Here is a 284,477-nt window from a genome sequence, read left to right on the forward strand (position 1 = left end):
GCCCTCGATGCCGGGTGAGAACCCACCCCCCGGGGGCCAGCGTTTCTGCCCCAGCCCTGGTCCAGCCCAGCCTCCCCCCGCCAGCCCACTCACCGCTAGCCCAGGCCGTACTGGGGCAGCGCTGCTGCTGGCGCCTTTTATAGCTGCCCCCCATTGTGACGCGTCCCCTGCGGTGTCCCAGGAGACAGAGCTGCTGCGGGAGTCAGCAGCTCCCTGTGCTCTCCTGGCCTTTCCCCAGCTCTTGAAAGATCGTGAAAAAACGTTTTTCTTTTTTGCCACGAACCCCGGCTCCCTTGCGGACTTACCTGCACCACAGCTCTCCCTGAGCGAGTGACCGTTGGTGGCTGTTACACCCCCTTTAAAGCGGGCGCCATTACTGCTGGCCCTGATGCCAACTTGTCACCAACCCTCGTGCGAGCTGCCGGCTCTCTCGGGATGCCTGCGCTCTCCTGTCCTTTCCCCGGCTCTTGAAAGATCAGGAAAAAACACTGTTTTTTTTGCCATGAACCCCCACTCCCTTGTGGACGTACCTGCACCACAGCTCTCCCTCAGCGAGTGACCCTTGGTGGCTGTTACACCCCCTTTAAAGCGGGCGCCATTACTGTAGGCCCCAACCTCGACTTCTCACCAACCCTCGTGCGAGCTGCTGGCTCTCACAGGCTGCCTGAACTCTCCTGGCCTTTGCCTGGCTCTGGAAAGATCAGGAAAAGACCCTGTTTTTTTGCCATGAACCCCCGCTCCCTCGCGGACGTACCTGCACCACAGCTCTCCCTGAGCGAGTGACCGTTGGTGGCTGTTAAACCCCGTTCAATCAAGCGCCATTACTGCTGGCCCTGATGCCATCTTGTCACCAACCCTTGTGGGAGCTGCCGGCTCTCTCGGGATGCCTGCGCTCTCCTGTCCTTTCCCCAGCTCTTGAAAGATCGGGAAAAAACCTCTTTTTGCGCTATGAACCTCCGCTCCCTTGTGGACCTACTTGCACCACAGCTCTCCCTCAGCGAGTGATCGCTGGTGGCTGTTAGAGCCCCTTTAAATCGGGCGCCATTACTGTAGGCCCCAACTCCCTCTTGTCACCAACCCTCGTGCGAGCTGCTGGCTCTCGTGGGCTGCCTACGCTCTCCCGCCATTACTACTGGCCTGCAGTGCGGGGCCTGCCTGGCCATATGCCTGAGGACTTCAGCTCTGCCACAGCGAAGCTCTCTGCCCACATGGTGCTTTAGGAGAAGATGGCCTCTGTAGTCTGGCTGCTCAGGAAGATGTCCTTGCTGCACCCCAAACATCACCTGAACGAAGAGGGATCTCCTGCAGGCATTTGTGAGCTGCAGCTTGCAGGAGCGGCTGGAAGGCAGCACCTTCACACCGTAGCAATGCGACTGAGGCATCTCCCCCAGACTGAGCTCACCAAGTTCTGGAACCAGTGGGCAATTTTCTCCGCATCGAGGTAGAAGCCGGTGCAGAAGGTGTGTAGGAGGCTGGGCCCCTGTTTTTCTCCTCCACCATTGTGAAGGACTCTGACAGGTCCAGAAGGCGTGTGGCCGAAATCCAGCGCAGATCCAGGGCAACACTGGGTATTTCTTCTGGCTCCTCCTTATCAGCCTCGTCTCTCAAAGTGTCCTTCTTGCTCCTGCTGGGTGGCTGTCGGCTCCTTTTCCTGAGCCAGCAGCAGAGCCCGAAGAGCAGCAGTAGCACTCCAGCGGCCGTGCTTTTGTTTCAGCTTGTACGCAGCAATTGAAAATTGCTTCCAGAGAGCGAACATGTCACACCAAAAGGCTGGCCACAGCGAACTACGCCACTCACTAAAAACCTGTGATCCAGAGAGAAATTGAACCTCCCACCCCCTCACCTTGAAAGCTTTGGTTCTGGTTCTCAGCATTACTCACCGTTGTGCCCTGGGTGCCTGCCACGGGTTGTGCAGATGCTGCGGCCGTGGGTCATACTGGGCGGGCGACGGCTCGCTCGACCCTGGGGCACCTGAAATTGTGCTGGGCAAAGGCAAGCTGCTGTGGGCCAGGGGTGCCTCAGCTTAAACCGAGGGGAGGAGAGGGAGTTCACCAGTCGCTGGTGTGCTTCATACACGGGAACCAGCTTTTCTGCAAAATGCTCCCTGGCTCTGTGGCAGCTGAGCCGTCAGCACCCTGTGCCTGCGTTCCCCAACAAAGTGATGCCCAGACACTCACGGAGGCAGCGTCTGTGTGTTAAACAAGTGATTTATTGACATAAATAAGCACAGGGTGAAGCTCCCCGGGGGAACGGATTTGGGAAGAGGGGGGGCGGTCGCTGTGCAGGGGGTAACGGGAGAGAGTCTCTGTTGGAAGGCTCCTGGCAATGGCCGCGTCCTGCTGCTGGTAACAGTGGCCTCTGCCTACTCACAGCTGAGGAAGGCGTACGAGTCGCCCTGCTTCACTCCAAACATGAGCTCAATCAGGATGGTTCTGTTGGAAGTGTGCGTCATCTGGAGCTTGCAGGAGTGCTTGGAGGGCAGCACCGTTAGACAGCAGTGTCTCGACTGGGGCATAACCGCCCAGGCGTCTTTTAGCAGCATCTGGAGCCAGCGTGCGGTTGTGTCTATGTCCAGGTAGGGGCCAGTGCAGAAGGTGTGTAGGAGGCTGGGCCCCTGTTTTTCCCTCAGCTCCTCCTCAGGGTGGTGGAGGAAGCACAGCATGTCCTCCGCCAGCGGCTCCTTCATGCAGGTACACCGCAGGTCTACGCGGAGGCTGGCCTTCCTCGCCAGCGTGTCCTCGGTGGCGCTGCCCATCTCCAGGTGGAAGGCATGGCCCCGGGGGGACTTCAGGGGCACGAGCAGGCGGTAGACGGCCTCCTCCTCACAGGGAATCCAACCTTGTAAGGTGCTGCTCACCCCGATGACTGGCCCCAGTCGTGGCACGAAACTGTCCCAAGAGAGTTTTTGGCAGATACGGAGAAGTTCGTCCACCAGCTCCTCCACCATTGTGAAGGACTCTGACAGGTCCAGAAGGCGTGTGGCCAAAATCCAGCGCAGATCGAGGGCAACACTGGGTATTTCTTCTGGCTCCTCCTTATCAGCCTCATCTCTCAAAGTGTCCTTCTTTGGTTGTTGGCTCCTTTTCCTGAGCCAGCAGCAGAGCCTGAAGAGCAGGACCATCACTCCTGCAATGGCCCAGAACTGCCATTGCCGTAAGGCAGCGAAGAGCAGGGCTCCCCAGGCAAAGGCGCCCCGCTCCAGCTCCTGCAGCAGCCGAGTCGTCTCCAGGCTCAGCTGCTCCATAAGCTGCTGCACGTGCTCGTGCTTGCTGTCGTCCAGCTCACTGCCAACCCTCTGCGGGAGCTGGATGATGCTTTGCGCAAGCAAGGCGAGGACTCTTGTTGCAGCCATAGCCTGTAGGAACAGGGAGAGAAGGGGTTCAGTGGGGCTGGGAGGGAGAGAGCTGGCGGCGGGGGAAATGGGGACGGGAGCCGCAGGGAGCTGGGGGCAGGCAGGGGAGGGGACGAGGCAGCGGGGAGGCAGCAAGGCCTGTGCCCAGCCCAGGGGCCAGCAGTTGGGCCCTCGATGCCGGGTGAGAACCCACCCCCCGGGGGCCAGCGTTTCTGCCCCAGCCCTGGTCCAGCCCAGCCTCCCCCCGCCAGCCCACTCACCGCTAGCCCAGGCCGTACTGGGGCAGCGCTGCTGCTGGCGCCTTTTATAGCTGCCCCCCATTGTGACGCGTCCCCTGCGGTGTCCCAGGAGACAGAGCTGCTGCGGGAGCCAGCAGCTCCCTGTGCTCTCCTGGCCTTTCCCCAGCTCTTGAAAGATCGTGAAAAAACGTTTTTCTTTTTTGCCACGAACCCCGGCTCCCTTGCGGACTTACCTGCACCACAGCTCTCCCTGAGCGAGTGACCGTTGGTGGCTGTTACACCCCCTTTAAAGCGGGCGCCATTACTGTAGGCCCCAACCTTGACTTCTCACCAACCCTCGTGCGAGCTGCTGGCTCTCACAGGCTGCCTGAACTCTCCTGGCCTTTGCCTGGCTCTGGAAAGATCAGGAAAAGACCCTGTTTTTTTGCCATGAACCCCCGCTCCCTCGCGGACGTACCTGCACCACAGCTCTCCCTGAGCGAGTGACCGTTGGTGGCTGTTAAACCCCGTTCAATCAAGCGCCATTACTGCTGGCCCTGATGCCATCTTGTCACCAACCCTTGTGGGAGCTGCCGGCTCTCTCGGGATGCCTGCGCTCTCCTGTCCTTTCCCCAGCTCTTGAAAGATCGGGAAAAAACCTCTTTTTGCGCTATGAACCTCCGCTCCCTTGTGGACCTACTTGCACCACAGCTCTCCCTCAGCGAGTGATCGCTGGTGGCTGTTAGAGCCCCTTTAAATCGGGCGCCATTACTGTAGGCCCCAACTCCCTCTTGTCACCAACCCTCGTGCGAGCTGCTGGCTCTCGTGGGCTGCCTACGCTCTCCCGCCATTACTACTGGCCTGCAGTGCGGGGCCTGCCTGGCCATATGCCTGAGGACTTCAGCTCTGCCACAGCGAAGCTCTCTGCCCACATGGTGCTTTAGGAGAAGATGGCCTCTGTAGTCTGGCTGCTCAGGAAGATGTCCTTGCTGCACCCCAAACATCACCTGAACGAAGAGGGATCTCCTGCAGGCATTTGTGAGCTGCAGCTTGCAGGAGCGGCTGGAAGGCAGCACCTTCACACCGTAGCAATGCGACTGAGGCATCTCCCCCAGACTGAGCTCACCAAGTTCTGGAACCAGTGGGCAATTTTCTCCGCATCGAGGTAGAAGCCGGTGCAGAAGGTGTGTAGGAGGCTGGGCCCCTGTTTTTCTCCTCCACCATTGTGAAGGACTCTGACAGGTCCAGAAGGCGTGTGGCCGAAATCCAGCGCAGATCCAGGGCAACACTGGGTATTTCTTCTGGCTCCTCCTTATCAGCCTCGTCTCTCAAAGTGTCCTCCTTGCTCCTGCTGGGTGGCTGTCGGCTCCTTTTCCTGAGCCAGCAGCAGAGCCCGAAGAGCAGCAGTAGCACTCCAGCGGCCGTGCTTTTGTTTCAGCTTGTACGCAGCAATTGAAAATTGCTTCCAGAGAGCGAACATGTCACACCAAAAGGCTGGCCACAGCGAACTACCCCAGCTGGCACTCACTAAAAACCTGTGATCCAGAGAGAAATTGAACCTCCCACCCCCTCACCTTGAAAGCTTTGGTTCTGGTTCTCAGCATTACTCACCGTTGTGCCCTGGGTGCCTGCCACGGGTTGTGCAGATGCTGCGGCTGTGGGTCATACTGGGCGGGCGACGGCTCGCTCGACCCTGGGGCACCTGAAATTGTGCTGGGCAAAGGCAAGCTGCTGTGGGCCAGGGGTGCCTCAGCTTAAACCGAGGGGAGGAGAGGGAGTTCACCAGTCGCTGGTGTGCTTCATACACGGGAACCAGCTTTTCTGCAAAATGCTCCCTGGCTCTGTGGCAGCTGAGCCGTCAGCACCCTGTGCCTGTGTTCCCCAACAAAGTGATGCCCAGACACTCACGGAGGCAGCGTCTGTGTGTTAAACAAGTGATTTATTGACATAAATAAGCACAGGGTGAAGCTCCCCGGGGGAACGGATTTGGGAAGAGGGGGGGCGGTCGCTGTGCAGGGGGTAACGGGAGAGAGTCTCTGTTGGAAGGCTCCTGGCAATGGCCGCGTCCTGCTGCTGGTAACAGTGGCCTCTGCCTACTCACAGCTGAGGAAGGCGTACGAGTCGCCCTGCTTCACTCCAAACATGAGCTCAATCAGGATGGTTCTGTTGGAAGTGTGCGTCATCTGGAGCTTGCAGGAGTGCTTGGAGGGCAGCACCGTTAGACAGCAGTGTCTCGACTGGGGCATAACCGCCCAGGCGTCTTTTAGCAGCATCTGGAGCCAGCGTGCGGTTGTGTCTATGTCCAGGTAGGGGCCAGTGCAGAAGGTGTGTAGGAGGCTGGGCCCCTGTTTTTCCCTCAGCTCCTCCTCAGGGTGGTGGAGGAAGCACAGCATGTCCTCCGCCAGCGGCTCCTTCATGCAGGTACACCGCAGGTCTACGCGGAGGCTGGCCTTCCTCGCCAGCGTGTCCTCGGTGGCGCTGCCCATCTCCAGGTGGAAGGCATGGCCCCGGGGGGACTTCAGGGGCACGAGCAGGCGGTAGACGGCCTCCTCCTCACAGGGAATCCAACCTTGTAAGGTGCTGCTCACCCCGATGACTGGCCCCAGTCGTGGCACGAAACTGTCCCAAGAGAGTTTTTGGCAGATACGGAGAAGTTCGTCCACCAACTCCTCCACCATTGTGAAGGACTCTGACAGGTCCAGAAGGCGTGTGGCCGAAATCCAGCGCAGATCGAGGGCAACACTGGGTATTTCTTCTGGCTCCTCCTTATCAGCCTCATCTCTCAAAGTGTCCTTCTTTGGTTGTTGGCTCCTTTTCCTGAGCCAGCAGCAGAGCCTGAAGAGCAGGACCATCACTCCTGCAATGGCCCAGAACTGCCATTGCCGTAAGGCAGCGAAGAGCAGGGCTCCCCAGGCAAAGGCGCCCCGCTCCAGCTCCTGCAGCAGCCGAGTCGTCTCCAGGCTCAGCTGCTCCATAAGCTGCTGCACGTGCTCGTGCTTGCTGTCGTCCAGCTCACTGCCAACCCTCTGCGGGAGCTGGATGATGCTTTGCGCAAGCAAGGCGAGGACTCTTGTTGCAGCCATAGCCTGTAGGAACAGGGAGAGAAGGGGTTCAGTGGGGCTGGGAGGGAGAGAGCTGGCGGCGGGGGAAATGGGGACGGGAGCCGCAGGGAGCTGGGGGCAGGCAGGGGAGGGGACGAGGCAGTGGGGAGGCAGCAAGGCCTGTGCCCAGCCCAGGGGCCAGCAGTTGGGCCCTCGATGCCGGGTGAGAACCCACCCCCCGGGGGCCAGCGTTTCTGCCCCAGCCCTGGTCCAGCCCAGCCTCCCCCCGCCAGCCCACTCACCGCTAGCCCAGGCCGTACTGGGGCAGCGCTGCTGCTGGCGCCTTTTATAGCTGCCCCCCATTGTGACGCGTCCCCTGCGGTGTCCCAGGAGACAGAGCTGCTGCGGGAGCCAGCAGCTCCCTGTGCTCTCCTGGCCTTTCCCCAGCTCTTGAAAGATCGTGAAAAAACGTTTTTCTTTTTTGCCACGAACCCCGGCTCCCTTGCGGACTTACCTGCACCACAGCTCTCCCTGAGCGAGTGACCGTTGGTGGCTGTTACACCCCCTTTAAAGCGGGCGCCATTACTGCTGGCCCTGATGCCAACTTGTCACCAACCCTCGTGCGAGCTGCCGGCTCTCTCGGGATGCCTGCGCTCTCCTGTCCTTTCCCCGGCTCTTGAAAGATCAGGAAAAAACATTGGGTTTTTTGCCATGAACCCCCACTCCCTTGTGGACGTACCTGCACCACAGCTCTCCCTCAGCGAGTGACCCTTGGTGGCTGTTGCACCCCCTTTAAAGCGGGCGCCATTACTGTAGGCCCCAACCTTGACTTCTCACCAACCCTCGTGCGAGCTGCTGGCTCTCACAGGCTGCCTGAACTCTCCTGGCCTTTGCCTGGCTCTGGAAAGATCAGGAAAAGACCCTGTTTTTTTGCCATGAACCCCCGCTCCCTCGCGGACGTACCTGCACCACAGCTCTCCCTGAGCGAGTGACCGTTGGTGGCTGTTAAACCCCGTTCAATCAAGCGCCATTACTGCTGGCCCTGATGCCATCTTGTCACCAACCCTTGTGGGAGCTGCCGGCTCTCTCGGGATGCCTGCGCTCTCCTGTCCTTTCCCCAGCTCTTGAAAGATCGGGAAAAAACCTCTTTTTGCGCTATGAACCTCCGCTCCCTTGTGGACCTACTTGCACCACAGCTCTCCCTCAGCGAGTGATCGCTGGTGGCTGTTAGAGCCCCTTTAAATCGGGCGCCATTACTGTAGGCCCCAACTCCCTCTTGTCACCAACCCTCGTGCGAGCTGCTGGCTCTCGTGGGCTGCCTACGCTCTCCCGCCATTACTACTGGCCTGCAGTGCGGGGCCTGCCTGGCCATATGCCTGAGGACTTCAGCTCTGCCACAGCGAAGCTCTCTGCCCACATGGTGCTTTAGGAGAAGATGGCCTCTGTAGTCTGGCTGCTCAGGAAGATGTCCTTGCTGCACCCCAAACATCACCTGAACGAAGAGGGATCTCCTGCAGGCATTTGTGAGCTGCAGCTTGCAGGAGCGGCTGGAAGGCAGCACCTTCACACCGTAGCAATGCGACTGAGGCATCTCCCCCAGACTGAGCTCACCAAGTTCTGGAACCAGTGGGCAATTTTCTCCGCATCGAGGTAGAAGCCGGTGCAGAAGGTGTGTAGGAGGCTGGGCCCCTGTTTTTCTCCTCCACCATTGTGAAGGACTCTGACAGGTCCAGAAGGCGTGTGGCCGAAATCCAGCGCAGATCCAGGGCAACACTGGGTATTTCTTCTGGCTCCTCCTTATCAGCCTCGTCTCTCAAAGTGTCCTTCTTGCTCCTGCTGGGTGGCTGTCGGCTCCTTTTCCTGAGCCAGCAGCAGAGCCCGAAGAGCAGCAGTAGCACTCCAGCGGCCGTGCTTTTGTTTCAGCTTGTACGCAGCAATTGAAAATTGCTTCCAGAGAGCGAACATGTCACACCAAAAGGCTGGCCACAGCGAACTACCCCAGCTGGCACTCACTAAAAACCTGTGATCCAGAGAGAAATTGAACCTCCCACCCCCTCACCTTGAAAGCTTTGGTTCTGGTTCTCAGCATTACTCACCGTTGTGCCCTGGGTGCCTGCCACGGGTTGTGCAGATGCTGCGGCCGTGGGTCATACTGGGCGGGCGACGGCTCGCTCGACCCTGGGGCACCTGAAATTGTGCTGGGCAAAGGCAAGCTGCTGTGGGCCAGGGGTGCCTCAGCTTAAACCGAGGGGAGGAGAGGGAGTTCACCAGTCGCTGGTGTGCTTCATACACGGGAACCAGCTTTTCTGCAAAATGCTCCCTGGCTCTGTGGCAGCTGAGCCGTCAGCACCCTGTGCCTGTGTTCCCCAACAAAGTGATGCCCAGACACTCACGGAGGCAGCGTCTGTGTGTTAAACAAGTGATTTATTGACATAAATAAGCACAGGGTGAAGCTCCCCGGGGGAACGGATTTGGGAAGAGGGGGGGCAGTCGCTGTGCAGGGGGTAACGGGAGAGAGTCTCTGTTGGAAGGCTCCTGGCAATGGCCGCGTCCTGCTGCTGGTAACAGTGGCCTCTGCCTACTCACAGCTGAGGAAGGCGTACGAGTCGCCCTGCTTCACTCCAAACATGAGCTCAATCAGGATGGTACTGTTGGAAGCGTGCGTCATCTGGAGCTTGCAGGAGTGCTTGGAGGGCAGCACCGTTAGACAGCAGTGTCTCGACTGGGGCATAACCGCCCAGGCGTCTTTTAGCAGCATCTGGAGCCAGCGTGCGGTTGTGTCTATGTCCAGGTAGGGGCCAGTGCAGAAGGTGTGTAGGAGGCTGGGCCCCTGTTTTTCCCTCAGCTCCTCCTCAGGGTGGTGGAGGAAGCACAGCATGTCCTCCGCCAGCGGCTCCTTCATGCAGGTACACCGCAGGTCTACGCGGAGGCTGGCCTTCCTCGCCAGCGTGTCCTCAGTGGCGCTGCCCATCTCCAGGTGGAAGGCATGGCCCCGGGGGGACTTCAGGGGCACGAGTAGGCAGTAGACGGCCTCCTCCTCACAGGGAATCCAACCTTGTAAGGTGCTGCTCACCCCGATGACTGGCCCCAGTCGTGGCACGAAACTGTCCCAAGAGAGTTTTTGGCAGATACGGAGAAGTTCGTCCACCAGCTCCTCCACCATTGTGAAGGACTCTGACAGGTCCAGAAGGCGTGTGGCCGAAATCCAGCGCAGATCGAGGGCAACACTGGGTATTTCTTCTGGCTCCTCCTTATCAGCCTCATCTCTCAAAGTGTCCTTCTTTGGTTGTTGGCTCCTTTTCCTGAGCCAGCAGCAGAGCCTGAAGAGCAGGACCATCACTCCTGCAATGGCCCAGAACTGCCATTGCCGTAAGGCAGCGAAGAGTAGGGCTCCCCAGGCAAAGGCACCCCGCTCCAGCTCCTGCAGCAGCCGAGTCGTCTCCAGGCTCAGCTGCTCCATAAGCTGCTGCACGTGCTCGTGCTTGCTGTCGTCCAGCTCACTGCCAACCCTCTGCGGGAGCTGGATGATGCTTTGCGCAAGCAAGGCGAGGACTCTTGTTGCAGCCATAGCCTGTAGGAATAGGGAGAGAAGGGGTTCAGTGGGGCTGGGAGGGAGAGAGCTGGCGGCGGGGGAAATGGGGACGGGAGCCGCAGGGAGCTGGGGGCAGGCAGGGGAGGGGACGAGGCAGCGGGGAGGCAGCAAGGCCTGTGCCCAGCCCAGGGGCCAGCAGTTGGGCCCTCGATGCCGGGTGAGAACCCACCCCCCGGGGGCCAGCGTTTCTGCCCCAGCCCTGGTCCAGCCCAGCCTCCCCCCGCCAGCCCACTCACCGCTAGCCCAGGCCGTACTGGGGCAGCGCTGCTGCTGGCGCCTTTTATAGCTGCCCCCCATTGTGACGCGTCCCCTGCGGTGTCCCAGGAGACAGAGCTGCTGCGGGAGCCAGCAGCTCCCTGTGCTCTCCTGGCCTTTCCCCAGCTCTTGAAAGATCGTGAAAAAACGTTTTTCTTTTTTGCCACGAACCCCGGCTCCCTTGCGGACTTACCTGCACCACAGCTCTCCCTGAGCGAGTGACCGTTGGTGGCTGTTACACCCCCTTTAAAGCGGGCGCCATTACTGCTGGCCCTGATGCCAAATTGTCACCAACCCTCGTGCGAGCTGCTGGCTCTCTCGGGATGCCTGCGCTCTCCTGTCCTTTCCCCGGCTCTTGAAAGATCAGGAAAAAACATTGGGTTTTTTGCCATGAACCCCCACTCCCTTGTGGACGTACCTGCACCACAGCTCTCCCTCAGCGAGTGACCCTTGGTGGCTGTTACACCCCCTTTAAAGCGGGCGCCATTACTGTAGGCCCCAACCTTGACTTCTCACCAACCCTCGTGCGAGCTGCTGGCTCTCACAGGCTGCCTGAACTCTCCTGGCCTTTGCCTGGCTCTGGAAAGATCAGGAAAAGACCCTGTTTTTTTGCCATGAACCCCCGCTCCCTCGCGGACGTACCTGCACCACAGCTCTCCCTGAGCGAGTGACCGTTGGTGGCTGTTAAACCCCGTTCAATCAAGCGCCATTACTGCTGGCCCTGATGCCATCTTGTCACCAACCCTTGTGGGAGCTGCCGGCTCTCTCGGGATGCCTGCGCTCTCCTGTCCTTTCCCCAGCTCTTGAAAGATCGGGAAAAAACCTCTTTTTGCGCTATGAACCTCCGCTCCCTTGTGGACCTACTTGCACCACAGCTCTCCCTCAGCGAGTGATCGCTGGTGGCTGTTAGAGCCCCTTTAAATCGGGCGCCATTACTGTAGGCCCCAACTCCCTCTTGTCACCAACCCTCGTGCGAGCTGCTGGCTCTCGTGGGCTGCCTACGCTCTCCCGCCATTACTACTGGCCTGCAGTGCGGGGCCTGCCTGGCCATATGCCTGAGGACTTCAGCTCTGCCACAGCGAAGCTCTCTGCCCACATGGTGCTTTAGGAGAAGATGGCCTCTGTAGTCTGGCTGCTCAGGAAGATGTCCTTGCTGCACCCCAAACATCACCTGAACGAAGAGGGATCTCCTGCAGGCATTTGTGAGCTGCAGCTTGCAGGAGCGGCTGGAAGGCAGCACCTTCACACCGTAGCAATGCGACTGAGGCATCTCCCCCAGACTGAGCTCACCAAGTTCTGGAACCAGTGGGCAATTTTCTCCGCATCGAGGTAGAAGCCGGTGCAGAAGGTGTGTAGGAGGCTGGGCCCCTGTTTTTCTCCTCCACCATTGTGAAGGACTCTGACAGGTCCAGAAGGCGTGTGGCCGAAATCCAGCGCAGATCCAGGGCAACACTGGGTATTTCTTCTGGCTCCTCCTTATCAGCCTCGTCTCTCAAAGTGTCCTTCTTGCTCCTGCTGGGTGGCTGTCGGCTCCTTTTCCTGAGCCAGCAGCAGAGCCCGAAGAGCAGCAGTAGCACTCCAGCGGCCGTGCTTTTGTTTCAGCTTGTACGCAGCAATTGAAAATTGCTTCCAGAGAGCGAACATGTCACACCAAAAGCCTGGCCACAGCGAACTACCCCAGCTGGCACTCACTAAAAACCTGTGATCCAGAGAGAAATTGAACCTCCCACCCCCTCACCTTGAAAGCTTTGGTTCTGGTTCTCAGCATTACTCACCGTTGTGCCCTGGGTGCCTGCCACGGGTTGTGCAGATGCTGCGGCTGTGGGTCATACTGGGCGGGCGACGGCTCGCTCGACCCTGGGGCACCTGAAATTGTGCTGGGCAAAGGCAAGCTGCTGTGGGCCAGGGGTGCCTCAGCTTAAACCGAGGGGAGGAGAGGGAGTTCACCAGTCGCTGGTGTGCTTCATACACGGGAACCAGCTTTTCTGCAAAATGCTCCCTGGCTCTGTGGCAGCTGAGCCGTCAGCACCCTGTGCCTGTGTTCCCCAACAAAGTGATGCCCAGACACTCACGGAGGCAGCGTCTGTGTGTTAAACAAGTGATTTATTGACATAAATAAGCACAGGGTGAAGCTCCCCGGGGGAACGGATTTGGGAAGAGGGGGGGCGGTCGCTGTGCAGGGGGTAACGGGAGAGAGTCTCTGTTGGAAGGCTCCTGGCAATGGCCGCGTCCTGCTGCTGGTAACAGTGGCCTCTGCCTACTCACAGCTGAGGAAGGCGTACGAGTCGCCCTGCTTCACTCCAAACATGAGCTCAATCAGGATGGTTCTGTTGGAAGTGTGCGTCATCTGGAGCTTGCAGGAGTGCTTGGAGGGCAGCACCGTTAGACAGCAGTGTCTCGACTGGGGCATAACCGCCCAGGCGTCTTTTAGCAGCATCTGGAGCCAGCGTGCGGTTGTGTCTATGTCCAGGTAGGGGCCAGTGCAGAAGGTGTGTAGGAGGCTGGGCCCCTGTTTTTCCCTCAGCTCCTCCTCAGGGTGGTGGAGGAAGCACAGCATGTCCTCCGCCAGCGGCTCCTTCATGCAGGTACACCGCAGGTCTACGCGGAGGCTGGCCTTCCTCGCCAGCGTGTCCTCGGTGGCGCTGCCCATCTCCAGGTGGAAGGCATGGCCCCGGGGGGACTTCAGGGGCACGAGCAGGCGGTAGACGGCCTCCTCCTCACAGGGAATCCAACCTTGTAAGGTGCTGCTCACCCCGATGACTGGCCCCAGTCGTGGCACGAAACTGTCCCAAGAGAGTTTTTGGCAGATACGGAGAAGTTCGTCCACCAACTCCTCCACCATTGTGAAGGACTCTGACAGGTCCAGAAGGCGTGTGGCCGAAATCCAGCGCAGATCGAGGGCAACACTGGGTATTTCTTCTGGCTCCTCCTTATCAGCCTCATCTCTCAAAGTGTCCTTCTTTGGTTGTTGGCTCCTTTTCCTGAGCCAGCAGCAGAGCCTGAAGAGCAGGACCATCACTCCTGCAATGGCCCAGAACTGCCATTGCCGTAAGGCAGCGAAGAGCAGGGCTCCCCAGGCAAAGGCGCCCCGCTCCAGCTCCTGCAGCAGCCGAGTCGTCTCCAGGCTCAGCTGCTCCATAAGCTGCTGCACGTGCTCGTGCTTGCTGTTGTCCAGCTCACTGCCAACCCTCTGCGGGAGCTGGATGATGCTTTGCGCAAGCAAGGCGAGGACTCTTGTTGCAGCCATAGCCTGTAGGAACAGGGAGAGAAGGGGTTCAGTGGGGCTGGGAGGGAGAGAGCTGGCGGCGGGGGAAATGGGGACGGGAGCCGCAGGGAGCTGGGGGCAGGCAGGGGAGGGGACGAGGCAGTGGGGAGGCAGCAAGGCCTGTGCCCAGCCCAGGGGCCAGCAGTTGGGCCCTCGATGCCGGGTGAGAACCCACCCCCCGGGGGCCAGCGTTTCTGCCCCAGCCCTGGTCCAGCCCAGCCTCCCCCCGCCAGCCCACTCACCGCTAGCCCAGGCCGTACTGGGGCAGCGCTGCTGCTGGCGCCTTTTATAGCTGCCCCCCATTGTGACGCGTCCCCTGCGGTGTCCCAGGAGACAGAGCTGCTGCGGGAGCCAGCAGCTCCCTGTGCTCTCCTGGCCTTTCCCCAGCTCTTGAAAGATCGTGAAAAAACGTTTTTCTTTTTTGCCACGAACCCCGGCTCCCTTGCGGACTTACCTGCACCACAGCTCTCCCTGAGCGAGTGACCGTTGGTGGCTGTTACACCCCCTTTAAAGCGGGCGCCATTACTGCTGGCCCTGATGCCAACTTGTCACCAACCCTCGTGCGAGCTGCCGGCTCTCTCGGGATGCCTGCGCTCTCCTGTCCTTTCCCCGGCTCTTGAAAGATCAGGAAAAAACATTGGGTTTTTTGCCATGAACCCCCACTCCCTTGTGGACGTACCTGCACCACAGCTCTCCCTCAGCGAGTGACCCTTGGTGGCTGTTGCACCCCCTTTAAAGCGGGCGCCATTACTGTAGGCCCCAACCTTGACTTCTCACCAACCCTCGTGCGAGCTGCTGGCTCTCACAGGCTGCCTGAACTCTCCTGGCCTTTGCCTGGCTCTGGAAAGATCAGGAAAAGACCCTGTTTTTTTGCCATGAACCCCCGCTCCCTCGCGGACGTACCTGCACCACAGCTCTCCCTGAGCGAGTGACCGTTGGTGGCTGTTAAACCCCGTTCAATCAAGCGCCATTACTGCTGGCCCTGATGCCATCTTGTCACCAACCCTTGTGGGAGCTGCCGGCTCTCTCGGGATGCCTGCGCTCTCCTGTCCTTTCCCCAGCTCTTGAAAGATCGGGAAAAAACCTCTTTTTGCGCTATGAACCTCCGCTCCCTTGTGGACCTACTTGCACCACAGCTCTCCCTCAGCGAGTGATCGCTGGTGGCTGTTAGAGCCCCTTTAAATCGGGCGCCATTACTGTAGGCCCCAACTCCCTCTTGTCACCAACCCTCGTGCGAGCTGCTGGCTCTCGTGGGCTGCCTACGCTCTCCCGCCATTACTACTGGCCTGCAGTGCGGGGCCTGCCTGGCCATATGCCTGAGGACTTCAGCTCTGCCACAGCGAAGCTCTCTGCCCACATGGTGCTTTAGGAGAAGATGGCCTCTGTAGTCTGGCTGCTCAGGAAGATGTCCTTGCTGCACCCCAAACATCACCTGAACGAAGAGGGATCTCCTGCAGGCATTTGTGAGCTGCAGCTTGCAGGAGCGGCTGGAAGGCAGCACCTTCACACCGTAGCAATGCGACTGAGGCATCTCCCCCAGACTGAGCTCACCAAGTTCTGGAACCAGTGGGCAATTTTCTCCGCATCGAGGTAGAAGCCGGTGCAGAAGGTGTGTAGGAGGCTGGGCCCCTGTTTTTCTCCTCCACCATTGTGAAGGACTCTGACAGGTCCAGAAGGCGTGTGGCCGAAATCCAGCGCAGATCCAGGGCAACACTGGGTATTTCTTCTGGCTCCTCCTTATCAGCCTCGTCTCTCAAAGTGTCCTTCTTGCTCCTGCTGGGTGGCTGTCAGCTCCTTTTCCTGAGCCAGCAGCAGAGCCCGAAGAGCAGCAGTAGCACTCCAGCGGCCGTGCTTTTGTTTCAGCTTGTACGCAGCAATTGAAAATTGCTTCCAGAGAGCGAACATGTCACACCAAAAGCCTGGCCACAGCGAACTACCCCAGCTGGCACTCACTAAAAACCTGTGATCCAGAGAGAAATTGAACCTCCCACCCCCTCACCTTGAAAGCTTTGGTTCTGGTTCTCAGCATTACTCACCGTTGTGCCCTGGGTGCCTGCCACGGGTTGTGCAGATGCTGCGGCCGTGGGTCATACTGGGCGGGCGACGGCTCGCTCGACCCTGGGGCACCTGAAATTGTGCTGGGCAAAGGCAAGCTGCTGTGGGCCAGGGGTGCCTCAGCTTAAACCGAGGGGAGGAGAGGGAGTTCACCAGTCGCTGGTGTGCTTCATACACGGGAACCAGCTTTTCTGCAAAATGCTCCCTGGCTCTGTGGCAGCTGAGCCGTCAGCACCCTGTGCCTGTGTTCCCCAACAAAGTGATGCCCAGACACTCACGGAGGCAGCGTCTGTGTGTTAAACAAGTGATTTATTGACATAAATAAGCACAGGGTGAAGCTCCCCGGGGGAACGGATTTGGGAAGAGGGGGGGCAGTCGCTGTGCAGGGGGTAACGGGAGAGAGTCTCTGTTGGAAGGCTCCTGGCAATGGCCGCGTCCTGCTGCTGGTAACAGTGGCCTCTGCCTACTCACAGCTGAGGAAGGCGTACGAGTCGCCCTGCTTCACTCCAAACATGAGCTCAATCAGGATGGTACTGTTGGAAGCGTGCGTCATCTGGAGCTTGCAGGAGTGCTTGGAGGGCAGCACCGTTAGACAGCAGTGTCTCGACTGGGGCATAACCGCCCAGGCGTCTTTTAGCAGCATCTGGAGCCAGCGTGCGGTTGTGTCTATGTCCAGGTAGGGGCCAGTGCAGAAGGTGTGTAGGAGGCTGGGCCCCTGTTTTTCCCTCAGCTCCTCCTCAGGGTGGTGGAGGAAGCACAGCATGTCCTCCGCCAGCGGCTCCTTCATGCAGGTACACCGCAGGTCTACGCGGAGGCTGGCCTTCCTCGCCAGCGTGTCCTCAGTGGCGCTGCCCATCTCCAGGTGGAAGGCATGGCCCCGGGGGGACTTCAGGGGCACGAGCAGGTGGTAGACGGCCTCCTCCTCACAGGGAATCCAACCTTGTAAGGTGCTGCTCACCCCGATGACTGGCCCCAGTCGTGGCACGAAACTGTCCCAAGAGAGTTTTTGGCAGATACGGAGAAGTTCGTCCACCAGCTCCTCCACCATTGTGAAGGACTCTGACAGGTCCAGAAGGCGTGTGGCCGAAATCCAGCGCAGATCGAGGGCAACACTGGGTATTTCTTCTGGCTCCTCCTTATCAGCCTCATCTCTCAAAGTGTCCTTCTTTGGTTGTTGGCTCCTTTTCCTGAGCCAGCAGCAGAGCCTGAAGAGCAGGACCATCACTCCTGCAATGGCCCAGAACTGCCATTGCCGTAAGGCAGCGAAGAGCAGGGCTCCCCAGGCAAAGGCGCCCCGCTCCAGCTCCTGCAGCAGCCGAGTCGTCTCCAGGCTCAGCTGCTCCATAAGCTGCTGCACGTGCTCGTGCTTGCTGTCGTCCAGCTCACTGCCAACCCTCTGCGGGAGCTGGATGATGCTTTGCGCAAGCAAGGCGAGGACTCTTGTTGCAGCCATAGCCTGTAGGAATAGGGAGAGAAGGGGTTCAGTGGGGCTGGGAGGGAGAGAGCTGGCGGCGGGGGAAATGGGGACGGGAGCCGCAGGGAGCTGGGGGCAGGCAGGGGAGGGGACGAGGCAGCGGGGAGGCAGCAAGGCCTGTGCCCAGCCCAGGGGCCAGCAGTTGGGCCCTCGATGCCGGGTGAGAACCCACCCCCCGGGGGCCAGCGTTTCTGCCCCAGCCCTGGTCCAGCCCAGCCTCCCCCCGCCAGCCCACTCACCGCTAGCCCAGGCCGTACTGGGGCAGCGCTGCTGCTGGCGCCTTTTATAGCTGCCCCCCATTGTGACGCGTCCCCTGCGGTGTCCCAGGAGACAGAGCTGCTGCGGGAGCCAGCAGCTCCCTGTGCTCTCCTGGCCTTTCCCCAGCTCTTGAAAGATCGTGAAAAAACGTTTTTCTTTTTTGCCACGAACCCCGGCTCCCTTGCGGACTTACCTGCACCACAGCTCTCCCTGAGCGAGTGACCGTTGGTGGCTGTTACACCCCCTTTAAAGCGGGCGCCATTACTGCTGGCCCTGATGCCAAATTGTCACCAACCCTCGTGCGAGCTGCTGGCTCTCTCGGGATGCCTGCGCTCTCCTGTCCTTTCCCCGGCTCTTGAAAGATCAGGAAAAAACATTGGGTTTTTTGCCATGAACCCCCACTCCCTTGTGGACGTACCTGCACCACAGCTCTCCCTCAGCGAGTGACCCTTGGTGGCTGTTACACCCCCTTTAAAGCGGGCGCCATTACTGTAGGCCCCAACCTCGACTTCTCACCAACCCTCGTGCGAGCTGCTGGCTCTCACAGGCTGCCTGAACTCTCCTGGCCTTTGCCTGGCTCTGGAAAGATCAGGAAAAGACCCTGTTTTTTTGCCATGAACCCCCGCTCCCTCGCGGACGTACCTGCACCACAGCTCTCCCTGAGCGAGTGACCGTTGGTGGCTGTTAAACCCCGTTCAATCAAGCGCCATTACTGCTGGCCCTGATGCCATCTTGTCACCAACCCTTGTGGGAGCTGCCGGCTCTCTCGGGATGCCTGCGCTCTCCTGTCCTTTCCCCAGCTCTTGAAAGATCGGGAAAAAACCTCTTTTTGCGCTATGAACCTCCGCTCCCTTGTGGACCTACTTGCACCACAGCTCTCCCTCAGCGAGTGATCGCTGGTGGCTGTTAGAGCCCCTTTAAATCGGGCGCCATTACTGTAGGCCCCAACTCCCTCTTGTCACCAACCCTCGTGCGAGCTGCTGGCTCTCGTGGGCTGCCTACGCTCTCCCGCCATTACTACTGGCCTGCAGTGCGGGGCCTGCCTGGCCATATGCCTGAGGACTTCAGCTCTGCCACAGCGAAGCTCTCTGCCCACATGGTGCTTTAGGAGAAGATGGCCTCTGTAGTCTGGCTGCTCAGGAAGATGTCCTTGCTGCACCCCAAACATCACCTGAACGAAGAGGGATCTCCTGCAGGCATTTGTGAGCTGCAGCTTGCAGGAGCGGCTGGAAGGCAGCACCTTCACACCGTAGCAATGCGACTGAGGCATCTCCCCCAGACTGAGCTCACCAAGTTCTGGAACCAGTGGGCAATTTTCTCCGCATCGAGGTAGAAGCCGGTGCAGAAGGTGTGTAGGAGGCTGGGCCCCTGTTTTTCTCCTCCACCATTGTGAAGGACTCTGACAGGTCCAGAAGGCGTGTGGCCGAAATCCAGCGCAGATCCAGGGCAACACTGGGTATTTCTTCTGGCTCCTCCTTATCAGCCTCGTCTCTCAAAGTGTCCTTCTTGCTCCTGCTGGGTGGCTGTCGGCTCCTTTTCCTGAGCCAGCAGCAGAGCCCGAAGAGCAGCAGTAGCACTCCAGCGGCCGTGCTTTTGTTTCAGCTTGTACGCAGCAATTGAAAATTGCTTCCAGAGAGCGAACATGTCACACCAAAAGGCTGGCCACAGCGAACTACGCCACTCACTAAAAACCTGTGATCCAGAGAGAAATTGAACCTCCCACCCCCTCACCTTGAAAGCTTTGGTTCTGGTTCTCAGCATTACTCACCGTTGTGCCCTGGGTGCCTGCCACGGGTTGTGCAGATGCTGCGGCCGTGGGTCATACTGGGCGGGCGACGGCTCGCTCGACCCTGGGGCACCTGAAATTGTGCTGGGCAAAGGCAAGCTGCTGTGGGCCAGGGGTGCCTCAGCTTAAACCGAGGGGAGGAGAGGGAGTTCACCAGTCGCTGGTGTGCTTCATACACGGGAACCAGCTTTTCTGCAAAATGCTCCCTGGCTCTGTGGCAGCTGAGCCGTCAGCACCCTGTGCCTGTGTTCCCCAACAAAGTGATGCCCAGACACTCACGGAGGCAGCGTCTGTGTGTTAAACAAGTGATTTATTGACATAAATAAGCACAGGGTGAAGCTCCCCGGGGGAACGGATTTGGGAAGAGGGGGGCGGTCGCTGTGCAGGGGGTAACGGGAGAGAGTCTCTGTTGGAAGGCTCCTGGCAATGGCCGCGTCCTGCTGCTGGTAACAGTGGCCTCTGCCTACTCACAGCTGAGGAAGGCGTACGAGTCGCCCTGCTTCACTCCAAACATGAGCTCAATCAGGATGGTTCTGTTGGAAGTGTGCGTCATCTGGAGCTTGCAGGAGTGCTTGGAGGGCAGCACCGTTAGACAGCAGTGTCTCGACTGGGGCATAACCGCCCAGGCGTCTTTTAGCAGCATCTGGAGCCAGCGTGCGGTTGTGTCTATGTCCAGGTAGGGGCCAGTGCAGAAGGTGTGTAGGAGGCTGGGCCCCTGTTTTTCCCTCAGCTCCTCCTCAGGGTGGTGGAGGAAGCACAGCATGTCCTCCGCCAGCGGCTCCTTCATGCAGGTACACCGCAGGTCTACGCGGAGGCTGGCCTTCCTCGCCAGCGTGTCCTCAGTGGCGCTGCCCATCTCCAGGTGGAAGGCATGGCCCCGGGGGGACTTCAGGGGCACGAGCAGGTGGTAGACGGCCTCCTCCTCACAGGGAATCCAACCTTGTAAGGTGCTGCTCACCCCGATGACTGGCCCCAGTCGTGGCACGAAACTGTCCCAAGAGAGTTTTTGGCAGATACGGAGAAGTTCGTCCACCAGCTCCTCCACCATTGTGAAGGACTCTGACAGGTCCAGAAGGCGTGTGGCCGAAATCCAGCGCAGATCGAGGGCAACACTGGGTATTTCTTCTGGCTCCTCCTTATCAGCCTCATCTCTCAAAGTGTCCTTCTTTGGTTGTTGGCTCCTTTTCCTGAGCCAGCAGCAGAGCCTGAAGAGCAGGACCATCACTCCTGCAATGGCCCAGAACTGCCATTGCCGTAAGGCAGCGAAGAGCAGGGCTCCCCAGGCAAAGGCGCCCCGCTCCAGCTCCTGCAGCAGCCGAGTCGTCTCCAGGCTCAGCTGCTCCATAAACTGCTGCACGTGCTCGTGCTTGCTGTCGTCCAGCTCACTGCTAACCCTCTGCAGGAGCTGGATGATGCTTTGCGCAAGCAAGGCGAGGACTCTTGTTGCAGCCATAGCCTGTAGGAATAGGGAGAGAAGGGGTTCAGTGGGGCTGGGCGGGAGGGAGCTGGCGGCGGGGGAAATGGGGACGGGAGCCGCAGGGAGCTGGGGGCAGGCAGGGGAGGGGACGAGGCAGCGGGGAGGCAGCAAGGCCTGTGCCCAGCAGAGGGGCCAGCAGTTGGGCCCTCGATGCTGGGTGAGAACCCACCCCCCGGGGGCCAGCGTTTCTGCCCCAGCCCTGGTCCAGCCCAGCCTCCCCCCGCCAGCCCACTCACCGCTAGCCCAGGCCGTACTGGGGCAGCGCTGCTGCTGGCGCCTTTTATAGCTGCCCCCCATTGTGACGCGTCCCCTGCGGTGTCCCAGGAGACAGAGCTGCTGCGGGAGCCAGCAGCTCCCTGTGCTCTCCTGGCCTTTCCCCAGCTCTTGAAAGATCGTGAAAAAACGTTTTTCTTTTTTGCCACGAACCCCGGCTCCCTTGCGGACTTACCTGCACCACAGCTCTCCCTGAGCGAGTGACCGTTGGTGGCTGTTACACCCCCTTTAAAGCGGGCGCCATTACTGCTGGCCCTGATGCCAACTTGTCACCAACCCTCGTGCGAGCTGCCGGCTCTCTCGGGATGCCTGCGCTCTCCTGTCCTTTCCCCGGCTCTTGAAAGATCAGGAAAAAACATTGTTTTTTTTGCCATGAACCCCCACTCCCTTGTGGACGTACCTGCACCACAGCTCTCCCTCAGCGAGTGACCCTTGGTGGCTGTTACACCCCCTTTAAAGCGGGCGCCATTACTGTAGGCCCCAACCTCGACTTCTCACCAACCCTCGTGCGAGCTGCTGGCTCTCACAGGCTGCCTGAACTCTCCTGGCCTTACCCTGGCTCTGGAAAGATCAGGAAAAGACCCTGTTTTTTTGCCATGAACCCCCGCTCCCTCGCGGACGTACCTGCACCACAGCTCTCCCTGAGCGAGTGACCGTTGGTGGCTGTTAAACCCCGTTCAATCAAGCGCCATTACTGAGTTTTTGGCAGATACGGAGAAGTTCGTCCACCAGCTCCTCCACCATTGTGAAGGACTCTGACAGGTCCAGAAGGCGTGTGGCCGAAATCCAGCGCAGATCCAGGGCAACACTGGGTATTTCTTCTGGCTCCTCCTTATCAGCCTCGTCTCTCAAAGTGTCCTTCTTGCTCCTGCTGGGTGGCTGTCGGCTCCTTTTCCTGAGCCAGCAGCAGAGCCCGAAGAGCAGCAGTAGCACTCCAGCGGCCGTGCTTTTGTTTCAGCTTGTACGCAGCAATTGAAAATTGCTTCCAGAGAGCGAACATGTCACACCAAAAGGCTGGCCACAGCGAACTACGCCACTCACTAAAAACCTGTGATCCAGAGAGAAATTGAACCTCCCACCCCCTCACCTTGAAAGCTTTGGTTCTGGTTCTCAGCATTACTCACCGTTGTGCCCTCGGTGCCTGCCACGGGTTGTGCAGATGCTGCGGCCGTGGGTCATACTGGGCGGGCGACGGCTCGCTCGACCCTGGGGCACCTGAAATTGTGCTGGGCAAAGGCAAGCTGCTGTGGGCCAGGGGTGCCTCAGCTTAAACCGAGGGGAGGAGAGGGAGTTCACCAGTCGCTGGTGTGCTTCATACACGGGAACCAGCTTTTCTGCAAAATGCTCCCTGGCTCTGTGGCAGCTGAGCCGTCAGCACCCTGTGCCTGTGTTCCCCAACAAAGTGATGCCCAGACACTCACGGAGGCAGCGTCTGTGTGTTAAACAAGTGATTTATTGACATAAATAAGCACAGGGTGAAGCTCCCCGGGGGAACGGATTTGGGAAGAGGGGGGGCGGTCGCTGTGCAGGGGGTAACGGGAGAGAGTCTCTGTTGGAAGGCTCCTGGCAATGGCCGCGTCCTGCTGCTGGTAACAGTGGCCTCTGCCTACTCACAGCTGAGGAAGGCGTACGAGTCGCCCTGCTTCACTCCAAACATGAGCTCAATCAGGATGGTTCTGTTGGAAGTGTGCGTCATCTGGAGCTTGCAGGAGTGCTTGGAGGGCAGCACCGTTAGACAGCAGTGTCTCGACTGGGGCATAACCGCCCAGGCGTCTTTTAGCAGCATCTGGAGCCAGCGTGCGGTTGTGTCTATGTCCAGGTAGGGGCCAGTGCAGAAGGTGTGTAGGAGGCTGGGCCCCTGTTTTTCCCTCAGCTCCTCCTCAGGGTGGTGGAGGAAGCACAGCATGTCCTCCGCCAGCGGCTCCTTCATGCAGGTACACCGCAGGTCTACGCGGAGGCTGGCCTTCCTCGCCAGCGTGTCCTCAGTGGCGCTGCCCATCTCCAGGTGGAAGGCATGGCCCCGGGGGGACTTCAGGGGCACGAGTAGGCAGTAGACGGCCTCCTCCTCACAGGGAATCCAACCTTGTAAGGTGCTGCTCACCCCGATGACTGGCCCCAGTCGTGGCACGAAACTGTCCCAAGAGAGTTTTTGGCAGATACGGAGAAGTTCGTCCACCAGCTCCTCCACCATTGTGAAGGACTCTGACAGGTCCAGAAGGCGTGTGGCCGAAATCCAGCGCAGATCGAGGGCAACACTGGGTATTTCTTCTGGCTCCTCCTTATCAGCCTCATCTCTCAAAGTGTCCTTCTTTGGTTGTTGGCTCCTTTTCCTGAGCCAGCAGCAGAGCCTGAAGAGCAGGACCATCACTCCTGCAATGGCCCAGAACTGCCATTGCCGTAAGGCAGCGAAGAGCAGGGCTCCCCAGGCAAAGGCGCCCCGCTCCAGCTCCTGCAGCAGCCGAGTCGTCTCCAGGCTCAGCTGCTCCATAAGCTGCTGCACGTGCTCGTGCTTGCTGTCGTCCAGCTCACTGCCAACCCTCTGCGGGAGCTGGATGATGCTTTGCGCAAGCAAGGCGAGGACTCTTGTTGCAGCCATAGCCTGTAGGAACAGGGAGAGAAGGGGTTCAGTGGGGCTGGGAGGGAGAGAGCTGGCGGCGGGGGAAATGGGGACGGGAGCCGCAGGGAGCTGGGGGCAGGCAGGGGAGGGGACGAGGCAGCGGGGAGGCAGCAAGGCCTGTGCCCAGCCCAGGGGCCAGCAGTTGGGCCCTCGATGCCGGGTGAGAACCCACCCCCCGGGGGCCAGCGTTTCTGCCCCAGCCCTGGTCCAGCCCAGCCTCCCCCCGCCAGCCCACTCACCGCTAGCCCAGGCCGTACTGGGGCAGCGCTGCTGCTGGCGCCTTTTATAGCTGCCCCCCATTGTGACGCGTCCCCTGCGGTGTCCCAGGAGACAGAGCTGCTGCGGGAGCCAGCAGCTCCCTGTGCTCTCCTGGCCTTTCCCCAGCTCTTGAAAGATCGTGAAAAAACGTTTTTCTTTTTTGCCACGAACCCCGGCTCCCTTGCGGACTTACCTGCACCACAGCTCTCCCTGAGCGAGTGACCGTTGGTGGCTGTTACACCCCCTTTAAAGCGGGCGCCATTACTGCTGGCCCTGATGCCAACTTGTCACCAACCCTCGTGCGAGCTGCCGGCTCTCTCGGGATGCCTGCGCTCTCCTGTCCTTTCCCCGGCTCTTGAAAGATCAGGAAAAAACATTGGGTTTTTTGCCATGAACCCCCACTCCCTTGTGGACGTACCTGCACCACAGCTCTCCCTCAGCGAGTGACCCTTGGTGGCTGTTGCACCCCCTTTAAAGCGGGCGCCATTACTGTAGGCCCCAACCTTGACTTCTCACCAACCCTCGTGCGAGCTGCTGGCTCTCACAGGCTGCCTGAACTCTCCTGGCCTTTGCCTGGCTCTGGAAAGATCAGGAAAAGACCCTGTTTTTTTGCCATGAACCCCCGCTCCCTCGCGGACGTACCTGCACCACAGCTCTCCCTGAGCGAGTGACCGTTGGTGGCTGTTAAACCCCGTTCAATCAAGCGCCATTACTGCTGGCCCTGATGCCATCTTGTCACCAACCCTTGTGGGAGCTGCCGGCTCTCTCGGGATGCCTGCGCTCTCCTGTCCTTTCCCCAGCTCTTGAAAGATCGGGAAAAAACCTCTTTTTGCGCTATGAACCTCCGCTCCCTTGTGGACCTACTTGCACCACAGCTCTCCCTCAGCGAGTGATCGCTGGTGGCTGTTAGAGCCCCTTTAAATCGGGCGCCATTACTGTAGGCCCCAACTCCCTCTTGTCACCAACCCTCGTGCGAGCTGCTGGCTCTCGTGGGCTGCCTACGCTCTCCCGCCATTACTACTGGCCTGCAGTGCGGGGCCTGCCTGGCCATATGCCTGAGGACTTCAGCTCTGCCACAGCGAAGCTCTCTGCCCACATGGTGCTTTAGGAGAAGATGGCCTCTGTAGTCTGGCTGCTCAGGAAGATGTCCTTGCTGCACCCCAAACATCACCTGAACGAAGAGGGATCTCCTGCAGGCATTTGTGAGCTGCAGCTTGCAGGAGCGGCTGGAAGGCAGCACCTTCACACCGTAGCAATGCGACTGAGGCATCTCCCCCAGACTGAGCTCACCAAGTTCTGGAACCAGTGGGCAATTTTCTCCGCATCGAGGTAGAAGCCGGTGCAGAAGGTGTGTAGGAGGCTGGGCCCCTGTTTTTCTCCTCCACCATTGTGAAGGACTCTGACAGGTCCAGAAGGCGTGTGGCCGAAATCCAGCGCAGATCCAGGGCAACACTGGGTATTTCTTCTGGCTCCTCCTTATCAGCCTCGTCTCTCAAAGTGTCCTCCTTGCTCCTGCTGGGTGGCTGTCGGCTCCTTTTCCTGAGCCAGCAGCAGAGCCCGAAGAGCAGCAGTAGCACTCCAGCGGCCGTGCTTTTGTTTCAGCTTGTACGCAGCAATTGAAAATTGCTTCCAGAGAGCGAACATGTCACACCAAAAGGCTGGCCACAGCGAACTACGCCACTCACTAAAAACCTGTGATCCAGAGAGAAATTGAACCTCCCACCCCCTCACCTTGAAAGCTTTGGTTCTGGTTCTCAGCATTACTCACCGTTGTGCCCTGGGTGCCTGCCACGGGTTGTGCAGATGCTGCGGCTGTGGGTCATACTGGGCGGGCGACGGCTCGCTCGACCCTGGGGCACCTGAAATTGTGCTGGGCAAAGGCAAGCTGCTGTGGGCCAGGGGTGCCTCAGCTTAAACCGAGGGGAGGAGAGGGAGTTCACCAGTCGCTGGTGTGCTTCATACACGGGAACCAGCTTTTCTGCAAAATGCTCCCTGGCTCTGTGGCAGCTGAGCCGTCAGCACCCTGTGCCTGTGTTCCCCAACAAAGTGATGCCCAGACACTCACGGAGGCAGCGTCTGTGTGTTAAACAAGTGATTTATTGACATAAATAAGCACAGGGTGAAGCTCCCCGGGGGAACGGATTTGGGAAGAGGGGGGGCGGTCGCTGTGCAGGGGGTAACGGGAGAGAGTCTCTGTTGGAAGGCTCCTGGCAATGGCCGCGTCCTGCTGCTGGTAACAGTGGCCTCTGCCTACTCACAGCTGAGGAAGGCGTACGAGTCGCCCTGCTTCACTCCAAACATGAGCTCAATCAGGATGGTTCTGTTGGAAGTGTGCGTCATCTGGAGCTTGCAGGAGTGCTTGGAGGGCAGCACCGTTAGACAGCAGTGTCTCGACTGGGGCATAACCGCCCAGGCGTCTTTTAGCAGCATCTGGAGCCAGCGTGCGGTTGTGTCTATGTCCAGGTAGGGGCCAGTGCAGAAGGTGTGTAGGAGGCTGGGCCCCTGTTTTTCCCTCAGCTCCTCCTCAGGGTGGTGGAGGAAGCACAGCATGTCCTCCGCCAGCGGCTCCTTCATGCAGGTACACCGCAGGTCTACGCGGAGGCTGGCCTTCCTCGCCAGCGTGTCCTCGGTGGCGCTGCCCATCTCCAGGTGGAAGGCATGGCCCCGGGGGGACTTCAGGGGCACGAGCAGGCGGTAGACGGCCTCCTCCTCACAGGGAATCCAACCTTGTAAGGTGCTGCTCACCCCGATGACTGGCCCCAGTCGTGGCACGAAACTGTCCCAAGAGAGTTTTTGGCAGATACGGAGAAGTTCGTCCACCAACTCCTCCACCATTGTGAAGGACTCTGACAGGTCCAGAAGGCGTGTGGCCGAAATCCAGCGCAGATCGAGGGCAACACTGGGTATTTCTTCTGGCTCCTCCTTATCAGCCTCATCTCTCAAAGTGTCCTTCTTTGGTTGTTGGCTCCTTTTCCTGAGCCAGCAGCAGAGCCTGAAGAGCAGGACCATCACTCCTGCAATGGCCCAGAACTGCCATTGCCGTAAGGCAGCGAAGAGTAGGGCTCCCCAGGCAAAGGCGCCCCGCTCCAGCTCCTGCAGCAGCCGAGTCGTCTCCAGGCTCAGCTGCTCCATAAGCTGCTGCACGTGCTCGTGCTTGCTGTCGTCCAGCTCACTGCCAACCCTCTGCGGGAGCTGGATGATGCTTTGCGCAAGCAAGGCGAGGACTCTTCTTGCAGCCATAGCCTGTAGGAATAGGGAGAGAAGGGGTTCAGTGGGGCTGGGAGGGAGAGAGCTGGCGGCGGGGGAAATGGGGACGGGAGCCGCAGGGAGCTGGGGGCAGGCAGGGGAGGGGACGAGGCAGCGGGGAGGCAGCAAGGCCTGTGCCCAGCCCAGGGGCCAGCAGTTGGGCCCTCGATGCCGGGTGAGAACCCACCCCCCGGGGGCCAGCGTTTCTGCCCCAGCCCTGGTCCAGCCCAGCCTCCCCCCGCCAGCCCACTCACCGCTAGCCCAGGCCGTACTGGGGCAGCGCTGCTGCTGGCGCCTTTTATAGCTGCCCCCCATTGTGACGCGTCCCCTGCGGTGTCCCAGGAGACAGAGCTGCTGCGGGAGCCAGCAGCTCCCTGTGCTCTCCTGGCCTTTCCCCAGCTCTTGAAAGATCGTGAAAAAACGTTTTTCTTTTTTGCCACGAACCCCGGCTCCCTTGCGGACTTACCTGCACCACAGCTCTCCCTGAGCGAGTGACCGTTGGTGGCTGTTACACCCCCTTTAAAGCGGGCGCCATTACTGCTGGCCCTGATGCCAAATTGTCACCAACCCTCGTGCGAGCTGCTGGCTCTCTCGGGATGCCTGCGCTCTCCTGTCCTTTCCCCGGCTCTTGAAAGATCAGGAAAAAACATTGGGTTTTTTGCCATGAACCCCCACTCCCTTGTGGACGTACCTGCACCACAGCTCTCCCTCAGCGAGTGACCCTTGGTGGCTGTTACACCCCCTTTAAAGCGGGCGCCATTACTGTAGGCCCCAACCTCGACTTCTCACCAACCCTCGTGCGAGCTGCTGGCTCTCACAGGCTGCCTGAACTCTCCTGGCCTTTGCCTGGCTCTGGAAAGATCAGGAAAAGACCCTGTTTTTTTGCCATGAACCCCCGCTCCCTCGCGGACGTACCTGCACCACAGCTCTCCCTGAGCGAGTGACCGTTGGTGGCTGTTAAACCCCGTTCAATCAAGCGCCATTACTGCTGGCCCTGATGCCATCTTGTCACCAACCCTTGTGGGAGCTGCCGGCTCTCTCGGGATGCCTGCGCTCTCCTGTCCTTTCCCCAGCTCTTGAAAGATCGGGAAAAAACCTCTTTTTGCGCTATGAACCTCCGCTCCCTTGTGGACCTACTTGCACCACAGCTCTCCCTCAGCGAGTGATCGCTGGTGGCTGTTAGAGCCCCTTTAAATCGGGCGCCATTACTGTAGGCCCCAACTCCCTCTTGTCACCAACCCTCGTGCGAGCTGCTGGCTCTCGTGGGCTGCCTACGCTCTCCCGCCATTACTACTGGCCTGCAGTGCGGGGCCTGCCTGGCCATATGCCTGAGGACTTCAGCTCTGCCACAGCGAAGCTCTCTGCCCACATGGTGCTTTAGGAGAAGATGGCCTCTGTAGTCTGGCTGCTCAGGAAGATGTCCTTGCTGCACCCCAAACATCACCTGAACGAAGAGGGATCTCCTGCAGGCATTTGTGAGCTGCAGCTTGCAGGAGCGGCTGGAAGGCAGCACCTTCACACCGTAGCAATGCGACTGAGGCATCTCCCCCAGACTGAGCTCACCAAGTTCTGGAACCAGTGGGCAATTTTCTCCGCATCGAGGTAGAAGCCGGTGCAGAAGGTGTGTAGGAGGCTGGGCCCCTGTTTTTCTCCTCCACCATTGTGAAGGACTCTGACAGGTCCAGAAGGCGTGTGGCCGAAATCCAGCGCAGATCCAGGGCAACACTGGGTATTTCTTCTGGCTCCTCCTTATCAGCCTCGTCTCTCAAAGTGTCCTTCTTGCTCCTGCTGGGTGGCTGTCGGCTCCTTTTCCTGAGCCAGCAGCAGAGCCCGAAGAGCAGCAGTAGCACTCCAGCGGCCGTGCTTTTGTTTCAGCTTGTACGCAGCAATTGAAAATTGCTTCCAGAGAGCGAACATGTCACACCAAAAGGCTGGCCACAGCGAACTACGCCACTCACTAAAAACCTGTGATCCAGAGAGAAATTGAACCTCCCACCCCCTCACCTTGAAAGCTTTGGTTCTGGTTCTCAGCATTACTCACCGTTGTGCCCTGGGTGCCTGCCACGGGTTGTGCAGATGCTGCGGCTGTGGGTCATACTGGGCGGGCGACGGCTCGCTCGACCCTGGGGCACCTGAAATTGTGCTGGGCAAAGGCAAGCTGCTGTGGGCCAGGGGTGCCTCAGCTTAAACCGAGGGGAGGAGAGGGAGTTCACCAGTCGCTGGTGTGCTTCATACACGGGAACCAGCTTTTCTGCAAAATGCTCCCTGGCTCTGTGGCAGCTGAGCCGTCAGCACCCTGTGCCTGTGTTCCCCAACAAAGTGATGCCCAGACACTCACGGAGGCAGCGTCTGTGTGTTAAACAAGTGATTTATTGACATAAATAAGCACAGGGTGAAGCTCCCCGGGGGAACGGATTTGGGAAGAGGGGGGGCGGTCGCTGTGCAGGGGGTAACGGGAGAGAGTCTCTGTTGGAAGGCTCCTGGCAATGGCCGCGTCCTGCTGCTGGTAACAGTGGCCTCTGCCTACTCACAGCTGAGGAAGGCGTACGAGTCGCCCTGCTTCACTCCAAACATGAGCTCAATCAGGATGGTTCTGTTGGAAGTGTGCGTCATCTGGAGCTTGCAGGAGTGCTTGGAGGGCAGCACCGTTAGACAGCAGTGTCTCGACTGGGGCATAACCGCCCAGGCGTCTTTTAGCAGCATCTGGAGCCAGCGTGCGGTTGTGTCTATGTCCAGGTAGGGGCCAGTGCAGAAGGTGTGTAGGAGGCTGGGCCCCTGTTTTTCCCTCAGCTCCTCCTCAGGGTGGTGGAGGAAGCACAGCATGTCCTCCGCCAGCGGCTCCTTCATGCAGGTACACCGCAGGTCTACGCGGAGGCTGGCCTTCCTCGCCAGCGTGTCCTCGGTGGCGCTGCCCATCTCCAGGTGGAAGGCATGGCCCCGGGGGGACTTCAGGGGCACGAGCAGGTGGTAGACGGCCTCCTCCTCACAGGGAATCCAACCTTGTAAGGTGCTGCTCACCCCGATGACTGGCCCCAGTCGTGGCATGAAACTGTCCCAAGAGAGTTTTTGGCAGATACGGAGAAGTTCGTCCACCAGCTCCTCCACCATTGTGAAGGACTCTGACAGGTCCAGAAGGCGTGTGGCCGAAATCCAGCGCAGATCGAGGGCAACACTGGGTATTTCTTCTGGCTCCTCCTTATCAGCCTCATCTCTCAAAGTGTCCTTCTTTGGTTGTTGGCTCCTTTTCCTGAGCCAGCAGCAGAGCCTGAAGAGCAGGACCATCACTCCTGCAATGGCCCAGAACTGCCATTGCCGTAAGGCAGCGAAGAGCAGGGCTCCCCAGACAAAGGCGCCCCGCTCCAGCTCCTGCAGCAGCCGAGTCGTCTCCAGGCTCAGCTGCTCCATAAGCTGCTGCACGTGCTCGTGCTTGCTGTCGTCCAGCTCACTGCCAACCCTCTGCGGGAGCTGGATGGTGCTTTGCGCAAGCAAGGCGAGGACTCTTGTTGCAGCCATAGCCTGTAGGAATAGGGAGAGAAGGGGTTCAGTGGGGCTGGGAGGGAGAGAGCTGGCGGCGGGGGAAATGGGGACGGGAGCCGCAGGGAGCTGGGGGCAGGCAGGGGAGGGGACGAGGCAGCGGGGAGGCAGCAAGGCCTGTGCCCAGCCCAGGGGCCAGCAGTTGGGCCCTCGATGCTGGGTGAGAACCCACCCCCCGGGGGCCAGCGTTTCTGCCCCAGCCCTGGTCCAGCCCAGCCTCCCCCCGCCAGCCCACTCACCGCTAGCCCAGGCCGTACTGGGGCAGCGCTGCTGCTGGCGCCTTTTATAGCTGCCCCCCATTGTGACGCGTCCCCTGCGGTGTCCCAGGAGACAGAGCTGCTGCGGGAGCCAGCAGCTCCCTGTGCTCTCCTGGCCTTTCCCCAGCTCTTGAAAGATCGTGAAAAAACGTTTTTCTTTTTTGCCACGAACCCCGGCTCCCTTGCGGACTTACCTGCACCACAGCTCTCCCTGAGCGAGTGACCGTTGGTGGCTGTTACACCCCCTTTAAAGCGGGCGCCATTACTGCTGGCCCTGATGCCAAATTGTCACCAACCCTCGTGCGAGCTGCTGGCTCTCTCGGGATGCCTGCGCTCTCCTGTCCTTTCCCCGGCTCTTGAAAGATCAGGAAAAAACATTGTTTTTTTTGCCATGAACCCCCACTCCCTTGTGGACGTACCTGCACCACAGCTCTCCCTCAGCGAGTGACCCTTGGTGGCTGTTACACCCCCTTTAAAGCGGGCGCCATTACTGTAGGCCCCAACCTCGACTTCTCACCAACCCTCGTGCGAGCTGCTGGCTCTCACAGGCTGCCTGAACTCTCCTGGCCTTTGCCTGGCTCTGGAAAGATCAGGAAAAGACCCTGTTTTTTTGCCATGAACCCCCGCTCCCTCGCGGACGTACCTGCACCACAGCTCTCCCTGAGCGAGTGACCGTTGGTGACTGTTAAACCCCGTTCAATCAAGCGCCATTACTGCTGGCCCTGATGCCATCTTGTCACCAACCCTTGTGGGAGCTGCCGGCTCTCTCGGGATGCCTGCGCTCTCCTGTCCTTTCCCCAGCTCTTGAAAGATCGGGAAAAAACCTCTTTTTGCGCTATGAACCTCCGCTCCCTTGTGGACCTACTTGCACCACAGCTCTCCCTCAGCGAGTGATCGCTGGTGGCTGTTAGAGCCCCTTTAAATCGGGCGCCATTACTGTAGGCCCCAACTCCCTCTTGTCACCAACCCTCGTGCGAGCTGCTGGCTCTCGTGGGCTGCCTACGCTCTCCCGCCATTACTACTGGCCTGCAGTGCGGGGCCTGCCTGGCCATATGCCTGAGGACTTCAGCTCTGCCACAGCGAAGCTCTCTGCCCACATGGTGCTTTAGGAGAAGATGGCCTCTGTAGTCTGGCTGCTCAGGAAGATGTCCTTGCTGCACCCCAAACATCACCTGAACGAAGAGGGATCTCCTGCAGGCATTTGTGAGCTGCAGCTTGCAGGAGCGGCTGGAAGGCAGCACCTTCACACCGTAGCAATGCGACTGAGGCATCTCCCCCAGACTGAGCTCACCAAGTTCTGGAACCAGTGGGCAATTTTCTCCGCATCGAGGTAGAAGCCGGTGCAGAAGGTGTGTAGGAGGCTGGGCCCCTGTTTTTCTCCTCCACCATTGTGAAGGACTCTGACAGGTCCAGAAGGCGTGTGGCCGAAATCCAGCGCAGATCCAGGGCAACACTGGGTATTTCTTCTGGCTCCTCCTTATCAGCCTCGTCTCTCAAAGTGTCCTTCTTGCTCCTGCTGGGTGGCTGTCGGCTCCTTTTCCTGAGCCAGCAGCAGAGCCCGAAGAGCAGCAGTAGCACTCCAGCGGCCGTGCTTTTGTTTCAGCTTGTACGCAGCAATTGAAAATTGCTTCCAGAGAGCGAACATGTCACACCAAAAGGCTGGCCACAGCGAACTACGCCACTCACTAAAAACCTGTGATCCAGAGAGAAATTGAACCTCCCACCCCCTCACCTTGAAAGCTTTGGTTCTGGTTCTCAGCATTACTCACCGTTGTGCCCTGGGTGCCTGCCACGGGTTGTGCAGATGCTGCGGCCGTGGGTCATACTGGGCGGGCGACGGCTCGCTCGACCCTGGGGCACCTGAAATTGTGCTGGGCAAAGGCAAGCTGCTGTGGGCCAGGGGTGCCTCAGCTTAAACCGAGGGGAGGAGAGGGAGTTCACCAGTCGCTGGTGTGCTTCATACACGGGAACCAGCTTTTCTGCAAAATGCTCCCTGGCTCTGTGGCAGCTGAGCCGTCAGCACCCTGTGCCTGTGTTCCCCAACAAAGTGATGCCCAGACACTCACGGAGGCAGCGTCTGTGTGTTAAACAAGTGATTTATTGACATAAATAAGCACAGGGTGAAGCTCCCCGGGGGAACGGATTTGGGAAGAGGGGGGCGGTCGCTGTGCAGGGGGTAACGGGAGAGAGTCTCTGTTGGAAGGCTCCTGGCAATGGCCGCGTCCTGCTGCTGGTAACAGTGGCCTCTGCCTACTCACAGCTGAGGAAGGCGTACGAGTCGCCCTGCTTCACTCCAAACATGAGCTCAATCAGGATGGTTCTGTTGGAAGTGTGCGTCATCTGGAGCTTGCAGGAGTGCTTGGAGGGCAGCACCGTTAGACAGCAGTGTCTCGACTGGGGCATAACCGCCCAGGCGTCTTTTAGCAGCATCTGGAGCCAGCGTGCGGTTGTGTCTATGTCCAGGTAGGGGCCAGTGCAGAAGGTGTGTAGGAGGCTGGGCCCCTGTTTTTCCCTCAGCTCCTCCTCAGGGTGGTGGAGGAAGCACAGCATGTCCTCCGCCAGCGGCTCCTTCATGCAGGTACACCGCAGGTCTACGCGGAGGCTGGCCTTCCTCGCCAGCGTGTCCTCAGTGGCGCTGCCCATCTCCAGGTGGAAGGCATGGCCCCGGGGGGACTTCAGGGGCACGAGCAGGTGGTAGACGGCCTCCTCCTCACAGGGAATCCAACCTTGTAAGGTGCTGCTCACCCCGATGACTGGCCCCAGTCGTGGCATGAAACTGTCCCAAGAGAGTTTTTGGCAGATACGGAGAAGTTCGTCCACCAGCTCCTCCACCATTGTGAAGGACTCTGACAGGTCCAGAAGGCGTGTGGCCGAAATCCAGCGCAGATCGAGGGCAACACTGGGTATTTCTTCTGGCTCCTCCTTATCAGCCTCATCTCTCAAAGTGTCCTTCTTTGGTTGTTGGCTCCTTTTCCTGAGCCAGCAGCAGAGCCTGAAGAGCAGGACCATCACTCCTGCAATGGCCCAGAACTGCCATTGCCGTAAGGCAGCGAAGAGCAGGGCTCCCCAGACAAAGGCGCCCCGCTCCAGCTCCTGCAGCAGCCGAGTCGTCTCCAGGCTCAGCTGCTCCATAAGCTGCTGCACGTGCTCGTGCTTGCTGTCGTCCAGCTCACTGCCAACCCTCTGCGGGAGCTGGATGGTGCTTTGCGCAAGCAAGGCGAGGACTCTTGTTGCAGCCATAGCCTGTAGGAATAGGGAGAGAAGGGGTTCAGTGGGGCTGGGAGGGAGAGAGCTGGCGGCGGGGGAAATGGGGACGGGAGCCGCAGGGAGCTGGGGGCAGGCAGGGGAGGGGACGAGGCAGCGGGGAGGCAGCAAGGCCTGTGCCCAGCCCAGGGGCCAGCAGTTGGGCCCTCGATGCTGGGTGAGAACCCACCCCCCGGGGGCCAGCGTTTCTGCCCCAGCCCTGGTCCAGCCCAGCCTCCCCCCGCCAGCCCACTCACCGCTAGCCCAGGCCGTACTGGGGCAGCGCTGCTGCTGGCGCCTTTTATAGCTGCCCCCCATTGTGACGCGTCCCCTGCGGTGTCCCAGGAGACAGAGCTGCTGCGGGAGCCAGCAGCTCCCTGTGCTCTCCTGGCCTTTCCCCAGCTCTTGAAAGATCGTGAAAAAACGTTTTTCTTTTTTGCCACGAACCCCGGCTCCCTTGCGGACTTACCTGCACCACAGCTCTCCCTGAGCGAGTGACCGTTGGTGGCTGTTACACCCCCTTTAAAGCGGGCGCCATTACTGCTGGCCCTGATGCCAAATTGTCACCAACCCTCGTGCGAGCTGCTGGCTCTCTCGGGATGCCTGCGCTCTCCTGTCCTTTCCCCGGCTCTTGAAAGATCAGGAAAAAACATTGTTTTTTTTGCCATGAACCCCCACTCCCTTGTGGACGTACCTGCACCACAGCTCTCCCTCAGCGAGTGACCCTTGGTGGCTGTTACACCCCCTTTAAAGCGGGCGCCATTACTGTAGGCCCCAACCTCGACTTCTCACCAACCCTCGTGCGAGCTGCTGGCTCTCACAGGCTGCCTGAACTCTCCTGGCCTTTGCCTGGCTCTGGAAAGATCAGGAAAAGACCCTGTTTTTTTGCCATGAACCCCCGCTCCCTCGCGGACGTACCTGCACCACAGCTCTCCCTGAGCGAGTGACCGTTGGTGACTGTTAAACCCCGTTCAATCAAGCGCCATTACTGCTGGCCCTGATGCCATCTTGTCACCAACCCTTGTGGGAGCTGCCGGCTCTCTCGGGATGCCTGCGCTCTCCTGTCCTTTCCCCAGCTCTTGAAAGATCGGGAAAAAACCTCTTTTTGCGCTATGAACCTCCGCTCCCTTGTGGACCTACTTGCACCACAGCTCTCCCTCAGCGAGTGGTCGCTGGTGGCTGTTAGAGCCCCTTTAAATCGGGCGCCATTACTGTAGGCCCCAACTCCCTCTTGTCACCAACCCTCGTGCGAGCTGCTGGCTCTCGTGGGCTGCCTACGCTCTCCCGCCATTACTACTGGCCTGCAGTGCGGGGCCTGCCTGGCCATATGCCTGAGGACTTCAGCTCTGCCACAGCGAAGCTCTCTGCCCACATGGTGCTTTAGGAGAAGATGGCCTCTGTAGTCTGGCTGCTCAGGAAGATGTCCTTGCTGCACCCCAAACATCACCTGAACGAAGAGGGATCTCCTGCAGGCATTTGTGAGCTGCAGCTTGCAGGAGCGGCTGGAAGGCAGCACCTTCACACCGTAGCAATGCGACTGAGGCATCTCCCCCAGACTGAGCTCACCAAGTTCTGGAACCAGTGGGCAATTTTCTCCGCATCGAGGTAGAAGCCGGTGCAGAAGGTGTGTAGAAGGCTGGGCCCCTGTTTTTCTCCTCCACCATTGTGAAGGACTCTGACAGGTCCAGAAGGCGTGTGGCCGAAATCCAGCGCAGATCCAGGGCAACACTGGGTATTTCTTCTGGCTCCTCCTTATCAGCCTCGTCTCTCAAAGTGTCCTTCTTGCTCCTGCTGGGTGGCTGTCGGCTCCTTTTCCTGAGCCAGCAGCAGAGCCCGAAGAGCAGCAGTAGCACTCCAGCGGCCGTGCTTTTGTTTCAGCTTGTACGCAGCAATTGAAAATTGCTTCCAGAGAGCGAACATGTCACACCAAAAGGCTGGCCACAGCGAACTACGCCACTCACTAAAAACCTGTGATCCAGAGAGAAATTGAACCTCCCACCCCCTCACCTTGAAAGCTTTGGTTCTGGTTCTCAGCATTACTCACCGTTGTGCCCTGGGTGCCTGCCACGGGTTGTGCAGATGCTGCGGCCGTGGGTCATACTGGGCGGGCGACGGCTCGCTCGACCCTGGGGCACCTGAAATTGTGCTGGGCAAAGGCAAGCTGCTGTGGGCCAGGGCTTGCCTCAGCTTAAACCGAGGGGAGGAGAGGGAGTTCACCAGTCGCTGGTGTGCTTCATACACGGGAACCAGCTTTTCTGCAAAATGCTCCCTGGCTCTGTGGCAGCTGAGCCGTCAGCACCCTGTGCCTGTGTTCCCCAACAAAGTGATGCCCAGACACTCACGGAGGCAGCGTCTGTGTGTTAAACAAGTGATTTATTGACATAAATAAGCACAGGGTGAAGCTCCCCGGGGGAACGGATTTGGGAAGAGGGGGGGCGGTCGCTGTGCAGGGGGTAACGGGAGAGAGTCTCTGTTGGAAGGCTCCTGGCAATGGCCGCGTCCTGCTGCTGGTAACAGTGGCCTCTGCCTACTCACAGCTGAGGAAGGCGTACGCGTCGCCCTGCTTCACTCCAAACATGAGCTCAATCAGGATGGTACTGTTGGAAGCGTGCGTCATCTGGAGCTTGCAGGAGTGCTTGGAGGGCAGCACCGTTAGACAGCAGTGTCTCGACTGGGGCATAACCGCCCAGGCATCTTTTAGCAGCATCTGGAGCCAGCGTGCGGTTGTGTCTATGTCCAGGTAGGGGCCAGTGCAGAAGGTGTGTAGGAGGCTGGGCCCCTGTTTTTCCCTCAGCTCCTCCTCAGGGTGGTGGAGGAAGCACAGCATGTCCTCCGCCAGCGGCTCCTTCATGCAGGTACACCGCAGGTCTACGCGGAGGCTGGCCTTCCTCGCCAGCGTGTCCTCGGTGGCGCTGCCCATCTCCAGGTGGAAGGCATGGCCCCGGGGGGGCTTCAGGGGCACGAGCAGGTGGTAGACGGCCTCCTCCTCACAGGGAATCCAACCTTGTAAGGTGCTGCTCACCCCGATGACTGGCCCCAGTCGTGGCACGAAACTGTCCCAAGAGAGTTTTTGGCAGATACGGAGAAGTTCGTCCACCAGCTCCTCCACCATTGTGAAGGACTCTGACAGGTCCAGAAGGCGTGTGGCCGAAATCCAGCGCAGATCGAGGGCAACACTGGGTATTTCTTCTGGCTCCTCCTTATCAGCCTCGTCTCTCAAAGTGTCCTTCTTTGGTTGTTGGCTCCTTTTCCTGAGCCAGCAGCAGAGCCTGAAGAGCAGGACCATCACTCCTGCAATGGCCCAGAACTGCCATTGCTGTAAGGCAGCGAAGAGCAGGGCTCCCCAGGCAAAGGCGCCCCGCTCCAGCTCCTGCAGCAGCCAAGTCGTCTCCAGGCTCAGCTGCTCCATAAGCTGCTGCACGTGCTCGTGCTTGCTGTCATCCAGCTCACTGCCAACCCTCTGCGGGAGCTGGATGATGCTTTGCGCAAGCAAGGCGAGGACTCTTGTTGCAGCCATAGCCTGTAGGAATAGAGAGAGAAGGGGTTCAGTGGGGCTGGGAGGGAGAGAGCTGGCGGCGGGGGAAATGGGGACGGGAGCCGCAGGGAGCTGGGGGCAGGCAGGGGAGGGGACGAGGCAGCGGGGAGGCAGCAAGGCCTGTGCCCAGCCCAGGGGCCAGTGGCTGGGCCCTCGATGCTGGGTGAGAACCCACCCCCTGGGGGCCAGCGTTTCTGCCCCAGCCCTGGTCCAGCCCAGCCTCCCCCCGCCAGCCCACTCACCGCTAGCCCAGGCCGTACTGGGGCAGCGCTGCTGCTGGCGCCTTTTATAGCTGCCCCCCATTGTGACGCATCCCCTGTGGTGTCCCAGGAGACAGAGCTGCCGCGGGAGCCAGCAGCTCCCTGTGCTCTCCTGGCCTTTCCCCAGCTCTTGAAAGATCGTGAAAAAATGTTTTTCTTTTTTGCCACGAACCCCGGCTCCCTTGCGGACTTACCTGCACCACAGCTCTCCCTGAGCGAGTGACCGTTGGTGGCTGTTACACCCCCTTTAAAGCGGGCGCCATTACTGCTGGCCCTGATGCCAACTTGTCACCAACCCTCGTGCGAGCTGCCGGCTCTCTCGGGATGCCTGCGCTCTCCTGTCCTTTCCCCGGCTCTTGAAAGATCAGGAAAAAACATTGGTTTTTTTGCCATGAACCCCCACTCCCTTGTGGACGTACCTGCACCACAGCTCTCCCTCAGCGAGTGACCCTTGGTGGCTGTTACACCCCCTTTAAAGCGGGCGCCATTACTGTAGGCCCCAACCTTGACTTCTCACCAACCCTCGTGCGAGCTGCTGGCTCTCACAGGCTGCCTGAACTCTCCTGGCCTTTGCCTGGCTCTGGAAAGATCAGGAAAAGACCCTGTTTTTTTGCCATGAACCCCCGCTCCCTCGCGGACGTACCTGCACCACAGCTCTCCCTGAGCGAGTGACCGTTGGTGGCTGTTAAACCCCGTTCAATCAAGCGCCATTACTGAGTTTTTGGCAGATACGGAGAAGTTCGTCCACCAGCTCCTCCACCATTGTGAAGGACTCTGACAGGTCCAGAAGGCGTGTGGCCGAAATCCAGCGCAGATCCAGGGCAACACTGGGTATTTCTTCTGGCTCCTCCTTATCAGCCTCGTCTCTCAAAGTGTCCTTCTTGCTCCTGCTGGGTGGCTGTCGGCTCCTTTTCCTGAGCCAGCAGCAGAGCCCGAAGAGCAGCAGTAGCACTCCAGCGGCCGTGCTTTTGTTTCAGCTTGTACGCAGCAATTGAAAATTGCTTCCAGAGAGCGAACATGTCACACCAAAAGGCTGGCCACAGCGAACTACCCCAGCTGGCACTCACTAAAAACCTGTGATCCAGAGAGAAATTGAACCTCCCACCCCCTCACCTTGAAAGCTTTGGTTCTTGTCGGCGCGGAAGGCTCGGACAATAACACAACGACCAATGTGATCAGGTTAATGCCAGTTTATTGCACAGATAGCTCAGTTATTATAGACGTTCTGATTCCGCATCACGCGCCGACAATTTGCTGATTGGTTGCACGAGCTGTGCACGCGGCCAGCAACATATTATAATTGGCTTAGAGCATCTGTCCACGCGGACAATCACCCCTCCTATATCCCGGGTGAAGTTCTACATTTCGCACGCTGAATTCAGCACACTTTCTCATATCTTGTTGGTCACAGCATTTCTAACATCGCTACAATGTTTTCACATAGCCTTCAAACTAACAAAGCCTACATAGTTGTTAGCAGTTCTTCGGTGCTTGGCCTACATAGTTGTTAGCAGCTCTTCGGTGCTTGGAGTGTTCACAGGATGACCCCTTTGTATTAAAAATCGTCCAACAAATCCCCCTTTTTGTTTTTGAACAATCCAAGCACCTGAAAACATTTTTTCCACGGACGCTTCTAAAGATCTTCGTAGACAAGAAAACAAACAAGGTAAAATGATCAGCAATATCATTACAACAATCAAAATTACAAGGCCCTGTTTCAACAAATCTTGTACCCAGCCTGCCAGTCCCCAAGAATTAAACAATTGCTCCAACCACGAATGACCCTGAGTGAGCTTATGCATATTGTGCTGTAACTGGGCTAAGTGGTCATGAATGGAGCGTGAGTGATCAGACAAATTCATACAACACATGCCTTCAAAATCCTCACAACCATGGCCTTGTGCTAACAACAAAAAATCAATAGCAGCACGATTCTGCAGCACAGCATGTCGTATACTATCAACACCTGTTAATAAAGCAGAAATCATCTCAGAAGTCAGGTTAAACTGTTTTATACTCCAACAGGCTAGCTTTTCTAGATCTGTTAAAGCCTTGGCTGCAGCCACACCTGGAGCTAAAAAGCCTGCAAAAATTTTTGACAGGCGATCCCAAAACTCGATGCGATCACTGCACTCAGGAGTAAAATCGGTAATCGTTCGTCGTGATCGCCGTGACTAGTTCCTAAGACTAATAAGACTAATCCTGTCAGGAGCAAACAAGGTAAGTCTGCCTAAATAACACGGTCCTCCTACTGTGCGACTAGGAATGCCTCCCCAAGCTCGATCACCACATATCAAGAAATATCCAGGTGGAAGTAGCTTTGGAAAAGATGCATTATTCCAAATCCCTCCATATGATAGTCCTAGGTCAGCACCTTCATTTTGACAATAATTACTCTTAATAAATGATACAGTAGGAGTAACATTTTGCATACCAGTGAAAGCGCCTGTCATCTTAAACCCATAATCTCTTTGTAATACTGAATTTTGTCCTCCCAATTCAATAGCAGAAATAGCCGCATGCAATCTATCAACAAACTCAGAATAAGGCTCCATAGATTTTTGGTGAACATTTGTAAAAGCAGGAGGAGTTTTTTCCCCTCTAATCCCCAACAAAGCCCTGTGAGCTAGCTGTTGACTGAGTTGCAAAACCTCCACAGCAAAATTAGCTTGCCAATCAGTCCGAACGTAAGGTCCCGTCCCCATTAACATCTGTGTTTGTACCCCATACAAAGGATCACCTTGAGGACGCGGGGTGGCAGCAGCCTGATCGCATAGGTTCTGCCACACACTGAAAAACTGCAACTGCTGAGAAGGGGTGAGCAACATTTGAGAAATCTGCTTTGAATCATGTGGTGTGAGTAAATTCGCAGTAAATAAATGCTCTACCATAGCCCTAGTATAGGGAGAGCTTAGTCCATATTGACTAACAGCTTGTTTTGCCTCCTTTAACAATTTCCAATCAAACGGTTCCCAATCCTTTCCACCCCCCGCATTAGCAAACACCGGAAACGCCATAGGATCAAGAAACATGCCCTCAATTGCCACATCTCTAATTACTCCCCTCCATCGGTTTGTTAATTCTTTCTCCCCTCCTACCGCTCCCCCACCCCCTGCATTTTCCGACGATGGTGGCCACGACAAGGCATGATGAGGCAGTGGCAAAGGAGCAGGGTAAACTGGAGAAGCTCGTGAACTGGATTGATCGTCTAGACGAGCTTCCATCGCTTCCAACTTTTTTAACAACTCCCGGAATTGATGGTCTGTCAGTACACCAGGTGGTACTCTAGTGCTGCTGCCGGGTGATGGTGGAGTAGAGGGTGGCAGAGGAGGGTACGGTATTGACTGATCCCTGGAATCCTCAGGGGAGTCTCCTTCGGTATTTTCAACAACAGTGTCTTTGGGAGGGGGAGGAGGAAACATAGTTTCTTCCTCTTTTCCACTTTCATAAACAGGTGTCTCAAGAGAGTCTGTAGTGGGAGTAGGTTGGCTCGGGCAGTAACGGCGCGACACGCTACATTCCCCTGCGTTATTCTGCAGCCCCGGGGTTGAGGGACAACAGCTTCTGGCGATCCCCCGAAAGAAAGACTCGTGGGAGAAACATCCTTAACTCCAGGTGTTAATGCTGCAAAGGCAGAGGCAGCCGCAGCACGTTCTGCCTGCATCGTTTTCAAAGTCTCTGATACTAACCTCCACACGGCGGAGAGTTTCTGCGCCTCCTTGGATCCTTTACTTACGTCATCCCACAACACTGCTCCTATTTTAGCCCACGTATCTTGAGCAAAAGCGGTAGCAACTGTGGGGATAAGTCCTTTATCCCGCGCCCATACTAAGAGCGCCTTCAAGGTAGGCGTATCATACTTTAATCCTCTCGTAGAGAGTATATGTTGGAGGAGCTTAACTACTGCCTCTTCTTCTTTGGAGAGCGTAGACCCCATCTCCTCCCCGGCTGCTCGCTTGGCCAATGCAAGATTCCCTACCTTGATGTGCTAGCGTCTTCCCAAGTGCCGGGGCAGCACTCACCTATAGACTGGCTTCTTCCACCCCCTCCGTCCGTCGGTTGCTCATCGGGTATTCGCTGATCCCAACACCGATCTGAGGGTCCCTGTTCGGGCACCACTTGTCAGCGCGGAAGGCTCGGACAATAACACAACGACCAATGTGATCAGGTTAATGCCAGTTTATTGCACAGATAGCTCAGTTATTATAGACGTTCTGATTCCGCATCACGCGCCGACAATTTGCTGATTGGTTGCACGAGCTGTGCACGCGGCCAGCAACATATTATAATTGGCTTAAAGCATCTGTCCACGCGGACAATCACCCCTCCTATATCCTGGGTGAAGTTCTACATTTCACACGCTGAATTCAGCACACTTTCTCATATCTTGTTGGTCACAGCATTTCTAACATCGCTACAATGTTTTCACATAGCCTTCAAACTAACAAAGCCTACATAGTTGTTAGCAGTTCTTCGGTGCTTGGCCTACATAGTTGTTAGCAGCTCTTCGGTGCTTGGAGTGTTCACAGGATGACCCCTTTGTATTAAAAATCCTCCAACAGGTTCTGGTTCTCAGCATTACTCACCGTTGTGCCCTGGGTGCCTGCCACGGGTTGTGCAGATGCTGCGGCCGTGGGTCATACTGGGCGGGCGACGGCTCGCTCGACCCTGGGGCACCTGAAATTGTGCTGGGCAAAGGCAAGCTGCTGTGGGCCAGGGGGGCCTCAGCTTAAACCGAGGGGAGGAGAGGGAGTTCACCAGTCGCTGGTGTGCTTCATACACGGGAACCAGCTTTTCTGCAAAATGCTCCCTGGCTCTGTGGCAGCTGAGCCGTCAGCACCCTGTGCCTGTGTTCCCCAACAAAGTGATGCCCAGACACTCACGGAGGCAGTGTCTGTGTGTTAAACAAGTGATTTATTGACATAAATAAGCACAGGGTGAAGCTCCCCAGGGGAACGGATTTGGGAAGAGGGGGGGCAGTCGCTGTGCAGGGGGTAACGGGAGAGAGTCTCTGTTGGAAGGCTCCTGGCAATGGCCGCGTCCTGCTGCTGGTAACAGTGGCCTCTGCCTACTCACAGCTGAGGAAGGCGTACGAGTCGCCCTGCTTCACTCCAAACATGAGCTCAATCAGGATGGTACTGTTGGAAGCGTGCGTCATCTGGAGCTTGCAGGAGTGCTTGGAGGGCAGCACCGTTAGACAGCAGTGTCTCGACTGGGGCATAACCGCCCAGGCGTCTTTTAGCAGCATCTGGAGCCAGCGTGCGGTTGTGTCTATGTCCAGGTAGGGGCCAGTGCAGAAGGTGTGTAGGAGGCTGGGCCCCTGTTTTTCCCTCAGCTCCTCCTCAGGGTGGTGGAGGAAGCACAGCATGTCCTCCGCCAGCGGCTCCTTCATGCAGGTACACCGCAGGTCTACGCGGAGGCTGGCCTTCCTCGCCAGCGTGTCCTCGGTGGCGCTGCCCATCTCCAGGTGGAAGGCATGGCCCCGGGGGGACTTCAGGGGCACGAGCAGGCGGTAGACGGCCTCCTCCTCACAGGGAATCCAACCTTGTAAGGTGCTGCTCACCCCGATGACTGGCCCCAGTCGTGGCACGAAACTGTCCCAAGAGAGTTTTTGGCAGATACGGAGAAGTTCGTCCACCAGCTCCTCCACCATTGTGAAGGACTCTGACAGGTCCAGAAGGCGTGTGGCCGAAATCCAGCGCAGATCCAGGGCAACACTGGGTATTTCTTCTGGCTCCTCCTTATCAGCCTCATCTCTCAAAGTGTCCTTCTTTGGTTGTTGGCTCCTTTTCCTGAGCCAGCAGCAGAGCCTGAAGAGCAGGACCATCACTCCTGCAATGGCCCAGAACTGCCATTGCTGTAAGGCAGCGAAGAGCAGGGCTCCCCAGGCAAAGGCGCCCCGCTCCAGCTCCTGCAGCAGCCAAGTCGTCTCCAGGCTCAGCTGCTCCATAAACTGCTGCACGTGCTCGTGCTTGCTGTCGTCCAGCTCACTGCCAACCCTCTGCGGGAGCTGGATGATGCTTTGCGCAAGCAAGGCGAGGACTCTTGTTGCAGCCATAGCCTGTAGGAATAGGGAGAGAAGGGGTTCAGTGGGGCTGGGAGGGAGGGAGCTGGCGGCGGGGGAAATGGGGACGGGAGCCGCAGGGAGCTGGGGGCGGGTAGGGGAGGGGACGAGGCAGTGGGGAGGCAGCAAGGCCTGTGTCCAGCAGAGGGGCCAGCAGTTGGGCCCTCGATGCTGGGTGAGAACCCACCCCCTGGGGCCAGCGTTTCTGCCCCGGCCCTGGTCCAGCCCAGCCTCCCCCCGCCAGCCCACTCACCGCTAGCCCAGGCCGTACTGGGGCAGCGCTGCTGCTGGCGCCTTTTATAGCTGCCCCCCATTGTGACGCGTCCCCTGTGGTGTCCCATGCCACAAAGCGCATCACAGGCCGGCAACCAGCCCCGCCCTTGGGCACCCCCCCGGCTCAGTGACAGCTTTTTGTAGTAAATGTGAGTGTTTTTTAAGAGGATTCGATGGCGAGGTGCAATCGGTCATTTACTGCATGGAGGGCAGGGTCAGTCAGAACTGTGAGGGAGAGCCTCCCGTTGAGTCAGGAGGTTCAGAGAGGACCCTCTTGCTTTCCAAACTCCTTCTCAGAGAGGAGTCCAGGGGCAGCTGCATCCAATCCTAGTCTCAGAGTTGCTCAAGCGTTTATGTCTACAGGATGATACCTGCACAATCAATCCTTTCCATCACTTAGCTAAGATTTCAAAGTTTAGCATGCTATCAGTCACTTGCTGAGGATCTGTTGTGCCGAGGAATCTCTGGATCTCGAGAAGTAATCTTGAGAGGTGTCCCTACTCAAGGTAGCCTGCTGCTGTGCAGGAGAGCTCCAAGGGCTCCTGGGCTGTTGACTATTTACGGGGGTAAGATGGTTGCCCTCTAGTCCTATTTGCACATTGACCACAGCACCAGCATTGCTCAAGTTTGCCCTTGGCTATTGTGTTGTTATCAGACTCCCCAAAACCACCTTTGAGCCCTGGATGCCACCATCACGACCAGGTGCACCTGTTGTGACCACCATGGCTGGTTATCTCTTGGGCAGGGACATGGGAGATGAAGGTCCGGTTGGCACCTGGCGGGGAGCACACCATCACAGAAGCACCCCCAAACCCTTAGCAAACATAGAATGGGGCATTGTGGCCCGTGGATGCTTTGCTTGCTCCTTGAGATCCCGTCCCATGAGATGGAATCGGCTGCCTTGGTGCTGGCCTCTGAGCTTGTGGTGGTGGTTGTGCTCTCGGTGCCTTCGGGACACCGATGGGTGGGTGGTGGTGTATATGCTGGTGGTGGGATGGGGCCTGTCCATGGCAGGATCTCTGTTCCGGCTGTGCCACGGCGAGAGGACACTGCTTCCAAAGAGACATTTCCCAAGGGTGATGTTGGGGATGCAGGTGGAGATTTCCCCATGGGCAACTCCCCCTGATGACACAGCACCGGCTTCTCCACGTCCAGCACGGTCTGTTCTGTGGCACCAACTCCCTGAGGAGTGTCTGGGACGAGCAGATGCTCCACCGGGACCCCAGTGAACACACAGAGGCACCTCAGCAGCGCCTCTCACTTGGTCCCTGCCCAGCCAGAGCTGCCAGGGAGTTTCTCGACCTGTGTCCAATCGCCACCATGGTCATGACAGTGTGAAGGGAAAGCAGTGCAAAAATCATCTTTGCAGCCGCCACGGTCTTCACCGGCTGCTGCGCTGGGGAGGCCACTGCGAGGAGCACGCTGCCGCTGTTGGCAGAGGGCTGCTGCGCGGGCATTTCCCTTTCCTTTCTGTGTCGCCCATTCTCCCCTCTTTTTCCCTGCAGTTCAAGTTCCCTGTGTTCAAGTGGTGAGAACCTGAGCATGAGGAGACGAGAGGGTGTGGAGCATGAGTCTCATGCTGGTACAGGAGCCAGAGCCGCCAGGGCCCCGCTCTGCCGTCGTGGCACTTGTCCCCCATGCAAAGGGCTCCCCACTCGGCCCGCGTCATTCCCACCTCGCTGGGGTCACCCGAGGGCAATGCTATGGCGCTCCCAGGGCTTGCTTTGTGTATGGCCCCCAAGGAAGCCACGTCAGGCTCCCTCCCTGCGGAGCCACACAGGCAATGTGCCCAGCTGTGGAGGGTGACAAATTATTCCCATTGCCCCAACGCGGGAGGGGGAGCCTTAGCTAGGGAATCAGTGCAACCAGAGCCGGAACATCAGCTCTGAAGAGGAATGGCAAGCTGCCGTGGGCCAGGGGTTGCCTCAGCTTAAACCAAGGGGAGGAGAGGGAGTTCACCAGTCGCTGGTGTGCTTCATACACGGGAACCAGCTTTTCTGCAAAATGCTCCCTGGCTCTGTGGCAGCTGAGCCGTCAGCACCCTGTGCCTGTGTTCCCCAACAAAGTGATGCCCAGACACTCACGGAGGCAGCGTCTGTGTGTTAAACAAGTGATTTATTGACATAAATAAGCACAGGGTGAAGCTCCCCAGGGGAACGGATTTGGGAAGAGGGGGGGCGGTCGCTGTGCAGGGGGTAATGGGAGAGAGTCTCTATCGCAAGGCTCCTGGCAATGTCAAGGACTCTTGTTGCAGCCATAGCCTGTAGGAGTAGGGAGAGAAGGGGTTCAGTGGGGCTGGGAGGGAGGGAGCTGGCGTCGGGGGGAGCCGGGACGGGAGCCGCAGGGAGCTGGGAGCAGGTAGGGGAGGGGACGAGGCAGCGGGGAGGCAGCAAGGGTGTGCCCAGCCCAGGGGCCAGTGGCTGGGCCCTCGATGCCGGGTGAGAACCCGCCGCGCGGGGATGCCCCCAACTAGGCTTGTTGACTGGCTGAGATGAACAGCCCTGGTGCCGGCACGTTGGCAGAGGAGTGGGGCGATCGCGGCAAAAAGGGGCTTTTCCGGAATTTTCGTGAGGTCAGGAGAAGCACGTGTAGGGGCAGGGCCCCGTGGCTGGCCCGCAGCTCGCGCGAGAGCGGCTGACGAGATGGGGCCTGCCGCGGCAGCGGTAGATTTATATGTGGCGTAACCGCGACTAACGGTCACTCGCTGAGACGAACAGCCGCGGTGTCCACACGGCCGCAGTGGAGCCGGGCGATCGCGGAGAAAAGGGGCTTTTCCCGAGTTTCCCTGGGGCCGGGACAAGCGCGGGCAGCGGCAGGGACCCGCCGGGCGCCGGCAGCTGGCGCAAGGGCGGCTGACGGGGCGGCGCCCCCAGCCCCGTACAAGGCGCCCCCAGCCCGGTACAAGGCGGCCCCAGGGAGCGCGGCGGCCAGGACGGGCGGCCAGGGCGTGGCGCGGCAGTTTGCGCGGGAAGCTGAGGAGCGGAGCTCGGCCACGGGCTCTACTCGAAAGACGCAGCTTCCTGCGTCTTCTGTGCTTGCCAGAGCAGACGTAGCCACACAAACAGCTCCCGTGGAAGCACGCAGCCACCCAGGCCTCTGGCTGCAGGGAGTGCCACAACCTCTCAGGGCTGATGGATGCAGAAGGGGTGACAGCTGTGTGGGGTGCGACCAGGTGGATGATCTACTCAGCCTGGTGGCAGAGCTAAGAGGAAGCAGAAAGGTTGAGGAGCATCAGGGAGAGTGAGAAAGAAATTGATTGGTGCAATCAGGCTCTGAACTCCCTGAGTACAAAACCAGAAGAGCCACCAAAAAAACCCTGAGTGGAAGGAGATCTGGTACCTTCCCCCTGCCAGACTGAAGGCAGTGGCCAAAAGGAGGCTAGTGAATGGAGGCTAGTCCATACTAGAGGTGGCAAGCGAACCCCCTCTCTGCCCACATCCCCTAAAACTAGGTGCCTCTGTACGATAGGTGTGAGGCTCTCAAGGAGGTAGGCCAAACCATGGATGGTATGGAAGATGGTCTGGCTACACCAGAAGAGATGCCGGGACCAGTAAGGCCTACCCCCTGTTTAAAAACTGCCTCCACAAGGAAGAAGAGGTGTGTTGTAGTAGTAGGTGACTCCCTTCTGAGGGGAACAGAGGGCCCAATATGCCGGGCAGACCCTCTTTCTCCCTGCGGCCCAGGTGAGGGATGTCACAAGAAAACTTCCCAGCCTGGTTTGGCCCTCGCAGTACTACCCGCTGTTGCTCTTTCACGTGGGTGATGATGAGGTGGCAACACATAGCCCAGGAACAATCAAGAGACTTCAGGGCCTTGGGATGGTTAATGAGGGAGTCTGGGGTGCAGGTTATCTTTTCTTCTGTTCTCCCAGTTACAGGCATGGACTGCGAAAGAAACACCAACTCCCTTTCAAAAAGGGAAAAAAGGAAGACCTGGGGAACTACAGACTGGTCAGTCTCACCTCTGTGCTCAGCAAGATCATGGAGCAAATCCTCCTGGAATCTCTGCTAAGGCACATGGAAAATAAGGAGGTAATTGGTGACAGCCAACATGGCTTCACCAAAGGCAAATTGTGCCTGACAAATTTGGTGGCCTTCTATGGGGCTGCCACAGCATTGGGAGATAAGGGGAGAGCAACTGACGTCATCTACCTGGATTTATGCAAAGCATTTGACACTGTCCCACACGACATCCTGGTCTCTAAATTGGAAAGGCATGGATTTGATGGATGGACCACTCGGTGGATAAGGAACTGGCTAGATGGCTGCACCCAAAGGGTTGTGGTCAACGGCTCAATGTCCACATGGAAACCAGCGACGAGTGGTGTTCCTCAGGGGTCAGTACTGGGACCAGTGCTGTTTAACACCTTTGTCAGTGACATGGACAGTGGGATTGAGTGCACCCTCAGCAAGTTTGCCGACAATACCAAACTGTGTGGCGCAGTCTACACACTGGAGGGAAGGGATGCCATCCAGAGGGACTGGGACAGGCTTGAGAGGTGGGCCTGTGTGAACGTCATGAAGTTCAGCCAGGCCAAGTGCAAGGTCCTGCACCTGGGTCATGGCAATCCCAGGCACAGATACAGGTTGGGCGAAGAATGGCTTGAGAGCAGCCCTGAGGAGAAGGACTTTGGGGGTGCTGGTGGATGAGAAGCTCAACATGAGCCGGCAATGCGCACTTGCAGCCAAGAAAGCCAACCGCATCCTGGGCTGCATCAGGAGAAGCATGGCCAGCAAGTCAAGGGAAGTGACTCTCCCCCTCTCTTTCGCTGTGGTGAGACCCCACCTGGAGTACTGTGTGCAGCTTTGGAGTCCTCAGCACAAGAAGGACATGGACCTGTTGGAACGAGTCCAGCGGAGGGCTACTAAGATGATGAGAGGGCTGGAGCACTTATGCTATGAGGACAGGCTGAGAGAGTTGGGGTGGTTCAACCTGGAGAAGAGAAGGCTCCGAGGAGACCTTATAGTGGCCTTCCAGTACCTAAAGGGGGCCTACAGGAAGGATGGGGAGGGACTCTTTATCAGGGAGTGTAGTGATAGGACACGGAGTAACGGCCTGAAACTGAAAGAGGGGAGATTTAGATTAGACATTAGGAAGGAATTCTTTACTGTGAGGTTGGTGAGGCACTGGAAGAGGTTGCCCAGAGAAGTTGTGACTGCCCCATCCCTGGAAGTGTTCAGGGCCAGGCTGGAAGAGGCTTTGAGCAGCCTGGTCTAGTGGGAGGTGTCCCTGCCTATGGCAGGGGGGTTGGAACGAGATGATCTTTAAGGTCCCTTCCAACCCGAGCCATTTTGTGATTCTGTGATTCTGTGAAGTCCAACTGCAAACCGTAATGGGCTGATGGCTCGGGCTCAAAGAGTTGTAAATGGAGTTCCATCAGGCTGGTGCCAGTCACCAGTAGAGTTCCCCAGGGCTCAATTTTAAGGCCAGTGTTCTTGAATGTTTTTCTAAATGATCTGGATGCAGGAATCGAGTGTGCGTTAAGTAAGTTTGCCGATGCTAGTAAAGTAGGAGAGCTGTGGACTCTGTTGAAGGTAGAGAGACCTTCCAGAGAGATCAGGATAGAGTAGAGAGCTGGGCAATCACCAACCGTATGAAATTTAACAAGAGCAAGCGCAAGATTCTCTACCTGGGATGTGGTCAGACCCCTCAGTTTGAATGTACATGTCTTCTAAATACCTCCAGGGATGGTGGTTCAACCACTTCCCTGAGCAGCCTGTTCCAATGCTTGACAACCCTTTCAGTGTAAAATTTTTTCCTACTATCCAATCTAAACTTCCCCTGGTGCAATTTGAGGCCATTTCCTCTTGTCTGATTGTGAGTCTTGCATGTTACTTGTGAGAAGAGACCAACACCCACCTCGCTACAACCTCCTTTCAGGTAGAGAGCAATAAGGTCTCCCCTGAGTGTCCTGTTCCCCAGGCTAAACAACGCCAGTTCCTTCAGCTGCTCCTCATAAGACTTGTGCTCTAGACCCCACACCAGCCTCTTTGCCCTTCTTTGGCCATGTTCCAGCACCTCAATGTGAGTTGTGAGGCTGGAAGTGTTATCTGGAAGTGTTATCCTCAGCGTCCTGCTCATGTCCCTCGGCTCCCGGGTGCCACTTGAAACACACACCATTTTTACAACATTTTCAAGGGAAATTTCATTCTATTTTTCATTGTCTTTTTCTTATGAACATTTCTGCTCTCCTCTGGGGATCGGCTGCCTAGCTCTGGCCTGCACGTGATGCCCCTGCAGGGCAATGCCTGCACTGGTGGCAGTCAGCCATCCCGGTCCCCTTCCCTCTCGGCACGCCTGGCACAGGCAGCACGCTGCCTGCTGGCACCCCAGGGTCCTTATTCAAGAAATCAAGCTGCTCGGGAAACCATTTACCTCTCACATTACACTTACTGGCAGTAGACTGCCCATAAATGCTCCCTATTCCACTTTTGTGCTATCTACTGGGAAATTATTCATGGTCTTTCACCCGCTTGTGGACTAAGCCACACAGAGGATGGTGGTAAGCTCAGCATTATGGCATCAATCCTGGGCACCCTGCCACACCAGGCCTTGGGTTCAGTGGCCAAGCTCCCCACGTGCTCCCTTGTGTCCCCAGCCAAGCCAGGGGACGGGGCGGTTCCTTCATGAGGAGGTCCAGGTGCTCTGGGGAGTCTTCTGCTTCCTGGGACAAGGTGGCCAAACCCTGTGACTTCTCTCACACGGAAGCAAAGCATGGAGCAAGGTGGTTTTATCTGAAGCGTCCCCGGTGAGAGCCTTGCCCAGGGTGCAGCAGACTGCTACTAAAGTCCTGCCCTCCGCCTCGGCTCAGCCCCAACCACAGCCGAGGCCAGGGCAGTGCTTTCCTCAGGCTTTCCATTTTGCCCAGCAGAATTAGTCCGTCACTAGGCCAAGAATAAAAAGGAGGATGCTATTGCCTAATGTCTCCAGCACCCATCTGAGAGGGAGGAGGTTTAGGCTCCAGCCTGTCCTCAGATGAGCGTTACCATGTTTTTATGCAATGTGGAATAGCTTGAGCAGGAGAGTTTGAGTGATTTTTTTTTTAAATTTTTTTTTTTTTAACTCACCCACACACACACATGAAATGTGGTAGCATGGTGGGCAGGCCACTCTTCTGGGAAAGGAGATGGCATCACAGCCTTTTCATCTCCTGTTTGCTTTTCTGTTTCCCCTGGGGAAACAGAAGGCCAGCAGGCTCCTTTGGCTGCTCTGCATTCCTCTGGCTAGCCTGCCTTCCCTCCTCCCCTAAAAAATTGCAGTTATAAAGCTGGAAATAGCCTGTGTGACCATTTGCTCTGGCCTGCCACCAGCAGGAAGTGGCAGGGCAATTCAGGGCAATTCTCCACCCTCATAGGGCTTCGCTGGGTTCTATTTGTCCCCAGTGAGGGGGAAGCCAAGCCTGGCAATGGAGGAGGACACCCCATAGCCTAAGATGTTGAGATGAGAGGCTGATCAGATCTAGGTCTCTCGCATCGCTTGACCCTCTTCCCCTGGTTTTAACGTGTTAGGATATATTTTCGTACACAGAAATGACACAAGCTCCTGACCATCCCCATTTCGAGGCACAGCCTGCTTGCCCTGGGTTCCCAGCCCCACAGCACCTCTGCCTCACTGGCTGTGAGCCGGGAAAACCCAGTGGCGAGGGCTTCCCTATGGGCTGCAGGGTTGTTTGTACATGAAGACACTGGGTCTCCCCCACCTTTTGAAAGACCATCTTTTTCTTGTCGAAATGCTGCATAGAGCCAGGTCGAGTGTGCCAGGTGAAGCTGTATCTACTACACCCACAGTGTGGGTCTAGTAATTAAATTGGCAGCGTGGGCTCAAACTGGGATCGACAATTAACGGGGAAAATCTGCATTACCAGACAGGGTAAAAATAAACAGAGTTGCATCCAAACCTCCTAAAGATTTTTATTTTCCTCCTCCAGACAGTGAGTAAGAAAAACCGTATATATAGATATATATTTATATAAACATATGTATATTTTGTTTTATATATGTGTGTATATATATATGAATATGAACTTTTAAAGGGCAAAATGTTTCATGCTCAACACCCGGGAAAATGGATAGAGAGAAAGGGTAACATTTAGAAAAATGTGAACATTGAGGTTTCTAATGAATTTTAAAAGCTTCAGCTAAAAATACAGAGTGGGCAACTCCGAGCTTTCTCTGATGCAATTTCAGAATAAAACCAGAATTGAAGATTAATTTGACAGATACACGTGCAGATCTTTGTAAAGATCACAGCTTCTCACTGTGTTTAGTGCAGGTGGGTGTGAGGTTCAGCCAGCAGCTGCAGTCCAATTGCTCTTTCACATCTGTTACTGATGACCAGAGAGTAAAACTGAGAATAACCTGTGCTGAGGAGACCTTTGAGGTGTCAGCTTATATTTTTGCAGTGACTTATTGCGATGGTGTTTGATAGTAGTACTTGGGCACAGTAAAGCTTTCCTGGATTACTGGGGAATGAACAAGACTGGAAACCAAGTGAATTAACTCAACTGAAACGCCACGTTCTTTAGCCTGGTCAGACAGAGCAGTTAGCACATACACCGAGGACAGTTTTGTTGGGGTGTAAATAGGGGCTGTTTGCAGTTCAGATGCTGCTGCATGTTCAAAGTGCAACAAAACTGGAGGCAAAACTGATGGCAGGCTCAGCGTTAGCCCCAGCCCTGCCCATGGGAGCTGATGGAGGTTGTGCCCCAGCTTCAGCACAGAGGGGATTTCTCCTGCTTCACTGGCCCAGCTGGCCAGGGATAAGCTGGAGGTGACCACAGCAGTGAGATGCAAACGAGGTGGTTTTAGGGCACTGGGTGGTGAAGTCATCTCGGGCAGGAAAGCTGGTATTTCAGTAAGCGTGGGCCAGGCTGCATCTACCCACAGAAACCGGCCAGTCTCCTTCCACGGCTGTGGTGAAATCCACTGATTCATCGCTAATCACCACTTGGGCTGACGACATTCCCGGGCTGCTGGGCAGAGAGTACCTGTGATTACTGGGAAGCCAGCAGAGCCATCCTGTGCTGGCGGTGAGGATCTGGAGGGCTGTGCCAGGAGCGAGTGACAGAAGATGTCCAGATGGGCACGACAGGAGAGGTCTCTGGTGGGAATGGACACCAGGATGGCTATGGGACCATGCTGCTCCATGAGTGGGCTGTCTTCAGCAAAGGGCATCGGGATACCATTGTATCGGATTGCTGCTGTAACAGCCTCCGAGTTGGGACTTGTCTGGGGAGAGATGGCTCCAGAGATACCCATGGGAATGTGCATGAGAAGAGGATTGCGATGGACAGGAGAACTCATGGCCCCGGAGCGTTGGCTCCTCACCACAGGAGAGTGATCGCTGGCTCCTTTTTTATAAGCCTTTTTTTTAAGGCAAAATGTTGAGCATCTTGAGGATGCTCTTTCCCCCGGAGCTGGAATAAGTGCCTGCCTTCCTTTCTTCTGCCCCTGGGACGTCCCCCTGTCCCTCTGCTGGGCCAAGGGGACATGCCGCTGCCAGCACTGTTTCCTTTCCTCCATCTGGTGGGTGGCATGGGGAGCTCTCTGCTCCCACGGAGGGGTGGCTGGTGGGGGCCCAGCAGTGCCCCAAACCTTGCACCTACCTAGAGGGCCAAAAGGGCCACGAGGAATCAACAGCTCAGCTGTTTCCCACTGCTGAAAGCCTCAGGAGAGGCTTGAGGATTTCTTATGGCTGTCCTGGAGGCCAGAGGAGAGCAGAGGTGGGAATGCAAGGCCAGGCACGCATAGACATGTGTGCAACTGCCACAGTGCACCCAGCCACCCCCAGTGCTTGGCCTCAGTGCCCCCTGGGTGCTCTGGGCACCTCCCCATTCTGCCCGTGGTTCTCCGGAGGCTGATCCCCAGACCACAGCGTCTCTCACGGCATCCCAGAAGGTCCATCCTTCCCTTCCACAAAATTCTTGTGAAGCCCCATCCCAGCAGCAGGAGGTAAGTGCTGGGGAAGGCTGCAGTGATGTCTCAAAGGGCTGTGTCCTGGCCAGCATCCCTGGCCACCAGTGACCATACAGACTGCAAGGCACCGCCTGATTGCATTAACATGGAAGAGAGTCAGGTTAAGAGGCAGTAGAGGTGGCACCAGCCAGCTCTCTGCAGGGCCGTGTGAGAAGCACACTAATGCAGCATGCTGCTGTGTATCACACCTTGCATCTGAGCAGCCCTTATCCTTATGCAACAGCTGAGCTGCTCACGGGTTATCCCCCTAAAGCATTTGCTTTGACTTACTCTTGCTGTGGGGTGCTATGAAGTGGCGCAGGGCTGAGGGCTCATCTAGGAGAAAGGCTGAGCTAACCTCATACCCAGCAAGTGGGGGACGTGACCAACCCAGAGCCATAAGCTACATGTTTTCTGTTACTTGGTGGTTTGGTCTTTTGGGGGGCTTCTTTTTTTTTTCCTGGTGGTTTTTATTTGCAACGAACGCTGTGGTTTGCAAAAAGACTTGTTAGCAGGGCGGAGACCTTGCAGTTTAGCATGGGGGGAGCTGCCTGTCTCGGATTGCAGGCAAAAGCCTGTGTCATCACTGAGCCGGAACACGGTGATGAGGACAACCTTGACAGGGGATGGAGAAGGTCCATCTCTGCTGGACCTGCCGCTTGTTGCTGTGGGGCTGGTTTTTCAGTATGTCAGAGGGGAAGGGTCCCTGCAGCAGTACAGGGCTCTGCCATGGTTCAGGTTCTTCACTTCCTGGCAATAACCTAAATATCGGACAAACCCAGGCCCCAGTCTCCAGCAGGGAATCATCAGTCTGGCCCCAGCTGCTGCCCCTGGAGCATCTGGTCCTTTTCCCACTGGTGGACACAGATGCTCGGCAGTGTTTCATGCTGGTGGTCACCTGTGTCCTCACACAGGGGAGGGGACTGCCTGTTTCGGTCATCACTGCCTGATGCCATGACCCATTGTCAGTAAGATGCCACATCCCTTTCCTCTCTCATGGGATCCAGGACATCTCCAGGGGCTGAGCATCCCTCTACACAGCCCCTTCCTGCTCCCCTCAAAATGCCTTCAAATTGATTCGGGTGGTCCTGGTGCTTGGGTGTGACACCCCGGAATGCCTGGCTGGGCAGACCCTTGCATGTGGTACAAAACACAGTTTTAAAAGCAGACGAAAGTTGTATTTTTTTTTTCCTCTCAAGGAATAAAGGATGAGCCCTCGAGCAGTATTTATGAGAAATGACACCAAGCGGTGGGTCAGCTGGAGCCCATGAAGAGGCATAAGACAGCAGATGGCCAGTGTATCTTTTCCAAATACTTTTATATAATCAGTGTCAAAGCCAGCAATGACACGTCTTTGTATTTAGAATACGTGCCCTTTCAGCCATTACTTTCCTGGGGTACCTGTAAACTGTCCTCTCTCACAGTCATTTCCATTTTGCTTGTCATTCACGTGGCCGCGTTGAGATTTTTCATACAACTTAGTTCAAGAGTGAAGCTTCCACCAAGAACAACTTCTCTGGTGAGCCACCATCTTCTACAGGGCTTGTTTAAATACCCAGATGATGTACCTTTCAGCTCAGTTTATTCACTTTCAGTTAAAGCCAGCCCTGAGCAGGGACCACCAGAAATCACATATTAGATTACCTAAAAGGGATTTGGAATAAACACATCAAGATATAGAGGAACGGTGAATTACACTTATAAATCCAAGAGCTATTTGAGGCTGAATGGGCATGAGAACAGTTTTTTTATTAAAAAGAGTCATAAAATTAGGAAGTAAGGTAAAACAATTTTTAAGATCCTAAGAAACATCTTCCAGTGGGTATCAGTGAGGGGGGCAACGCGCCGTTGTTTGCCAGCACTCTTAGTCCCATGACATTTTCAAACACAAACATCCACCATTAAGCCTTTATTAATCCTCCCTTCTGATTTACGTGCGGGTCATTTAGCATTACTTAATACTGAGCTTAGGGGAAAAACCCTAATAAGCCAACCACTAATCTTTGAACTTCGCACGTAATTCTCTGCTTGCTGTTTCTCAACATGTTCTTTCTTGTCCTTCCACCCCACAGAGAAAAACCCTGGAGTGCTGGCAGAGGCAACTGCGGACGGCAGCAGCAAGCTGGCTGCAGCGGCGAGCCTATGCTCACACCGGCACCCGGGACACAGTGGCCGTGGCCAAGTGGCTGCAGTTTCTAAATGAGCTGTTGCGGGAGATATTTTGGGACTTGGAAATGAGCCTCTCAGAAAAGGCAACCTGTGGTGAGGGACTATTATCAAGCCACGCTGAGACTGTGGGATCTTTGGAAAATAAGACAAGAAAATTGAGTATGTATATATTTGTTTTAAGCAACGGCACTTACACTCTGCGAGAAGCATGCAGCTAAAGCATATTTTAGAAGTGGCTGAAAGCTTGTCAGTATTTTCTTTCCTTTCCAAGGTAGAAAAGCCCCCTGCCACCCCCCCCGGGGGAGGACAGCGATGCTAACCGGGAGCAGGACACCTTAAAGGCTGGGCTTTGGGGGCATCAACAACCGTGAAACCCCAAACTCTGGACTGGAAAAGAAAACCAGATTGCTCCTTCAGCTTATGCCAGGCTTAGTGCTAACAGTACTTTGTGTTTGATGGTGCATTTAGCAAAGCATCGAGCAGGCTTTTCACCAGCCCTTGGAGAGCATCGTTAGCCCTGGTTCACAGTGCGGGGGAAGCAGCTTTGCTGAGGCTGGGGACAGGGTGGTCAAAGCAGCTCTTGGACATGGTCCTCTGCCTTCCTGCTCACCCTCTTCAGAGGTGAGGGTTAACCTGGTCACTCTTTTTCTTCTGCAGATGGAATAGAGAAAAAAAAATAATCCCGGTGTGAGGTGCAGAATCCTCCCTTAGCTGAATGTCTCTCTCAAGCACAAACTCACTCACAGCCCTGGGCGAGGATTTCAACCAAGTATTTTTGTCCCAACTAGTTGTATTTTATTTATGCCCTTTTAGTCTGTTCCTTCCTCGAGATTTAAAAAAAAACCAAACAGCAAAAGTAAAAATAAAAGTACAAATGTCTCAAGAGAGCTCAACCTTTCCTCTCCCTGCTGCCTCTCCTGCAGAAATAGAAAATTCCTGCAGAATTTCTCTTGGGAATGGAAAAGACTATAAAAAGCATGTTATTGGAGGTGAAGAGCCTCTTGGTTCACTCACAGCCAGAGACTTTAGTCCCCCCGCAAAGGTCACCTCCCACCAGCATGGGGAGGACACCAGAGGGGACATCAGCCTCCAAACTAGCGCAGAGAAGACCCTACGCAATTGCTGGCAGCAATAAAACCCTGTGATAGATGTGGCTGACTCCTGGTCCACAGCCCCTTGTTTCAGGTGCGGGGCTTTGTCCTCCAAGTTTTGGCCATTTTAGGGTGTGGGACCCCTTGTGTCCCACACCCTGGGGTGCTGGCGGTGGCAAAATGTGGCTTTGCCATCCCAGGAAGGCTCGGAGGTCTTGGGGGGCAGAAGGAGTAGTTGCAGAGAGCAGGGACCACAGGGAGGGTCCACCCAAAGGAGCCTGAATAAGAAAAGAGGGTAAAAGTAGGGAAGAGCCAGAGAGAAATCTCCTTGCAGGGCAAAAGCGGGGTTGGAAAGCCAGGGCTGGAGTGGCGCTGCCCTGGCAGGCTGTGTTCCCTCGTTGTCATGGAAACAGGAGTGATGCTCTCCAGCTTAGCTGTTCTGTCAGCTTATTTTTAAAGGCAGCTCCTGTTTTTGCCAGTGAGCGTTTCAGCAGCCCCCTTCCCTGGGTCTCCCCCCGGGCAGGACCCCAGGGTGGCCTTCGAGGAGCAAGGCAACGCTGTGAGGCCCAGGAGGGACTGCTGCCCTGCACTGGGCGAGCACTATCTAATCAGGGCAACGGCTGGAGCCCCATAAATGGCAGCGCTGGCGAGCCCTGGCCCCGTGCGCAGAGGAGGCTCCGACAAGCCGGTAGTAACTCCCGCATCTGCTGTAGGTCAAAGTCACGTTCGGCGGAGGCCAGGAGAACGAGCTGGCGTCTTTTGAGTTCCCCTCTATGCTAAGCAGGCGAGGAATCTTCTAAATAAAAAAAAATTCTCCCTTGGCCCAAGCACAGGAAACAGACGCCTTTTGAGTAGTCGGGTTGAGCAAGGGACTTCCAAATCAGGGCATCCCGCTCCCTCCACAGCCCTTGCACAGCCTGCGTGAGAGCTCTGAATGGGGAACGCTCTTTTCTCCCCGCGCTCGAAACGCTGTTCCTATTAAAGGATATTGTTTAATCTCCGGCTGGACTGATGTTTGCGCAGGCTGGAAGCAGCAGCCCAGCAGAAATCCTTGGCAGTGTCGTGTTAGGACCTCGGGTCTGTTTAGGGATGCTCATATTTTTGTGAAGAGTGCAGCTCCAAAACACAGCAGGGTGTCACTGCTACAGCCAGGGGTGCTTGCAGCAGAGCTGATGGGTGCCGGGAACTGAGCCCGCACCCCACCGCTTGGGTGGTGTTTACATGGGGCAGCCCCCACCACCGGTAGGTGCTTGCAAGACCTGCAGGTCTGAGTAATGTTTTCTGAGCCTGAACATCACTCTGCAGGTGACGAGAAGGCAGCCCAGGGAAGGGAGACATGGCACTGCCCCCACGAGGTCTTGCAAGACAACCTCCACCATGGGGGGTGGACAGGGCAGCTCAGCACCCACCAGAGGCGAGGAGCTGGCAGCAGGGGACTGCGCTGCTTGCAGCGAGCGGGGTCGCAGCACACGAGTGCACCCAGGCACCCAGCTGGAGTTGGGCTGGGGGGTGAAGGCTGCCACCATCACCAGCCATGACCGAATGGTGCCAGCAGGAAGGGCACAGCCCTTCACTGTCCAGGAGCTACCTCCAACTGCATCACTCTCCAAACCCAGGCTGACTCCACAGCAGAAGGCTGAGGATGGGTCTCTACTGACCTTTGGAGCTATATTTCCAGACCATCCATCTGCAGGCCACAAACCCAGGGCCACCATGAGTTGCTGGAGTTTGGGGCTGACTTGTTTTAAACCACAGATGGTCCCTCCTGTCACCTCAGAGTCCACCAAGCTGAACAGGGACAAATCTGACATGGTGTTTCCTGCAAAGCATTAGGCTTTATGCTGTCACGTTCACTCCACTGGGGTTCAGCTTGGCCCAGACGTTCACAAAAGCTGTAGCAGCTGCTGCCCCAGAACAGCAAACAGGGAAAAGAGCTCCCTTGTTTGTTCCTGCGTGCACACCATTGAGCTTTGCCTTTAGCTCAGGCACAGCCAGGTCTGGACGCCAGCGTGCTGAGCCACCTTTGTCCCTCCTGTCTTCTCCTCCCAGCTACCCAAAGGCAAGGAGAGGCACAGGCTCATCACAGCCGCAGATGACTTTTTCCACGGAAACAGATGCCTGCTTCGGCTGACGCGTTGTCTTTGTGTTGAGCATGATCCCACCTATTCTGATTGTCACTGTTGTTATTATTTCCATAACGATTTTTCCTCCAGACTTCCGGCGCATGCCTGCTCCAGGAACACATTACTTCAGCCCTTGCCCCCTCCCAGGGCATGGTGGCTTCAAAAAGCGTCTGAAAGACCTGTCCTTCCTGGTATCAAGTGCTCCTTCCTTAGATCCTCTGGGAACATAGTCTGTAGTGCGTCACACGTGGGGAGGAGCTGCCCAAGAGAGCAGAACCACAGCCATGGCCATAGCAGGAGGCACATCCCATCAGCAGCCAGCCCTGGAAACAAAAGTGCTGGGGCAGGAGGGAAAGCAGGGATGCTCTCGGCTAGCACTGAACCAGAGGGTGGCTTTGCTCCTTCTCTGCCAAGGGAGAAAACTTTCCTTGAATTCAAGCATATGACAGTCTGAGCAAGAGCCAGCGCTCAGGTTTTTCTGGGTTGCTGCTGGCTAAGGGGTTCACAAAACAGCTTGCTGCTTCCTTCAGCAGTGGTGGCGAGATGGTCAGTCACCCACCCAGGGAGAGCTCAGCATACATCCCCTAGCTCCCTCCCCAGGATGCCGACAGGACATCTCCGGTCCAGCTGACATAGGCGGCCACGCTTCGGCCACAGAAGAGCTGTCAGAGATGAACAGCCCTTTTCAGCGCCACTTCGAACAGATAGCAGCTCCTTACTGTGGGGATTTGACAGACTTTCCGTCTCCCTAGAGACACGACTGGCCAACCACTTGCCTGAGTTGACTGCAAATATTTATGACCTCAAAAAAGGACAGCAGCAGCTTGTGTGCAGGACAATAACCATGGGGTTGATGAATTGTGCCTCTTTGTAGTTCTTCATCGAGCTGTGTGACTGTAATACAAGCTTGAAGGTCCTCCTGACAGCGTCCTTGGATGCTGTGAACCCCTTTCCCTTCTGTCCTCCAGGAGAGAAAATTTCAGCAAAGTTCTCACAACCCTGAAAAATTATCACTTTACTTCACTGAGAAGAAAATTTGGGACATTCTCAAACTACTCTGCTTACATCTACCAACAGAGAGCGTTTGTTGTCCTACACGTCAGCCTACCCACACTCATCGCGGCGGCCAGAAAGAGATCTAACTTGAGACTTGGGAAAGTCTGACTCCTACTCGTCTTGTGACAGACACTTGCACAAGCTGCACCACTCCCCACGTGTGAGACCAGGACCTTCCCTTCCTCTTTCACACAGAGGTTAGCCTGGCCCCTGCGGAAGGTCCTTCTGAGGAACAGCCAGCAGAAGAGCATCCAGCCAGCCAAAGGAGAAGTTGGTCTAGCAACTAGACAAGAAACCAGGGCTAGGAAGTGTCCTGGCCCCAACCCAGCCTGGATCCAGGCCAGAAAACAGAAATGAAACCAGTTGAGATAGGAAGAGGCTTTTTACTTTGAGTAGGCAGCGGTTTGTCCTTCACCCTCCAGCTGGCCTCCATCCCGGGGCAGCACCCACCCCTGCCAGCCACGGCTGTGGCGATACAGGGTAAGATGGCAGCAAACCAGGGTGCTCTTTTGTGGAAAACCATAAGGAGAGAAGGATGTGCCAGTGGGTGATCTTATTTCTTGCGGGTACTCCCCCACGTCTGCCAGGCCGGACCCTCGCTGCAGGGGGGCAGTGGTGGTGACCGTGCCTTGGTTGCGTGGGGACTGCCCCAGAGGGGTGCAGCGTGAGGGGACACCTGCTGTAAGCACTAGGCAGGGAGGAGGAACAAGTGTCTGTCCTAAAAACTGACCCCATCCTGCAGCCATGCCTGGGAGGAAGGTGCCGAGGGAGGGAACTCCTGCTACTCCATTTTCAAATCCATTGGTCTATTCTACCTACTTGGAAATAGAGTAGATGCAGAGATGAGATCACTCCAGCCTTTCCTCTTCTGGACTTAGCTCCATTCCTGCTCAGTCTCCTGCTTCAGGAGATGGCCTAGTTAGGGACCCCGTCACCCGCAAAAACAGATTTTAGTACCTTTTCCTGAATCTCAACCCACTTCAGGATTTTCCACACGGCAGCTGGTGAGTGGGATTGCTGGCAGGCCTTTTTGTCTCCGATGGTATCAAGGCTGAGCAGGGCCCTGTTCTAGCTCCTACTGGGTTTAACACCTCGTTTCCTTTGCTGTCTGCCCCAGAAACGTGGGGAAAGGAGGCCACGCGCCCTTCGGGCTCAACAGGAAATTGTACCACCCCCCGCGAGCGCAGACAGCTTGCTGCACTACAGATTGAAGAACTGGCTTGGGACCTCCGATTTGCTGGGGTGACCGCATCCTCTTTGTGCGTACAGTGGTTTCTAAACGGGGACAAGCTGTTGAGCAGAGCAGCAGAGAGCTGGCAGAGGTCCTCCTAAGCTGCACAAAGAGCATCTTTGCTGCGGAGGCTGCCCGTGCCTCAGCCCTTTCCCCTCGCAGCAGAAGCCAGGAGGGTGCTCTGCAGCCAGGGTGGGTGTCAGGCACCGCTCAAAGAGGCTGAGAGGGGTGTCCAGCAAACTCTCCTCTAGCTCCGTCAGTTTGATGTGGCCAATATTGCACAAGAGGCCCTGGCCAGCATGACCCACAGTTGGAGACGTCTCCATCCATATACTTGCCCACATGGTAAATAAAGAAAGGACAAGTTACAGCAACGAGCGTTGCCTTTGCCTGCTCAGTTTGCTGTAATCTTCAGCGCTGTTTCCTGCATTAGAGTAATTTAATTTGAAAAGACTGACTGACACTATTGTTCCCAAGTCATTGCTGTGGACATGGACAGGTGGAAGCTCCTGGTTTTGCCCTGCTGACAGGCTGCAAGGTGCTCAGGCTGGGCAGAGGACATACCTTCAGGTATCCCAGCCCCAGCAAAGGGTTCGATAAAGATTTGAATGTCATACCAAAAGTGTACACACAAATTTAAGCAGATGTTGGTAAAAAGGTTTGAGATGTTGGAAAAACAACACTGTGCTTGTAACAGAGGTGGACCTCCACCCCCCATCCTCCTTACTTCTCTTCCTGTGTTTTGGGGAAAGCCACTTTCAAACGGAATCGGGGTCTCTCGTCTCTCAGACCACAGGGCTTCTGCAGGTTAAGGCTGTGTAAAAGTGGATCTCTCCAGAGCTGTGGTTGGACCATGCCAGTGGGGCTTAGGCTCGCTAAGTAACGGCAAGAAATTACCATTTTCTGTCTCCAGGCACACGCTCCTTGCTCTAATAAGCTGCAGAGGTTGAGCGCTGCTGGCAGGAGAAGGGAGAGTCCTAGCAGTGTCCCACACAGCCCTTGGGGGCCGGGGAGGGGGAGGATCAGACCCTTTCGGAGGTCAGAATTCGGCCTCCCAGCTCTGCAATGCCTTTACCCACAGGGTTACTCTATCACAACTGAATTTAGCAGCACAAACCCCCATTTCCCCGCAACCAGCCGATACCGCAGAAGAGGTGACTGCCACCACACTCCACACGTCCCCAGCCAGGACACTCGCACATGCCCTAGGTAAAGATAAAAGGGCACGTTACAGCAGCAAGTATAACCATCAGCATAGCCACAAACTTCAGTGCAATACCACGCTGATCCAGAGCTTTACTTCCAGGTTTTTGGTTTTCCATTTAGCAGCATGTCTATCTTTGGTTCAGTCCAAATTTAGGACTTGTTTTCATCCCCTGCCTTCCCTGAACTCAGCTGCTAAATCAGTGAAACTCAGCTTTGCAGCAAAATGCTAAACGCTGCTGCTTCCAAGAAAGAAAACTGGGAAAAGGCATCATCTGAGTGACAAAACAAGGCAAGGACGAAACAGTCTTTATTCTCACATGTTGTTGTAGGACAGAAGGGGAGGGTAAGGTAAGGGTAACAGTAAGTTAACGAGAGATGCTGGATGCTGGTGAAATAAACAGCATGTCTCCCCATAAACCTTGGCTCTCATCCCTCTGCTTTATTTTTATCCTTGACGAATGCTTTTGTCACTGCCTTTACTTTTACTGCTTTGCAAAGGTGGTGCCACATTTCCCCGCCTCTTCAGCAGAATTAGCCAGATGTAAAACAGTCATGAAAAAAAAGAAAAAATACCCCAAACTGTCTGACATGATGCAACACTTACCCTGGCAGACCAAGCTAATAATGTCAGCAGTGGACAGAAAATTGGAGAGCAGTCTTTGGTATTTTAAGTTACCCGAGTCACTGGGTGCACAGACTAGAGCTTGACTCCCTTTTGTGCACAGCAGAATCCATCCCTATTCACCCCGAGCAAAGCTCTGACCTGAAAAGTGACCTTTTAAGGAGAGCTGCCTCTTAATCAGCAGATCTGATCCCTGCTGTGAACTGTCACCGTTTTCAGGCTGGTTTCCCAGAGAAACAAGCCTTATGTAGCCATGCGCCGTGTGTGAGAGCCCGCGCTCGTGTCCGCTCGATCTGTCCTCCCTGTGGCTGCTGAACATGCAAGCCAGCTTCAGGCAGGGTGGGTGGATGGATCGGAGATAAACGTCCCTGCAAGTGCCCTGAAAACAGAGCTCAGAGGAGGAACGGGCCTTTCCCTGCAGCCCCCGCGAGCTGCAGCTTTACCCCAAGGGCTGTTTGCACCAACAAATAACAGCGTGAGACGGGACGGGAAACGGTACGGCTGCACCTGACACAAACCCATCTGAGCTAGGGGCCACTGGAGGTGGTGCTCACCGAGCTCCTCTTCTGCCACCAGTAAGCTCCCACCATCCCTCCCTTTACGCCTTGCAAAACTCCTTTTAATGTTGCTCCTAAGCAGGACCAAAGGGCCATGGGGGAGAGAAACAGACATGGTTCCCTACGGCAACACAACCAGGACAAGCCTTCCCTCCTGCTTATGGAGGCCGGGAGAGCCACAACAGGGCAGTCCTGCTCGTTCCATTAGCACCCAGAGCCCACACAGCTCCACATAACGGGGCATTTTGTCATCGTGCACATTGGCCGCCACTGCGCAAGCCCTGCGTGCATTACAGAACACATCTAATTAAGTATGCCATAATGAGAAGTCTGGAAAGCACCTAGGAACTGAAGTCACCCAGAAGAGACAACTCACCTTCTTCCTCATCCTAGAGACTGCTCCGAATTCAAGCGTTCATTACAGACTTGCATTTACTTCAGCTAAACTGTCCCTCAGGTCTGAAGAATCACTTCAGCAACTGAACACTGAGGAGATCCCTCTGCATTTGCCATGGTCTGTGCCAAGGACCCGTGTTAAGACGCTTCAGGGGGCCCTGGAGCACTTGTACTCTTTTCCCCAGCTAGAAGAGCACCTACAGACCCAGTCTGGAGAGATTCACGGAGCTCTGACACCACAGGAGACCTCAAAAAGGGTCTGCCCCTTGAATCGAGACTTTAACTCGAAGAAGTGTTCAGCCAGAAGGGTTCAGCCAAGGCTCATCTCTGGAGATATGGAGAAAGTAACACGTTTTACATGCCAGGGATAAAGAGGTTCATAAAGGGGTCAGTCAGATAAAACCACTAAAATACATACATTTGACCCAACAAATTCGCTCTGGGGGCTGCTCCCAGGTGGGTGATGAGGAACAGAACTTCCCAACGGCAAAATTCTGCTTTTGCTGCTCCCATCGCACGGCCACGCACGACACGACAAGCCCTGTGCACGCCGCGACTCCCACCACAACCAAGGCTTTAGAACATCGCCCTGGGAGGTGCAGGAAAGGGCTCGGCCACGGCTGACGGGGTCTGGGACTGCAGGAAGGAGGGGACGAGTCACGGGGCTCCTTCATGGAAAGAAGACGGAGGAGCCTGAGATCGACCAAAATAAACAGCTTCTCCATTTCCACTCACCGAATCCAAATATCCCAGCGATAAATATTACTACCAGTCACTATAAATCCCCCAACAGCAAAACTTTGATTAAAATAAAAGTGAACGCTGCAGCAAAACATGCGATTTGAAAAAAATCCTGAGCAAATAAGGAAGTTTCACTTCTTGCCTACTCAAAGCACAAGTGACAAGATTTGTTTGAAGACTAAACCAGACTGCAGGCATGGAAAATGCCAGGCATAAAGCTTCAGGGTTACTTAATACAGTGAAATATAAATGGCAAGTGATCCCACATTATTTTAGAAAAGGCTGGCTGCAATTTACAGCCTTGATTAGACTGATGACTAAAGGATGAACAGCGAAATAGCTTCAGTAATTAAATTTCCGAACAGGAAAACAAAGATTCTTACTCTTTAAAAAGCTGGAAATTAATTTAAATATTCAATATTCCTTTTACCCTTCTCAGCAGAAAAGCCTGCTGCCCGACATGGTCATTTTCTAGGAAAGGAGAGGGAACAAGGCTTGACAAAGTGGAAGAGAGTTTTGCAGCCCTACGGGTTTTCCACGGCAAAGCTAAAGACCATTTAACTACACCTCCGCTCTGAAAGCAATAAAACATAATGGAAAGTTAAATGTAGCATTAGGGTGTTTTTCAACCTGAAAAATATGCAACTTCCGTCAATATCTTGTGGTACATTTCCCCCCTTAATGCTTTTAACAATAAGTCAAAGTTTGCTGAGTGGATGGTAACACCGATAACCGATGTGAAATTGCCGCTTTGCACGGACCAAGTGATCCTTGGCGCTCTCTTCTAAAAATAATCCAGACGAACACCAACCAGAGCCGTGTTTCTGCATTTGAGAGACATCCTGTGGCCACCACGGACACTGCAACATCCCTCTTCAGCGCGCCCTTCAGCACAGCAGGGCCCAACCAACCATCCATCCAGTCCATCCATCCATCCATCCATCCACCCTTGCCCTGACCCTGCTGGGCAGCCTCCGGCTCTTCATACCCACCAGCCCCTGCTCCCACAGGCGCCACACACACAGGAAAATTAAAACAAACGCCTTCGAGTGTCTCCAAGCTCCTATCAGGCTGGTGTTTTTCCCATCTCTGTGGAAGCATGTGTGAAAGCACTTAATTTTGTGCCTTTTGGCTGGGTAAGCCAGGACGGAAAATAATTCTACGCTCAGATTTTGCTGTTTGTAGTTGGTTACAGCGCTCAGGCTGAGCTGAGGTCCTGGTAAGAGACGCCTCCAAGCAAACAGGACTTTACTTTCCAATTTTGCATCCCCGTATGTTTTAAGAGAATTATTTTTGTGGTGAGATATTTCCTTATCTGATTTTATTGCCCCAATACATTCAGCGTGACCAGCAACTACAAGGAAACATGAACTGTACAAATATTTTGCCTTTATGCGCTGAATTTCATAAGGACATTATTAAACGGTAACACAAGGCTATTAATGGGATGAGAACTGCATTTCTATGCCTTGAAATTCAATGCCGTGGTTCCCACAGCAACCATAACCGTGGCCACTCCGCATGAATTCCACATCCGAGTCTCACAGCACACAGTTCCAACTGCTCAATGCACATAAGCAAAAACAAGCAAAAGCTTTTTTTTTTTCCCTCCTGCAATAAATATCTCACCTGCTAAGTCACAACCATGACAAGGTGTTAATGGCACTTGTAGGTGAAGACGAACACGCAACACCTGGTAATTAATGCCCTGAACGTGGCTTCTGTGCACAGATGCAGGATTCATAGCGTCGGTATTGACATAGCTTCTGTTTTCAAGTTATTGCCGGAACGAGAGCCCACGGGTTAAGACATTCTTAGAAGGCTAAAAGAGGCCAGCTAAGGGTCTTTCAAATACCGTCCCGTTTGAACTTCAGAAGCACTGGGTGAGGCAACTGCTCCTCCTGGTTTTGCTGCTGTTATCCAGCCCCTTTGCTTGGAGGCAGTACCTGGTCGCAGGCTACGAAGAGACCGGCAAAAACAGGAACGAGAAAACCATCAAATTATCCCAGTAAGTTTAAAGGTTCGCTTTTTTCCTGCTCTTGATTTTGTCAGAAGGAGCACACACGTGGAGAACAATTACTTTATCTGTCTTGTGTTCTTGGACTTCCCTAAGCATTTCCTGCCGCTGTAACGTAGGACACTGATGGGCCTTCGGTGTGAAGTGCAATTAAAAAAATTCTTATTAATTGCACTAGGGCTGAGCTTTTATCCAAAGCTTACGCCCCTTCCTGCTGGGTAACGGCAATGGATTAATGGTCAGCGGTGAAATCCATGGAACAATTCACTGCTACTGGAGGGAAAAATTCCAGTCAAAGGTGTAATTTTCACAACCAGACTTCATCGGAACGTCAGAGCGGGGGGTTAACTGGCAGCACCAGTGATTTGGAATAACGCGAGCACATCGTTACAGGAAAGCTTCAGGGCTTTTCTATGAAAACTTACAGAGATGCGATTGCATTGACAGTTGGAAATACAGGAAATTGCAAACCTACATGTTTAAAATTAAACATTAATCTAGAGTGGGATCAGCTTTACAAAACTGTATTTAGTATTTCCTAAACATCTGCCACGTGAGTTAGAAAACAAAGATGTTACATTAGTATGACCCCTCCCCCCACCTTAAATAGCAGAAATACCATCTACTACTGAGATTCTCTAAATATTTCACTCTTTAGGTTACTAAGAAAATATATGGTCTTGGACAGCTGGCTGGAGCACCCCTCCCATGAGGACAGGCTGAAAGAGTTGGGGTTGTTCATCCTGGAGAAGAGAAGGCTCCGGGGAGACCTTATAGATCCTTCCAGTACCTGAAGGGGGCCTACAGGAAAGCTGGGGAGGGGCTGTTTGCAAGGGCAGGTAGCAATAGGACAAGGGGCAATGGTTTTAAACTAGAGCAGGGTAGGTTTAGATCAGACATTAGGAAGAAGTTTTTCGCAATGAGGGTGGTGAGACACTGGAACAGGTTTCCCAGAGAGGTGGTGGAGGCCCCATCCCTGGAGACATTCAAAGCCAGGCTTGATGGGGCTCTGAGCAATCTGATCTAGTTGAAGATGTCCCTGCCCATAGCAGGGGTGTTGGACTAGATGACCTTTAGAGGTCCCTTCCAACCCAACATATTCTGTGATTCTATGATCACAGACCGCACGGCAAGAAAACACCCGACCACCTCACCCCTGAAATACACAGCAGGACAATAGCTCAGCAGCAGCCTCTGCCCGTACCCAGTGAGGTACCCAAGCCCCTGGGGAACCCAAACCAGCGCGACCAAGTGGGTTTTAACTCGAAACAGCCGCGTACATCCTGCTGCTCCAGACCAGGGCTTAAGAGAGAAAAATGGTTCTCTGGGTTGGCCACAGTCCTAATTAAATTGCAATCCGCAACACTGGGTGTGATGCAGCAGCTGTGGGAAAGGCTGATTAAAAGTCTCAACACATTATCCCAATCGGGCCGTGTACATCCCAGCTTTTAACTGAACTGGAGAGATCTCTATTTAAATTCCAGATCCACTACCATCTTTCCATGTGGCTAGAAAGACTCCTGAACCTCTGACTTCATTTCTTTAACATAAACATGTAGATGCTAATATCAGATCTATTGTTTTTAAGTAATCTAATTCATCTTGAAAAATTTGGGATACATCATCTCACTGTATTTGCTCTTGAAATTTCACTGTAATACAAGAGAAAAGAGGCGAACCTTGCCCAAGTTTGTGGTAAAAAAAAATAATCTTTGAACCCATAAATATTGGACCATGTGCCGTAACTTGAGTAAAAGTCACATGCAAAATGGTTAGACCACTTAGCATCGTCGAGGACCTCAGACCTCGTAAAGAGGTCAAACGGACTGAGGTGTTTTAGAAAGCCTAAGTACAGGGAAGCTTTGCATGAGAAAAAGTTTATCTGAACTTGTTTGTTCCTGCTCAGTGTGCCTATTTTTTTTTTTTTTTAAATGTGCATATCTTTAAACACTTATTTAAAGCAGTCAACTCCCTGCAACCCAAACTCGATAAGACATTTTTCTCTGCCAGATCCAGCAACTAAGAGACATCTTCAGAGCTGGATGACATGGGTTTTAACCTTTAGTCACAAGCCCATTAGAAATGCCCCCCAACACACCATTCGGACCACGCATTCCGGGACACCAGTCACGCCGTTACGTAAAACCGCTTCTCGGTTGCCAGAGACGCATCTCAAAAAGCCTGGGCCTGCTGCTACATCCTCACCACACACTGACCTCCCGTTATTTTGAAAACTTGTCTCTTAAGGAGAGAAAAACCAGCCGTAGTTCTGCAGAGTCGTCTCACCAGCAGAGCTGACAAAGTTACACAGAGCCCCGAGGGATATCAACAATAAAAGGCCTGTGTTTGGGAAGAATTTAGTCTCTGGTGTGGAGATCCGAAGGAAGCAGTTTTCCTTTCCAGGCAACTCCTGGAGGCCTGAAGAGTAAGCATGCAGTATGCTAAAGAAACACAGGTATATTCTTGCAGCTTGGTTATTTTATAAGGAATTGGGGAAGGAAGCTGTTAAAAATCTGTTTCTGATTATAATAATTCTTTTTTTTTTTTTTAATACCTCAAATACAGATTTACTCTGAAAGAAACTCTTGAGAACACTTTAAGAAAAATACTTAAGTACAAACTTTAAATATCCAAAGTATGATACTGGTGCACTTTCTAGAAACAATTACATACTTAACAGGTGAAGTAGGAAGAGAGTATTTCAGAAAACATTTAATATGAAACCTTTTGGATCTTCCATCGAATACAGATTTACATCATTTATCAGAACACTTTTCCAGTTCAGACGACAGAGTGCACTGCCGGGTGAAAAAAAAATACATTTGGAGGAGTGCTTTAAACGTAGGAAGTGAAAGGAGAGGTGACCATTCACCTGAGAAAGTACAATGACTGCCCTGAAATGGCTTATTGCTATTACAAAATGGAGTTTTCATGGAAAAAACCATACGGAGCAGCACAGGCACGGGCAGAGCACTGAAAGCCAACCGAACTCCGGTAGCACCTGGAGTTCTCAAGCCATGGTGTGATACAGAATATACAGAGAATAAAATGCAAATTCAGGAATATTTACTACATTTAACAACTATGACTACCCTTTAAACTAGCATAATCAATACCGATGCTGAGGGGGAAGTCTGCTGCCTTCAGAGACTACAGATCACAAGAACTAACTCGCAAAATGTTAAGGATTTTGCATTCTCACCTCGGGTCAAATCTGAACCGTGTACTATGAATAACTATTAGCTCACTGCAAATTTAAAATGCAAATTTAGGCTCCAGTTTAAGCATGTACTTAACATGTGCTTTAAGTGCTTCACTGAAATATAACCATAAAACATTAATACAAAAAGTCAGGTAGATACTGCCGGATATTATCTACAGAAGTCCTTGATGAAATAAACTGAGTATCAGTAGGGAACAACGCATGAAGAAATTTCTTCATTCTAGTTTGCAAAAAATCAAATCTGCCTCACCACAGTGATGGTTAAAAAGTGGGGACCATCCCAGAGTTGCTTCGCGTCCTACAGAAAGCTAGTTGGCCATCCGAGAGTTCCACCACGGGGGGGTTTCCACACCGCACGTTAAAAAAGCGGCAGTGGACTCCCCGCGCAGCAGAAGCTGGAGACACAAGTGGCACGAAGCCATGGAAAGCCATACAACCAGGGCCGAGTGGAAGCACGCTGGAAGAGAGCTGCAAGGAAAGGTTTTAACTGCTACTGCCCATGGCTGTAGTTTAGCAAGTTGGACGTTATGACAGAGGAGAGCGGTAGCCAATTTGATTCCCGCTTTTGGGTTTCAATACCGTGCATGCCCAGAAGGCGCAGGAGGGTATTGCCAACCGTGCAGCAAAACCTCGGAACGGCACCGACTGGACGTGGCAACTTGCATCAAAATACAGTTGATATCTGAGAGTCCTGTTGTGCTTTGCATCAGTCTGACCTAGTCTAACGTGGAGAACTTGGTCTGAAAGCAAAAGTCGCTAGTCAGCGTTTAGCACATCCTTTTAGACTGCCTCATTCTGTAGAGGAACGGTTGTAGAGGAACGGTGGAACAACAGAAAAGTGTTCTTAGCTGCAATCAATACTCATAAGCCAAAAGGACAAAGATACAGTTTTAGTAGTTTAGCAGAAGCATGGAAGCGTTTACCCAAATTTTAATGCGCAAATCAGCTACATTTTTTTAATTTGATTCAGACTTAAATAATAAATAGGTGGGCAAAATATAATGCAAGACTTATTCAGTAAAAGTGAATTTTTAATAATCTCGTGAAATCTACTTAGAAAACAGGACTAATAATGTTCACAACCGTAAATCCAAACCCTTCACACACTTTTTTTTTTTTCTTTTTTCTTAACACAGCAGTGAACTGTAAACCTGCATTTACTGGTTATCGCTTCAGTTATTTTAAATATTAACTCAAGTGTTTCCTCCTTGGCCATTTCAATTTTTAGCACCAAAATTAGCCCAAAAAGAGGTACTGGTACAGCTCGATGTTGTAAATGAATTGTTTACATATAATACTTTATATATTATACACACATACTGTACATTCACACGTCCACACAAACAGGAGGCATATTTAAATGAATATATTCTGTGTTTCAATTTGTTGTCAAAGACTTAGGAGCAATGGAAATAAAGCAGAAGGGGTAATATTTTACATAGTAGGCAACTTTAATGCTGTAGTGCACTTATAAAAAAGTCCAACTCTCCCTCCCAGCTCAGCAGCTTTTTTTTTTTTTAATATCACTATTCAGAAGGATGCAGAAGTTATTGCCTAAATGTTATTCTATACATTTCCATCAGAATTCTCAAAAACACTTGAAATTGCTAACTAATTTACAACTTAACTATTTTTCTTGTTACAGCTTTAACTCATTGGCAATTTTGGAAGCAATGTTTTTAAAAGCTATGGATGTTCCCAATATCCGCTTAAAGCGAACTCCATTCAGCGACAGTCTTGGCAGTTTACACACCTCCATCTCCCACTGTACAAGGTTTTCCGCGTGCCCATCTCCATGGACACAGAAAAGCAAGAAACGCTCTCTTTGTTCATAGTCACAATTATTGGCATCCAGGACCTTTCGTATTTCCCTCATCATGTCATTGGGATCCATGGAGCTGGTGGTTTTCATGTTCCAGGTAAAACGCAAAGACCGAGGCTTGGCTTCCTTGTTCTCATCCTTTTGATCCGCAGCTACGTTGCGGCTGAAAGACAGGAATTTATTAGTTAGCAGGGCCAGCTACCTTCTCCACGTTTCACGTTAGTGAAGCAAACTAACACTCAACGCACACTGCCGGTATTAGAGCAGCATCTAGAGGGTCCGGCTGCGAGCAATGCCCCGCTTTCCTAGCTGCTGTACGAACACACAGTCAAGGTAAAGCATTAGCTGTTGGGGCTGAAACGAAGGTATGGTACGACGGGTGACACAACTGGAAATCACTGGAGTCAAGAGCGTGAGGGAAGTGACCTTGCAGAGGTAGAACTACATGCATCACCTATGACTCGATTTTAAGGCAGGTTCTGCTCAAAGCCCTATTCTTGGGCCACGTGGACTGCTGAAACACCAGCTCTGCGCTAGAAGTTTCTGGAACATTCAAATAGTGGCGACCTGTGACAAAAGGGTGCTCAGCCCAGGACAACGGAGCACCAGCCCACAGGAGGTACCTACTCATACGCAATGGGGATGAGCCTGTGCAGAAAGACCCCAAGGGTTCCCCTGCACCTCCTCCTGTGCAGCAGGTCAGAGACCGAGCGCTGAGAGAGCCCACGGAGTCCCACAGTAGTCAGCTGCAAGCAGGAGGAAGGACAGCAGGACCGTGAGACCTTGCCATGGGTCACCCACCTACTGCCCCAGGGCCAACATGTGCCACCCAGTTCCGGGCTGCTGCGGTTTCACTCTGGCCTTCCTGCACTGGTGTTGGAGATGGTCACTAGAGACCCACCACACTGGAGGCTACTGGGGTTACCTTCAACAGGGAGGAAATACCTCATCTCTAAGCTGGGCAGCAATTTATTTAATACCAACAACTGACAGGGGTAAAGCGATGAAATCTTTTGCTGCTGCAAGCTATGCAGTTGAGTGCCTTTGAGGCTGACTGGAGGAAGGAGAGTTGGAAGTCACTATCAGACACCTCCTCAACACTGTTAGTAAAGACAGCGAGTAAGAGGGTTACTATTATTGTCACAGTTTTAAGAGATAAAGCACAAAATATTGAGGCTGCATTTCCCAAGTCTGCATTACTATGTTTTTTAAATTAAAAAAGCATTTCCTTTGGTAAGGATAAATAAAGTTATAGCGGACAAAGAAAAGTTCCAGAAATTTCTAGAGTGCTATGATTCTTACACTTCAATTAAAATCAGTGGTCACGTAGCTAAAGAATAAGGAACTGCATTTGGACCTCCAGGGAAAAAATCTGACAGATTTGCTTTACGAACATTGCACGCTGTCAGTTGCCTCTTCAAATTTACTTGTCCTCAGGACAAGAGACTTAAATATATTGACTGTCAAGCTTAAATATCTTCCTGAAAACGCCTAACCTAACTGACCACAAACCATGCAGTTCAGGTCTCATGTTGAACTTCAAAGTTTAATTTACAATATTAAGTCAAGCTGCTCTTTAAAATAGTTGGCAGTGAATTTCTGGTAACAAAATGCTTTCCTTCTACTGCCATTAAGCAGGCAATTATGAAAAAATTAAATAAAAAGTGATAGCAAGGTCAAAACTAAATAAATCTCTCTCAAAGATAACCTATTTAATCATTTTACATTCTATTAGAAAGACTTCCAGTAACTGTGAGAGTCACAGGATTATGCTGTCAAATCCAGCTACGTGATTTGCCAGATGTTACAAAATTCAGCAAGGAAATTGGGGTACTTTGTTTTAACTTAAAGGTTTTAATTTAGTAAGGCTGTAAGGGGGGGGGGGGGGGCAGGGGGAACACCAACTCTGATTCAATGCTTATTTATTTGTGAAAGCTTTTTCTACTTGAAAACAGTTGGCAGAACCAGCACAAGTTTGATCATTTATAGTATTTTTTGATATGCAGATTTTGGAAGAAGATTATAACATGAAAAATATTGTTTAACTATCTGTGATTTTGGAGATGAGAAATATCACCCTTCAGTGGTTACCCCACACGTTTGCAGCCTCACTAGAGACCACTCACCTACACATCTACAAGACAACAGCAAATTATAACGACTTAAATGCAAAAAACACACAAGGGAAAAGGCAACAGGAAAGATGAAAGTTCAAAACCAAGTCAGTCAGTGCTTTAATAGCTGTTTTGCAGACAGAAATGCTTCTTTGTTTAGTTTCAAAGCCTCACACAAAACAAAAGCTGCTGCCTGAAGCCACTATGCCACATAATCAAGGGGAGGAAGGTTCAAACTCACCTAAGTAACATTTTAAACAAAAATTTTACCCTCACCTTGAGCCCTCAAATCTCCCGTTCCTCTCATATTCAGTCGGGAGCCTCATTGAAAAGAATGCAGAAGCAAAAGGAAGTGGGAAAGAGAAGACAAATCTTACACTACAATATACAATATCTGAGTAGCTGCTAAAAGATACTGCAGTCATACCAAAGGTGTGTTAAAATGCAAAGCAACAAAGATGTAAAGAACTTCATTGGTTAGACCAAATTCAGGATGTAACATCTCGTCAAACCAAATGGAAGTCTATAAACTACAGTTTTTAAAAAGAGCATAACTGATTTTTACAATGTATGTTTATACATAGTAGTACTGTAGAACTCTGACTAAAGTTCAACTTCTAAACACAGAAAATGTTAAACTGAAGTTACAAACTGTATTGAAGTTAGTGTATTATTTAGTAAGTACCTCCTAAAAGAGAAATAATTCCCAATTATTTTTAGGCTAATTAAAGTTTTATCTGGTAATAATATACGCATTTAAAAAAAATACCGTATTTTACAGACAAGTCTGGTCACCCTGTGTGTTTGCAAGCACATCAAATCTGAGGTATTAGGTGCTTAAACAATACCAAATACCTTAAAGCAAAAGAACAAGATGCATATACATTTTAAGATAGATTTAGAGGTAAATCCAAGATTTGTCAAGCTGTGCTATGGCCACCCTATTAATTCCCACACTGACGCACCCTCAACATCTGAGTAAACTTAAGCTTTCTGTCTTCTTACATTGATTAAAGCTATGTTGGTGATCACTACCATTTTTTAAAAGCCCAGTATCAAGCAGAAATAAGGGGGAAAATCACCTTCCTCTGCCTTCCCATTATCGCAGTACCACCGGTCTAAATCCCTGTTAATTCTGCTCGCGGGGAAGCTTGCTTTGTAAGGCCCTTATCAAGCCTACTCTAAGGTAGGACGTAGCTACACTGAACAATGGAAATCATTAAAGCAGTTTGGTTATCAGGTGTCTGGGGATTGGAATGTAAAACAGTAAGCTTATTTTTTGCCGCACAGCGGTATTTATATCAGGGTGTGTGGGGGGTGTTACAAGGCTTAATTTCCTCCTTTCCCCGCTTTTGAGCGTTGCAGTGAGGGAACAGGTTTGTGGGATGACTCTGTGCAGTCCCTGTCACAAGGGAAGAGAGGCTGCGCTAGCACCCGGAGGAGGAGCACGGTGGCAGCCCTTGCTGCAAAGGCTATGGACCCTGCTCCTGGATCAAAACTCACGCTGCTACTGCAACAGAAATCCAGTTAAGTGGTCCATCACTCAGCTGTGAGCCGTTCCTCCCAACAGCCGCCGATCAGAACCCTGCTCTCCGAGGTATGCACAGCACACAGCGAGACGGACTCTCTGCTAGGAAACGTTTCCATTGACTAAAGCTGTCCCAAGCAAAAAGGACAAGGAAGATAAGAAGAAGAAAACAACTGACAAGTCCTCAACTAATTCTAGCTCTTCAAAGTGTTTTTAATGGTACTCATTTTCATTGTAGCACAATTTTATGTACAATTGTTAAAATTCAACTTAAAGAGGGGGAGAATTGTTCCCTTCCCCTCAGTAACACAGGAGGGCAACTGACTCGGAGGCTGCAGCCCCCCCGATCTCCCAAGTACCTGACTGCAACTAATACTTGATGTCAGATTTCCAAAACCCACGTTAAGAGTTTAAAATGTCAACAGCACTGATGATCTGTTTAGTAAGGAGATTAAGATCACCTGCTACTTTACTATGGTGGATACAGGAGAAGGTGGAAAAAGACTTCCAAGGTCTGTGTATACAGCCCATGAACTCATCCCTTACAACAGTTCTGTAGAACTGCAATGGGGGTAGGTGGGCAGGGGGAGAACTATCACATGTACCATCTGAACAAATCCATGCATTTCACACGATCTGGGAAAGACGCGTTTTACTGGGCAAAGCAAGCAACAAGTCTAAAGTTCAAGTTCTCAGTTTTTCAGTTGAGCAGTGTCTTCAAAGGACAACTGTGTTCCTGTGAAGTGGAAGATGACAGCCTTGTTAAGAGCTGCATGCATTTATGGATGTATTTTATTTATTTATTTTTTAAACTTGCCAGAGGTTGTAGAAAATGGGATCATAACCAGTATCCCCAACAATGAATAGTCTTACTGTTACTGGAATCTGTCCAGAAAAGTCTGGGGGGAAAACTCCCTAGTGGTGTTTTCAGACCCTGTTTAGGTTGAAGTTAAGCCAAACTCTTTGGCTTGTAAACCACTGTACTCTAAATCTAAGTATGGTCGTTATTTACAAAATACCTACCGCTTTGAAATAACAAACATGCTTTCATGGAAGCCTCTCGGAAAATCCTTACTTTGTTCAAGTTTTTCAATGCTTCGGTGTTCCATTCGTTTAGCACGAGGAACTGCATTTGGTGACAGGCACCCTCAAATACAGCCATCATGCCAAACACTGGAGAGCTGTGCCAGTCTCTCTAGATGCTTGTTCCTTCACGAAGGACGTGGTTACGGTCCAGTTCTACAGCCCAGCACTGGCGCTTTGGGAACAGTCACTTACTGTACTGCCAGTATTGTTCCGGTGGGTCTGCAAGTCAGATGCAGCCCCGAGGCCTCCTCACTGCTCATATAAACTGCCCTTCTGCGGGAACCGCAAACGCCTAGTTTATGTTCTAAATTTTCTGCCTTTGCTTGTATTCTTACATAAATTAATTTTATGTACCAAGTCGCTCCTTGGTCTTGAGAACGGAACAAATATATAGGAAAGTTATGTTGTCATTTGTCATGCAATGCCTATACACTATCTCCTTTATGGTTTGCGGAAGGCTTTAAAGAAAAAAATATTTCCATGCATCTGTCCTGAGTTATGCTGTGCTTTCTGTTCTTTACATCTTTGTACACCCTGTTAAAAATACAAATAAACACAAAGAAAACTGTCGAAAAAGATAAGGAAAAACAGCAAAAAGTGAAAGACGCTCAAGTAAGATCAATTTATGGAATGGAGAAAAGATGCTGCAATAAAATCCAGAACACTGAAAGTGATTTTTGCTGTCAGAAAAAAAGTTACATTTCCACAATATGCAGATTGGCAAGGACAGTGCATGGTCCGAGAGAGAGATATATTTTATACCTCTGTGTACCAAGTACAATATTAGAACTCAGTAGTTAAAAAAGGAGTAACTGTTTATCTACTTTTGTTCAGCTCCCCAAAATGATGTTGCAGTACTATATATATATGTGGAATTAGGTTATAGTACCAAAGAAAATTAGTTTAGCTGAGATTCGTAGCATATGAAGTGATATGAAACTGCCAGCCCCCCCAACATTTTAATTTTGTACCTATGTACAAGATAAGATATGGGGGGACACCATGCACACTTAAAATAGAATTTAAAAAGCACAGTCTAGTCCTGTGTAGGTGACGTAAGACTGCAAATCTGCAGTGAAAGCTGCAGCAGCTATTTCCACAGTAGTCTAAGATCCCTGGCCTCAAGTCAAAGGAAAATTTTAAAAAATTATTAAAAAATTACTGTTTTTTAAAATCTCAAATTTGAACAGTAACCTTCTAGTTGAAAACTGTACTCATATTAGCATTTTCCGTCTGTCTTCAGAGCAGCAGAGTAACAAACTTGCTCCAGTTGTGGAGACTGCACAGTCGTAAGCTTTTGTTTTAAAAGCAACGTGACTATGGAGAGATAAAGCAATATGCACCCCACAGCTCACGATGCACGAGGGGTTCAAACTACTGCTGCTGCTCGGTTCCATCTGTAGACTGCGTTGGATGGTTTCCTTCCCTAACAAACAGTTTGTGCATGTTCCTTTTCTCAAGTCAGCCGTCACAATGCCAACCCAACCAACACCAGCTCTAAACATAGTCATGTTTGGAAGAGCCCTGATTATTATTCCTGTGGTGTGGAATTTACTCATTTAGTCGGGGCAGTACCTTTAGACTTGGACGGTACCCAAATTCAAGTAGCTATTAACGTATCTCACGTCTCCCTAATCTGAGTATTTCTTTGAAATGGTATGAAAACCTTCAAATTACAGTCACGTGCACAGCCTTGCATTGTGAAAGTTAAAACAGATGTCTGGGTTTTGGCCCTGTCTTCTTTTTTTTGAAAAGTAGCTGGAAATTGAAAGTACCGCCCTTTAAGAAGCCACAAGATATGATACAACTTACCAGAATATTACAAGATTCTACTGGAAAATTTATCTGCGGGTCAAAATTGTATAACCAACTTTCATGAGTCATGGTGGATTAACAAGATACATGGCAGTTTGATTCATTCCCAAATTGCAAAACTAAATTCAATCCTTTGGGCTTGAAATGTGAATCAGACTTTTGAGCTTTTCCCTTTTGCTAAGAAATCTGCATAGGTGTCATACTTTTTGTAATTTAAGTGCTCTATTTGTGCTTCGGCTGCAATTCACTTCAGCAAATGCATGCCGTTTTCAAATAAATACACCGCCATTGCATCTTCATTCAATCTTCCACACAAAACTCTTCGATTCAGAACTGTGTTCGGTTTGCTTTCTATCATTATCAACCGCAGGCAACACTTCAAACGGATTTTTTTTTTTTTTTATAAAATGTCATGAAACAAAGAGATAGAGAATGTAAATTTAGCATCACTTACCTTTATTTGCTTGTAACCTTATGTTTTGTTTATACTTTCATCATTGTTATCAAACACCTCATTCTTCAAACATAAGCATGCTAAGTGTATTAGTACAGAGAACAGAATTACTTTGGTACTACCAACTCTATCACAGAAAGAAGAATTCACAAGGCATGCGTAGCATCTTGTTATACAGGTGCCACAGATTCTTAAGTATCATCATGAGTTAATGGATTTATTCTATGCTTTCCTCTCAAGAAAGAAAGTATTTAGTTCTCAGCAGAAAGTTTAGTTTTCAGAAAACCAAGGCTAGAAAGCCAAATCTGTTGTTAATTGCAGGAGCGACTTTTTTTTAAATATAAATAAATCCTACCTTTTGATAAACCTGAATGACATGTTTCTAAAAGAAATTAAGCCAAAATAATAATTAACAAAAAGTTTTGTACAAAATAAATTGAAAAAGCCATTTAGAGTGAAACATGCAAAAAGATCTCATTTAAAACGCACAATGAAATCACACTTCAATACATTCTGAGATTAGGCAGATGATTTGGGGTCTGAAGAGTCAAACTCTTAGTATTGCTACTTCCAAACTTCATTTTTATGGGAAATATACCACCAGTAGTTATTATGAATTAAAATTCGTACTGGTGTCAAAACACTTTACAACTCAACCTGCAAGGTCACATAAAAAGATCTTTGAATTTTCTTTATGTATCTCAAATAGAAAGCAAAAATCTACTATAACTAGATCTTGAGTATCTTCAGAGTTAGGTTTCTTCCTTCCTAACATTAGGTGAGCCATGTTGTGCCAAAAATGCCTTAAATATTTAGCTAATTTTAGTGGCAGAAGCTGTAACAATTGCCTACACCAGAACATAATTAGTTTATAATAAAAAATATTCTGATCCCCCATAGAGAACGCTAGAATAAATTAACAGGTTTTAAGGTTTTTAAAATGTATTTAAAGAGAAGAACTGTGTCCTTTGATGGCTGGCACTATCCACCTCCTTAGTAGTTCGTGCAGCACCTCGTATAACAGAGCCTCAGCCGTAAGAGGTCCTCCAAGTGCAAACTTAACCATCTGTAACAGCACTATTGTTTTACAACTATACATTATTTAATTAAGTCCAGATGGAATTTAAACTATTGTCAGAAGTGGTGGGGAAAAACTTCTTCAAGAAAACCACACTGTACTGCAAAAGCTGAAACTCGGAGGTAATGATAGAAGCTTGAATGCTGCCTGAACAACTGAGCGACACACAATGATAAACAGCATGTTCCAGCAGCACAAGTGACAAGCTTGCATGTTCACAGTTTGAGCGTCCACATTTGGAACGTCAGATGGAAAGTTAAGTAAGGATATTACAAACAAAAGTACAGAAAGAAAAATGTGCCAAAAGGATGTGTTTGATTAAGACTTCACTTGACAAAAAGCAGATGACTTAATTCTTAAAAAAAAAAAAAAATAATTCAAATTAATCTTTTATATCTCTCTCTCTCAACAGAAAAAGAAGGAAAAAAAAAAAAGTATTTCCCAGGGAAACATTAGCTGGCAGAGCACTGAGCAGGGTAAGACATTTACCAAAGGCTAGGCTGTCACGTTTTTGTTTTTCACAAAAAACAACTTCTATATTTTTAAAGAAATTCCCTCTCTACTTTGAAATTGGCCAGCTGTGAAAAACTGAAGTTTGGCTAAGCATTATTTTGTAGGAATAGGAGACAATGAAGAGGATGCTGAGAGGGAGGCATGTATGGTCACAGTACAGACAGGAAGGAAGTGGCTTGGTGCTGATGTGATATAAGCCTAAAACAAAAGCAAGCAGGCCAAGATCAGAACGATATATTCCAAGAAAATTTCACGTGATGAGGAGGGTACAAAAGCATGGAGGTTATCTTAAGGCAAGGATAAACAAACCCTCACTTCTGCAAACACAAGCTGTGGATATCAGAATGGTCTGAAGTATGCGGCACGTGAACCCACAGGTTTTAAATACAGAAGGAAAAAAGTGGTTTTCAATTTTAGGATTTGCAGGAACTAATTTAAATTGTACGTGGATTTGAAACTGGAAGTCCAATTAGAATAAAAACTGTTAGCGCAGGAAGAAACCTCCTTAAGCTAGGCATTGGCTAGACCAACACAACTTCACACCAAAGTCAGAATCTGCAGATGAACTAAAGGTCAAAACAGGAGTAAGTTTTCCAAGGTTTGACCAGACTCCTGCCTAGACCGAAACCATAGTACTGCCATTATTTTAAGATGCCAGCACTATGGCCAAAAAAGAAGCTTTTGTGTCCTGCCTCTACCCTTTCACCTGTGATCTATTCATGTGTTGCCAGCAAGATTATTCTGGATATATTAATAGCTTAAGCAGTTGGGAAATACAACCTGAACTTCTAACACTACATTAAATATCAAGACTGTGATCCTAGTTTATGCCGTCAGCTGACAGACCATGCAGTCAGAGTGAGCAGCTTTTGACCTGAGCTGAAACGTTTCAGCTCTGCAGCATTTGTACCTCAGACATGAGAACGAAGAGCACAGAACAAACAGCACAAACCAGGCTGTCTCACTTTTTATCCCATTTGATTCAACTGCTAAAAACAAATGGCGTCTGTAACCAAAAAGAACTACAAAAAAAAAAATCGTAAGCCAGTTGCAGAAACTGTTAAGCCATTAATCAGAGAATGTGGACAAAACAACCTAAGCAACGAACAACTAGGTACACCTACTACCCGATAAAAAGGAAACGTTGCATTACCATTTTAAGAGGTTTACCTTCTTGTTAGTTTTGAAGTTAGTTTACTAAATAGATTGGTGGAACCCCTGGTTCGAGTCTGTGAGAGCGGTGTTGCTTCATGGGACAGACTGGGGGAGGCTGGTGGTCCGTTGTAGGTAGCAGTACGTCGCTCTCTGAGCTGGCCGTGGAAAGTGCTCCGACTAGCCGTTCCTCTGGGGAAATGAATACGATCAGGTGTGGTTGCACTGCTAATGCTGTGAGTTGAAGAAACGGGAGTTCTTTGATCGGGAATAGTGCTAGAGCGGGAAACAAAAAACAATGCTAGAACTTCTTTACAGAAGCACTACGGTACTGCAGGAAACACAAAACACTACATTCTACAGTAAAGCATAAGCAGACATTTTTATATAAGCCAGGGTTGGAAATACCAACATTATTACAGCACTGTATGGAATCAAAACTTGTAAGAAGTTAGGATTAAAAGGCTGCCGAAACAGAAACCTACATAGGCAGAAAAATGCAACAGGAGTATCCTGGAAAAGACCAGATAAACTAGGCATACAACGTTTCACTGAGAAGCCTGATAAAAGAATAGATGAGTAAAGTTTCCTCCCAGGAAAGAGAAGCAATACGTAACTTTAGTGACTCTCCCTCCACGTTCTAGATATACGTCTTTGAAAATCTTACTAATTTGACAGTATCCTACACAAAATTCTCTACAAGTGAACCACTCCAAGTAATGAAGTCCTTCAGGATACACAGTTAAAGTCTCCCACAAACTTTGACAATAGGGAATGTCCAATACTCCTAACACTAGGAAAAAAATTAAGGTTCATTATTGCAGGATTATGTCACAGACAGCCTGACACACCACAAGACACATGTAAACAAGACTAAAAAAATGAGGAAACACACATCTTGTGGGCAATATATACTAGAACAATCTAGGACTAAAATTCCACAGCACAAAGTTAAGAAGCAGTGGGTATAAGTTAGTTTCACAACGATTTCAGGTTCTTACATAGGCCTGAAGTTATCTGCGCCATTGTCTATTGGAGGCAACATCATCTTCGTGTGCACAGAGGCTGACATGGACATCGACTTCTGATGTCGCAGCCGAACACTGGAGAAGGATGTAGTACAAACTGAAGCAGGACTAGCTGCGTAAGCGAACATTTCTGTCAGGCTGTGAGGGGGTTTGGGTTCAGGCAGAGGCAGAAAGAAGAGCATGATGGACCAACAACAAACTAGTGCATAGAAAAAAAGCAAACTTTTCCGTCTATTAGCTGATTTATCAAAGAACACGAACTCTAACAGCCCTCTTCTACATAAACAGCAGTAACTATCCTACACTCCCCTTTAAAAAGCATCCTTACTATAGCACAAAACTTCAATCATTCTCTTACCATTAGCATTAGTTTGTGGTGATACGCTCCTTGACATACAGAACCTGAAAAACTCAGTGTTCTGTGCCAAAGCACTAGTATAAAGCACTGATGTAATTCGTATTGGTCTTAACATTAAAAAAATGCATTAAAAAAAACCCCACCAACTGCACTTTCCAAAAGACTGGTGATAGGTCCATTACTGCAGTGAAATATTTTGTTTTCAGAATGTATCCATGTTAAAAGAAATCAGTGTAAGTTGGGCAAGCTGTCAAATCTTGATCTACATCTGATAATCGAGGGACTTCACAGGCACAATCGAAAGCAACAATATAATGATCTTTAACAAGTCCAGAGACGCTCAAACAAAAAGGCTACTATTGGTCAACCTGTAGGAGGCAATGAATAACGCTTGCTGCTCTCTGAAGATAGAGGTATGACTGTTGAAGAGCATCTCAGATTGCTTGGCCACAAACCTTAAATTCTCCAAATTACCATGCAGGCTTTGAAGGAAGGTCTACAGTGCTGTCTTGGCAGAACGGCCAGTAAGCTGCCAGCTGTATAATATGTTAAAATAGGAGAATGAAATCTTCTTCTTTCTTTGGGCCAAAATACTCTTTGCAGCCTTCACAATATCTAGTAACAATAACGATAGGAGAAAACTGAGAGGCCACAAGATGTATCAGGCCTTTCAGGCTACCACACCATATATTGTTCATTGTAAGTTTTCTTTGAAAAGTAAGACAACTGAAATTCAGAAATATTGTCCGAGATTAAGAAATCTGTCCATGACAGTTTCATCAGACTGCATGTTCACTTCCAAGTTATTTCATGGTTACACACACTGAAATTCAAGTCCTGTTATCTCATTCTGGTATATCAGCCTTCAGAGAGGAGAATGCTACTCCAGCTACGAGCGTCAGCTGAGCCACTTCTTGGGCTTAGCTCTCAAACTCACAGCTCAGACATCAGAACTGCTTCCTAAAATGCTTAGCAAGATCTACTTCTTTGGTTTGTTTTTAACTTTTCAGAATCTAGAAGACTTCATCTGAGTCATGTCTACATCTCTTTACAATGCTGAATCCAGCTGGATGCCAACTACAACCACTACTACAATGGAGCCCACAACACAGCCCAGCTTTTATATTACCCCAGGGTATTAAGAAATTGTAAGGAAATGAGCATTCATCTCAAAAGCAATACCCTGAAGTCAACTAATCCCCAAATAATTGGTCACCAGCCTCTCAAGCACTTCTAGCTCCTTTCCTCTCAACATGTTGCAAAAGATAAAGGAGAAAAATTTAGTTTTACAACACATTAGACTCAAGTTTTACTTATCACCTGCCTCCAAAGATGTGATGCTAAAAGGTATCAATAAGGTACCAGACCACATATTAAAGCATTTTTATTTCTTCCTGTGAAGCACTGCTAGAAATCAGCTTCCTTGGATTCCTCGGATTACTAGCCTGGGAACACGAGAAACAGTGAGCTAACATTTGCCAATTAGTGCCAAGGCTTATAAAAAAAAAATCTGAGGCTGTTGTAAATCATTTGCATTAGAAATGATTTAAAGCAATTGCCTATCATTATGACAAGTGTTTCATGAATCCCCAAGTGCGTTAATTAATGCTCAGGCTTTGGAGGAAAGCCAGAGTCATCTCCATGGGAATGCCTGTGTCAGCCACACAATGTGTTAAAGTAGGGATGTGTGACTTAAAACACTCTTCCCTTCTGCCGGTCTGGCATGGGGTCTTCAAGACTATTTTCTCCAACATCAGGTCAAACAGCTGACTATTGATTCTTCAAAGCTTCCATACCTTCAGAAATGGTGCCTCCTCAGAATTCAATGTGCAAAATAAAGACAGAACAGGCAACATTTTAACTGTTTCTCAAGGGAAAGAATAGAGACTTTGAATGCACACATCTTGCCTTTTAAGGCCAGCCTCCCAAGTTTTCAATGGGTGTCAGTATCTGACTGGCTATGGACAATCTACAATCCAATCTGTAACAAACCTTTTATAGTAATTACTTTTCTCTTTAACATTTGCCACCAACAGACACTTCAAAAGCACAGAAAGCATTTTTAACAAAACCTTGGATTTATACGAAGGCCCAGTTTCTACTTCAGCTCTTGCTTCGCAGAGGAAAAACCATTAACAAGTTTCTAAAGTTACTTTCTGCCAAGATGAGAGTACAGTCGTATTAGAGATACTACAGAAACACCTGAAGGCTCGCAAAATCCATCCATTCTGAAGATCCAGTCCCATCAACAGCCATGTTTATTTAGCCTGCATTAAAGGTCTCTGCATTTCATGTGATCAGTCAAGCCTTTGCCCAGCTACAGCAACAAAATATATTCAGACATAAATTCTGAATTCTGTGCCAAATCACAGTAATTCTGAAATGGTGCCAAAATGAATGAGCAGTTTAGTGTTGAAGCATTTCAGACCACAAGAAGTCTCAAATTGTAGAACAATTAGCAATGCATTCTCATTATCTTTTCTTGCTTTAACCTTCTATAAAGAGTAACGAAAGTAGTAATCAAAAATATACGATAAAAGCTATGAAGATTTTTTTTTCCGACAACGAAAATATAAACGCCTAGACATTTCAAATGACCCAAATAGGGCTAAAGTCTGCAGAATAAGCAGATGATGTTTGCATACCATATTGACAATAAAAGGTTAATTACATAAGGATAACCTATTATGGATATTAAATAGAGTTAATACAATGCCCGTATGGGAAAAACCAGAAAGACAGCAGTTTTCTGAGAAATTCAAAGCTGAGGGGAAAAAAAACCAAACCAACAACAACTTTAGAAGACAGCTCCTTAGCAGTATGAAAGTTACTCCTGAATTAAGTCGACATCTGAATCCCAAGCATTCCTAGTAAACAATATCTAATACCTTTAAAAAACATAATAACGAAATTGTAGACAAGATATTGCAAAGATATTAGTTTAAAGATGAACAAAAATGTTATTAAACCAAGAAATCAAGTAACCAAATCTGATCGAAACTATTTTGGACAGAAAGGTTCATTTATCAAAGAGAGTTTGGAAAGAAACAAAGCTATTAACGTATCAAATCAAAGGAGGGATGGTGAGCTTTAATCTAAACAAACTTGGTAACATTAACAAGGACTAATCAATGAAGGCCGAGACAGACACACTAAGAGACAGTACCAAATAGCTGTGCTGTACTTCACAAGACAGTTGACTGCAGGCCCAGCTGGCCAGCTACAGCTTTGGCACTCTTCAAACTTAACACTTGACTTTTTCCTTAATCACTTTCAGTTTGCAGAAAGCTAGGAGGAAGAGACAGGGTCAAAATCATGTTCTTTATCCCTAGACTCCAGGTCAAACAAGGGACAGACAGACTTTCCATTCAACATCACAGCTTTGCCACTCTTCCTTATGAACTGGCAAAAGGAAGGGGAAACATTCTGTGCAAAAAATGGTGGATCTTTCACCAACTTCAACACAAGCTAGAAGAAAAGTATTTTCTTCCCACCCTTTACAATATAGCAGAAAATTAGGAAGGGGTGGAGAAAATTGGGAAGAGTAGGAGAGAGGTACACATTCCTCCAAGCTTAAGTATTTTTATTAAGTACTAGCTATCCGGGCACTCTCCCGGCAATGGTCAACTACTTGTTACCAGCTTTTGACACCAGTAGAATTCTGCAAAGAACAGTTGGGACTGAAAACACCTCAGCCAGCCAGGAGGCTTGCTGGTATTCTTCAGAAGTGTTACTCTATAGCTAATGTCTACGTTCACTATTATATTTATTTTCTACAGCTCTCCTCATTCTTTGGGACACAGGGAAGGATGGCGCTAGATGTAGCTGTGGTGCCGACACATGAACTGGTTAACTCCAACTCCATTGCGTGCTCCAGTCAAGCTTTCATTCAGTAAAGTAAGAGGAGATTATTTCTCTGACTGTTTTCACTCAGAATATGGAGATATCAGTGCTACCCTTCTTAAGATGGGTTCTATAAATACTGGGAAGCAATTAAACTACAAGGATATCAGTAAGCAACATTATTAGTCCAAGACAATGGCCCATCACTGTTCCGTCTTTGCTCAGAAAAAGTGACTTTCTCCCTGAAACTTGGTAGAAAAAAGAGCATTCCAATTAATCCCAACAAAGTACACTATAAAGTGAAATGTAAAAAAAAAAAATGGCCCAAGAGAGATGGACTTTGTAGTTTGACACTAAACAAGCCTCTTCTGCAAGCATGTGTTGTTTGGTCACAGGAATTAACATCTGACTTAAGATCAAGGCTGTAAAAACATGACATGTATTTAACCAGAAATTATCATCTTCCTTTAACATTCTAAGTATAAAGACTGTATGAATTAAGCATAGAAAAAAACCCAACATACTTACGGGTACTCCACAACCAAAGATCTATACTCACCTTTCATTAAGAATTATGCTAGAATATTACTGGTTTTTAAATCAGACATTATAATTTTTTTGGAAATGTGACGACAAGCGACATACACCATAGGAAGACATTTCATATACCTTTTCTCCTTGCCATTTTGTATCACTGAATGCCTATCAGCAGTGGTTCTTTCACTACAAACATATGTGTTGCGCCGTGTCATTGCTCCGGGGGCAGTATTATTCTACAATTAAAAAACATAGGCTTGTTATTCCCCACAAACGGCTTTTCTGGGGTTAAGTCTACATATAATTGAAGGCTGGTTTACTTCATGCTAGTTCTACACAATTATAGGACTTACAATAATTAAATAAGTTAATATACAAACACCTTCAAGTATTTTTAAGGAATAATGCAATCCGAAAAAATAATTCTAAAGAGTTGTTCTTGTATTTCATGTTGATGGCTCAAAATTATTACCGCTTAAAGTTTTTAGTTACCAGTGTTCTGAATTACAAATTCTCAGTATGTATAGCATTCATCTACATCTGGATAGCCTACATCTTTATAGCCTATTTTTGAAATACTTTACCACTTGCAGATGGTAGAATTTCCTTTAACTTAAAATCATACCCTTAAACAAGATAGGAAGAGCAAAGACTTAAGAAACAAATGTGGTAAAATTCAGTGGGAAGGTAAACATGAACTTTTAAATATTAAAATACTATAAAACACTAGACAAGTTTTAAAAAAAGGGAAGGATAACTCAAATTAAAGACAGAAATTGCAGAGAATTTTAAGACAACATTTTTTAAAATATACATTTAAATACAAGCATAATACATTGAGGACAAGAGAACCAGGGGAGCTTAAACTACAGACCTTACTTTAGAGGGGAGAAAAGAAATAGAATTACTTTGCCTCTGTCTTTACAGAGAAAGAGGGTGGAGATATGCCCAAGTTGGCGGTCAATTTTCCAGGAACGACTGAGAAGCTAGGTAATTCACAGATAACAGAATTACAAAATGTTAGATGCAATTACTGTAGGAAAAGCATGGTGGTCCAGATAAACATGCACCCCCAGGTTGTAGAGGAAGTAAAAGCTGGCAAGCCTTCCATTTTTACTCCCCACCCCAAGAACATAACACAGGAAACTGCATGTGGTTGGAAATTGGAAAAAACCTTTAAAAATTGTCTTTAAAGAAAAGGATCACGGGGCAAAGCAGGAAGCAAAATAGGCTCTTAACTTTAAACATCACTGCTGGGAAAGTCTTGGAGGAGGCTAGCTTAAGGGAATGACTGGTCAGCACCTGGATAAGCACATGTTCAGTAAGGATGGCCACTAAGAATCAGGCAGGGGACTTCATGCTCAACTAACCTTTTGGAGTTCTTTGAAGAATTACTGCTATGATAGACAAGGGAAATTCAGTGGATTTTTAAAATAGCATTACAAAAAAGGTTTCACATAAACGGTCACAGTAGAGAATGAGACGGGAAGAAGGATAAAAAGGATAAAAAAAAAGTTCAAGCACAAAAGGAGTGTAGACAAACCTTTTTTGTTTCCGAACCTGAAATAAAACTATTAAAGTGGAGTATTCTCAATAACCAGTACAAGCTTTGCCAGTGCCTTTAGACAAAATATTTGCTATACAGGGAGTCTCAAGCAACTCGGACCCTGAGTTGCAGATTTAACAATGAAGCCATCTTGTCTGCTTAAAAGAATGCTGACCTGTTACACATCTTCACATGAAAGTACAAATAAAAATGAAAGAGTGAACCGCGCAACCTCCTAGTGTTAAAAAGTACAAAGAGTATCAAGAGTATTTTAGATTCACAGAACTATTAATTAAATCGTAAGTAGTTATCTCAAGAGCTCTCAAGTATTCTTTGGGATAGACATGTGCCAAGCACCAGCAGAAGTCTTCCTGGCCCTCTCCTTGTACTTTATTCCTTTCACATCCCCTTGTCTTCAAATATGTTCATTTATTTAAACTCAGTCATTGATTCTTCCACTTTTCTCTAACATTTGTCATTGTGCAAACTCCCCTCTCTTTACTAAACTTGCGAGCAATGAAACTGTGCATCTAACGTGAAGTTGAGCTTGTATGTTCTTGAGAGATCACGCTGTGCAAGACACTTTGTGGAGCCCTTGCAAGCCAATAGTACACTGAAGTACTGTATATTAATGTTTGCATATGTTTGCAGTGGTTTTTTTGGCGGGAAACATGCACAATAATGGGTGGCTTGCTTCTTTCCACCTGCTCCCTTAGAGCATTAAATATTTGTTTGCCTTGAGAAGCCACCACATAGCATTAAGAAGTACTGTGATGTTGCACATCTAGAAAGACAAGACCGCAATCTCTGTGCTGGATCAAACTTGAAAGACTACGCATTTTCAGGTTTGGGAGTGGACAAGTTTTGGTATTTGTATCTGGAATCAGAGGACTCTAAAGATGCACATTGCCAGCTCTTTCTGGAACACAAAGACAGAAGGAACAGTATATATTTTTTTCTCTTTGGCTCAGATTTCAGAGGTCGTGAGAGGAGATTTAAGCATTTCAAGCTTTCAAATTTCAGTTTTAGCAAGAATACAGCCTTGGCATCAGGGCCTCTACACTTTTTAGTGTACGACTTTCACAATTCATTAAGGAAGCTCTTCAGCTACAACTTTTTTGTTCAGCCAGTCTACAAACTATTAATCTCTGGACATGACTAAGGCGCACAGGTGCACAGCACAGGAAGCCTGGAACTGGTGTCAACCACACTCCCCAATGGAATGACAACCCTTAGGGTGAGGGTCAGCTGCATAAGTTCATCCTTGTGGCATCATCTGCCTTCTTTGTAAGAGGTGTTGACACTGCAGAAGCACATGTTGAGACTTCCGAGCATGTGCACAAGGTCCAATCACAGCACAAAGGATGAATTTGTGGTGCAGAGTCCCCCTCTTTTCCTAGAGTCTTATGCCCGCTGCTTAGGCAGGCTGTTTTCACATTAAGAGACGCCAAGGCGAGAACTGATGAAAACCTTTCAAGGAATCAGCTTCTGACTTACAGTAATGAACCAATCTAAATTAAGAGCACTAGTCTGTTTTTTTGATCCTAAATGATTTCACAAACATACCATCTATTCTCCTCTTCCAGTTTTTTAAAGTCCATATTAAGGGCGCTGGGGCAGCCTTATTACAAGCATTGAGGAAAAATCCAAAGCTGTGAACAATAATCAAGGAGTTATTAAAGAAAGGAATTAATTAGCTGCTGCTAACTATGCAACCCCTGTAGCAGGTTTTCATTATTAATTTGGTATTTGCCTGATGAACTTGAAGCTTTTTGATGTGCACTTGTTCAGCTTGCAGAACTATTTTGTTTAAAGAGTTTAAACACACTGCCAGCTTTAGAAGTACCGCTTGGAGCCCCTTACTCCAACTCCAGACTAGCTATCTGCTCTACAAGCACAACTCTTATTCTTAAGTGCATGCTTGTAAGCTTCGTTATTCAAGAAGAGCAGCACACAACTGGCTAAGAGTCTCCAGCAAGGACCAGTTCTACTACTTTTGCTGTATCTGTCAAAGTAATAATTTTTTTAAACAGTATTTTTCTGTTGCTTCTTATCATATTACTGATTTTAGGACTTAAGTGCTCAGTGAGAACACAAACTCTCTCCACCTCAAACTTTTTTCAACTTCAGGACAAATATGGTAACTCCAATATCCTTTTTTTTCCCCTTCCAGATGCATGCCAATACTGTAAGAAATAAAACTCCCTAATCAGTTCCAGGAATTGTGTAAGAAGTCAGTGCTTCCCGCAATCCCCAACAAGCCAGAAAGTAAAAGACTAATCTCTAGCGTGGGGCAGGGGCAGAAATAAGAGAGTTTGCACAATCTGACACGAAGAGCTATGAACAGAGACAACTTTAAGCTAATTAATTAATTAATCACTAATTAATTGAGTGACATCACAAGTCTGATTCCATGTTCACCACCTTGTACCACTGCTTGTAAAAGATCTGTTGTGCACTGAATCAAGAGAGAGAAGTATCCTACAGTTACGAGCTCAAATTTTATTTCAGCTACAGTAGTAAGGAATTTGAAATAAGACTACTGGAATAAATTCCCACGATTTGGGAGTTGTGTAGAAGAGCAGATCAAAACACTACAGATACTAAACATAAAAAATGTTGTAACTGTGATGCAAAGCTCTCGAGTGAGGCACTACACAATACTTAGTGAAGTCCCATATTGGACAAAACTGACTGGATTATCCTACCATTTTGAGTCTCAACAGCAAAGAACTGTCATGTAAGAAGAAACAAAATCTGAATGGTTTCTGGACTAATCATAAACCAAGGGAAAGGACAGGGGACCACAAAAGTCAGAAAAGTGTCGCCTAAAATCATGAGCTCTTGTTTGCATTTATAAGTAACAGCTGCTACAGTAGAAGACGTGTCTTTCCAAGGAATCTCTTTGTCTGAAATCCTCCAGCCAAGTCACTATCAGCCACTAAGCCAACTGACAATACAGCACCAAAAAAGTAAAATAAATCTTATTTTACTACTTTTGCTTCAGATTGTCAAAAAGCTGTGAGCTCAGGAAGTTCTGTTCTTATTTGTTGTAAGTTATGGTGCAGAGAGTATATGACCAAACATAACAGCTTTTTGGGTAAGCTTAAAAAAAAAAATAAAATCACTCCATTGCAAGTTGAATAAAGGGCTGGGAAGTTATTTCTTCTGAAAAGAAGGAAGTTTTTCAATACAAAATCCTTAAGTTTTAGAAATTAAATGTTACAAAACACAAAAGTTATTATGTGAAAACAGATTTCCAGCTTTGCCTCAGAGGGAGGCACCACAGAGTATACAAGTTAAAGCCAAACCAAACAAAGGATTTTCTTTCTTTTGGTACGCTACCTACTGCTCGACCCTGTAAATTCACTGGTTATGCACCTTAGCGTGGTATTTTTGTTGTTGAGGTTTAGAGGCAGGTGCGGGAAGCCCACGAGGACAAAAGCCAGGCACACGACTTCTAAATACAGGTTGAAATATACCTTTGAACAGTTTTTAGAGCTATATTTCTTTGATAATCTTAATATACATAACTATGACTTGGAATAGCGTGTTTGAGAACAAAGATTAGGTGGTTCCTTATAATAAAAATAGAGATTTTGTTCTTCTGTACAGAGGCCACACAACAGTAGTTGCTGATATCAGAAATAACTCATAGGAAATTTCAGGGGAGAGCCTTTAGGTTCACTTTCTTTTTTCTAAATGTTTTTTAATACCCAAAGTATGTCTGTTCACTAACAGCTACTACTGCTTAATTATTAATACCTACTAACTACTTCAGGAATATTAAGAGGTAACTTGAGTAGCCGACTGATGCAGGGGAAAAAAAAGCAACAGTACGATACCTACATTTACTCTTGATAAAAAATAAAATCAGCACCGCTGATAAATCACAGGTTTGACACTTTTTCACCCCTCAAAAACATTTCATGGTTTTGATAAATAAGCATTTTTCCTTACCCTAGGAACAGCCGAACTTTTCTTACGTTCAGGAATATCAGCCTTATTGGGATTGCTGGCATTTCCAAGCATTGGACTAGCTGGTGCAATTCCTCTTCCTCCAACAGCACTACTGCTGGATTTTCTTGACTGAATTCCTTCCTCTTTGAGGTCAGTGTCTGTAGTACTAGTCTGGCTTCTTTTGGGATACGCCACTACTGAGGGGATGGATGGTCCAGCTAAAAAAAAAAAAAACAAAACCAAAAAAGAAACAGGAAAAGGATTTTTCTTCTCAGAAGTTCAGTAGCTGTTTTTCACTACAATGGAAATGCATTCACACATGACAATCAAATTAATTAACACTGGGAATCAGAGTTGCAAAAAGGTAATTATTTAAACTACTGAAATATACACATTTCAGAAGACAGCAAAACACTGTGAAAAACAAAACACTTTCCAAACTTTTTTTTATTTCTTTCTCTTTAAGTGGGGGGGGACAACAGAAGGGAGGCGATGACAACATACGCACACGACCCCATGAAGCAAGGCCCCCCATTTTGTACTAAAATCTGACTTTGATATTCAAGTCAACTCTAGTAAGGCTTCCACTTTTATCATAATTCAAAGATACATAACTTTCTTCTGCTTACCTTGCTAAGGACAGGAGGGCCATAACAACAGACATTTATTTGAATTCATTAGGTGAAGATATTACGTGATTTCCATGAAAGAATTATGAATTTAATGGAGCCTTTTGGTGTTTGAGTACTGGTGTGTCTTGGTAAGGAAAAAAACCCTTTATAATAATCTTGAAGACACTTAGCAAGTAACTGACTCATTCAAATCAGAGGATCCTTCATTAGCACAAAGCTGGCACACAGTGTTCAAGCCAATTTGTGATAAAATTGGGCTCCTGAGACAGGTACCTGGTGACGCAACCCTGGACCACCAGCGGCATTAACTGCTCCTGGAACAGCCCAGAAGTGGTGGCAGTGGTGATCTACCACCAGCCTCCCTGGGTGTGCCAGAACACTGGAGAATGAGGCAGCCCCTTCAGCAGTCCCAAGCTCCCTCTGCTTTAATAGGATCCTGGATGCTGGGAAAAGCCTGGGGGAATGTCAGGATTGGGTTTTCTGCCATCTTAGTTACATCGCCTCAGAAGAGGATACATCAAGATACATCAACTTTGTAGTTAGTGTTTTAATAAGAATTAATCAGAAAGTGTACGTATATACACACACAATAAAATGCATATGTATATGTATTACATATAGGTATAGATATATATTAAAAAGCATCACAAAACACAATAATCATCATACCAGGAGACTCCGCAAGGAAAGCAACCTCTGGATGCACTTGATGTATTTAAAAGTAGACCTAAGCACAGACTCCTTTTATGAGTTAGTGTCTGGGCAGGAAGATGTTTAAGATACTTAGAAAGCTCTAAGCTACTATCCTGCACACTCATTAAGCAGAGTTCTGAGTTTGCCTGAGTCACTGATCTTTAGAAATTTAATTCCTGCAGGACAATCAAGTGACACTTCCCTCAGGAAACAGGAAACAAGAAATATTGGCAAACTGACATTTCTTCAAGTTTTAGACACAGGCTGACCTAGTAGTGTCAAAAGAAAACAAAAGCTGAACAGACACAGAAGAGCATGGGGGAGGAGTGCTGTGCTCTTCATGAAAAAGGGGGTTGCAACATTCTCTTCAATTTGTATAACAAGCCTTTCCCAGCACGGTCAGGAATGCAAGGGATGACACAAGGCAGAATAAGCGAATTAAGTTGGTGTATTCAGCCTTCCTCTAGAAGCTGTTTTTGAAGGCTTTATAACGAAACAAATTAAAAAAAATATTAGTTATTCAGTAAATTATTTAACCACCATGCTGTGAGCTACACTGTTGTCATCCTCCTTACCTTTGGGGGATGGAGGCAAAGTCAGAAACCGAACAGAACTGGAAGTCACTATATTCTGCAACACTGAAAATGAGAATTGCTCACCGTGATCACTGTACCGCCGCTGTTTCTGGCTAGAAGATATGCTTCTCTGAACTTTGTGATGAGGAGATTGTCCAGTGCTATTATTAAGATCACTACTTGGCCTAACCTTGGCAAGTGAAAGATTGCTGCTGGAGCTTGAATCACTTGCATCCAACTACAATACAAATGAGAATATTAAAACAGGGAGTTCAGACAAAACAAATTAAACATCCACCACATTATGGGAGCAGTAACTGGGAGGCAGAAGGAAGATGGCTCTGGTACATAGGAAATTTTGTGACAGCAAGGAAGTTGCTTAAGAGGCCCCAACTTCTCTTAGATTCTTGTGCAACTGTCTTAGGTGAAACTCAGTGGAATCTGCAGCTCCTCAAAGGACAATCAGATAAAGAAAATCCATCTCTGCTTTCAGTACTATCTCCTCAGAGTTCTCTAAGATTTTAACAGGAAGAGAGGATACATTGAGTAGAAGCCACCACACCAACTCCTCCAACAGAGGAACCAAGAGCAGCTTACTGATGCCGAGCCCTTTCAGCATCATATGGAAAGGTAATCTACAAGGCAAGAACTTTTTTAGGTTGATTGGTCCTGCTTTTTGGTTCTCTTAAAATATTTACAGCTGGCACATTCACACTTGAGCTCCTAGACTAGACAGGACAGTAACTGGCATACAAAGTCCTTCAGAGGAGTAACTGCTGAGCAAGCAAGGCAGTTTTGGGAACCTAAAGAGTTTACTGACTGAGATCACAGTGAGAACAAACACAGCACCATCTGGACAGTTGACACTGATGATTAGAATAATGTGATTTTAAGTGTAATGGACTTTTGTGGAGGAATGCAATGCCTATAGTTGCTGTCTTAATTTTTGCTTCTTACTTTCCTAAGACCACTTTCTGATTCCTTTATTTCTTTGCATTTGTAAGAACGGTACTTACCTCTGATGATTTCCTTCCTAGCAGTAAGTATGTAGCTGTGATTTCATCATACTTCATTTTACTAAGGGATTCTTGAATTTCTTCTTGAGAATATCCCATTCCTACTATAATATCTAAAAACAAACACACTCTGTAAGTAACAGAAACATTCTGATGTTTAGGCTGGCTGAGTGTTTAAGTTCAAGAGAAAGAATGGAACATTTAAAGAATTAAAAGAAACAATTAAGTGTGAGAACATAAGCCTGAAGAAATATCGATATTAGATTACTTTTTCCAAAGGGCAAAGAAATACAGAGTGGTATAGGGAAAAATACCCACAAAAACAACACCCACACCATGCAAACAGTATCATATTCTGAAAAATACTTGATTACCTATTCTTTTCTGGTCCGAGATGTCTAGTTCTGGTTCAACAAAAGGTTTAAGTTCATCCTCCTCATGCCCTGCATTGATCCACCTGTCCTTCATAATTTGCTATAAAAGAAAGGGTTTTATTAGTACAATACACTTAGCAGCAAAGACAATGAGTTGTTGAACAAACTCCCCCCCTCCTCCATCTACCAAACACTAAGGCCTTTTCTCATTTTTTCTTTTCCAGAACAGGCCCCAGCACCTACTCAGCTTTGTTTTGTTCCAGTGAGGAGAACCAACTGTGCACACCAAGCCAAGCTGCTTCCCAATCAGCTGTCTTCTAGCACATAGCTGAAAGCTAAAAGCCTGTAACACAGACCAGGAGCAGTGTGACAATTCTGACAAGATTAGCAGATCCAGGCTTGACTATGGAAGTCTGTGGAAACTAGTATTCTTTTGGCCTTTTTCCTCCATGATGGTACAAAATGCAACCCTACAATAACCTAGCAGTCCATACTTCCAGTTCACATTTGAAAGTGTGGGAAGTGTCCTGGGGGATCATTCATTAATGCAGGAATCCACAAGGTAACCATCAGGAAAAGTTATACGACATAAGCAGTGTAGTCTCATGTTCATTTTGAAAGTAACCGTGGAGTCAGATGCCTTGTATCCCCAGCAAACAATATCTTAAAAAAAAGAAGTTATATGCTTTACTCAACAATCTTCCACTCCTGAACCCACTCCAAATAAACTATTCAGGAATGGTATGACAATAATAATTTGCAGCTCAAAAATCCAGTTTGCAAAATATGACGTCTAGCTTTCTGATGCACCTTATTTCTGCAATTACCTCTAGAGTGCCTCTTTTTGTTGGGTTTAGCACCAGGAAACGTTTGAGGAGGTTTTCACAGTCTGTGGACATGTAGAAAGGAATCCTGTATTTTCCTCTTAGCACTCTTTCTCTAAGTTCCTTGGTAATAGAAGAAGAACAGACAGTAAGTTGTAAGCAGCAAATCACTTAAAACATTAGGTAAACATGCCCAACACGTTCTACAAAAACGCACCTTTAAGTTCTGTCCATCGAAAGGAAGAGATCCACTCACAAGAGTATAAAGGATAACACCTAAACTCCAAACATCTACTTCAGGTCCATCATATTTTTTCCCTTGAAAGAGCTCTGGAGCAGCATATGGTGGGCTGCCACAAAAGGTGTCCAGTTTATTTCCGACTGTAAACTCATTGCTAAAACCAAAGTCAGCTATTTTAATGTTCATATCTGCATCTAGCAGTAGATTTTCAGCCTGGAAGAGAGAGAAGAGTTTGTAAGATGAACTTAAGATACTTGATTTAAAGTGCTACTATCTGTTTTTACTCATTCTTAAAAGACAAAAAGCTGAAATATCTGTTAACATTCCCTTCCTTGCAAGGTCTTTAGGTATGCTTTAGTCTATAATTCACATATCCTCTATTTTAAAAATCTCTGAACAATGGCTTCAGACTATGGGTGCTGTTATGCTACCTGAAAACTGCATTAATAACATCTATCTGTTTTCTGCACAGAAGTGCATCCCTGAGAATGAGGGTTGGACTAGATCGCCTTTAAAGGTCCCTTCCAACCCAAACTATTCTATGATTCTATTGTAACTTACATTTCAGATGTATTAAGATGAAAACAAGATACAGTCTCACTATCCATACTTTACATGGCATTCTTACAAAAGGTTAGTAACACACACAATCTTCAAACTTTCTTCAAGCGTGGGTTGCTTTTTTTTTTTTTTTAAAGTTACAAAGTTACGATATATTGAACAAATTACATGGCAATGCTATTAATATAAAAGGCACAGTTTAAAGATGGGATATACCATTTCATGGCAAGCTACAAAGAAGCCATACCTCAGTTTCATCATCACAACTGGTAATTCATTCTGTTCGAGACCAAAACGTCACATCTCTATGAAACTACCTTCTTTTTTTTAAAAAAAAAAAAAGATCTCTCAGCTAACATTGACTTGCATCAAATTTGAGTCTGACCACAGGGCGAGAGGTTATCTTTCAGCAGCCATTAAACTTCTATATTTAAGAGTCTCACAAATCCTCTTTCTTTTATTTGAAATGGTTCTATACTGTAAACATTCCTCAAAATTTGCTATAACATGCAAAAAAAACCCCAAAATCAGAAAGTTTAACATACACTACATTTTATCAGCACAATTAATATGACACCCACAGATACGGAAGCTGACACACACACTTCACACACTTTTTCCTACTCACCTTGAGATCTCTATGAACAATATGCTTTTGATGGCAATACTGCACTGCAGATACTATCTGGATAGAAAACAAGCCCAATTATAGAAGTGACATCTCAAAGAAACAGGAGTTTTCATCAAAAGGTTCAACTTTTATTACTGAAGTTGACAGGTACTTATCCACTCAGAACTACAATAACCAACTACTACAGTGACCAGTGTATTTGGGGGAAAGCTGCTAAATAACTTAAGTGTTTGTTATTTGATCTATTTGGTTTCTACTATACTTGAAAGAAGATTTTGTTTTTCCTGTGTGGCTAATTATAGACCAGCAGAAGCAATGACTTTCAGAGAGGTTACTGACGTATTTCCATTCCAATACTGTATACAGCTATAAAAGCTTTCCCTCTAGACTGAAGTTTTCCAGTCCCTCTCCAAAGGTGATTTTTCATGCCACGGCATGAAGAGAAAAGGGTAAGAAACAGGCTTCGCTCCTGGAGAAACTACTGGGAAACAGCTTGTTTGTCAAAACTTATGCAGTGAGAAGCAACTATGCATCTGACAGAGGCCTGCTGTTTAAGTGCATATGGTTTATTGTATTTTGTGTACTGTACAAGAGTAGCAAGTTCAATGGAAAAAACTCTTTATGTCTCTCAAGTGTAATGGAATCATTTCTTCCATCATAATTTCCAAATATCATTAAGTTTTTCCTGCTTTATATAGCAAACTATATAAGCTATTTACACAGTACAGTGTCCTAGTACATTGCTTTAAAGTCATACGCGTTGCTGCAGAACTCTACACATGTGGAAAAGCTGAATAAAGTCTTATTGTTGCATGATCAAAAGTGTGATCAAATACATTTTATTGTCATGCATACGTGGTCAGAATTTAGGCAGACGTTATGACTTCTTAAAATAAGTGGAACTGCACATGAGAGTAATTTACTTTAATAACCACACTTAAATAAATGTATTTCCATTCTCTGTTCAAGATTATGAATATTCAAACACAGAAAGGTGAGGTATCATTACTGCTACAAAAAAATAAAACTCATGATCAGACTGCCCAGCTTACCATAAGCATCTTCCTGCACTGGTAAAAAGCAATGGTTCTCTGACCCAGAATTTAGAGTAGGTGAAAGTAAGGTTCTTGGTAGGTCAAAGAACTGACCTACTGGTCAATTTTGCATTCAAAACTTAAACACCAATGTTACCATCTTTGTACCCCTGTACTATTGACTCACACTTCTGCAAAATGCCCCCTTAGAAACCAAGCGGTCTCAGGAAAGTTGAAATATTTCTATTCCCTGTACTTTCATTCTGTTTTTGCTTGTTCCTTTATATATTGGCTCCCTCTTTCAGACTCCGAGTTCAGCTTTTTACAGTTACTGAATCTGCCAAAGTTCTCCCACGCCATCACTTGTACCATCTTTTTGGTTTTCTTTTCTTTCCTCTCCACTACCGTTACTTCAGCGCCAGTCACGAGCTCACCCTCCAGGGGCTTCCAAGGCTGACAGCACGACAAACACCTCAAGCTTTATTCGGGACTGCAGAGACACAGCAATATACCATTCACTCCTAAACTGCTTTTACTCTGACTATGTAAGAGTGCAAGGTCTAGCAGATGATCAATCAGTAGTTTCCTCTGGAGATGCTTTTGAACTCCTCTGCATTGCAACAGGACAGCAGAGAGACTGCAGAAGTGATTCCAATCTAAATGGAAGGGAAATAACGCAACGTGTATGATGTTAACAGTTGAAGAACAGCAGTCAAAACTGAAAGAAAAATAGCACAAAGCACGGCTGCACTGCATTGAGTCCCTTGTCTTCCACCTTCCATCACTGTTTCCATTGGCAGCCCCCTCACCCCCAACCTACTTGAGTGTGAGATATCTGCTGGTGCTTGGCAGGTGGGGAGAAGAGGGGAAGAAACAGCAGACCTGCTGCTACAGAGGTAAGAACTGGAGCACTGAAATGCATTTATTGGGAGGGATTTCAAAAATCTGTGTAATCATAGGTTTTGAAGAACAAGTTAGAACAAGTTATCTCTAGGCAGACAAACCATTCTTCATAAGGATTAAGTGACAAAAAGATAGATAAATGACCTCTCAAGGTCCCTTCCACACTGCCACGAGTATTTAGTTGCCTAACTGGAACATACAAGATGTATTTGGTGGATTTTTTCATTTTACAAGATCTGTCCTAACATCTACCAGCACTAAAAATTCTTAATAGCTTCTTCAAGGGAACAGTGGGAAGACTAAAGGAAGCCAGATCTAATCGGCTGCAGTCAAGGAAGAGAGGGAAGCAACGCACATGGATTTTGGGAGACCCCCTGCCCTAAGCCTTGGCTTCTCATTTTTGCATTAATTCTTATCCAGATAGGCTAATTTTTCTATGGAAAAAAGAATTGCAAGATCGAACCAGAACTGCTTGGAAGCCTGCAATAGGGAAAGAAAAATGAGGTGACATTAAGAACGCAAAATGTTTTGGATTTGAATTTCTCACACATGACTGCACAAAAGGAGCTTGAAATGGAGAAATGCAGAGCATGGCTGTGTTTTTAGTGTTTGTACCCTCTCCTGTGCTCCTTGTCGAAGGTTACTGGAATAACGCGATCACTGTCTTTTACATTCTTTTTTTCTGCTAAAAACCTTAAGCATGCATACCAAAAAAAATGGGTTTTGTCCATTTATAACAAGCAAAGAGGGGAGAATTACCAAATTCTGCACTTTGCCTGCTAGAGAGGAAGTGCCTCCTCAGATAAAACACAAGTGCTGGATGCAGAAATCACGTCTAGGGAAAGAAGAAACATGATCCAAATACAAGATACAATATAACCTATTGTAACAACCAAGCTCAATACCAGGGCACAACTGTTTCTTCCGTTTAGAGTCACCGTTCTCTTCAACCAGTCAGTGAATTAAAAAAAAAAATAAATATCCCTATTATGTCACAAGTCCCTATCTAACATAAGAACAGCTGCACTGAATCAGATAAAAGGTCTACAGAGAGCATTCTCCCTCCAACAATAGCTAAAAGCTATACGAAGCTATTCTGGGACTACAGTAAGGTGAAATGAATAGTTTTATGACCCGTAAACCCAGCAAGATCTAGTTTCTTTTGACACTGTCCCACAATCAGAGTCCCAGTGGCTAATAAATGCCAAGCTCTGATCAAAGTTTCCCTCACTTCTGTCCTACAAGCATGCTGTTCTCTCTAGCAAAATGCAACATGCTCGTGCTATACTTTCTCTCCTCGGGTTATTACAAGGGTTCTCTCTTATTTTTTTTCCAGGTGCTCATGCTTTTGAAGCTCTCAAGAACCTTCTATCTTTGAGATCAAGGTCCTCTAATATTGTTGAACTCGGTAGCCGTGAAGTCAGCTGTTGAAGGAGGACAGAGCACAGCTGCCTGTGCCAGGAGACAAGACTTCGAAGAAGAAACTGAAAACTTATTTCTGTATATTTCAGTGGATTCAAGTGAGACAATCTATGTATCTATCTTTACAAACAGCATTTAATCTACCAAAGCACAAAAAAAGAGAAAAATCAAGCTGAGAATCTGAAGTACATAAAAATCAAGTCTTGACGGGCCAAATACCCAGCTCAGCAGGTAACTATCTTTTAAATTCTTTCCCTTCACATTTGTTTTTGAAAAATGAAGTTACACATATCCTGTACTACTCAATTATCCCATAAAATTAAGCACTAAGTGTACCTGTAAAACATGTTTGACCTGTTTCCACAAGTTTTCACTTAAAGAGGAGTTGTACTGTTAGAAAAAAAAAATAGGTAATTGTTGAAGAAATGTGCAATTTCAATGGAATTACTGCAAGATCTTTTTCCACACAACTCCTGATAAAAGGAACTGAGGACAAAGAGCAGAGAACCATACCAGCAGAAGTTTTCAACATTCACATCTGAGAGAGAACAGCAAATCCTCTCAAGTTACTCTGAAGCTCTTCAAGTGACATTACAAAGTGCAAGGCAACAGCCTGAGATTTAGAAGAGACGGCTGAAATGGGAACGACTGCTCCACAACCCATCACATCTACTCCAACACAGCACTGAAACACGCACCAGAAACCCTCAATCACAAAGGAAAGTTCTCTACCTGCCAGAATATGAAAGGGTAGGAAGCAGCTTTAAAGAGACACGGAAGATTTTGTTAGAGGAAGAAAAAAATTTCCTTACTTATCAAGCTGTATAACTACAGTAATCACAAATCACTTCTGGGGATATGAAGTCTGCATCTGCTTTTTTTGTGTTATTTTGTTTAGTTGGGTTTTGGTGTGGTTTTTTGTTTGTTTGTTTTTTCCCCAAAAGATTAAAGAGGGTAGATACAAGATTTAAAAAGGTGAGAGAAAAACAAGGAACAAGGATTTCATGGAAATGTTTTTGTTGCCTCCTTATGTTGGGTCAGATATGTTTCTATTTTTCCTTACTTTCATTGCAACTTTTGAGCTTGTTGTTTACAACACTTTCACAATTCTTACTCTTGGAGAAAGAGGGAGCAAAACAGCTGTGGCACAGTTTTCTAATTCCCAAATCGTTCCTTTCAATCACGCTACCCACACTAGAAAAGTGTAAAAGTTTTCTTTACAAGGCATTTTGTGAAAGTAACTAGTTAATTTCCTGGAAAGTCTCATATATTAGATCAAATTTCTTCTACTTTTGCATGGCTACGCTTAAGCAGCAAAGCTATGGGAGCCTCCCCTTCCAACAGTGAAACTGTCAAGTCATTGCCACAATTTCCCAGTTTAAAACTCCTACCCCGTTCAATAAAACACTTTTGTCACTGTTCATTATTTTAAAGAGTCATTAAGCAGAAGTAGAATTTTGAGATTTATTACTTTTCACAACATTATCTAGGTTATCCAAGTGATCAAAGGGATGGAAATAACGTATGCATTTACAAATTTCTGCACAAGCGCAGAAAACAAAGTAAAGTAGACCATCCAGATCTGAAAATGAAACTCTAGATGCTATAAGAGCAGAGATTTGGATTTTAATTAGTTATGTGTAAGTATTTGGTTATTCAATACTGCTTTACTGTAGAATGGAAATGCTTTTTACAGATCAATGAAATGACCACATCTTTGCAGGGCTAGTTTATACATCATAAATAAAGCTAAACTAACAAGCTCAGAAATTACTTTTCTGTGACTTTTTAGAACAATTATTAAACTGCATCTTTTCCTGTAAATGGATGATGTGAACGGATGCCCGCTGCATGCACTGCCCGTGTTTTGAAACTGGCCTGTTTGTAGCCTGTTACATTTGAATAACTTCCAAAAGGTTACAGAGCAGCTGAACTAAGGATATATGAAATCAACCCAGAGGAAATGAATTTTGGAGCGGAATACACTTCCAAATCAAGCAGTCACTGTGTTCTGGCACTCCCGGACACCCTGGTACACAGCACTAAGGAAACTAGCACCACTGAATGGACTACTAACCCCTTCGAAGTGCTACTGTAACCCAAGTTTTTTTTCCTCACTCGGGGCTGTAAGTCCACTTATTGCTTAACACTGCTAGAAGTCAAACGCAAAGGACAGACATTTTACTCATTTCAGCATTAAAAACAGGGGGTATGGGGGTGTGTGGAGAGGGAGGGAGCTGATGTATAGGAATATTATACATACCTGTCTAAATTTAGCTCTAGCCTCCTTTTCCTTCATTCTTCCATGTGCAACCAGATAGTCAAACACTTCCCCTACAATTCAATAATGAGATACATTAATGCCAATTTCAGAATCTAGAGATTCCTCTCTAACAGTTGCCCACAACAGCTTCACTGGAATAATTGTACTTCAAGTTTATGATTACAGGTTAGCTCAAGAGAACAAGGCACAACTGCTATGCAATTTAATACATGGTTATCTCTTATACTAGAAAATAGTTAGACTTAATGAATGACTGGATACAGAAAAAAAACCCATTTGCTTCCAATTATTTATGACAGAAACTGAGCAGCATACTTCTGTTTTGCAAATGAAGATTATATGTTCCCAGGTATTTCAGGCTTTCTCACAAAGGTTTCTTTTCCCCACAAAAAAAGCGTCATATATAAGAACACTTGATGATATTTGTAAATATTGTCATACCAGCACTAGAATTTCACTTTGTGCATGTGTATGAAAGTGTTCTAACCAAAATCAGAAATCTTAGCTTCAACTTAGGCTTGGAAGAGGTACCCACAAGGGAGGTCACAATAATGAGCACAGCAGGACACGCTCACATAATCCACCACACAACCATCGTATCTGTAAGATACACTGAGAAGGACTACTCCTCAACAAGCCCAATGTTGTATGGTTGCGGACAACTAAAGGAGATTACTAAAGATCTGTTGTGTTTGGGGTTCCCCCCTGCCCCGTTTTAATCAATCCATTTTATAGCGTGTCAATACAGACTACAACAGCGCAGCTTCAGGTGCAGTCAACTGGCCTGTGAAACATTGACATGTTTGTGAGAGCATGGGAGATTTTCTTTACTAAAAAACAATAGTCATGTACATAACTCCTACAAACACAGACTAGTACACAGTTTTGAAAATTCTTTGCTAATACACAAAATTAATAAAAACTTTAGAAGTGGATGAAACACCTAAATGCTCTCTACTGAGCAAGAAAACGCTGTTTGGTAGATAGCCACCTCACAAGGGAAGAGCTGAGTAACTTCACATTTATTTTTGAAAAGAAGCAATTCCACCAAATTTGAAGAAAAAAACCGCAGAGTCATACAGCAGGAAAAGCAACAGCTGAGCAATCTGAGGGAATGTCAGGATTTTCTACAAAATAGCCTTACTTCCCTCTGTAGCATATTATTTAATACTTAGCTCAGGTAACTCCCTCAGCTGTATTTCACAGTTGTTTCTTCAAAAACCTTGAAGGAACAACCCTGAACACTTCTTCATAATTCAGGGAAAATGACACCAGAGAAAGAATTATCCCCAATTCACGCAAAATGTTGCAGTTGTAGCAATAGCTTCTTTCATCCTGCGGCCACAGGGTTCATATGCAACACGCGCGACCAGTATCTTGATAAAGAGGAAACATGTGAAACTGATCCCTGGCACTGAGACTACCAACCATTCCTGTCCTGCACAACGGGGCACATGTAAAGGGCACCACTCCACCGCCTTTCAGACCAGTACAGTATATATCTCTCCATTACCCTAAGAAACATCCTCACTGCTTTAGAGACCCACTGGCCCTTCTACCTCCTAGAAGCTAATCACTAGATGGCAACAGGACTTCACTTTTAAGTCTAGCACCATCAAACTGCACAGAGATGCCTCCACAAACACCTGCGCTAGCCAATATTTTAATGCTATTTTATCAACTTCCTTTCTGTTTAGACAAATCTTGGCTGAGCATTTAGGGAGCTGCTAGAAGAAAACATAGGCAGGCAGAGAATCATTATCTGATCTATAGTAATTCGTCAAACCTCACATAATCTAACGTCAGAGTCAGAATTCAATGTTGATTTTCTCTGAAAAGAAGTATTTGTATCTCCCTCCCAAAACTAAAGAAAAGCCTCAACTCAGATTCCCAGCTGCTGATGCTAAAGGGTCACATTGACAAACTGAGTGCTATTAGGTTTTAGACAGCAAGGAGTAACTTAAGCCCGAATACCTTAATGTCAAGATATTTTCATCAGAGCTAGAATTGCATGATGCACGCTTCCCCCCACCCCCACAATCAGGAATAAATTTTTAAGTTCCTCCTAAAATGGCATAAAGCTAAACCTAACAACTCTTGAAAGCAGAAGGTCCATGATAAAGATATGTCAAATGTCATGAACATATGAAAAATACAAGTTGCAATACTCGTGCTTTTGAAAGCCACAGTTAAAGAAAATGTCTCATTTGAACACGTTTTTACCAGATATCTTATACAAAATAGGACACCAGAGACAGAGAGTCGAATACAATAAATGGAAAAGGTTGGCATTGTTACAGAGAGGAACAATCAACATCGGAATAAAGATTCCCATTAAATCTGAGGTGTGAAAACAAAGCAAATGTTACTAAGTTGCAATAAGTTCAGAAGCTGGTTTTAAAAGCTTTCATTAATTATGCTGCCCAAAGAAGCCCCAGAAAATATTCTAGACTTTGCTTAAGATTTTACACTACCATGACATTAGTATCTCCTGAAAAAGCAATCAAAACCTTAAAGAAAACAAGTGCTTCTTCCCACTTGGCAATTTGTTTACATGTGTCAGAGCAGAGAGGTACTTACCCCCACTTGCATATTCCATTACTAAATACAGAGTTTTTTCCTTTTCAATGACTTCAAATAGCTTCACTAGAAAAGAAAGTCATTTATTAATCAGTTAACTGGTTGCAAAAGTACTATGTTAACCCCATAGAGAATTCAGTCAGAAAAAACCCAAAGCAAACCCTATTTCCTTGCTGCTTGGCAATATCAGACTATTACTCTAAGGAAGCTTTTTCTGTCTAACGTTGCTAAATGGAAAATACTGTAACACATTCAGTCAACTCATACAGAACAACATTTTCTCAAGAAACAATACTTTTGCTTCTGTTACATGGGAAAATATTATCAGTTATCTAGGCAAATAACAGTTTGTGTCAAGGAATCAAAATGTTGTGTTTTGTTTTTTTTTTTCCCCCTCAGCACACAGCTCTGAAAAAGTATTTATTACTGTTACTTTACAGTAAATTGACACCCTAGTGCAGAATCATCTTTTAAACTCATACCACAACAATTTTAACAGCGAAAAAGCCAACATTTCTCCAGAGTTGAAAATTATATGAAACAAGGTACCTATATTTGGATGATTTAGGATCTTCATTATTCTTACTTCTCTAAAGAGCTGAAATAAACGTAAAACACAAAAGAAAAGTTAATGAAATAGGTAACACCCATTCTTCCTAAAGCCCCATCATTCTCATATACTTGTTTAAATATAAAGGGCACACATTACTATTACCATTTCAATTAAGTTCACGAAATAAGCACTTATTGGAGGTAAGAGTTAAGTGCCTGCTTCTTTTAACACCCCTCCCCAAACAAACTAACCCTCAAAAACCTGAAAACACCCACAAAGCACTCCAGATAGCTCAGGAGAGGAGTGATCTTAGCTCTGTGGTTTGCAGCTTTTTGGGGCCAGATGACCATTACAAGCCCACGCAACTTCTCGCTGGCCAGTACATCTCACACAATCATTACCCGGACATAGAAAATACTGTTTCCAAAGTTTCGGGAACGCCCACCAGAGCACCTTTTGAAGACCACTGCACTGTGTTACTGGGATGAACTCATCACTCTTCAGTACTTTGTTGAAGCCAGGGAATTACTGTGATAGGACAGGAACTCACGGGGGGGGAAAAAAAATCAGCTGCTTACATCACACAAAAAAATGTGTTATCCAACTACACCACCAACAAGCAAGTTTTAAGGAGAGATGGGGAGGCAAGGCTCCCCCTTGGCCCTTCAAAAGCATTCCTGCAAGGCGACTGAGGCACCATGGCATCTAGTCCTGGGTTTGTCACCGCAGCTCCACTGACTCTCACTGCCAGACATACAGCCTCCAAGCCTGCTCGGCCAGTACAACACGCTGAACGTACTTGCGAAAATTAACAGGGCAGAACACAAACAGTGTTTTCCTCGCCCAGCAATCCCCAGCAGACGGAAGAAACGCCACTACTTCAGCGGTACAGTCTCAACGGGATCAGCCTGCTCCCACCCTCTTCACCATTCACCTTCCTACGCAACAGGATCCTGCCGCTTCCCTTCATGCGAGCACCGGTGTTAACCCAGACTGATGCACAAGACCCGGGAATGAATTTAACAGAAAATCTCACAAAGCTAAGTCTTCTGTTGCAGCTCCCTTGCCCACCCCAGCACATCTATTTTGGCCGGATAGGCGGTGAGGGAGCACAACTACCCGTTTCAAGCTGCAGCATCACATTAGATCAACAGTGCTGCATTCAGAAGGCACATACTCATCGTAAGGATCTTGTTCCTGCCCCTGACACCGATACTCATGTGAAGAGGGTCTTGCTTGAGTAGTTACTTCCAAAGAGTTCAACTTTGCCCATCACACAGTTAGCTTTGTCGTCCTGCAACTGGACAGTAATATGGGAATGCCATTTAACAGACCACAAGTGAAAGCAGTCTATTACTGATCAGCTGTTAATTATTTTCACCTCTGAAAATCCTCTTCTGAAAAAGACAATTAAAAGATGCACATAAACCCATATGTGTAATACTAAAAATGCTACAGGTGTTGTTACTGCAATACAAAACATCGGTTTTTAATCAAAGCTGGTTAATAGCAGATGAAGTAAATGTAGTCCCACTTCCCCCAGAAAATACCCAAGATAAAAAAAAAATATTACAAAAGAACTTGAAGTGCAAATACTGTTGTATTTGGGAAACCCAAAGAATTATCATTTTAGGCAGCATGCTATATGGCAGTCAAGTGTGTAGCTGTTCTCCCTCTGCAGCTCCTCCCATGCCAGCCCAAGGCTCCAGAGCCATTCTTAAGCCTCAGTTTTTTTCCAACACCATGCTTCAAAAAGCGGGAGTAATTAAGAGGTTTTATTATAAATCTAACACCAACTTCTACAGGAACACCAGTAACTTAAGAGATCATATTGAACTTAATGTAAAGAGACTGAAGCAGAACGCAAGTCCACAGCTCCACAGGAATGCAGACATGGGAGAAAAGAAAGAAAGAGTTTTGCAAATAAGAGATAACAGCATTGTTATTAACAGTAAGGAAGCAAAAAGTGCTGCTGCAAGATTTGCTTCAGATCAGATTTCAGATAAAGTGAAGACATTTAGTATGTCTACATGTATTACTAACGACTCAAAAATCTGTAGGTGTACTTACTCAATAAAAGCAAAAAAAAAAGTGAAACATAAGAAACAAGCAGAAAACAACCCAAGAGTTAACAAAACAAAATCCTTGTGCCTTTGTGTCTTTTAATAAAAGAAAACGTGGGCAGTAGGATTTAAATAACTAACTAAATAAATAGGAAGGAAAAAAAAATAATCACAATTTGGAGACCAGTTGTTCTAACCATTCTCTGCTTTCTGATGTTTCTGTAAAGGCTAAGATTTGGGGAGCAATCCTCGTAGCAGTGCCCAACAGACCTTGTCCCCCACACTACAGCCACGGCTGGGAATGGCACACTACCTGAACACAGAATAAAACCAAACAGCTTTCCAAATGCTTTTAATTGTCTTATCATCATCCAGTTCTATGCCTGACACTTTGCTAAATGACAAGCTGCTTAAATGCAATCAAGTGACTGATTAAGTAAATTTTTGGCCATGCAAAATGGAGTTTCAAGAACTATACCCATATGTTTTCTTTTTTGCCCAGAGAGGTAAGTAAATTGGCTTCCCCCCCGTCCCCCTCTAAACTATGTTATTTCTGAAGACTTTTCACATATGTAATTAGACAACGTAGACTGCTTCACCATCTATCTCTGATCACCACAAATTTAAAAGCAGTTGAATCTATAGCTTTTTTTTAATTATTATTATTTTTCAATCACTTCAGCTGAACTAGTGTATAATATATTCTGAATACTCCATTAATACTTTTAACCACAGTTTATATAACTGAAAGCCCCTGGTCAGCTTTTAAAGTTCTGAAGACAGTTTGCTTAATTCGCTCTCAATTGATTGTTGGTATCTTCCACCCCCAACACTCAGACAAAGCCAACTGGGTCAGACTCTCACCAAGGGCAACTCCACTGCTGCACAGATGAAGACCTTGGCTGTTATTCAGCCATCAGCCTATTTATCATCCCCCTACCCACCTGAGAGAGAGAGCTACGTTCATAGGATTAAGTATGGGAATATAGGCAATCATCACTGGTGCCACCAAACAAGAAAAGTCAACCAAGGGCAACACAGAATAAGACAGTAAAAATGAGGCTAAAATTCACAATATCATGATGTAAATAAATATATTCATTACCAATTTTTTTTAATAAAGTATGCTGACTTGGCTGGGGCTAGCTACTTCCATTGTACACTGTACACTTTGATGGTCTAATGTGATAAAGTCAGGCTCATATAACATTTTGGACTGCTCTAAATATAACATTGGTCCACAAGACGACTACTCTGTGTTACTAACCCAAATGAAGCACGTAAAAAAAGTAACTTCTATGTATGATCCATTTGTTGAAGTGGGTGACTAGAAACAAGCTTTTTTAAAAAAGACTATTTTTGTCTCAGAGGAAATTAAAAATAAAAATACTTGAGAATAGGATACAACCACCATCAAATTCTTTGTTATAATTTTAGTTAGATGAATGCACTTCAGATTGTGCTCCCCTAATCAGCCTAAATGTTTTGTGTGGCATTGTGACACAGACAGCAACTTCCACAGGGATATCTGCAAATGCTTGCTATTGTATTATGCACTATAGTTTATTTCTGATAGAAGAATACAATGTAAAACATCATACAACTTTCACACAGTATGCTGAAAGGAGGTTTCCCAGATTTCATTCCCCCAGAACATTATGTGCATCAGCTTCTAGCAAATGAAGTAGTACTTATCACCACACAGTAAAATTCACTGCAAACAGCCAGTTACGATAAAAGCCCACGCATCTGAGGTTCTCTACCACAGGAACACAGAAGAAGGTGTAACATCAGAGGATGCAACGTGAAGGTTCACAATACAGAAAACAGTTTTCGGAACTTACTTGTCATGATGAGACCATAAAGGCAGACCATCAACTGAAAACAGTGCTTATCAGTTTAATTTCTAATACCGAGATGAAAAAACTACTCCCAACTTGTTGAACAACTCACTTTCCATCAACAGGAGCTCTACAAATGTTTCTAGGCAAAGACAAACATCCTTAGTCTGCCAAACAAATGGCTTTTAGCTTTGCTGTGATCTGGTCCTTTGACTGTAAGCCATGTTAGATATGGGAAAAGAATTACATTTAATTAATGCTGCTAGCCAACAAACTGAGTAAAAAACCAAAAACAACCATCAAACCAGCAATGGAAACAGAGACACATACTGAGTAACAATCTTGAATCGATTTTACTCAATTATGCTGACATATCCAAAGCAACAAGGGAGTGGGGGGGAAGAAGGGCCCACCTTTTAAGCCAAGTCTCTTTCAACACACTGAAAAGACAGATTAGAAGTGTTCCTGTGTTAGCTATTGCAAGAGTTTTGGTAACAAATGATTTAAAAAAATACTGAAAAAGCTTGCTAAAAAGCAAGTCAGTACACTCGTCAGATGCAGAGCATATCCTGGACTCCTTAACCCCAAAGTGGGGGGCTTTTCATGAGATGCTGTGCCAAGCCAAGCTCTACCTGTGTGTTACGCTCCTCCGGATAACCGCTCACTGAAATATGCCCTACATATAATTAGGAGCCTCAAGCAGGAAGCCTTTATACAAGTTTGCCTCAAACAAACCACAAATTGAAAACAGAAAAAAATACTTGTTATAAACACAAAAGCCTGAGCATTTTAAATTCTCATCCTTCTCTTGCAGTCTTAAAAATACTGATTGACCCATGGTCAGAAAGAACACGGTCCACTTTAAAATTGATGTTTAAAAACTCTAAAAAGCTTTAGCAAAAAAATGGCCCAAACAAGTGGCAAAACATCTGCACATAATGAACAAAACTATTTGGCTGAGGAGCCAAGTTCTAAAAAAGGAAAATGAGAAGTGATTAAGTGCTATTACATGGGCTCGGTAAAAAAACTCCTTGCATATAATGGCATTGCTAATTCAAAAGAAACAAAAACAAACAATTTTTTTTTTTTTTGTCTAGGAGGAAGTGAACTACTGTAGCATCAGCACTTGTTTCCAGTGAGACCAATATTCACTGGAACCGGGTACACAAGTCCATTTGTGGAGAACAGTGATTATGACTAACACCACCAGCATGGGAAAAAAGCTCTAAGAATTCCCTTTTCTTTCAAAACAGGGAAGTACTGCTTACAGTTTCCTCTTTGCTAAGCAAGGGTAGCAGAGTAGTAATCAGGTCCTAAAACAACAGTTAAGAGTAGCTTGCATGTGTCTACCACAGACTTCCTCAGCAGCAGACAAGAAACCCGACTCTTCCAAAGAGCTGCGCTGATGAATATTGAGCTGTCAGGACTGCAGCCGCCCAGAGCTTACTGCGAGGACATACTGAGAGTTACTGCACCAGAAAGCAAAGCAAGTCCTTAACAAGGTTAACTTCTTTCTGGCAGCTGAAGTATCAGTGTGGAAGGCGTAATACAAAGAAATCAGAACCGGCAGCCTTAATCACCATTTGTTTCCCCACCTAAGGATGACGAGGGTATGCAGCTACACCGCAGCTGAGACACTGTACACCACACCCTCTTCTTGGCACGGCCCTTCCCTCCCCACCATACCTCAAATATTTTATCGCTCTCTCCAGAAGTGCAAGATCAGAAGCACTTCCATCTTAGCTTCCCCTGCATCTACAGATCGTGTGCGCAGTTGGCTTCAAATGCACTGAGGCTACGGCATCGCTGGCAGTGCTGGGGGAAAAGGGGCAAGGGTTGCAAAAATAGCCTGCATAAGGCAAAATTGGTAAATAACGCATTGGGCATTCGCTCTGCTTACTGGGATGAACAGGCATTTAACTTTAAGGAAATTACTTTCCATTTTTGAATGGAGAACACTGATATATCTTGCTAATTTTTTTCTGTTCTCACGTTAGCTTAAGGAGGAGAGCACATTAGCAATCTCACTCCCCAAATTTGATCCGATTTCTACCCTGCTACTTCGTACTATTCTTCCAGACTCTCATTTAAAAAACCTAGTGGTAGGTAAGATCAATTTACAAATCACACTTTATAATCTAATTTTATAAATTAAATTATAAAGAAAAATGAAATCATAAGAGACACGAGTGGACACTGAGCAGGCTGAAAGCCAGGAACCAAAGCACGCTTCCAGCTTGTGGCCTTGCCAACTGAACACCTGTGACCTGTAAAAGGTTTGCTTTGTACCTGAAAATGAGCCCAAGCTAGCATTACAGCTCAATCTCAAGCTAACACCCTTTGAAGGATCAAGATTGTACATTTTTGTCTGAAAACACGGCCTCTCTACTTTTCTCTAACTGTTTTTCCCATGCCCTGACCCCTCCCCTTCATATCACACAGTTTTTGTTTCTCTTCCAAGTGCTTCAAGCATTTAACAATATTTTCAGGTATTCAAAGTTGCACAGATCTGCCACACAAATCAACTTTATCTAATCCATCGTATTACCTAATTTGCATTTCATTTCCCCCCTGCTTACCCAGAAATTACCAATAACCTCAGGGATTAGGCTGAAAAAAAAAAAAATCTGGGAAAGCTGGAACCACTTTATCTACTTTTTCCCAGTCTACAGAGTCAGTAGGAAGTTGCTACCTGCTCAGATGACGGAGCCTTTCTTCTATAGGTTATTCTTTGCCTCTCAACCAAACTGTACAATGTAAGAACTTGTGTGTGTTTTTCCAATTTACTTTTGCACCATTAATTTTGATAAAAACATCTAGTCACACAATCTTTATAGTATTTGTATAAAATCCAAATGTGTATATTCTCCAGTTTACTCTGGTCATGCTATTTCATTTTGTTTGCAGGTAGGTTCTGGGTATTCTCTCATTCAAACAGAAATATTGCAAGGAAGTTTTTTTATCAAAGTACTCGAAAGTAAATAAAAAGCCTTTGACAGCAGCACTTAAAAGGACAGAGTTAGAAAAGTCCTAGGTAAAAGTGACATTTAAATGTACTTCCTGCAGGCACTCCAAAGCAGACTGGCTTGCTTGACGAAAGAGTAGGATTTATCACTGCTTACTGAAATAGATAAGGCGATACAACCGTAACAGCACATTAAACATTCAAGGCTAGAGGGAAGAAACCAGAATAGCCATGCTCCAATTTGCTCCACAAAACCTCTTCTGCTGCAAACTCCGTGAAAGGCCTGCTTGGCCTTCAGTCCAGAGACAGTATTTTCAAGGCTGGTTTAAGAGGACAGGACACAAGCTCTGGTTTTCTAAGTTTAACCCAGTGACCAGCACGAAGGAGACAGGGGGGCACAACACCAAACCACGAACATCCTCTCTACAGAGTTAGCTATGCTCGGGAGACAAAGGAAGTGGCTAACACCACTGTTCTCTCAGTTTACAGCTCTGGACAAGTTCATCTTGAACAACTGCAGCCTTGTCAAAAATATCTGTTACAAAACTAGTTATTAAATACAGTAGTCAGATGTGTGCAAGGTATGCAATGCTTCAGATTCTCCAGCACAGGCATTCGGGGTTAAGGGAAGGAGGTGGTGAAACAAAACAAGTTACACTACAGTTGAAAGATTAAATGTAAAAACATACCTTCTGTAGACTAGTTGGGTTCAGCTGTGCTTTGTCAATTATTTTTACGGCCACCTAAAGGAAGAGTTCATTATCAGTATTTTCCATGTGAACAAATCAGCGTTATTACAGGACGGTCAAATCCAGTAACAGAAATGGAAAACATGAAAATTACACAAAACCCACTCAAGTTTCTTCAGCAAATTATGTACTTATATTTAAACTAAAAACATTTGGAATTAACAGTTAAGGTGTACTTTACTTCTACTGCAAGAAACTAATCAGAAGAGTGGAAAAAACCCTAGTATTTCAAGCATATTAAGACAAGAAGCTCACTTAGTCTTTTGCTTGACATTAAGACCATCACACTTATGACAGTGGAAGCTCCAACACCAGACAGTGCCCCGGTAGAGAGCAGTGTGCCTACAGATAATATTTACACAGTATAATTACACAACAGATTATACAGTACTGGCTGGGCATTGGCAGTTTGTGAAGATGCTTCTAAAAGCAGAGATTTCAGAACAGAGTGAGTGAAAGTAATTCCACAAAGATTTTGCAAGAACTAAGTTCACCTTTGGAAATTCACTGATTATTTGTGTCAATCTGCTACCTGATGATATGAAATGAAGTATCACTTCTGCATTAACAAAAACCCATTGACTATAGTACAACAATTTGGGCAAGTTCATTCTTTTATTTGTTCTAATCTTTTTAGTAAATACTGCACAGAAACATAAAAGAACGAAATAAAAATTTCACAAAAGAATCAAAAGAAAAAGTCAATAGTATGGTAACTAGTCAGAACCTGAAGATCTGAGGCAACGAACAGGCAACAGAGATGAGCGTCAGTGCAATGCAATTTGGATACAGGATGAGTTAGAACAGGAAACGGTAATCTTTCTAGAATTACATGCCAATTGGTATTTTTCCTTTCTAAATTAGAGAGTCAACATACCAGAAGAAACTCCACAGAAGCCAAGGAGATGGTGCCTCTCAAAGAGGCAAGATGCTGCAACTCAGCTGATTATAATACCTCACAGGTGCAAAGCAAGGGCTTTCAATTCCCCTTGAATTTTTGGCTCAAACAACAGATCTTGCTCCTTCCCATGCCACAGCTCCCAGTTTCCCTGCATCGCTTTGTGCTATCTTTTTCACCTTGTTAACTTGGGATTGGCAACATATGGAATAATGAATATCTTACATCAAAGCAAATTTATATCCCTACATTCAAGTGCAAAAACACATGGGATGGATCATCATGATGGAGAGGGTAAGAGGGGAACAGTGTTCAACACTTGGGTGCATCACAAAATTATATGAAGGATAAGGTGTTTTCTGAAACTGAGATTCAAGATTTATTTTGAGCCCTTCTAGATACAAGATACAAGGAGATGTCACACCAAGAAGCCATCTAAGAATACTTTTGCTTTGAGGAGTATTTTCTTCTAAGGTATGCTACTGAAATTAAAGATCACTATTTCCTGAGGCAAAATTCCATCGCAAAACCTTGAGAAATCACTTCAAAAATACAAACAAGACATGAACACATTAAGCAATAGGTATTTTTGTATTACCAGCTGTGTACGAAACCAAGAAAGATTTTTATCTCTACCTTTGCATCTGTTGAACTATTGTCATGAAGGTAACAAAGTTATTCAATTCCTGAGATCTCTTATACATTCATACTGGATATAGAGGAATCGCTGCCTTTGTCAACAGCAGATAATATTATTTGAAGGTCACCTGGTGTCCCAAGACAACCCATGCCACAGAAGATGGCTGTTTGCCTGGGAAGCGCATTCCACTCAGAAAAAGTTGCATTTGTGTTCTGAGCTGTACCATTCTGGTCAATCTTAGAAAGACATAAACTTGTTTCAACCCACAAAGTCTTAAGGTATTGAGTTTCTGCAAAACACAGCTCACCTCTCACACTGTGCATTGGTGCCAGATGATGAGAAAGGTCTCTGACACTGGCAAACCCCTGGAGAGACAGGGAAGGTACACACCTGAGTTTTCTGAAAGGCAGACTCACAGGCCTGTTCGGTGCACTAATTATAGCCTTAAAGGCAGGATGAATTTAGAGAATTCCTATCCATATGAACACTGGGAGTACAATGTGTTAACACTGACTTTGAGAGCTTGAACCCATCATCAGAACAGGGAGCTACTTCAGGTGCCTTGATAAGGTCTCCAAATCACAGGCAAAGGGAGCCTGCCCTCAAGAATAGTTTTGATAAGCCTGAGAAAGAAAATTCTCTGTTTTACTAAGCACAGTTAATAAAGCATCAAATTGCCTTCCAAACCAGAAACTTTGCTCTCTCTACACAAAGCGAATCTGGAATGGTTTCAAGTATTGTGTTCTATGGCCAATGCTGGAGGAATGCAAGTCCACCTACACCATTACACCGCTGCATCAGCCATGATATTCTGTGTGAGATCATTAGTAGAATTAAAATTAACTTTGCTTTCACCATTCACAATAACATGACTTAAAACATTCCTCCTACATGACTTGAATGAGGGAGTTAAAGCAGTAAGAAGTTGAAACACTGAGCAAATTGGCCAAACTGCTACCATTCAGAATGTCTTCTCCCTCTCAAATTTCACTTTTCCCAAGGAAAGAACAGAAAGAATATGACAGTGGATTCCTTGGAGTCAGACTTGGATGCTGAAAGAATCCTGTCTCACTAGGAGACTTCAACTTCTTGGCTATTAACTGAACACATGCCTTTAATGAACAGAAGGATCCATTTTTTTTGGCTATGATTCCAACCACCTCAGAAACAGCAAAAGGTAGTTTTATCTTTTAGATTAATTTTGGCAAGTATGGGAAACTTGTCAGAGGAAATAACCCTTGATAAATTACAATCGAAAATACATGGCTTAAAAGTCAAAGAATTAACAAAAGCAAATTTACAATGGAGATTCTTGGTTTCAAAAAGGCAGGCAGACTACAAATAATACTCTCCAGACAGAGGATCTCTAAGGAGTGTGTTTCCAAAGAGCACCTCTAGAGCAGCGAAGGTAACCCAACCTCCATACCCCTGCAGTGAGCAGAAGGCCACATGCTCCTTGGCAGGACAATTCAACCCCCTCAACTTAGGCTGATGTTCTCATCGCTCCTTGAAAGGGCTAGATAAACCCTTCTCCCTTTCTGTAATTTGAGGCTGAGCTCTCATCATCCATCCTGCAGACACGCTAAAGATGGAAATGAAAGAGAGTCCTGGAGCTTAGACCAGTTGGAAACGTGAAAGCTGTATTTCAAGCAACAGGAAAACTCATAGGGAAGGACTCCAGATGTAAGGAGATGAGCAACTACCCTAAAAGAATGCCTGAACAAACATACCCTCCTCCCAAGAAGCGAGAGGAAAAGTGCTGATCTACTGCATGATTTAGAAGTTAATCAGCGCAGAGATATAAAGAAGGAATTGCCATGAAGTGAAACCGAACCGGACACTTAAAAGGACATTAAGAATAGCCACATATATAACAAGGAGAAGATAAGTAGGGTTCAAACACAGCAAGGATACAGTAGAGATGAAACTCATTGAAGCGTGACTCCCAAAACTAAGCATTTTATTTTAGGTTTTGGTACATAAGATGGAAAAAAGAATGGGAACAAAGACAGGACAGCCAGCAGGAATTAGTGTGTAACATAGGAAATAACAAATTCAGGAAGATGAGTGCTGTCTGGCTGAGGCCAGACTGAGAACGGTATCCCAGAATTATTAAGAGTGGTAGGTTTTAAAAAAAAAAAAAAAAAGAAAAGAAAAAAAAACGTTCTTGAGCACAGATTTCTAACACCTATCAAGAATAAAATGGCAGCACAGGTTTGGAAATTATCAGACTTAACTTTTTGTTTTCTAGGAGAGCCCTTTACCACAAAATTCTTGAGCTCGAAACTTGCAGGGGAAAAAATAGGGAAACAGACAGAAGGGTTAAATGCAACATATTTTCCTACAGTTAATTGTGCCCGATGGAAACATGTAAGATATGGCTATCTGGACTCTTGCAAATCCTCATCAAGGAGGATGCATGGAAGTTATTGAACTAGATAAGCTGAAATGTGAACAGAGCTTTTTTAATTTAAAAAAATGGCTAAAGAGATATCAGAAGTTTTACAAGGACAAGACTTGGGACCAGTCTTGTTTAATATCTGTATCAGTGGCTTTGGCATGGGAAGTCAAACCATAATGATTAAGTCTGTTGAAGGAGTTAAGAGGCACCATCAAATACAATGGAAAACTGATATGAACAACCTTGGAGATGAGTTAGCAAAGAAAGTGAGATTCAACAAAATACAAAGTGCTGCTGCTGACCACAACCAAAAAACGTCAATGTCACAGCCATGAAAGAGGTTAGCACAATCTAAAGATTGATCAGATAAATACTTCTGTAAGGGCAAGGGTAAATTAATGACACTGGGGAAATTGTTACCCAGAATATTGTGAAGAATTCTGGTCACACACATCTAAAACATGCAATTATTATCAATGCCATACAGATCACCTAGCAAGAAGAGAAACTTTTACTCATCTCTCCTACAAGGAAAAAAGAAAAGTTTAAGATACCTTCAAGATACTCCTATAAAACTAGTTTAATTGTTCCCTTCAAAGGAAGGCCACTCATTCTAGGCCACCAGGACCAATGGCCATGTCCCAGAATGTATTTATCCTCTGAATTGATTCAATGACATCTATCCATGAGAGTTAAAGAAACTTAAAACTTAAATCTTTCCAAATTGGGACAAAGATTTTACACTGTTGCTTTATTTGTTGAAATTTCAAACAAAAATAATAAACCAGAGGTCACAGTTATATGCAAGTAAAAGAAAACGTAATTCAGTTTTTTGCACAGCAATGTGTGACACATGATACCTGTCTCCAAATCCTATGCCTATAATAACAGCAAAGAAATACTAACCAAGTACTTGCATTTCCTGTGTAAAGTATCAGTAAAAAGAGGAGGGAACCTAACTGGAAAGCAGTTAACCAAAAATTTTGTCTACAAATATGCACTAACTTTAACACCTGAAGACAACAGTTGATCACCAGAACTGTCAGAAAAAAAAAAAATAAAAAATCCCTCCCAATAACTCTTGCAAAATGATGTCCCCTCTGTTCCTCCTAGTGCTACTGAACTCCATATTAGCTCAGAAAAAAATAAATTCCCTTAAAGCGCTGCAGTCAGCCACATAGCTTTCTAAAAGTCTTTGCCGGTATCAGCAAATATTTACTTAATTAGACAGGTTTGGCAAGAAAACGTCAATAAGGTGTTTCTCCCTTTCAGTACCTAGAGTTACTATTAATAAAACAGCACCAAGAAACACATTCTTGTAAGAAGCAAACAGAACTATAGCTCACCAACAGAGCCATCATTAAGTGCAAGTGATTAACTACATTGTAATGGCATGCAGAAACTAATTATGGACCTGAGTTAGACACTATGAAGAGATACAAGAGAAAGCTTGTCTACACCACACAACGCTGAGCAACCAACACACAAACCAGCTCTGAACAAACTGGAGTGTCTTCCCAAGGCTGCCCAACACTGCAAACACTGTGGGAACTCCTGGGAGATACAATGCTTTGGCAAGAAAATACTGCATTTGGGCTACTCGGACCCCAATCAAGAAGATATATTAGTTCTCATTCTTGACTTCCCCTCCAATACATCACTGCGCCGTGCAGTACAGAGACACCAAGAGGCAGTCTTTCCAGCAAGCTTATTTAATTGCTATATATTGAGCCCTTTTTTGTGAATGGAGGATTTAGCAGAGAATTCTAGTAGCAAACTGGAACCCAACTCAGTTGGACAGGGACTTGTCAAAAACATAAATTTAAGAGACCATTTTCAAGATAAATTGTTTTGCAATCATTACTAAAAAAGAAAAAATACAGTTTTCCATTTCTATTTTTTTCTACATCAGTGGCAGTCTCTCTAGTAAAATGTGCTAAATGTTCACAGACTTAGATGATGCTATTCTAAGAGAATCTTCACACCTACTGCAATTCACTACTGTTTATACCCATACCACTTTACCTCTCTGCCAGTTAGGATGTGCCTTGCCAGTTTTACTTTTGCAAAATTCCCCTTTCCAATCGTTTTAAGGAGCCTGTAATTTCCAATATTCTGCTGCTCATCTGCGCAGGAAGCTATAGAGCTCCTGCAGCGAGCTCCAGAGCGCCCAGTTCGAGAGGAAACTTCCTGCCGTCCATCTGCATGGGATGCGTGCTGCAATAAAAACATACACAGATAAGGCTGAGAAATAAAGACAACACACACCAATGATGAGAGGTATACAACAATCAAAAACATTAGCGACTCCTTTGAAGAAACCTTCAAAGAATGCAACTCGAACTTCAGATTCACGTTGAACTTTGCCCTGAAGGGGACAATAAAGAGGCTCCCAGTTCATAACACAATATCCATTTCACCCCCTGGTAAGGACCAAGTGGAACGTCACCTGAACTGCAGCAACAGTTGAGCATTTTTAACTAACCTACGTGAACTAATGAATCAGTTACAGAACGTGGAGGTATTTCATACTATTTCCTGTTAGCATTACTATGCCTAGCTAGAGCAGGAAAGCTTTAGAAAGGAGACATGAACAAAGCTTTTCTAAAAGCACACACAGTAAAATGTTCACCCTTACTGGACAGTTTAACACTACTGATAGAGTACTAAAAGGTTTTTGGGGTTTTTTTTTGGTTTTTTTTTTTGTTTTTTTTTTTTCATACTAGACTCACGTTCCTACAAAACCTTATAGCCAGGAAGGCCTGGAAAAGGGAAGAAATCTTACCTAATGTATAGAAACCTCAGATATCAATAGGCTGAGCACCAGTTAGAGACACCTGAGATATTGTCTGCAATCTGTTAAGTTCCTTTCACTCAGTTTCCCTGAACATCTATTAATTGTGAAAATGAATGGGTATATATCATACCTATAATAGTCTTTATTCGTTAGATCACATGGTTAAGAAAACAGTAAAGTCTTCTTCATTTCCTGATAGCCTGTTTATGAAAGAAACTAAGGGACTGCTCATGTCTCTCAGTTCTGAACACACGGTTGCAGTCTACATACCAACTTCACTAATTAAAGCAGTAGTTAGAAATGCTCAGTAGTCTGCAAGTGTGGAGCAAATGCCTGGCTACACAGAAGATGACACGTTAAATTCAGTCATCCCAGAAATCCCAGATCTTGCTCTTCTACTACTACTCCTCTTGCTGAAACCCAGCGGGGGCAACCGAAAATCTGGCGTACAGCAACACTCAGTCTGAAAATCACTGCAGCATAAGGATGTGAGATCATAACTCAAGAGCTAACAACCCTGGTACAGGCACAAATGAACAAATCCATACTTGCACAACAATAGGCAAATTTCACACTCTGTTTAATAACCTGACATAACCTTGTGACCATATACTCTGGCATCTTAAGTTCCTTGGTTTGTTAATTTGAGTGCAACAGCTGTGATTCAATTATTTTTAAAAACACATTCATTTCATTTAAGAAATACTATTGATACTAGTCTATGCAAATCTCGGAAAATTGTTTCAATAGTTACTATTTAAAGCCCACACACACACACTGCGGTGCATATGACGTTTTAGTATCAATTTGGCTTTAGTTTCTCCTTACTGCCCGACTACTGGTTTATCACTGGATTTGTACTTCCCATATAGGTACTTAATTACTATGATCACATTATTCCTTCACTTCAGAAGTTTTGTATCTATCTATCTATCTCCCTAAATAGGCTGCTGTGAGAACAATTAAAGACAAGAAAACATTTTTCATAGTTCTTTTCAGAACCCTCTCCTATTTTTCCAACATCTCTTTGTGGGGCTCACGCTAGAACTGGACATACCGTATCAACAGCAGGTGCAGGAGGACTAAACACTGAGATCGCATCTTCTGTTCAACTCTCCACTGATTTTACATGGACAGAACTAGCCCTTCTTGGGAGAAGGCCGTCTGTATCTGACCATTCAACCCCGACCCTAACTCTCCTTTAAAATTATTGCCTCCCATTCCCTTACCACACATGACGACTTTCATTCCTGGTTCCTTAAAGACATGATCTTACATTTGGCTTAAGTGAAACGCAGTTTCCTTACATGCAGGTTATTACATGTTCTTGATGATTGGCCCATCCTGGCCTATTTAATATTCAAGCAATCTTTATCCTAGTTTTCAGGAGCGGTAGTATACTCTTCTTCCAAACCACTAATAAATGACATAGGAACAAGAAGAACGCCCATAATAACATCCAGTAAAAATTCAATGCTTGATAACAATTCCTTGTTCTCACTAATCTCTCAAGACCTATGACAACTAGATAACAATTTATCAATCAATAATTCTCAAGGAGAGGGAGGACAAGATGAGTCCCCCAGCTGAAGGAACTACTAAAGCCAGTGAAATCCTGTATCAGCAATTTCACTATTTTGCATGCCCTTAATGCCAGGCTGGTGCTGGTTGTTCAGGCCATCTTATTTACCCCTGTATACACTGGCACAGCAATGCCAATCCTCTGTACTTCCCTGAACTTCGACTTCCAACAAACCCTGCAGCGCACAATGCAGAGAACTTCTCTGTCAGCTCCTTTGGTACCTTCAAGTGTCAAGTTATTCAGACCAGCTAGAAAAAAGCAGCAACTGCTGATGCTAAAAGTTAACATCCTCCTACATTGCTACCCCCAGCAATCAGGAACCAGGATGTTCTGTACAGGGCCACAAGAATATTTCTTGGATATATCAGAAGGCTCACTTTTACTTCAAGTACAGCATCCCAGGAATACAGCTGTACTACTTCACATTGCACTACACCGGGTTGATAACCTACCTCAGAAAAAGAAGTCTATCAGAACTATTTAGACTATAGCCCTTTCGTGCCTGGGCACACGTGGCACAGGAACATAAACTGGCTTCAGCCTACCTGCGAGCAGGGCTTATTAGCTCAGGATCCCCAGCAGACACATTCAACAAGTAGGTTGCCTTTGAACCACACAGATGAGACTGAAAACAGAGTATCTGCATCTGTGCTGTTCTGTGCCTGAACTAATAAACTACGTTAGACCTGAGGCAGCTTACGAGGCAGCTGAGACGTGGGCGTCAGGTACCATGTATTCCCAAACCAGAGAACCTGTGCACAGGCTATTCAGAACTGATCTTACTCATATCCTACTATATATAAATAATGTTAGGTAAAAGAAAGATTATACTATTCCACATAGTAAACCACCACAGCAAATTTATCTTGAGAGCTTCACTGTCCTCTGTTGAGGAATGGCTTCTTATGCCCTATCATTTTTTTCATGCTTTCTAGCTTTACGCTTAAAGGGAGGAATTAACAGCTGTGAACTTATTTGGACCAGTGCTGATAAATTTAACACGATCTCCTTGTACGGAGGTTTGCATTTCCACCCTAACCCAGATTATTTCTTTTCAAGAAAATGACCTATTTCAGATGTGGTTTCTGAATATCAAGCTGTGTGTTCCTAAGCATTTTAGTTATCTTCAATTGACTTGCTCGTAGCTGTGTTTTGCTCTGTAAAAATCTGTCCATTTGCAAGTACATCTCATTTGGACTTTATTTCACTTCACGTAAGTAAATCTATCAGCAAGTCCTTCCTCTGTCAAATACAAGATTATTGTATCAAACAGAACACAAACTTTCTAAAAAACTACAGAAAACAGCTTCCCAGTTTCAACATGGATTTTCTTTTGCTTATGGAGATGAAGAAAGAAGGAGGCTTGGTAGCATAAAATACTAAAAGGCATAAAATCAAAATAGAGTAAAAGTGTTTCTCCCATCCAAATAATTTTTAAGAAGCCATGATAGATAGATGAGAAGCTAAACGGTGTAGGCAAAAAGCAAAAATATAGATGGTGCAGGAAAAGTTCAAGTCAGGCATTGGCTTGTATAGCATTTGTCTGTACTCAGCTTCTTCACAGGGCAGCTTCCTCAACAGCTATCTTGATGCAACAAAACCATCATCACAGATTAACAGCTCCAGTCTCAGCCTGGAGAAATAGCAATAGCATCCTCTGCTCTACATTGAGATGCAGGTCATTTGTCTTTTCCCAAGCAGACCCTCAACTCCGCAGATTTTGCTTCCCTCACCCCCTAACCCCCAAAGATTCTGTTCGGTTTCAGGCTTCTTTCCTAGGTCTGCATTTATATGGCTTCAGTAAGAAAGAGGGTTTGTCTTAAAAACACAAAATTTAAAACAAGCATGTATTTATTTGTAGTAATTTTCCATTCATTGAGGTAGGTGAGCTGTATGTATCTCCTGGAAGCACGTTCTGTGTAAGGGTAACACTTGTTCATGACACTCACCATGGCTGAGGGATTCCCAAAATACCTGTTTTCACGCAAAGGAAGACCATTATACTGCAGATCGGGAACTAAAGCAAGGAGACTGTATATTTTGCGTGGCTTCAGGCTAGCCAGAGTCACCATCTCTCTTAAAAGAAACGTCTCCTGAAATCCACTCATGACAAGACAGCACTTTCTTCCGTATCTTGGCATGCATCAGGTTCCATTTCAAAATCTTTTAAATACTTTAAAGAGGGTTGTTTGCTCATTTGTTTTTCCACATAGAAGGAGGGTGCTCTAAAAAACTATCCATTTTCAAGCCAACAAGACAACCTCTCTCATTTAAAAAAAAAAAAAAAAAGCAGCATTCTCCTCCTCCGCCTCCCCCCAGCCCCACCCTGGTATTACTCAACCCCACAGGAAATGGAGTAGAACATCTCCATTTGTGAGAGACCTTACTGAGAGGGAGGGACTGAGCCTAAGACCAACTATATTTGGAACACGATGCAAAACCCACCTTTTCGCAAAAGCCTTCCCCCAATGATGAGCCGACATCCTTTCATAGCCAGATAATGATTAGCATGAAGAGAAAGAAAAAGAAAAGAAAAGAAAGTAAAAAGCAAATGAAGTATGAAGGTGCCAATAACGGAAATCTTTTTGGCAGATGTTAACTTTTATCCAGTATCTGTATGATTAGAGATATCTCAACATTCAGAGCATTAGAAACACACAGGGCAGAGCATGACTAGTATCAAAGTTCTTAGACTGCTTAAGAAGGTGCCAACAGCTGAGAAAAATCTGGAAGAGACAGGATCTGATATCCATTTGAAGAGCTGAAAAACATTAAGAAATTAGAATGCCCAAGACCTGCAAAAATCCATGTTTATTTACAGTAAGTAGGAAGCTTTCTTTCTAAAACAGGGAAGACAAACGGTATTAACATATTTTTAAAAAAATATTTATTTTATACAATAGCGAAAACTACCTTCTCATCAGCCAAATTAATTAATAAAACGTAATCTTACAAAAGTCTCTAGGAATGTTTATTACCTTAGCTGTTACCTTCACCTTTGTATGAAATACTATGAAGTTATATTATAGAATTTCTTGGAAAGCTGACAGACCAGTAAGAATCATGATAGCCTCATTTGATTCTGCATTTTTAATTATAATAAGAAAAAATTGTACTTAAAGCCTACCCATAAAATGTTAATAAACTAAACATTCCAGGAAATGATGAACATTTGAGACACTGAATTGCTTCCTTACCCTAACTTGGGCACACAACATATAAATACATGGTCATTTCTGGCTGTGCACTCCCCACCAGCACTCTTATTTACAGAAAAACTTATCAGGAAACAGTTTTTTAAAACACAGAAATATTTTAAATGAAACAAGCGAAGACATATTTCACCGCAGCCCTTCCTAACAATGTGTTGTATCTTATTTCCTATTCATCATTAACATCTTTAAGAACATACAGACTGCTGAGTACTTCTCAGCGTAAGAGAAAAAAGGTTAGCCCTAAGGATATTCACAGAGGTAGCATCTTATTGCGCGGATATACCCGTGAAACAGCACAGCAGGGCATCCTGCGACTGCTGACGAAGGAATTCTACTGGAAAGTCAAAACACAGACTTACATTTCTGGCAAGCACCAAGAGGTGTCACAGCAAACAGTCAACCACAATTGTCTATATACCAGTTACTGCTCTGGGAATCCCTAACTCATGATATATTATAAAATAGTACGTTATTTTCCTATATTATAAAATAGGAAGACATCAGATGAAGACATCCCGTACTTGTCCTGATTTTACTTGCCTCCTACCACTGACCAGGGCACAAATCAGGACATAGAGCAAGGTGGGTTTTGTCAGACCCAGTATGCCCGTGCCGATGTTTCAGCACATATAATTAAAATGTGGTTTTTAGACTACCTTGCTACATAATCACTCTTAAGGGTGAACAGTCATGGCTTCCATCTCATAAGATTTTAAACGCTGTCCTACAAAGAAAAATAGTATCCAATGTGGCACTGAAGTTATCAATCCATGAAGGCAGATTTGTTCACTGATGTGTGGTACAGCCCTACCGTTATGGATGCTGTGATCGAGTGGAACAACTGAGAGGGTCAGAACTCAGCAAGGGAGACAAACAGACCTTCTAGAAACACACTATAGCTGATAAAAGAGAAAACACTAATTTGGATGCTTCCATTGTCAAAAGGCGAAGAACTCACCACGCAATTCTCAGCCTACCATAGTACTCATTTTTATTTAACTGGTACGACACTTCAGGAAAATGAGTGGCTAGTTTAATTAGGTCATATTTGTCAAACAACCAGTTTAAAGGGAGATCCTGAAGAGTAAATACAGGCTTTAGCGCACACAGGCTATACCTCTTGACATACATTCCTAATGCTCCCTAACCTCAGCAAGGAGGGTGAAATAAAGATAAAAACAGGATTAACAGTCAGCATGCTCATAATTCTGGCCACAGACCAGCGGTGGGAAGAGCTAGTGACAACTGCACCACTGCCCTGAAGATCAGAACAGGAGAGCACCAATAGCAAAGCACTAACATCCTTCAGCGAAGGAAGGATGCTCCCCTTTGTGGGCATACAGGGTCTGGCTCAGGAGTCCTTTCCATGTATATAACCACCACAGCCTCTGCCCACTTATTTGACATCATTTGGTTCATACTCTACACAGCATATGAAAGAGAGTGAATCTGTAATTCCACGATTAGCACTGAACAACACAACAGTGAAGAAATACTGCTTGTATAATCAAAAAGATAAGTCTGGTGCCTGTTAGAAAAAGTTTTTAAAAGCTCTTTTGTTGCTTCACATTATCAAGATCTGACATTCATCATATCTTTCCAGCCAGTTTCTTTACTGCTGATTAAAATGGATATTTATTGACATCAGCCTGGGGAATAATAGCTGAAGAGCCAACCATATTCTATTCTTCATCAACAATACTGCCAACTAAGTTGTTTCCAGAATCATCGCTGTCAGTAATTACATGCTAAACAAAAAAAAACCCTCACAGTTGGTTTTCAAAGACCACATTGAGCTTGCAGATAGAAAACTTTGTTTAGGCTTTAACCCTGCAGGAACAAATTTTATTTGAAAGTTAATTTTTGTTTATATGTATATATACACACACGGAGCTCAACAAGTTGCTGCTTTACAGGCCAAGAATTCTTCTTGAGCCAAGGGTTTCATCCAGGAGACTGACTGGAGTGTTAGCACAGGTGTACTCAGTACCTTTCAGGTTTGTGTTTTAAGAGCAGTGAGCATCTATTCATCATACATTCTAAAGATTTTCAGTGGCAAACGATCTCCACACTAAGCAGAGCCAACCTTGATATGCCATGAGCCTAAAAAAAAAAGTGACCTCCACTTTTGATCTGGCTGACATCCATAAGGCAGCATTACTTGCCTGAGAAGAGGAGGAAGTTGCAGACACATGCTACTTATATATCATCTGAAATGGAGATCTGGAGAGACAAATGCCTCCACTCTCAGAATTCCTTTGACTTGAGTCACCTGAGACATGTAGTCAACAGGAACTGTCCGCTTACATCAACGCGAGCATGTCTTTTGACTAGAATTAAAATGGAGAATCAACCAGGTAAGAAAACCTAGGAAGAAGTCTATGAAGTTTAGTGTATTAAACCCCATATTTCCTCTTGATTATTTTCTTTCAATAATTTCTGTAGTTGTGTTCTTTTTTTCAGACTGCTATTTCTAAGGCCACAATTTAAGTCACGTTCAGTGGTGCTCATAAAATAGATGAACTACGTCTGACTTTTTAACAACTTCTGGAGTAAGGTCCTGTAGCTTAATTTTTCTGAGTTACTGAAATAACATAAAAAAAGGAAAAAAAGAAGTTGGCTTCCAGGAGCAGACCACTACAATTTGTGAAAGGTACACCACTGCAGTTATACATCTCTCTTTGTAGTTGTGGCATAACTCAAGTTGCCTTAGCCCTAGGGTGCTATGACTGGCTTAAATCAAACCAAACCCAAAATAGTAAGAAGCATTTCTATCCTTTCCCACCTGAACTGGATATTCCCATCCCCTCCTCTGTGGCAGTATTTGCAGAAACGCAGAACAGGGATAAACCCACTTTTCTTAAGGATTCATTTGAGTCAGGTCAGAGCGCTGAGCAGACTCGTCGTACAGCCCCGCAGTAATTAGTGCCGGCACAAACCACAGGTGGGGAGAGGCAGCCAAGGCTGACGCCCCCAGCAGCCTCCTATCAGTTGGAGCTGACAGTGAAACCGAAATGATTAAACGACACGGCACAGGCTGTTTGGCAGAGCTGAAGAATGAAACCTCTCACTTCAAGATGTGAAAATACTAACAGTCAGTGGCTGACTCGCAATGCCACACAACCTAATCGGGTATTTTTTGAGTACAAACACAGTACTGGACCTATCAGGCATCCCAGGCAGTAAAAAAAATGCACAAAAAGCATTTTCCTGCTCTGTGAAAATCTGGAATTAAAAAAATACATCCCAGGTGAACTCCTAAAACATAGTTTATTTCTAGTTATTTTGCCACCTTCACCTAATTTATTTCAAACCAGACCATTTATGACAACTGGTGAAAAATATGGAAAAACATAAATGGTCCACGTAGAAGAAAATCTACCAGAACTCTTGGCCACAGGCACGCTTTCCTCCTCACCCCCTTCTTTTAAAAAAACAAAACAAAACAGGGTTTCACGCTACGGAAGAAAGCATTCCGATTACAGATCTATTTGTAATAGGAGAAGACTGATAAATAATATATAGAATAATGTGAGCTTGCATATTGTCTGCAAATGCTCTAATGCATTTCATAGCTGATTGGTAATAAATCAAGAGGTACTGCACTAACCTTCACAATATCTTAAAAACAAATTTTTGATTCTAACCCTGCCGTTACTAAACCATTTTAAATAAAAAAAAAATTAAATTAGATACTTTTGCTGCACAGAATCCTTTTGTAAAGGCTTGTACAAGCACAGTTGCCATCACACTGGCACTTTTCAATAGCAAATTTTTCACATTAGGCACAGTCATGGAGATAAGAGTACATTTTAGTCTCGCTTTTCCTCAAATTACTTGTATTTTTTTAATTCAAATTGGCCTGCATTACCAACACATCCAAAACAGTTACCTTTTTCCCCCAGAAACACAGCTGTGCAACCGACAGAGGTTCAAATTAAACTAGTCTATGATTTTTCTTTTCTATTTCATGTTCCTTAAAAAAAAAAAAAAACACACCAACCTCCACCCCCCTGTATTTCCTTGTTTCTATCTAGTTCCCTACCACCTTGCCACTCTTTGGGAATTTTTTTTAACAAATATTTGTCCTACTCTCTACAATCTTGTTTCTTCTGCTCCTATTTCTTTGTCGCTTGTCCTCATCCTGCCATATGCACATTCCTCTATGCCTCCTCTTTGTTTTCCACCATCTACCTTCCTTCACATTGTGTTTCCATACTCTTTCCTCCTCTATCTCCTTTCCCTTCCTCCTCGTCACTAGTAAAACAAGTTTACTTATTCTTCCGTGACCTACAGGCCCTTCGTCTGTGTCTACCTTGTCTCCCAGATTTGGATGAAGGAGGTCTCTGCTGCCTCTCTTGCTTTTTCTCCCACATGCAGGAGATAATTCTGAAGAAGACAGAAAAGATCCGATCCCCTCCTTCACTTCTGTCCCCTAAGCAGCTGGCAGCCATTGCCACACAAGACATGGCCAGCAAGGAGCTGCTCTACCTTTGTGGTAAGAAGCCAGCTCATTGCAGGCCAACAGCCAGCTTCCAACTGTTCAAGTGTGAAGTTCCTGTGATCACAGATCATCTGGGATGCCTTTCCTCTCAAAACCAGGTGACTCGGAGCCAAATTCTTTAATCTCAAAGGCACTAAAGGCTTGATAGCTGTGACTGGCTTTTGGGGAAAGTTACTGTGACGGTATTTCCACTTCAGCAGTACATGCATGAAGTGTCTCAGTAAGAAGTGGTATACACTGCCTTAAAAAAAAAAAAAAAAAAAAAACAACTGAGCACGGACAATTAGACCTTGTCTATTCAACAGGAGTTGCCAAGCACTGAACGTGGTTAACTGCAAGAACAGACAATGATAATTTACGCTCACCGTCATTCTGGAGGCTAACTTCATTTTCAAAACTGCAAGTATAGGCATGGGTAAGCTACGATCAGCATGCTTCAACCAGATTCAACACCAGCCAAGCCTTTGTCAGCAGTGGTAACCTTCCAAGTAGAAAGAAGGCATTAAGTGGGTCCACAACCATGGCCTAAAGGCTGGCTGAATACTTTGGCATCTCTTAAGCCTCTTCCCACCCGAGCTTCAAAGAGTCCTACAAATATTAACTAATTAAGACTTCTCTTACGTGAAAGAGAATCAAGAGCTCAATTTACCTGCCAACACAATACAGCCAGCTTTGGGGTGGAAGAACAGTTAGCTGAAGTATCAAAATTGCCACATTTGCTATTAAAAAAGAGACCTGGCACTCACAGCTGTAGGGGTAATTCAGACAAACTAAATGTCAGATTTAAATTTAGTTTTAAGCAAGGGTTTCTGGTGAATTTCTAGATAGCTGATGGCCAGAACATGAGGCAGCTTCTTGAGGAACACGATATTGTACAAGGAGGTTAGTTCAATGGATTTGTCTCCCTGTCAGTATCACTACCTACAGGTATTTCTGTGGTCACCAGCCCAGATTACAGCAGCTGAAAGATACGCCTTAATCTAAACCTAAGGCAATTAATCTGCAAGCAAGACAATCCCTGTATGTTAAATTATTAAGATTACTAAAGAACGAGAAGTGTTAGACCAATATTTTGAAGTGTGAACAAGGTGCCTTAAGTGGAAGACATGTAAAAATCTAACTTCAAGTGCTAGAACACACAGCTTGTGAATAATGTACTTCCTCGAGCACATTTTAAGTCTTCCCACCATTAAGTTATCCATAGCAGAGTTTGAATTAACTACATTAGAGAACCTGATCTGAACACTTCCTAAAATGATATACTGGGTGGCCTCCACACATATATGTAGAGCTTGAAAACCTCTGTCAGGTTTGCTTATAGACTAAAACAATTATACAAATAAGCTTTGTATAGTATTTTGTAGAGTATGCTACAACTTCAACTCTCCCCATGGCATAGGAAGGGCCGCATAATATTTTAATTATTTTCTTCCAGAAGGCAGGAAGCTCATTGAGATTTTACAACCAAATATGCTTACTTGGCTTTTTGCTCAATACAGCCCTTAGCCTGCAGGTTGCATCTAGCGCTAAAACAAATAAAGATCAGAGAAGTCAAAAGTGCCTATTATGTCAATAAAATCTAAATCCCTAGTAATGCAGTAATTGTTCCATGCAGCATGTTTTCTGACACTTTGTCTGGTCTTGTTTTAAACAATGGGGCTACCATCACATTTCTTGGACTATTTATGGTCTAGAACAATCCAACAGTTCTTCCTGATCTTTAACCAAAGTTTCCACTTTTTATGCCAGTTCAAAACACAAGCAGTCCTCGCAAAAAAAGCCTCCTCTGTCAAGCTTAGCGTCTGTCTCCTAAAGAATATCAGATAGCCTTTACAGAAAGCTGAATACAAAGTTCACTGATCGACTCATTTTAGACTACAGTGACTGACAACTCCCTTCTGTTTATCATTTGGGGATGTATCCGAGCCTATGCAGAAAAATAGTTAGACAGGATACACCGGGATCAAGTAAGTTTTAACCTAAAAGAAATACAGCTCCTATCTGCAGAAAGGGAGTCTCCTGCTGAGCTTCGTTTGTGGCTATCTGCCCTTGTGGTGGGACTACTTTTTTTTTTTCTTTCTTCCTTCAGCATACGACCTGTGTGATTGTTAATACAGTCTTTGACTCAATCTTGTAAATAAAATGTCCTAAACCCTGGCTTTGTTAAGGAAAAAAAAAAGGGGGGGAGGGGGGGAAGGAACAGGCTCCCTTATCTGTAAGATAATTCCAATAAAGAAACCCTTTTAATGTCATCTGAACAGGTGACTAGTCTAACAGCGTCATTATCAAAGAGAACCCTGCAAATTAAGCAGGGAAGAGGCCTATTATCTAGGTCACCTAGCCCACCCCTACCAAAGCTGAATTATTCCCATCTGTTTACTAGAGGTTTATTCCACTGCTTTTAGCAGTAACTTGGCATATTAGGAGAATACAGCAACCCACCAGGAGACCACCCCCCCTCCCCACCGCCGATCTTCTCTCCCCCGCTACCACTACGACAAACCCCATCCCCGCCACCGAGAGACACTGGAATAAAGCGTTAGAGAGGGGGACACCGGGTCTGGGGGAGGAATGCCCGCCAATGATAGGGAAACCGTGCTGGGCGGGTGGGTGGGGAGTTAAAAAAATAATTAATTTAAAATAAATCCGTAATTCGGGAACAGTGCAAGCCGTAAGAGGTTAATGACAGCAGGGCGATGTTCCCCCCCCCCCCGCCCCTTCCCCCGGCTGGCCGGCGCCCGGTGACCCCCAGAGGCGGCGGGGCCGGGGGAGGGTGCTGGGGCCGGTCCCCCCCCGCGGCCGGCGGTACTCACGTTCTCGGTGTCGCGCTCGTTCACCGTGGGCAATGGAGTCCGAGTGGACATTTTACTTCCCTCGGGCGGCCGCGCTGCCCGCGACGGCGGCGCGCACACACACACACACACCGGCCCCCGTCTGCTCGGAGATGGTGGTCGCAGGGAGCCACCATGAAGGACCAGGTGGGCTGGCGGGGGGGCGGCGTCGCCTCGGTGCCCCCCACCCTCCGGCGGCGCCCCACGCCCGAGCTAGATCCCCCTCAGGGAGCGGAGCCGCCTCGCCCCCTCCGAGTCCTCCGGGCTCATCCTACGGCCAGGCCGGACTCCGCGGGGGTCAGCAGCGGGGAGCGGGGCGCCTCATCAAGCGGGGAGGGATGGAGCCGGGGGAAGGGAGGCGGCGAGGCAGCGACTCCGGGATAGGGGGAGGGGAGGGGGGGGGGGAACGCAGGGCGGGCGGGGAGGAGGCGGCAGCGGGGCGCAGCCCGGCTCCTCTCGCCGGCCACTCTCCGCCGCAAGCCAGGGCACGGCGGTTAGCGCGGGCCCGCTGCCGAGGGGGGCTCCCCTCTCCTTCCCCCGCCTCGGCCCCGCTTCACCGGGCCGCCGCTCGCATAATGGCCCGCCTCTGCCCGCCCGCCGAACACTCGCCCCTCCGCCGTTACCGGACGAGCCAAGATGGCCGCCCGGCTTCCTCCGCGCGGAGCCCAGCTCCGACATGAACCGGAAGGGCCCGCCCCCCGCCCGGCCGCGCCGGGGAGGCCGGCGCCGGCGGCTTGTTGCTAGGGCCGCGGCGGGGCGGGGCGGGGGCCCGGCGGCGGCGAGCGGGGCCGGGCCCGGCCCTTCCTCGTGGGGTGATTCCCCCCCCTCCTCTTCCGGGCGTCGGCCAGTGGGAGCGGTTCGCCCCCCGGGGCGGCGCGGCCTGGAGGGGGGGATTCTCCTCAACAGGCCCTCGGGGAGCGGCGGGACCCCCGGTGCGGCCGGGGCCGGGCCGGGCCTGAGGGGAGAACCGGTGTGGGGCGGGGCGGGGACCTGAGGTGTTGGGGAGCAGCGTAGGGCAGAGGGGGTGAAGGAGCGGAGGGTGGTGGGAGAAATGGCAGCATCTCCTCCTTGGGGGGCCAGTCCTCAGCCGGAGAAGGGACGCGGGGACAGACCCTGCCGCCTGCTCACAGCCAGGAGCAGGGACCTGGGTCCTCCAGAAACACCCCGGCTGCATAGCCGTGTTCATGGTTTGGTCCTCAAGTCTTCTCCCAAAGCATGGCCTCCCTTTTCATAGAATCATAGGATAGGTTGGGTTGGAAGGGACTTTTAAAGGTCATCTAGTCCAAGCCCCCTGCAATGAGCAGGGACATCTTCAACTAGATCAAGTTGCTCGAAGTCCCGTCCAACCTGACCTTGAATGTTTCCAGGGATGGGGCATCTACCACCTGTCTGGGCAACCTGTGCCAGTGTTTCACCACACTCATTCTTTATATCTAGTTTAAATCTTCCCTCTTTTCTTGGATTTCGCCAGCCCAGAAGATGGTGTGTAGTAAAGCAGGGAGCTCGCACCTGGGGGGGTGTCTGAGGCTGGTGTTAGCAGATGTTGCCTGGTGCGGTCAGGCGCCCATGCGGTGTTACAGCCGTGGGTTTTCATAGCAGCCTGGTGCTTGGCTCATTTGGTGGAGGGAGGTGGAAGCCTGGACTGTCAAAACACGCTTCGTATATCCTGTAGTTACTCTGCACAATCACTTTTAAGGGTACAAAGAAGATCTCTGTATAGTCTTGAGTAGATCTAATTATGAATTAAAAATGAGAAAGAGTGGTAACTCATGTATATTCTGTATGTAGGTGGTTTAGAAACAAATCTATTTTTGTTTTTTACAGAGAAAATACGAACCTCTGTAGAAAAAAAAAAAACACAAAACACTACATCTGGTGGGATTTGTAGAAACGTGGCGTCTTTGGGGATCTGGCAGCCTAGTGATAACATTTTGTCTTTTGAAAGTATAGTTTATCTGACAAACTTTATGTCTCATAAATATTTACCAGCTTAGCCATTAAATCCATCCTACAATGCAGGTAATATTTTCCTCGCTTCTACAGACACGAGCGAGCAAAGATAGCCCTTGAACACTACCCAGTAAATAAGTTGCTTATCTGTTGCTTCATGATCACAACTACAAAATGCTCCACACCACCTGGCCTGCAGAAGGAGAAGATTTACATGGCGTCTTACCTTCCTTTCTTGCTCTCAAGTTAAGCTAACGCCTTGCTCTGTGTCAACGACAGCAATTTTGAATACTTGCCTCCTGTGCAAATGATCTGTATTTCTGTGCAGACATGCATGTCTGTGTGCATGTATGCTTAGGCCATACATCCTTGTAGCGGAGACGGTCTCTTTGGGTAGCCGGCAGGATGCTTTGCACAGAGAAGGCAGTGGGATTTGCCTCTATGTGGCTTGCCAAGGTCAGCCACAAAGTCAGAAGCAAAGCCAGGAAAAGTATCCAGATTTCCTGACTCTCTGCTTTTGCTACGGGGCTGCTGCTTCATCTTTTTCTTTTTGGTTGCCAGTAGAATATGGTATTTACAATGTGCATGTAAAAAATTGCAAGTGACTTATGACAGAGTCAGAGAAAGGCTAAAAAATAGGCAGAGGTTTACTTGGGTTGTTAACCAGACTGACGCTCTCACCCTGCACGCGTGGGCACTCCAGCCAGCGTGAGAAGGCTGAAGTGCAGGCGTTGGAGCTGGGCAGCGATTCACAGTGTGAGCAGAATGTTGAGCTCAGAAATGCTCTTTGCAGCTACAGGTTTCCCTGTCCTGATCTTTGGCAAAACTGAGATCTGTGTAAGTTCTGTGCATAGGCATGAAGAGGTATTAAACTAAGCTAAGCCTTGTGTTACACGTACTTGCGTTGCCGTTCCATGGAAGCAGTAGTCACTCAGATAAAATCTGAACTATACAATGGTGGCTAGTTAGGTGAAAATCCTAAGCCTGTTGATACAATAGGAGTTCTGCTGGCACCCTCAATAAAGTCCACATTTAATACTCACAGGCCTAATTAAAAGGGGCTGGGGAAAGGGTGCAGGGGGAAGGGAAGTTGTGGGGAAGGACTGACAGTTTCTGATTGGCGAAGTGATTTTGATAAGAACTTTTGAAGAAATGCTTCAGATCACCAAAAGAACAACAGCTGATTTTGCTGTTTCATTGCCAATAAATGGCAACATTGATGAGTGCAGTTTTTTCTGTGTAGCAAAACTTGCACAGGGAATGACAAACTGCATAGCAGCTACTTTTATATTTCATTGTTGCTGTATTTTGTCTCTCCCATTTAAACAGAAGAGTTCATTTCAAAGTGTATTCATTTTCTTCTCAGAAATTGGGCCATATTCAAAAAACTGATTGCATGGGTTTCCTATTTTCTTTGTTCTCTATAAATATTCTGCATATTGTCAGGTACTACTTAAGCCACATTCACAAATCAGAAAGTGATTTTTTTCCTATCTATCTAAAGGCCCAGGAAACTCAGAAAGCAGTCTGATAATCAAATCGTACTTTCTGGTTCTTGTGCTATCGCTAGTGATAGTGACAGTGATTTTGTAAGTGGGACTTAGATGACAGTGCTTGTATGTTACCCAGGATAGGCTGCAGCTCGTGCTTTGAGCTGTACTGGCTGCAGTGCTAACGGTTGTAAAAACTTGTTTTTGCCAGTAGAATTGGAGAATATGACTCAAAGACACACAGGAAGCAGATCTGCTAGTTAAGGTGCCTTTTTTATGTCACTCTTGGCTGTCACCACACACCGAAAACAAAAGAAAACAATACAATACAAAACAACATCATTGTGGCGAAGAGTTCAGATTTTTTTTTTTCTTCTGGAGATTAAAAGTCACACTAAGAATCTCTTAACACTGCACTGCACGGACAGACTAGACCCTAACTTTAACAGCATTTGCGATTAGAGTTAAAAAATGATGGAATTGATTACAATTGCTGGACAAAACATACAGATTGATTTTAACGTACTTAAATGCATGGGGTTTGAGTCTTAATTCTGGAAAAAGGATTGCAAATGCAAAACTGACTGAGAAATTTCTTACTTTAAAGGCTAAAGGAACAAAGGGACCAAAAGGCATCAGTTGGTAGAGGCAAGTAGAGAATCAGCTAATGTAATTGTTACAGCTGCCTCGTGCACTGCAGCTATGACAGTATACATCAGCTGGGAATCTGCCCAAATATTTTAGATATATATGTAAAATAATAGAATATTATTATAATATATATAATATTATATTTTATATATATAAATATCAGTTTAGACTGATCATTGTTATCCCTGATGCAACTCTCTGGTGTTTCTTCAAGCCTTTACAAAACACATTTTAAAGTGTGTAACATCCACAGGGACGTGAGCAGTATTATTCATTCTTATTCTGATGCTTTGTTGGTTTTTTTCTTGTAGAAATTCTAAGGTAATCCCATGCAGTGGAAGGTTTCCAGGACTATTTCATCATCAGTGTTGCCTTTAAACCTAAAATCATTACTTGTGTTTGAAATCATTATTTGTATTTCTTTTTAAAATTTTCACTTCCGAAGAATACATAACAGTGTTTAATAGTAGGAAGAAGTGTGTGATTTTGAAAACAGCGATGACAAAGCTATTGATAGAAAAGGACTGATTACTGTCTGCAACCTGAATCAATCATCCATGCTCAATTATAATGAGGTCCAAGTGCAACCCACTGCAAGGCCAGGGTAAAATGTGTTTTTGACATCGGAGGAAACAATGGAAAGAGAAAAGATCTTTCTCCTCGACTTCATGTCCAGCAGAGAATGAGATCTGAAAGGTGGGGATTTTGTGTGTTGACTTATTCCTTTGATCCAGCCCATTTAATTTCTGAACTCGCCTTTCTGTACAGGAGAAGAACAAGTCCCTGGGGACGGCAGAGTGGCTGTGGCGGTGCAATTGCTCTGCGTTCCTCAGGTGGTGGAGACGTTCAGGCACTGGGCTGTGACTATGAGAAAACAGGAGCAAACAGTGGTGGTTCCTGGACTGCACGCCTCATTTAATTCCTTATCTGTAAGGCCAAGCATGCTGTGCTTTGCCTGCAGAGCCATATGGCATGGTGCATGAGGGGTGAACCTTTGTGATGGGATTGCTGTCAAGTGCCTGAACTGCACTATTTCCTCCACCATTTGATGCAAATGCCTATATGGATCATAGACTCTGGGACAGAATCACGCTGCTCCGGAGGGATGGGCGAGAGCATTGCTGTCATGGGCTGGGACAAGGTCAGTGTTTAGAAAAGCGAGAGAATTGAAAATACCTCCTCAGCTTTCCATAAACCTGACGCCTTGTGGGTTACAAAGGAAATACAAGGACAAGTAGCCAGTTGGCGGTGATGGTAGCTCTGAATTTGACTCCGTATGTTTGAAGTTAAAATAGGTGTTTTATAACAAGCCTCTTCCATTCCTACTAGTGCATGACCCCAGCAGAGCTGCATCTTAAACATAAATCCTTTCGGATGCTTTGCCATCTGAGTCAGGCATGTTACTGTTCCTCCTACGCCGTTTCCTGTGTGGCTGATACTGAATCAAAGACTCCATTCACAATGATGGGAAAAGAATAGATGACTCTAGCACATGTAATGTTTTCAAGTGCAAATTAATAATTGGTGTGCCCGAGCGTTAGTGGGAAGTAATTGTTTTGTAGCGGTGAGATAAATTCCAGGGGTTTTGGGCACAGGTTATCTAAAAATGGTATAGCCCACGCTTGTTCGAAAAGGAACATCTAAAATTGTCGACAGGCTAATGGAAAGCAAGCAGCTCGGCTGAAATTCTGAGGGCCCACAATAGGCCCCAAGTGCTGGGTTTTGCTTGGAGAGACTCGCCAAGGAGTTGTTAGACAGAGCTTCCTTCTCCGTCTCCAGCCCCGGAGCATCTACCATCCAACCTGCAGCTCCCACCTGTAATAATCATTTGCACCTTCAGTCGTCAGTGGAGCCTCTTAGCCACCATCCCTGTTGGTTATACCCTTCCCTGCCCTTCTCTGAGAAGAATCCTTTGTTCTCCAGAGACCTCCAAGTGTGCCTACACAGATAGTTCAGTGCACACTCAAACCACTTGTAAGCCCACCCTGTTTTGTGTGCATTCAGGTCCAAGCTCAGACTGAGCCCCAGTGATCTCTGAAGGCACCTCAGATAAAGGTCCAGGTTCTTGCTTATGTGATCTCCAAAGCATTGGCAGAACCAAGCCCTTAAGTCCCTCTGTGTGGATTTCCCTGAAGTAACTTGTTTTTGATTTAGATCGTTATCTTTCAAGAACAACAAGGTTAATCATAATTTAAATATTGCCAGAGGCAATATTTCCTTGTCCAGGAAAACTGTCCATGTGGTTGTTCCCCCTCACCATTAGAAACCTTTGCTTCTGCTCTGGATACACCCAATGACAGCTTCTAGCAACTGAATCTTTCCTGTGCTTGTCTGACGGGTGATCAAAGTTTTCCTCCCAACCAGGACTCAGCTCACCCTGCAGCCATCTCTTTAAGAGACTGCAGAGATTGAGATCCTGGGGTCTGTGACCAAAAGGCATCCTATTCCAATTTGTAAGAACTAGCTTGCATGTTTTCTCTGGTTCGCCTCCACGTTATCAAGCCGATTGTGCTGCAAGTACCAGACATGAACACGGTATTCCAGCTGTAACCCAAATATAGATGTGATAAAACTTATTTTGCTGATGCCACAGCCAAAGAACCCATTTAGCCCTCTTGGATACAGAAACCCTGAACTCTGGAAACTCAGGTTCAGCTGTGGCTCACATGCCCTTTTCAGTATCTCTGACCCTTCCCCTCCACACTCACATCTCCTGTCTTGAAACTACGCTTTATTATTCCTACAGGTATGCTTTTTAACTTTGCACTAAAATACGTATCGTTCACCTGAATGCAGTTTTGCAAACTGGTTTGCTCCGCACCAGTGACACATCCTTTAATTTCCACCTCTTCTCTCCGTCTTGGTGTCATCTTCAAATCTTATCAGTAATCCTCTCTGTTTCTTTACAGTCCTTGATAAAATATCAATCGGTGCAGATGACGAAATGATTGTGCAGGGTTACAGAACCATATTGCTTTTTTCTGTCATTAAAAAATAGTTGATAAGTAGTTGCCACCTTGAAAATTCACACAACACATTGGCTGTCCCAGGGTGGGAAGGGGCTAGAGGAAAAATAAACAACTGTGAGAAAAAACCAGCTGATTACGGGGGTCTGCCAGTGAGCAAAGGGAAGGCATGCAAGGGCTGAAGGCTCGATACGTGGTTGGAGCAGGACAGCGAGCCAAAGGCTGCAGCGTGGCACCCAGGGAGCAGTGCCTGCTGCCCGCAGTGTCCCAAGCACCCTTCCAGGAACATCACAGTTGTCTTCAAGGGATGATTAGTTACACAACCATTTTATATGTGTCACGTTGGGTTTGTATTGTTCTGGTTTCTTAATCAACATGTTCTGCTGCAAGAAGCTGAAGGCCTTAAGGAAGTCCAAGTGTTTTACATCAGCTTTGTTACATTTATCATTCAGTCTTGCAATCTCCTTGGTGAAAGATAACAAGTCAGTTTGAAAGGGTCTCTTCCCATAAACTCCTGTTGATTGGCGTTAATTATATTTCCCTCCCTTAATTCTGTGTTAATCTAGATCCGTATGAGTCACTCCATTGTACTGCTGGGACTCATGTCAGAAGACAGGCCTATAAATACTTAGATCTTTCTCTTTACCTTTTTGAAAAACTTTCCTAACGTTTGCTTTCCTTCGGAGCTTCCCCACTGCCCAGAAAGTTATTGGCGATCATGCATAGCTGCAGTGCTGCGCTTATGGGTTGGAGAAGACATCCTTGTAATCACCCTGACAAAGCCAGCTGTGTTTTATATTCTACTGAAGCAAGGGGTTTTCAAACACTGAATTAACTCTACAATCACAAGCAACCTTTGCAAAAGCATGGGAAGAAATGTTTGTGTTGAGTTTCTGTATCACAACCTAGTACTATGACTACAAAGGGTCTTTTTAAAAATGCATGGATGATTTAAAAAAAGGATTTATAGAAGACCAGCCAGAGGGAAGCACAGTACAGATGGGTTTTGTGCATGGTTCTCAGCATGGTGCTTCACAGCACCTTTGCTCTTCACAAGCTAAACCACCTTTTACCTTCCGTTCTCCTCAAACAATGGCAGCAACCCAGGAGATGGAGAAACAGCCCCGTTGTTACTACTGTTACTGTAGATATGTAGTAACATCATCACTTTTGGGGGGTTTGTTTCAGAACATCAAGGAGATCACAAACACATAACATATTTAGGCTTGTTTCATAAGAAAAGATGAGCTGCTGATTTGAAAATATCTGCTAGAAGGTCAACAGTTTCAAATTGAATAGGAAAAAATATCACATTAATGGTGTTGCCCCAATCCTAATTAGAATTCACATCACCACACGAGAACATAAGAACACTTTTGGAGAGAGCGAGGATGTTTTCTCTTCTAAGCACAGGACAGTTTGCAAGATGCATAGAAGAACAAAATGAATTGGAAGGAATGTTTTAGTATTGTCGAAATGAAAATGAGGAATTAGGACTATCATCATTTCAAACACACACAAATAATAAACTCAAGTCCTGTATTCATCTGCATCTGTATTTATCTGAACAGGTATCTGAAATTGCAGCTGAGGGCCAGGTTCCCCCTGGCTGCCCCTGCAGCGAGCCCGGCAGGTGCTTCCCCCGCAGGGAAGATGTGCTCCCGGCTCAGGCTTTGGAGGAACAGGACATCTTCCTCCCAAAATAGTCAGGGCACCAGCTCTGCTTCTTCCTGGCCAAGAGTGCCAGTCACAGCTTAGCCTTTTTGTCACTGGTGACAATAAACGTGTTGGGATGAGGTCTGCGCTCTGTAGGAATCACATACCTCTGTATGACTTGTTTGAAATGCCCGGCACTATATAAACCTAATAAAAGAATAGTCCCTTTTGGCAGCAAAGTCCGTGCATGCTGCAGGTATTCTCTGTGGAGAAAGTTCAGCCTGTGGCATACAGATGAAGAGTTTTCTCCGTGTATCATGGAGTTTCCCCTTGAATAGCTTGCATCGATTTTCTTTTCACACGTTATACAGCGTCACATGATTTACAGACAGACATCTAACTCCAACTATATTGCATTCATTGCTTTTCTTCCCTTTTGCCCTTTTTTAGCCTGTTACTTCTCCTGTTGGACCAAAGTCTCCTTTCACCATTCATAAAAATACCATCGGAGTGGCTGCGGCCACGAGCTGCTGGGAGCAGGGCAAGTGGGGAGCCCCAGGGACCCTCTTGCCTGGGGAGTGCTGCTTTCGGGGGCTCTGCTCTGCACCCTTCCCCTGCCCTCACTGAATCCCCACTTTGCCACCTACCTTCTCTCTGGCCTCTTTGCCCGCTTGGCAACGGAATGGTAAGTCTTGCTGGCAGGATGTACCCTTGCAAATGTAGGATCCCATTGAGCTAATAAATACTTCCCGTCATTGCCTAGGGTTGCCAACAGTAACATTCCCTTCCACGTTTATAGGAGATGCTGAATATGGCGTTGGTACTATTAACACCTTTAATGTTTCTCCCATTAACATTTTCTGCCCATAAAAGGGTTTTCATGTTTTCTGTTGGTTCTGGTTTCACTTTCTTTTATGGCTACTGAAGCTTGAGCCACCTGAACTTTGGGAGTCAGCCTTTTAAATTTGTTTAAAAAAAATTCACAATAATTGCAGATTTTTCAAGCTGATTTTGAGAAGCAAGATAGTATTGGAGAGAAATGCAGGGGTATGACTTCGAATGCTTTAGAAACCTTTTATACTTACCCTTTTTTTTAGTAGCAAGATGGAGAAAAGGAAGAGAGAACCAAAACACCCATGAAAAAGCCACCAATAATTTTTTAATATAAACCTTTTCTAAGACTTGTTGAGCAAAGGAAAGATTCCTCCCTCTGGAAGCCAGCAGAACGGGGAGGACTTTGCAGATTTTTAAAGATTCGGTAAATGCTTGCTCCGGTTTTTCAAACAGCTCTTGCTGAAAGCGCTTTTGGCTGTCTACTTTAGCAGATGCAATGGTTTGAAGCCCAGTAAGCAGGGAGATGGGAGCCGTGCTGTCTCCTGCTGCCTTGCCCCATGAGGGGAAGGGAAGGACGGTGTCGGAGCGGCTGGGGCTGGGTGGGCTGCAGGAGGCTTCTCGGGGGAGAAGAGGAAGGGAACGCACATGCAGGACTTGAAGGAAGATCTGACAGAGTGGAAAAGCACACGGATCTGAGGGATGAGGAAAAAGCTAGTGGCTGGAAAAACAAGCACACACTAACCCTGGGAGAATATTCCTTTTGAGTAAATCCTCAAAAACTCTTCTCATAAGGTGGAGCGAACTGAGAGGCCACATTGGGTCCTACACGGGGTTTGGTCCTTGGTGGTTTGAATTCTTGTTTCATGATAACAACTGGCTTCAGTGAATATTGCAGTTGGTTGTTGCAGGGATGAACCTGTAGGACACCCTTTAAGAGGAGGAAAATCATTCTGCCTCCTTAAATGAGGCAGATGACCTGCTGGGGCATTTGTCCCCAGGGGACATTGCTGAAGGTCTGAGGCATCGCCTGCAGCCACCTGAGACCAAGCCTGCGCTCACCTGGGACCAAAGTCAGACTGCAATGAGTTGAGTGGAGATGTTTGGAGGACGGTAAAGGGCTCCTTTAATGGGGCTGCCCGTTAGAGGAAATCCTGTTGTTTCCACAGGGCTATGTTTGCTCCGTGTTTGCCATCCACTGCCATGTCCCGTAGCCCCCGCCACGGCATTGTGCTTCAGGATCTCTCTCTGGGAAGACCCAGCACAGGTTGGGAGAGGACTTGGGAAATGCACTCTGTCCTCAGCAGAGACACAGCCAATCCACCTTGTCGGTGCTGACAAATGCTATGTAAGCATCTATATACACACACACATATAGTTATATCCCTGTGTGTGTGCATACATATAACAGTAAACCACCTTCTGCTCCCTGCGTAACAGACCCTCCCGGTATCTGTAAGTGTGACGCACGCTCCCCTTGGGAGTCCATGGAAGCTGTAAAGTATAACAGAGTGGGATTTATCACGTTCTCTAACACCTAGGGAAAAGACTAATACTATTTTCTAAAGTATTGCATTGTTTTTTGGGTTCAGCTGTATTGCTTTTAATATTTTATGTATGTGAATATGATGCACTGCAATGAAAACACCCTCATATCTTTTTCTAGTAAGTGCGTCTTTCAAAACAAGGAATGGTGTCAAATGATAGAGAGGAGCTCTGGGTCTCGAAGGCACAAGAAAATGCATAAAAGATGAAGTCCTATTTATGTTTCTCTCACGCACACACACACAAAAAAACAACCAAAAAACCAACCCACCTACATTAAAGAAACGCTATTCAAGCTACAAAGTAAATCAGCCGGCATGTGGCCTCTCTGTACTTGCCCATTAGGATCCAGGCTTTAATTACAGGACCGCATGCTGCCTTTCCAGAGCCCCCTGCGTACAGGACCTGCTCTGGGCACGGAGCTGCGCATGGGAGAGGAATCCCCTTTGCTTTGCTGCCAGAGGCGGCGAGGCTGTTGAGCTGGGGGGCAAGGTGTCTCCCCAGGGGACTGCAGCCTGTAAAGCTGACTTCGGCAGGGACTGCAAGCGCATACCTCTACCAGGAGCAATATAAAAGCATTAGCGCAATAGAGTGAGCTAATTTCCCCTAAGCTCAGCAGTTAAACTGCTTTAGGGCTCGCACAGAGCTGCTGCAGGTATCTCTCCGAGCAGGATTTTTGCGTAGCCATTGTTCTGCAGGTGGGAACCGCCCATTTTGCACGTGGAGATGAGCCTGGCTGGCGAGCCTTGAGGAAACAGTGAAATGAGAAACATGCAGAGGCAGCCTTCCTTCGGTGTCTTCTAACTCTGAAGCGTCCAGCAACGCAACCCCAGCTTCCCGAAGGTTGCTTGCACGCGTGCTTGCCTCCGCCTGGGCATTCCTGGGTCGCAGGAAACAAGCCGGAGGAGATCCCCAGCATGGCCCAGCATGCATTGGTGACAGCAGAGCCAGAGGTCCAAGGCCACCAGGCAGAAGTGTGACAGGAGCTAACAAAGCATTTGTCACTGGAGAAGGCTGCCATGCACAATGTGTCAACCGACGTGAGACGTAGGACCAGAAGGTTTTGGCTGATGATGGAGGAGAAATGCAGATGGGAATGTTTTGTTCATCCCAGGCATTGCAGGGGACACATCGTAATGGGGAGGAGGGACTCCTCTTTCCTTCTTCTGTCCCACGTCCTCTGAGGTCCACCTCCTCCTCACCCCTAGCTCCTTATCCCAACTTCCCTCTCCTTGCCCATCCCACTTCAGTCTCAGATTTTCCCCCTCTGTCCCCAGGATACCCACATCTCTTCCCTTTACCTCTTCATCCTAGAGCTTTCCCAAAAGGTTGAGGACAAAACATGTCACGCCCCAGCCCTCATCCTTGCTAAACTACCTTGTCCGAGACCTTCTGGCATGGAGGCCAGGCGTCACGGCTGAGGCCAGCCTGGGTGGGTAGAGCCTGGGAAGACGTAAGCGACTGAAGCAGGTTTTACAGTAAGAAAAGCCAGGCTGTGTTGACAGCAGGCAGCGCTGCCAGTTGGAGGAGACATCCTGTGCCCAAGCAGCCCACGAGGATGGCTGCCAAAGGAAGGGCATGTTCTTGCAGACTTCATTTGGGGTGGCCGTGTGGTTGTAGCCATTAGAACACAACTTGTGGATCCTTCTGCCTTATTAATCTGGGAAAATAATTGGCTGGCTTCTCATGAGCATCTCTCAACGTCACCAGGGCTTCATGGTGAGCCATTTCTGTGAACTGTATCTGCAGTTGGGAACAGACATTTCTGCCGAAGACAGTGTCTTCTGCTTTCCACCAGGCAAGGTTCTGGCTCCAAAATGCAGTTCAGTTGCCTTCTTTCCCATGGAAGCTGAATGCTTGCCTGGTTTTGTGGGCTTGTAAGCATTTCATAACTTAATAATAGGTCACATTAATTCATCTTTTTGCTCTGCCTTTACTCTTTAGAAAGATGGAAGTTATTTTTTAAAAATAAAGCATTGCATATGCCGCATGTGGGAAGTGGTGATTTCTAGCTATGGACTGAGGGGGCAAAATTGTATAATTTATAACTGTATCATAAATAATGAGTCTGATGCCTGCATTACTGTGATTTTATACTAGTCTAAAAGTGGAGTCATGAAGCCGAAAGTCAGCCCCAATATGTTATCACTCCATTGCAGAGCTACTAAGCATTGGGAACCAGATCCTTGGCTGAACAAGAAGAGTTTCATTAACTTTATTTTTCTGTTCAGCTAATGAGCCAGGCTGCAAATCCTTTGCATGATTCAAACCCAGCACTTTTGCACCAGAAGCTAAGCTGGGGTAGGTGTGGAGTCCTGGACAGAAATCAAGGACTGGCAAGATGTCAGGAAAATACCTGCTCATCTGGACTGCCTTCTGTGCAGCTACCCTGACTTGTCCCAACTGATGGGCTGTCCCTGAAGTCACAAGGCAGCACCCGAACCTGGAGCATGCTGTTCAGTGCCACTGATTTCTTTGAGAGACACTAGCACAAGGCAGGATGAGGTCCAAGCCTCCTCAGCAGGTTTAGGGCAGCCTCTTGCAGCCAGACAGAGCCACATGCCATTTGCCCCTGTGGGCTTATCCATCCCAACATCCTTGGGCTGCTCCGTCACCACCCCACTGCTGGGAATCACAGAATATTGTCCCCGCTCCCAATGCTGCTGCCTGTGGGTGCCTGCACCCCTCACCGCTGAAAAGCGGGGTGCCTCTCGCCCTCTCTGCCCCTCTGCTGTAAGCTCCAGGAGCTCCTCAAAGGCTTGATCCTCCTTTTGTGCTGGAGAGACAGCTGCTATCTCCAGTGCTGGCAGCAAAGCCCATCCTGATGTTTCCCTGATTAAACAAGAAAAAACTCAGGCTCCTTCACTGCGGGAGGAAGGCTTCCTGGCTGAGGGAAGAAGGTATCTCCATTCCTGCCCTCCTACTGACGAGCCCTAGTAAGCCCTTGCAAGCGCTAGTAGACCTTTCACTACAAGGACACAATAAGGAAAACCGCAGGTTTGGATGCCAACCACAAATTTTCTAGTCCGATGAATCTCACATTTTTCATTTTCCCTGCAGTCCCTCCTGTTGCAGGAGTAGCCCCAGGGCAGGACTCCTGCCTCTCCCTATGCAAGAGGGATGGGATGGTCCTTCATTGGTCTTGCTGTTCCCTGGGAGGGGAGACCCCCGGGGCTGTGGCTCCCCATCCCCACTGCAGCTCCGCATCCTCGCAGCGGCTCCCCATCCCCAGGGCCGGCGTGCTTTCCTGGTGAGGTTACACAACGTCTGTGGGGAACGACATGCTAGGACAAGGCGTGTGAGTCACCAAAGGTACCGGAGTCTTATATAAACCCAGCACACATTTTTGGAGTGCACTTCAGCTGAAAGGGCTGTCAGGAGCCCTGACAAAAGCGACAGCCTGGGAGGAGCAAGGCAGAAGAAAGCAAATACTGCTGTTCCTTTTCTCCCCCTCCTTACATTCCATCCCTCTGCCAAGACCTTCTGCAGATCTAGGAGGCCCTGGGCAGTCGGAGGACCAGGGCAGCACTCATGCATCCCGTGGTGTGTGACGACAGCTCCTCCAGGATGGGCTTCACTGCAGTGCTTTGGGTCTGAAGCTGAAATCTCCATAAACAGACTTAAGTTACCTCCAAGCCCACCATCCTCTGCTTCTGACGCAGGGCTTCACCTTCTCCTCCATCAGCTGAGCCTGCGTAATCGCACTTTTCCCTCTGTGGTCTTCTCTATGCTGGTATCACGAGACTTTCCTAGGATTCCTGCCCTTCCATCTCCACAAGTGGACGAGGCTACCAGGGTATGGAAACAGTGGGGCCGCAATCCTGACCCACAGCTGACAACACATGTCTGAAACCTCTCCTACAGGATGCACGTCAGGATCTCAGCTAAGTCTACCTGGGAGAAGGGCTTCGCTTGACTTGCAGTCGGTCCTGCACACTGGCAAAGAGGGATGTGATGAACCCAGCTGCCAGCCTGGCAGTGTGGCACGCTCAGAGGTGTATTTTAAGAGACCGTAGGTGAGAGTTAGAAGAGTTTCCAAGCAATGGGGTGAATTTCCCATTGCTTTATCTTTGAACTGAATGCATTTTCCTGCTCCTGCATCAGGCCCCAAGTCTCATGATGCAGCTTTTACCAGCAAGTGCTCATTTATGAAAGCCAAGATGTTTTGTGGTTCAGGTTCAGCTAAACTTTCATCAGGCAGCTCTCCTGGCTCCTGAACAGACTCTCCAGGCAAACCCAGGGCCAGAGGAGTGTGAAGGCTTATGGCATTCACCCAGACCAGCAGGACCCCAAGCTCCATCCCACACTTGCCAGCTCTCACCAGCAGCCTGACCTGGAGCCAGTGGGCTAAGGAGATGCAAAATGTCTGAACAGCTCTTGCTGGGCTGGTCACACTTCTCCACCAGCAGGAATTTAACCATTTGCACCATGATTCCAGCTCTCCCAGGGAGTGAGAAGCCTGGGTCCAAGTCCTGCTCCTGCTGAGGCTGAGTTGTATTGGTGAGTGGGATTGGGTCACCCAGCAGGGTAGGAAAGGGACAAGAGAGCAGGACAGTGCCCTTCTTGTGTAGAGGAGAAAGTGGCAAATGAGGGAGTCTCTCTTTATGAATTGGATAATTTCTGCATAAACAAACCTTTAAGAAAGTCTTGGCTCCATCCCAGCGCGGAAGGGGAACACCGTCTGCAACCGCTATATTATGGGCTCCCCCAGATGGCTGAGGCTTTCTGCAGAGCAGCAGAGGACAGCTGCTGTGGAGGCAGCCAGCACAGCCAGGGACTGACTCACCAGCAGCCAGGAATGACAACACATGGAGCTGGGAAAAGCAGGGGCACAGCTCGGAGCTGGACTTTGCCGAGCAGTGTCCACCATGGATGCTAGCACGGGGCTGGTGTCTTTACAGGGAAGCGGGGACCGGCTCCCAGACAGCTCCCTCTCGCCTCACTGGGCTTTTCTCTACATGGAAGAGGGTTTCGGGATTGAGCTTGGAGGCTTCACAAATCACATAACAGATGGGACAGATTCCCAGCAGATGCTTCCTCCCGGTGTGTGCTACCTCAGGCTGGGCACCCTGTGCAGCACCTTCTCCTCATGATGCTCAGGGCTGGTGAGGAACCCAAGAGCCATCTCTTATGGGCAAGAAGTCCCTCTTCTAGGCAAAAGAACTCAAACGTGTCCCCCACACTTGGATGCCATGCATCTACGCTGCATAGACCACATTTCTGCATATTCTACCCAGGCCAGACCCGCAGGCATTACTCATTCTGGGGAGCCGGGTGGGATCCTGCTTGCACAGCTGGAGGGAAACAATGCACTTGGCAGTGCACCCCATGGCCGCAAAACAAAACCCATGTGCACACACCAGCCCCGAGCACCCCAGCTTCCCGGGCTGGCCTGAGTTTAGGAGGGAAGCAGGGCTAAGAACTGAGAACTTCGGCACAGTGGTGGTACTGCCTGGCCAGGAGACTGGGGCTGCCCTTGCCCTGGGGCTCAGATGGCAAGGTGCCACCACATCACGTGGGGCCAGTTCCTGGGTCTCTTCCCCCAGGGAGCTGCCTGCCAAGCAAACCCAGCGGCAGAGCCAGCCCTTCAGGATTGTGCAAATTTTGACAGCCCAAGTGGGCTCCCGAAATGGGCCGGCCAGGTGCTGCTGCGACAGGGCAGGGCAGGATGGCTCCGGAGTTGGGGCTTCCCTTCCCTGCGAAGCAGCTAATCTTAACTGCGTACACGAGTGTCAACAGGTGCCATGGAGGGAAGAGGGATGAGGGGATATTGGTGCAGCTGGAGAAAGTATTTATAGCTGCTTTTTAAAAAAACCCCGTATAGATCACATCTCTGTTAACGTATGTAACACAATCGGGAACCTGAGCTTTTCATGATCCCATGGCTGCAGGATTTCCTGTGGAATCCTCTACCGGCCACAAAAACAAGCTAAAAATAAATGCATTAAAAACAAGACACATACCGAAACATGTGCATGCCTGTGTTTCTCATGAGTGAATTGGGTAGTGGCAGCGGGGGTAGGGAAGGGGACAGTCCCCAGAAAACCCTCTGTAGTAGCTGGTCTGGTGGGTCTCGGTCCCCAGAGAGCTCCAGGCGTGCACAGGTGAGAGCATCCACTGTCGATGGGGGTTTCAGGAGTCTCAAACATAAAAAGCAGTAGAAGTTATGAAATGGGAGCAACTCCCATCAAAAGCTCAGGAGATCCAGGTACCTCATTGGTTCATCCTCCTCTGAGAATCTTACCTGGAGTTAATTTTCCCGAATGCAAGAGAGAAGGGCCGTTTCATATCTCCCTGGCTTTACACCCACTAGTGATTCAGCTAACTCTTGAGTTTTATTCTCCATTTTATCCAGGAGGAAGAGAGCAGAAGGAGCTCTGGAACCCCTCAGCTGGAAAGCAAACCTGGCGAGCCTACCTCTCCCCTCTGCAGGCTGGAGCCCAGCTCCTGCCAGCAGCACCTTCCAGCTGCTGCCTGCCCCAGCAACATCGTCATGATGCTCAGAGCTCCGGAGAAGCAGACCTGCATATTTAGCACTCCCACGTATTTCAGAAAAAGATGCACCAGTAATGTTTTTCCATGCACTGAGAAGAGAGACAGGGCCACCAGTTCACCTTTCGCAGGTACTGGGCTGTCTGTCAGGCTGGCCAGCAAAAAGCAGGGAGAGGATTTGGGCCCTGGTATGGATGCTCATGGGCCAGCCCCCATGGGTAGCCCCATGATAGAGCATCCATCAGTGCTCTGCAGGGCCTCCCAAGCCCCCCTGGGCACAATATGCCGTCACTGCCACCTCCCCACAGCCAGGCCCTGGACACCAGCTCCATTTGAAATCGCGGCTGCAATAGGATGCACTGGAGCGGTGGGGGGCAGACAGGACCTGGAGAGGATGGCGGCATCACCTGGCAGCTCAGCTTCTCACCCTCCCTTGGGCTCCTCCCCTTCTCTGGAAGAGGGTCAGGATGCCAGGACACCACCTCCCCTCCAAAGGGTAAATCTGTCACCTTGGTGCCACTGTCTGACACCTGCATTCAGTGTGTAGGATCACCCGTTAACAGGATGCATCGCTAATTAGGACAGCACCAGAGCTCCTCGGAGCTACAGGGTTCCTTGGAAGGAGGGGAGTGAGATGATTCCCTGCAGCTGAACTGAGCCTGTGAGCTTCGTACCCGCTAATTACCCCAGGCTGTCGTGAGTCAGTTGTTACTTGCAGCAAACACCCTGCAGGCAGCGGTGTGAAGGAAGGTGGCTCTTTCTGCGGATTAATTCAGCCACTGCCTTTGTTCCAGCACGGCCCCACGGCGTAGCAGCTGCTTACCCCGCCTCCTCCTGTAACTGGACTTTTGGCAGAAGCATGTGCTCCTGGCTGCCACCAGCCTGTGCTTTTTTGTGGTATCATTCCAAACAGAGGCGGCTTTGTCCCCTGTCCCGTTGCAGAGCCACCAGCACAGAGGCAAAAGCATCACCTACAGCCTGGCAAAAGGGGAGATGTTCTGGTCACTGCTGTAACCGTATATCAAAACCTTTCTCTTGCTAGGAGGGCACGTAATGCCATTAGTAAGAAGGTGCCTTAGACTAGCTGCTTTGGCATATGGTCCCTTCCCCCAGCACTCCGCTATTAGCTGCCAGAGATGAAAAGCCAAGACGTAGCAGAGAGAGAGAGATGGAGGTGTCAAAGATGTCACCTGCAAGCTGCTCTTTGCAGGGATGGGGATGGGATGGGTGAGAGCAGCCAGCTGGGGGGAGCAGAGCAGCCTCATACCGCCGGGGACGGCACTCAGGGTTGGGGCTGCTTGGCCGTCTCCCACCCCCTCCCCACTTTGCATCCCCACCTCCTGTCCCACATCTGCCTGCATTCCCCATGCCGCAGGGCGAATGAGCCTCTGGCATTTTGGGGGTGCCTCCATGCCTGGGAGGGAGGGGGGCTGCCGCAGCACGAGTGCTGGGGAGCACAGAACAGGTTTCCTGCAGTTCACCAGAAAAACTCCCTTCCCAACAGGGTGTCTTGAGCAGAACAAGCCACAGATGCAAGGGCTGATCCCTGGTTTTAATTTTTGGAGCGATTTTTAAGCAGCACCAAGGGAAGGGAGGCAACCCATTGAGAAAGAAATATTTTTACCCTTTCTGTGCTGGTGGGGAAGATGATCTACAGGTCTATTGTCCACCTCTGTTCAGTGTTTGGAGGTCAGATCCTGTCTGCTTGGATATTTCTGAATATCCAAGCTAAAGAAGAGTAGGATAAAGTCCTTCACATCTGAGGCAGCCTTATCTCTCATCTTACACACTTTAACCTCTCTGGCTCTGATACATCCCCTGTCACAGCACTTGCATCCATTCAAAGCGCTTCTGCAAGGCTTCTTTTCCTGGCTTGTTGCTTTGACAGGTTTTCTTTGCATAGCTTCCCTAGCTCTTCTTTCCTCACTGCATCCAGGAAAAAATGATCTGTCTTTTCCTGGAAGGCCCTTTACAGCCTTTTCACATCAAACCTGAGATGACAACTGGAGACTGGTTGCTCCTTTGCTGGATACTTACCATGTTTCCCAGTGAATGATCTTCCTCTTTCCTCTTACAGAGGTATTTCTGCCTTGCAGAAAGGTTCTGCGGGTGTCTCCTCATCTTCCTTTCAAGCCTTCCTTAAAAACCTGCCATTAACCTATAAACTGGAGACAAAGCGAATCGTGATAGCCCCCCAAAGTCCCACCTGCTGCTGCAGCTGTGACCCTCCGGTGGGTCTGAACCATCACCCAACCCCGTGGTTGCTGGATACCCCACAGATACATGGCTGCTCTGCACAGGCACTGCCCATTTTGGTTTTTCCTGTCCCACAGCAGTTCTGTCAGCCTCACAGAGCTTCTTGAACCTCCTCTGAAACCAAATCAGCTCAGCCCCTGCTGTCACCCTTGGTGGCTGATGCTGGAGACTGATGGGTCCTGCCCCATCCCCAGCCTCTCCGCTAAGCTGCTGAGCTCACCTTGTCCGCATCCACCACCCAAATATTTCTGGGGTTGCTTCCTTGCACAGGTGCGTGCCTGCAAAGCAGCCCGGGGCTCTGCTGGGTGCGATGTCTCTGAGCTGGCCGGGCTGCAAGGAGCTCTGCTGGAGCCACGCTGGGAGGTCGGGCTCCCTGGGGTCTGATTCCCGAGGGAGCAACGCACCCATGGGTGAAGCGAGAAGAGCGTGAGCCACCCCGCAGCTGTCTTCAGGTTGGTGCCGAGACATCAAGACTCTAAAGAAATGGCAGCTTACACAGATGGGAACCTACCTCTGTATTTTTTTCTCCCTGCTGTGGACCGGTGTGTGGCCCCAGTGAGGGCCAGCAGGTCCCAGCTGCTGCGGTTGTCACTAGCCAGGCGGGGTGGATCCAGTGTCCCACTTGTCCTAGGCTCGGAGTGCAAAGCTGCCCAAGCTTATCCCCTGCTGAGGGCAATCCCTGCTTTCCCAGTAGCAAAAATGAGAAGTATCAGCCCCAAAACACCCTCCCACCCTGGGCAGATATGCTCAGAATAGTCTCAGGAGCACTCGAAAAAGCACAATGCCATTAATACAGATGGGAAGGGGAAAAAGATTGTTTCTCAGAGCTGGATTTTGGGGTGTTCGAATAAGAAAGACTTACGTAGAATCAGTGTACGGCATCACGGCTGCTGTGGAGACCGCCGCAACAGATAGTCCTCTCCCTCTCCCAGCTGGATGGACTAGATGCATCCAGTCCTCCCAGGACTGCAAGGCTGGGGTTATTTTTCTGTATGACAGTCCATGACAGACCATGACAGTCCCCAGCCCTCCCTCCAGCCTCCATTAAATCCATTTATTTTCCTATGAAACTGGAAACCTTAACTAACAGCTTGCTAAGGGAGACAAATCCCTGGGGCCTTTCTTTGTGCCCAGGAGACTGTCCCTGCTCTGGGGTGAACGTACGCCTCATTTTTGCTCTGCAAAATAAAGAAAGGAACGAGCCATCTTCAAGCAAGATGACAGATTCACAGGAAAAACTGACAAAAAAAAGCAGTTTCTTTGGAAGTCATTTTCTCTTAAGAAGTTCTGTCTGCATTTTTTATTAATAATACAACACCCTGGATGTGTCAAAAAAATATGAGAATACATTTCCTGGTGGGGAGCTCCAGCCTCGCGGAGCCAAGCGGTGCAGCCGGGTTGTCATTTGCTTCTTGGAATTTCATTTTCTAATCAACACGTCTGTGAAATCACTGTATTTTCAAAGCTTAGTTTCCAGAGCTGCTGGGATCAAAGACTGGGTAGGGTGGGAGGAGAGCGGTGAGGGGGAAACCTGCTGTCTCTATCAGCAGTCCAGCACGGAAAAAATACCTGCCCGGGAACACCTACACGAGGGGTGATTCAATGCCCTGACCTGGGTTTAATGTTTCAAAGCCAAACAAGAAAATAGGGATGCAGAGACCCAGCGCTCATCACACTCCCCCTTTGGGGAAAAAAATCCACTTAGAAACGTGGGGGTTTGTAGGGTCTGGCTGGCCCCTCCTGGGGCGGGAGTGCTACAGAGAGCCCTGGAGCACCGGGGAGGGGGCTGCAGGGACCCTCAGGAAGACACCCTGTCCTGCTGCGGGTGACATGAGTGGCACTGCCTTCACACTGTCCCCGCAAACAGCGCCCGTCACCCAGGCCCAGGATGACAACTCGCCCTGCTTTTTGACTTTGGTGTCCAACTGGTCCCACCTCCTGGAGACACTTGGGGCCAAGCAGCCTTTCCCCAGGAATCTGATCTCACGGGTATCAAGTGAGAGGAGCTCAAATATCTTAAAGTTGCCCAAACCTGATTCAGACAATCAGGTTTTTCCTTCTGTGACACCTGCAAGGGCCACAAATTCACTTGTCTGGCAGCCACCTAAAAGACCTCCCAGGAGATGCAGGTGGCACTTGTGTTTGAAGAATTTAGGAAGATATGGGGAAAAAAAATCTTTAAAAACCCCCCAAGCCCTGCTGTCTTCACTTATCATGAAAAATAATACAGAATCATAGAATCATGGAATGGTTAGAGTTCAAAGGGACCTTAAAGATCATCTAGTTCCAGCCCCCCTGCCATGTTTTTTTTTTTCATTTTTGAGAAAAGACATCACCCAAAATTTTTCCTTTCTCTCCGTGATGATCTTTTCCTCCTCACTGCAAGTAGAGATGCTGGTTGGAGCTCGCCTGGTGCTCAGCACCTACCTGCACTGTGAAAGGAGCATCCCTTCGGTTCCTAGGCAAGAGGGAAATACCGGAGGCATGGATTTGCCTCTCCCCGCAGGATTCTGCGCCTGCCCATGCCTGGCAGAGCTACGTGGATGCAGCCAGATGCTGGTGGCAAGTTTTTGGACCAGTCTCAGCCAGTGCCAAGGGGATGGCAGAACAGCCGGTGCCCCCAGTGCTCTGCACAGGCAGACGACAGCCTCCATCAAACCATCCCACCACCCCCGTGCCACCTCATCTCCCAGAGCCAAGATGCTCAACCCTGCTGTCCAGGAGCAGCTTCAGGTGGGATCACGTAGGGATTTCTCTCCTCCTGCATGGCTGGTGCTCTTGCCATTGTGCTTTTCATCTAAGCTTTACTTTGTGTGACATGATTGCAGAAAAATAATACCAGAGGGGAGTTGGAAAAAAATCAGATGCTCAGATTCATCCCCGTGGACTGCTAGGCAGGAGCTGGATGGCATTGCCAGACTATTAGCTGTATTTTCTCTGCAGCTCACTGCAGCTGTGGGTATCCCTCGTACTAACACAGCGCTTTGGAGGTGTTTAATTTTAGTGTCCCAGGTACAAGGAATGCAGCTGGAGCAGGGACCATAGGACAGCAGGGTGCTGTGCGGTGAGTCACTGGCGCATGAGAGGGAACCGTCTTTCTCCCGGCACCACCGCCACGTCCCATGCTGGAGGAGGAAGGTTGAACCCCCAAGATCATCAGCAGGACGGGGTGGGTGTCCACATGGGTGAAGCAGCACCCAGCTGTGGGTGCAGCATCCCCCCGCATGTGGCATTTGGGCAAGCGCGGCTGGTGAAATGGCTCGTTCACAAGACATGTTACCTGGAAACAGAGTCAGGAGCTGCAAAGAGGATGCAGCTCCTGACTCTGTGCAGCATTTGCTCCACTGGGTGTGGAGATGTTGCAGTTGTTCCTGCAGGCAAAAGTGCTGCCAAGGGTAAGCAGGCTACGTATGGCCTGAATATATCCTCCAACGTAAAGGGCACCATATTGCCCTTGGAGCATGTGAACTGAGATTACACGGTCCAAGGGTTTAAGACCATCCTGCATAACACAGGCTGGAGGGTATCAGCCAGCAAGTCCTCCCTGGGTGTAACATGGATGTACTACATACCTTCTGGAAGAAAATACCTCCTAATTTATAGACTGTATGTGATGGAGAGGCAGCTGTAGCTCACCCTCCCTCTCTCAAACACTTTCTTGACAGTAGTTTCAGGAGAGGATTATTTCCACCACCCTTACCTTCATCCACCGCCTGCCCCGTCACTCGGCTCCCCACTGTTTCCTTCCTGAGAGACATCTCCCCTGCTGCAATGCCCCGGCCATCCTGGGGTGGAGGGTGACAAGGCAGCTGCTGTGCCACCTCCCTGCCCCAAGGCTCCCCGTGTCTCTTGGGGCCCTGTGGAAGGCGTGACCCCGTTTTGCAGCGGGGCTGCTGGCAGGGACGAGTGTGAGGCTGGAGCCGGGAACCCCCTTTCCATCCAACACTGAGAATTTTGCACTTATTCCCAAAAAAAGTGCAGAAGGAGATGTGAGCTCAGTGGGTGCTGGGAGAGAGGAGATCAATCTGGCCAGATCATAGAATCATAGAATGAGTTGGGTTGGAAGGGACCTCTAAAGGTCATCTACTCCAACACCCCTGCTATGGGCAGGGACACCTTTAACTAGATCAGGCTGCTCAGAGCCCCGTCCAGCCTGGCCTTAAATGTCTCCAGGGATGGGGCCTCCACCACCTCTCTGGGAAACCTGTTCCAGTGTCTCACCACCCTCATTGTAAAGGGTGAGAGTGTAAAAGATCCGTAGACAGAAAGTATTCAGGAGTGGGAAAATTGGAGGGAGGGGGAGGATTATTTTTTTTGTGTGGTTTTTCTTTGGTTTTCTTTTTTCTTCTTCCCCTTTTTCTTTTCTTTCTTTTCAATGACTTTTTGTCTTTTTTTCTTTTTTTTTTTTTAATTTTCTTTTTAATTTTCCTTTTTCGTTCCTTTCCTTCTCTCCCGCTCAGTCCCTCCCCGCTCCAGGGCCGCTCCGGGCCGGGGCGGTGCCGGGCGGCGCCGCCGGCGCACGGTCGCCCCCTGGCGGCGGCGGGGTGTGTGCGCGGCGGGCGGCGCCGGGCCGTGCCCCGCTCCCGGGGACAGCGCCGGGCCGTGTCCCCGTCCCCGCCGCTGCCGCCGGTCCCAGCCGGGAAACCCGCGTTCCCCCACCGCTCCCCGCCGGCGCAGGGGTCCCTGCCGCAGCCTGTGCCCGGCCCCAGCTCCCCCAGCCCGCTCCGGCGCTGCCCGCCGTGGCTCCAGGGGCCGTTCCTGCAGCCTCACGGCCGCGTGTCCGGCAAGCACGGGGTTGGGTGATGGTTCAGACCCACCGGAGGGTCACAGCTGCAGCAGCAGGTGGGATTTTGGGGGGGTATCACGATTCGCTTTGTCTCCAGTTTATAGGTTAATGGCAGGTTTTTAAGGAAGGCTTGAAAGGAAGATGAGGAGACACCCGCAGAACCTTTCCGCAAGGCAGAAAGGTCTCTGTAAGAGGAAAGAGGAAGATCATTCACTGGGAAACATGGTAAGTATCCAGCAAAGGAGCAACCAGTCTCCAGATGCCACCTCAGGTTTGATGTGAAAAGGCTGTAAAGGGCATTCTAGGAAAAGACAGATCATTTTTTCCTGGATGCCGTGAGGAAAGAAGAGCTAGGGAAGCTATGCAAAGAAAACCTGTCAAAGCAACAAGCCACACGTGGCACCCAGGCTGGGCGCGTGTCAAAAAATCTGTCCCTGTTCCCTTCCCATCACCCATCTGCCTGGGCTGTGTCCCACCTCACGTTGGAGATGCTGTGGGCTGGCTTGGATTCCTGGGTTTGGGGAACCAGCATCAGTCCCAGCTGAGATGCTCGGCCAGGTTCTCCTGTGCCTGGGGGACATTCATGGGAAATGGGTCTCTGCTACTGTCAAGAAACAAAATTTAGGGAGGGAAATTGCGTCATGCAAAATTCCCAGTGCTGGTGGCTTCTCTGATACCTGTGTACCTCCACAGGGCACAGACCTCTTGGTGATGTCCATCCTCCAACAGCTACAGGAATCTCTATTACAGACAACAAAATCCCTTACCACTGGCCAGCTCCGGACCATGGCAGAGACTGCCACCAAAGCAGAGCAAGTCCCATGGAGTAGGAAAGGCAGAGTAGTCCATGAGCAGACATGTCCTCCAGTAGCTCCTCACAGATCACCAAGTCAGGCCCTGCACAGCAGCTGGCTTCTTTGATCCAGGGCTGCAAATGGGTTCCTGGGAATGGGGAGGGCGGAGGAAGGTGGCTGTCATCCCTGATCACCCCCCTGGCCTGCTCTGTGCAGGGCAGGTTGGGTCATGAGTGCAGCCGCTCCTTCCGTCCTGCGCACCCATCACCCATCGGCAGGTTTTCCTGCAGAACAGGTTTTCTGGTATTAGCGATACCGCTGCTGCTTTCTGCCTTCCCATCCCACCCCCCAGCGCTGAGGGGAAAAAAAAAAAAAAAAAGAAAAGCAACAAAGGCGGCGACAATATCATAAAAGACTTTGTAAAAAAAGAGATACTGCAGCAGTTAGTGCCTTGTGCTCCTGAAGCACCGCAGCTCCCTGGTGCACATCAAACGCCCCCAGAAGAGGTTCTCACGACAGACAGGTACCTGCTCTCCCACTTCTCCTCCCACCAGGAACACTCAGTTCCCCCTGTATGATTCAGATAAAACCACCCCCTTGCCGGGGACAAGTCTGTTGGCGTTACCAAACAGGAAGGCCTCACCTGTCGCTTCCCACTCCCCCACCACCCACGTACCATGGCCACCTTCACCTCCTGGCTTCCTGTGCGCTGACCTGCACCAGGATGCAGCCAGCTGTGCCCGTGGTGCTGCGCCCATGCCTCCTGCGTGCCCCCCTCCCAGCCCGCACAACTCCTGCCCTCCCCAAGCCACCGGTCCTGAGCAGCCATTTCACCCAGGCATCCATACCTGGCATGCAAAACGGAAAGCATCTCCAGGTCCATGCAAGTGGGGAGGTTCACCAGGACAGGTTAGTGGGGAGAGACTGGCTGCATCCACGAGCACCTCTTTCTTCCTATGGCATTTGTTTTGCCAGACTGAAATGCATCGCTCCTCTCTTCTGGCATCAGGATTGACCAGGAGCTGGCTAAGTGGGCTCATCACCCTCCGTCCCCTTTATTTTTAATCAGCATGAGGAGCACACAGAAAATTAATTCTGCCTACAAGTAAGTACTTTTTATGGTGTTTTTTTCATCTCTGGACTCTTGACTTCAGCAAGTCATGCTACTTGCTAAAAGCTTTGGCTCCTTCATTTGGCTGCAAGGTGAAGGTGATGTTCTTTGGTGACCTCCGCTGGGAAGCATCCAGCCTGCTTTCCTTACAGAAAGGTTTCCCTTCCCTTTTTCTGTACCGCTTCACCTAAGCGGGGACTTTGCTCTCCTGGAGGTGGTGCGCTCCTGACAGCAGCTTGAGTGGATGCGGTTACCACCTTGATGTGACCTCATGGCACCTGGCTGACATCATGCGTCTCATTTAAACTGGGTCTTCTGATTTTGTGAAAAGTCCACCGACAGTCAATGACTTTCCTTAAACTTGCCCCTTCTGCATTCTGGATCTTACATAGGAGTTTTTCAGTAGAATAAACGGAAACTAAAATCTAGCCGACCTGTTTGTGGAGAAGGCAGAGAAAGTGCAAACCCCTGGATTAAATGTCAGGTGATAAATAGGAATCTAAAGGGGATTATTTAAAATCGCGTGACTTTCCCACACAGAGCAGTATTTTCCCATCATTGCAGCTGTGCTCTTGCTTCCCGTCTCCCCCCTGACTGTGCTCACGCACTGACCACAACCACCCCGAGCCCCACAGCACATCCAGCTGGGACCGCCGCCTCCTCTGGCTTGTGACGCGGAATATGGGCACAGGGGGAAGGGACAACGGATGCAGGAGATGGAAGCCTTTAAATCCAGGTTTCCCAGGCTCAGAGACCATGAGAAAAACTCCCAGTCTCTTTATTTAGTCTTTTCCTATGTGAACTACTCCTTCCACAATTTGTATGCCTGTAACTTTGTCCATAAGAGTGATTACTAAGTAATTAATAATGTATTAATATATCCCTGATAACAGGGATGGGATTCTCCTGGGGAAATATGCTTTCCTCATGTTTCTTTTAAAGATGCCAGATGTCTACCTTAATTGCACAGATACAAAGCCAAACTCCACTGACGTCAGTGCTGTTAGCTGGGTTTTATTAATATCAGGTAGGTATAAAAATCAGTATCAAGCAAAAATTCACAGAGAATAATACAACACCCACACAAACCTCCCACTGAGAAGTTCCTGGTGCTGATACTTCCCTTATCTGCAATGTATGGCTGAAGTGCCCGTGACCCCAGGCTCAGACCAGAGCTCTCCTTTGCATCGTCTCTTTCCCTCTTGAGAAAGAAAATACTGTGCAGAAACTGAATCTGACACCACAGTAACGAGATAAGATTAGCAGTGGAAGAACCATCCCTCTCCAGCTCCCGCCTCAGAAGATGTTGGGTCCTGGGAGCAGGAGCAGGCTCTGTAACCTCTTGTCCCACATCGCAGGTGCGTGGCTGCCTGCGTTGAAGGTCAGCTCCGACACGGTGCAGCCAAGCGACCTTGGAGCTGAGCGACGTGGAAGAAGCAGCGCGAGAAAGAGCTGGGAGAAGACCAAGTCTGGAGCTTCCCCACCTTGGCACTCAGGCTGGGACCCTTGTGAAGCTTGTGTACCCTCACGGGCATCCCTGTGCCCGGCCACGGGCCTTGCCCATCCTGGCCTTGCTTTACCCTAGACCTGCCCCGTCACGATGGATTTGCGTGGCCATCCAACTTTGAAGCACGTGCAAGTAGAAAAACTGACGTACAGGAAAGATACTTTAACATTTATTGGATTTCCCTGACACTCGTCACAACAGGAGGAACCGTTCCCTCTGTTTTACTGACAATGGTTGGGTGAACCTCTGTTTCTTGGGTTCCTAACCCAAGATATCAAAGATTTTTTTCTTTTTCCACTGAAAAACATTCAGGAGTTGCAGAATTTTACTGAATTAAAAGCAGCATCACCTGAGTGCTGGGTCTGTGTCCTTGATGGATATGAACCGGAACAGCTCTAAGGAAGCTGTGGAGATACCCTCGTGCTGGTCCACACTAGGTAAGGAAGTAAAGGCCCAGGAAAGCTGGCCAGCGGCCCCAGAACAGCTTCTCACCAAATCCAAGTGAGGAGACAGACGCTGACACCCCTGTGGCAGCAAGATGATTGTCTTCAAAATGAAAAACATAGACAATGCCAGCAGCTTGTCAAACATGTAAGCAATCCCAGTGGCTCCGATGACTTTAAAAGACTTAAGCTGAAATTGAAGCGTGCAAACAGTATTTCACAGATAAGGCTTTAAAGAGCATTGTTTTCAAGCTGCTTTTTATTGTCTTTACCTCCGAGTTTTCTGTTCCATATCTTCACGGTTCGGTGGTGTTACTGAATGCCAAGGAGTCAATCCTCAGCAACAGACTCTGAGGCTCTTTCAGAGTAATTAGTTTGAGAAGAAAACAGCTGCCACAGTTTGGAAGACTAATTGGTGGGTCAGCCACTTTTGTTCCACCTCTCCTTGCCATTTCCGTTCACTGGTTTCACCGGGAGCCCAGAACTGCTGTGGTCTTTATTACTACCCTGTAGCAGCCCTCAAATGAAAGGACAGCTTCGTTACACGTCGCTACTTTAACTACTTTTCAGCGATATCCTCTTCTTTTCAAACACCAAGGTTCAGAACTTGCACAACGGGAATACAACCACATACTAAGCATGAGAGTCGGGGTTGTTCAGCCTGGAGAAGAGAAGGCTCCGGGGAGACCTTATAGCTCCTTCCAGTACCTGAAGGGGACCTACAGGAGGGATGGGGAGGGACTCTTTATCAGGGAGTGTAGTGATAGGACAAGGGGTAACAGCCTCAAGTTGAGAGAGGGGAGATTTAGATGACATCAGGAAAAAATTCTTTATAGTGAGGGTAGTGAGGCACTGGAACAGGTTGCCCAGGGAAGTTGTGGATGCCCCATGCCTGGAGGTGTTCAAGGCCAGGCTGGATGGGGCTTTGAGCAGCCTGGTCTAGTGGGAGGTGTCCCTGCCCATGGCAGGGGGGTTGGAACGAGATGGTCTTTAAGGTCCCTTCCAACCCGAACCATTCTGTGATTTATTAGAGTTATAAATCAACTCTTTTAACTCTATGGTACATCTGGCCAGCAACGAATCCACTGAGCTGTTGGACTTGGGTGGAGATTGGGATCTTTCAGCGAGCATCTCAACCCAAAGAACGTGGCAGAACTCAGCGGGGGGGAATGACAGCCTTGTGCCTCGGAGTGACCTGCACCCTGTTTAATGAGCTGCCCTCGCTGGGAGCAGCGCATCGCGCTTACACTGCCTGGGGCAGCCGCCACCGCAGCTAGAGGAAATAAAAAGCGTTCAGTGCATTACTGCGGCTGCTGCGATCTCTTCAAACTGCTTCTCCTTCACCTTCAGTCATTGCCTCGCTACAAGCCCGAGCTGTACGCTCTCAGGAGCAAAGAGCGTCCTTCTGTATAGCACATGTTCTACCACATCCACCTGAGTGAAGCCCTGGCCTCTAATGACAATTTTTAGGCTTTCATTGCTAAAAGAATTTTACTTATACGCGCAACAACAATCAGGATTTCAAACCCCAACTGAAGCCGTTGAGCTCCTTTTGTCTGCTCCATGATGCTGCCCCAAGCAAAGCCGTTTGCCGAGAAGCTCCCGCTGCGCTGGACGGAGAGAAGCTGCTGGTGAAGGCTGCTGAGCTGCAGAAAAGCCCTCAATGGCTCCTGGAAGGAGATGGAGGTTTGAAAAGCCAACACCGAGGGACCCACCACCAGACCCTCCACCTGCAGAGTTTGCAGCACTCACTCTGAGGCTTTTAAAGAGAGAGACGGGACAGTACGAAGTGAGGGAAATCACCCAGTGCTTCCTGCTTCCTTCCCGGGTGCCAGGAGGCTCTTTGAAGCTTGGCGCAGTTGGGATCTAAACACCAAGGTGCCTTTTGAAGACGTGCTTGTTACTTTTAATCAGACAGCAATAAATTCAAAGACTTAGGAAACTTCTAAGTCAGACTTCTTCCTTCCCTAAAGAAATGCTAATGAAACAAACACTCATGTTTATTAGCTGGTGGAATTCTCAAGACCTGAGATGGAAATAGCTATATATATGAAAATAGGGTGAGAAGTGTAACTCAGCATCAAGAATTTCATAGTTAGTGGTGGCCTCAAGTGCTTCTGAAGCCTCCCCCATGTCCGAATATTAGGGTGCCACTTTATAATGCACTTAAATCTGATCCACCTGTGGGCAATCCCGGACAAGAACGCTCCCTCCCTGCATGCTCCCACCACGTTTAACCCAAATCTGCCACCATATAGCTTTGCTATGACATCATCAGTTCACTGATCCTACAGAAAACTGGCTTTTTGGGTGGATTTATTTCCTAGTTTCCCTACTGGAGGGAAAATGTCTGTCTTGCTGATCACTGGGACTTGGGGTGGAAAGGAAGAGATTATCCCCTTTGGTGGCAGCCTGCAATTACGACCAAGCCTGCTCTGAAATGAAACTAACTACACCCAAAATGAAACTTCACCATGTCACAGCTGGCAGCAGCCAACACCATGCAATACATACTTCCGACAGAAACCTTCTGGTCACATCCTAGAGATGGCATCATGGAGCAACTGATGATTTTGGTGAACAGCACTGACCTGCACTAGCCAAGAATTAGGCTCGGAGAATCAGGAGAGATTCCAGAGAGGACGCTCTTGTGCGGCTGGTGAAAGAGCCACAGCATTTCTCAACATCGCAGCGGGACACACTTCTGGGAAAGAGCAAGGCTTCTCCTCATTCCCGCTGCAAGCCCGAATTCTGCTCAGAAAGGCAGAGCCAGCTCAAGGCCTATCCAAGGAACGCCTGATGTACAAGCACCCACCTCCCACCGCAACAGGGGAGTGTGCCAGGGAGGCACAGCTTCAGGAGGGAAGTCCTACACTCACCTCACCAACGTGACTGGGAGATACTGGTGAATGATTTTGTTTGCTGGGTATTACTAATGCCCAACCTGTTGCTACAAGCAAGTAGGAAGCCCAGGGCTGAAACCCTGCCTGCAAACCAGACTGTTTTTAACCCTTCCCTCTCTGTCACCACCCTGAAAGTTTGAGCCTTTTGCTTTAACAAAGTTCCCCAGATACTAGTCTCTTGATTGCCACCTGCATGAACTAAAACCCACCCATACAGCTTTCTACAGCCACACCAGGTGAAAAACCGTAAACTCTGTAACAGCAACACTGCATTCAGCTGGGATTTTTCCAGAGGGTCTCAACCATCCCAACTCAGCTTCCAGCCTGGCAGGCAAATGCCACCTACAAGGGCGAGCCCACAACTGCTACATGAGGGAGGTGTCTGTCCGCACGGGGAGGAGGCATCTTCTGCAGAGGTGACATAGGGATTAATAATTCATCTTCCAGGTTCCCAACAAGCCTAACAATTGGCAATTACTTTAGAAATACAAACTCAGTTTAAACAGAAAGAACAAGTTTTCTTTTAGAGAAAAAGAAGCCAAGAATAAACCTGAATTTAAATCAATGTTTTTGCACTACTGCAATGAACGCCCTTCAAAATCAAAAGAACACTTTCAAACACTTCACGGCTTTACCCCATTGAACACTGTTCGCTACATCTGCTAGTACCAAGTCACAATTTGATGCCAGGGCCACCTGCAACGCAGCAGTAAGATCACACCCCGCTGTTTTGAAGAGAGAAAAACCCGCAGCTCAAGTCACTGCTCTTATAACCAGCAAACGCCATCTTCCCCTGCACCCAATCCTAAATTCTGCAAAAACGGTTTGATCAGGAAAAGCCACTCACTGTGCACCGGAGCCTCCACCTCTCAAAACTTGCAGTACTCAATTTCGCAGCAATGGAAAAAAAAAAAAAAAAACCAAAAAAACCCAAAACACAACCACCAAACAAAACCCACCCACATTGTCATTCTCAGCTTTCCAGAGCAAAAGGCTGTGATAGGCAAGAAAAAAAAAAAAGTCCCCACAATCTCCACAGTGGGGACAATCCTAGAACACCCAAAATCTGTCACCAGATTTAGGTGGACTAGACTTCCCTTTGTACGCAGTTTCTAAAGGAATCTGGTACCTCCGTGCTGGCATTTATGATACACAAAACAATTCCAGAGCTACACAGGTCCACTGCAGGGTCTCCCATGTCCAAGGCAACAGATCGTGCCCCCTTCCCTCCCCATCCCACATCAGACCAAAACAGGTGCCCATTTCCTCTGCTACCATGGGACCTGTGGCAGGCTGCTCAGTATTCAACGGAGCTGCTGAAAACCTCAGGGAAAAAAAACCAAACCACCACAAAACAAACTTATGTAGTGAACATCTGTGCAAGTTTTTTTTTTTTTTTAAAAAAAAAAAGCCTGCAAGGATCAGAATCCAGACAGCTGCCCTGTGTGTGAAGAAACTGGCATCTGTACGCTGTAGATTACCCAACACCTGCTTCTTGCCCATTTCAAATGTCCACTGTTGCAACAGCCTCTAACTTAAGGCTATTTAATTTTTGTCTCATTCAAGAGATTTTTGTAATTTTTGTCTTCAACTTTACATGTTTCGTGGAGTTCTGTAGATACTTACTTGGAAAAGAAATAAGGGAGTTCAGAGTTACAAGTGAAGATTGACCAAAACCAAATCCTTTATTTCCACAACTGTATTATAAATGTGCTCCAAGTATGTGTCCAACACAAGTTAGAAAAACAAAACAGAACATGCCAGTTGCAAACTAGATCAGTTCACCGACGTGCTGACTCCTTGGTATTAGGCTTAGTTACACAAGACCAGTCACAGTAAAAAGATACATTTTAGAGTACAAAGAGTAGCAGGATGTTAAGCCATTTCAGCTTGTGCACATACAAGTCACACTTCTGGCAGAAAATGCAGAGAAGTTTGCATTATTATGCTGGAAGCTACGTTGCATCACTTTAAATGGCATCAATATCGATATCGTCATCTTTATTGTTTGCAGGCTTCACAGTTTCAACTTTAGGTACACTGGCAGTTGTAGAGTACACCACCTGCGGAGACAAGACACTTGCTTTTACTACAGCACCTACCACCATCATTAAGCACTAGAAAAATGTTACCATCAGGCATTGCCAACACCTGCCCACTCAACAGCCCTCCTGTCTATTGCCATGAGCTGCTCCATGTTCTGAAGCACACTGCGCAGCACAAGAATTAATATCGCATACAAAACTTGAACTTAGGCATGCTGGAACAACAGGTACACCTTAACATCTGTCTTTAGAAGACAGAGGCATGCCATGCCTGCCTGTAGGAAGCAGGATCTCCTATCCAGGGGCAAGAGTAGGCACTACTGGGAGGACAAACAAACAAAAAGCCCACAAGCAAAAAAATGCCAGCCACAGTCAGCTGGAGTGTGTAGCCAACAGATTTTACCTAGGCCTAAACTGTGAGGAAAATGGTCATTTGCTCTTTAATCAGCTTTTAAAGTAAACATATACCCACTAACTCTTCTAAAACACAAGGCTTTACGCACAGTATCTTATCAGTCTTCCACTATATGAACTAGTACTGTGCAAGAGACTGCACAGTTCCACAATGACAGTCCTTGGCTATTAGAAAACACCTGTAGTGTTATAAAAATGCTCTTGTGTAGACAAGTGACTATGTGTAGCAAAAATACTCTGACAAAGTATTAGAAACGAGGCATTACCCCAGTTCCCCACATACACAGTAATACATGAAGCTATTTTATTGCATACCAAGACAAAGCATAAGACTTAAGCATGCAGGAACAGGAAGCGTTTACAGTAAATGAACCTTTCCTACCTCTATGTTTTCATCTTCATCCTCTTCTTCATTACCGGAAGATTCTTCTTCAGCTTCCTTTAGCCATTTAATAAATGGTTCTGCTTTGACACGTATTTCTTTGGCAAGCTCCTTTGAAACATATTTCTTTGAGGCCTGAAGGACAGAAGTACACAGATTTTGCTTCAACGCTGAAGGAGCTTACATCAGATCATTCCCAAACACAGCAAGAGCTTAACTTCGAACTCTAACCTCACCCCACTGCCTCGAGCAGCCCATTTTTTGAAAGCGAGGTTTCTCCCAAGACAGTAACTTATCTCAGATTAGTTGTTTAAAGCCATCTGCACAAGCAGTTACACCAGAACGGAGAAGTCAGATGCAGTATTCTACATTCAATTACTTAGCTGGTACGGTACACGAAGTACTACCCCTTACCTTTTCTGCCCAGCCAAGGATGACTTCTTCTTCCAGAAGATCTGCATCATACATTTCCTTCAAAATATGTGGTATTTTAGAAATAAGCTGAGACTGATGCATGGCTACCACACACTCAAAGCCGTGGAGAAGGTACCTCTGAGCCTTCTTGTTGTTGTGGCAGAACTAGAGTTGTGACGAAAACAGAGACAATTGAATTAAGTTTTTTTTCCCCTCTCCAGAAAGCTGATAATTCTGCTCTCAACAAAATGAGATAGCAAAATTTATAACAGCTCATGCTATCCCTCACAGCATTTTCCCTAGCTAAGTAGTAGCTGTTTAAAAACAAAGAAAACTACAAAAAGCCTTCTTCCCCACAGTACCAAGCAATCCAGAACGGAGTCAAGTAGTTAATACAAAAAGCCAACCCAATGGTTGTTAAAACAGGTGCCGAAGAAGAGACTGCTTACACGAAGGAAGTGACGCCTGTATTTCCTTATCTGTTCACGAATCTTTTCGTCAAAAAGGACTTCAGTGAGAACCAGTGGGCCCATAGCCTTTACATCCAGTCTCTCTGCTTCTGCTACAATGTCTTTGTCAGAAGTATCAATGACACCTTCTTCCTTCTTTTTCTACAAAGACAAGGACAGAAATATTTTAAAGCTACCAAAGTCTGTGTCAATGCTCTATTACACTGCTTCCTTCCCCACCACTGGTGGAACCAATACTCTGGTAGAAGCTTAAGCAGCTTGCGCTTAGAGTCTCCTTACCACTATTTTGTACAATTACAGCAGAGTGGCTACCATGCAAAAAACCAGAGAGTATTCACCTTCACAAAATCAAATAGTATGTTGACTCTCTCCTCCACTGTTCTTTCCAGGTCTTCACTAAGTGTGAGGTTCTTTGCATGGTCACTGATTTCATCCATTCTACGCCTCTGGGCTTCTTCTGTTGTGTCTTCGCCCCAGTCATCATCATCTTCCTCCTCCTAAAAAAACCAAACCAAACCAACAGGTTCATACAATGTTACTACAAGCTTAGGAATAGGTGAGTGTTGTTTCTAGGTACAGATTTAAGAGCATTTTTTTTTTAAATAAACAGGTACTTTTGATTTTGAAAGGGTTATACTATGATTTGGAAGTCAAAGATGATGGGAGAAAGGGCAGATGTAGGGAAGCAGTAATAGAAGCTAGACTTGAGTTTGCAGCCATCTGTAGGGTTCCCTGAAGCGCAGTTTTACCACTCTATCTAGTACACTCATGAGATACCCACTTCCAGGGACCTGGATCGTAAAGGGTTTGCAGCTTTCACTTAGCAAGGTGCGAACACAACTCTTCTGGTACAGAAGAGTTGATAAAGCTGCTATAGAAGAGGCACAGGGATACTTCTATTCCAGCAGTGGAATTCTGGATACAATAAGAACTTCTGGTGCAATGTTGACTTGCAAAGAACACTGGCAATTTAGAAGTTTCAAATCAGAGCAGGACACCACACAACCCCATCTCCCTACTTCCCCTTCTACTTACCACAACCTGTGGAGGAGTAATCTCCTCTGGTGGTGGGGGTGGAAGGGTCTCATTGCTGGACACAGAACCATTCTCTTTGTCTTTGCCTTTTCTGTTCTTCTTATCTTTCTCTTTCTTTCCTGTACCAGTCTCACCACTTTCTGCAAGTGAATTTTATTGTTTTACTTTATGAACTAGAGAAAGCTAAAGTCCCTGCACTACTGCACCTCTGCCAAATCCCCAAGGGGGTTTGGATGCTTTTATTAGCAGCAAGTTACTTATAGTACCCAACCCAGTAATATTCAGGGTAGATGTACACCTGCTGAGGAAACCTCTGGTTCCAGTGGAAGTCTTGTTTCTCATCAAGACATAAGGTTGTCCAAGTCTATATAACAGGTGACCTCACAACACAGAGACCCCTGGAATAGGTTAGACTTTTCTATTCTAGCAAGCTTAAATTGCAGCAGGCAACTAGATGCTTACTACAGAGTGTTGCTTGCACAGAACAAGTACATCACAGTTAGCATTTACTATACTGCTTTTACTTTGCGCTGAGGTAAAGGAAAAAAAATGCAACGAGCTCCTGCTGACTAGCTCTCCTCCTACTACGCTTTGTCCTGCATATGCAAATCCAACTTTTCACAAATACTTTACTTGGGAAGGAGCACAAGGGAAGAGAACGCTCAAATTGAAACTGTGAGCACAGCTACCTCATCCTGACTCACAAACACATTCTAAGAGTACGCTGGAGCCTTTTTACACTTTAATTAGAGGTGAGCTATTTGTTTTTCTATTTCATTAACAGCACTCACACTGAAGAAGTTCCCTTTACCCCAACCAAATAAGGAAACAAACTTACCAGGTGGGTTTTTGAGAATGAACGTGCAGAGTTTATGGTTTGTGTCAAGCATGCCTCGATAGCCACAGGCTTTGCAAGAGTTACCTATAGTTTGTTTCTTAGGATTGACATGCTGTAAAAAAGAACAATGTCCAGTTAACAGAACAATCATGCATTGATGCCTAAACCTTATGTTTACATTATCATCTCCACAGGATTAAGCCAGAGGTTTAAATACTTTCTGTTGCACCCAACAGAGCAAGTTTAGGGGTAGCAAAGAAGTTCTGAACTGTTATAAATGTAAAACCTTCCCAAAGGGGTATGTGTACTCTGAATTTTCTCTTCATAGATAGTCAAGTCATCTATTAACTTCGCACCGCTTCCATAAACACCTAATGAAGTGTTTCCATGGCACTACCATTACTACAGACTGAGAGCACTCACCAGATCAGTTTCAGGATTCTCACACTCAGGACAGAGAACAAATTTTTTAATGAATCCATCCAACATGTCTTGCAGCTTATTCGCCTCATGAGATCCATTGACAATGTAACGGTCATTCTTAACATCAAACTGGGTCTGTGCTCCCAGCTCACAACCAAAAAATTTGGTAGGATCTGCAAGAAAAGCATAATAACCACTACTGTCTTATCTTCGCTGCGACTTTTAACAGCAAGTAAAAATGCCATTGCTTCTTTCCGTTCAGTATTTCATCTTAAGAAAATCACGCTTCTTACAAATCTTGAAAAAATGGTATTAAGGCTTTATTAGCTACTTGCCACTACCACTTCAAACAAAAAAAGCAAAAAAAAAAGTGCTGTGTCACTCTAGACTACTTACACGTTGGAGGCCGATTAAGCGCCTTTGCAACGTCAACCATGTTGACTATAACCGTCTTTATTCCATTTCCTTTGCCCTCCACCTAAAGGAAACAAACAAAAAAAAAAAAGGTGTTTAAGTGACTGCAACAGCCAAACCCAGCACGTATTCTCCACTTCACTACATCAAAGCTCTGCTTTGAAAGGTGTATTCTTAGAGAAGCTAATGTGCAGTTTGCCTGGACAGAAAGGAGCAGACATCCTCTTTGCCCTCTGACTAACTAAATATTATCATTACCTCACACTTCTCTTCCTCCTTTAACACAGCAAGTGGTGTGAAACACTACCTACTTACCACTAACAGTTATTAAGTTACCTTGGCAATCAGACGGGGCATTTTGTAGCGATAGAACTGATCTGAAACACTGCGGTTGACGTTGACAGACATTTTGCCTTATTAGTAGCTTTATCAATAAGATGAAGAGATCTTTGATTGCAGTTTTTTGGTATCTTCTGTCTGGAGAAGACGGGATGACATAAACGACTGCAAGAGTTCTCGGTCTCTGACATGAAAAAATTTTCGCCACTGAGGCTGTAAGGTTCTTGCTTGTATGCTATGTTTCCCCAATACAGGTACCAGTGGCTGCGCAACAGCTCTGCAAGTGTTAATAAACAGAAGAGAAATTAAGTTTATCATAACATGCACCAATCAGATCTTGCTACAGAACTATGCAAGAGATTATATCCAGCATGAAAAGAAAAAAAACAAAACCCAAACCCTGCATTCTTTATGCTATGGTTTTCTTCAACTTGTGGAACTGAAAATTGTATTGCTTGCATTGTACTGCTAAGTAACTTTTCCTCAACTACACCACAGAGTCTTCCACCCTCTTCTTTCTTATTACCCAAAAAACATTTAACAGCTTAAGACTATTTTCTGTACAATTAAGTCCTGAAGGAGTGCTGCAATCAATAAGGAAGGGAAAGGAACACTGCTTGATTTATTATGGAGACCAAAGGCTCTTGCACCGAGAGGGTCATGTGATACGTTTCAGGCTGCAGGGCAGAGGAAATCAGGAGAAAGATCTAGAAAACAGTTTCAAATTCCACATCATAGCATGAACCTATCACATAAACCCAAGTCTGTCAGAATGTTGAGAAACATCAGTAAGATGAAGCAGCAGCAATCTGTAGCCCAACATAATTTTTACATGGCTTACCAGGTTTTTTGATTGGAGTGGAAAAGAGTTGAAAATTAGTGAATTCTCCCTCTCACTTATGGATTCTCATAGCAGCTTCTGTTGAGTTTTGACTTAACAATAAGCCTGATAAAGTCTGACATAAGTTGCTTCACTGTAGAAAGCCTAGCAATGCAGAGGTACAGAGCAGTGCAGCAGCTTTTCCAGTTGATTTTTTTCTTAGGGTAAGGGGGGAGGGGGAGGAAGGGGAAGGAGGATGAATCCTATTATTAAAGTTGCCTTAAGCAGTATTTACATATTTAAATTAGCATGTGTCTCTATAATCAGATTTAAGAGTACTTAAGCCACAACTAGTTGACTACACAGGCAACCCTGACTACAGCATGGCTATTCTGACACGTCATCATGTTGTTATCATTAATGACAGAAGCGTTGACACATTAAAATAACATTCTTAGTATTTATGCATAAGAGCAGGTCTATTGGTTCCACACGATTTGAATCCCTGCCGTCAGGCTTACAAATTCTTTACAGAAGCAGCAAACAGATTTGTAACGCGCCTTGTGTTCTACATTAGCCCAGATGCAGTCCCGACCTTCTTCAGCAAAAAATGCACTGTGGGCTTTGCTTCAAGCACGAGGTTTCCTTCCCCCAAGATGTCTCAGAAGAGCCACCATGTGACCCGACCATGTGCTTGCAGAAGCACTGAGGAAGCAGGTACCTCGGTGACTGGGCAGGAGCTCTCAGACAGAACATGCGGTTTCCCCTCCTTCCATGTTACAGCTTTTGTCTGCTGCAGACTAAAGCTCCCTCTCCCGGTCCCTAGGACACCTCATCCCGAGCACCACCACCGCCCCCCACCTCCCCATATGCTATGCACGGAGGAAAAAAGCGGGAAGGCAGACAGACTCCCTGCTTCAAAGCCCCGTTTCCCCGCCCCACTCAGGCCTGTGATGAGTCATAAATGCAGCAATTAAGCACTGAGTCAGCCCTGGAAAAGATGCGGGGGGGAGTCACCTCCAGCCACGCATGCGCTCTTCAGCCGCGAGAGGGGGACGCTCAGCAGCCGCCGCCGCCACCACCCCTCCATGTGCCCCCCCTTCCCGGAGCTAACGCTTGAAGGAGCCCCCCCGTCCTCGTCCGTCGTCCCCCCCCCCCCGCAACCCCCGGGGCGGGTTTGTAACTGCGCCACCGCCCCCCTCCCCCCCCGCCCACACCGCGGGGAGGCGCGGCCCCGGCCGCCGCCATCTTGTCTCCTCGCATGGCGGTGGGGGGGAATTAAAGAAAAAAAAAATATATTTAAAAAAACAACCAAAAACCTACAAACACCCAGAAAAGAGCTGAAAATGAAGCGTTAAGGCTTCTAGTTTGGTTAGGTTTTAGGCTTTTCTGTTTTGTTTTTTTTTTTTTTCCTCATTTCTCCCTCCTATCAAAATCGACACTTGATTACACAAAACCTCTCCCACTATCCACTGTTTACCGACAACACGACGACCCAGCCCAGCCTAAGGCGCCCGCCCGCTCCCCCCAACACCTTCTCAGGACCCAAACCCTCCTCTCGATCCGAGCTGCCCTCGTCCACCCCAGCTTTGTACTAATACCCACCGTTTTCGTCCAATAAAGACATAAACCCAACGCTGCTCGCCCCGGGCTGCGACGAAGCCGAGTGTGCGAAGAGAACAGGGCCGTGGGGGCGCTTATATCCAGACGGAGAGGGAGGCGGAGGCGGACGCCGCAGCCTCCGGGTCCCGGCGTCCTGAGGCGGGCGGTATCAGCAGGGACAGCAGCGCCGGACAATCTGCGGGCAAAACACAATCAGGAGCATCGTTAGCGGCGGCACCTGTGAGGAGAGGGAGGAGGAGGGGGGGAGAAAAGGGAAGGGGGGAGGGAGAGGCGGCGGTCGGCGCGCAGCTCCGGCAGAAGGGGGCGGTTAACGGGACCCCGGCAATGGCTGCCCCGTACTCACCTCTAGAATGTTCTCGCTCTGACTGAACATCGCCAAAGCTGGGATCAATCAGCCAGCGGCGTGCCCCGCCCCCCCAGCGCCTCCATTGGCTGGCCGCTCGCCTCGGGACGAAGCTATTGGCTGAGGGCTCGCCGTGCCCCCCACTCACTGGCGGCGACCGCTATCAATCAAGGCACCCCCTAGCTTCGCCTCCCTTCCCCCTCCCCCCTGCCCTCCCCCTGCCAGTCCCCCAAAGGACATCGCGTCTACATCGGCCGAGTCTCGCGAGAGAGCGCGGGACGGGGTGGGGCGGGGGGAGCCGCGGGAGCCGGCCACGGCTGAGTCAGTGCGGCGGGGCTCGGGGTGATTGGGACGTTTCTCCTCTTTTCTGCCGCTCTCCCTCTGTCTCTACTGAGAGACTTCTCCCGTTCCCTCCGCTGCAGCCACTGGAGAGCTGCTCCTCGGTTTCCTCTCTGGCCTGCCACCCATCCTGCCCCGCCCCCGCGGCCTAGAAGGGCCCCTCGTGTTTGGGCCGGGCCCGGGCAGGCCGGTACCGCCGGGAGCTTCGGGAAGGGCTCTAGTCCCGCTCCCCGCTATGGCTTTCCACACGTAGGCGGGTGGGAGCAGGCCCGGGGTGGGGGCCGGCGGTGCCCCTTGCCCGGCCCGGGGCAGGGGGAGGCGTGCGGGGCCGAGCCTCTGATGGAGGCCGAGCCCGCTGTGCTGTAGGAATGACTCGTAATCGCCCGGCAATGACTGAGCGCTTGACATCACGGCAACTACATTACAAATAATTTAAAGCAATTAAGTTGCTGGATAAGTTGTGTTTTTTCCTGTACAGCCTGCTTTAAGGGTGCAGGAGAGAGCCGATCATTTAACCTCAGTGCCGTGAAGACTCAGCTTTGGGTGGCTGTGGGTGCTTGGGTTATGTTATGAAGGATGACACAATCCTCCATGTGTATATGCTCTTTATTCTTAATGTAAAATGTTGCCAGCCCTCCTTAGCTGAATTGGGGCCCTAGATGAAATAAATGTTTGGATTTGCGTTCACTTAAAAAGCAAAAAACTTCGGTCCCTTCTTCTGTTCCTTCCCATCTACCTTCACTCTTCCAGTATCACAGGAATTGCGTATTTTGGAATACTTAGAATAATACTCAAGCAGCAAAGAACTTTTTTTGACTTTATCAATTGAGTGATGAACCAACTTTCTTACCCCTATAAATATTCCCCAGCAGAATAATACTCCTCAGTTCCTGTCACCGTGTCTTACTGAATAATGTTGTAAAGCTTCTTGATGGTTCTGTGGGTGTATAGAGGAAAAGAGAGAATGAAGATAAAACTAGTAGTGACATTAAATAATGTCATATAACCTAAATCTCTTTCTGCCTGAAGTTAGTTTTGAAATGTAGGTTTCCTGGCTGACTTTGATAACATGTTGATGTAATCATAGAATCATTTAGGTTGGAAAGGACCTTTAAGATCATAGAGTCCAAGCATTAAAGGAAACACTTCTCCTATTGAACCTTCAAGTACATCTTGGACGTTTTTGGTGTGATATGCAAAAAAACTGCATTAAAACATGAAGGTGACTGACAAATGAGATTTTCTTAGAAATCATAAAAGCCGGGCTATTGGTACAAACACTTCCAGTGACACACAATAATAAAAATCTTTCCTCAGCTGGAGAAAACAGATAAATTTGCCCATCTCTGTGCTTCCAAGAAAGACCCTCCTACATGATGGCTGCTGTCCTAGTTATAAGTCTCTCTTCAGCCTATGGAATAGCAAGTCTTTGTAGCAAGGACACCATCCTGTCAAACATCATGTGAGTCAGTCTTGGACTTCACTATCTGCATTTGAAAAAGTTAAAAATTCTTCAGGATATGTTAAATGTCTCCTTGATAAACACACAGCAACACTTTTTAAAACACGAGAAAGAGGGTTAGGGCAAAATAAGGAAGCATCTCCAAAATATGTAAAGCTTGGCAGTTACCATGAGGGGAAAAAATCATAAAAATGTGGGAGGCAAGAAAAGCACAGCAGGAACTCCTTTGCTGTGAAAATATGCAGCATGTATAACTTGCTAAGTGCCTCCTGTCTGCGGCTTTAGTTCCGTGCTACGACACCTATGAGGTTAATAGATTATGAGTGTTAAAGCATACCGCTGCCATTAACACTTTATTGAGCAGCAAAAGGGAAAAGACACCCTGTATTTGGTGCTATTCGATGTAGTGAATAACTCTGAACCGTTACGATTAGTAGCATAACGAAGGATTTTTTTACCATAGTATATAAATTGACATAATTAAATTAAAGAGTTTCCTTTTAAGATAATGTTCCTTCTGCAAAAAGCAGGTCCCATACAGATGAAGTCATGTGATATTCTCCTGGATTATACAGACCCGACTAAAATTGTGGATTATTGTTGTCTTGGTGCCTGGTTGTTGATTTTTTTCTCACCAGAACAATTCATTAATATTAAATGTTGGATCCCAAATATTTCTACTGAAATTTAATATTTATAGTTTGTTCATTTTAGTATTTCGTGGCTTGGACAAGACAGAAAAATATTTTCTCTTCTCCCACTTTGAAACGTCATGGTTTCATGAATCCTGAAGTTCATGGTTTGCATTGCTCGTGTGACCTTCAAAATACAGACCACTTGCGTGCTTTGCGTTTCATTGGTAGAAACTAAGCAAGTTTTATATATACTTTTGTAGTTAAGACGTTTTAAATGGCATTAGTAAGTCAGGTTTTGGAAGTGGTTTCATGTCTGAGAATGGGAAGTTTTCCGCAGTGGACCTTAGGGTGTGTTTCCTTATCACAGGAATGTTGTATTATCATTCAGTTCAGCCTTGAACAATTCCAGTTTGTTCTATGTTGCCTTAGTAATTTTTTCTTAAAAATAACAGAGCGTCAATGCCTGTGATAATGCAGCAAAATCAAAATTCTATTGAAAATCTTAATATAGGTCTGTACTTAAAATGTAAATCTTCAAAAATGGGCGTTGTAATCATGTGTGTTTTTGTTCTCTGATAGACCACCTTGTGTCCTGTCTGCAGTTTATTCTTCAGCAAGTTTGTCGTCTATCAGTGATATGGTTGGCTATAAACATAACCTTATTTCAATACCCACTTGGTAACCTTGGCCTTGAAGAATGTTTTTTCTCTGCTGTGAGCTGTATGTGTTATCTCCCAGTGGCTGAAACTGTACGTGTTTTCTCCCAGTGGCTGGTTCAGAGCTGTTATTTTGTCCAGTGCAGGCAGGAACCCTTAGCAGCTGGGTTAGTGATTCCTTGTCATGCCGTCTTCACAGCTTTGGCTGTAATTTCAGTAATTTCAGAAGATGGAAAGAGAGCCAAGATTATGTATAGTTACACTGAACCCTGGACAGCAATAGCCTTTCTTCTTCCTATCTTGGAAATGTGTAGAGAAAGTTTAATTATTTACATGCTAGGTTTGAATACGCAGCCATTGGGGAAGCACGAGTCCAAAATCCACTAGCCACTGATCAGTAGCAAGGACAGAGGTTAATTCTGGCTTTTCTGTTCAGGAGCTCCACGTACATTGCTGCCTGGCAGCTCACTGTTCATCCTGGGGAGACTCACTTTGCGAAATGCTTTCCTCTCCATGCTCTGTAACGTTAATCATTCTTGTTAGCTATAATTAGTAAATAGAGGGGAAAAAAAAAAGAGAGCAAGTGTATGACGTTAGATACACATATAGCATTATTTTTGGTAGTTATTTTTGTTGCTTATATTACTGTGCAGAAATGATAAAATCTCCCAGCTAGTGTTTGGGTCTGAGTGCCCTGAAAGGCTCTGCCTCAAATCTGTTACTGTCTCAATGGACGCCATGAGGCTCCCTCCTGCACTCCCTCTTTCTCTTCCAGTATGTGTCTGCCGATGTAGGGGAGGTGTCTCAGCAAGAGGAAGCAACGAGCTTTCTCTGCAGAATATAAACTAGTGTTTGATAGCTGTGAACGTTAAGAGAAAAGGATGCTTTTTCTACATGCCAGGGTTTCCTATCAGGATGCAATGTGGGGGATACTGGCTGGCTGGGTAGGGCATTAGTGCTAAGGGGATGCTGGGCCTGACTCTCCAGTTAGTGCTGCTCAATAGGACACCCACACGCTGGGTCACCTGCTGAGATGGGTCACTGCCCCTGTACCAACACTATATCCAACGCCATATCCAGCACCAAGAACATTCACCATGTGGCATTAAAAAGAGTAAGGAGTGGTTTCCCAGAGCATCATCAAATATAATGAGCCTGTTGTCGCTTTGGCTTCCATGAATAAGGCTGAAGTGGGCAGAGAGTATCCTGTCTCTTTTTGGATGAATATTTGCTGGAATACCCTTTCCAAAAGAATAGTGGTAATGTATCTTTTCTTAGACCAACTGGTACATCTGGAAGAACTAGCAAGCTTCCTGAACAGCTGAGTAATACCCACCCATGTGGGCTGAGAGAAGGGATGAAGGCTGTTATATGCATTTCTGAATTTTAAGCAGTGCATATCTTCAGCAGTGCATTAGAAAAGCGGGTGTTTAGGCCATCAGGCTGCATGTACTCAATGGCCATTTAAGTGGTCCCACTCTGTTTGGTAGGATACCATGGATTTTCATTGTGGTATTTCTTTATTTTTTTAACATGAACATGTTGATTTGCTTTGCATGGGTTTTTTTGTGTGTTGGTGGAACATGTTGATTTGCTTTGCATGGGGTTTTTTGTGTGTTGGTGATTTTTCAATAGCGTACCTTTACCTTTGGCATTGCACTTGGCTGGTTCTTTGTCTGTGGGAGGAGTCGGTTCGGAATTTTGCAGACGGTAGTTGTTTGGATGAAAAGAACAAATTAAAACATCCTTTTGAGCAAATAAAAACAGTCTGTCTGTGTTTAAAGAGGCAAATAAACAAAGGCAAACTGACAGAAATGAATGAAAAGTGCAAATGGGCTGGAAGTTCAATCAGGAGGTGAATTCAGCATAGCACAGTTCGGAGGTCTGTGAAAGAGGGGATGCTCCCAGTTTGGAGAGCTGTCTTTTCTCTGACTGTGTCAGAAGTAGATGGAAGTGTAGGCGATCGGAATTGGAGAAGCCAGGTTTCCTTGGTTTGTCCAGGTAGCAGCTTTGGCTATGGGCCTAATTGGCAACCACTAGCATTATCCAGCAGTTGCATGCTTGTGGTTGGCAAATCTGCCTGCTACATTTATATGGTTGCTGAAAGAAGTGGATATGGAAGATAAAGAGTCCTTGGGGAATATCGCTTCCAGCTGAGAACATGCTGTCAAAGCTGCCTGCCTGTTCATTATGCCCATTAGCAACCACTGCATTTACATTTCCCTGCTACTTGTCGTAGCTGGCTTTCAGACTTCAAAATCTGTCTGCTTGTGCGTTAAGTTAAATCTCTCTTCCAGTGTTGTTTTAGCAATTTACGCTTTCATTTCCATTTTATTAATGAAATTGCTTAGGTCCTCTGCAGCTGTCATGTGCGTTGCCAACACTTCCACATACACATCCTTTCTCATCCTTTTTCTTTGGCCTCCGACAGTCTGGCAACCAGCGCTGTGATTATCAGAATTGATTTCCCAGTAGATGTTAACTCTAAGTAGTAGAAAAGAGTAATGAGTGCTTAGAGTTACCTATTGGCTTTCTACTTTTCCTAAGAGGAAGGTGTGGTAGCCCCTGGTTTTGAGACCCTCTCTCCAGAACCTCCTCCCTGTCTGGGGGGACCCTGGAGATCTTAAGTGCTTTCAAAGCCCTTCTCCCGTGGGCAGAAACATGTGGCTGCTGAGCTAGTTTCTAGGGGTCTGCACTGCTGATTGCAGCATGTTTTGCTCTTCTGTTCCACGCATTTGAGCACGGAGGAGTTTCTTTGCTTTAAAATAATACGAGGGCATTGCTGGGAGAGCTGAGGTCTGGAGGCAGTACTGAGGCCCAACTAGGGATTGTATTTGTGCTTCTGCTGCCAGATCTAGTAGAGGGAGAAGGTATCCCAGATGCTTGTGCTGAAAGCAAAGGAAAAATCTGCTTTGAAGGCAAAGGGAAATCTTCATGTTCTCCAGAACTAAACCTTCGAATGTGCTGCTTGGCTGGGAGGGCAAAGCCGTGCGTTTGGAAACAGACAGCTACACACATAGCAGAAAAAGTTTCGTCTCCAAAATCTGATTTTATAACCCTTACTGAGTTGTCTTTTTTGCAACACTGAAGGTATTTTGCAGGACACTCCAGGTTTTGTAGTGGATAATGTTAAATTTGTAGGTTGTAATAAGGCATTTGCTGCTTGTTTGATATGTTTTGCCTTGAGCTTGAGTATAGCTGGTGCGGGCTTCTTAATAAAAATACAGGGATAAACTTTTTGTAATGAAGCAAATAATACATGACTGCAATGCAGTGCCAAAGTCTTTGAATGCTGTGGTGGTTTGCAGCTCAAATATTTATATTACTAAAGTAAATAATTTGCCAAACTAAAAAAAAAAAAAGGAAAAAAAGGAGAGGTACTTAAAATAAAAAAATAGAGGCAGAAACTTTGTTCTATGGTTTGCATGTGCCAAGTGTTATGTTTAGGATATTACATCGACTAGTAGCAATATTAAAATAGCTGATAGAACACATGGTTTCCAAGAGTGGTGTAATGAATTAAGTCTGGTTTTGGCCCATGGGGATCCTGTGATGGCTAATAAAAGCTGACTTGAAGCACTAATAATGTCTTACCCTACCCATCTACCCGAGCCTCACGTACCTAGATGTCAGTGTATTTGGAATTATCCAGGGGGTTCAGGAACAGGTAGATGGGGCTGAAGAGACAGGCAGGTGCATACACACACACACACAGATGCACACACCACGATCGCATAAATCTTGCTTGTTTAAGAAATTAGGCTAAAAATACCCTTGAATGTGAATCCATATCAAACATGGTGTTGACTGTAAAGTTTAGCATGATTTTATTGACCTAATGTAGATTTTTCTTTTTGAGAACAACCCAGGAGACACACTGAAGGCAGAACTTTTTTACAAGGTTATTACTGCCTTGAACCGTTTTCAGAATCAGTTTTTGAAAGGTCTTAAGACACACAGTTGGGTCAATTAATGTTCGAATGCGTAATGGAGGCTGAATTTTGCCTTGAAGCTCAAGGATGTTATTTTAAGACTCTAAGAAACAAATCTTGTCTACATTGATTGTTTTTTAGCTTTTTACTTGAGATAGTTTTAGGAAACAAGCTTTCGTGAAACAAGCATGTTCATAGAGTTGAAGGGATCTAAAATAAATGCTAATAACATGGTTTGTGGCTAACACACTCATCTGGGAAACTGTGGTACCAACAACTGGATTAGATTAGGTGGTAGCTGTGAACATTTTGGCACTGTAACTCTTTCAGAACTTTATTTTAGGATTTCAAAATGGTCATGTGTGTCTAAGTAAGATCACTAGTGTAAAGCATTTTTCAGCCCTTGGGAGACTAATTTATCCTTGTTTCTAGTGTCCTTAACACCCCTTTTTGTTAAGTTAAGCCTTATTTGCACCAGTGATTTTAAGCACAGTAGCATTATTGCTTCAGTGCCTGATGTAGTCATGGGGCATCTGAATAAGCTATAACTTGTGGTTGTGCAGTTGTCCATGGATTTTGTATCTGGTATGTCTTCTCTGCCCTAAAGAACACAAAGTGGGGCTTCTTTAAGTTGCTTACAACCACTCCACCCTCTAGAAGACGAGATACTAAAGAAGAATACACTGGCTGTTTTCAGTGTTGTTTTGCTGCACCTCACCCACAGTTTGTTTTTAATCATTCTCATGAATGATTTACTGTTCCTTTTCTATCACGTTACTTTTTCATTGTTGTCTCCAGCAGGCAAAAAGCTTTCAAAGGGTTCTTTAGGGTTTAATATATTGTTTATCCTAGATCTTGGTCATGACTTATTCAGAAATGTGTAATAAATACACAGCTCCTCTCATTTCTGATTGTTTGCACGGTCGACAGATTAATGGATGACTAGGTGATGGATGAATTCTCTGTTCTAGATTAAGTTAGGGAGGATGTGTGGGTGCAGGTGGGATCTCGAAGGTTGTATGTAAATGCTTGTGAGCTCATCCAAGTCCACAGAGATGCACTGTTTTATACCAGTGGATAATGTGCCAGTTTAACTCAGAGACATTACTTCTGGGACATCTTTCCTGATAGCGGCTTTGTGCACTTATCCCTGATTGTGCTATATAGATATAATATTTCTGTCTTCAAAGGTGTGTGCTTATAAATTATTGTTTTTGGTTTGTAGATATCCTGTTCTTTTGACTAGTAGCACTTACTGTGGCCAAAGAAGGCCCTTGTTTTCCCTGCATGCTTTTTTCCTGCTGCACTGAGACAAGGAGTGCTGCGACAAGGGGTTTTGATAGTTTAGTCTACTGGCTGCGAGGGTGAGTCTCTGTGTGAGTCTGTGCACTCTGGAGGATGTTTACTAGTACACGTTTGATTGAACTTCTTTTCGTTTTATAGATAACAAATTATGAATCCCAGTGTCAACTGCTGCTCCCACAGAGACCTGCAGTGGACAGCTGAGTCATACAGATGAAGCTTGAAATATGTCTCCTTGCAGATGTGAGGGAGTCCCATCGCTTCCTCTGCAGAGGGTCCTGAGGTACCGCATTCTGCACCCTGCAAATCGTTCGGGTGGCCAGGAGGGTGAATGACTTGGCCCCTGCACCTCGTCTGGCAGCGTGCTAGTTTGGGTGCACGGGGAGGCATATGCTGTGACGTGTGCGGGCGGATCACTCACAGCTTACTCAATTCCTGGAGCAGCAGGGAAGCGGGCAAAGTACAGTGGGCTGCCAAGTCACAGTCTGGTCGCTAGATTGCTTGAGAGTCAGCACAAACCTCCTTATCCCCTGCTATGGAGTAAACCGCTCAGTGACATCTTCTCTTACCCTAGCAAAGGTCTTAAAGAAGCAGCTCTGTAGCTTACTTTGGTTTGTGGCAGCTTTGCCTGATTTTTGCCTGTTTACTTACTGTGCTCCAGATCTGCAAACAGCATTGTGTTTGCCATAGTGATTCCAACCTACGTGTTTTTGCTGAGAGATTGTTGGAAGAAGTGATCAATGTTGGGGAGGTGTGTCTCCCTACATCCGTGAACTCTGCACAGGGCTATTGCACAAGAGGCTGTGCGATATATTCTTCCAAAAAACCTGCTAATGAGAACAGGTGAATCAAAGAAGAGTTATTAGTCATGGGTTTCCCATAGCAGTCTCTTTCATGGAGTGCTGAGTAATGGCTGCTTCTCAACAAATAAATAAAAATATCAAGTAAAATGAAGTCAAATTCTTAAGCCTTTACTCAGAACCAGCGAAGCTTCAGCCGTTTGTTGTGACCATTTTTGAAAGTTTGGCATGCAGCACTTGCATGTGAGAGCTGTGCCAGAGCTGTGAAAACCCCTGTATGTCTCAACTCTTATCCTATGTCTTCTATCTTCCCTATTTCCCGTTTCCACTAACTGTGTTTCAAGCTTTTTAGAGGCTCTGTCATTGTGCCCAGTCCATGCTAAGTCATGAAGGACAGACAGGATTCTGTTCTTAAATCCTGCTTTGAGAATCCCTTCATAATATGTCCCTGGAAGAAACTCCGGGTTTGTTTATTTTGATTTGTCCTTTGGCTGTGGCTGGGTGCCCAGTCATGGGTCAGAATCTCACTGGCCGAGTACCAGCACAGAGCAATTTGCAGCTCCATGTAAGTGACTTCAGTTCATTTTGGCCATATCACCGCAGCATTTCCCAGAGCCAGTCATCTGTGCTTCAGCTGATCGGGGTGCAAACTGAACTCTGCCTTGCCTGGCTCAGCCTGCCAAGAAAAGCATTAGCTAAGCAGAAACAGCTTGTAGCTGAGGGCAAAGGTGAGCGTGCATTAAGTATCCTCATCTTGATACAGAAAGGATGCAGCTACAATCAAAACAGGGGAAAGGAGACCTGGCAGACAGACAGCCGCCTGGGGTGACCCAGGAGTACATGCCACACTGCTCGCTCAGAAAGGCCTCTCTGTCTCCCTGCATTATGCCTGCCTGTTTTGACTGCGATGCAGAACAAATGTGAGAAACCCACCTATATCACCTCGATGACATTTTTCTGTTTCTGGGCATTGCTTTGTTGTGCTCAGAACGGCCTTGAGTGTGTTGGACTGTTGTGTATATCTCGGCCCCAGCCAAGCAGAGATATTTGTGCAGCTGGCTCTGCGGTTCCCCTTTCCCTAATATGTAGGTGAGGGGATAGAGAGCGTGTCTGAGTGCTGGGGCACTTTTCTAACAAGACAATTCACTGCTGAATCACAGCTGGGAGATAGGAGAAAGAAACTGAATTTCTTCCTCTGTGTCTGGGAAGGAACAGGGACATGCCCTGGATTCAGCTCAGTTCTGCTTGGTGGGGCTGTTTTGTGGGAAGAGGTGACTTCCTCCTCCTGCAGTGGGTTCAGGTCCAGCCAGAAAGACACCTTGGGTGTTGGCATGAGTTAGTACAGTTCTTTAGCAGTCCTGTGTGCTGTTAGCAAGAGGCAATTCTAGCAACAGAGAATGCCTGAAATGTAATGCTTATTTCTTGGTGTCCAAGAAATGCTCCTTACTTTGGTGTCCAACAGGGACAACCTCTGAGCCCATTGGCATGACAGTAGCTTCGGTGACTTTTGGAAATTTGGGACTGTGTGGGCTCAAAACTACTCCCTTTGCATGAGAGGGCTGAGAGAAACCCCACGTCTGAGCTCCAGTGCTGTGTCTTACTTGAATCTTTCCCATTTCCCATTAACTGTGGAGCTTTAAAAGCCTCTTCTCTTCAGACCCTCTTCTTTCTTTGTTGCTCTCATGTTCGTTCTCATTCCAGCTCCCTAAGGGCAGAACCCAAATGCCATTTGCAGTTCACTGCTGTGTATTACATTTATTGCCTCGGTCTTCCTCTCTCTCAGAGCATGAACCCATCTGACCAACTTCTTATCAGTTTGACAGGCTGTGACTGTTGTCCTGGTGACCAGCGTAGTTGCGCTATCATCATGTACAGAAGGCAGCGAAAGAGATGCCTTGACCTCTGGGTGTAGCTGCGTGTGCGCACGATATGCCAGCAAGTCACTGGGATACATGAAGATAAGATCCAAATCTTGGCCTATGTATGTGAAAGATGAAGCAAAAACAAAATGGAGAAGCATGCAAAGTTAATAACTGTAAAAGAAGAAATGAGAATCTTTGTAGAAGTTGCAAATGCTCTCAACTCTTCTAAGCCTCTGATCTGTGTACCAGTCATCTAGTGCATTTTTATGAGATGCTTGCGTGCCAGCCTGCTGTCTCTTTGTCTTTCTGTCTTTTTCTGCCCACACCATTTCTTCCATTTCTTAGTCAGGTTTACGGACATCAGAAAGAATAATGTTAGTAACATTTCTGAGTCACGTTTTCCATCCAGACGCACCATGCTTAGCCAATTCCTATCCACATTCCTGTACAATGTTGACTCCAATTCACTGATTACTCACGTGAGTCAATCAGACTGATTTTGTGGTGCCCTGTCACTAGATTATCTCCTAGGTGCTAGCAGAAAGCTCGGCTTTGAAGAGCGTACAATCCACGTGGAAGCCAAGGAACAACAGATGGAAATAGATGGGTAAGGGAGCACAAAGAAGCAGTGAGACATCATTACTCAGCACATAGGCATCGGTGTCGGCACACGAGCTGCCTAAAGCTTTGGACAGCTTTTGCAGGCTACACACGTGTTCTTATTTTAGCACTGGCTGGTTTGCTTAGATATTGTCGGCTTTCAGCCATCGAAGACATTGTGGGATGGGGTAACCTGTATAAAGCCAGATCCTGGCTAGTAGAGGCTATATGTTAGTTAGGGAGTAGGATAATAACATATTCAGGTCTTATACCTTTGAAAGGCTTGGAACAAGCCTGCTGGTTTCTCTGCTGAGTGGGGACAGATTTAACCTGCTGGATTCCAAGAGGCTCATGTGCCCTGTGTTACGTGTGCGGTGGCGTGGTGGTGTAGCCATGGTTGCTATGGGGAAGAAGTGTCTGGTTAATCCCCAACCCAGCTAATCTTCCATGGCTAATTGAGAGTTGAATATGGTTGGTTTACTGTAAAAGCTGGCCTTTCTGAACACTGATTACCAGGCATAGCTCCACAGACATCCACTGAATCCTGCACTCGACCCAAAATCTTGGAAAGGTACATCTGAGCTGCTGCCTGGCTTGTTTTGCTTATGTATCTATGCCGTTAGCATTGCCCATGCCTGTGTTTGCTTATCTGTGACCTCCAGAGGCCTTGCAGCAGATAGGATGCTCTGCTAGACCTGCCCACGCTCTGCTCACATCAGTGTATCTCCAAACAGCCTGCCTGTATGTGTGGGCATTTCTGTGGGAAGCATTGGGAGGAGGAGCTGATGCAGCAGATCTGTCTCCTGAGAAGGTCTCCAAGGCGATGCTTCAGGGCAGGCTGTGTTTCAGTGGTGGTCGGTAGGGAGAAGGGGTATACTTGTGAATAACATGAGTCAGCCCCCATGCCAGGGCTCCCGGTGGGAGGTGCCACATCTCCCGGCTGCGGGATCAGAGCCCTGCTGACTAACGAGGAGAGGTTTAAGAATGTTGTGGGATGGAGCTTCTGTCATGTAAAATTCATGGTGCTAGCAGGCCATCTTAAATAAAACATTGCCCTCCCTGAAAAAGACACAAAGTCTTCATTTCATGCTTGTAAAAAAAACAAACACAGACACCAAAGAAGCGTTGTTTAAAGAATGAGGGAATTCAGGACTGTCTTGTGTGTGCCAGTCTGATGTGACCCTGAATCTGCTCTCACAGCAGCTTTGCGGTGGAATGACGTGTGCACGTTGCCTGTGAGGAAATGTGGCAGTGAAGGGAACATCACTTTAGTTAAAGGAGGAGAGGACTTGTGCTTTCTGATGAGCAGAAACAGAGGAGTTGTGTTTCTCACCTCTGCAACAGCTTCAGCTTCTGGGGTGGCTCCATGAGCTTCAGTGACACAGTGCATGGTGCTGGCGGACAACAGAGCAGACCTGCACCAGCTCTCTTGTTACCGGACAGCCAATAACCTGGCTCCTGTTACACTTCTCCTCCTGCTTTTTGTTTGCCTGACCGCCTGTGCCTATTGTCCTGCACTCATTAGTACTTCTTCTATTACTGAGACCCTTGTTTTCCTTGGGACGCTCCTAACTCTCCTAGATGTTGTGTATACTGAAATTTCTAAGGGACTTCTGCAAGTCCCGCGTACCTCGGGGTAGTAAGGCATGATTGTGTGGCCCTTCCTTTGTAACATGAGTTCTTCCTCTCATGGGAAGCCTGATAAATGAAGAAGCAGCTATTGTTTGTTGTTGTTACAAAAGGTGCTTGAGATAAATGGGAATCTGGCACCAACAACTAACTGCGTAATTTCGGGATGGTGACTGAAATGGCTGGAAAGCAGTTTTCACTGCTAATGAGTGCAGTGAATAATTGCTGCCTTCAGTTCTTTTTCAAGGCAGTATTAGTTTGCTGGTTTTAACAATAAGATGGAGAATGCATATCTCAGTGACTGATAAGGTACATTTTATTTTTGTATGAATTGATTGCAAAAAAGTATAGTTATAGAAAATTCAGTGCAACATCACATGTGATGTGTTGCAGGTATAGCGGAAGTGACCTGTGTGCGAGTGTTATGTGAGCGATGGAAGAAAAATGGAAAGTTTAGGGTATAAGCCGTCTTCATGCTGTTTGTTCCAAACCACTGTTAGACTCACGTGGCATAGGAGCATTAGATGATGACACAGCAATGCATGGCTAATCCTCTGCCCAGCTTTTATCACCCAAGCCATTTTGGCAAGTTTGCAGGACGTGTCCCACGTTCTTAAAACACCGCTGAGTATCTCTGTATGTGATTCTCACTCACCACCCCTGAAACACCGATGAGTTCCCAAGCTGTAGGACAGCCTAGCCAGATGCCTGCCTCTCCCCGTTCATTTGTGCCGTTTCTGTTTGCAGGAAAAGGTACAGTTGCCGGCCCTGTGTGGAGGATTTAGCTTGTGTAGCTTTGTCTGCAGTGCATACCTAATGCTCTGTGACAGCGTGGTCTTTGCTGGAGAAAGAAATGTTGTTTGTGGTTTGGAAGCTGAGTTGGATCTTGTCCAGTTGTCTTTGTCTCTGCCTATGTTGTTTCTTTTGAAGTTTTTGTTTCTTTTTTGGGGGAGTCACCTAGATGATACCAGCAATTAGCTCAGGAAGGCAGACTGCCTGGGATGGGAGCTTCAGGGCTTGAGACCAATTAGAAAGAACAGAGGAAAACAGCTTTTCTGAATTTGGGTGTATGCAGTGTGTTGGTGGATTACCAAAGAGCCAGCTGGGACCCCAAAAGGGCCCTGGTTCCTGGGGCAGCAGTTCCTGGGCAGAGGCAGAAAAGGTGTCAGCAAGCACCAGGCCCTCCCAGCCAGTTCGACCCCTTACCTTTCCTCCGTGGCAAGTGCACCCTGAAAAGCTGGTACAGGATTTTATTGCCTTGAGTTCATTTGCTTGTGCCAAGGAGTTAAGAAGTAGGTCTCAGAAAATAAACTTGAACCTCTGGACAAGTTTTCTGTCGCTGAACTTGGCTCTCCTGCTGACTTTTGTCTAGCTGCTGAGAGCTTGGGTCTACCCTTGGGGGAGTCACAAAGATCTAAGTAAGTGCAGTGTTTTCTATCATCCTTCAAACCCTGCCTGATTCCCCACCCCCCATAGTCCCCTGGCACCTTTTCTGCTCCATATCCTTGTCCCTTGTTACCTGCATCACCGTCTTGCCTTTTCATAGCCTCTCCGTGCTCTTGTCTGGTTTGGTGTGCTCACCACTACATGTGCTTTGTTTCATTGACTGCCAAGGGATGTGACCTGCAAGGTCTCTTGATTGAGTCTGATTTTGCCTTTTAAAAAGAGGCCCGAGATCTTAGCAACCCACCCAAAGAACTGAAAAAACAAACCACCCCAAACAAGACAGACAGGAAAATATACAGTGGATCTTTCTGTGCTCTCATAAATAAAAGTCAGACAATCACATGGTTTTCTAAAAATAACACCCATAGCGAGTGTTTTGGTAGGAATAATACTGACCTAGTTTGCATGTTGCCCACATGCAAAAGTAAGTTGGTGAGGAAAACTCAATTGCCTGATGCGGTGTTTGCATTTGCTGAACCAGATCTGAATTGAGAGCTGGTTAATTAGAGCTTGTATTCTCCTCTCGGCGGCCTCTCTGGAGGTTTCAGGGAAGAGGGGAAGGGGGGATGCTCACTGGCAGCATGGCCCACAGCAGTCACTTGCCTTCTGCGTGGGCTGGACTTGTGGGTTTCGCCTGTGTGGTGCAGTCAATGAGGGTCCACATGAGCAGAAGTCCTCCTTTGTAGACTCGGTCCGGGATGTTCATATCTGGAGAAAGGGCAGAATATCTCTGTGATCAGAGGGCCTGAATTTATGTGTGTGAATTTAGCTTTCTATCTCCATCTGTGAGGCAGATCAAAACATTTTGGTATCGAAGGAAACCTCCCTTGACTGCACAGCTCCTGCCCACCCTGAGGACTTGGTCTGTGCTCCTGTCCCTGTCCCTGCGGCCAGCAATGCAGCATAGCTGCAGGGTGGGAACTCTGCCTTGGCGGGCCTGAGGCTGTCTTGCACTAGCCCCTGCCTGCCAGCTCCTTCTCATCCCACCTGGGGAGATGCTGCCTGGGTGCTGGCCTAGACCTGGAGCTGCTCCTGTGGGCAGCTCAGCATCAGTGACAGCAGCCATCAAGGGCTGGCATCAAGCTGGCATCCCTCACAGTGATGTACACCCTCAGGGTCCCCTCAACACCAGTCTGGTGAGTATCATTGGTTAACGTGAAAGACTCCTGGGCCCGGCTGATGGAGGAGTCCGCTAGGATCTTGGGGAGATGAGGAATGTTATTGTAGACAAAATGGATCAGTAGCAGAGGCAGGAAGCAAAGGTCTCTGAGGTCCTTACTCCAGGGCTGACTGGCCTGTCTGTCCCTCTGAGCCACATACCACCATTGTTATGTTATTGAGTGCCACAGGATGCGCTTCCCATCTCTTGAAGTACTGGCAAATGGAGAAGTGTCCTATGCGGTTCATCGGTAGGACATAGCATTGCCTCGTTAAGGCCTCCATAGCTTCCCAGGGATGATGGATGTGCGCTGTGTCTGCAGCTGGATCTCATGGGGACCTGGCAGTGTAGGGTTCAGCAGACTTCACTGGCTTATTTCTCTTGGCATGACGTGAACCAGCAGTCGTTGATCCAGCACGGCCTTGGTGCCGGCAGCCCAGGGGCAGGGGCTGCCTCCGAGCTGCCGGAAAGCCGCGGGTGGCTCCGGAGTGGCAAGCTGGCCACCCCGCTGTGCGGTTGTGTCCTCCACGGCTTTGGCATGTCTCAGCCTCTCCATGGAGCCGTGGCTGCCTGGCCTGCCGCCTGTGCTGAGGTGAGGGCTGCAGTCCTTTCCAGACTCTGAAATGAGAGCAGAAGCATGTCGGGGAGTGCTTTCTGCAGATATGGATAAAGCTCTTTTATGACTAACGGATGCCATCGCTTTCCCTTAAGATTATATCTTTCTTTTTTTTTTCCCTCTCTCATGATAAGCAGTACATGAATTTCTGATTCTCTGAGCAGCCTCGATGCTGGAAAATGCTCTCATTCAGGCAGAGAATCTAGGTCAGCTGTTCGTAAGAATAGATCAAGCCTTCATTGAACGCAGTGGACGGGCCTTCAGCAGGACGGGTTTTTTTCCTGGCTTGTTGTGTTCATAATGAGCTCCAAAAGTTGTCAGGCATTTTGTGGACAGCAGCTATAGCTTCCTGCCAGCAGGCTAGATGCAGGCACTGCTGATTCAGTGCATCACATGGGAAAATCAATAATATGAAATATTAATTTTGATTTTTTTTTTTTTTTTTAACCTAGGATGGGACACTCAGTAATGAAGATCTATACCTATATTCAAGAGGATTTGATTTGCGAGATGATAAGTTATGAAGATGAGGCTTAATTTTTTTTCTCCAATTCCGCATTTATAAATAACTGCTCTTACATATGGCATCTAATTATTTAATTGTGTATGCAGATTAGATAGTCATTTACATGCTGTCATCAATGACAGCAACTAATAGCACTGGCAGTTATTTCCAGGCACATATGGTAATGCCAAAGGTTTTAAATATCAGTCAGTACCTGCCATACATATCAATATCTCTCCCCATCTCTCCCCTTCAAAAAATGTTAGAATAAATTAATATCACAAGGTACATCTGCTTCTTCTTGGAACTAGTTGTACCACGGCAGATCTGTTGTGTTAGATATTTTGTGTAAGCCTACAGTCCAGATTGGAGTTCCTGATTTCTCTCTGTGTGACGGCCCCCCAAGATTGGGAAGCAAGAGGAAAGGAAATGTTAACATGCTTTATCTCAGTCACGTTTACACATGCAAAGGGTGGGGGAATGCAATTGCATACATGAAGGACTCAGGTCCCACTTGTACAAAGTGGGATCCGTAGCCGTTTTGATCCAGAAGATGTCTTACAGCTCTTTGGCTTTCCCTTTGCATAGATCTAAGTGGTTACCCAGCGTAAGGTTAGTAGGAATCAGGGCTAGGGAATGTCCGGTTCATCTTATCTTCATCAACAAAATCAGTGCAGTAGTCTTTTTTCTTGATGTAAAACAGCAGCACAAAAGCTTGTATTTAGCTGCCATTTTACCTATTTTGGCTGTCTAAGGTATATGTACCTGGGAAGGGTGTGGTAACAGCCAAGGAGATGTCAGTGAACATGTAACCGTGGGAGCTCCTCATTAAAACCTTGCGCAGAAAATAGCATTAAACACCCATTTATCCAAAAAAGCTTCAAGGCAGCTGCCTTAAAATCCAGCGATTCTGTGCTGTGTCAAGATCAGCTATATTAAATTGGTTTGCGATTCGTGCGATTTTCGGATGTTATTGACTCCAAGGCATTTGTTGTCGTGTAGCCATGGAGCGTACAAACACCGCTCCACACCACTGTTTCCTGCTCAGTAAACAGATGTGTACAGCTAAGAGGCTGAATATTCTCTTTGAAACTAAAGGAAATAGTCACTTACTTAAGTCCTTTGTTGGAATGCGGCCTTAATGCTCTATTATTAATTGAGTTTCAAGAGTCTCGGCTCTTGACAGCCAGTAAATAACATGTGCTGGAGATCTAAGGTCGTAACAGAACCGATAACGTGCATGTTCGGGATGGGAAAAAATAGCAGTTTCTTTTTTAATTTGCTTGGCAATTTAGAAATATCCTTACAAATTACCTAATTTTGGTTCCTCGAGGACCACATCTTTCTCCTTTGCAGGGAAAAACTTGCTGCGAGCGATGAACGCCGGCAGAGTGGTTGCGATGAAGGCGGCAGAGGAACACTGCCAATGTGCTGGCAGTCGGTGCTGTGCAGCTCTCAGGAGCTGGGTTAGTGTCTCTGCATCTTTATATAGCACTCCCTACACTTCGCCGAGAAGTGGGAAGCAGTGGAAAGATGAGATACATCCTGATACTGACAGCAGATGAATACATTGCAAATACTCTTCCCTTTCCTTTACCTTGCCTGCATCCGATACCTTCCCCCCCAAGTTTTGCCCACCTCTTGCTTGGTCGGTATCTCTTTCGTTCCTGTAGGAGAAGAATGGGTCAGAAAATGTTGAAGACTCTCAGGGATCTTCCACATCATGTAGCAGTGCTGAATTTTCTAGTGCCATGTCTCCTTTAAATGCTTTTCTGTTTTTGGAAGAAAACACAGTGCTGCAGTGCAAATCTTTTATCACCATGTATTTGAACTCATGATGATAAAAATTTAATGCTTCTCTTCATGCTCATGCAGAATTCCTCCCCAGGATATTTTTCTGAAACAGTTTCAGAGGACGATGATCTCTCTCCTAGGACCCTTTTGGCTTCCTCTTGCTGTAGCAAACCCCTCACTGTAGCTAGCTAGCTCCAGTGTTTAGAGATTGCAAAAAATCTTTTAAAACTGACCTTTCTACAGTGTGACATGGCATCTTCTTTGATATCCTGAGCTTTACCAAGGCTAGTGGCTAAACTAGCTCCCCGCTCACTGTGGGGTGGGAACAGAGTGCTTGCTCAGACTGTCCAGAAGTGGTAATGACAGGTGCTAGGTTTCTGAAAATGGGATTTATTTAGGTGTCTATACGAAAACTGATCTTTTTTCTCTCACTTCCTCTCCTAAATAACCTGTCTGCTGGGTCAGAGTGTTCAGCAATGAGGATAAAGGCCCTGAGTCGTGTTGTAAACATATCCCATCCCATCTATCAGCTTCTTTGGCAGTGCATGTGCGTGGGGCATTCCTGCCTTAGTTTGTGGCCAGAGGCGCCTGCTGTGAATGTTGAGTGGAAAAATGGTTGAGTTTTGATCTTGAGTTAATATTTAAATGTGCCCAGCTCCTATCTGAGAGGGCTGGGGATGTCCTGGAAGCCAATCTGTAGTTATGAATTTTAGCCTCCAGATGGTGTCTGGCAGATGTGCCTGTGGAGCCATGTCAATACGATTGGGGTGAAACACAGGAGACTGGAAATTACACAATCACTGGCCTCTTGTGGCAGCAGGGAAAACATGCAAATGATGTAATGTGGATTTTCAGTCCCAAATCTCTGCATATGCTGCTCCATGTAGGGCTGTGGGTACAGATGTGTGTAGGAAGTTTCCTGCAAAGTTGAGCGCAAAGTTTTTACTGCTGGAAAGAATCTTATGTAAAAATGCACAGAGGAATCTTGTCAATCTAAGCCAAATGAAAAGGCTCGAATAAAATAATTTTAGGCTTTTCTGTCCAAATGGAGATGGAATATTCATAATACAAGCTTTCAAAAAAAATCCCCCTCTGGATGAAATCATGGATCATCTTGAAAAGAGACATGCTGGTGGTTGAGGTAATGCATTCTTTACCACACTAGCAAACAATATCCGTAATGTATTTTTTTAAAAAAAGCTCTTTCTGGCTCCATGATAGCAAGCAGCATTTAAGTTGTAGTTTTCCTCTGGCAGACCTGCCCCTGGAGCCTTCCTTGGATAACTCTTTAGATAGCTCGTAGGATTAGAAACCAAGCTGCTGGGTGGCTGCTCTTCTAGGGATGTGACCAGACTGATAGCCCTCAAACCTTTGCAGAAGCAAGCTTTACATCCTGCCCAGCCCACGCTGTAGCAAACAGCAGGGTCTTCTACCAAGCCGGGGTGCAGAGGGCAAGGGGATGGAGCTCGTCGGCTCTGTCCCTTCTCCGATCTGGGTCTGTGTCCCCCATCCTCCTTGGTGTCCCTGCAGGTGGCAGTGCCACATGGAGGACTGTGGCCCCTGTCCCTCCACACCAGTAATGCCAAACCAGCCACTGGCCTCCCAACAGAGCTGGGGGGACACAGAAACCACCTCCTGCTCATCCCGCTGTCGGCTATTTCTGTGTCTCCCCGCAGCTAAATATAACCCATCTCCAAACAGGGCCTCAGGTCTATTAAATATGTGAAAATTAACAAGTTTGCTTTGAAATATTTTATTATCCCAGTGTTTGGTTGAACCTAACCACCTATTTTTGTGGTGTGGAGAAACTCTTTTTTTAACCAGTCTGTACTGTGTGCTATGTACTCTGTCTGGTGGATATTTTTTTCTTGCTCTTCCACTGATGCTAAAGGAAAACAGAAGGAAATTGTAATTAATCTTATGAGGAGCGATTGAAGGAGCTGGGACTGTTTAGTTTGAGGAAGAGGGGAAACCTCATCACTCTCTACAACTACTTGAAAGGACATTGTAGAGAGGTTGGTGCTGGTCTCCTCTCACAGGTAATTAGTGATAGAACAAGAGGGAATGGCTTCAAGCTGCAACAGGGTAGGTTTAGATTGGACATTAGGAAAAAATTCTTCACAGAAAGAGTGGTGAGACACCGGAACAGGCTGTCCAGGGAGGTGGTGGAGTTACATTCACCTGGATGTGTTTAAGAGTCGTTTAGATGTGGTGTTAGGGGATATGGTGTAGGGGAGAACTCTGTAGAGTGGGGTTGATGGTTGGACTCGATGATCCCGAGGGTCTTTTCCAACCTGAATGATTCTATGATGCTATGACTACTACAGTATCCTTTGTCCTTGCTGGAAACCTGCAGGGCAAAATTAGGGAGTGGGAATTCCCAGCTTGGTCCCAGTTTCTTCCTGAAGACTAAGCTGCTGCTTCGGGAAGTGTTGCTTTATTCCTCTCTTAGTGCATGGATAGGATATTTTTAATGCAGGAATTTTTAGGGTCACTTCAAACTTCCCTATTGCTTGGCTTTCTCGAGTTCATCTTAAAAATTTTTGGGGTTGTGTGATTTATTTATTTATTATTACTATTGTTGTTGTCAAAAGGGAAAACATCTATGTTTCTGTCTTCCTTATCTATGATTCTATCTTCCTTAAAGCAGTGCTTGTTTCATTCTGAAAAAAACCCCAGAATTAGGCAAAATCCCCAGGAATTAGCTAAAAATGTTCTAAAGGAAAGGCAAAGTAGGTTACTAATTAAGTGAAAATTGAGGTCAGTTTGGAATGGGGTCCTTGCAATCAGGAGGAAAACAGAGGCAGCGCAAATTGTACATCAAGTCCAAATGTGTTTTGTTTCGGTATTCAGGGCAGGGGAAGGGTCAATATTCAGTTCTTCAGGGAACTTGTTCTTAGAACTTCAGTGCGGTTTCTGAAACTGCTGAGACCATGCAGCCTGTCTGTCTGTCTGTCAATCCATCAGTCTGTCCCCTCCTAATAAACTGTATTCCTCCAGTTTCAGACAAATCCAGAACAGGAGAGAAGTCTTGGATTAATGTGATGAAAATCAGTGGCTGAGCAGAGAAGAGCTACTCAAGCGAATGCACTCAATAAGAGAAAGGAAGAAGGTTCCTTCTTTCCCTTTTGCTACAACTGTGGCTGTCGGGCAGCAGCGGCAACTCCGAATTAGCTCCAACTCACAGCTTTTTTTGCCTGTTTGGGGTGACACAGATGTCGGGGAGGCGAGGGGGTGCAGCCTGGGGCGAGGAGGCACCGTAGGGAAGCAGCTTCGCTTCAGCTGTTGCCACGGGAAAGGTTGCTTGTATTAAATATTTGTGCTGCTTTATTTACTCTCGCACACGCACGGGTTAGCTGGAGAGTAAACAGGGGATTTGGTGAGCAACAGAGGCAAGGAAACCATGTCTGTGTACCTTCAGACTGAGCTGCTGGGTGGAGTCTCTGATGTCCGGTAAAGGCTGAGTTCATGCCATGTTTTGTTCCTCAGCAGGAGCAGTGTGGGTCTCTCTTCTTTCCTCAGCCATGTATTTTCATGAAGTGTGTAAGGGTGTACTATTTTGTGCCAGCCACCCTCTGTCAGTTTGGTTAAAACTGGCTTTAAAATTGGTTAAAACTGACATAAAACCCACTCGAGTGCGTTAGGGCAGGGGATCAGATGAACACAGAGATGTGTTCACCTGTGGCTGTGTTGTCTCATTCCTTTAGGAAATGGGGTTATCCGTAGGAAATAAGAATAAATATATGCTTTCCACAGAATGATAAACAACTGATTTTGCACAAATGACAAAGTCGACGCTTGCATATGACCATTATGGCAATGCCAGCTGCAGTGTCCAGCTGGAGGGGGAGGGGGTTTGGGTTTGTTTATTTGGTTTTTTTCTCTCTCTCCAAAAAGTCTACCTTGCTTATAATACAGACTGGCTGTTCTTTGATAGCTGATGAAGTCAAAGATGCTGCATGTGGGTGGAGGAACACATTGTCAGACTACAGCATAGCTTCACAAAGTGCTTTTGCATGGATTTACATCCTAGAGAAGCACTATGTTTCTGTGCCGTACTCTGCAGGTTTTATCATTATAATTAATATTCCTTTCTGCCGTCTTTCTTGCCCTTGGTTCAAAGTGGTGGAGAGTACCAGCATGTTCTGGAAACAAAGGAGGAGGTGAAAAAACTCCAGATCTCTCTCTGCAGATACCGCAGATCCAGCCCGCCTGTTAGGACTCAAGTGTATTTCACATAACAGATGCTACTGAGCACAAAGTTTCCATTGTATATGCCTGTCTGTGGTCATGCGAAGTTCCTTCAAAGCAAGCAGGGGCATCACTGCATTGCTGGAATTGGAATATTGATGTAATTGGACTCTTGCAAAGTCATTTCATTTGAAGTGCTAATAGTCTGACTTCATGTGATTAGCATCCAGAGCAAACAGCTATTGTTCAAGTCAGGCACACAATCCACTTATTATGAAGAGATTTTATCTATATAGGCAAAAGAAATGGGAAGCAGCAAGATAAAGAGTTAAGTCAACAGAGAAACAATATAAAAATTTATCCGAGATATTTTCTTGTTTAGTGAAAGCTCCCAAAGACAAAGGAGTTACAGATTTTCCAAGGCAGCAAGACAGAGTCTCAGTGATGTGGGGAGGCTGTGGGCTTTTCCAGGAGCTCCAGGCAACAGGGGAAACTCCTGAACGCTGGGGAATGTTCCCGGAAGACAAATTGCTCCTCTTTCGCAGTGAGCACAGCAAGGGTCAGGGCAGAAAGGAGAAGGTCCCCCTTAGAGAACATCACACTGTGAATAAATAGAGGCATTGAAACACCAGGAGGAAGGGGGCTGGGGGCGGGCTTCCAAGGAGAGGCTTTTGAGGAAGAAAGTGGTCATTTGGCACACCTGATAAAGGATGTTGTTCAGAAGCAGAACTGTGCTTGTTAAGGTGCTGTGTCCTTGTGGTTTCCTACTGCCCTTCTTTCTGCTTGGAAGGACTCCCCTTGGGTGGGCAGCTCAGGTGCCCATGGAAGGGGCAGGTGAAATATTGCAGTGTCCTGATTCCCCTGCCCCAAATGATGGTTTTGGGCAGCACACGTTCCCTTTGCATTACGTAAACACTTGCTAAAAGACCTTTGTTCTACTGTGATCTTGATAGTTTTCAGCTTTTCTGCTGTAAAGGTGTAGCTTCCCTGGGGGCTTTGCTTGTCTAGGCATAAAACCGTTCATGGAAGCACTGCGATAGAGCCTGTTCATAGAGAACTGCAGAGATTTAGCCTGAGCAGTAAAATAGCATCAGAGACAGAGGAGAGAGACCTGTGTACCCTGCATATGCTGTTAAGGCACAGAGACCCAGAGAAGCGGACTGCTGGTGGCCTCTTGGCAGCTCCTCTGGGGCATGTCCTCTCCTGGTATAGCGCATTCCCCCTCAGTGACGCCATCCATCAACCCTTGCATTTGGAAAGTAGTTGTGGACATAGTGGATGACGATGGGTTGCTGCTACCGCTGCAGCAGAAGGGATGGGGCATCACCTCATGCTGCTGACGGGCTCAGTGCCCACAGTCAGAAAGGCCATCCTCAACTTGCTGCCCGTTGTAGGGTGCTTGTAGCTGCCCGCTCCCTGGGAAACTGCCTGCTTTGCCTATACACACATATTGCCCTGGTTTGTGAACCAATTAAAGGTAGAACAGATGAGATCTGGGTTGTTGGTGCTGTGGTGCTGAGATGGGGTGTGCCCCGAGGGCACTCTCATCTTGAGGAGTGTCTACCATGGCTTTTATTGAGGGGATCGAGCTGACCATGGAGCAAGAGATGGTCCTAGCCCCAGGAAGTCTATCCATCTCTGCTTAGTCAGTCCCTGCTTTCCACAGGCTCACATTGTATTCCCTTGAAAGAAGCTTTCTGGGAAAATATAGCAATTCCCATACATCATGTTGCCCCAGTTTAGGGCACGATCTGCAATTATACTGTGTTCAAAATCTGTGTACTGCAGAGAATCTTGCCTGCAGGACTGGCACTTTGACATCCAATTTCCTTCCACAGAGAAGTCTGGGGAAATGATTTTTGTTAGAGCCGGGCTTGTTGCAAAAATGCTGATGAAGTGAAACATAAACACATTGTGTTGGAATTTTCATGGGAAAATACTGCTGAAGGATTTCAGCATGCCTGGAATGCGTCTCTGCAGTGCTAACCCCCTCCCTCCATCTTGTATTCCTATGTAGTGCAGCTATAATATTGCAAAGGAAATATTTTAACTTAGAATCATAGAATCATAGAATCATAGAATCATAGGGTTGGAAGGGACCTCTGGAGATCATCTAGTCCAACCCCCCTGCCAGAGCAGGGTCACCTAGAGCAGGTTACACAGGAACATGTCCAGGCGGGTTTTGAATGTCTCCAGAGTTGGAGACTCCACCACCTCTCTGGGCAGCCTGTTCCAGTGCTCTGCCACCCTCAAAGGAAAGAAGTTCCTCCTCATGTTTAGGTGGAACTTCCTATGTTCAAGTTTGTGCCCATTGCCTCTTGTCCTGTCCCCGGGCACCACTGAAAAGAGCCTGGCCCCATCCTCCTGACACCCACCCTTTAAGTATTTATAAGTGTTGATAAGGTCACCCCTCAGACATCTTTTATCCAGACTGAAGAGACCCAAATCCCTCAGCCTTTCCTCATAAGAGAGGTGTTCCAGTCCCCCAATCATCTTTGTAGCCCTCTGCTGCACCCTTTCCAGCAGTTCCCTGTCCCTCTTGAACTGGGGAGCCCAGAACTGGACACAGTACTCCAGGTGCGGCCTCACCAAGGCAGAGTAGAGGGGGAGGATGACCTCCCTTGACCTGCTGGCCACGCTCTTCTTGATGCACCCCAGGATGCCATTGGCCTTCTTGGCCACAAGGGCACATTGCTGACTCATGGTCATCCTGTTGTCCACCAGGACTCCCAGGTCTCTTTCCACAGAGCTGCTCTCCAGCAGGTCAGCACCCAACCTGTACTGGTGCATGGGGTTGTTCCTTCCCAGGTGCAGCACCCTACACTTGCCCTTGTTGAACTTCATAAGGTTTCTCTCTGCCCAGATCTCCAACCTGTCCAGGTCTCTCTGTATGGCGGCACAGCCTTCCGGTGTGTCAGCCACCCCACCCAGCTTGGTGTCATCAGCAAACTTGCTGAGGGTGCACTCTATCCCCTCATCCAGGTCATTGATGAATATGTTGAAGAGGACTGGACCCAGTACTGACCCCTGGGGAACACCACTCGTCACTGGTCTCCAACTAGACTCTGTGCCCCTAATCACAACCCTCTGAGCTCTATCTTTCAACCAGTTTTCTATCCACCCCACTGTCCATTCATCTAACCCACACTTCCTAAGCTTCCCTATGAGGATGCTGTGGGAGACCGTGTCAAACGCCTTGCTTAAGTCAAGGTAGACCACATCTACCGCCCTCCCCTCATCTATCCATCTAGTCATGCCATCATAGAAGGCTATCAGATTAGTCAGACATGATTTCCCCTTGGTGAATCCATGCTGAGTACTTCTGATAGCCTTCCTTTCCTCCACGTGCCTTGAGATGACACCCAGAACGAGCTGTTCCATCATCTTTCCAGGGATGGAGGTGAGGCTGACCGGCCTGTAGTTCCCCGGCTCCTCCTTCTTGCCTTTCTTGAAGACTGGAGTGACATTGGCTTTCCTCCAGTCCCCAGGCACCTCGCCTGTTCTCCAGGACTTTTCAAAGATGATGGAGAGCGGCCCAGCAATGACTTCTGCCAGCTCCCTCAGCACTCTCGGGTGCATCCCATCAGGGCCCATGGACTTGTGAATATCTAGATGATCTAATTGGTCCCTCACTCGCTCCTCCTCAACCCAAGGGAAGTCGTCTTCTTTCCCTGTTACTTTATTCAATGCCTGGGACTCCTGAGGGCTGGGCCGAGCAGAAAAGACTGAAGCAAAGAAGGCATTCAGTAACTCTGCCTTCTCCACATCCTCCGTCACCATGACTCCTGCCTCATTCAGCAGTGGGCCTACAACTTCTCCGGTCTTCCTTTTGCTTCCAATATACTTGTAGAAGCACTTTTTGTTGTGCTTGATGTCCCTAGCCAGGTCTAATTCCAAGGCGGCCTTGGCTTTCCTTGTTTCATCCCTGCACGCTCTGGTGGCATTCTTGTAATCCTCCCAAGGGGTCAGTCCCTTCTTCCACTTATTATAAACTTCCTTCTTCCACTTGAGCTTTTTCTGAAGCTCCCTGCTCAACCATGCAGGTCTCCTGCGTCCCTTGGCCGATTTCTTTCTCTTAGGGATGCACCGATCCTGAGCTTGGAGGAAGTGGTCTTTGAATATCAACCAGCTTTCTTGAGCCCCTTTGCCTTCCAGAGCCCCTTTGCCTTCCAGAGCCCTAGCCCACGGGATCTCTCCAAGCAGTTTCTTGAAGAGGTCAAAGTTAGCCCTCCTGAAATCCAAGGTTGTGATTTTACTTCTTGTTGTTGTTTTGTGGATAGTACCCATGATCCTGAACTCAATCATTTCATGATCACTACAACCTAGGGTGCCCCCAACCTTAATGTCCTCCACCAATCCCTCTGTGTTTGTCAGTACCAGGTCTAGAAGTGCTCCTCTCCTTGTTGGCTCCTGTACCACCTGTGTCAAAAAGTTGTCATCAATGCACTGGAGGAGCCTCCTGGACTGTGCATGCCTGGCTGTGTGGTCTTCCCAGCAGATATCGGGGTGATTGAAGTCCCCCATGAGAACCAGGGCCTGCGCTTGCGAGGCTACCTTCAGTTGTCTGTAGAAAGCCTCATCAGTCTCCCCATCCTGATCAGGTGGCCTGTAATAAACACCCACAACAGTGTCCCTCATATTTGCCTGTCCCTTAATCCTCACCCATAAGCTCTCAACCTGCTCTTCATCCGCCCCTAGTGAGAGCTCGATGCATTCCAAATGCTCTCTCACATAGAGTGCAATTCCACCACCACGCCTTGCTGGTCTGTCTTTCCTGAAAAGGACACAGCCATCCATGACAGCATTCCAGTCATGCGAGTTGTCCCACCACGTCTCAGTAATTGCAATGAGATCATGGCCCCGCAACCGCACACAGACCTCCAGCTCTTCCTGCTTATTCCCCATGCTGCGTGCATTGGTGTATAAGCATTTCAGAGAGGGAGTTGTGTGTGTAGTTTTGACCCTTGAGATGTGGTGTGCCTTCTGGCTTTCAGAAATACTGGCACACTGGCCCACGAGCGCTGAGCAACTACACCCTGGCACCTCACCAGCAAGCCCAGTACCATCCCCACCCCCCTTCAGATCTAGTTTAAAGCCCTCTCAATGAGCCCCGATAACTCTTGTCCTAGAACCCTTTTTCCCCTGGAGGTCAAGGTATTCCTGCCTGTTACCAGCAGGCCAGGTGTTTTGTAGATCAGGCCATGATCAAAGAACCCAAAGTCCTGCCGGCAGCACCAAGCTCGAAGCCAGGCATTGATCTGCTGGGTCCTTCTATTTCAGCCAATTAAAAATTAAGGTCAAAATGGGATGTACATAAAGCCTTTCAATTTTCAACTTTTTTCACAATCTGGGAAAACCCTGTATTTTGCAACCTCAGTATTTCCTACTGCCAACAGCTTAAATGTATGACCACTGCTGGAATTTCTGCTTGTCCTTTGAAATGAAATGTGTTTATTTCCTCCTCCCTATCATGACTAAAGAATGAAATGGCTCCATGATAACGTGCTGGTGGAATTAAGCACTGAGTAAAAGAGCCACAATAACATAACATTTATTTGGTTTCCAAGTAGGAAACTAGTGGAATTTTACTGTCACAAAAATGTAGAAAATCTTGGAAGAAACTGCAGGCGTTAAACCCAGAGAGATGAATGCGCATATTTGGATGAATCTAGATGCCGTGTGGAAAAATTGTCCCTTAAATTCATACTCCCCCCACCAAATAATTCTTGAGTAGCGTATGGTTTTGAATCAATACAGCTTGTAATGGCTAATACAAGACTCTTTCTTCAGCTGATGAAAATCCTCAAGTTATTGATTTCATTTTTATACTAATGGAAAGGAGAAATAAAAAAACAGTTTGTAACTATCGAGCAAAGAGAGCGTGGTAAGGACAGCATTTTGGCTTGTCTCCAAGCGTAGTGTCTTTCTCACAGGAGCGCAGGGACTTTTTAAAAATCTATTTTAACGGAAGCTCCTGGAGTGAAATGATATTTTCTGTGTAGGAATTGGTTCTGAGGATTATGGATCAGAACCTTGAAGAGCCCCGGTCTCGCCAATAGGTTCCTTGCACTGAGTGGGCATAAATCTCTCTTCACTGCGGAGGTTGGCTGGTGCGTAGACCTATATGTGTGCATACACATATGGACACACACAGGCATGCGCACGTTTATGGCAGATTGCTATAATGTTATGCATGTGTGTATAAATATAAAATAATATATAATAGTGTATATTGTTACTGGAAAATTGCACAATCCAGAAAGCTGAGATCGCTCTTATCTCCTCCGAATGGTGCTGCTAAAACATGAAAACCAACGCCCCTTCTCTGGGGCTTTACTTCCCTCTTGGCTAACACTAGGCTTTCTGGGAGGTGGGGAAAAATTTGGCTCCAAAGCCAGGCGTGATCTCCTTGCCAAGGAAGAGCTCAGGTGCAGCCAGGGTGCGTGGGGTGGGTGGAAAGTGATGTATGCTTCATAGAAACTATTAATAATCAACTCCCTTAAACTGATAGGATTGTCATCGAAATAATTGGCAGCGCGTGGGGATGTTTTAGTCATTTAGAAAATGCCGAAAATCCCTCTGGCTTTCCCCCAGTGCTTGTGGTTAGATTGTGTATGAGGTTTTTGACATTATTTTCCTAGAAGAGAGAGAGATTACATAAGAGGGGTGGCAGCCTATAAAAGTGTCCTCGCTCGGCGTGGGCAGGAACCAGGTTGCACTTTTTAGAAAGCAGGTGAAGCCTGTAGCCGCACGGAAAAAAAATAAATCTGGGAAGAAAAGTCTTCGCTGGGAGACAGCCACTGAGATCACCTTGCATAGAAGTGTTTCTAACATTTTGCCTTTTTTTTTTTTTTTTCTGATAGTATTCCCTGTTGGACAGAAAACACCTGAATCTGCTGGGATCATGAGGAAGACAAAGTATTCCTGGGGAGCCTTCGTGGGAAGAGGCAGCAAGTTGGAGAAAATGTCTGGGGAAAATGCAAGGATGCTTCCCAAGACCACACATGAGGAGAGAATGAAGCAGGAAGCCAAGAGGAGAGGGAAACTGAAAACCATGGCTGGCAAATTGCTAAAGGTTGTGGCTAGTGGGAAAGAGACAGCAGAGGAGAAGGCTGGCAGTGAGGATGTGGCAGGGAATTTGCTGAAGATGGCAACCAGTAGGAAGGAAGTGGAGGGAGAGACACCTGCAGGTAACCTTGAAGTTATCTCTGGGTCCAGTCCTGGGCTTTCTCTGCCTCTCCCAGCCCTGCAGACTCTTGTTTTCGTTAGCTTCTGGAGTAGGTGCTTTACACTTTCCTCCTCCCCATCCTTCACCTGAGTTCTTGTCCTTTCTGAACTGTACACTTGCTCCTCTGGAAACTTCTGTATTTTATTTTCCCTTTGCCTCACAAGTATTTCTCTTTGCTGTTCTTATATTTATCCGTGCAAAGACTCCTGATGTGTCTTGTGAGAAAGACGATGTACGTGTGACTGACACCCTGTCAGGTGTGACTGTGCTGTTCTTCCACGGATGGGGAGGGAGAGGTAGGGCTGATTGTACCGAGTAAACATTTCCTATGTGTTGTACGTATCGAGGCAGGATGAGTGCAGCTTGTTAGACCCCTCCTGAGCAGCTTGCCCATTGCTCTGCTGAAGATCCTTGCATCAACCCTTCTTCATTTTGTGTCACGTTGTCTCCCTCCAGTCCTGTTTGATTTAATTCTTACTACACAGCCAAGGTGTTTTTGTAGAGGAAAGTTAGGATACAGGTGAAAGATAATGGAAGCTCATGCTCTTTCATTCTTCACTCTACACCCAAAGCTGTATCCTGAATTGATTTCAGAATCCCACTGCTTCTGGCCTTACTTAACTTTCCCTGGGTTCTCATCAAGTTTGATTTTTCCTCCGGGCTCTGCTACAGTTATCTCTGGGCAAATCTTCTTAACCCTTTGTTGCTCAATTTTGTCGTCTGTAAAATGCACAGGAAAAAACCTGCAGCTCTGTGCGGCTGCTGTGAGATTACATTTAACTCTTAGTGGTGGGCTGGGTGTGATGGGTAAGATACTTTGGAAACAAGCAGCGGTAAAAAGCTTCCCCTTCCAATTTCTCATCTTTAAAGATTTTGTAACTGCCTTGACGGGGTGATTAGGGCAGTGGCTCAGTCACCACAACTTCTTGCAGACGTGGGAGTGATGGGGAGTTACGTGAATCCCCATTGCGGAGACACTGCAGATAGGCGGCCAACCTTCTGATTTTCACCTTTCAGTGAAATGGCACGCGTAGTTGTTTGGCCTAGTTAAAAAGCTCCAGCGAAGAGCAGTCTCAGTCTAAGACAAGAGCTCGCTGGCAGGAGTGAGACCCTCTGTGTAGCCACACCAGGCTGTGAACAGGAGGGAGGGACCTTACAAGAGAGTTTTCAGCACTTTGGTCCTACCAGGGTTTCTGTTGAGAAGACAGAGGATTCCTTGTAGGCTTGACTTTCAGCTGTTGGCTCTTTCAGAAGATGTCCTTTCTCTAATGCTTTTCTTCTGGACAAAAGGTGCATTCCTCAAGGAAAGATTGTCATTAGTGAACCTGCATTGCCCACATGAGGAGGTCTACTGGGATGATGACAGAAAGCTGCAGAAGACTAGTCTGCAGGCTTAGTTAGCCTGGAGGAAAAAGGATGAAAGACAGAAAAAGGAAAGAAAGCATTTGCCCTGAGGAAACAGAGATGCTAGTGCTAGACCTTAAGTGAGGTGATCTTGAGTAGATCCTGAGGAGTTCTGGGATACATAAAAACAACATACTTCAGTACTTGGATATTAAAGTGATGGGTCCTATAGAGGAGTGAACAAACATCAAGTTGTCTTGTTACTCTCTCTATTGCAGAGGAAACCATCTGCGGATTCATTGAGCAAGGAAAATTTTTTGAAGCTTGTGATCATATTTATGGTCTCGAGCATTCTGGAAACGATGGTGTGGGAATGTCTGAATCACTTTATATGCTACTGGCTGAACGAATGTGGACTGTGGTGGGAGAAGCGCTCAGTGGAAGTGGTAGGATGTTCCTGGAGCCATTGCAGTCGGTGGGGGAATTGCTGAAGTGGGAGAAGCAGAAGAAAGCAGAGTGGCTTGGCAGCAGCCAAGAGACGGAGTCTGTTTCCACCTGGAGTCCCAACTTCTGGAGGAAAGATCTGGAGGAAAAACTAATACAGTACATGGCAGCCCAGATTCCCCACTTTGATTCCTCTAGTAACACAGATGAGACTGCACTGAAACAGCATCTGAGTCAGCTGGAAATGACGTTTCTCCCCAGCCTGGAGCACAGAAGTGGTTTCTTCAAGGAAGCAGGACTGCTCGTCACCTACACCCACTGCTGTCACGCCTCTTTGTCTTCTCACCTTTCCACGCTTACTGACAGGAAGCATTTCAGTTTCAGCCAAGGTCTTTTAGTATATGAATGGGGCCTTAAAATGTACAAAAGGTATGTTTGAAGGACTTCTTTTTCTCTACGTTTTTTCTATGTCTCTATTCTTCAGTTTTGAGCACAATCCCTGCTTCCTGTTAACGCAGTGATGCTGAGGACTCCTGCTGAGTTTAGACTTGCCAACTGCCTGTTTGATCTTCTGTGCTCTCAGAATCAGAGCCTTTTTTCATTGCAGTACTGCCTCTTTCTAAATCCTTAGTGGATTTAAGCTTAGGGGCTTACCTGAGTCAGGCAGGTGTTTCTCTGCTGGATTCCTGTTGGACATGCACAGTGTCGTGCTTTCCTGAAAAATTTCTTTTCTCGCATTAAGCCTTTTTTAGCAAGGCCCATGATACTCTCATTACTCCAGAATAATTTTCTCTTGCCTTTATCTCAGCATTCTGCTCTGCGGACTTCTCTTGTCGTCTCCTTGGTTCTCTTGCTGCTTTATGTGGCTTGTAGTTTGATTAGTTACTCCCATATTTCCTGCATTAGTGTTCAGATCTCAGGAAAAACATATAGCAGATCATTACATTCCTGCCCAAGCTTGGGAAAACGGACGTGGCTTTCCCCATGATCTGAAGAGCGGCACATCTGGGACCTTTTGGCCCGATGTGAATTCAAATCCTGTGGGTGTCATCAAAGCCTGGGCCTTGTGATTTCTTTTTGTATGACAATGGTAGATGAGGTGTTTAATCCTCTGTGTCCATGGTTATTTTGCTACTTGACAACTCCAATCTACTTATGTCCTAATGATTTTCAGCCCTGGGGTTATTTGATTGCTTCCATCCAAGCCTAGAGCTTCTCTGTTCCTTGTATTAATTACACTTATAAGCACTTGAGTAGCTCATAAACAGTTCATCAGGTGGGCTCTTTCCCTCACCAGCTCCCGAAGGAAGGAGGCAGGGTAGTGGGTAAATGCTGTGCACTCTGTCCTCAGACATGTTGGAGGCACGTGGCCAGTGTACATCCCTTGAACTGCTACTTTTGTGGGTTTAAATTGGTAAAACTTTGGTTAGATAATGAGTAATGGGTTGATGAAATATTGAAAACTTAAGTGACATTGGAGGTGAATAATTATGCTAATGCAAATATATAATGAAAAGCTCAAATATAGGAAAAAATATGTGCTATGCAAATGCTGAATTCTTTCAAGAAAAAAAAAAACACAATAGCAGGCAGTGACTATATTCAAGTCAGAAGGTAGTGAAGAAAGTGGAAATGAGAAGAGCAGAGATGCCAGACTTAACTATTTGTCTTTTCCTCTCTGAGTACAGTTACAACCTTAACGAAAGCTCCTGTGTAGATGCAGTTGTCCTGGTATATAGCTGTTTTTCATTCCATTCAGAGAGAATATGTGACACTTGTAAAATTGTGCATCCGTGGAAGTGTGCCTGGGTGACTCTGGCCAAGCCTGAGAAGGAATTCAGCAGCAGGGCAGAGGGAAACGGCGAGCGAAAAGTGTAATTTGGGCAGTTAATATAGGGAGAAGGAAAAGAAACAGGACGAAAGAATAGCTAGCGAAAGGGCATGTTGAAGATCATCTACCGTCTTGTGGCTGCCCCAACACTGCAGCCACTGCCGGGTGCTTGCAGGGCACCCCATTTGCTTAGCGTGAGGCTGTGGTGCCAAGCAGGGGGTGCCAGGTGGGCGACGGGCTGTGGACCAGCGGGAAGCTGCTCCTCTGGCTGAGCTCTTGTTTCTGTACACAGTGGCAGCGAGACATGTCTGAGACCTGGGCAGACCCCCCAGCACAGCCTTTCCCTTGGTGTACAGTGTCTCGTGTGGATTATTTTGAAGACTGAGGAAAAGTTACTTGCAGTCGCCCGGGTAAGAACTTAGGAGTTTTACCCCAATCTGCCTGTTTTATTCCCATGGTATTAAAATAAGGAATTCCCTTGTTAAATTAACCGCTCCCTTGCTTGCTGAGCCAGCTCTGCCGAGGTGTGCGTGAGCCCCAAGGTCTCCATCTTGGCCAAGGTTCATTGCAGAGCCCAAGTATAAAGATCCATGACTGTCTTAGAATCATAGAATCATGGAATTGCTGAGGTTGGAAGGGACCTTTAAGATCATCAAGTCCAACCTTTAACCTACCCTGACAAAAGCCACTTCTAAACCATGTCCCTAAGTGCCCCATCTACCCTTTTTTTAAACACCTCCAGGGATGGTGATTCTGCCAGTGATGCTCTTCTGCCAAAGGGATGCTGCCCTGTCCTTGATCCTTAGCAAAGAGTTGCTGGAATAGTTGCAAATCTCTCTTCATCCCATTGCTGCACCTTCATAGTGCTGCAATACACTCTGCTCAGAAGCCAATGCATCTGGAGGAAAGGGGGGCTGTGGGTGAAATCCACTTCTTATTGAGGGCCATTTCAAGATGCTCTTCATCTTCTCTCCAGCTGTTAATGAGCCCACAGTGTGCAACAGTTGGTTTTTTTTTTTTTTAATGGCCTCAGCTGTGCAGGATATTGAGGCTGCTGGATTTCTGTTTGTAGACGCCTCACAGCCCTCTCCAGCCTGCTGGATGGACACTGCTGAGGTTATAGCACAGATTATTTCCAGAGCCCAGCACAAGAAACCATGCAGCTGGTGCACACCCGGCACACCCCTCCTGTAAGGTCGGAGCGGGGCATCCTGCCCTGCGATCCCACAGGTGACCTCAGCTCCAGGGCTGCAGGATCTCCTACTTTTCTCAGTGAAGCACACCCTTTGAAGAATGCTGTTGAGACGTGTGGGATGCAAATGAAGCAGGAAAGACGCGCCATAGCAACGGGGAACTCCAGGGGAAACCATGCTATTTGTAAAACTCAGCGGGGCCTTTTAGATTCAGCTAAAGCCGAAATGCAGCAGCAGGAGTTACCACACTTATCTCTCTTGCTTTCCCTTTCCACCAGCCCCTGGGGAGCAGAAGAGGGGAAATTCCATGGCAAACTGCTGAATCACCCCAGGGAAAATACTCTAAATTAGAGATTTTCCTCAAGACGTATTCTCTGAACGAGAATATGAAGGTAGTCCCAAGCATTGGAGTAGAGGTGCCAGCTGGTGACAACATGCTTAAAACCTACTGATTTCAGCGTTTAACGTTAAGCATCTTTATGGGCTGTTTCTAATCATTACCCTGGGGAAGACCACATGTTCTTAAGTTCTGGTTTTAGCACATATTTCAATGAAGGAAATGACTTTACTCAGAGTAGTGCTAGTGAGGTTATCTTAGAGCATGTCACTGAGTCATTGACAAGCCCTCAGAGATGCTGACTAACAATGAGGGAGAATTTAACTCTTTTCTTTTTTAAGTTTCTTCTAATGTAATAGCTGGAGAAAGCTTTTAACCATGGGCTTTCTGCTTTCCTGATACACCATGCGCTGAGCAAGCTCACCTAGATCTGGCAGTGGTTCTGAGCGCTTGTGCCATGCTCTCCTGAGTTGGCTGCATCTTTTCATGCCACCTTGGATCTGGAAGCATCACAGCTCTATACGGTGCCACACTGTACATGAAGAACAGAGCTGTAATTGCTGGAGAGTGTAGTACAGCAGCGTTGCAGCTTGCTTCAAATCTGACCAGTTTAGGACCAGCTCGAGGTTCAAGCTAATGAGCTTAAGTGGACATGAGCTGACTCCTACGGAAAAATAATGGATGTCTCTTCACTCAGCTCAGTGGCATAGCTTATAAAACCTGCCTTATCCCTCTATTTCTTTTTCCAGCGTACTCCAGCCCTTCATTTTTTAAAATATGCAGGAAGCTGCTATTGAGCAAATATCCTGTCAGTTATCTCTGAGCAATTGTAATATGTAATTGTGACTGTAAATCACATGCTGCGGGTTTTGCCACTTCAATGCATGACTACATTTTTCTAAATGAAAATAGAATGACCAGAATAAGCCATGGTCTGCTTTGCCTATGAACACCTGGCTTGGCACTGGGAGTGCCGGCCTGATATCTGTGCAAACTGAAAGCACTTTAAACAGAAATGAGCGATGAGAACTGTGACCACATCTGAACGTGCTGAGAGCTTAGACACCACGTGGGGCTCAAAACCACTTCCAAACACCACTGCGGGGGACTCGCCAGCATGCAGGTGGCTTTTCCTCAGCCCGGACCTGTCTAGGGCAAGGGGGCTTTGCGCCTTTAGGTTGCAAGGTTGGTGAACTGGAAATGATGTTGCTGTCAATAGGGCTGTCGATGTGTCACCCTTGCCCTTCCGATACTGTGGAATTTGACGTGAGTGCAAGGCAAACCTTCAAGCATTACACCAGCGTTAATTCTGATACTGAGAGGTGGAAAATGAACTTTCTGTTCCCTGCTTCTGCAGCCTCAGCTCAAAACTGGCTCTTTATCCAAAAACGGAGATGACAGGACCGGGGACATGCACACCTGGACAAAAGCCTGAGGGGGGTTTAGACAGACCTGAAAAGGATCTGTGGGTCTTGTGGCTTCTTCCCTCCATCTCTTTCTCCCTCCCTCCCTCTATTTTTTCAAGTAGCCAAAAGGAGGACTGAGAAGATCATGTGCTTTGGAGAATTTGGGCCAAGGACCTGCTGCTGCCCAAACGAATGAGGCTGTGTGGTTGTTCTGCCCACCTGCCCGCCTGTGTGTCACTGATGTGCCCCCACCCATGTTGAGCGTCTTACACAATTTTGACTGCACTTGATAATGATGTAGAGGTCTCAAGGATGTTAAATTCTTGCATGTTTTAAAACAACAGCTGGACAGATGAGGGACCCAAGTTATAACTCAGCCCTTGTATTTTCGAAGGGGAAGTGCTTGGCTGGGCAGTCAGCACCGGTGGGCTGGCCACCCATGGGCCTGAAGCTTTTACAGCATGGGGTACCACGTCTTGGTGAGACAGGGAGGGACAAGGAAACTGGAGGTTATTTATGGGCCTGTTTGTTACAGCAGAAATTCTGGTCCTCTCTACATTGGAGCTTTGGTGCCTGAGGTGCTGGTGTCACCACAAAAGCTACAAACAGGCAAGCTCGTGCTAATTCAGACACATCATCTGATCCAAAGCAACTAAGTACTCTGGCTCAACAAGTTATTGCCTTGCAGTTACTAACTAAATGCGTGCTTTGTCCCGTTGGAGAGCAAGAGCTTCGTGTTGGCTTAAGCTGACACATTTCACTGTGCAACTGGGGCATGGCTAGAAGTGTTTGTGCAGCTTGGCTGGGATGTGTTATCTCAGCACATCGTGTTCACGCAATTTCTCCCAGTCAGGTGATGGCACTCGGGAGGAAAGGAATTTTTCTTGGGTTGTTTACAACTACTTATTTGTCTTTGATTAACGCTTTTCAATGAGTATGGTAGAGCAGTTGTTTTGACTATACCTTTGATGAAATTCTTCAGTGACAGCCACAAATTTCCTAATGCATCAGCCAGAAAAGAACAAAGACAAAAATGGAAGATCAGACTTTACATTCTTTCGATTTCTTTAGAGAACGATGCAGAAGTGGAAGAATAAATAAGCGAGTCAGGCTTTTGAGTTTAAAGCTTCTATAAAGGTCAGATCATGTTTTAAGCAATAAGCCCTCTCCCTGCAGTGTTAGTTTTGTTTTTACAGTCCATTCAAACTAACACAAGCCAGCCAAGTCTTGGGAAATTTCCCATCATGCAGCCTCATGGGGCTCATCTCACAGTGACAGTAGCTCTAAACACTAACCCAACTCCTCTTTGCCCTCACAAGTCCCTGCTCAAGTGACAGAATGCTTTTAATTAGCACTGGCTGGTTTATGTGGGTGCCAGTTGGAGCTAGGAAGGGTGGAAAATCTCAGCTACAGTAGCTGGCAGCACAGCGTTGTGTCTAAGCGTTGTTTTGCTGTGTGGGCGCCTTCGTTTGAGCTAAGCTAACCAGGGAAGACTGTAGATAACCCGAGCTGACACTGGGATGAAAGGAAGCTGCAAATCATTTAAACTCAAACAAACAATGTAGAACAAAACAGAACAATGTTATTAGGTCAGCTGGAAAATAGCCAGGCTTTGGGCTAAACGAGATGAACAAAAAAATAGAGGCAGAAATTCATCTAGTCCAAATGCATAACGAGAGACTGGGAAACCTAACTCATTACGAATGCCATTGTACCTCAACTGTTCTTTTTTCTTTTCTTTTACGATTTAGAGGGAAGTAGGGAAAGCCCTGAAAGAAGCCTTTGATATTGGGAAACCCCCTTGTGCAGATGCTGCAGTCATTCAGGTAAACCGAGGGAAACTGAAAGCTCTCATGTTTTGTGGCAGTTGTGTTTTTGCACACAAGTGCCTGGGTATTTGGCAAGACCCAGTTTTGCATGTCTTGGGCTAAGCTTGGTGTGTTAAAAGCATGCAAGTTAGCTGCCATCCTTAAACCGCATCTGTTTGCTCCCAAACCTGTTTTTCTGTTGTGCATATGTAAAGAAAACGAAACTAAAAAAGGACAACCCCGAGATCAGCTGATTCAAGCTGAAGTTGCATTTTCATATATGCACCGGGATTTTCATATAACCTTTTGGAAAGTCATGGTGTATGTTAACCGGTCTGCTCTGTGTGAGTTTGGCAGAGCACTTCTATAAAAGCAGCAAGAGTTGCCAAGCCATGGAGCGTCCCCGTACCTGGCAGTGCAACCGCAGGCAGCTTGCTCCCTGCTTATGTGCTGGGTACAGCCGCGACTGCTGCCCGACGGGGCAGGCAGCACAAGGGATTACTTCAGAGCCCAGCGAAGCCGAGTGCTCGCAGGGCATCGCAGAAGCACACTCTGCTGATTTATGAGCAGTACATACCATGGCCAGAGGGCGTTTGGATCAAAACCCGCAGAAGGCTTAAAATAAATCCGGGAGCTTACATGTGGACTCAAGTGATGCTAGAGATCAGGGGCAGGTTGTGACTGTTGAGACTGTGTCTTTCTTGTCCACTGCCGCCACCCCAGCAGCAGCCCTGTTTCAGGTCATGAGAGAGGGAAGTAGCCCCATGGTCCTTTGGGATGGCAGACAACCTCAGGCATCCTGTTGAGTGCTGGCAGTAGGCATTGTAGATCAACAGCAGCTGGCCTTCCTTGTGAGGATACAGCTTTAACTGTCAAAAACTGGCTTTTCTGGCCCAACTCAGAGCCAGGCACCAAGTGCAGAGCTCACAGAGGGGACTGCTCCCTTGCTTTGCCCTGTACCCACTGGAGCGGTGGAGCAGTGATGTACTCAGTGATGTACTTGTGCTAGGGTGGCTCTTAGCTACCGAACTGGCTTTTTTTTTTTCCCCAGCTTCTGGCTGACAGAGCAAAGGTTTCTAATGGGGACCAGGCCAAAGCCTGGTTTGAATGCTGTGGCCCTCCTATCTGCAACATCTGGCCATGCTTCAGTGCGAGTAGTTTTGCTCTGTTGTGTATGTAACTGACAGGTTTGAATGCTCTGGGGTAGGTGATGGAAAAGCCTGGATAAATAGGCAAGCCTTATGAAATTACTGCCTCCTCAGTTTTCTGAGGCTGACACTTAAAAATCAGATATAGAAAATAAACAAGGTGTCATGGAAACTCATCAGCCATGGTTTCCTTATGCTTTGGGGTGGCATATTTTATCCTGTCCCTTTGAGTGAACTTTTACATCTGTTGTGAGCAGTGGAAAAACCCATTCATGATGTGAGTCACCCTTTGTCTCTGGCTGACGCTTCCCAGAGCACTGGGAGAGCACAGCATATGAGTCCATCTGTCTCCTTTTATCCATCTGGCTCTCCTCTCCTTGCAAGCTTTTGTTTCCACAGAGCAACTAATGGGCAGCATTAAATTGCCACCTGCTCAAGCCTGCCCAATATGGGGTGGATTTCTAGCTGTCTGGCACAGCCCACCTCCTGCAGGCACCTCGGCCACCCAACTGGGATCAGTGGGGCGAGACAGGTGCCTTAGGGTTTAACACACATTGCCGTGTCAGGCGTGAGCGGTGGTGGCGGGGAAGATGACACCTGTCTTCTTCAGACGTCCCCGGTAGAGACGCTGGCAGAGGCACAGGGCACACTGTTAGAGTTGCCTAACCTTTTTTTTTGGTGGGTGCACAGAAATTTATCTGTGAGGGTGAGTCAGATAGAAGTGCAGGTGCTCCTGCAGATGACAGGTCTTCATACGAGCTGAGCTGCCAGGCTGGACGTTGCTAGCAGAGAACATCTGCAGGGACAGGCTTTCCCCCGAGCGCAGGACTTGACTCCTGTTGACCGCAATGAAAGCAGCAGTAGCAAAGGTGTGTAGGATCAGGCATTAAAATCAGGCTCCTAAAACCCACTTTTATTTCCACAAGGGCACTCAAAACTGAAACAGAAGTTGTTGCCTAGAAGGCAGAGGGATTTGCAGTAGGGTGAGGGATGGGATGTATTCCTTTCACTGCACAGGGAACAAATGGCTTTGTTCTGCTCTCCTCTCATGCCTTGAAATCTACAGATTCTAACAGAGAAGATGAAGGCTGCCGGGCTTGTCAGTGAGAGCCTGAGCGAGAAGGTGGAAGCTGTGTGCCTGGAGGAGTGCCTGAGGTTCCTGGAGAGGTAGGAATAATGCTGTTTTCCTCCTTGGCAACATCCTCAGTACTCAAAAGAAAGAAATCCTGATGAAGCAACTGGTGATGCTGTGTTCACCCAGATCTGCCATTGCCCCACTTTAATGGCTGTTTCCCATAAAGCTGTTACTAGAGGAACAGCGCTTCGCTGCTGTTTATGTGTTCAGCATTTGCTGTCAGAGTAAAGCTGAGGGAACAAAGTGCACCCAGACTTGCCTGGACAGGTTAAAGCCTTGGGGGATGTTTATTCTGGAGAGTCTTGGACCTTAAAAACAACCAGAAAGAGGGGCAGCCACGTGGCCAGTGCCCAGGCTTGGCTCTTCCTACCCTGGCTGTGCTTCCCAGGCACGGTGCTTTCTGATGGCTCCCTGGGAGGGTGAGGAGGTTTTCTCAGAGGAGGATGAATGTCTTCTTCTTATCTTCTGCCCTCTTACCACTTCTTCTGTCTCCCTTCATCTGCTTTTTGCTCTTGAGCATCTCCCTCCCTGTGTATCACCCAGAGCAGAAAATGCCAGTGCTGCTGGTTGTAGGTGAAAATTTCAGAAGGAGGTTTGATTTAAGAACCTTGGCCCTTCACATTATGAGGGGAAGGAAATCCCTATAAAATGGAGTTGTCCAGGAGCCCTTTGTGTGACTGAAGCTGTGACGAAGCAGTCAATAGACTTTGTGGGTTATTCATACACACTGAGGCTTTATTCTGCAGCTTTATCGGCAAAGCCCAAGTTGTTTCCCAGAAGCAAGTGTAGCAGCAACAGCAATGGCAAAATGAACCTCCTGCCTCTCCCTCCCTAGTAGTGGCACCCAGGCTGCTCAAGGGCTCTCCCTCTGCCGTTCCTGTGCTCTCCTTCCTCACCAGCTGGGCAGGACAGAGACTGTATTTGTCCTCTTGTAGACCCTGCCTTAAGGAGTGAAACAGTGCATGTTGTAAAGACAAATAATCACAGAATATTTCTCCCATTTGCTGCTGGGCTAATGCTGTCAGATGTGTTATGGAGCACACTAGCTTAAAGATAAGTCTTCCTGTTTTCATTTAGCTACGAAAATGAAGTAAGAAGCGCTCTCCAGCTCGATGGCTGCCCTGGGATCTGCAGCAGCTTACGAATCCTGGAGAACTGCTGTATTCTCAGGTTAGAAACCAGACCCTGGTGACATGCGGAGCAAAATGCATTTTCTGCTGTCTGATCTTCTTTTAACTCTGCTATGGGGTCAGCCTTGCCTCCAGCTGGTCGTCCAACCCCATTCACACCGACCCTTAAGCATGGAGGGAGCCAGCTGCGGTCAGCAAGACCCCTTCAGAGCTGTCCCAGCTGCCCCTGCAAGAGGGAGGGGGACAGGACTGCTGCGTTGGCAGTGTGGTACTGCTGCATCTCGCCTGCTCCCTGCACATGCCTGTGGTCCACCATCTCGCAATTCCTGGTGCCCACGGCCCTGGGCAGGAGGCAGGCAGCAATGCCATGTTGTATGTGGCGACATTATCCCAACCAACCCTCCTGTGTGTTGCAATGTGGTTCCTCTCCCTGGCCTGATTCTCCCTCATTAGAAAACCTCATAAACGTTGCACTGAGATGTGCATGCTAGCGCACTTCAAGATAAGCCCAAGCTTAAGAGCTTTGCTGAATGAAACCCTGTCGAACATGCCAGGCTTTCCCTGAGGTTGGGAGGAAGGAGGGAAGCAATAAAGCGCACAGAAGGGTGGGGGAGGCTGTTTGCACCTACGAGCTAATTTCAGAAGTGCTTGCAGGGATGGAGAAAACAAGGTTGCTTCTCTTCTTCCTGTGTAAAATTATCTGGGGATCTCTGGAGTCAGCAGAACGCCCAAATCCAGCATACGCACAGCATTTACTTGACACTGGAGCCTTGCGTTGAGCCTAGGTAGCTGTTTTCTTTGATGTATTTGTGTGTTGCTGACGCTGGATCGCGGACTGGATACTGACGAGGCTTTTTTATGTAGTTCTTTACAGTGATACTGAGAATTTAGTTATACACTGAGCTTTTCCAGAAAGTAAAATGTCTGGTTTCAAGCTGGTGATAATTTTAACCAGCTGACTTGAAGACCATTCTGACGGAAGATAATTGTTCATCTTGTATTTGTAGGGTGTCGGAGGCACACAGGATGCTCACCCAGACTCATTTTTGAAAATACTAGGACTTTTACTTATCTAATCTCACTAAGGATGGGTGCAAGTGTCATTTGTGTGCATTGAGCTTTCATGTCCTTGTGGCAGTATCTTAATGAGAGCCATCCAAAAGATGGGTGCACATATGTGGGTCACTGAGCTAGCCCTGGACCTAACCATGTCTCCATTCAATTACCCAGGCGGTCGTGTTGGTTACTGTAGGAAGAATTTTTAACTGAGAGAATAGCCTGATTTCATCTGATCAATACTTTACATATCTCCCCCTTTTTTTTTTAACAGGACTGTCTGGCATAAGCTAACATATATTTGCAGTGCCAGCACTGGTCAGGATGTTAAGGTAAATGGATTTCTAGACAGGATGGAAGATGGGATTACGGAGCATTTTCTGCAGACAGTCACTTCTAAAGTCAAGGTATGGGAGACCCACGTTAACACAGTGTTTTCAGACTGTAGGCCAGGCACGGACTTCACTCTCATGTCCTGATTTGGGAACGGTGAAACCATAGTTTGATTTTCAGGCCCTGTACCCTCCTCTGCCTTGTCTGCAGCTATATATTGACAGCTTCATCTTTTCCATTTTTTGAGATCCCCGTTCCACTGTTTGTAGTATTTGCTGTTGTGCTACAAATAGGTACCCCATGCTGCCCCTGGGTACCCACACCCCAAGGGCTGAACGTCCCTGGTACCTACTCATCCCCAGCAGCCAAGTATCTTCCTGGGGCAGTGATAACTCACAGAGCCCAAGGCTGTGGTGGGTAGTCAGGATGTAGAGAAGGTTGACCAGAAATATATCCCTCCCTTGGGATAAGTTCCCCTCCCTTCACACTTTCTAATATTAGACTATTAGCCCTTCACGTCCTGGACTCCATGTCTAGATAACACACAATTCCAGGCTCCTAATAGTGCATGGTGTTATGCGTTTCCGTGGGAAGGTCCCCTGAGCATCTTCAGGCTCATTGCACAGGCTCCCTCGAGCATTCTGAAGGCAGCAAAAGGAAAATGACAAAAGAAACCCTGGCCACACTGTGCAGTTTCGGTCCCCAGAGCTCATTGCCAGCCTGTCCCATGGGCCCACATGCCAGGACAGGAGCTGGGGGTGGTTCTGGCAGAGAGCGTGGACAACTCTGGGGAGGGACAGGAGACCTAGGGCTCAGATTTTCAGACCTTCTCTGGCTGTGTCGACACAGGTCTTGAATTGTGAAAGACAGAGTTTATCCCCTGCCTGCCTGCTAAATCATCCTTATACTTCCCCATTGAAGAAGAGGCAATGGCCATGCTGGGAGCAGGATGCTGGAGCGGAAGGGCACAGAATGGCTGACTCTTCCTGCACTCCCCGTCCACAGGGGCACATTTTACACAATCCCCAGATTAGAACTATTGCACCCATTTTTCATTAGTTTTTGTCTTCCAGGTTTGGGCTTAAGAAGTTAATACATCCTTCCTGAGTTTGAATTGTTTGTTTCTTTCTTTCATGTTTTGCTTTTCTTTGAAAGGAAGGCACAGGACGCTGCAGCTCGTGGAGGAGTCTGTTTCCAAGGGCAGAAAGAGCAAAAGCGCAATAATCCGTTTCTGTTTGTGCTGTGTCTTTACATGTGCACCCTTTGACTCTGTCTGTCCCTTTTCCTCAGGGAACGCTGAAGGAACACTTCAAAAAATGTGACAGTGGTTTTGACCACATCCTTGAATCCTTAAAGCAAAGCTTTTTGGCATTTGGGAAGAAAAAAACAGACACATATGAGGTAAGAAATAAATAAGAAAGTAAGAACAAGATAGTACTCAGGAAATCACTAAAACTACTCCTTGAACCTCTGGATGGCACAGTGTTTGAACATTAATCTAACAATTTTGGATTAATTTCAATTAATATACAGTTTTGTCTGTTGTTAAAAGGGCTTTTAAAGATCTAGGGGTCTCAGTCCAGTTCCTCTATCCAACGGAGTTGGATATCTTCTTCACTGCGACAGCTACAACCTTTCTGTAATCTCAGAAGAGAAACCAACAAGTGAAGAGATGTGAAAACTGAATGTACCTCCCAATATAGAGTGGGAGCATTGGTCCATCTCTGATCCTACCAGTGCCCCAGTACCATTATATTGGAAATCTTCTCAGCTTCTACTGTGCTTCAACTTTAGTTGTAAGGAATATTAATCCCTTTGATGGAGGGCGGACACAGAGAGGTGAAAGGTTCAGATCCCCAAAGGGCGTAGTCTCTCAGGTAGAGTTTTAAACATGCCAGGGTTGGTGAAGAACAACCTCACAGAGTACCTAAGCTTGTTCCCCTTTACAGTAGCCAAAACAACTTGTCTAGAGTCTCATGACACCCTTGAGTCTGGGTCTTCAGCAGTGAGATTGGTACCTGAGTTACCCTCTTTTGCACGCAGCGTGGATTTGCTGCTGCTACCTGTGCCGCACGTGTCCCCCTCAACGCTGGACTCCCTGTCTCTTACCCTGCCAGGTCTGCAGGCTCTTTGTCAGTGCCGATTTTAATTAACATTTTGAAAGGTGGAAAAAGGTAATGGAACAGAAAAAATTAGGAGCTATTCTGCTGTTGTTCAGAATCTGTCACTGGACATTATGTCACATTAGTGCTGGCGCAGGCAGCAGCTCGGTGGTGGAGCGCTGTGCCAGAGCTGTCTGTCTTTTGCTTTGTCTGGTAGGGACAGGGCTGGGGATTTCCTGTACCTTTGGACTGCGGCCTAAAACCGCTCTGATTTCAATTGCTAATGAAAACGTGGTCTCTGTGCGGCAGCCCATCTCCCCTTAGAAACGCTTGCTCCCCCTTCCCCTTCAGGCACCACGTGGTCTCGGCGCTGGAGTTTCTCAGCAGGTAGTGGCTGGGCTCAGAGATGCTCAGGTGACTTCTCTCTGCCCAGACACAACTGTGTGCCCAAGGACATGGCCCTGGGATGTGTCTAGTGGGGATGCTCCAGGGAGGCTGGATCTGTCTTTCTCTGTAGTCCAACTATTCAGCCCCCGACACCTGGGGCTAAGCCAAGTGTCATGGCTGCTCCGGAGCATGAGCGTCCTCTTGCTCAGCTAACTGGTCCCATTGCTTTTGGTTGGATGTCTCCACACTTATCATCAATGTTTATGCCATTCAAATACAGCTTGGAGGTAGTCTGTGCATTAGACCAGGTGTTTTAAAGGGATACTTAAGCCGAGAAACAGAACAGCATCTGCATGGGCCCTATATCCCCTGTCCACACTGGTCAGAGTCCTATAGGTATGGTCTGGTCCTTGCTCAGTACAGGGAAGTTAATTTGGTCGTCTTTGCTCTGGAACAGGCCCTCGTCAAGGCTGTCAACATCATCATTATTACAGAATATGTGCAGGCTCTCCTGACCACTTCCAGGAAACCATCTTCTGTGCAGAGGAGGAGGATTGTCAGCAAGATAGAAGAAGATCATAGAATGCTGCAAACCTTCTTTAAAGAGTGCTTAGTAAGTCTTTGATATGGTTATGGTTTTGCGTTCTGTCATCAAGAACAGTACCAGCAGAGGAAAAGGCTCTGAAAGCAACAGAAAAGCTTAAGCGGTCTTACCGCAGTGGTATCCAGCTTCACAGAAATGACAATCAGATGTGCTGATGGCCCTTCTGATCTGCCAGAAGCTGTTAGTTTATAGTTTTGAAATGTGTGACTAGAGGAGGCAAGATTCACACTCCTGCCACTGAAATAAGAACGAGGCATGATCCTCTGAGTTGGTAAGACAGCTCCAAAGCTGTCAGCTCCCCCAGGCAAGCCTTTGGTACATGGCGTGGGGGTGCAGAAGAGGAAGAGCCGTGTTCCCCCGCGGTGCTTTGCCTTGAGCCTTTGGGGTGATGAGCCAAATCAGCTGCTCCACATCTTCACCTTCTCCATGAATTGCCCCGGATGCTGCTCCTCCCTGGACATGTGGTGTGCGTTGTTACCCCTCCATCTAGCCTCCTCCCTCCTTGCAGGCCCTTTGCATCCCCTCGGAGCTGGGCTGATGGCTGCATGAGCCATTTTCCTGTGCTGCAGTGTTTCCTCACGGGCGGAAATACGCTGATGCTGTTGTGGTTGGTGACGGTTGCAGGGAAGAACGAGTCTTCCTGCAGGGGTAAACACCTCACACCATTAGGAGGTAAAGACGCATTGCAGAAGGGATAGATTGGGTGTTAAAGCAGAGTCACACCTTTGGAGAAAACTTGTGGAAAAATGATAGGTCTGATTTGCAGAAGTGACTTCGGAAGCTTAAAAAAGCCTCTTTGCTCAGTTCGTAATCTGGTGTAATTGGCAGTGCTGCACACGGCATCTGCAGATGCCACCAGGCTGTCACACGGGTCTCTTGATTACCCAAGGGCAAGGACTGCAATGCCAGCAGCAGCCCCTCCTGCAGCCACTCCAGCCGGAGAATCGCTGCCATGGCCCCTGGCACAGCTTTCTTGCAAATGCAGGCTGAGAGCGCTCAGGCATTGCACTTTCTAAAAGGCTGGGCAATTGCAAAAGTTGTCTGGTAACAGGACTCAGATGTGACAGAGCAGATAAAAAAAATCTCAGCTTTACTGGTTTTAATAATTTCATAAATTCTGAGTCATTCTCATGACTTGCAAATTTAAGTGCTAGGGACTAGAAATCTATTTTCTCCTAGATGAGTCCCCCTGCAAGTAATTTGTCAGCAATTCTTACTTTGTCCAAAGAATAAAATGAAATCAAAACGATCGTCTGCAGGCTTCTCTAAAAACGTCTTAGACCCATTACAATTAATGCATTAGTTTCATGGTGGAAAGCTGGAAGCGGGCAGCGCTTTTAGCTGAAGTCCCACCTCTCCTGGAGTGATCAATCACAGTCAAGTCAATGCTTTGTGCAATTGAGCCGGTGGGAATAGCAGAAGGATTCTCTGATCTTAACTCTGAAGTTTACCAGTGATGTTGTGCTCAGCATCAGCTTTGGATGTAACGTGCAAGGAAAGCTGGTTTTATAGTGTAAAGGAGATACAGGAAATCTAATTATCTACTAAAACCCTACGTGCAGCTTGGGTGAAAAACCCCTGCATTTAGTTAGAACTGTTTCCCTTGCGTCCTCAGTCTGTTCGCTTCCTCACTGGATGCGGGAGCACTGAAAACCTCGGGGAGGAAACGCATAAGCAATTTGCAGGGGACAGCCTGATCCTCAGTCAAATGAGGTACGCGGTTATGCATGCAAACTATGTGCTCTGCTGCAGACTGGATTTATCGTGCAGTTGCTGCACAGGCTGCACCTGCTCCCTGCCCTGCTCTGCCCTCTCGTCAGGCTCTTCCTTCCCCTCCCTCCTTAAAGCACATTAGGAAATACCTTGCTGCTCTCCTAAGAGCGGTACCTGTCAAAGGCACTTAAGCACTGCTGACAAGACACATCTTTTTTGTGCTTTTAGATTGCAGGCTGTTTACCTCTGACCTTGCCTGTCTGTATAGGCTTAACTAAATCTGACACCGTCAAATTAATTAGCATTTTGTAACAGGGAGCTTGCCGGGTAGGAAGCTGTACAGTATCGGTGCCTTAGGAGCTGAGCACAGCTTGTGCACTGTGCAGAGCTAGACATGCTGTGTGTCTGCAGTGCAGAGGAAGAGACAGAAGGCTGTCTTTGAGTATTACTGCTGTTTTTTTTTTAATTTATGTTCAATGCGGAGGTGAGCTGCATCAAGAAGGTGGTCTGCTCTTTCTAATGCCCCGGGGAGATCAGGGGAACCTGGGCTTCTCCTGCCCCAGTTTGGCAGCCCGTTCTCCAGGTTTGCTTTGTCACAGAGTCTCTGTTGACGTGATGGCATCAATAATTCAGGGAAGCAATTTAATCGCATTACCGCACCGATGAAAAATGTGAGCAAGACCTGAAGCTCTCTCTTGGCAGTTCATCCGCATTCTGCTTCCTCTGGCTTTGCTAAAAATGTCGTGTGTTTCTTGACGAGGCTTTCTTCTTCTGTGTGCTCCAGTTTAGAGGGAGCTGACCACATGCAGCATCTACCAGCCATGTCATATCCTTTACAGCGTCTAGCCCTGCTTTCCATTTTTTCTCTTTTTCTGTTAGAGGGTCTGTGTCCCTTCACCCTCTCCCCAAGGGCACTTTTCTGTCCCTGGGCGTGCTCCAGGGCAGAAGAAATGCCATCATGTCTGGCCAACGCAGCTTGTTTTCACAAAGGTACAGGACTGTGCTTGCCTCCGGAAGCAAACCGCTTCCCAAAGGGTGAAATGGCTTAAGAGGATAGGTGGTGTAGGGAAAAATGAGGTACGTTTGCCTACTTTGCCAAAGGAAATGCAGGAGGGGATTCTGCGCTGCTGAAGGTAGTCACCCAGCCTCCCCGGAAGCAGTCTGTGGCTACACTCCAGTTTCTTTTCTCCTACCCTGGAGGGAAAATAGGCTTCTGTATATGCACAGACAGTCCGGCAAAGCTCCTAACCCACGCAGTGAGATCCCCAGTCTGATAGGAGTCCAGCTCTTAATGTTGTACGTTGCTTCCCTTGCCCTGAACACACCTTTGCTTCTCTCGCCAGGGTCCTGCAGCTGGTCCCCTCAAGGATCCTGTAAAAGCAATTTTAGAACTTATTCAAACTTCCGATGCTGAGGGGATGAAAATAGCCCTTCTGCCCATTCTCAAAGAATTTCCTGATCTAAGGTAAGGTCTTTTATTGGTTTGACTTTTGTAGTTTCTTACATGACTACTTGCCACCAGAAGACCTACAGCAATATTAGTCCTGCGATACTTTTTGCAGTGTGCTGGGCCAGGCACAATACTTACCTTTGAATGCACTCAGTGCTGCCTATTTGCAGATGCTGATTAACGTGGTTTATAACTTTGCCAGACATTAACCAGTGGAGTTGAGATGTCCTTCTGTAAAGGTGAAGGATGGATGAAATGGCTGTCAACAAAGCAGGAATGCTGTGGAAAAATACCACCTGAGTGCACAATTTACAGGCACGTGTGTGCCAAATGTAGGTTTCAAGAACATCCTAAACTCAGGCATTTCATAACTTCGAAGCACTTCGTTTTTGGCTGTAACACTTCACCGGTCCTTTTCTAGGTATAACAATTTCCACAAAATCCTAGGTGTATTCAGCAAGAATATGCACTTCCATTTCTCACAGGAAGCTGTTAACAGAGATGAAACCCAACTTTTGTTAGGGAGTGAGATCTTAGCTAACTGCATTTGTTCCAAAGTCTGTGGTTTATGACGTCTATTTTTTGTTCTGATGTCTTGTGCTAGTGACTGTATTTTTCCAAGTTAAGATGATTACAGTGTGGAGCGCTCTGTCACAGGATGCTATTCAGGCCAAACGTGTGAATAGCTTCAAATGGGGAGCAGACAATTTGTGGTAGATAATTATTTCAGTGCCTATTCAACATGACAGTCATGATATAACCCCCAGCGAAGGAAGCCCCTAAACTGCAGATTGCCAGAAGCCAAAAAAAAACAAAAAAGACAGACAAAGAGAGATCATGTTATGCTTTGTCTGTTTTCCATATACTTTTCCTAAGCATTTGCTACTTTTGAAGATGCTATTGAGCTAAAAAACTGCTAAACTGCTAAAGCATAACAATTCTTATTCTTTTACTATATATATGCACACATATATAAACAGTAATATATTTCTGCAACTATATATTTATATAAATATAGATGTAGTATAGGAAATGGGCATAGGAAGGACTCAGAAGAATATTATTTTGATCCAGATCCCAGAGGAGGTCGTACTGGTGTGAGTAGATGCACTATGCTCGATTTCAGCAGATTCCCGTCTGTTTAAGACTGTTTGGCTTGGATCCATTTGCCCTGTTTGTTAATCAGCCTGATAAGTGTGGCCCCGCTCAGCGAAGCAATGCTATGTAGAACAGAAATCTTGTAGCCTTCCAGATGAACAAGAAGTAGCTCCATTTGAGGAGAGAAAAGATACCAAAGTGCTTCCAAATGGTCAAATGCAGAGTTAGCCGAAACCTATAATGGCGGATACCGATCTTTTCTAGGAGAAACCTGAGCTGAAGATTTCCACAGTTTCATGAGGATGCTGTGTGCACTGGGCTCAGCCATTTCCCACACAGCGCTTGTGATGTGGCCTCCTCTTTGCTAGGTGGCCAGAGGGTGTCAAAAAGCAGCTCCACAGCTTCCAATCTTTGGTCTGTTTCAGCAGAATGGAGCGATAGGAAGCAAGCTTTTTTCCTTGACTTGTTCACTGACCTGCCCTCTTATCCTTTTGGAAAGGAAGGAACATCTGAGTGCAGTGCTGGACATGAAAGACTCACTCAGCCGAGAAGACAGAGCTGCTCTCTTGAAGGCGTTTCACGATAATTGCAGGGAATCAGAAGCAAACTTGCTTTTTGCAGATATAGAAGTAAAACCTAGAAAATATGGACTCTGTGGCTGCCTCTGCTGTTAGCAAAGGTAAGCGCGTGTGTGAGCGTGCGTGTGTGTAACATGCATACCTGCACGGGCGTAGGCATTCCTTGCTTTCAGGGAGGTGGAACAACTATGGCTGTAGCGTCACCTCCCCGAGGTCCTCAGTGCTGTATACGCCAGTTCTATTTCCCTCTTTCCACCTGCAAATTTCCATGGCATGAAGCACTGTGTTGTAGGCAGTGCAGGGCACCCAATGCTTAGGTGTGTGATTCAGGTTACAGCAGGGACAAAGGAGAAGACAGGGCTCTTCCTGACGGTGGTCCTTCACTCCCGCCTGTGTGTCCTTGCAGCAAGGTCTCTCGGCAGCATCCCCTCCCTCCCAGCTCTTACCATGTGTGCACGGGCAGGGTCTCCCAGGCAAGTGCTGCTGCCTCCTGACAGGGCGTGCTGAGGGATTTTCTCCTCCTTGATCCTCCTGCTTCCCTGGTGCTGAGGGGAGGGATGTGTGAGCCCCGCTGCTGCCCCCTCCACCAGAGCTGTATTAATTAAGCCCGACTTGGTCCTGTTCAGGTGACTGTGCATGCCCCCTCCGTGCTGGCAGCAGCAGCCGGTGGCAGAAGGGAGGAGGGATAAAAGTCAGAGGGATGACTGTCACTGTGAGGTCTTAAATCCCCTGGCGTGAATTGCTAGGGCTCATTTGGAGCACCTGCAATCTCCTTCGAGTTTCCCAAGGGATTCCTTTGCAGTCGCAAATTGGAAATTTTTATTTTTTTGGGGTAAGCTGCAGCAAATCCCAAAACTAAGCAGGTTCTCATAGTTTAAAAATACTTCTTATTGGAGAATATGCAGCTGTTTGCATCACTTTAAATAATCTGCCACTTCTTTTTAGTCCAAATTTGTCCAGCTCTAGCTCAGAGCCATAGAATTTTATTTTAGCTTTGCCAGGCCAGAGCCCTCAGCTCTCAGAAATAGTCCCCCTCGGTTAATATTTAGACTGTCACCAGTCACCTGCTGTTGGATAAGCTGACTAGACTGAGTATCTCAGGTTGAGAAACACAGTCCCTTTCTACCTCCTCCTCCGCTCTCCGGTGTCACCATTTATTTATAGTTCCCCATGTTAGCAGATCAGGGATGAGTTACACAGGACTCTGACCTGGGGCCTCCAGGCACAAGCAGACAGCGGGCTACCCTGGTAGCAGGGAGAGAAAGCAATTAGAAAAACAATTAATAAGCACACAAGCTTTCCCTTCCTAATGAAAACTGATCCTGATATAATGAGCTGGCTATCAGCCACCTACTTTTTATACCCTCCTTTAAAGAAATTACCCATGGCATCACCTTCACTTCAGAAAAGATATTCAGGAACATGTTTTTAAAACACTGTAAGTCACTATATCTCCTCTTTGCTGAAATCCTTTGGGTAAATAGGCTCCCAAATCCCAGAAGACCTGGCTGCAGTGGAAGCACGTGTGCAGCACAGGTTGGTAGCCTCACCCGAGCTCAAGGGTAGCAGTAACGGTGAAATCAGTTACGGGATGTGCTCAAAGGAAGGTCACCTTCCTGCTTCCATCCCAGCCCTGCTATTCTGCTGCCATGCTCTGGGGTGTGACCTGCGGGTACATTGGGATTCATCTCCTTTCTCCCAGCCAGGAGCACAATACTTGTGCTTATTTGTCCCTTCTGCATGTGGAGCTGGGAGGACTTTGGAAAGCTGTTATCTTTGGTTGTCTCACGTCAGCACGAAATGACCTCCCAGAAGAGGAGTGAGCAGGTTTGGCGAGAGTGGGCAGGGAGCAGCGGGGATGCTGCCCACAGCTGCAGGCCCGTGCAGTGTATTAGCCAGAGTAGCCCAGAACCTGGAGATTTTCAGCAGGTAAATATCGATACAGCTTTATGCAGGAGTCTGTGTATAGGAGGGATGTTTTTGCTGTTTGACTCTTGCACGTGTTCTGATGAGTGCTATTTAATTACCCAGCTTTTTTCTTGCTTTCCCTCAGGCCTGCTGGGAGAAACATGAGGTCTCGCTCCCACGTGGCAACATCTGCAATCACAGCTCCTTGAAAGCTTCAGGGACGGTCGGGGACAGTCGGATGCACAGAGAAGCCTGACAGCTGTGGAAGACACAGTTCCTGCACTTTTGTAGGAAAACCACATGGCTCAAATGTTTCTATGCAAAGTCCAGGTGGAAGATGAATGGGATATGGCGGAAAGACATTCCTTCAAAATTTCCTAGAGATTGCCGCTTAGCTGAGTCCTGGTGGTTATTCCCAGGATGTGGCATGGTGGTGTGTGGAGGAGGAGGAAGGTTCTCCCTTGCCAAATTTCTCTCTGTTTCCATCCCTCGTTTCATGCAATCTCACACAAAACCAGGGACTGCTGCACCACACGGTGTCCTAGCAGATGACATGGCATCACAACCTCCCCCAGGGACCCAGGACCCTCCATTAGGGAATCCTGCCTAGCCCATGGTGTCGGTGGTGCCTGTGGGTTTGGGCACCTGGATCCACCCCCTGAAGCCTGACCTGCACCAGGAGGGATGGAGAGAGCTGCTTCTTCCCTTGCTCCCCACACACAAAGGCTGTGACAGGCTTTGGGGGCAGCCTGCCGTGGTGCTGGCTGTGGGATGGGGAACTCTTCCCATATGAGTTTTACAGCTGGCTCTGGAGCAGAGTTTTACATTCATTTTTATACCTCAGTTACTGGAAATTTCCTCTTGGAGAGGGAGGGGAAAGCCTCATGGGAAGCAGGCAATGAAAGGAGCTGTTTGTCCCAGCCTCCGGGCAAGGTCTGTGCTGTTTTCAGATGTAAATAGGCAGTTCCGCCGGGAAAACACTGACTTTTCTTCCCAGTTATCTGTGGACTGGTCACAATCTCCAAGCTGGATTTGGTTCAAGGCCCTCCTTTGCTATTGTGTTAATATAGGCCATTACCGCTCCTCTCTGGCCATGTAAACAAGCAAAAAACCTCTGCTACCTCAGGCGTGCCAGTGTTTTTCTGAGCAGCCATTTCCCCTTCAATCTGCTTCCCCAACAAGAAAAGGGGCAAATTTGTGCGTAACCCGCCAACGTGCGAGGCAGGGGATGTATCAGGCCCTGGGACCTTGGGAACGCGCAGACCCGGGTGGGTGCTGCCACGCTCTGCCGTGCTCTTGCTGTCACCCCGGGGACACGGGTGTCCTGCGCAGGGGCAACTTGTCCGCCCGGAGCCCTCCACGCAGACGGGGTCCTGTGAGCTTGACAGGAGCTGGGGCAGGTTTATAATTGTCGTGAACTTTCCTCCTGGCACAGCGCTGAGCGTGGGGCGAGCGGCAGGGAAGCGAGAAGGAACAGGCTGCTCCATCTCCAGGGAGTCCTCGGTGGGCTTTTGGGGTACCATGAGACCTTGGCATCGTTACGCTCGCATCGTTAAAGGGCAGCGAGAGCGACCCGTGGCCTGCCTGCCCCTCCTGTCTGCATGTCTGCTTCAAAGGCCCAGCTCCCGCGTCCCTTGCGTTTTATAGCTGTTCCTTGCAGCTTCAGTGAGACCTTTGCCGGGACGTGGGGAGCTGGTGGAGCTGCAGCCTGGCCGGGTGGGCGCGGGTCGGGCTGTGGGGCTGGATGGACGCCTGCCCTCCCAAGGGTGCCAGCCCTGCTGGGCACAACTGAGCAAGTCACCCTCCCCTCCTGCCTAATTGCATGTTTTTTTCAAGGGTGGGAAGGGATGACAGACCCGGCTGCGACAGCAGGGTCAGTGTCAGCCTCTGCCGATGGGGATTTCAAGCAACGAGCCTTCCAGAGAAAATAAATAAAAACCCCCTCTGACATTTTGATCACGGCCAGGCTAAAAATAATCCCACGGCATGTGGATGGCTCCTGCCATGTCCATGTCGATTGCTACATACGTCTCTGCCATTTGACATTTGCTGTCAGACGAGGGTATGCTCTGCTTGCAAGCAGTGGCTGGGATCGGTGAGGGTCACCGGGCTTGCCGCTACTGACCCTGCGGATGAGATGGCTGAGGACAAGCCCTGCCCCATCACAGCTGCCACTGTGCCTGTCCTCGCTGGGTGGGCAGGGGAAGGGCAGCACCTTCTGCTCTCTCTGTGTCTCTGGAGAAGCAGCACTTTCAGTGAGGTTTCTTAGCGGCAAGGTTCTCCACCCTGTGCAGACCATCCACTCGTGCAGCAGGGCTAATAAAGACTTGAATTTGTCCATGAGGTTTGAGGCTGGTGGCATGCGTGAAGTTTTCCTGAGCTGGAGGGCCTGGGGACATCGGTTTGGGTGGGGATGGGGGGGTGATGGGGAGAGGCTGCCTGGTGTGGAGGCAGATGGTGTGGGAGGGATGTCCTCGGCCACCCGCAAGTCGCCTGGGGAGAGCAGATGGTGTGTGGGGAGGCTCCCAGTGGCTCCCCGGGACGGGAGGTGACAGCAGAGGGGATGCTGGGGCTATCTGAGGTGGTCAGGGAGGGGAAGGAAGGCTGTGGGGAAGGGGGAGGAGGGATTTTCCTTGTTTTGGGGGGGGATTTTAGCCAGCTTTGCCGTGTGCCCTGACCTTCCCAAGTGACCCAGTCTCCTTTTTCTAGCCTTCAGCCTAGGCCAGGGTTAAAGCGCTTGGGTGGGATTTGTGGTACTCTCTGCAGAGAGCCGGGAAGCAGGGTCACGCTTAGGATCCTTCCGCTGGATCATCTCGTGGCCTGGGGATGCGGGCAGGGGCAGCACTGCCCTTGCCATCAGCGTGCCAGGGCCACCATGGAGCCTCAGTGAGCATCTCCCGCCGGCCCTCATGTCCATCAGCACCCACCGCTGCGGGCAGGACGGGATCTCTTGGAGCTCAGCACCCGGAGGCTCCCTGCGCAGAGACCCTCTCCCACTCCCTCTGCACTTGAAGTTTCACAGGGATCCCCTTGGTGCCAGGGTCATGCCACTGCCGTCCTCACCCATCACCCCAATGTGCCAGCCCCAGGGACACGGTCAGCAGGGAGTGACACAGTGCTCCTCGTGGTTTGATGGTCTGGCTTTTTTGGGAGCTGCTCTCCATCCATCGCCTCTCTGGCTCTGCACTGGGCTGATGGGTTGTGTGATGAGCAACGATGTGTCACTCATGTCCCCCAGGTTGCTCGGGGCAGGGGTTTGGCTGGTCACTTTGAAGTGCTGCGTGCCGTAGAGCTTCACCAGCCACCCCTGTCATTTGAGCTCCTGTCTCAGAGGGTCACCTTCAGTGCTCGATGCTGAAGACAGTGGAAAACAGACGCTCCTTAATTATGCTGCAAGGTCTGAGGAAAGACCTGACATTTGCTGAGGTGCCACCTGCGCTTCCCCAGTTTACTCAGTGGCTTTGCCAAGGATACATGGCAGTGAATGGAGGGCTTGGTGGTGAAAAAGCAGGTAATACTGAGGATCTGGCACATGCTGACTGGCGTTGGATAGCAAATGCGCACGAGGAGAATCAATCCCTAAACTCATGAGACATCACAGCAGGCAAGCCACTTGCTGATTGCAAAATGATATAGAAAATTGTGGTTTATTCCCTTTCCTCCTCCTTCCCAAGAGAAGCCTGTCGATGTGGAGAAACATCGATCCCAATATTAACTGGAATAATTTGCACGCACCTCTGAGGCTTTCATCTCCAGCGCCGGGCTCTGCCACCCCCCCGCTGGGGAGCGATGCCTGACCCACGGGTGGGGATGGGAGCGTGCATGGGATCAGTAACACGACAAAAGCCACCACAGGCAATTCCCCCACGGGGAAACACCCTAGCACGTTGCTGAAGGTTTGATTTTAAGGCTTAAACGTCTGCCTTTACCCCAGCACCCCATGGTCCCTGCGGGAAGGAGGAGAAGGAGGCACCGCCATCGGCTGGATGTCTCTTGTGCTGCACCAAGGGCTGCGCTGGGTCCCCCCACTTTCCCCCAGTGGCCCTGGGGACACCCCGGGCTGGGAAGGGTACACACCTGGTGCCATCTAGTGGCACTGGGACACGAAAAGGGCCGTGGCTCTTTTATATTTATTATTTGCATTATTATTATGGGGTATTACAGGGGTACATGCCTGCGTGGCCTATCAATTGTGTGGGCTGTGAGTGGCCCCTTACCACGGTGTGAGACTTGCAGGAAAACAAGAAGTTGGTAATTCTGGGGTAAATCAGGATGACAGAGCAAGTAGAGATTGCTGACAGCCAAATAATGGGCAGTTTGGGGGGAAGATTGCAAAAGAGAGCAATAAGCAGAATTGTCACGATGTGTCGTGTGCTTTATAAAACAGCTGGAGCCCGCGGGCACACGGAGGAGAGGCCGAGAGACTGCGCTGCGGAGCCAGGACCAGAGGGGCTGATTTCCTCCCTCTCCGCAGCCGTCGGGGCTCCTGCTGCAGTGAAGGGCTTGAGGATAAGGTTTTAGTTGGCTTAATCTGACCTAAGGCCATATGGGCACTGGAAGCCACACTCCTGCTCTCGCCCCCGTGTGCCTCCCCACCACCTCTATCCCATTGAACCTAGAGGTCGGCTCCACTTCTGTGGCAGCAAATTAACAGCCAAAATAAATAGTTCCTCATGGGTTCGCCTCTTCTCTTTCGTTCCCAGGGGCTCTGAGGCGGTTACCTCTCCCCCGCCAGCTAACTCTTCTGTCTCCTATTGCTATCCCAAATCTTGCGGTTTCCAGCCTGTTCCCAGCCACCCTCCCCGAGCTGCCCCCTTGTCCCCGCTGGACGGAGCCATTCCCTCGCTCACAGTTTGCTCGCTGCCATCCAAAGCATCGCAGAGAGCATGGGGCTGCCTGTCCTGCCTGTCCTGCCTGCGCAGGGGCCGCTGCCTATCGCCTGGACGGGCTGTTCTACAAGGGGTGCCAGGCTGCCAGCAGTTAGAATAAATGGCCTGGGTTTAAACCAGCCGCTGGGAAAACCCCTGCATTTAAGGGCTGGGACAAAGTTTTTTTGCAAGGGCTTTTGCAAGAGCAGACTGTCTGGAGCGGCTTGTCACATCATATATCCTTACAGGGTTTTGGAAAAAATGTAAAGCAAATCTTGGTTCACAGATGGGTATCAGATTTTTTTCCTTCACTGGATTATACCCTCTGAACTTCTCCACACTGATCTTTTGTGCCTAACAAAACGGGCTTGTTCTATGCTGAATGATGTCATTTTATTCCCCTCCAGACTGCCCAGTGCAGAGAAAGAGCTGGATCTCCATTCCCAGACATCGGCTGTGGCTCCCGCTTATGGGTCCATGGCCCATTTCGCTCATGTCTGCTGGGGGGTCTCATCCAGCATCAACCAAACTTGGGAGGGAGAGCTGGGTCTGACAAGGGGAAGGCTGAGCCCACGCTGAGGTTTGCAGCCCAGAAAGGAGTCGCTAAACATGAGCTCTTCGTTAAAAGCTCTATGGAAGGGGGAGGGCACTTCTGTGCCCAGGCTGAGGGCTGTGCTCTGCCTGGTGTGAAGATCAGCATGCAAGAAGCTTTGGTGTTGCACAAGTCTGCGTTTTGCAATCCTGCCACATGTGTCAGTGGCCTCACCCTTGCCACATGTGCCCCCCAGGGCTGAGCTGCTCATCGCACCCATGGGTCTCCCCGCAGCAGCTCCAGGCTGTTTGGACGGAGCAGCTGGGGACTGGTTTGGGGCTGGTTTGTCCGAGGAGATGGGGAGGCTGAGGGATGCCGCCTGCCCCAGGTACTCCTGTGGAGAGGCAGCAGTGATGGCTGGACACGAGGCTAAAGCACACACTGCAATGGGGAGGACACGGCCACAACCGCAGCGCTTGTCTGCAGCTTGGTCCTGTGTAGGGTGGGGGGATGGGAAAGGGCCCATCCCCTGCTGTGATGATTGTGACCCCTCTCCTCCGTACTGTGACCTGCCTGTCTTCAAAGATGGTGTGGGCAGTTGCTGCTCGGGCAGCTGGAGATCTCCTGACCTCCCTGCCGCTTTGTACCCCCCGAATGTGCATCCGTGATGCAGAGCCCCCACTGGGGCCGACTCAGCCGGTAATCCACACGGTGATGGCCTCAGGGGCCTTATTGTAACCATGTTTCATGATCCTTTAATGATGAACGGTCTTCTGCAGGTTGTCCGGGTGCCTTGGATGTGGCCCTGGGCCGGCTTCCAGGACACCGTCTCTGCCGGTTCTCCCTAAGAGCAGCAGCACGAAGGGAATTGCAAAGACAGAGACCACCTCTCTGTCAAGATGTGACCCCGAGCTGGGGCTCCCCTCCCCTTTAATTAATTTCAGCTGTTCATAAGCTCTCCTTTTTCGCCTGAACCCTGCCCCAGCAGCTCCCCTGGCAGAGGGGCTGCTCTGTGCTGCCTGCTCCCGGGCAGAGCCCAGCCCCAGCCCTGCCCGTAGTCACCCTGTGTCCCCCCCCTCAAAAAGCGAGGAGGCCTGGTTGCCCCAACCTGAAGCCAAGCTGCCGTCGTCCCCCCCTCGGGTGCCTTTTCGTTGCCGTCGGGGTGTCCCTGTCGGGTTGGGACCCGCCACTAGATGGGGGTAAAACCTGCGGGAACAGCGGGAGCCGCCCGCTGCCAGGCGTGGGGCCGCCGGTGCGGGGGGAGCCGGGGCCGCGTCCCCGGGAGCCCGGCTGCGGGGGGGGCAACAGGGCTGTGCCCCGGGGAGGGATGCTCGTCCCCCCGGGGGGGTGCTGGGGGCCGCGGGGACCCGCGGCCGGTTTCTCACCCGCCCGTCGCTGCCGGGGACCGGCGGGGCCGCACCGTCCCGCCCCCCCCGCTCTGCCCCGGGCTGTCACCGGCCTGCAGGGGACACCGTGCACGGCCGGCGGTGTAAGACGTGGAGGGTTTCTCCCTTATGAGGACACGCCCGGTGCCAGCAAGACTCTTGCCCCATTCCTAACTGGTATCCATTACTCTTGAGCCCATTCCTACAGTCCCCCCCCCCCGCTTAAAAATGCAGGGGCAAATTCCCTTTCCCCCTCCTGTTCGGAGCACTGCAAACCCAATACATACTTGTGCCCTGCCCAAACACCCAGTGCGGGCCCTGGGAGGCGGGGGGCGCTGCCCGGTCCCCCAGCCCTCGGGGGGCTGCGGAGCCCCTCGCCTGCAGGCTCACCCCGCTCCCTCCTGCCGGGGGGATGCGGAGCGGGGCTGGGCGCTGGGAGCCGCTCTGCGCCGTGGCGGAGGGGTCACTGTGGGGGCGCCTCCTTCTCCCGTCGTGCTCATCCTTATGTCTCCAGTAAAATCCCCGCCAGCTCGCTCGTCTTTTCTCCCTGGGGTCTGAGCCCCGGCGAAAGCGCTGTGTCCAAGTCTGCCCCCCATCCTGGCCCTGCCCCTGTGGCTAAATCCCACCCCATCCCAGAGGTTCCCCAGCTACAGCTTGTTCCTTCCCTGTCCTGGGGAAGGCCCTGCAGTCAAACCCCCCTGTTGCAGTGGGGTTTGCTCATCCTGGGGATGTGGCTGTCCTGGCTGTCCCTTGCCTCTGGCTAATCCCTGTGCCCAGTCCTGGGGCGGGGGGGGTCCCATAGCAGGAGTCTACGCTGCAAGGGGAGAAATGCTGTGAGAAACAGGCTGCACTAAATTGAAGCTGAACTCTGTGGTGGTTTCTTTATAGAGACTGTTCCTGGCCACAGCTTCCTGCTCTGTTTTATGTCCTGCATGGTCATTGATAACCAGCCGTGCCAGCAGCTCCTTCTTGGCTCCTTCTTAAACAAAACAAGCCCAGGCAGGTGGAGCTCAGGCTGCGAGTTCATAATTAAAAATAGTCATGACCGAGACGTTTTCCCCAAGAGGGCCTGATAGCCACATGGGCCGGGATTACTCTGTGGGCACAGTGGGAAATGTCTCTGCATGGTAGGGAGGGAGGAGAGGTGACAGTGACTGCAGGAGCCAATGCCCATGTTCTCTGGGGCAGAGAGGGGCTCGAGGGGCAGAGCTCTGGCACCCTTTCCCCTAGTGCCTGCTCAAAAACCAGGGCCTCGGACAAGCGCAGAGCTGCTGTCAAACCTTCTGCTGTCACAACATATGAGGAAGCCTTGAGCAAGTGGTTTCCTAAGAGTGACTGGGGAAGAGCTGCCATCACACAACCAGGGCTTGAGATCAAAGCCAGCATGAAGCTGAATTTCTACAACGACAGCTTTGCTTGCCTTGCCTTGCCTTGCCTTGCCTTCCCTTTATTGCATTTCTTTCTAGAAGTGTTTTTCACCTGTCTGGGGGCCAACATCTTGTCTAGCCGCACTGTCTTTCCTAAATTAAGTTATACTGTTCATTCAATGCTTTCTCAGATGTCATGTTTCTGCACCATGAGTCATTCTCTTGTCTTTTGGACTCTGGAGTGCCAAGAGTGGATACTGTACAGTAGCTGAGTTTCGACGACGGCAGCTGGAGCAGGAGAGTTTCTTTCCGTGTGGTCCAGGTGTCACTCCTTTTTGCAAGTCCCAGCTCGCGGTTTCCTTTTTCACAGCAATGTGTTGACACAGCCCGTCCATGACCCGTCATTACTCCAGGGTGTTTGAGTTTTTGCAAATTATTACTGAGCGGGCAATTTCCTCCCTGTATTTGTGCCATTTTTTATTTACTTCTATGTCATTGCTCTATGCTGTTCTTGTCCTGCTTAAATTGCATCCTATTGATTTATTTTTTTTTCTAGATAATTGCAAGATCAGATCCTGTCCCCTACCCCTGGCCACCACACTTGCAGTCCCTGAAGCTCTCATGAGCATCCTCTGCATTTCAACATCCAAATCATTAATGAGCCTGGCTCAGACCAGCCGCCTGTGGACTCACACTCAACACCCTGTACAGTTTTGTTCTGATCACAACTCTCCGTCCTGTTTCGCGTCTGCCTCCCAGGAGCTTTGCAAGAGCAGACCCCCAGCCCAAGGTCTGTATGCCCAGACAGATGTGTGATGGTCCCCAGACCTGCACCGAGCCACCGCCAGCAGTGACACACTCCTGCTCCGCTGCCTCATCCCTGCTGCCACTGGCGGGGAGCACAGTCCTTACCTCACTTATTTACTTGAATGGTACTTGAAACAGCGTTAAAACCCTTACTAAAGTCAAGATTCCCAACATCTGCAGCCACTCTGCTCTCAGGGAGGAGAAACTCCTGCCATGGAGGGAAAGATATTAGATTTATGCAGAACAAATTTGATTAAAACAATCTTGGTGTATTGCCTTGGTATTGTTCTCATGCTTCAAACTCTTTAATTCTACCAATATTTTTCGAGGAAATAACCCCAGGGCTTATTCCTCCCCATCTTTTAAGATCAGCACTGTACGCCTTTGCCCAGGAAGCCACCTCCCTCTTGGCCACTGCAGTGGATGGCTATGAGATGGCTTCAACCAATTTTCCAAACATGCTGTGCTGGGACAAGGTAGGCGGATGAAATCCACCTCTGGAAGCCTCCGGTTTATTTAGGCAGCAGTTGGACGCACAGTTTGTTAGCGTTAGCCTATTTCATTTAATTTGTTTGTCAGCGTGGTTGGCGTGAGCAGCCCCCACCGCGTGTGTCCCCCCCCCCCCCCCCGCCGGTGCTAGTGCAGGCGTTGGGGGCTGGAGAGGGGACAGTGGTGCTGGGGGGTGACAGAGGCTGCTTAAGCCAAGGCTGCTGCTGGAGCAGATGCACCTCCCAGCACTTACAGTTGTGTTCCCCCGGTGCCTCTCATCCCTTGGTACCGGCATCTCTGCTTCAGCTTTCCAGTTGCTCCCCAGATGCTTGTGCCACAGTTTTATATGAATCTCCCGGAATTTGAATAACTTGTTTTCTTTCTGTTAATTCCTTCTTAAACTTCAGGGCATTAAGGAATTTATGATTCAGCTGAATTCCCATCACGCTGCACATCCTCCTTCTGCACAGGCAGATTTCTTCATGCCTGAAATATTATTTCCTGAGGAGCTGCCGACTCCTTTAAATTCCACCTTTTCTTCAGACAGACCTGCCCCGGGGTCTCTCCTGTCACATTTGTGTCTGCTGCAACCTGCCCCCACCAACTCAGTTTTCCGACTCCTCTTGTCCTGAGAATTGGCGTCTCTCTGGTCTCCCCATCCCCGGTGCCCACCTTCCTCTGCCCAGGGCCGGATCCCTTCTCCTACCCCATGAAGAAGGGGATCGGGAAAGCAGTGCTGAGCAGTGCATGCTCAGTGCAGGGATGAGGACCGCTTCCAAAGGCATCCATGGAGGCTCGGGCTCATGAGGGACATCCCTGGGGCGGAAGCAGGGCAGCCCACAGGTATGGCTAGATTGTGCCTCCCTGGAAGGGGGAGGTAGCAGAACGAAGGGCCCTGGAAGGAAAAGGGGGTGTCTCCAAAATAGCAGAGTGGGGGGTATAAGAGGTGTGAGAAGGAGGATAGCCCAGAGGGTGCCTCCCATGCTGCCAGCCTCTGGGGCAGCACAGGGCTGTTTTGGGAACAGGAACTACCCTGAGAGGGCGAACTCCCGATAAATCATTTCTGCAGCTGAGCTTCAGGCTGCAGGATGCCTGGGGAGACCTTGGCACACACATGGCCCTGGGAAGAGCTGTCGGATAGCAACACTGTGCTTCAGTTCCCATTTTAAAGCTGCGGCACTGCTGCTACATGCCCTGCCGTGTTTTGCCGTGTGTGTCCCAGCTGTAGAGGGGTGCAGGGGGTTTGTCTGTCCCGTCTCGCTGCAAGGTCGGGCAGGCAAACCCCAGCTGGTGTCTGGCTTGTGTGTGTCCTGGTCTCCAGTGGAGGCTGAGCTGCCAAAAACCCTCTGGGGTTAAGGTATGTGTTTAGGGATTTTCCTCTCCTATCTCAGAATGCTGGAGTTGTATTTCAGGGCTGTAAGGATGCGGGAAAAGCAGTGATTCTGGGAAAACACATGTCTTCTCAAGCCTTTGGAAACAGTTAAGGCTGCCAGGCATGACGCAAGCTCATATTTTTGCATGCTTTAAATACTGTGTCAAAGCAAGGCTGTAGCTGCTGATGAAGGCATAGCATAGCTTGAGTAATTTGGTTGGAAAAACTGTACTCTTCCCAGAGCAGCTCCCCCATCCGTGGAGAAATGACAGAGCGCTGCCCTGAAGAAACAGCACTCTGGTTTCACTTAGACACCATCTGATTTCCATTTTCATAAATGCAGAGATGTTTATGTTAGCCTCAAATGTTTTGCACGATGCTGGACCCCTATGGTTTTAGTATTGATGAAATTCGCCTTTCGCCTCAGATCAGATGCAGCTGGGTACCTCCCTTGTGGCCATAAGTGAGGGCTGGGGACAAGTTCCTCTTCTGGCCAGGTTCCCCTGGGGCTGCCAGGCTGCCAGTATAGGGCAGCACTGCTGCACCACCGAGGTGCTGGCACTAGATACCAACAGCAAAGGCAGTCCTTGACCCCAGGCTGACACCTCCAGCATCTCCCCCAGGGCTCTGCCAGCAGCCGACATCAGGGGGCTTGGAGACAGGGGCATCTGCCTGTCCTCTGACAGCCACCACTTTTGGAAAACCACAGTTGTTGGCCAGAAGGATCTCCACTGAAGTTCTCCACGTCTGAAAACGCGTGCAGGAGAGAGTTGCCCTAGTAATGGACGTGTTGCCATTGAGAAGGTCCAGCTGAGGGTCTAGACCATGTGGATGATGACTAGAGGCTGTAGAATCTGGGCTTACTTAACCTGGCAAAGAGGAAGATAAAGGACAATTTGATAGCAACCTACAAGAAGGGTGGATACTACAGAGGCAGAGTCAAACTCTTCTCAATAGCAGCAGGTGGTACACCAAGGGGAAATGGGCACGGGCTGTGGTTTGGAATGTTCAGGCTCAACATCAGGGAAAAGCTTTGTCCCTAGGAGGCGATGCAGCCCAGAGAGGCAGTGAACTCTCCACTTAAAGGTTTTTCAAGACTTTGCGAGGCAAAACCATGGGCTGACTTGAGCTGGTATTGGCAATGGTCCTGCTTTGAATGGGAAGGTGGACTGGAGGCTCCCAGAGACCCCTTCCAGCAGCGCCGTTAACCAGTGGGCTGACTTAGAGCTCATGTGTAATGGATCATCACTTCTCACCCGCCTGAAAAGAAATAAGAGGTGAAGGTTCTGTGGAATTTGTCTGAAGAGTTTGTTCCCAAGCATGGTGTAACAAGGAGGTTGATGGAGTGGAGAGCTGGGGTGAAGAACACTCTTATCCTTACATAATTCTGAAACATTGACCTATTGTACTAAAAGAAAGGGCAAACAAAGAGAGGAAAAACATAATTAAGAGTAGACTAGAGGGGTTTGCATCTCCTCAAAGTCAGGACTCTGTTTTCTTCACCACACACCACACTGGGATGGAACCAGATGGGACAGTCGAAGTCCTTGCCAGGGATCAGATAAAAGCAGAGTGGAAGGACGGGAATTTCCTTGTGCCACTGGATGGTCCTTCCCAGTCTGAAGCTTGTTGGCATCGAGGACCTACATTTTAATATTGCTTCCTGGGAAGCGAGGCCTTCCAAGAGCCTGTGGCAAGGGTGGAATTTCCCACAAGGCCCTGCTTTTTCAAGGCATTGAACCAAGAAGTGATGCTTGCTCGGGATGTTTGTTCTTGTTGACGTGACTGGAGTATAAACACATGTCCTAGCTGCACATAAAGACATGAGGCAGAGCTCCAAGATCGCACAAAACCAGAACTCCACAGTAAAAAGATTTGGGAGTTTTTGGTGAGCTAAAGTTGACTTGAATTTGTAAGTGCAGTTCCTCTCTTGTAAAGACATTTTCTATATTTAACATAGTATCAGCCTTGTTTTGTTTTTCTGCTGGGTGACAAGATGAAAGAGCACAGAAGATATTTTTGGGGAAGAACTATGAAAAGACTGATTTACCAATCTGACTCCCCAGACTGCTTTTGAGCTTGAACATGAGCGCGACTGAGGTTTGGCAGAGTCTGAGGGTGACCTTTCATAGAGCCATTCACTGCTCCTCCTCAACCTCTGGGCACTACATCAAAATTACTAAAATAAAGACAACATTCACATGGTATGGAGCCAAGTGACACAATCCATGCGCCTCAAACATCTGGGGGAGTCCAGGAATGGGTGCAGAACAACTGCACGGGTCAAGCCAAATATCTTTCCAGCCCAGCCTCCTCTCCCTGACAGTGGCCAGAATAGATGCCCAGGGAAAGCAGAAGGGATGGGAGAAGCACAACCTACCCCTAAATACTCTCCCAGACGCCAGCAATTTGTGGCTTACACATTTTCTGAGCCAGAGCAGTGTCTGTATTTAAGACTTTTCAATGTTGTTTTGTTCCTCCTGCCCCCTCTCCGTCCCTGTCTCCTGCTTTCTGCACACGGCTTAGCTTTTAGCAACCACAGCATCCTGAGCAGGAGCTGCTGCAGCCTAATTACCCACTGCCTGAAAAAAGCTTCAGTTTTCTTGTTTTAGGTCTTGCGTCTGCTACCTTCCTCTGGTACGTCATGTGTAGGAAGAGACAGGTTTCGCTTTCCACCCTCTTTAGTTCTCCATTAATCTTCAGACTCCTATCCTCAGTTCTCCCGTTTCCAGCCTGGAGAGTCCTGTCCTGCTCACCCAGAAGCTCTGCCATGTCTCTGCTAACCGCATGCCTTTGCTCTGGACCTTCCGCTCCTCTGTGAGCACCAATTTGAGGAACCCGAACTGTGCGCAGTCCTCGAGCTGGGGCTGCCATGAGTTCTGTTACAGCATAATTTCTTGTTCTTGATCTGTTCACTTTTCTCTCCGATTAACTCCTCACATTTAATTTGAGATTTCTTCTCTCTTCCTTGCGTTAGGTAGTGTTTCCACAGAACTATGTGCCCACGGTCTCATTTGCCTCCCCTGTTTTGTATGTAAAAGAAAAATTTTGCATCCCTTTGCGTAGATCTCTTCTGCCGCTTGAACACCTGCTTGCTCAGCATCGTAAGGTCACCTTCACTGCCATGAGTCATTTGGTATCATCTGCAAAAGCTGTCTCCTGCCTGTCCAACCCTGCCTGGGTTCCTGCAGGGACCCCAGCACAACCCTGCATGGAAGGACATGCCTCCAGTATGAAAATTGCTCTTTATTTCCCATCTTTGCTCCGATACTCAACACTGTGAGATGTTCTCCCTCATCCTATTGCTTACCAGTTTCTCTTAGAGCCTTTGGCAACAGCTTGTCAAATGCCTTTTGGAAACCTCAGTAGGCTACAGCAACCACATCTCCTCTTTGCTCCCTTGCTCACCCCCTCCAAGAGCACCAATGGGTTTGTGAGGTGCCATTTCTCCTTGCCGAGCAGGGCTGGCTCTTCCCTGGTGCATCACCATGAGAAAGGTGAGAAAGGCCCCTGCCAGGTGCCGGTGACACCTGATGGGAGCAGGCCAGGTGCTGTGGGGGGTCTTCCAGGTTATTTGGAAGCATCCAAGGGCTGCCCTTGCCGCAGGGTCTGTGGCCACTGCCACACATACCCTGTACTGGAGGGAGCCTGACCAACCTCTGCCCTGGTGAGGACACTTTCCTGGGCATGGGGCCATAGTGGAAAGGGGATACAGCTGCTTTGTGCTTCTCCAAGGCCCACCCAACAGGTTTGCGTTGGTTGATGCAGAGCATCCTTCCCATTTGAATCTGCCACAGAGACATTTCTGCCAGTTTTCCTAAGGCTTTTAACATGTGTCTGTCCAAGCATATCATCACACGCTCCTCCTTTCTCCGTCCCCATGTTACATTTGAGCTCTGTATCTCAGGCCACAGGGGTCCCTCCTTGTGCTCCCCAAGGCTTTGAGTTTTGATTCCTAAGAACCACGGAGAGGGAGATGGAGACACGCTGGTGAGCCTTACACCAGGGATGTCCCAGCTGCACTCTGGAGGACAGCCTGTGGGGAGAGTCCACTGCACCCACAGTGACGGACTTCTTCCTTCCTTCCCATAACCCTGGAGGTTGTTGACTCAGTTTCAAAGAAGCAGGATTTGAAGCTAAAGCTGGAAGCACAGATAGGGGGGCCCAGCTTGCAGACCCTGTTGGGAGGTGCTTTTTTTAAAATTGGAAGATCAATACCTGCGGGAGATGTCGTGGCAGGCAGGAAGGAAGAGTGTCTATGTCTGTGGAAGAGACACAGAGATGGTGACTAAGGAAAAAAACTCAAATGCTTTTCTGGGATTACTTAGTGGTAAAAACGGTCATTCTAGTTGCAATGGGGAAATGACCCCGTTGTGAGTGGGAGGGAGTGCACATGTTTGGGGATGCCGTTCATGTGACAGTCTTCCTCTCCTGGTAAGCTCCACGTGGGGCTGGCCTCTGCTGCTGGTTTACAGCAGTGCAAAGCCCGTGGGTTCAAGAGAGGCCCTCTGAAGCAAGATGCAGTCAGTTTTGGATACAGGGAAGTGATTTAAAATGTCAGATTTCTGGGAACGCCCAGAAGCAAAATTATCCCAAAGCTGTAGAGTTTCTTCAGGTGGGTCCCAGGGGTCTGGACAGACGTGGAGGTGGGCAGCTGCCCCAGGGCACGGGGTGCATTTGGGTTATTCCCTCCATGTATTGCCCAGCCTGGCTGGGCTGATGTGTTCTCCTTGGCCAAGGAGACTTTTCTCTGTCCATTCCTTTCCATGGGATAGTTAAAAGCTTGCATGTTCCACTCTGCAAAAGACAATTTACAAATGAAGTCAAACCTGTAAGGCTGTGATACCCAGCCCTCAGCCAAAATGACCCCTTGCTGGAATACACCAAAATGTTCCAGGAAGAAAATTCTTCCCCAAAACATACTAGCTGGCTGGAGCTAACCTCTTGAGAAAAACGACAGTGTTTCAAGACCTGATGGCCTTCCACACCCTCGTCCTTTCCCTGTGCAGACACCTGGATTGTGTTTCCTGGTTCATGTGGCCAATTAACGTGTGTTGATTGCATTGCAGGTTCAGCTTGTGTCCGGCAGCATGGGGGTGCCGCAGCCACCCCGGCTCAACGTGAACAGCCACGGACAGGGAAAATGGAAAACTTGCGGTTAAACCCTGGGGTAATAGTTCACTGCCTTTGCTCGAGGACAGAGACTTTCAGATAAAGAAGAAGCAAAAAAAGTAAAAGGGGTTGTGGCAACAAACAGGGAAACTCAGAATTATCCACTGAGCAGTCAGCGACAGTGGCACCGGGGAAGTACAGGGGAAGTAAGCTGTTGTGGCAGAGCTATGGGCTCATTGCCGTAAAGAGAGATTGCAAGACTTTTACACACTGATTCCCATGTCTATCATTTGGTTTTCCCTGGATATGACTGTTTTTAAGGGTGAAGACTGGCTCTTTGGGAGGCACCAGGCACGCAGCAGAGGCATGCAGAAGAAGGAAAATGTTATATCTAGGTCCGTCTGCAAGGGCGGTGGGCTGTGGTTGACCCTGCTGGAGCAGGGACTGCTTTTTCAGGGTGACTCTCCATTTCGCACACAGACCCCATCCTGCATCGGTCACAAATGACAATAGAGGTACTGGGAGGACAGGGATGGTGGCAGTATTTGGTAACAGCATTGTCTGATGGAAGTCCTGGAATGACTATTGTCCAATACAACTGAAACCATCCATGTAGTGTGTGATTAAACAGGTTTATATTGTTAATGAGATGCCCACTCCTCATGCACACTCCTATTCTTGCCACAAAAGTTTTTCAACAGTGAAAGAAAAAAGCAAACCACCACTGCAAACAAAAATCAGGCATTGGTAGTGGCCAGAGAAAGAAAGCAAGACCTGGCCGTGCCAGCAGCGTTGCTCTCTGTCACATCCAGCCCCCAGCAGCATCCAATGCAGGGACTTCCCGAGCCACATCTTGCTGACGCCTTTTGCATTGCAGCGCTATAAGTAGATGCCAGAAGGGAGGATGGCAGGAGACTCTTCCACTTCCAAACCTGCTGCCTTAGCCTGATTGAAAAGCTAAGCTGGTCTGATGGGTGAAGGGTGCATGGGGACCTTTGGGCCTGAGCTCAAGTCTGTGTCCTGCTGCAAGCCCACCACATCTGTCCAAGGACCAGTCACATCTGTGTTTCATCTGGTCTGTAAAATCCAGCACAGCTCTTTTCCCTGGGACACAGAAAGGATCAATTCTCAGCACCGGGCTGTGACCCCAGGCACGAGGGGCCATCTAAATAGATGGCCGTTCCAAGGAGGAACAAGGCCAAATACCTCTTCCCCCAGTGAAGCAGCAGCGTGGGTTGAGTCAGTCAGAGCATAATGTGGTTTCTGCAGGGTTATTGCCACGCATCTGGTCTGAAAAAACATGCAGTCTGCTTCTTCAATAATTTTTTGGCTTGGCTCGATTTCATTTACATTGTGAACTGAAGCATGTTTCAGTGGTAGCAGGCAAGTGCCTTGCACCAGAGATACAAAGCAGGCAGCACGCTGCAGCAAGGGCTGCTAAACCCAGCCCTGACCAGCTTATCTGCACACTTAAATCCATGCAGAAACAAATGACTCAAAATCATTTCTGTGTTTAAAACTGAGTATAGGTGTAGCAATATGGACTGTATTATATTAACTCAGCTTACAGTTTTTTGACTGAACTATACAGGCTGTTTCGATTTCTCCCAACCATTGTTAACTTAATGAGACTGGAGATTGCTCAAGGTTCTTTTGCCAATGCTTTCCTGTAATGAGAGATAAATTAAAGCAAACAAACCCAAAGCAAAGAAAACACAATTCAGCTGCGTGGAGGGAAGCCAATAAAAATAACTTCTGATGTCCTCATTTTTTTGCTTGATGTGGGCTGCCCTGGTAGACGCACATTGTGGCTGTGTCAGCTGGACCGGGGGCACGGTGATATCTGTGCGCGCTGCTCTGCCGGAGACGCTTGACAGCTCCACTTATATTTGACAAGCAGGTTTGGCCAGGCACGGGGCCAGCCTCACACACGATAGCCTCTTCCCCAAAGAGCTACGGGCTAAAGCGCGTGTTGGACGGGAGAGAGAAGTGAGAGAGCAGAGGGCAGAGGAAACATGAGACCGAGGACTCGTGGGGTATGTGCATTCCTGGGCTGATGGAACTGCCATCTGTCTTGCTTCTGTGCAGAGTAAACACAGTGCCCACGGTCCCATGGTGGAGGCTGGAGGGAGGCTGAGGACAGCACTGGCCCAGCTGCTGGTCTGGTGGATGCTCAGCCGCCATGGGCTCCCTGCGCGTCTCTGTGCTCTGTTTGCCCACAATGATCTCTCTAGGTAGCGCCTCAGAGGAGCATTTTTTAGCCAAAGGTGCAACTGCTGCCTGGGGTAAGACGGCAGAGGTTTCCTCCTCTTCACAGCTGAGCAGCCACATCAGGGACTCAAAAGGTTGCAGACTGCTGATGAACTACCTGCCTCCTCCATGTGATAAATGAGAAAGACCAATCTGCTTTCCAGAGCTACCAGGTCCCCTCAAAGACCGACGTTGTGTGTCCCTGACACGTGGCTTCAGGAAGCAGCTTGGTGCATACTTCTTGCAGCACGGCCATTATCTTCACCCTAGAGCTTGTCAGGATGCGCTCTGAGCTCCTCACAGCCAGCTCACAAACACAGCTCGTCCCTAGGTTTCCTTTCCCTCCCAACTTAGGTGGGTTGTTGGCAGAGGTAAGTGAGACAACAGCATCCATCAGGGCTGGGTGGGGATGGAGGTGACTGGCCACCATTCCATCAGCTGGTGTTGCATGTGGCTGGTGGCCAGCAGAGCTGCTGGAGCAGGATCAAGGCCCGCTGGGACCAGCGCCCTCGAGGCCCCAGCGGACACAGCTCAGCATATTTCTGGCTTGGTGTAAGTCAAGGGCACTTCTGTCTTATGGCTCCAGCGTTGTGCAATGCATGGGAACACTCTCTTATTCTGCGGTCACCTCCCTCTCCTTCCTGCTCCCCCCTCAAGTGATCTGCATAACGTGCAGCATTTAGGCATTTTGGTCTGGCTATAAGAGATGATGAGTGGTGCTCAATGACCTTCATTAATGACATTACTTGAATTCAGCTGGATGAAGGACAAACGGCAATGGGAGAGCAGACATGTGCTGAGCAACACACTCCTCTGCCATAAAGAAAATGCCTTGATCTGGGCAGATGGCAGCTAAAATGGGGGCTAGGAAAGAGCTCTGGCCAAGCAGCTCAAGAGGGGCCTCTGTTTTCTGGAAGCTGTGTCTGAAGGCAGGGTTGAATTTAGGACAAGCTGCTGCTGTTTGTGGGGCTGGTTGCTTACAGACTGGTGAAGGTGTATTTTCAGGGCTGTGGTTCCTGTGGCTGAAGGACAGCAGAAGCCAGGGTAGGGTGCTTCCTCCTGCAGGTCCCTCCTGCTGTTTAGCTAAATTTTGGCCCTGCACACGCTGCCGCCTGAAACTTCACCCTTGAAAGCATTTTGGCCTCAGATTGGCTTCTGTGTGCAGCACAGCTGCAGCTAGCAGCACCAAAGTGTTGCAGATTGACAAAGAAATCCTGGCTGGGAAAGGAAACCTCTGCCTCAGGTTGTGGAAATACTGCACCGTTTCTTGGCATGCAGGAGGGAAATAATCCATTCTCTGCTTGTTTTTTTTTCAAGAGAAGTGAAACTGCGTTAAGAACTGTTGACCACGCAGAAACACAGGAGAGTCAGGTGGTCTGAACCTCGACAACATATCGTCTGTCACTGACGGTGCTCATGTTACCTTTGGCGACGGTTGCCCTGCCTACAGATCAATGGAAAATGAGTATTTGCTTCTAGCTAATTGCGTCACTGCCAAATATAGAGCCACACGTCCTAAGCCGGTCATCGTCTGACCTTGAAGGCTATATCTCTCTGGCTTTCAGTTGCAGTTGTGATGTCCCTCCTATGGCTCTGCCCATGTCCAGGCACTTGCCCTCGGCTTCGGCTGTGTACCAGAGAGCCCTTGAGGCCCCAGGAGATGCTTTTGCTGCCCTCACGTGTCATGCCCGTGGCTAGGAGTATTTGGGGGAGTTGGGGCACTTCATTATGGTGCTTCAGCCCTGGCTGCGGGTTTGCTGTGTCTTTGGAGCAGGAATGCCATGGTCTGTTGGGACAACCCATTGCTACCCAGTCAACTCACGCTGCAGTCACCCAAGCCAGGTTAAAGTAAGAGCACCAGCATAGCCAGGTGTTCATAATTTGTTCTTCCACCTGAGAACACCATTGCAAATGTTCATGAAAGATGCAAGTGAAGACATGAAAGATGTGTAAGTGCTGCTGCTTGGACTAATGCTACACCAGCAAGGCTCCCTGCCTCTTCCCGTTCCTGCACTCTGGCTTGTGCCTATTGTGAGCCTTTGACAGAGGTGGTATTTAAAGATCTTTGCTCAGAGGCCAGCTCAGGTCCCCTTTCCTGGTGCTGGTGTCAGATCACCCTCCCCTCCCACGGCACAACCATCCTCCTCTGCCTTCATCCCATGACATCCAGGCAGGTGCCATCTTCCTCCTGGGAACTCTTCCCTTTTCCTCCTTATCCAGGAGACAGATAAGACTTGATTACAGCAGCAGTTGCTTCCCATCCTTGCATATGCAGGCAGGGAATTCCCCTCCTGCAGCGACTGTCCGACAAACAGCTTTGCTGCCGGGAGAGGTGACACTGCCCCTGGCCCCTGGGTGACTTCTCGGCTCATCCGAGGGAGAAACACCTTCACCAGGTGTCACAGCCTGCCCTGAGGTGGGTGCTGGTGACACACAGGGCAAAGCACCTGAACAGAGCAACCGCGTGTAGCTCATGACAGGCTCCTGAGACCACCCACATCAGCCTCTGGGGGCTGATGTCCACGCTTGTCCTTCTGGGTGAACCCTGCATATATTTGTCCTCGTCTACCAAAAGTGTCAGAATTCAGGGAATTCAGAATTTCAGGATTCCCAAATTGCCATCCCTGAGTACTGGAAACTGAGTAAGATAGTAATTGTGTACTTTAGGTGGGAATTGCATGACCAAAATGCTGAGGGTCTTGATGGCTCACAAACCTGGAAAAGACAGAAAAGACCTCTGCACATTATTTGTATTTCTTTCATAATATGTCAAAGCTCCTACAAAATTGTGAACTGGCATGGCCTGGAGTTTCTGATGTTTTCCTTGAAGAAAAAGTTACCAGAAGGATTAATGACCAAGAACCACGCTGGGACTCGTCTAAGCACACGCTGTGGCAGAGCGTGGGAAGAGGAAGGAGGTTTCACACATCGGCATAACCAGCCTTTGGATCCTAGACGTCACGGTTTGAGTTTGCCAAAATACCCTGATTTGGCCACTTTCCATGGAGAAAAATGTTGAATTTCCAGAAGACAATGTTTTTTGAAGGGCCGAAACTGGGCGAAAGGCTGGATACAGAGCATCTGTAAGAAAAACGGTTGTTATGGTAGTAGCATCTGTGTGGGGGCACTGTGTGCACGTGTGATGCAGGAGTCTTGGACTCAGAAAATGATCCAAGTATCCATTACGACTCCAGGTATTAGCTCTCAAAAACCTATAGATTTTATTTCCTCCATTTCTGTCTTGAAAGCACCCCTATGAAGAATTTTTTCTGTGTACAGAGAGAGGTAAACAGATTGCAGAAATCTGCTCTGTGTTGATTCTCTTAATGATAATTTGCACATTAACGTGGAAGCACTGCTCATGTTCTACTGAAAGCAGAAATTCATTTTTCACGTAAAGCTATATTGAAATGTATGAAAATGAGCAATTAGTATCATTTTGAATAATAAACTGAAGCTTGTGGTATTGAGTTGCTCACATGAGATAGCAGAAACTTACATTGGAAAGGAGAACATCATACCGGGATAGAAATAGTGTTATTTTATACAGAAAGAGGTTTTTTTGTACAGAAATAGTGTTACATAGAGAGACGGGCTTTTGCCCCTTGCCCATAGGGAACACGGAAGATGAGGGTTCGAGGTAGATGGAGGGAAGGTGGAACCCTTTATTTTCTTAACTGTGGTTTCTGCTGAAGAAAAGTTGGCTTAAGAGATTGTTCTGGACGACAAATGAATCTGGTCTTTTTTCAAAAGCTGCTATTGATTTCGTGCTGTACGTGCTGATCTGACAAAATGTTCCCCAAGTAAACGCAATCTGAGCTCCTTGAGAGAGGCTTCATAGAGAAATCAAATCAAACAGAAATGGGAGCTTGGGCAGTTCATGCATTCCACAGTAATACTTCAGTCTTTGTGGTATTTTAATGGATCAGAAGGGGATGCTGAGCTGGACAGCTAAACAAAGACCAACAAAAGACTTTTGAGCACCGCCAGAGGCATGACAGGTACTCGAAGGCTGCTCTCCCAGCTTCTCGGTCTCTACTTCTGCAGCCTTGCTTCTCTAGGGCCCCTCCTGTGTTTCTCTTACTGATGTACAGCAAAGGTTATCTGGATTACTGCTCGTGCTGTGTTTTGCCAGCTCCAGGATTAACAGTGTTACCTGTGAGATCTTTGAAAGCTGCCAAAATTCCCCCAGGAGCAGGTCTAGCCCACCCATCGTGTGCAAGAGTTACCCTGGTTCAGTTTGTTCCACTTTTTCAGTAACTCTTATGGGTCCCATGAGATCACAGGGTCTGGGGGTCCTACCTGCCTCTCTTGAGTTACTCCAAGCCCTGTGATCCCTTGGAGGTGGAATTGGATGCCCCTTCCCAAGCATCCTGGGGAAGGAACACAGGGCTGCTCACAGATGCTTTCTGCAAACCATCCGTGTCCAGGCAGGACAGCAATGACACCTCTGAATCAAGTGTGGCCTCTGCAGATGACGTTCCCTTCACATCTGCTTCCTGACCAAGGGACCTCAGGGCCAGTGTGGTCCAGGAGTGTCTGCAAAAGCTTGTCACAAGTGGGTGGCTGCCAGGATCCTGCTGGGTTGAACGCCTCTCTTGGGGCATTGGAAATACTTCTGTCATTCCCCACACGCCAAACAGAAGGAGTGGGTAGCTTCAACCAACCTTTTTGGGTCTGCACAGCCCCATGCAGATTGCGAAGGGGCTGTGTCACAGCGCGTAAAGTTGGAGTTGGGACCTTCCCAAAGACAAGGGGTCTGCTGTGCAGGAGCATGAAGATGACAGTCCCCGCCCCACAGTTCACATGGCTGTCACCACTTCTTGTGGCCATGGTGTAGGGTAGAGGGGACTGCAATGGTACCAAAGAGCAGAAACAACCCTCATTAACATGGACGTAGCACTGTTAAATTTATGTTGACATTTTATCTAATCTGTACATGTTGGTTTAGCTCTCAGGCTGCACTGCTCTTGCCAGTGGGACTTGGGGGTTGGCCTCCAGCCTTTGTGATAGGGCTCCAGCCTTTGGGCTCCAAAGCTCTTGAAGACTCCAGGACCAATATTGTTCTACCCGAGAATTTGTTATAAACTCCTCCCTTTCAGAGTTAATCTCTCCCCATCACAGCCATTCCAACATTAATGAGTACTTTTGAAAGCTCAGCTTTTCTGCTAAATGATATGTTTTCCTCCTTTATTAGTCCATTAGGAGAGTTATTACAGCTCAAGTGCTCTGTCCTATTTGGATGAGAACTACTTAGATAAATAGCAATGAATTCCTCTTCCCCAGACGATGGCCTTCCCAGGTGCTGGTACATTATGTGCCCTGGTGTGTCCCATCTGCTGAATAAAGAAAGTGAAGATTAGGAGAACATGGTCCAAGGGCACTACTTGGAGGGGAGTGTTTGGAGAGGAGCTGGGGCAAACCTCTAAGACTTGTGGAGAGGTGAAAGAAGCAACTGAAGACCTCTGAAGGGACAAGACTCAGAGAAAAATGAAAGATGAAAAATGGTTATGTAGGGTAGCCTCCAAGTTGGTCAGTTCAAAATGATTTTTTTTTTAACCTGATTTCTAGAGGAGAAAAACACGGGTAGCAAGGAGAAATGGTGTCCAGCAGTAGGAACATTCACTTCACGGTAGCCTTAAAAACTTCATATTGCTTTAAAAAACACCATTAACCTTTCTTCAGTAACGTGAACCTGAACAGCCTGATATGTGCATCTGCTCCACCTCATTTCCTCTGGTTTCCCCCCAGGAGGTGAGATTCGCCTCCTTCCCCAGCAGTGTGGAGTCGCACCTTTGCTAAGGGGGAAATCTGTGGTTGCTGCACTGATGAGTAATTCCTGAAATCCCCCGACATTAGCTGCCATCCTTATTACTGTGGCTACAGAAGAACTATTATGTATTTCAAGGTTATCGGTGTGGGTGGTGTGTCCACATCCTCTTTTAAGTCGTGCAGGAAGGCAGCAATTACTCCCATGGGTTTCAATCTACAGCGTGGCAAAGCTTTATGCAAGCAGGGTTTTGCTAGTGTCACACCCAGCCTCTAGCCTGCTCCCGAAATATCCTTCCTCCCCAATGCTCAGTGATGATGACTCCTGCCCGTTTGATCCCCAGCACAGGCTTTTGACCCAAGATGTGCAAAGCAGAGGCAGGTGATGGGGCAGCACATGAAGCTGTGCTGGAAGATGTGAGACCCACAGCCTGCGTGCCCCAATTCCCCTGGGGAAGGAGGCTCTGCCGTCCCTGCTCACTGCAGGACTGCCTTTCCTTTGGGATGCTCCGTGCATTGCCAGGCTTCACAATCTCTTCCCACTGGTTTGGGGTTTCCAGGTTTTCTCCTATTAAAGTTTGCGCTAGCTAAACTAAATACAAGATTTGTAAACGGAGTCAACAAATTGCTGCCACATCCTTTGTGAATATGTAATTGCAGGTGCTTTACGTCAATTAGTAGGTGAGGAATTGTGTCACCTGTGCATGTCACTGTGCATGTCAATGAAGCCAGGACTGTCCACCCAGAGAGGCAGGCTGAATTCATAAAGGCCCAATTACCAAAGCGCTTTGGTCTAGTCTGTCTCTCTTAAAATCAGCACATCAATAAATCCGATGGCCTTTAGTCCAGTGCTGTCATTTCTCAGGGGATCCTGGTGAGAAGATCCAGCTTCAAAGGGGAGGTGTTGCAGGTGTTTTGGTTTGTTAACTCTTCATTTCCAAGTCTGGAGACCCCAAAATTTCTTAGCAGGTTCTAACAGAAGGTTCCTGCATTTTTTTTTCATCATGTGCACAACTGGGAGAACCCAGGAGCTCTCTGTCTGGTTTTGGTTTCCCCTGCATCAAAGGCAGAGGTTCCCCAGGTGTCATCGGGGACTTGGCGTGCAGCAGATGGCTCCCGTGGGAGGTGAGTAATGCCTCAGTCCACACTTCGGTGCACTGTGCTTTGTGTCCCTGTGTCTTTTACACTGTAAATTGCCAGTCTAATGCCAAATGATGGAAGTGCCTGGTGGGATGGATGGGTAGGGAGCGAGGAGTGTGTGCATGTGTGAGCTCAGTCCATGTCCAATGCAGTGGCCGATGCAGGCTGACACCCTGGTGGCACTGATGACAACCAGCTTGGTGAGCTGGCAAAGCCACGGCAACTGTGCCCAGGAACCAGCTTTCTTAACCATCCTGTAAAGTTGATTTTAATTTTTTCATCTTGGATATCTGCTCTGCCTCCAAGGAGGGGCAGACGTCAACATCAGCAGAGGTTGCATGATAAAGAAAACCCAGCCACACTGGCCTCAGAAAATTTTATTTAGTTAGTTTATAGGAGTGATATTTATCAGTATTAATCTAACACTGTTATGAGAAAACATTTGTGCAACCTCTTGGAAGTACCTGCCTATGTGTAACATGCCGCGTGCAAATAAATGCCGTGGTAAATGTCGAGTCATACAGGAAGATAAAGTAGTTTCCTGGGCTCATTAGAGTTGAAAGCTGGGGTTTTATAGGAGGGTGAAGAGAATTGCACAATGCAGTTCCATATGGCTTATGAAATGTGTATGAAAACCTTTTTCTCCTACCCATCCTAATTATGATACATAAATAGATTCACTATTTTCCTTCGAGCACTTGCTTAGCTGGAATCCTTTTTTTTTAAAAGACCGGCGTAATCACTTGTATGATGCATTTCTGTAAGACCTTTACAGATCTCTAAATCAAAATGCAGTTATTTATAGCAACAAAATGACCTTTCACTAATTGGGAAAGAAAATGTTGCACAATAGGTGACAGTTGTCATGAGTGCTGCGCACTGTCAGAAGTCATTTCGGCATTTGGCTGCGAAGTGTGGGATAAGTGTTTAAATAACGCCTAATAAGTTTTTAAATTATGTGTATATAGGAAGTTTTGTGGGAGTGCGAGTGTGCTTATGGAAGGAGAAGGCTCGCGCCACCCACGGCCAGGCAGCAGACTGAAACCAAAGCACTGTTTTTCACCCAGCGTACAAAATTTAGTCACATAACCTGCTGGCAGAGGATTCCTTCTGCACCCATCTCGCTGTGGACAACAGCAAAGCCCCAGGTTATAGAGCGGCTGCAGGGCCCAGCAGGGCTGGCTGGGGCCAAATTCCGGTGGGCTGAGTCGCTAAAGGCTCGCATGAACATGCGGAGGCAACAGAGATGGAGGAAGGGGGATGCCAGAGCACTAAGGATGAGATGTATGTCAAATATATGTGTCTGTTTATTATCCAACATCAAGACTGCGGTAGTGCTTAGCAATTTTTTATACCAGATACCACAAACACAGCGCACAGACAGTCCTTGCTCCAGAGAGCAAGGAAAAACAGGCTATGGGACCCATACGCAGCACAAACAGAGGGTGCTTCTGCTTTCCCAGCTTGTCTGTAATCCAGCAACACCCCCACTACCTGAAACCAGTGGGTGACATTCACCAAAGTGGGCTGGGAGGAGCGGAAGAATGGGCCCTTTGAAGGAGTACGTAGGACTACATGTGGCAGCGCAGTAAACAACAGCCAGAGACAGAATAAATGAGTCACTTTTCTAGCATATTGGAATACTGTTTAAATATAAACATTGCAAATGAATATCTCTAACTGAGAAAAAAATAAAATCAGATGCAAAAATACACCAATGGTATACTGCATATGCATATAAATACACTGCATGATTTGCATGGTCATTATGCGTCTTCCTTCTGGACCGACTTTCTACCGCCTGATACAGAAGTTGATACAGAGAAAAACAGAAGGGAAAGGTCTTCAGCTAAACACATTGTTGTTCTGGCAAGTGATTCGCTTCCCAAAAAACTGGGCTGTAAAACAAAACGTAGTTTCACAACAGACCCATTTGTGTTTCCACATCGTATCTATCTCACAGCAAGAGGGGAAGGAGGGAGCAAGGAAACGGTGATGCACGCAGGATACTCAATACCTTATAATGCCATCCCAGACCAGTTCCACCACCCATTCAAAGTCTATGATGTTGATGGGGTCTGGAAAAGCCCTCTCCTCGATAAGGAGGGCTTAAGCAATATCCAAAGTGCTTTACTGGATGCCGGTGCTTAACCCACACCATCCATGGCAGCAGGCGGTTTGCTCCTAACCCTCTGTTAGCGGGGTGCCGCTCCAGCCCAGATGCACTGGACGGGGTCACTGCAGAGGGGCTGGTGGCTGTCGTGGGGGTGTCGGGTGCTCCCACCTCACGGAGGTGAAAGAAGCACATGCTGTCCCATCCGGACCGCTGCTGCAGGGCCAGCTGGGGCTCTCCAGGGCCAGTTCGGAAACCCTGATGCCCCTGGGCAACGCTGCTGCATGGGGCAGAGCGTGCAGCCGGGGACACTCCAAGCCCCAGATGTGGGGGTGCTGCAGCGTGGGGGGACGGCAGGAGTCCTGCCGTGGCTGAGCAACACCTCCTCCTGGCCCGAAACCTGGTGCCTCTCCCATCAGCCTAACGCAGCCCACCCTGCCCGCCTTGGAGGAAGGCAGATGGGGTGCAAGCGTGCTCACGTGGGACTTTTCCAACATCTCTAAATTTGGGCTTCAGTTTTTGTCTCCCTCCATTTCCTTAGAGGACAGAAAGCTGCATAGGAGGTGCCCGCTCAGTCTGGGCTACCTGGGAAGTCAGCGACGTGGCCTTTGCGGCACCCTGTGAGGTAGATGGAGGTCAGAGCACCAGGGCAGTGTCCAGGCAGAGAACATGGTGGCACCAAGGAGACCTTGGTGGCAGCCTGTGACTGCTGCAAGGAGCAGCCCCGGTCCTTGCAAGCACTGCTCCTCCCATGGGTGCCCCCTTTTCCCAGCTGTGCACGGAGGACAGTGATTCCCATAGAGATGCTGGGCACCGGATTAGGACAAAGTACTTTCCGTAGGAAAAGGTAGGAAGTGTGTGCTGTGCATCGCTCCAGGAGATGGTCTCCACCCCTGGCTTAGCCCCCAGTCCGGCACAAAGTGGCTGCCATGGGGTGCCTTGGCCTAGGACACGTTTATGTTGGAGAAGAGCGGGGCTCCGGGCGACGTGGATGCTGTGCTGTCTGCCAAGTAGCCCAGGATGCTTTTGAGTTCGCCACGTGACAAATTGGCTTTGATGCACAGGAACGCTTCCAGGTGCTTTTTGCTGTGGAAAAGAAACAGGCAGGTGTTATCTCCTCCTGCGGATCTTCATGCCAGGTCCCTTGCACCAGGATGCAGCCCCCATCCTGTGACGGCACTGAGGTCCCTGGTGGACATCACTCACCAGCTGGTGATCCTACATGGGACCCAGCACTGGCCTGGGAGGCTTGGGGTAGGGTAGCTACCCCAAATGCCACGGGCAGGGATACCTCCCACTAGATGAGGCTGCTCAAAGCCCCATCCAGCCTGGCCTTGAACAATTCCAGGGATGGGGCATCCACAGCTTCTCTGGGCAACCTGTTCCAGTGTCCCACCACCCTAAGAGTGAAAAATTTCTTCTTGATATCTAACCTAGATCTATCCTCTTCCTGTTTGACACCATTACCCCTCATCCGATCGCTACATGCCCTCGTAAAAAGTCCCTCCCCAGCTTTCTTGTAGGCCCTCTTCAGATACTTGAAGGCCACTGTAAAGCCTCCCTGGAGCCTTCTCATCTACAGACTAAACAACCCCAATTCTCAGCCTCTCTTCATAGGAGGGGTGCTCCAACCCACTCATCTTCGTGGCCCCAAGGCAAAGGAGAACATCAGACCAGAATTTGGAATATATAAATAGCCCTTTTTTGATAGCTTATTTTCTTGTCTGATGGCACTGGGGTTGCCACAGCCTGGCAGGCAGCCCCCACCTGTTTTCATAGACTCAGGCTGTATAAACCTCACCTATACTCATATTTGACTGTTTCCTGGCTTGAGTAAAATTCCATGAGTATTTGCAGATCTGTTTCAGTGCCTCTTACCGGATATCTGGGTATGTCGTGGCGAGTGTTGCAACTTCAATTTTAATAGCACCTAAGTCCTGAAGTCGTATTATTTCAGCCAGTTTGGGGAGTGCCGAATTCAGCCACGTGGCTTGAGACCCCTGCCAGAAGAGAAAGCGGTCAGCAGGGCACTGTGCATCTGCAAACCTCCACCCAGCCCAGGAGCTGGCTTTCACCGCAGGTGCCCCCGAGCTGGCTCCTGAGGCTGTTTCCTGGTGATGGGGAAGGACACGGCAGCGATTTTAGGTGCCTCTTTGTTTTCAGTGATGTTTCTAGCCTGGGCCAGCCTTGGAGAAATTGGCTTAGTTTCGTGGTGGCTTTTAATCCTCTTACACAAGTGGTGTAGGGTTTGCCATACGACTGAGGTTTCCGCATTCACCTTGTCAGACTCCCTCTGCACTTCCCTCCCATCATGTTTTCCTTTCCTTGGGTCTCTACACTGCCTGGTGTGTGTATGAGGTCTGATGGGCAAGAGAACGCACTGCCACGTGCTGCTCTTGCCCAGCTCCGCACACGACCCTGCCTTTAGCATCTCCAGGCATTGCCAAAATCCTCTCTCTGCCCACTCAGGTTAAGAGCCCCAGCCGGACCTGTTTTCTGGCCATTGGATATCCTAATGGCCGCCTAACCTCCCACCCACACCGAGTGATGCTCAGGCTCGTTCCTTCTCCCGTCAAATGTAAGTGGGGTGGTGGAGGACAGGCCTTGGCTTAGCTATTTTGCAGGCAAATTTAGAGGCTTGGAAGGAGGGAGGGGATCTCAGAGGACAGAGAGGGGTGTTTCAGCCATGCAGAAAAAACAAAGGTCTCTGGTGGAGGAAACCTTTGTGTACCAGAGACCCAGCACTGCCCTTTCCAGCCCCTGCCTGACCTAAAAACAGCAGAGTGAGAGAAATCAAGGGCGAGGGGGAAGAGTCAAAACCCAGACGCCACGCAAGTTGTACTGGAACCAGAGCAGTGCAGTGTTTAGCTAAATCTTCTGACCCTATTAATATAAATTTTCTAAAGGTAACCCCCACCTATGGGACAAAGTAGGATGAAACCACGGCTGCCGGGGGAGGGCAGGCTGGTGGCAGGGGAGCCTTCCTCCCTGCATGCTCTTGGAGACCTCTTTCTGCCTACAATCCTGCCTTCCAGGAAATTAAGCTGAGTTGGAAAGCTTAATGAGAGGCCCCTGAAAATTAATTTTGCTGTTTTTCAGTGTGCCCCGTGCTGTTGCGGATGCAGTGAGCGCTCACATACATTGCTGGTGCAGAAGGCTTCCAGGTCAGCAGCGTTCTTGGAGATGCTTTGGGCCAGGTTTTGCTGTTGCGCTGGAGTTTTCAGGCTGACTTTCCTCTTCAGCAGCCTCACGATGTACTCTTTAACCAAACGGGCATGGATCTTCTCGACGATAGCCTGTTGGGAAGGAGGGGGGGGGTCATCCATCTGTCTTTTGCTTGGGGACAAAACAAACCGTGTGTGTGGATGGAGGTCAAAAACATTTTGGGTGTTGTAAAACATGCCCCACCAAATGCCCGCTGTGGCTCACACGTGAGGAACAGCGCCGGTTGCCAACCTCCCCATAACTGGTTACGCGACATCCTAGATGCCGAGAATTTCTTTGTACTGAAACTAATAAGGTGTGGGAATTTCCAAATGTTTTTTCCTTCTGGGAAGAGCTGAAGGCATAGAAAAGATCTAACATATTTCAGAGAAGAAGTAGCAGTATTCCAGAGAAACAGGAATTCACGCCGCTCCTCCTGTTCCTCTCTCTAATACACAAACATCATAATTTCGTTTCAGCTACTAAAAAGACAAAGGCAGGAAATCAAAGATTTTTTTACATGGCGATGTTTTGTATATACTCCAGCACCACTGAAAATGGGGTTGTGGCTCAGTAATCTCGGATTTGTCCCAGTGGCATCCATCTCCTCCGGTCCTTAGGGCAATCAAAGGAGCCACGAGACAGAACTGGGTGATCGCATCCGTGTTTCAAGGTTGCTAAACCAACCCCACAGATAAATAAAGCCTTATGTTGGATGATCCCTAGAGCCCTTCCTCTACGGCAAGGGTGGTTTTCTCTGCAAACGCTGCAGCAGAGCTACGGGAGGAATCTGCTTCTGCTGGAGCAGAGCAAGATCTATAGGGCTAATCTAGGTAAACCACACGCTGATGGAAATCCTGCCCGAGAGGGCTCCCCGACGCCGGGCCAGCTGGCCAGCCTTGTGTGGGTCAGGGCAACTCGAGCCACGGAGGATCAGAGCTGGTAAAGCAGCCTCGGCATTCCAGAATCCCGCTGATATTTCTCTTGGACTTACATGGTAGAAAGGGTCCTTCAGGGCGCGGAATTCTGAAATATGTTTGCTGGTGGTTTTAATGATCTCGTTCATAATTTCATTGCTGGAGTCCCACTTGTTTTCTGTAAACCTCTTATAAATTGGCTGAAAAACAGGAAAATCGGCTTAGTTCTCTCGAAACAAAATCTACGCACACGTATATTTAGCCGTTCTATATGTACAGTATCCTACATAGCGACAGTGCAGCGTGCAGTCCTGTGCAGGGGCGTGTGACAATGTGTGACAGGGGCAGGAGAAGCGGGGGCTGTAGTGGGTTTGTGCCCCCTTCTTGGTTCCTCATGATGAAGACTGAGGGCCTGAAAGGTTCATATTGGAGATGCTTTTTTTTTCCTTTCCACATTTTTAATGTTTTGTCCACACCATCTTGTCTGATTAGAGAATTATGTCACTACTAGGGAAAGAAACTGAATCATTCTGAGAAGCGTTCAACCACAGGTTTTCTTGGCCACAGTAAATAAAGATGAAAATCAAAAAAGCACCTTTCTCTCCTCTGTCAGATGCCTTCCAAAAGGCCGTACGGAGAAAGCAAAAGAGATTGTGGCTGAACATTTCTGACTCCTACGCCTTCCTCTCCACCACACTTGCTTAACTTAAAAAGCTTGCGTTATATATATTAAAAAAAAAAAGGAAAAAAAGAAAGAAAACAAAAGTGCCTTTCAGGCCACCTTTATGAAGAAGTCAAAAGCTGCGTAATTGCAGTTCATCTCATTTGTGATTGCTTCCTACAGTTTGGAGCGTAAACACTTGCAGGTTGAGACTCTCCCTCCTGCAGCAGTTATCTTAGATGTGATCGGCATGTTTTATGTTCATCTGCACAGTCATGCCTATGTACCTGCACCTGTTTGGCTTGGTGGCTTGAGGACCAGCTCCAGGAGAGGTGATCCAGAGGTTTCTGAGAGATGCTGAGAGGTGACCTGACCTGCCCCGCAGCCCTTCTGAACTTTGCTGCATTTGAATAGAAATTTGGGCAACCGAGAGCACAGCAGGAGAACGTGCCCGGCACAGGCTGAGCCGTGGGGCAGGAGGGTGTGGGGTGCGGATACGGTACCTTCAGCTGTGCAAACAGCTGTTGAAGCAGCACGTCAAAGCCGCTATTCTCAATGTCGTCGAGGGTGCTGAGGATACTGGCTTTATTGTCGTCCTTTTCTGCCATGTTTTTCTCCGCGTAGTCTCTGCAAGGAAGTATCAGCAAGGTCAGAATAATCTGCATATCTGAAGAGAAATTCAGAGGTCTCCAAACCTTCCTCTGCAGGCAGATGGACCTTCCTCTGCCCACTCTGGAGCACCTCACCTCTATCACACCATTATCCGTGACCTGCAGAGGAAGGAGCAAAGCCTTTTCTTTTGGACCCTTACCTAAAATTCCAGCAGTTGTTAACATTGGCGATCAGTATAGGCTTGTAGTGGCGGTGCTTCTTGCTTTTCTCCTTGAAGTCTTCAAACGCGTCCTTGTAGCTGGAAGGGAGATGGGAAGAGGAGAGGCGGGTGAGCGCGTGCCTGGGGGGGCTCTGCCAGCCCTGCCACCCCCCACCGCTGCCCCCCCGCACCTTCTCAGGAAGGCAGGCAGCTCCTGCCACAGCCGACGCGACAGCTCCTCGCCCACCGCCGTGCTGATGTCCTTGGCTCGCTTCTGGCCACTGTAGATACTCTAACAAACAAACAAACAAGGCCATACTCTAACAAACAAACAGACAAGTGTGGCCAGCAGGTCGAGGGAGGTCATCCTCCCCCTCTACTCTGCCCTGGTGAGGCCGCACCTGGAGTGCTGTGTCCAGTTCTGGGCCCCCCAGTTCATGAGGGACAGGGAACTGCTGGAGAGGGTACAGCAAAGGGCTACCAAGATGATTAGGGGACTGGGACACCTCTCTTATGAAGAAAGGCTGAGGGATTTGGGTCTTTTTAGTTTGCAAAAAAGACGACTGAGGGGGGACCTTATCAACACTTAGAAATACTTAAAGGCTGGGTGTCAGGAGGATGGGGCCAGGCTCTTTTCAGTGGTGCCCAGCGACAGGACAAGAGGTAATGGGCACAAACTCGAGCATAGGAAGTTCCACCTAAACATGAGGAGGAACTTCTTTGCTTTGAGGGTGGCAGAGCCTTGGAACAGGCTGTCCAGAGAGGAGTCTCCATCTCTGGAGACATTCAAAACCCTCCTGGACACGTTCCTGTGCAATTGCTCTGGGTGACCCTGCTCTGGCAGGGGAATTGGGCTAGATGATCTCCAGAGGTCCCTTCCAACCCCTACCCATTCTGTGATTCTGTGATTTTTTTTTTAAATGCCGCCTGCTCCGCAAAGGCCAGGTTTGCTGGTTAAAAAGGCTACAGATCCTTAACTAACTGTGGTAACTGCGCCCAGCCCTCCGGCATCCTCCCCTGAGACCGAGCCAGGGACCATGCAGGGCAGCTATACTTATTTGGTAATTTTGAACTCCATTTTCAAATGGGAAGAGAAGTGAAGAAGAAAGAAGCGTTAAAGACAGCCTATAAATTAGCTGAGAAAGTGGGGAAAGCAACACTTTCACTGAATATCATATGATTGCATTAGAAAACCCCAACAATTTAAGCACAACCACGTCAATATATAAAAGGATTATTTTTAAAAAATAAACTCCTCTAATCCTCTGCTGCCAGAGGAGGGGGAGTGTTGAGCGTGGGGAAAGGGCCTGAGCACTCAGAGCAGCTCTGCCTGTGACAGTCGCTCCCCTGTAGGAAGCACCGTGCTGCTGCCCCGCTCAGCTAAACCTGTCTCTTGTCTCTCTGCCACTGCATTACCCAGTGCCTAATGGCTTGGCTTTGGCTGGGGGTGCAGGAAAAAACATACAGGGAGAAATGAAGGCAGTTTTCCTGCTTGTTTTGCCTATTGAGGAGTTTTTGTCCAGCACTTGGTAGCCCAGGACCATGCCAGACCATGGGTTCGGGCTCTCCCGTGCCACCCATCTCTATTACCCCCCGACACAAGCCACTTGGCCTTTCGCTTTCCTGAACTGACTATACTCAGTCTCAAATCCTAAATACATGCAGATGCAATTGTTTAATATATATCTGTATTACCTGGATAACAAATATTGCTAGCAGTTCACTCTGAAAATGTCCGTTTAATTTCTCCGGTTCTTTGTCTTCTTTCCATCGTTGGATTTCTTTATCTAAACATTTGCTCAGTGAATTTTTGATAGTAGCCTTTAGGGAAGGAAGAACAACAGCATTTAACACAAAGGGGGCGCAGCAGCTCCTTGCCTTATGCAGGTTTCACTCACCCACCCACCCTGTGTCTGGCTGAGCAGACTTTTTCCTCGGCCCCGGCTGAGAAATAAAGGCTCTTTGTCAGGAGACGCCGTACCCACCTCTCCACGGCAGCAAGGGCAACCCCCTCACAATGCCCATCTATGCCATTGCGAGCTGAATCATTCAGGGTAGGGGTGAAGATCAAGATCGACGTCCCTGCCCGCCACGCACCACGTCAGCGGTGATGTCAGGGGCAGGGCAGGGAAGGTCGCAGGCACCTACGCGCGCCAGAGCCCGAATTCCCCCAGCCACGTGTTGCCTGCCTCCGTGCCACCCTCCAGGCTGGTTTTGCAATCCTTTTCCACAGGCGCTTCTGACGTCTTAGGAGCGCCGGAGAGTGAAACAACATGTTCTCAGGTTTTTCTCTGCTACGACCCCTCTTGCGTGCAATGCTGTGCGGCGAGGCTTTCGAAATGGTCTGTACGGCGGCTGGCATGCACCTCTGATCCCCAAGTGCCTTTTTCGTGCGCTTTGCAGCCCTCGCACCCACCTCTCCCATCTGCAAACCATCACAGGCTACAGCTAAACCTGGAAATTGTCTTCTCATTTCCCGGGAATTCCAGCTCAACGTGCCAAAAGCACTAAGCTGTGGGAGTACTGTAAAAGTTGCTTCTTGTTTCCATTAAGGCAAGAATGATCCAAAAACCAGAGCAACTGTTATTTTCTGCGGACCAGGCGATTCTCCATCAAAGAAAGAGACGTATTTTTCAAGACCAGACCTCCGAGCTTTGCGCTCACCCAAGGTCTGGTACCCCTACACAGACCAGAACTCATTCTGACTCCACTGTCTGCGAGAGGGAGCATAAATCCCTCTGAGTATTTAACAAACTGGAATGTTACCCGTAAGGAATTGCTGTTGGATTTTTTCCCACCTTGCTACCACAAGGTTTGCAAGACCAGAGCAGCTCTTTTCTGATGGCTCCCAGGGCAGAAGGCTGAGCTCACCAGAAGCTTGCTCTGCAAGTCCCATCTAAGAGAAAGCTGACCTGTCCCCGCAAAAGGAACAAAACCATTCTTGCTTTTGCTTCTCTCTGGCAGGGTGTGTGACTCACAGCTGAGAAGTGGGCATGCAGGACAAGTCAGAGCTCCTCCGTGGAGTCACAGGGGAGCAGTAACGGGAAGAGGAGGGACTGAACGGATTCTCACCTCTTCGCTGTCAAGGTATTTCTTTTCAAGCTCTTTGCTCAGACTTGATGGCAAAAGGCTTCCAAGCTTAACTTTTTCCAGCTCCTCTGCTAAAACATGATCTTTTCTCATATCTCTGGAATGAAAAAAGCCAAACAATCACATTTTCCAAGGGCAGTGTAATTCAAGACAGCTGTTGATGCAAATCACTAACACTTTTTGAGGATATCAGTGAAGAAACAGATGGAAACGTACATTGTCCTTCATCCGGGCAGGACCTGGAGGAGCTGAATCTGTGCCAGTGGTGGGACCTGTGAGGGTGGGACACGGAGCAACCCCAGAGAACCCCCAGAACACCGTTACTGATATGATGCTGGAAGCTGGGGACAGGCTGCTGTGCAACCCTCCTCCTCCTTGCTGTTCCCTTCACTGCTGGCCGTGAAGAGAGGTGGTCCCTGAGCAGACACCTGGACCTGGCCCTTGGGAACACCCCGCAAAGCAGCCGCTGCCCTGGCCAACACCGTCCCCGTCACCAGGCTGCGCTGCTCTGGCTGAGCTCTGCTCCTCACAGCTACGGATGTCCACACACGCGCTGGTTCAGGCTGAACACCCTGACCAAGAGCACAGCACTGCCTCTGGAAAAATTCCAGGATCAACACTGACTCATTATACTCTGACAGTGGAAGATGAGAAGGAAAAAGTGGAGGTGAAGGTTGAAGGGCTTTAGAACAGCAGAAGAAACGCTGCTGGTGTATTTACTGGTTTTCACCTAAGAAATGAGAGCCCTCGGTTCTCCATCCAGTACTGTAAGCCACAACAAGGAATATTTTCATTCTATAGCACATATAGGGCTTGCGAGGAATAATACGACCCTTGGCTGGTGATGTCCTCTCACAGGGGCTCACCCTTTGGTCTCCTAACCTGGAGGACAGCACAGACTGCGGGTAACACCTAAGCAACATCCTCCATGCCCAGGATAATTGCATCTCAACTTATTGTATTTATTGGCTTCCCTCTGGTCCAGAGGGATGAAATTTCCAAACTTTCCAAGAGTGAGTTCAGGTCTGCAACTGGAACGGGGACCAGGGCAATGAATGTGCCCAATTTCACCCACAAGTGAAGCCTTAAACATCTGCGTGCATTTGCCTTGCCCAGAAGCCTGAACGGTGGCGTGAGCCCCGGGTTTACAGATTAGCAGCCTTGAGTGTGCCCCTTTCAACTGTCCTGGCCAGCTGGTTACAGCAGCATGATACCAGTGACACCAAACCTAACCAGGTACCAGACTGCATCGCGGTGACACCGATTCATAAATCAAGCAAATGTCTGGTTTGCAGCCAGTGAACCTGTATCGATCCTCAGGGGTAAAGAGGTGTAAAAGCCTCACTTACTTTGGGTAAATGTTGTGCACCCACGACAGGAGGAGGTAAATATCCTTGTCTTCCAGATGAGACTCAGCGTTTTTCTTCGCCTGGGAGGCAAAATAATTGTGGTAGAGTTCTGCATATGTGCTGAAGACATTAAACTCAGGAGGATAAAGCTGTTTAATGTACTTTACAACTACTGTCAAATCTTCTTTCATTGTCTTTCCCATGTGCAGGAGGTTCTGGCCAACTGTAGAGAGGTTCTCAGTTCTAGGAGTATGGCTTGTGTCTTTCATTCGAGTCTCTACCGACTCCTTTACTGTAGCCATCCAAAGCTCTTTCCATTTTCTAGGTCTAAATTGCGTGTTTTGGTCAGGTGGATTCTCCGACAGGTAGTTCTGATCTTCTTTCTCCTGCTCTTTCAGTGCCTCTACTGCCTGCTGCAGCAGTTCTGGGTTTGTTTTCGCTAGCAGTACGGAGTCTTTCAAGATGCTGAAGACTTTGTGCTTCAGAACTTCATAGACAGACTCGACATCTTTCTGGCTGGTGTTCAGTCCCTCCTCACTTTTGCTAGACAGGCTCTTCTCCAGGACAATCAGATGTTGAGCAGCATCCCAAAGCTTGTGCTCTTCAAGGAGATCCATGACTTGTTTGACTGGTGAAAAAAGAACAGCCTTTCTTTACGCAATAGCAAAGATTTACATTTCTGGTTTACATAAAATGATGGCTATGGAATACTTTTTAAAAAAACATTTCTATTTCTATAATGCTAGATCTTAGGCTCCTTAGCCATATAGAAAATCTTTCTATTTATTTAAAGGTCAGATTATTCCTAGCCTGTCTCTAACTGGGGAAATGGTAATTTGAATACCCATCACCAGTGTGTTACGTATGAACAGGTATTCATGTGCTACCCATTATTTTTACCAAAATTTAGATTTGTGGGGATTTATTTATTTCTTTATTACCCCCCTTTCCATTAATATGACCTCAAGTAAGAAGCATGGCTTTAGAAAAAAATGTAGTCGGAAAGATGTAGCTAAATAAAATGTGCTAAAGGAAATACCACATGGGTTTTCCAGAAATAGGCTGGCACAATGTGACCTGTGAAATTTTTCTGGAGGACACATTTAGCAGGCAAGATAAATACAATTCAACTATCCTATCTGAACTACAGCGAGATACTCAATACAGTGCAATCTGGGAAAATTATTAGTTAAATTGGAGAAGTTACATCCCCAAATAAGTTTTGTTAGGTGTGTAAGGTTTGTATGGAAAACCCTGGGGGGAGAAAGCGTACGTTATTCATGAAACTCGTCTTACTTCATATTCTCTTAAGGGACCGTGGCACAAAATCTGGGAGTGCCCTATTGGCATCTGCTGATTACACAAAGTTCAGAGACATTATCGAAACCGAGGGCTTGGTGTATTATATAGGAACAACGGAATAACTTGAATAGCAAATGGGCTGAAATTTAATAGCACAAAATATAAGATACAAATCCAAGAGAACAAAAGTTACTTAGCAACAAACAGGATTTTCTGCTGCAAGCTGGATGTGAATCAGCTTGAGATGGAGGAGGAAGAGAGATGCCTGCAGAATCAGTAAATCGTTATTATGAGACGATGGTGAAAAAGCCAGATATGACCCCAGGATGTATTCAGCCAGGAATGTCCAGCTGAGACAGGAAAACGGTAACATCTTGTACCAGGCACTGGTGGTATCTCATGTGGAATATTGTCTGCAATTCCAGTTGCTTTATTTCAAAAAAAGGCATTGGGAATGGGGCAACGCAGCAATAAGAACAAAGACAGGAAGGGCCTGTTTTCAGTAGATTCGGTTCATTTAGCTGAGAAAATTCAAGGCTGAGAAGGAAATCCACCACTTAGGGAAAACATTTGATACATGGGGAAAGAGAAGCCAGTTAGCCAGGTAAAGGCTTGCCTAGAAATAAGATAATTTGTACTAAAACAGTGAGACTGTGGAAGAGCTCCCCAGTAAAGGAGGTAGGCCTAAAAAATTAAAACTTATTTTAAGGTACAGCTTGCAAGTTTATGTGCCAGGTAACGAGATATGTCACCTTAGGTGGCAGGTGAGCCTTAGAAGTGCCAAGGGGCACTTTCCTCTCCAGTTCTGGATTTCTCTGAGCAGGTATTTTTCTACCACTCTGAGCACCCTGCAGGGACAGTGCCGGCGACTGGAGGAGCTGTATGTTCACAGATCAGCCCTAGGAAAGACCTACGCGTGCTGCTCACTGCTGTCCCTGGGGGAAGACATTTCACAGGGTGGTAGTTTCATGGAGGAACAGAGCAGAGAGGTATGCCATGGTTTTTGCCCAGCCCGTGGGGGCTCTCTGTGCCCCAATGGGAGACAGAAATAAGTTTCGCTTTGCATAGAAAACCTGCAAACTGGCAGTTCCTCAAGGAGTGTGCCCTTGGTACCAAAGGACCAGGACTTGAGGTCACGTCCCCCTTGTCCCTTGTTACCCCAGGCTCCTTGGACAAGTCACTTCAATCTGACGGTGCCCGTATTTCTCAAGAGGACAATTCTGCACCTCGTGCAGCCCCTCTAGAGATAACTATGGCCTATGAGGTGGTGCAAGGAGGATGGAGGAGCACTTACCACTGAGTGGCTTGGTCTTTTTCATCTTCTTAAGTGCACTCGTAAGCATTCCCTTTATTCCTTTTTTCCCCTTTTCAGGGCTGTCCCCAGCAGAGGTGCAGCTCCCATTGCTTGTGATGGAAGATGCACGTGAGGGTCTACAGGCTGCCTCTGGCCTTTCGCTCATCTTCTCCCGTTCCCTGCACCAGATCTCGTCTCCAGAAGGTCCAGGACAGGCAGGGACTTGTTCAGCTACTGATGGCGAAGAGTTTCCAAGCTGCCTGTTTGCACCAATGCAACCCTCTGATCCATTGCGCATTCCAATAGGGCCACTTTGGAAAAAAGGTAACATTTTCATCATTTTCCTTCTAGCCTGTAAATTTCAGAAAGAACGGGTCAGATTATAACAGTTTGCATAAAAATTACCATGGCACAATGTGGCAAGGCATATTCCCATTAAAAAAAAAAAAATATTCTGTAATGAGTTGTCTCTGTGTGGAAAGTGCTACACACGTCTGGTATGAGCACAGCTCTGCAGGAGAGCTCCTGGGCAACGTCACCTCAGGCAACCGAGAGGATGGAAGCAGCTCTCGGGTCTCATAAACAACTTAGAGAAAATCAATGAGAGATTTTAAGGGTGATTCAGATGGCCCGATTTGAGACCTTAGGCCTGTCTGGATACAGGAGAGCAGCTCTCCCAGGGGATGCTGTGGGAGTACGGATGTCAGTGTGGATGCTGCACACAAATGATGGGGGTGGGGTGGGACAAGCGTCCTGTGCCTATTCAAAACAACCACCATACGGCATTGGGATCACTTCCAAACTTCCTTAGAGCCTATTTTTGCTGATTTCTGCTCATCTGGTTGCAGATGTGTTTGTGGAAGCCCCTGTGTAGCTACTTGCACACTGAGTTTGCAAGTACAGCATGAAGATGAGCCGAGTCTACCATGATAGGTACGCAGCAACCTTTGCTGATCAAAAGTCCTACTGGTTTAACTGTGTCCCCACTGGAGTCAGCAATAACATTCTTAGCTTTATGCAGGAGAGCTCCCAGAGAAGGTGGCTGAGTTCAGAAACAATGGGAACGTGAAAACCATGGTTGAAAGGATGGGAGTGTGGGAAGCACAGGAGTGTCTCCTGATATGAGCATCACAAGGCTTATCATTTTAGGCCCAAAAACCCCAGTCCGAAGCATGGCTTCAATGCTCTACGTGCTGCCCACATCCCTACAGTGGCAGACACAAGCTCAAGGATGCATTCAGACCCTTCAAACCCACCCATAGTCTACATAATCTTATTTTTAAAATGGTCCCAGGGCGACTATGGTATCCCCATAAAAGGCAACTTTAGTGCAGCTTATTGCGACTTCCGTGTAACTTGTTGGGTGTTTTCAAATAGGTGGGAGCAATCATCCTCCCATCTGTTTGAGTTGAACTGTGGGGCTGTAGTGCGGGACGTGGCTCGCGCAGAAAGAAATGCAAGTGAAATGTTGGGGGCAGGGTGGAAGGGGCAAAGTTCTGAGAGCAGGGACTAACCCGACCGGACTTTTCCCAGAGCCGGTAAATGAAACCGGTGCTCGTGCCCAGGGCTCCTGCCCGTCCAGGGCAGTCCTCGCCCGGCTGAGAAGGAAACGTGAACGAGGCACCAGGATCAGGGTGGTTTAGCCTTGTTCAAACAGACACTACCCTGTGCCACAGGCCGGCTCCGCCACCAATGCTCCTGTGCTGCAAATAATCAGTGATGGAAATTTGTTATTGCGAAAACATCTTTTTAAAATTTGTACTTAGAATTATTGATTTACACGTATCATTTAGTGTATTGCTATAGATTTGTTTGCATAATTATATTCATTTCTGTAATTATTATAATTATTATAGTAAATAAATAAAGTGACTCATAGTTTCCAATCCTTGTTCTAACAACTTTTTTTTTAAATGACTTTCTGGGAGACCAGTGCACTTCTGTGTGAAGATCTGTGAGGCAAGTTCTGGCTTATACTGTGTAAGAGGAGAGGAATTAGGCTGTAAATAAAGGAAGAATTTGGCTTCAGTTATAAGACCACAATGTGGTGATCTTCAAATACCCTTGTTAAGTTTATGCTGTTGATACGTATCATGCTGATACAAACTGCGATACTTATTTCTGGGCAAACTGGTTGGAAGAGTGCGGCTTTTAATTGTGGTTCCTGCTGCTGGCTCTGGGCAGCTTGGAGAGGTTCGAAGCACCAAGTTAGTGGTAGCAGCTGGGTGGTATAGAGAGCAGTTAAGAGTCTGGCATCGCTGAAAACCTTCCCTTCTCCGTGCTTTGGCTGCCTGGTCACATTCCAGATTAGTAATGCTATTGCTGTTAAAACACAATGAAGATGCAAACTCATTCGGGAAGGAGAGAAAGGGGTTTGGGTGCGCGGGATCTGGCTGGCTCTCAGCTAGACTGGTGGTCTGTGACCTGGGGCAAAGTGCGAAGCTAAACCAAAGGTGCTGCTACAGCTGAGTGGGACGGCGGTGGCTGCCAAGAAGCGGCGGGTTGTAGCCCCTGTGCCCCGGGGCTCGGGGCCGGTCGCATGGACGAGCAAAGGGGGCCCAAGCACCAGAGCTGCCCAGCAGCAGTGAGTCACGGATGGAGTCACGCACCTACCTCTTCCCCTTTCCTTCCTCCCTAGGGAGGGACGAAAAACCTCTGTGGCTCACTCTGGCTACTCTAGTCAGGATGCCCCATTAAAATCCGAGAAACAGTGGGAAAGAGCTCCTTTTTCTTACATTTCCATGCAAAAAAAAAAAAAAAAAATCATGACAACCGGGATTCTCTGTAAGTGTTTGGGACTTTCCTAATTTTTCTAGGGCAATTTTCCTAGCCTGCATTTCCCAATACAACGCTGTGTTTAGATTCATCCTGCCAAATCCCTTCCTTCCTGTTTGTTCAAGCACAGACTCAGCTGAGTCCTTTCTCTCTCTCTCTCCTATTATTCCAAACAAAGCATTTACTGTTCTGTTTTTTGTTTATTTCCAAGCAAAGAAAGCACCTCTCCCTTTTCTATAGCCAAAGGTGACTTTCAGGGTCTTTTGTTTTGATGAATCATGATCAGAGGGGTGGATTTAAAAATGGTTCTGTTTCCTCCTCAATTCTAAGATGCATGTCACTCACCTTTGAGAATCATTGAAATGACACTATACATGAAAGAACCAGTGAGGGAAAGATTAAGCTGGTTAATACCTTAGTTTTCAATGCCTGTCAGAACTTTGTCCTGGTAACGCGTTGGGGGCTGGCGATGCCTGGGAGAAAAGCAGGTGGCTGGGCACGTGCTGCCAGGGGCTGAAGCCTGGGCAAACCCTTGCTGTCCCTCCGCAGAGAGCACCGAGCCACCATCTGCAGCTCTTCTCCATGCTCTGACCTGCCTAAAACACTCCCACGCCCAAATTAGAAGAAGGATCAAATCAGTTCCAGCGCCTTTTCCCCAGGGGCTGCACATCAGCAGCGTGAGAACCGTTGGCAATACCGGCCTGTCAGGGTGTGTTTTTTCGTCTTGAACTAACGAACACCGAAGGAGTTAAGCATCTGAGTAAGGCTGACAACGCAAAGGCTGTCAAGCTCACTCACATTTGGCCCGCTTGAGCGCTTGCCCAGCATTTATCAGTTTGCCGCTGCTGGTCTGCATGTGTTTGTATCTGCAGTGGGAAATACCAAGTAAAGCCCAGATTCCCAGTTCAGCCATGAAATGCAGCCTCAGTCCATTGCGGCAAGTGGTACCAAAAACTTCCTCTCCATCTCATCTCTTTATCACTAAATGGCCAAGCACTTTCTGTAAGAAATACCTACAAGAAACCTTCTTATAGAAAAAAACCCCACACACTTTCTACAAGAAGCACTGAGCTAAAAGGAGGTGGCACCGCTTACAGAAGGTCATGGGCAGGAGCTGCTGTGCAGGAGCTGCTCCTCGTGCCCCCCTGGCACCCGCTCCTGCCCGCTGCGTCCGACAGGACATGCCAGGAGCTCGGCTGTGGCTCGGATGGCCACAGGCGGCTCCTGTGCGCCTGGGTTCTGCCCACAAATCAAGGCTCATTACAACTCCAGCAGGCTCCTAATTCTTTCAGCAGTTAACACTTTGGGAAATGACGAATCATTTCCCAGGCACAGACCTCAAATTCAAGTCTTGGTAAATTTAATGATTTAAGGCCAAGACTTGACATAGATCCCAACTCATTACTATTAGTAATTTACTCTTACATTTATTGTTACCATCATCATCATCCCCATTATTATTATGTGGCGCTATAGTTTCTGGTGGGGGGGGGAAGTCTTTAGCTGCAATTATTTTTGACACAGTATATTCACCTTACGGTTTCCAACCAGAAGAGCATCACAGCTCGCATCGCATCCTCTGCTGCCCTACACAGAGGACCTCTACCATTACGACAGTGGTGCTGTTGGCTGCCGGTGTGGCCGGAGAGGGACCCCACAGGGACCATGGTGCCAATCATGGCAGGTACCCCTCAGGATGGAGCCTTTCAGGGGTGGGCAGCAAGGGTGAGGGAAACACCTGGAGCAGAGCCACGACACACAAGGACACAACTTGGACTCTGGGCACGGTGGCTTCCTGTTTTCTCGTTTTCCTCCTCAAAGGAAACAGCCTTCGTGCCACACGTTTAGGAATGAGCTCATTCGCGAGGGGCAGCTCATGGTGTGCCAGAGAGCACTCGGGGGAAGATTTACTGATTACCCCTATGCTGAAATTTTTTGCTGATCTTTTTCTTGAGCTGCTTCCAATATTAACAAGCATTTGTTTGGATTTTCAGTCCTCTCCAGCCTGCTGGCATCCTAGGATTTATGTCTCGTTTTAGTGGAAATCCCCCTCTCTCCCACAGCCTCTCAGAAATCCAAAGTTATCTGGCAAACTTTGTTCCCTGTATTTGCAACAGCCTTTTCCTGGTCCCCGTGGAACTGGGGTCACCCCTGCCCACACAAGAAAATCACACCAGGTCAAACCATCTTTTGGAGCACTAAAGCAATGCAGCCAGTCTGAGTTTAGGGTACCTCAGACTATGCCGGTGACACCCAAATAAACTGCTAATAAATCAAAGCGAAGAGTCTACCAAGACACCGGCCCCAATCTTGGCAGGCAGGGAAGCCCTCCTAGTAGGTGGGTGTTTTTCCCTACCAATTTTTTTTAGCTGGATTGGGTACTGAATGGAGACACTGCGAAGCTGGCGGCTCCCATGTGGTTCTGTCTGGGAAATCACAGACCATAGATGAGCTGGGCCACCAACAGCCCCACCTTGAAATTGTACCGTACAGCTCAAATCCATGCTCCTGTCCGCAGACTCCTATGGGACACCCACCACCCCATGTGGTCCAGCACCATCCTGATGGTGGCCAAGCTCTGCTCCTAATGGGTTCAAAAGATGAGGGCAAACAAAACCGATGTCTCCAGTAAAGAAGTCAAGGCAGGAGCAGAGCATTCCCAGGGGACCCGATCCATGTACCTTAGCAATGCCAGGCACCCCCATGGGGCTGGGGGTGATGGAGGACACAAGGGACCAAGGGGAATGGCAGGAGCGGGCCAGGCACAGGGTCCCAGGACACCTCACTTGGCATGAGATGCTTTAAACCAGCATTAAACCATGTTATCACCTGTCTGGAGAACAGCATAGATATCGCTACACACCGCCGCAGTAATTTTTAAATGAGAATTCGGTTTCCTTATGTTACTGAAGCACAACTGAAAATGGTTTTGTAAACCAGCACCTCCTCTTGTTAGTGAGAATTTTTCAAACAGCAAAAGAGGAGAAAATTTCACATATATATTGTTATTGGGAAAAACCAGAGAAAATGCCGTGTAATAAGTTCCTTTTTCTTCTCGCTTCAAATCTGGGTAGTATCATTTTAAACTGCTGCCACCGAAAGAAAAACCATCTGCTGCTGTCTGAGATTTTGTTTTCCTATTATTCTTCCCTAAGCCAAATCCTGCATTCAGGCTTGGAGTTTGCAAAGTTCACTGCTGGAGCTGACACTGACTGAGAAGATACACAAATTCCTTTGGGAGCCAGATCTAGAGCTCCTGGACACTTTCAGCCAAAGACACTTTCAGACTCTTTGGCTTCCCAGGCCTCTTTTTACAGAGAGGGTGACTGAAGCAAACCCAAACCAGAGTTTTCCAAAGCTCTCTGCTCCCGTTTGATCGGCTCAATGGGAATTGGCAAGCCTCAAAATCCCTCGGCAGGGGCAGGCAGTTTAATACTTTGGAGAATGACTGTTTCTTCGGGTTTTCTGCCATGAACTTGGGTGTGATGGCGCACGACCATGGCTTCTAGATCACCCACACGCTCCAGTCACAGAAAGCCTCCTCCTTACTTTGCAGCAGCCTCAAGAAGAAATCCCGTATTAAACATGCTGAGGATCCTAACCCTGAGGTTGAACCTCTCTATTTGTGCCTGAGGAGCTGACACAGTGGATGTGGGGCGGCTTACCAAGGCTAGAAGGGAATTTCGACAGGCTCTTCAGTGCTCTGGGAAAAGACAGGTCCTAGGGGCACTGGGACTTCCCTGACTGGGGAAAAAAAGTCACAAAACGGCGAGCACGGCAATACAGAAATGAGCCGGCTCAGTATGGTGACCCTGGCAGGGTGCAGTGTACAGAGGCTGCCTGGGATGATGGATTCAGGCACTGAAATGGTGTTTTTCCAGCCCAGCCAGGCTGAGTGAATCATAATTCAATTGTTTTCCTGTGATTTAGGAGAAAACCACTTCCTACTGAAGAGAGACAAAGAGGAGGGGGTGGGAAGTGCCACACTGAATCTGGATCCCGGTGCCTGATCTGGGTTTAGGATGCTTTGGTGCCCAAGACCTAAGTCCGGACTTTGGGGAAGGGGTTGGGGGGGTGGGTAACAGGAGTCACTGCTCGAAGCCTGTGTTCGTGCCCTGAAATCTAGGAGATGAGCAGCAGAAATCAGACCCAGCTGTCGCAATGGGATTGCCAGACACATATTCTTGCCATCCGCAGCCCTGGGATGTGTCTGGAGCTGCCGTCCTGGCAGCAGTTCGATTTATTCTCTCTTCAGGTCATTACAAAGCGGGGCCGAAACCTGGCGCTTCGTCCGGGAACCCATCCTTTAGCACCTTCCCCTTATTTCCCCCCTCTCTCAGGCACAGCGGAGCGCCGGTCCCGCTCGCTCCCCTCGCAACAAGTGAGCCGGGAGGGAGGCAGGGGAGCGGGAGGAGCGGGAGAGGGACACCGGCCATAGCGGGGAGGGGAAAGCCCCGAGCTGCGCAGCAGGGAGAGGCGACACGAAGGACTTACTCTGCGGCGGCGGCCGGGCGGGCTGTCGGGGCTGTCGGGGCCGTCGGGTCTGGCTGCGCGGCGGCGGGCGGCACTGGCTGCGGAGCCCCGGGGCAGGCTGGCTATAAGGGGAGGGAGCGGAGGCGGAGACCCGGCCGCGCAGGGAGCCCCGGTGGCTGGGAAACTCCGGCTGCGCCTCCCCTCCCAAAATGGGCTCAAGCCAAAGGGTAGAGAGAAATCCCCTCCGGCGGGGGAAGGGGATGGCTGGTCGCCAGTGGTGGTGGTGTCTGCCCCTGCACAGGGGTTGGACCCCAAGCATCGCATCCTCATGCACCTGTGGTGGGGCACCCTGGCCTCGCTGCCCCAGGGTTTTCTATATATGGTGTGTCTGCCCCCCATCGCAGCCTTGGAAACCCACCGTTAGGGATGGAGCAGAAGCCTCCAAAAGCTGCGCTCCTTGGACAGGGCTTTGCCACGGTTGGGCTGGCAGGGATGAGGTGCACAACCTGAAAGTACAACCTGCCGTATCGGGGTCCTGCATCGTGCCCAAGGTGAAGTGCCTTCCCCAGAGTGGGGCTTGTGGTGCTCCCAGGGGACACTGTTATCACCAAGCACCCTCAGTACGATGGTTTGTGTCCCTGCCTAGGGACTGGGAGACATGGGCTTCCTTCCTCAGACAAAGCCTCTGAACCTTGCAGAAGGGGCATTTGTCTCCCTGATTTCCTAGACACACACATCCCTGGCTGTGGAGGTGCAGTGAGCCTGTTACACTGGGGAAGCATGTGTGCTGCAACAGCAGGGGATGGCTGGAGGATGGCCAGGGGACAGCTGGCTGACAGTAATGGCTGTGGGGGGCTATTGCAGGGGGTCCGTGAAGGCTGTGCTGTCCCCTGCCTAGATGTTGAGCGTCTTCTACATCCACATGGGTGAGATCTGGTCTGAAGCAGCTGTCCTGCAGACAGAAAATCAAAATATTGTGGATCTGTAGAGCCTGACCTCCTCTCTCCTTTCCTGGGAAGCTCTTGTGGGTCAGGGAGGGGTCAGCCTGCAGGTCCCATTGCCTGGTTGCTGTGCCTGGGATGATTTCTGTTTTATATCTGATAGCTGTGATCTAATACAAAATGCAAAAAAGCGGTCCAGAGACTTAAAACTGAGTGTGAACCATGAGCTTTCATGGTGCTGCTGCACCTGTGTGGCTGCACAACTTCTGGGGGGCTATGCAGGCCCAGCATGGGGGCATCCCCATGTGATCTGGGACCAGTTTGTGCTGGCTGAGTGGGCACAGTGCTGGAGAGCAGATGCTTCTCCCAGTCTGTGCCTTTCGGCAGGCATTCTGCCTGCCAGGGCTGCTGCTTTCCTGTCTGGGACTCTCTCCCCAAAAAGACCATGGTAGCAGGAAAAAAAACCCTCCCACCCAACAATGTCTGCCAAAACAGGAAGCAGAAGTGGAGGGGCCGCCCCGATGGGCAAACCCATGATCTCCGGTCTCTGGAAAACACTGATTCATCTCAGGCCATCCTGCGGCTGAGCTGGGCGGAGGGTTCCCCTCTGAGACCACCCCAACCGGTGGCCAGAAACAGTTATTGTCATGAGACAGAAGTCCCGGGTACCACGTCAGTTTGAAAATCATTTGAAACATGGAACGGTGTGAGAACTGGCCCTGAAGTGCAGTAAATTTTCTCTGTGCTTCATCGCCTCCTCCAATGGCAATGTGAAGGGGAGAGGCAAGGTTTGCAATCAGCAGTTAAAGCTGGTTTTGGGGCAGGACTGTGCAGCTGGAGGTGCTGGATCCAACGGCCCTTTGAGCAGAAGGCAAAGGGATACGGTTCCTGGAAGGCATCCTTCATGTGCCCTGAAACAAACCTATGACTGCACTTGGACCTCCTGTTGATCGTGGCATTGCTCATCTGTGTATTCTGATTTCTGAGACAGGCACCTTGTATTTACTTATACAATGTTGGTTAGTGGCTATCCCAGTTATACCAGGCTGCACATCTTCTAGTGCTGCGCGGTAATTTTTCTGTGCTCTGTAACTACTCAGAGTGCATTGCATAGGGCTATAGTCATATTCTCTGTTTATGGCTTATGCTATCTAAGAAGGTATCTTAAGTCTGTGATTTTGAGAAATCCGGGGTTTTATGCTTGACTTCCATAATATACACAATGTATTTCTCAGCTGCAACCTACACTTAAAAGCAAGAGGTACTTCAGGTATTTGTAACTTAATTTTGCAGATGCTTCCTTAAATTTGAACAGCGAACTTGCGAGGGATCTTTCACCTCTTCTATACTGAGCATCAAAGCCTTTCTTGCTGGCAGTCCTAATATCCAAATTTAGCTGGGCAGGAGCCTACAAAAGGGATGTGTCTCTACTGAAAAAAACGTTGTGAATCCTTTGGACTAGCCAATGAAAGATTTATCTTATCTCTAAAAATGCAGAGACTATGAACAAGAGGCGTTGATAAGGAGATTTTTGAAGCGAAGTTTTAATTTCCTCTTTCAGCATGCCGAAGAGCTGTTATCCTTCATTGCCACCTAAAGGTGTGTCAAGAAGCAGATTGTTATGTGGGTAAAGGTTTTTCTTTCCGGAATCCATTAATTCAATATGCTTATTCATTGAATGGTGTTTGGGATTTTTATTCAAGCTTATTTTAATTACCTTTATTACCAGTCAGGGGAACTATTAGTTTTTCTGTGAGATTTTCTGTGGGCTTAACTCATTTGTCCTAGGTAACTCCAGCTGTGCATGTTTAGTGATAGAAAAGCAGCAGGTCTGGGTGCAGGTGTCTGGCAGCAGCCCTCTAGCTCGGCAGGGACCACCCTGTCACCTCCTGCTGGGGATTTGGAGGACAATCTCCCAGTGCTGGTGAGGCACACAAAGGGGGTTGACCCAGGCAGAACTGCCTGAAGAAGAATTTAAGAGGGTCAGAAAATGCTCTCGGCATAGGATTGGGCTGGAAAACCAGGGCCAGGTAATGTCCAGCAGTGTTTCCGCATGGGATGGGGTATGCAGCAACTTGGGGAGGGGGACAGGGAAGGATGCTACTGTGGCAGCTGACCTCCCTGCAGTGCTGGGGGAGGCACATGAAGGAGTGTGTGATGGGGACTGCATCCGCTGTGCCCTGAGCTGCTTGTAGCTGGTTAATTTACGGCTCCTGTGCATAGATATACCTCTTCTAATTCTGCTTACTCTGGGATATTTTTATAGAAGTGGGGGTATGTGCAAACAGGGGTAACAGAGGAGAATTTGGGGCCCTCATTAAACTGTAGGGTAAAAGACCAAAAGGTCACACCAGCCATATCTGTTTCTCTCCAGAAGTTCATAAAGGGCTGCGAAAGGGCTGAAAGTTTGAACTCTGAAGATTCACTCCAATCTACAGGCCAGAGCAATGACAGCTAGGTCATGAGGAGCCCCAGGTCCTCTCCCTGAGTGGAGGGACGTGGCATGTCAGCAAGCTGTGGAGGAACTTGCTGGCTCAGAAGACACTGTCACTGCTCAGCAGCTGAGGCAAAGCAGCTGGTAACTGGTGGGAGGTCTAGGGAAGACGGATCCAGCTTTCAAGACTGTTGTGCATTTTAACTAGGACCACTCGGGACATAAAAGGATTGCTTGGATGATGTGCTCACCAAAATATGTTACTTCTGATTGATTAAGATATCTTCCTCTCCAGTAATGACTGCAAGTAATGGAAGCAAGAGCCCTTTTTCTCCATCAGAGAACAGACTCCGAAGAGCTGTGATGATATACCCAAATATTGGCCTTATAGCATAGGAACAGGGTAGTTGTGAGCGGCAGGAACAGAGTATGAGAAATGGGAGGTGAGGGGACCTGAGTTCACCATGCAGATTGTGTCATGCGGTACTAACCACTTTGGGAAAAGTTCCTGTGACAGACGATGGCTGCTTCATGTAAAAGACATAAATAAGTAGTGGCGAGCAAAGATGAAGGACCCAGGACTTCTCCTCCAGACAATACCGGAAACCACTGGGATGGAGTTTTGCTTCCTCTTGCAGTTCCTCTATGTGTCAATGAACGGAGGACCTCCTATGTTGCAGCTAACTGGACTTCTTCTAAATGTCCTAGGGCCCAGCTTCGATGAGTTAGTGAAGAGTACCTCCTGGGACACAAGTTTGAAACCTTTCAGGCTGATAGGACTATTGTTTCTAGCCAGTCTGAAATACCTCCTGTGAGATAACAGGATATAACCTCTCATTTTTCTCTTATTTCATGAACTACTTCCCTGTCCCAACTTCGTTTTCATTTGTGTCCCACAACCCTTTTGCAATGAATTCTTTGTCTGTAAACATGTACTAAGCCATATGGTTAAGTGCAACATCCGTTGACTTTCAAAATGGTCACAGAAACATAAAGGAATGGATTTCTGCTGTCTTTGAAGCCTACTTGTTGCCTTCTCTAAAGAACTTGTGCAGGTTATGGGTTTTGGTAGGTGAGGAGCAGACTCTTTCCTCATGTCTATGATAGCTCAGCCTGAGGTTTAAGGGAACAATCAAGTTGGTTAATTCTAATAGTATCTTACTGTTCAAAAGCAACACCTAAACTCAACACCTTAATGCCAAACAATATGGAATATTTTTTAAGCATCAAAGGACTCACCCAAACTGATGTTCGCGGATCCAAAAAAACTCCCTTCTTCCTGGAAAATCCTTTGTCCTTTCCAACACGGACCCTGTTGCCAAAGGCAAAAGCCTGCCCTTGTTCTGAGAGAAGATTGATCTACTCAGACTTTGCTGAATCTAGACTTGAAAGCCAAGCAGGAGGTCCTTCACCAACCATGTTTAGCATCAACAGCCACTGCAGCAGTGTATCTTCATCCTTCTCTCATAGTTCTGGCTCCCTTCTCTTCCTCCCTAAATGGTGAATGCACATGTTTTTTACCCACGTCTATTTGAGGGAGGTTGGTGTTGGGGGTTTGACCTGCAACAAAACTGTGATTTGGTAGCTTCAAAAGTGTGAACCCCTTTTGAGAACTTTGCTACCAGTGGTACAAACCATGGTACTACCATCGTGGTAGTTTTGCCCTCTCCAGCCACATCTGAACAAACTAACCATACAGAGCTTTCCTGATTTTTGGTTTCTACTGGTATCAAAAATCCTACATGTCTGAGTAATGAACCAGGAATTGAAAACTGACAGGAATGTCCTAAATCTTTATCAAAGGAAGGGCTTGTATGCAAGTGTGGTCTGCATCCCCACCCGGATATTTCTGCTTGAGGAGTGGTCCATAGCTGAGGTTGATGACACCTTTGCCATGATATTTCTGGTGGAGGAGGCATCTGTCTCTGAGGCTGCTCTGGCACCCTCCCCTTGACATTTGTGGGAGGGAGGTGTGCATTTTTGAGGTTGTTCTGCCACCCTCCCCCTGACATGGAGACTGGAGGAGGGGTCCATATTGGAGGTTTCTGGCTGGGTCCAGCTGTCCCTGACATGTTCACCGCAGACAGGAGACGTGCTGGAAGAGAGGTCCCCTTGTCCTGACAGCCGGACATTCCCAGTTTGCTATCCCTGGACCTTTGGCTGAGTGGCTTCATGGGACAAACTGCTCTCCTCCATGAAATGGAGGCAGCGATACCGTCCCTGTGTTTGGAGCTGCCTGCAGACTGACTGACGGGCATCCTCAACGTCTGCTGCATGGTGACTTAGGGAGGAACGGTGGATGCTTAGGGAAGGGTGTAGCTTCTTCCTCTTCACCCAAAGGAAACTTGAAGTGCTTTTTCCCAGCGTGGAAGTCCAGTCATCTCAGCACAACTCATTCCAGAGGAGTGGGAACTCACGCTTCCTGCCATCCGGCTCCCGTCGGGGAATGGAGAGCAAATTGTAGGGTCACAGCACTGGGCTTGGGTCTAGGACGGGGCTGAGCGAGGCGCTTGGAGTGGATCTGCATGAGCTCTGGGCTGGGGCTGTCAGGGGGTGTCACTTCTGCCCATACCACAGAAGTTTTGGGAAACACTGCTGCTTTGGAGAAACCTCAGAGATCCTCTGACAGAAAAGCAGTGTTGTTTTTTAAACCCTATTTAAAAGGTCCTCCAGCACTACCCCATAGTTCTTTATTTTTCCCAGTTTACTCTTGCATCTTTATATAACACTGCTTCTCTGTTTACAGCTTCCTAATGCCTTTGGGGGGGGGGGCAGAACAAACACACAAGGACCAGCTCTCTGTAAAGCTAGACAAGCGTGTGTGTGTGTGTTTGCAAGATGCAGGCTGTTTTTCTCACACTGCTCCTGCATTAACACGGGGTCACTAAAATGGGGCCACTTTTGACTCGGGTGCACTCAGAGGTCAGCGCAGCCAGGGACTGAGGGAAGGCAGATGATGGGAGCCACCTCACTGGTGAAGCTACAAGAAATGGTGCAAGAAGCCGTATCCTGGGCAGCATGGGACATGCGCGCTCTCCACCATGTGGCTGGGTGCTCCCAGATGTGGTAGCACAACTGTGCTGCTCAGCACGGGGCTGGATTGCCCATCTCCTGGTCCTGACGTGCCTGCTCTACAGCCTCGGGTCTTCAATACAAATCCGAGCTGGAGACTGGCACTTGCACTGGGCTGTCTGTACAGCCAAGAGATCCCCAACAGCTGCCGCAAAAGGAACTTTGCCAGCTGAACCCTGGCGCTGCCAAAACCACCCTGCAGCAGCCAGAGCTGATTCAGCTCTGTCAGCAGAACTGCTCGAATACCCGCTGCCCACGGGCACGGCAGAAATGTGCCCATCCGTGTTTAAAAGCCGGAGCCATGGCATGCCTGTCCTCACTGGTGCTCAGCCCCTGGGTCCTCCCCAGATCACAGAATCACAGAATGGGTAGGGGTTGGAAGGGACCTCTGGAGATCATCTAGTCCAACCCCCCTGCCAGAGCAGGGTCACCCACAGCAGGTTGCACAGGAACGCATCCAGGCAGGTTTTGAATGTCTCCAGAGACAGAGACTCCACCACCTCTCTGGGCAGCCTGTTCCAGGGCTCTGCCACCCTCAAAGCAAAGAAGTTCCTCCTCACGTTGAGGTGGAACTTCCTATGCTCAAGTTTGTGCCCATTACCTCTTGTCCTGTTGCTGGGCACCACTGAAAAGAGCCTGGCCCCATCCTCCTGACACCCAGCCTTTAAGTATTTATAAGCGTTGATAAGGTCCCCCCTCAGTCGTCTTTTTTCCAGACTAAAAAGACCCAAATCCCTCAGCCTTTCTTCATAAGAGAGGTGTCCCACTCCCCTAATCATCTTGGTAGCCCTTTGCTGTACCCTCTCCAGCAGTTCCCTGTCCCTCATGAACTGGGGGGCCCAGAACTGGACACAGTACTCCAGGTGCGGCCTCACCAGGGCAGAGTAGAGGGGGAGGATGACCTCCCTTGACCTGCTGGCCACACTCGATCCCAAGGGTTGTGCTGGGGCTGGCACACAGCTTGTGTGCAGGGGGTGAGAGGCCTAATTTTAGATTAGGGAATGTGACATTGATCCCAAAGGTCACTGGATGGTACCAACTCCCAGCTGGCCCTCACAATGGTTGCAGCGTGGTGTTTAGACCTGGCAGGGCTAATCAGGATATCTTTTCACTGCAGTCATTTCGCCCCTGCCCCAGGACTCGCTGGCCTTGGGGGTGTCTCTGTTTGCCCAGCAGGAAGGGCTGCCCATAAACTCCCCATCATGACGCAGTGGAAAGTACTGGGGGGAAAACACATGGGGAAACTGCAAAAGGAGTACTTCTTTTTGAGGTCTTGAAAGCAAGACACCAAGAAGTTCTTCTGTTTTGAACATCCTTTTGGGTCTTCAAAGTTTGCCGGTTGCTTTTCCCGGGCTCTCTCCTGCTGGGTTACCCTTGTGTGCCCAAGCAAATTCAGGCTTGGCGAGTGGCACAGAGGGAAGTTTCCGGGGGAAATCCAAGTGGCTGTGAGGACTCAATAGCCTGTATTTCAGACCCTCTGACTCAGTAAGGAACTCATTGCTTATCCTGCGCTGTTGAAATCAACAGAGCTGTTGCTATCGAATTTACTGGCAGTGGAGAGCAGCTCATTATGTCTTCGTAAATAGTGGCGTATTCCTGAATGAGATTTACAGATCTCCCGAGGACTGAAATTCCCACTGACCTTCCAATTAAATATTCCCTTTTTCCTCAACAAACATCTGAGGAATCCCTCTGGCTCTACAGGTTTGATAACTTTTTCCTTTGCCTCCCTCTGCCCTGGCAGAACCTGCACCGCTGGGCTGGATAAGGTGCTTTGCTCCCCTGGGAATCATCCCAGTAGCTCAGCAGCCAGACATGATCCTTCCTAAACCGCTTCGGCATCGAGTGAGGTTGTCGTAGTATTTTTCACATCCCCTTCATAGAACAAAGGAAGAGCTCTAAAGTAAGTAAAGATGAGTGATGGATATGAAAACCGATATTCCAATGCCTATGGTATTTTTGGATACGGTATTTAAAGGTAAGCCCCGTGTGTGCACTCTTAACTCCTTCAGGCTTCTATCCACCTGCATTAAGAAGAAGCAGCTTCACTTATAAGAGGTTGAAAGGGCTGTTACATCATGTAGTCTTGATGTTTAGTTTTGTTTTTTTTTTCTAGCTGTGGAAATTAATATTCCTTAGAGGATTCTGTTCGGTACACCCCATGCAAGCGTTTTCCCAGAAACAGAGCTGTAACAGCAACAATGCAATTCATTTTTTATGTCGTGACCAAAACAATGGCAAGTAAATCCACACACCAAGGACCATGGTTAACTGATTGTGGAGAGGCAGCGGCTGCTGTTTGCAATGGATTGTGAATAACTCTGGGAAATTGAACAATGTTGCTGTGAGTTTTGCTGCCTGTCTGTAGGCAGTTTTGTTCACTCAAGATTTTCTCCTGCTCTGGATGTTTAATAGAGCAAAACTAGGCATACATTCAAGAATTCCTGCCCTGTTGCAAGCCAAACAAATCCTTTTTAAATTTTTTTT

The 284,477-nt window shown here is 48.3% G+C and overlaps 5 protein-coding genes, 1 non-coding gene and 2 pseudogenes across 34 annotated transcripts; 1 reads left to right on the plus strand and 7 right to left on the minus strand.

Moving 5' to 3' along the window:
• Positions 1–4,423: 4,423 nt before the first annotated feature.
• Positions 4,424–6,653, minus strand: LOC141743077 (inositol 1,4,5-trisphosphate receptor-interacting protein-like 1; annotated as a pseudogene).
• A 28,782-nt stretch (positions 6,654–35,435) lies between these two features.
• Positions 35,436–38,759, minus strand: LOC141743078 (inositol 1,4,5-trisphosphate receptor-interacting protein-like 1; annotated as a pseudogene).
• A 4,305-nt stretch (positions 38,760–43,064) lies between these two features.
• On the minus strand, positions 43,065–44,054 carry LOC141743079 (inositol 1,4,5-trisphosphate receptor-interacting protein-like 1). The gene has a single exon (XM_074586803.1). It carries the CDS (start codon positions 44,052–44,054, stop codon positions 43,065–43,067), a length of 990 nt encoding a protein of 329 aa, XP_074442904.1.
• A 27,578-nt stretch (positions 44,055–71,632) lies between these two features.
• MARK3 (microtubule affinity regulating kinase 3) lies at positions 71,633–135,114 on the minus strand. Of its 22 annotated transcripts, none has more exons than XM_074583890.1 (20): positions 134,344–135,114; positions 126,257–126,295; positions 121,458–121,649; positions 115,434–115,487; positions 107,872–107,920; positions 107,323–107,388; positions 104,722–104,792; positions 99,097–99,153; positions 97,884–98,120; positions 97,670–97,789; positions 96,843–96,942; positions 96,469–96,581; positions 95,537–95,690; positions 93,553–93,770; positions 88,179–88,282; positions 83,282–83,446; positions 82,299–82,472; positions 79,893–79,919; positions 74,931–74,975; positions 71,633–72,703 (listed from the first exon to the last, which is right to left on the minus strand). In XM_074583890.1, the coding sequence occupies exons 1-20, from the start codon at positions 134,392–134,394 to the stop codon at positions 72,358–72,360; spliced, it is 2,382 nt and encodes a 793-aa protein (XP_074439991.1). In that variant the 5' UTR covers positions 134,395–135,114; the 3' UTR covers positions 71,633–72,357. The 22 variants fall into 22 exon arrangements, with proteins under 22 accessions (XP_074439991.1, XP_074439984.1, XP_074439988.1 ...); XM_074583883.1 differs by having other exon boundaries at positions 82,299–82,556; XM_074583887.1 differs by lacking the exon at positions 126,257–126,295 and adding an exon at positions 131,896–132,011 and having other exon boundaries at positions 82,299–82,556; positions 134,344–134,415.
• Positions 135,115–167,402: 32,288 nt separating this feature from the next.
• EIF5 (eukaryotic translation initiation factor 5) lies at positions 167,403–175,778 on the minus strand. 6 transcript variants are annotated; one of them, XM_074583943.1, is made up of 13 exons: positions 175,303–175,778; positions 174,942–175,134; positions 173,358–173,501; positions 172,514–172,793; positions 172,160–172,241; positions 171,764–171,936; positions 171,341–171,452; positions 170,503–170,642; positions 169,806–169,964; positions 169,447–169,608; positions 168,998–169,162; positions 168,584–168,718; positions 167,403–167,805 (listed from the first exon to the last, which is right to left on the minus strand). In XM_074583943.1, the coding sequence occupies exons 4-13, from the start codon at positions 172,583–172,585 to the stop codon at positions 167,713–167,715; spliced, it is 1,293 nt and encodes a 430-aa protein (XP_074440044.1). In that variant the 5' UTR covers positions 172,586–172,793; positions 173,358–173,501; positions 174,942–175,134; positions 175,303–175,778; the 3' UTR covers positions 167,403–167,712. The 6 variants fall into 6 exon arrangements, with proteins under 6 accessions (XP_074440044.1, XP_074440043.1, XP_074440039.1 ...); XM_074583942.1 differs by having other exon boundaries at positions 173,358–173,554; XM_074583938.1 differs by lacking the exon at positions 173,358–173,501.
• Positions 170,856–170,979, minus strand: LOC141743217 (small nucleolar RNA SNORA28). Its single transcript, XR_012586984.1, has one exon. It is a non-coding gene; the product is annotated as a small nucleolar RNA SNORA28 (small nucleolar RNA).
• Positions 175,779–189,194: 13,416 nt separating the features above from the next.
• On the plus strand, positions 189,195–230,767 carry LOC141741559 (exocyst complex component 3-like). 3 transcript variants are annotated; one of them, XM_074582396.1, is made up of 13 exons: positions 189,195–189,272; positions 205,094–205,420; positions 207,081–207,675; positions 209,370–209,487; positions 213,765–213,839; positions 216,036–216,136; positions 217,182–217,274; positions 218,565–218,697; positions 219,914–220,024; positions 221,570–221,725; positions 224,773–224,894; positions 226,477–226,656; positions 228,609–230,767. In XM_074582396.1, exons 1-12 carry the CDS (start codon positions 189,224–189,226, stop codon positions 226,649–226,651), a joined length of 2,055 nt encoding a protein of 684 aa, XP_074438497.1. In that variant the 5' UTR covers positions 189,195–189,223; the 3' UTR covers positions 226,652–226,656; positions 228,609–230,767. The 3 variants fall into 3 exon arrangements, with proteins under 3 accessions (XP_074438497.1, XP_074438499.1, XP_074438498.1); XM_074582398.1 differs by lacking the exon at positions 221,570–221,725; XM_074582397.1 differs by lacking the exon at positions 213,765–213,839.
• A 24,076-nt stretch (positions 230,768–254,843) lies between these two features.
• On the minus strand, positions 254,844–275,649 carry LOC141742208 (tumor necrosis factor alpha-induced protein 2-like). The gene is made up of 12 exons (XM_074583908.1): positions 275,565–275,649; positions 268,296–268,647; positions 265,700–266,327; positions 264,333–264,447; positions 262,956–263,081; positions 261,452–261,552; positions 261,261–261,359; positions 260,953–261,076; positions 259,866–259,988; positions 258,808–258,963; positions 257,546–257,667; positions 254,844–256,753 (listed from the first exon to the last, which is right to left on the minus strand). Exons 2-12 carry the CDS (start codon positions 268,633–268,635, stop codon positions 256,612–256,614), a joined length of 2,076 nt encoding a protein of 691 aa, XP_074440009.1. The 5' UTR covers positions 268,636–268,647; positions 275,565–275,649; the 3' UTR covers positions 254,844–256,611.
• Between the last annotated feature and the right edge of the window lie 8,828 nt (positions 275,650–284,477).

Source organism: Larus michahellis, chromosome 4, assembly GCF_964199755.1.
Source record: "Larus michahellis chromosome 4, bLarMic1.1, whole genome shotgun sequence".
NCBI classification, from domain to species: Eukaryota; Metazoa; Chordata; class Aves; order Charadriiformes; family Laridae; genus Larus; species Larus michahellis.

Bases quoted from the DNA above. Each gene is read 5' to 3' on its own strand.
- LOC141743079 (XM_074586803.1), bottom strand. From the start codon at position 44,054: ATGGCTGCAACAAGAGTCCTCGCCTTGCTTGCGCAAAGCATCATCCAG.
- EIF5 (XM_074583938.1), bottom strand. From the start codon at position 172,585: ATGTCTGTCAACGTCAACCGCAGTGTTTCAGATCAGTTCTATCGCTAC. The intron at 172,242-172,513 runs GTAACTTAATAA...TGTTTCCTTTAG, and splicing joins TGCCCCGTCTGATTGCCAAG to GTGGAGGGCAAAGGAAATGG. The intron at 169,965-170,502 runs GTAAGTAGAAGG...TGGTTTTTTTAG, and splicing joins TTACTCCTCCACAGGTTGTG to GAGGAGGAAGATGATGATGA.
- LOC141742208 (XM_074583908.1), bottom strand. From the start codon at position 268,635: ATGATGAAAATGTTACCTTTTTTCCAAAGTGGCCCTATTGGAATGCGC. The intron at 264,448-265,699 runs GTAAGTGAGGCT...TTTTCATTCCAG, and splicing joins GTGCACAACATTTACCCAAA to AGATATGAGAAAAGATCATG. The intron at 257,668-258,807 runs GTATGTGAGCGC...CTCTTCTGGCAG, and splicing joins AAGCCTTCTGCACCAGCAAT to GGGTCTCAAGCCACGTGGCT.
- MARK3 (XM_074583883.1), bottom strand. From the start codon at position 134,394: ATGTCCACTCGGACTCCATTGCCCACGGTGAACGAGCGCGACACCGAG. The intron at 82,557-83,281 runs GTAAGAACCTGA...TTCCCGCTCTAG, and splicing joins GCAGATAACTTCAGGCCTAT to CACTATTCCCGATCAAAGAA. The intron at 74,976-79,892 runs GTAGGATTTATT...CTTTTCAATGAG, and splicing joins TCATTCAGGTTTATCAAAAG to GCTCCCGACTGAATATGAGA.
- LOC141741559 (XM_074582396.1), top strand. From the start codon at position 189,224: ATGCCTGCCTCTCCCCGTTCATTTGTGCCGTTTCTGTTTGCAGGAAAA. The intron at 213,840-216,035 runs GTAAACCGAGGG...TGAAATCTACAG, and splicing joins CAGATGCTGCAGTCATTCAG to ATTCTAACAGAGAAGATGAA. The intron at 221,726-224,772 runs GTAAGTCTTTGA...TTCTCTCGCCAG, and splicing joins CCTTCTTTAAAGAGTGCTTA to GGTCCTGCAGCTGGTCCCCT.